The sequence below is a fragment of the Nyctereutes procyonoides genome, unplaced genomic scaffold (assembly GCF_905146905.1).
Source record: "Nyctereutes procyonoides isolate TBG_1078 unplaced genomic scaffold, NYPRO_anot_genome, whole genome shotgun sequence".
NCBI classification, from domain to species: domain Eukaryota; kingdom Metazoa; phylum Chordata; class Mammalia; order Carnivora; family Canidae; genus Nyctereutes; species Nyctereutes procyonoides.
In genome coordinates, this window is record NW_026575131.1 from 19324993 (window position 1) to 19613350 (window position 288358).

The following is a 288358-nucleotide window of genomic DNA, read 5'->3' on the forward strand; positions in this document are numbered from 1 at the left end:
AGAACTTTAAAAAGTTACATAAAAGCTTGTCATCTATTTTTGGTAGATATTGTAGATACTTTTCTCTAGTAGTTCTGCCGAAGTGTAAAGAACATGAAGGAAGGAGTTTCTCAAGATGAACGTGGGTCAGGTGCCCTAGATTTATTTCCCTGAAGTAGAGCCTGAGACAAGAATTTGGATGCATGTGATTTATCCAGGTGGCATTTATAGGAGAAACCTGTAAGGAAGGACATGAAGAAGGACAGGGAAAAGGAAAGAACTGAACAAGGATATGGACTTGGGGAAAACTACTCTTGGCCTGATCCCAAAAGGAACTCCGGAGCATAAGCCATATTTGAGTCATCAAATATGTCATTTAAGGCAGTATCTGTACCCCAGATCAGTCTTCATTTTTGTGGGCCTGGATGGCAGAGTGGTGGTGGTGGTGGTGATGGTGAGAATTACTTCCTGGATCCTCCAATCAATCTAGGTCATTTTCAACCATGGGCAAATTTGTCCCCTGAGAGATATTTGGCCAAGTCTGGGGAGATATTTGTGGTTATCACAATAGCAGGGATGGTACTGGCATTGGGAAGTTAAGAGGCCAGGATGCTGCTATACATCTTACAATGCACAGGACAGCTGCCCACAACAAAGCATTACCTCCTGAAATACTTGGGGTGGACAAACACTGGATTAGGGCAGTTTTTTGGAGAAGGGGTCAAGGGCAAGCCATTAACCACATTTGCTGCTAGTGACAGATGGATTCCCTATTTCCATTAAGGTCATCTGGGCAGGGCATCAAAACATCTCCTGTAGATATCCTTTAGATATATGATGTTTAACAATGAAGGAAGCTTGGAATGCTGTTTGGTTAGCCTTTCTAAGTGGTCTGCATTTCATCTAATGGGATGGGACTTGCATCTTGAAATATATGTTGCTAAGCCCTTAGCTACACACTACACAAACATGTTGCAAAAAGCTTAATGGTGTCAGTGGCAGCCACTTTGGATTTTCTTCAGAGCTTTAGGGAGCTTGTAGAAAATCGGAATTGGACTAACTCCTACCTGAAATACTCATCACTGCACTAGGTTATTGTCAGTGCTGGGCTCTTTTAACTACATAACTTGAATAGGTTGAAGGATTTATGTGATGATCAAAAAAAGTTGTGCTTAACTATAAAAGGGTTTAAAAAATACTGGAGACTCATGGTCTGCTCTGTCTATATCCTGTTGGGACCATCCGTTAAGCCTCTTTTACAATCCAGTATTCATCTGTACGTTATCCAAGAATTCATCCAAGCCCTCTTGGAAGCAGTTTACAACTGGGAATGGCAAAACTTAGTATGTCTAGTTTTATAGTATATACTATTGTTCTGTAAAAGGATAACTTTTTTCAAACTTCAAAATGTTTTATCTAGTTTGTTTTCTAACTTTTGTATTTTTATTCTTGGGTCATGATCTATGTTTATGATTCTACTATTGGTTTCATTTTTTTCTTCTCTCAAAACCAATCATGTTTGTTCATCTTTTAAGTGTTATGATACTAACACAGATAAATAAGAAGGGTAAAATTATGGTACAATATTATTGACCAAAAAAGTAGTCAAACGGAAATATTGTAATGCTACATTAGGTGAAAAAGTAAAAATATAGAGATGATACCATTTTTGCTCAAAAATCTTTCTATACTTTTATGAATAGGAATCTGAAAGGAGGTACACCAAAATAATAACAGTGGTTAAGGTGTAGTTTGCAAGTTCTGTGTAAGATCCCACCACTTCCCAAAAATTGCTCAGAGAATGAACTAGAGCTATAAATAGCTTTTTAAGGAAGCTATTTCCAATGTAAGTTAAAACTCTGTTCTTTGTGATAACACTGTCTTAATCGTCTATATGAATGCCACCTTCTGGAAACAAGGAGCATTTCACCACTAAAAGACTGCTGTAACAATAGAATTTTGTCATATGGCTGAAATTGGAACTGTTTATAGAAAGTGTATTTTTAAATTTAACACTTAATTTTGAACCTTGCAGATTACAATCAAGTTTGTTAGAAGATAGGCTAATTTAATATAACCAGAGCTGGTAAATTATATACACATCCTCAATAAGGTGACCAATGAAAAAACTATTTTTAAAACACTGAAAGGGCATCCAAAAGTAAGTGTGAAGAAAAAAAAAAGAAAACAAATACTGTACACTTTGAATGACTCAAAAAATGATGAAAAAATTCATTCCTGTTTGATTTTCCTTTACACCAGAGTTAACATGAAATGTTGAAATAATGTCTTGATTTTCAAGCAATTTCTATATCTAGACATGAAACTCAACTGACTCAACATGATCCATGAGTCTAAAATACATAGGTCTAAAAAATGATCAAAGTAAAAAAAATAAAATGTTGTACACTTACAACATTTTACAAGCGATTACATCTATCGTTACAACATGTACGATAGATTTACATCTATTGTGTGATAACGTGCCCATGCATATGCAAACATAAAGTAACAGGTGCCTAGAAATGCATATAGAAATATAAAAAGTTTACAAGTTTATCTAGAGGAATTAACTTTGGGGAAGTGGAAAAGGGGACCAAAGTTAGATGGCAGTAGAGGGAAATTTATCTAAAACATTCTATTTTTTAAAAAATGTATTTAACTTGTGTAATTTACCACTAATTAGAAATTAGTTGCAACTGTCAGTATTTTGTGATTATAGGAGATGCAATATGTTTCTTACAAATAACAGCAGCAGTGAATCATATAGTCTCTTTATCTGTATTGCAGTCCTCTGTGTGTGTGTATGTGTGTGCGTGTACAAGTGTATGGCCAAACACAGAATAAAATATCTAGGAAGTGTACAGGTCTACTTTGTAAAGTGCTTTCACTTACAGTGTCCCCATGGAGAGAATAGCTTAAGCCTCAGATATTTCTTTGGCATTAATAATTGAAAAATATTAATGCTTGTGACCTACAGGAATGAGGTCCCCTGGTAGAAGTAAAGATTCTTTCTAGATAAGCTAATTTGAAATTATCTAGCCAAAGGCGTATCTGAAGGGACCTTTTGAGAGCTTTGCTAATTCCAAGTTTGCCCCAATTCATTTCCAATATTGGGCACCTATTATTTGTAAAGCTCATTATGGTCTACAGCAGGAAGGCTTAGACTCAGAATGTGGAACAGTTGGGTAGGTGGTAATATTGGAAGGAGGAAACTATAGTATTTTAGAGTCAGGGGCCCAGTTGGGTTTCAATTCCCATGGCACCACTTACAGCAGTGTGTTCCTGTGTGAGCACTGGGGATATAGAGTGCCTGCGTCAAAGAGCAGTCAGAATGGAAGAAGGGGATCATTATAAAGGATTTGACACAGTGCTGGCACATGGTAAGTATCCAACTAATTCAATTGATCCTCCTGCTACCCAGGAAATAATATATATGTTTAAAGATTTTATTTATTAACGAGAGACACAGAGAGAGAGGCAGAGGTTGAGAAGCATGCAGGGAGCCCAACGTGGGCCTCGATCCCGGGTCTCCAAGACCACACCCTGGGCTGAAGGCGGCGCTAAACCGCTGAGCCACCCGGGCTGCCCCGCTACCCAGGAAATAGATGAATATTTAAAGAGTATTCTTTCCATTGTTTCACACAGAGCCTCTTATTTTGCGTTTATCAAGACTCCCAGAGTTAAGCAGAGTCGTTTTATTTTGAAATTTTTGTTCTACTTGCTCCTGCTGATGTTTTTCGGAGTCCTAATTAATTTTCAAGATTCGTAAAAATTGGAGGTCGAAAAGGCTTTTGGATTTATCTGGTCCACTCACTACCACAGAGATGACTCTCATCCCTTTTCCATTGACATTGAAAGCCGGGAGGTAAATACTGTTTCCCGATTACTCTAAGTTTCTGGTGGAATAACAGGAAACATAATGAGAGGAAGGCAGGCCAAGGGAATAGGAAGGGGAAAAAGGGAGATCAGTGGGACTAGCATTGGGAGAGTATGAGGAGCATGGACTAAAGTGTATGGAGAAAAGTGAGGAAAAGCAAGAAGGGGTACAGAGGAACGGCAGCTTGTCAATGCAGGCACTAACAGGGTTGAAGAATCAGATGTTCAGGTAATTTTAAGATGCATGATTATAAGATATGGTGCTTAACCTCTCTGAGTCGTGTTCTTTGGCGTTCACAGTACAGAGTCAGGGAGGTTAGTGGGGTGGACACTCTGTAAACAAAAATAAACTTGGAATTCAGAAGGGGAGAGAAGTAGCAGAAAAAGAGAGGGAGAGGAAAAGGGAGGGAGAGAGAAACCGACAAAGACGGAAGGGGGAGGGAGAAAAGGGAATTGGTGACAAGGCAGGTGAGAGCTAAGGAAAACCACAGTAACGACAGGGCTGTGGCTCCTGCGGTGCTGCTTGCACACAGGGAGCGTTGACAGCTCGCCAGGTACGTCGTTAGGGCTTTAACTTGCATAACTTCATGTTATTCTGACCTCTTCACCGGGCCAGTATTATCATCATTTAATACAAGAGTCATCTGAAGCATAGAGAGGTCTTGCAACTTTCCCAAGACCTCGCAGCCGAGAGACGGCCGAGAGGGGATTCAAACGCAGGTCTGCCTACCTGCAAAGCCAATAATGCCTGCCACAGCTATCTCTTAGGATCTCGAAACAGGCTTGGTGACTCGCAGGAGGACGCTTGTCCCCGCTTTTCCAAAGTCACGCCCCTTGGTTGCATTCCTGCGGTCGCAGCCTCAAGCTCCACGCCCCCTCGCCACTAGCAGCGTCCGGTCTCCATGGAGACCGGCGTGGGGCGGGACTTCCTGCCTCACGCAGGAGCACTTCCTTCTGGTGCCGGAAGCGCGCTGGCTGGCGGGCCGGCTGGGTGCCGGCGGCGTGGGGACTTGGCTGGAGCGCGTCGGGCCCCTGAGTCGGCATGCTGACCCCTGCGTTCGACCTCAGCCAGGACCCGGCCTTCCTGACGGTCGCCATCCGCGTGCCCTACGCCCGGGTCTCGGAGTTGGACGTGTACTTCGAGGGGGTGGACTTCAGGTTCTACGCCAAGCCGTACTTTCTCAGGCGAGTTCCCGCTGTCCGGCCCTGGAAAAGCGCACGCGTAGGGGCTTGAGGAGTTGACGGATTCACTCCTTTTCTTCGCCTTCTCGTCCGGTGCCTGCTTACCGGGCGAGGAGGAGGACAGGGCGGGATAGCGTCCCTTGCCGTTTCCCGAGGTTTCCGCAGCATCTGGGACGCGCGCCCGCAGCGGCTCGTTCCCTCCTCAGACTTTGTTAAAAATCCCCAGCGGGGGATCCCTGGGTGGCGCAGCGGTTGAGCATCTGCCTTTGGCCCAGGGCGCGATCCTGGGGACCCGGGGTCGAGTCCCACGTCGGGCTCCCGGTGCGTGGAGCCTGCTTCTCCCTCTGCCTGTGTCTCTGCCTCTCTCTCTCTCTCTCTCTCTCTCTCTCTCTTTCTGTGACTATCATAAAATAAAAAATAAAAATAAAAATAAAAATAAATCCCCAGCGGGGACTGTAAGGCGCGGCGTTGGGAACCTTGGAGCCCTTGCGGTTTCGGTCGGGCCAGCCTGGTTCTCGCACCTCCCCCAGGAAGGTCGTACCGTCAGCCCTCGCCTGCTTTTTTTTTTTTTTTTTTTTTTTGCATTTTTCTCCTTTGCAGAACCATAGCAACGGTGGTAACAGCTAACTGCTCCCTCAAACGCCTGAAGCCACGCGGGCTAAGTGTATTGATGGGTATTCATCATCTCCTCCAATCTTGAGCGCACTCCTTGGAAGTAGGCGTTCCTGTCAGCCTCTTTTTTACAGAGGACACCCTGGAGTATTTTCTTCTAAAAAATGGCCCATCCCTTATCCTTCCCTTTTCCTGCTTGGTAAAAATCCATTCTCTTAGTTTCTCCCTGCGACCTCTCCTTCCTGCCCATGTGCTTTCCTAATCAAAACTTCCTCTTGAGTCAAGAGGATCCAGTTTTGCTCAAATTTCCCTTAGGCCCCGACTTAGTCCACCTACTTGCATATATTGCACTTTTCTTGTTATTATTTATTTATTTTTTTATTTTTTATTTTTTATTTATAAATGGGTTTCCAGTTTTGGGGATGTGGTGGTGTCTCATGTAGTTTACATTCTAGTAGGGAGAGAACAACAAACGGACAAGTAAACATATAACTACAAAGTGTGTCAAGTGCTCCAAAGGGGGGGTGGAGAGCACTGAGCATTTTAATTTTTATTTTGTTTAATTTTTTTTTTTTTTAGCATTTTATTTTAGAAAATAAAAAGTGGGGGACACTTGGGTGGCTCATCGGTTTAGTGTCTGCCTTCGGCCCAGGGGGTGATCCTGGGGTGCCCCGATGGAGTCCCGGGTCGGGCTCCCTGCATGGAGCCTGCTTCTCCCTCTGCCTTTGTCTCTGCCCCTCTCTCTCTCTCTGTTTCTCATGAATAAATAAATAAAATCTTTAAAAAGAAAAGAAAAGAAAAGGGAGTCTGTTTAAATACAAAGTGGCCAAAGAAAGACTTTCTGAAGAGGTGGTATTTAAGGTAAGACATGAAGAATGGGAAGAAGATGGTGTTGGTGGTAGCAAACATTTACTGAATGTTTTACTTCAGGTTAATACTTAAGGTGGGAGATCTCATTTGATCTTAGGACAGACAGTCCTACAAGGTAGCTACAAGGTAGCTTCTGTTACTTACATATGTTGTAGATGAGGGATCAGAGGCCCTGAGAAAAGATCTTAAATGAGATTAGGAATGTAAAATAAAAAACACATTCACAGAAATTTCAAAGTAAAAACCACTTTGCTTATGTTTGGGAGTTTTGATGAAGACCAAATAAGAGGTTATGTGTGAAACAGTTTAAAGAGTATTCTTCACATGGAACTCATACGCTTGGGTAGCAGCAGGAGCTTGGGAATTAGGCACACCTGGGTCCTACCACCGAAACAGTTCTGGGACTTAGGGCAAGTTATTCAGTCTGAGTTTCCTAATCTGTAAAATGGGACTAATACTAGGGATCCTAAAGAGTGGATTTGAAGATTGAGATAATGCATGCATAGTTTTTATTACCAGGCAATCAGTTGTTCAGTAGACAGTAGATATTTATTATGAGGGCCTACTGTTCCGGTCTTCTCTTGCCGCATAACCAATCAAACTTAATGTTGCAAAACAATTATTTAACTCGCTTGTTCTGGTTGTGTGTCAGGAACAGGTAAGGGCTTGGCTGGGCTGTTTTGACTTGAGATCTTTAATTCACTTGTAGTCATATTGTGGCTGGACCTGGAACCACAAGGGCCAGAGCTGATGGCTGGGGGAGGGCATCTCCTTTTGTGTAGTCTCAGGACCTTACTGTGTGAGGTCTTTGCATGGTCTAGTTTGTGCCTCCTTTGGGGAGGTGGAAGCTGAAGGTTTCATAGCCAAGTATGGGGGGGGCAAGGCAGGTTCATGTCGCCATTTGTGACCTAATCTCAGAAATCGCATTGTCAATTCTGCTGTATTATATTGGTTAAAACAGTTCCAAAATTAAAAAAAAAAAACAACTAATTTTTATTTTAATTCTAGTATATTTAATATACTGTGTTATATTAGTTTTAGGTTTACAATATAGTAATTCAACAATTCTATACATTACTCAGTGCTCATTACCTATTTCATCCATCCCTCCCACTCACCTCCCCTCTAGTAACCATCAGTTTGTTCTCTACAGTTAAGAGTTTGTTCTTTAGGGGCCCCGAGTGGCTCAGACAGTTGGTTGGGCATCTCTTGATTTGGGCTTATGTCTTGATCCTGGGGTCCTGGGATGGAGCCCTAAGTTGGGCTCCCTGCTCTGTGGGGATTCAGCTTGTCTCCCTCTCCCTCTCCCCCACCTTGTGCTTGCTCTCTTACTTGTCCTTTCTCTCTCTCAAATAAATAAATCTTAAAAAAAAAAATAAAATCTTAAAAAAAAGTCTTTTCTTTGGTTTGTCTCTTTTCCGTCTGTTTTGTTTCTTAAATTTCACATGTGAGTGAAATGCGGTATTTTGTCTTTATCTGACTTATTTCGCTTAGCATTATACTCTGGATCTGTTCATGTTGTTTCATGTGGTAAGATTTTATTCTTTTCTATGGCTGAGTAATATTCCTCTGTGTGTGTGTGTGTGTGTGTATAACATCTTCTTAATCCATTCGTTTATCAATGGACACTTGCAAGCTCACTCAGTTTTAAGGGGGAGAGGACATATATGCCACAGTTGGGAGGAGTGATATGAGACAGGCCATCTTTGAAAATACAGTTCATTGCAGTATACCAGAGGTGAATAAAACCTCGCTTCTCTCCCTGAGGAATTGAGAGTCTAGTAGGGGTGGTAGGTCTGTGAACAAATATAGTTTCGCTATTATGCAGTAAGAATTTATACTTACAAAGAGTTTAGGAAAAGGAAGTTGGTAATAATAGCTTACATTTTTTTTAATGCTTACCTGTTTCACTAGCCACTAAGCCCCTTGCATTTTCCTTTCCTTCTCACAGTGACCCTGGGGTACATTCTGTTGGTTTTCCTTTTAACAGATGAGGAATATGAGCTTTGAAGCTAATTAACTTGTACAAAGAAAGAGAGGTGGTAAATGGCAGAGCTGAGATTCAACTCAAATTCTGATAGTAAATTTAGTGTTTGTTACCATTATAACAAGCACAGACTGATTCCTTATGTTGGGCTTAGAAGGTATTTTGATTTGGAAGATGCATTATAGCTCCAGAAACTATTACGATCAAAGGCAACTAGGTTGTGAAGCCCTGGACCTTTGGGACCTGCCAAGTTTTGATGAGGAGGAGGAGGAGGAGGAGGAAGAAGGAGGAGGAGGAGGATGAGAGAATAGGAAGCAAAAGGAAAAGGGGGATATAGGAGGAAAGGAGCCTAATATTTTACTTTGGAATAGAATGGGAGCTGGTCTGATACATGGTACCAATGAGTTTGAGTTATTTAGTTGGTGTTAGGGAGCTGTAGAAATTTTTTCAATAGGAAAGTGATGGTCTGGTTTCTGTTTTAGAAAAGTTCTTTTGGAGCCTTAGTGGAAGGCTGACTGAATCAGAGTAAAACTGGGCACAGGGAAATCAGTTCATTTCCTTTAATATGAAAGAGGGAGAAAATCTCTGTATAGTAATAATGAGACTTGAGAAAAACTTTTGCTTTTTTTTTCTTAAGTAGTAATTTGCCCAAAATAAATAATTGATTTGTTGTTTCTTAATTGTTTTCCATTTTAAAAATTCTTTTTAGTGGGGTAGGAGTCAATGAATACACCTTGTTTGAGCCCCTGCTGTGTCAGGCACCAGGTATATTAATAAGTCTCTTATTCATTAGGAAGACAAAAGTGTTGTAACAATAGTGGTAACCAATATTTATTGTGGCTTTTCTTTTTTAAGTATCACTTTTTTTTTTCAGTATTGCTTTATTGGTGACTATGAAGTATTCAAACAAAGATGAGTCACCTGTGATTTCTCATTTCTCAGCTAGGAAAAAAATGTAAGTTATTTAGTTTGTAAAATGTTAAAGAAATGCTGGGGAATTGCCTTTTAAAATGGTTGATAGAGGGGATCTTGTGGTGGTTCAGTGGTTTAGCACCTGCCTTTGGCCCAGGGCGTGATCCTGGAGTCCTGGGATTGAGTCCTGCATCAGGCTTCTGTATGGAGCCTACTTCTCCCTCTGCCTGTCTCTGCCTTTCTGTCTCTTTCTGTGTCTCTCATGAATAAATTAATAAAATATTTAAAAATAAATAAAATGGTTGATAGATTTCAGTGGTAAATGTATATTATCATTGATGGTCATTTATTATACTTTGTGCTTTTAGTACTTTATGAAACCTTATATTAAATTTGCAGATTGACCCTTCCTGGAAGAGTTGTGGAAAATGGAAGTGAACAAGGATCCTATGATGCAGATAAAGGTATTGCTTTTTGAATTTTGTTTATTCTTTAGATTCTTCATGTTAGCATAACTACGTCGTAATCCTTCAAGATTCGATGGGGACCTTTAGATGTTTTGCAAGTGCAGTCTGTCCTGGTCACATGTTATTGTTTCTTAACCAGCCCAGTGCCTATTATTCATGGATTTCTTAATAGGTATAATTTTCTCAGTCCTTTCAAGTGCTTTACAGTAGTTTTTAAAGTTGTTTACTGTTTCTTTTTTCTAGAAGTTTATTTTCTACTTCCCCTACTTTTAGTAAGCATTTAAAAGTCAGATTATGTGAAGTGATTACAAAAGATGTGGGTGATTTTTATAAGCCCTGAATGGAATTTTTCTTATGTGCTTTCAAACTTAAAACCTAATAATGCGTAGGTGGGAGAGAAACTGTCCAGAAGTGGCATTAAAGGCTGACTGAATTTTCTTTTCATGATTGATAAGCCCTTCATTTTTTTTTTTTTTTTTTAAATTTTTATTTATTTATGATAGTCACATAGAATGAGAGAGAGAGAGGCAGAGACACAGGCAGAGGGAGAAGCAGGCTCCATGCACCGGGAGCCCGACGTGGGACTCGATCCCGGGTCTCCAGGATCGCGCCCTGGGCCAAAGGCAGGCGCCAAACCGCTGCGCCACCCAGGGATCCCAAGCCCTTCATTTTATCTAGCCTTGAAACCATTTATTTTCCTTTTGTAGAAGCCACTGGATTTTCCTTTATCTGTGGATATGGAAAAAGAACACCTTTATATACTCGTGTAATTTATTAAGTGAATGTTTATTGACCTTAGTAAACTAGGGTAAGGGAGGAAGGATGGCATGAAGTAGTTAAGTGACAAAGTTATAACCTATAACACAATGTAATTACTATGATAATGAAATATAATGAAACTGCCTTTCTAGGTAGTAAATCTGGTTTTAATTGCAGATAAGTTATATATTGAAACAAATTTATTAAAATTCAAAAGTACCAGGAGCTTAGGAAGTTTGTATATGTGGAAGTATTTGGGTTAACTGATATACACTTGACCCTTAAATAACATGGGTTTGAACTGTGCAGGTCCACTTATATGCAGATTTTTTCAATAAATACCATACCATACCGAAAATGTATTTTCACTTCCCTATGATTTTCTTAATAGCATTTTCTTTCTTTCTCTTTTATTATTTTATTTAAATTCAATTAATCAACATATAGTATATCATTAGTTTCATATGTAGAGTTCAGTGATTCATCAGTTGCATATAATACCCAGTGCTCATTACATCACATGCCCTCCTTAATGTCCATCACCCAGTTATCCCCATTCTACCCCCCAACTCCCCTCCAGCGACCCCCCAGTTTGTTTCCTATGATTAAGAGTCTCTTATGGTTTATCTCCCTCTCTGTTTTCATCTTATTTTATTATTTCCTCTCTTCCCCTATGCTCCTCTGTTTTGTTTCTTAAATTCCACAAATGAGTGAGGCCATGTGATAATTGTATTTCTCTGATTGACGTATTTTGCTTAGCAAAAAACCCTCTACTTCCATCCAGTTCATTGCAAATGGTAAGGTTTCAATTTTTTGATGGGTGAGTAATACTCCATTGTATATATACCACATCTTTATCCATTCATCTGTTGATAGACATGTGGGCTCTTTCCATAGTTAGGCTGTTGTGGGGATTGCTGCTGTAAACACAGGGGTGCAGGTGCCCTTTTGGATCACTATTTTTGTATCCTTTAGATAAATACCTAGTAGTGCAGTTCCTGGGTCATAGGGTAGTTCTATTTTTAACTTCTTGAGGAACCTCCATACTGTTTTCCAGAGTGGCTGCACCAGCTTGCATTCCCAACAGTGTAAGAGGGTTCCTCTTTTTCCATATCCTTGTCTACATCTGTTGTTTCCGGAGTTGTTAATTTTGCCATTCTGATTGGTGTGAGGTAATATCTCACCTTTTCTCTTTATTGTAATAAGAATGCAGTATGTAATACATATAACATACCAAGTATGCGTTAATTGTGTTATTGATAAGGCTTCCAGTCAACAGTAGACTATCAGATGTTAACTTTTTGGGGAGTCAAAGTTATACACAAATTTCTGACTGTACAGGGAGTCAGGCCTTAAGCCCCATGTTGTTCAAGGGTCAACTGTATTGGAGTATGGTTAAGTACAATGAAAAGAGTTAAATATTTTAAAATTCAGAGTAGCAGATAATGTAAGTTCATGAGGGGAGCCTAGATGAAGTTGATAAGCCCAATCAGGGAAAGAAAAGAAGTACATACAATTTGAGTATTTCTTAGACTTTGGAGTTATGTCTCTTGAGATAGCAGAGAACTTTATTAAGCTATAATTGCTTTAAGATTTTGTGTGTTTTTGAAACTACTGCTATTCATTGGATTAGATATCCTGATTTTTTTTCTCTTCTAGTCCAGAAATAAATCTTTTAAGTAGCTACGGGCTAATTCTAAGCTGCTACCTTCTCAGGCCATTGAGTTTTAGAGATTTTTGACTTGGACTTTTAATATTATCAATAGGTTAAGAGGATACTGTATAAGACTAAAGCATTCTGCAGCTTTAGCAGATTAATTTCTTATAGAGATGATAGCTGAATCAGTGATTCTGAAAAACCTTGAGCCTTTTTCTGTCCTGGTTTTTGTTCACTAAGTATATAATGGCATAATTTTGGAGCCTCATGAAATAGAATTATAATTTGCTAAGATACATATTTCTTAGATGTATTTGTGAAGTCTTTGAATTTTTTAATAGAGCTAAGCTTAAAATGAATTTATCTTTAAGGAATTTTTACCATTCGATTGCCCAAAGAAACTCCTGGCCAGCATTTTGAGGGGCTGAACATGTTAACTGCTCTTCTGGCACCAAGAAAGTCCAGGACTGCAAAACCACTTGTGGAAGAAATAGGTATGTTTGTTGTAGTTAAGAAGAAATACAGGTTTAAAAAAAAAGAAAAAGAAATACAGGTTAATACAATATTTGGAATGCTGTATGTTTCTAGGGGAAGAGGGATAAAGCAAATAGGAAATCAGAGAAAAATCCTTAAGGTGACAAGGTAAGGATCACATGAAAATACAAAAAATAGTTCATTTGGTAACATATAATTTAAAGACAAAAAGAAGTTTATCAAACACACATGTCAGTTATGTTTTTGGACCATTCAAAACAGCATCTCTGTCTTTTGCAAAATCATGGCCTCATGAGCTTAGATCAAAAGTTTATAATCCAATGAATTAAAAGAAACACCACCTAGTCAGGAAATGAAACATTTCCAATACCCTGGAATCTTACCCTGAGCCACCTCCTGGTCACTTCTCCCTCCCTTCTCTCCATGTTACCATTAACCTCTATTTTGCCTGTTTGAATTGTGTATATAATTCAGACGGTATGTATGCTTTTTTGTCTGGGTTCTTTCACTTAATATTTTTGTGGGATTTATCCATCTATAGCTCAGGTTTGTTTGCTTTCATTGCATTTATCATTTATACATCCTACTACTGATGGGCCTTTGGGTCGTACTTTTTTTTATTTTTAACTTTTTGACTATTAAAAATAGTGGGGCTACACATATTCTTCTACGTCCCTTTTGGTGCACATGGAAAGACATTTTTTTTCCCCTATACTTTTTCTTCCCCAAGTTGTACCCGGGAAATCTAATACTTAAACAATTAATATTTAACACATTCAGGTGCATCTGAGGTTTCTGAGGGAGGAGTAGAAGAGGAGGATGAAGAGTTTGACTGGGAAATTGAACAGTCCCCCTACGAAGAGGCATCAGAAAGTGCTCTGAATCCGCAGTACCACTATGGCTTTGGAAACTTAAGATCTGGAGTGTTTCAGCGGTTGCAGGTGTGATCTTTATAAAACACCTTGGTTTTACCTTCTGGATATTTTAAGTTCATTTCTGCTCCTACTGGGAGGTTTTTATGAAGATTGTAGGAGATGACGTATTTAAAGCACAAATCCCAGCTTCTTGTATGTAGCGATGACCCAGATGTTTGTTCCTTTCCATTGCTTTGGCTGTTCTGCCCAGTTATACTGTGCTTACAGATGTCAGATGTCCTGTTACTTTCTTTTTTCTCCACTTCATTCAGTATTCTAGACATGAAGTTTCCAAAATACAAAACGGAACTCCTCTCTCCTCATACTTCTTGGCAATCTTTGTTTTATACTTCTGAAAAATGAAAATTATTACATGATGTCTCTTCTGTTTTATAAATATAAATGAGACCAAATGTTCCCTGTGGGAGTGAGTTTGTGTCTTTTGATCAAATTGTTTAGTTCTTGGTGTATAGTAGGCACTTTTGTCTATTTACTCTTGGTAGTGGGGATTGAATGTAATCTCTTGTTAAAACCCGATCATTTGTCAGACTAAAAAGGAATGACATCACCCTCTTCCGCAAAACACATAGGAAATGCTACTTTATTTTAGGCTATGTGGGGAGAATGAAATGGAAAGGAGAGATTTTGAACTATTTTGTCACTATGTTGTTTTACAGAAAATGCATCCTAGAACGTTATATAATGAAAGTGTTTGTGAGCCATTAACTTGGGTTTTTCATTTCTTTTTTTAAGTGAAAGAAACCACAACAACAGCCTCTTTTTTTTTTTTTTAAATTTCCTTGCCTGGGGAGAGGATGTTGAATCTGTTCAGAGTGTGGTTTATTGTAGTAAGACATATTTGAATCTACTCAGGAGTGGTTTACCTATGTTTTAATCCCACTTCTACGTTGTTTAAATTTAGGATGATAGGCCACTTATTTGACTACAAACAAGTTTTGTCTCCTCTTTGTCAAATAGAGATAAATTTGCTCACCGACTTTGAAAGGCCATTTAGAAAACTTAAGGAGACGGTACACTGTGAAAACTCTTTGAGAAAAAAAAAAATAGGATGCTAGAAAGACTTCTGCCCTTGAAAAATATTAAACGCTCTTGAGACTCCTTAAAGGGAGAAAAATTGGAATTTACTTGAGCAAATAATGCTGATTAATTACCTTCAAAATGCTTTTTTGCTGAATTACAGTCTCTCTGGGTTCTCTCTCCCTAATCGTGTTGGTTGGTCATATCTGAGGTAGTAAGAATAGAGTCAGTTTTGTCTACAGCAGAAACTACAGCGAGTGGACCTTAAAGTTGTTTAGCCAAGAGCGACTCTGTGGTCAGTCAGTTCTGGGCTTACCTGTTTGGAGCTCTAAATGAATGCTAATTCAAGTCACACAGGCTAAGTACAGATTGTACATTCAAATGGAATATAATTTCTGAGGCCAGGGAACTTGATTTCTTGCCACTGCTGTTGAGGAAAGGTCCTTTCAAGGGATTTCTGCCAATTTGATGTGAAACTGCCAGACACTGTAATGTGATCCTAGACCAAGTCCTTTAAGTCACAACTTCTTGCATCTGTTGAAATGTTCAATTAGTAACTTAGGTTTATTTAAAAAAAATTATTGTGGGATATTCTTTATGTTTTTCTGAATATCTTAACTAAGGCCCCAAATCCCTAGATACCTATCACCCAACTTAAAAAATAAAACATAGCATAATTGGAGCCCCTGATTACATCATTCTGTTCCCCCCACTGAATTTTTTATTTTTTAAAGATTTTATTTATTTATTTGAGAGAGAGACAGAGATAGCAAAAGAGAGCACAAGTGAGAAGGAGAGGGAGAAGCAGGCTCCCTACTGAGCAGGGAGCCTGATGCAGGGCTCGATCCCAGCCCTGAAATCCTGACCTGAACCAAAGGCAGACCTTAACCAGCTGAGCCACCCAGGTGCCCCTAGTTTAATTATCTAAAATCATTAAACTGTTCAGTTTTTTAAAAAAGATTTTATTTATTAATGAGAGACACACAGAGAGAGAGGGGCAGAGACAGAGGCAGAAGGAGAAGCAGGCTCCATGCAGGGAGCCCGATGTGGGACTTGATCCCAGGACCGTGGGATCATGCCCTGGACTGAAGGCAGGTGTTCAGCTGCTGAGCCACCCAGGCATCCCTAAACTGTTCACATTTTAATTGAACATTGCTATTCTAAATACTTGGAATGCATATTTTTCTCAGCATAGGAAAAAAAAAAGATATACACATGCACGAACACTCTGAGGGATGATGTAAGTAGTAATACTACTAGTAGTATAGGTTCATAACCCATGTCTGAGTATTGAGATCAGAGAAAGTTCTTTAAGCTTTTTTTTTTTTTTTTGTATTTAGTCTGGTGGCAAAACCTGATCTGAGCCGATGTCTTTTACTAGTTTTTAAATCCCAGTTAGTGTGCATATTCACAAATTTTGCCATAGAAAATGTTATGTATTTGAATATGAGGTGATGCCCCAGATAAAGAGGAGGTTAAATAAAATACGGGATATATGTATACCATGTTACTTTTTGAAACTCTTTGAAGAGTTTGAATCCTGAAGTTCACCCCTCTCCAGAGGATCTGAGTAAGAGATGTGAACCTCTAGTGTCTGTGCATTGACAGCTAACAGCTGCTGTGTTCCTGTGCTAAGCACTGTACCAGGCTCCACGTTACTATTCCATCCTTGTATTATTGCTGTAATGTGTGTACCTTTTACCAGTGGACAAACCAGCAGACATATGTAGGCTTTAAAGAATAGTATATTTTCTTACATGAATGAAATTAGAAGACTGTGATGTCCTTCATGGTTTTAGGAACGATTTATTTTTATTTTAGAGAGAAATGGAGAAAGAGCACGCATGTGTGGCAGGGGGTGGAGGTTGGGTAGAGGCAGAGGGAGAGAGAGAATCTCAAGCAGACTTCCTGTTGAGCACAGAGTCCTAGTCGGGGCTGGATCCTGTGACCCTGAGACCACCAGCTGAAATCAAGAGTTGGCTGCTTAACAGACTGAGCCACCCACGTTCTCCCCCCTCCCCCATGACATTAGGAAATATGAGAACTTTCAAAAATCATATGTGAACCAGAGGCCACCCTCTCTGGGGTATTAAGGTAGATGTATTTTATGAGATAGTGGCAAAAAACTTACATACTTGGTATTCCTCACAGAGTTTTGCATTTATGATTGCTCGATTTGTGACAGTCATACCATGTGGTTATAAACAGTGATCATGTAAGGTTAGTGGTGTGACTTTTTGCTCGTGAAGCAGCTAGAAGAAACTGAAAGGATTGCTGCATTAAGAAATTTGAGAACATCTCTTCTGTTTTCAAATGATGTATTTAAGGAACGTCACCATTTTCTCAAATACTGTTTTCTCACAAGTTTAGAGTTTCTCTCGTTCTGCCTTTGGTGAGAAAATATCCATGAAGTTTTGTTGATGGCTCATATTTTACTCATTTTTTTTGTACTCTTTTTCCCCCCTTAAGTGAAAAATAGCTTTATTTTCTCTAATGATAAAAGCAATATAAATTTGTTACGAAAATACAACAAAGAGAAGCATCCATAATTCCAAGACCCAGGTATCTTCTTAATTGAATAACTTAACCCTTTATGAGAAGGCATATTCTTTCATTATTTTTTTCCCTCCAACCATTTACATTTGCTTGGAAACTTCTGTGTTTCATACTAATAATGAGAAGAAAATAAAGGCATTTTTTTTTTTTGCTGAAACAAATTCTTTTTAACATATCTCCCCCCCTCCCTTTCCCCTTTTTCCTTTCCCTTCTGAAATTGCTGCCAGCCACCAGGGCGCCTTTGGAAAACTGCCCTGGCTGCTCAAAGTCAGGCCTTCACAACAAGGTTTAGGCGGTGGTGGCTGCCAGGAGCAACAATCCTGGAGTCTCTGGGCGCCAACCCAGCCAGCTCCTAGGATCACTGCTGCCAGCAGCCACAGGACGCTGGCTTGCTGGCCCTTTCCTTCCCTCAGCTGCACTAAGGACCCGAGGCTGTCGTTTCCAGGAGACCTACTGGCCAGATGTGCACACAGTTCTTCATTTTCTCTCTGGAGAGTCTGCCAGAGCTGTGCCAAAACCTCACATAAGCCGGATCTAAATCCTACACGACCTTTTCTTGGCAATGCCCCTCTTTAAATGGCTCTACTCACAGTGGCCATAGCAGTGTTCTAAAAAAGAGAATCCCTTCCCCTGTGCTGTAGCTGAACCTTTCCCATCCTCTTATCTTTCTGCCTTTGGTTGATGCTGTAGACCAGTTTCTCTACCCCGAGCTAACTTCACTTTGTAGTTTGTTCTGGTTCCTCTTGGGGGTCCAGTTGGAACAGGGCCACTGTGTATGACTATGCAGAGGACAAGCCTGGTGGGGCATGTAGTACTGTGGATATTAATGTTCTTGGGGGGTATAGGCTGCATAGCTACATGTAGAGGCCCTGAGTCTGGAAGCAAGGGGGAAGAAGAGGGAAAGAGGAAGGATAGCTGCATCCCTCCTGTCTAATTCCTGTTTCCTGAGAGCTGGGATCTTGTCTTTGTGTCTATTTGTGGATCTCTAGCACCTCAGCCAGGCCCTCACACAGTATTTACTGAATGAATAATTTAGTACTGAAGGCCAGAAACATTGCTGGGGATACAGTGAGGAAGGAGATTGACCAGACTCTTTTCCTCACGGAGTATTCTGGTGGGGAGATAGACAGTAACCATGTAAACAACAAACATGAGAATTTCAGATAGCGACAAGTGAAGGAAAGGATGGGGTGATGCAAGAGCTGGGGGTGGGGTCAGGGAGTACTCCTTTGGTGAGGATGCTTGGAGAAGGCCCCTTGTAGGAGGTGACATTTGCACAGAGAATGCTGAGAAGTATACTGGAAGTGCAAAGACTCAGAGTTCTAGAAATGGAAGGCAGGATGGTGTGTGGCTTGGGGGATTCGAGCGAGAAGGGGAAGGTAGGAGGTGAGGGTGAAGTGAGGGTTAGGGGCTGCATGGTACAGAGCTGTGAGTGGGGAAAGTTGGGGTTTATTCTCAGTGCAATTAGTATGTTGAAATGCCTGCAGGTCCCTTCGTCTATTTATCCTTAAATGTAGAATTACCTACTGAAACTCCCAGATTATATCCCACTTGTGACCTTATCTCTGGTCCCGGTGAAATAATGAAGTGGCACATTTTAATCCCCCCCCCCTTTTTTTTATCGCTGTGGGCAAGTAAGGAAATGGCAGGAGAGGGAGGATAGGTAATCTCAGTAGGGTGGTGGCCAGTGAGTAACAGGGAAGAGCAATAGAACAAGGAGATGCACAGAAAGGAAGCTAATTTTATTGAATATGTCAAGCCCTGTACTTGATGCCTGACTCATATTATTTCATTTAATCCTCATAACAGCCTGTGGTAGGCAGAATGATATTCCTTTCCACCCCATTCTCTGACATGACTGTGTGCCAGTCCCTGGAGCATGGGAACACATTACATTACGTGGCAGAAGGGACTTTGCATGCATGGTTAACTTAAGGATCTTGCGATGGGGAGATTAGCCAGCATAACGGGTCCTGTCTAATAACAGGGTCCTTGTAAGAAGGAGATAAGAGAGTCAGAGTGAAAAAAGTGAAGGCCATGTGATGCTGGAAGCTGAGCGAGGAAGAGTATTGTCATGGGGGACCACAAGCCAACAAATGAGGAAGCCACTCCTCCAAGATGGAAGAGGGAAAGCAGCTGATTCTTCCCCTTGACCTTGAGAAAGAACCAGCTCTCCCTTCCCTTCGTTTTAGCTCAGTGACACTGATTCTGGACCTTGGAGCTCCAGAACTGGAAGAGGATATGTTTGTGTTGTTTTAAGCCACCGCGTTTGTAGTTGTTTATTAGAGCAGCAAGAGAAGAGTAATACTCACCTGGATGACGGAAGTGTGACTACGCTCTCGTTCACAGAAAGGAAGCTGAAGCTCAGGGAGGCCACAGAGTTCAGCTGGAGCTGGGTTTTCTTTCTTTTTTTTTTTTTTGTCTGACGATAAGGTCACAGTTTTTCTGTTGCATCAGGCTGCTTTCAGAAGTGTGTGTGTATGCATGTGTACACGTATGTATGTATGTGCAAAGAACTCCTTGGAGCAAGGGGGAGAGGAAGTGGGTGACTCAGGTATTGGGGAGAAGGACTTAGGGTCTGTGGGCAGGAAAGGACTTTCCTAGGAGTCATCTAGCTGAGATGAGTCCTGTGTGCACAGTACAACTCGACTTCTCCACCTCCCCCACCCCCCAAGGCCTACTTCAGCACCTTTGCCAACTCTATGCCTGGGGGAGCAGATTTCACGCAGCCAAGCAAGTAGGGAAGAGAGGAAGAATCCAGGTTGTCCAACTTGGAGAAGAGATGTTTCTGGTGGATTAAAATGGAACTCTGAAAGCATTTTCCCATGGAAACATTGCCATAGGATTGTTAAACTCTTTGTGTCAGGAGTACCTTGTTTAAAGTTTATTGTGAATTGAATAAACTTGTGAGTTACCATGAGCCTGTAACTACTATTTATAATAGTATTTCAATAGGAAAATACATTCTTAATTTCCCAAAAGTGAATTGTAAAGGAACTTTTGAAATGCAAAATTTTGTTTGGGGACCACCAGTGATCTGGTTTTTGCCTAGAATATTTGTAGTTAGAAATTTAACATGTTCTGGATGTGACTTCTACAAAGTTCTGTGGACCTTTTTGTAGTATCAGGATGTGCTTAGATTAAATGTTGATACTATTTGAGCTAAGTGGATTGCGGTAGGGATGAAAGAGGTTTTTTGTTTTTGTTTTTTTTTTTACATGTACAAGTTTTGATTGTGTGGGAGTGTGTATCCTAGTGGGTCTCCTTGGCTTCTCCAGCTTAGGTCATTTCTTTGTACTGAGTTTATCTTATAGTTCTCTACTCTAAGCCCGATTATTAGGTGCTAACCTATCTGTTGTTCCATTTACAAATCTTGTTTTCAGTTTGCCTCCACTCTGTCAAGTTATTTCCCTTGATTTCTTTTCAGCTAATACTGAAGGTTCTTCCAAATCCCATTTTTCTCGCTTGCAGTCAGCAATTGGAGTGGGGAGGTTAAAGAAAGAAGAAAAAGGTGTAGCTTTAGGAATATTTTTGCATCATGTGAAGTTTCTTGGCTTTATAATTCCAATTAAAAGAGAAAATACTCTGTGGTATCCCAGACAGTTTTCCTACTCTACCTGTTTCCTATAGGATTTGGCCTAGGAAACATGCTGCATATCAGTGTGTATACATCCAGGTGAAGATTTTTACAGTAAAGTTGAACATTACTTAGGATTAGATTTTTAAATTTCCAGATGGAAAGTCATATATATTAAAATTGCCCTTAAAAATTCTTAAATTCTGCTTACACAGTAGAATGTATACAGTTTTGTATATATATACATTGTATAAGTTTTAGTTGGTAATCCTTATTGAGACCAGACCAGCTGACAGACAGAAACAAAAGGAAAGTGTATGTGTAGATGTTCAAACCATTGACATTCAAACCATTTTGCTTGTTAAAAAATGATTAAAGAAGACAAATTCTCAGCGTGCGTGGGTGGCTCAGATGGTTAAACATCTGCCTTCAGCTCAGGTCATGATCTCTAGGTTCTGGGGTCGAGCCCTGCTCCCAGCTCAGTGGGGAGTCTGCTCCCTCCACCTCTCCCTGCCTGCTGGTTCTCTCTCTCTCTCTCTGTCTAAAGAATAAATAAAATCTTAAAAAAAAAAAAAGACAATTTTCAGTAATACAAACAGACTTTTATTTAATACTTCAGGAAGCAAACAGTCTCCGCTGGAGGTTTGCAAAATGGGGCCAAAAGCAGAAAGCTTTTATAGGATAAAGAATAAAGAACAAGGAGGAGAAAGATAGGAAATATCTGATTGGCTATGCAGTCCACCCTGTTTTGGGTGAGAGGAAACAAGGAAAGACTTAGGGGGCCCATGGTTGGCTTGGCCTCTGGAGATTGGCTGACTGGATGTAGTGCATTTCTGGTCAAGCAGAAATATATAGGGATACAAAAGTTATCTAAGTTTCTGTTTGCTAACATGGCAGGAGTACTTCCATCTTACAGTCTAGAAATTTATTTAAACATGCTCATGCTGTTAATAACTTAAAAATTTCTATGAGTAAATGGGGAAGAGATAAATATCCCCACTTGCTTGCACGAGTTTATTCTGTTGGTTTTTCCTTTTTTTATGATGAACTTTTATAGCTCTAATATATATTGATCACTTTGCTGTAAGGAATTAAATGAGATAATTTATGCGAAAGCTTCCAACAGGGCCTGGCAAGCAATAGGTGTTTAACAAACATTTGCTGGATTTGAATTGAAATGTCACAGGTAATATTATGGCCCACTGGTCATATGGTTCCTTTGTTTTGGGCTTTTGTGGGAAGTTAGATTTTTCAATGATGAAATGGGAAGTAGCAATTATTCTTTCTTTTCTGGGTGTTCTTAGGATGAATTGAGTGATGTTATTGATATTAAGGACCCAGATTTCACTCCTGCAGCTGAACGAAGGCAGAAGCGCTTGGCTGCTGAGCTGGCCAAATTTGATCCTGATCATTATCTGTGAGTATTGAGTTTTTTAAGGATTAAATAATTGACGTGACATTGATTTGACAAGTTTTTTGAGTGTCTTTTTAACCATGCTAAGCATGTGGTTTGGGATTCTAGAAATTAGTGATGGTTCAGAACCTTAAATGACATTTGAATTAACCTATAAACTTAGGCCTCTTTGATTTTTGTAAGATGTTTCTCAATAGGTCACTCCAACAGAGGAGAACTCTTAATGTACTTCTTTAAATTTTGTCTCGCCAGGCTTAAAAGTAGAACACCACATTCATGAGAATAATTTTAGTTATTTTCAGTAGACTTTTTGTTGTAATTAACAGTATATGTAAATGAAAAGATGTTTCAGTTTCTTTAAGAGTTTGAATCTACATGTACTGCACTTCTTGGCTGATGCAGAGTTTTCCCAACACTTGATCTGCGAGCACTTGTACTTGAGGATCTGAGTCTAATTACAAATACTTATTCGTTGTGGTAGGGTATAAATAAAATCTAATTTTGAGTTTTGCTGTATTTCCCGTCTGCTTTAATTGTGTCTTTCACCATAATGTGTCTCTATCAGGCTTGTATTTGCCTAAAAACTTATCTAGTTAATGAATAGGTAAATAATCACTCGAGACATTGTGATGTCTCTCATTGGCCACGATAGTAGCATTTTTTCCAAGTAAGGGATTGTCACCTGGCCTCTGTGGATGCTAGCTCATATCTCTTAGGATGTGAGTCATATGTTGATGTCACCTCAATTATTCTTCTTCCCAAGCTCTGGGCCAGCAATTTCTAAACTTGTTATATGTGCTGCTATAATCATCATTTCCCCTTATATTTGTATGGTGCTTTTAGCTTATCAAGCACTCTCAAGTGATTATTTAAATCACTTTTCACAACAGTTAGGGAAAGAAGGTTAAAGGACTTGCCCAAGGTCATACCACTACTAAGTGGCTCTGTCAGAACTTGAAAAACGTCTTTCCGTTTGTCATTTTGTATTTCCTTTTTATGTACATTATTTCAGTTTAACTGCTGTTGCACTTGTGATTAACATTCTATCTCCTATGACACAGTGGGAGACTAATTGGAATGGCAGAAATATATCTTGTGATGTGCAAATGCACTGAGTGATGTGTAGTGATAAATGGTCAAACTATTCAATGTCGGGGGGGGGGAGCTGGGTAAGAGCAGGGTATATTATATTTTGGAGGACATCTGAGATATTCAGCTCCATTTGCATTGCCATTTCTAATTACCTTTATCTCTCCAATTGTAGTTTTAAAGGTCCACTGAAGAGTAATTTGAAGAAACCTATTTAAAATCATGCTGAATATTTAAAGTGGGAAATTTCATTGTCAGCAAATTTCTCCGGCCGGCATGAAAACAAAATGAGCTTCACAAGACTAAAATTTCAAGTGGGAGGGAGCTTAATTAGAAGAACTGCCTATCTCTTCTCTTCTAAAACTGGAAGAATAACTGTATGGCCTGAGAGAATTAGGAAATTGGAATTTATACTTAACAGTGTGATATTATATGCAGTCCTTATTTTTCTCCACTTCTGTGTCTCTTTATCCAGAAAGCTCATTTTCTTTCACAGTATGCATGAACTGTTCTTTCCATTTCTCAAGGAACAGTTCTTACACGAGTGGTTTAAATTTAGTCATGGGCAGGTCGGAGAGTGGGAGCCATGAGGTAAAGGTTCTTTGTGACTTTTCTGGTAGGGTAGGACTTTGGCTAATTGTAATTTTTGTGTTACTTCTTACTCATTATTTATATTAGCTGAGTGCCTCACCCAAATATGTTAATAATAAATGAAGTGCAAGTAAAATTCCTTTAAATTTTCAATTAATTTTTTTTTTTGGCTCAGTGCTTTTTATTTTATTTTTATTTTTTTTTATTTTTATTTTTTTTTGGCTCAGTGCTTTTTAAATTGTTCTCATTGGTTAATACAGTGGAAGAAAAGGTTTACTTCAGTTTTTACCTACCTTCTAGGCAATACGTTGAATATTTTATATTACGCGTTTATGTATGTAAATGCAATGTACATGTGTAATGCATAACATATGTTAGTGTGTAATATACTTTTCAAGTTGTTTCACTTGTCTTTACTGGGTCATGGTGTCTCCTCATGGTATCATGTTTTTTGGAAGCTTAGGGAAAACCAATTTTAAATCCATCCCAAGGCAGAACACAGTAAGGTAAATTCATCATATAGAAAAATTCATACATTTCAAAGGCACATATAAATGATTTAGGATGATCATTATTTTAAAAATCTTTGGTTGTAAATTCTGGGTGCCATCATGTGATGTTTTACCCCCTGCTGTGTGTTTTGCAGCCCAGCATAATACTGGACATAAAATAGATGATCCATAAACACATATTGTTTTTGATATCTATTTTTCGCCATTCGTAACTCCTTTTGGATATTATTTTTACACTACAGTTTGTTGAAGGCATCTTGAAACATTCTTTAATAGACATTCCTGTTCTGTCTATTATAGCCAAGTTTTCATATTTCTTTTGCTAGAATGTTTTTTTTTCCTTCCCCAGACATATTGTATTTTAATTGTTGGCATATCTTTCGCCTTAACCAGTTCATAAAATTTGCCTATTTCCTTCTTTTGGAGAGAATAGAATTTAGTCAGCATTCTAAGTATCGGTGAGATAAGAAAAGGTACAAAAATGATCAGTACATTTGGGGTGCCATTTTAACTTGTAACTTTTCAGTACTATAGATTCACTGAAGAGCTTGGTATACTGATTAGGCTTTTGAATTGATTGAGGAATCTCAAGACTGTAAGTAGTAATGATGAGGCTAGGAAGAGGGTCACCTGCTTCTGACATGTCTCTTTATTCAAAATGGCAAGCTTAGGAAAAAGCATTAGAGTAAAATTTCATCTGTTCATTTTTTCATGAGTGCACTTACTTATTCAACAGATACTTGTTTGGATGAGCTGCATGCCAGGTAGTGTCGCATACACTGAGGATTAGCATGACTACAACAAGGTCACTGCCCTCATGGGGACAATACTTTGATGGTGACAAGTGCTCTGAAGAAAAGCCACATTGTTAAGAGTTTGGAGAGCTGTTAAGGGTTTGGAGAGCGACTGTTTGCTGATTCTGCTATTGTAACATGTCCAAAATTGAATTCATCGTTTCTACCTGGAGAGTCTTCCTGAATTTTCTCTTTGAGAAGTGTACCATTTTTCATGCCAGTCACCCATGGTAGAAGCCTAGGATTTATCTTTGACTGCTTTCTTACCCCACACTTCTAATCTATCCTAAAGTGGTACCATTTATCTCTTTCCTGTTTCCTTCACTCAGTCTCTTTCTGGTCCTTGTATGTGTCTGCCTTAGTGCAGCAGTCTATTGACTTTGTATTTGGTATCTTTTTCTCCAGCCTGGACCTCTGCAACTCTGTCAGCCATTTAAAACCACCAGTATAATGTCTTAAGTACTGAAAATGAACATCTGCTTAAAACCTTACTTCGTCTCCATTGTTTGAGGCATAAGCTTCTACCTCCTTGGAATGGCATAGAAAGTACTCTGCGATCTGGATTGTACCTGCCTCTGGAGCTTCTCTTTTGCCTCTCTGCCCACATTTTACACTGCAGCAGTAAAGAATTTTAGTATTTCTCCACCTGTATGTACTATACTGCTTCTTGCACACTTTTTATTCGTGATACTCCCTTGATAGCTGTTTTCTCCCTTGCCCTACGTTGCTTGAATAACTTTGACTTCTCTTTTAAGATTGAGCTCCTGTTGTCATCTCCTGGCACCCTCTTTCCCAGACAGGCAGAGGAAGCCCTCCTCGGTGCTCCCAAGTTACAGCTCATCTTGATTGTATAGTGTTCTGTGTTTGTATCCATTCCCATTAAGTTGTGGGCCAGGAGTGCCTTACTTCTCTTCATCTCCCTGATGCTGCTTGTGTACAGGGCACTCAGTAAATGCTCGTTGAACGAATGACACTTAAAAAACTTGAAAATAAATTTATTTTGTAAAGTGGAACGTTCGATCAACCTCAGATCTTGTTCGCGAAACTCTTAAACCAGGAACAGTATAAAGAATAAACCATCACATTTTAAACTATTGGGACTATATTGTGAGATTTCACTCAAAGGAGTCATTTACACATTTTGAATTTTTTGGAAGGAGGGCATGGAGACAGTAGAGATATTTTACAAAGTCGTGTTTGTTGTTTTCTTCCCCATCACTGTTCTCTAAGGGAAATCTAGCCTCTTTTCAGATGGGCTCTTCCACTCTTGCCTTAAATGTTGTCAGTGCTCCAGTGTCTGGAGTCCTTTTTTACTCACTCTGCAAGTTCTTGCTGGGCAATTCTGTGTTCTATCTTGGCCTCTGTCACTGTCCAAATGTTCATGATTCGCATGTGTGTCTCTTGGGCATCAGATTTGTATGGCTAACTGCCTGTTGCTCTAGTCTCTGTATGTCCTACAAGGACCTCTCAAACTCAGCCTGTTCCAAGTGAAAGTCATTATATCTCCAGTCATCTCTATGTTCCTGTCTCATCAGAGGGCCCTGTTGTTTACTGAATTGTCCAGGCCAGAATGCTGGGCATAAACCCTGATTTCTGTTTCCCTTTACTCCTGCATCCTAAGGATTCTAACTTCTGGCTGTAGGTTGGCTCCATCCACTTAGCTCCTTGTCCATTGCTGCTACCCTCTTCTAGGCCTGCATGATTTCTGTGCCTTGGGGTTTGTTCCTTTAGACCTTTTTCCAGACTGCAGTGAGAGTGATACTCCAAGACATAGCAATGTCAGACGATGCAAAACATTTTTCCAGACTGCAGTGAGAGCGATACTCCAAGACATAGCAATGTCAGACGATACAAAAGCTTTTAAGTGTTCAGTTATTTGGGGGGATAAAAGTCCTCTAGGATTTTTTGATGTGGTTGTTAACAATGTTGTTGTTAACTGTAGCATAATATTTTCAGCTGTTCTCAAAATTTTCCCCCTTAAATATGCTTTCTTGTTTCCCAGCCTTTGCTAACTATTCCTTCAGGTCAGAGTATTTTCTCCCACCCTTCTTAGTCTAGTTAACTGTTAATTATCATTCAGCTATTGGCTTAGATAGTTTTTTCTCCAGAGACAACCTTCCTGTTGTTCCAGTTTCACTTTGCTGTAGTTGCTTGTACTATTAAATCATAGCAATTACCTAGCACTTGTGATTTTTGGACTCTCCCATGATGCTGTAAGTTTCGTAAGGATGATGACTGCCTATGTCTTGTCAGTGGCATAATCCCACTGCCCAAAATGAAGTTGGAACAGGGCAGAGAGTCAGTACTTTTTGTTGACTTATTTAGCATTTTAGCCATTTTTTGGTATTATATTCTTGAAATCTCTCTCGTGCATATGACAAAATTGATATTGAGAATTACCATTTCAAGATCATTGCTATTCAGTTTTGTCCATTATGTACTTTTACTTCCTTAAGCATAAAAATGAAATGTTTATACTGGTTAATAGCTTGGATTCTGGAATAAGACTTAATTGGGTCCAGATCCTGGCCATACTTCTTACTGGTTCTTTGACTTTGGCCATGATACACATTTTCTGACGCTGAGTTTCCACTCACATAAAATGGGAGTGTTAATAGTTCTTGTGCCCCTGGGGGTGGTGTAAGGATTCAAGGAAATAATGGGTGAAAACCATTCAGTGCAGTGCTTGGCACATATGAAGAATTCTGTGGGTTACCTGTGATACTTCTTTTTAGAAAGATTTCACTATCTCAGTTGAAAGAAAAAATATTTCAGTTGATAAAACTTTCAGCCAGAAGATCAGTTTATGAAATCATCCAATTTCTTGAGTTTCTAATTAACTGAACTATAAATAATTTTTTCACCAAGAGTTAATACTTTTTGTCACTCTCTTCCATTGAATACCAGTTTTCAACTTTGAATGCAGGGTTGTATAATTGTGAATGAATGACCTCCAGGAATATATTTTGAATATAACAGTTATTTTTCAAGATAAAATTGAGAAAGTAGAGGCCCCTGGGTGGCTCAGTTGGTTATGTGTCTGCCTTCGGCTTCAGTTGCCCTCCCAGCGTCTTGGGATCGAGTCCTGCATTAGGCTCCCCGCTCAAGCTGGGAGTCTGTTTCTCCCTCTGCCCCTCCCCTCTACTCGTGCTTTCTCTCTTGTTCTCTCTCTCTCTCAATTAAATAATTTTTTTTTAAAATGAGAAAGGAAAATTTTCTGTTCTTTTTCTTGCTTTTTTCTTTTTCAATAATTTTAAGCAGGGCAGTCCCAGTGGCTCAGCGGTTTAGTGCCACCTTCAGCCCAGGGCGTGATCCTGGAGATCCCACATCAGGCTCCCTGGATGGAGCCTGCTTCTCCCTCTGCCTGTGTCTCTGCCTCTCTCTCTCTGTGTGTGTTTCTCATGAATAAATAAATAAAACCTTAAAAAAAATAATTTTAAGCAAAGACTAAAATTACTAAGATTAGCAGAGCTGTGTCAGAGAAATTGTATCTTGGTGAAAAATATGAAAGCACGTGCTAAAAAATGTGTATGTGTGTTTATGTGTAGCCTTTTTGTGGGTAGCAGTATCCTGTATTTCCTATTGATATGTTTATTTTTCTTTGCTTGGTAGAGTTAAAATTTTTTGTTTTCTTCGTTGTAACTTTACCTAAATAAGTGGTACTTACAAATCTAGCATAGGTTCTCCAGTCCATTGTATGTTCAGATTTGCTTCATCCCATGCCACTGCAGTACAGAGGATGGGCTTTCAGGGGAGGACTGGCACCTTGCTTCAGAACAGAGCAGAAGTATCAGATATCCCTTTAGTCAGATGCATGGTTTTCATTTTATGATGACTAGTGACCACAGAGAAAGTAAATATGGTGCTTGTTTCATTGATCTGTACTTTGAATTAATAACCTATATTTCTAGTACAAATGTGATGAGTTAAGATAAAATTTAAAAAGGTGAAAACCAGCTCGGTTCTATGTAACAAGTTTATTCACTGTTTTCTTTCTAGAGCTGACTTTTTTGAAGATGAGGCTGTTGAACAGGTTTTGAAGTATAATCCTTGGTGGACTGATACATATACAGAAATGATGGCCTCTTTGGGAAAGAGTCAGGAGCAAGAAAATCATGCTGCATTAGGTAAGAAACTCAAAATTAGGCTCATTTGTTTACCGTCTTCCTTGTTCTTAAGTACACAATTCTAATTGCCTCAGAGGGAAGATACTATTTTGGTTTGCTAATTTTGGAAATGGAGTCTTTACCCCGGACTGGAAAATGCTACTCAGTGATTAGAATTGTCTTGGAACAGTCTTTTGAAGTATGTTTTAGTTTTGAATCATTGAGGTCCTTTTTAAAATTTTTATTTTTTAAGTAAATTTAGGGACATGAGCACACAGGACATTTGTAGCAGTTGAGTAATCTGCTTGAAAGATCCGAACATTTAGGGGTACCTGTGTGGCTCAGTCAGTTGAGCATATGACTTGGTTTAGGCCCAGGTCATGATCCCATGGGTTGTGGGATGGAGCCCCCATGGCTGGCTCTGTGCTCAGCAGGGAGTCTGCTTGGGGATTCTCTTCCTCTGCCCCTTCCCCAACTTGCATGTGTGTGTGTGCGCACGCGTGTACATGCATACTCTCTCACTCTCAAATAAAGAAACCTTAAAAAGATTTGAACATTCCTCTCTGGTAAGGGCATTTGAGTATTACTAATGGTGGAAAAGATCTAGTTTTCTTTCCCTTTAGGCTGTTGAATGAATTTGATATGTCCTCCCCAGTTTTTTCAGAATGTTAATTCTGTACATTAGAATTTTAACAGTTTTGGATAGATCAAAAATAGAAGGCTCGTGCTCAGTCATACTGATTTGGCTTTTATTTCTGTGTTAAAAATGGAATTTCAGGAGCGCCTGGGTGACTCAGTGGTTGAGCATCTGCCTTTGGCTCAGGTCCTGGGATTGAGTCTCGCATCAGGCTTCCCTCAGGGAGCCTGCCTCTCCCTCTGCCTATGTCTCTGCTTCTCATGAATAAATAAAATCTTTAAATAAAAAAAATGAAATTTCAGTGTTTAAATGAAAGGAATACACAAACATATACATGAATTGGAATATAGGATCTCCTCACTCCAAACTCCCCTTTCTGAAAGTACTCACTGTTAACAATGTTAGGGTGTTTTTACTGCATATACCCACATCTCGATATTTGCTGTGAGAAGTTTATACAGTCTCCTGTGCAGTCTGTTCTTCCCTTGCTTTCTCCAGTTTGTATTCTTTGTTGTTCATCTTCCATATCCGCACTTAGGGTTTTTACCTGAGGTTTAGTGTCTACCTCGTGTACTGTTGTATATACAAATGAACATTTGGGCTCATGACTACTGGTGGACATTTAGGTCATTTACAGTTTTCTGTAGTGGTGTTCTTTGGCCACTCAGCCTGAAGTAGCTATAGGTCTGTTGCAGAACGGTTTTTGATTCTCTATGTAGTAATGCAGTAGCCTAGCCTGTCGCTTGCCCTGTTTTTGTTGTCTGATGTAGTGCCTGCTATATACTAAGTATGCAGTGAATATTTAGAGAATAAATAAATATTGCTGTCGATATTTTCGTAGTTAAGTTTTATTAAGAGCTTATATGATTTCTTCCAGATTGCAAAATTGCTACTTTAATCTTTGATAATTGACTCTACTGCAGAAGAGAAAGTCATTTATAAATAATGACTCACTACATTGTTTTCAACAAATCCTTGGTTTTATGTTTGATTTCAGTTTAAGAATCTTTCAGAGACTTCCCACATTATATTGACAAATTTTCGGGTGTAAGATTGCTAAAACAATATAGTTAATTATCTATGTCATGTAGATCTGTTTGGAAAGCTTGCTCACTCTGGAGTCATTGAGGTTATCTAATGGTCTGAATAAGTTTCCCCAATTTTAGCGCAGTATTTTGATGAGGTGGTGTGCAGTTAAGTTTTCTGTCCACAAGGGTGAGCTAGTTGCCCTAAAAATCAAGAAAAGGCATTCCAGTTGGTTCAAATTTTAACTTGCTCTACTTTGCTCAGTTGTGGCTTGTTCTAGGTCCTATTTTCTATGAGAGTGAGCCTTTGTGTTAGGTTGGATTTCTGTGTGTAATGGTAAAAGAAGAGTAAGCCAATTCATCTGCCCTCCCGTCCCTTCATCTTCATCCAACCCAGGGCATGTATCTATCCACTAACCTAGTGTGGAGATTCATTTTAAATATCACCTTTAAAAATACCAAGAACATGTGATTAAAGGTAGAAGAAGTTGAGCGCTGTGTTGTACAGAAAGTACATTTTCCATGTGTGCCAAGTATAGGGTTAAGGATGGGATAGAACTAAAGCTGGGGCTCAGGCATCAATGCCTTGCTGCACCACAGGCTAGTGGTGTGATCTGGCATCTTTGCTGGGTGGCTGCCAAAATTCTATACCTGCCTACCTCCTAGAATTGTCTTGATGATTGAATGAAATGACATACTTAAAATCCCTAGCATGTCATAAATGTTAGAGATCATTATTGTAGAGTAAAATCAATGACAGGAGAGCCAGGAATTGAATGGCTTCTCTGTGAAATTAAAATTTTTGTACATTTATAAAGCTTTTGTTAATGAGATTTTTCTTCCTTCCTGCCTGCCTCTTTTCTTTTCTTTTCTTTTCTTTTCTTTTCTTTTCTTTTCTTTTCTTTTCTTTTCTTTTCTTTTCTTTTCCCTTGTTCAAGTATTTGAGACACCTGGAATTGGGAAAATAAGTTGAAGTGTGTTGAAACCAGATTACAATATGGGAGAAAGGAATCAGCCAAGAAATAAACCTTGAAGTCCTGAGCCTACTCAGGGAGTGTGCTACTGCTGTATTTTCCCTTTCATTTCCTCTTTGTTCTTTGCCTCCTGAGTCTCCTTCCTTTTTTTTGGCATTGCAGTGGGGTGTTTTCTGTTTTATGCTCCCTCATCAGCCGTTGCCAGGCAGATACAACAGCGGAGGTGAGGGCTTACCTTTGATTCCTCTTGGTCATAAAATAGTAAGCTAGATTGTTTTGAATTCCAGATAAGGCTTGGATAGTGAACTTTGTTCCCTGCCTTTGCCTGGATGGTGATTCCTGTCACTTTCGTTGTAGCCCTGAGTTACAACATGGAGACTTTTATTAACATCTTCAGCAATGATCCCAGTCTTCCTCCCTAAAGGCTTTTAAATGGAAGTGTTAAAATGCTGTGCTCCCCCTGAGCTCTGGTTTCATGAGGATGGACTCACCACATTTCCCATGTTGTCTTTCAGTGGTTAATCTCAGCCCGAGAGTCTTGGCACGTGGTTTCTTGGTGTGACACCACATAACATTTTTAGTCAATGAACTTCCTAGCAGGGACATCCTGTTTGGCACCAGTGAGTTCTTCAGTGTTTGTAGAGCTAACTGTCAGTGTCAGCTTTGAAAGTTGTAGCACTGCAGGGCTACCCATTTAGGCTAGAGGTTTGAATGCAGCACATTTTCTTTGGGTTCCCTTGATCTGTTTCCAGAAAGTATACAATACAATCAACAGATTAGCATTCCTCTGAGAGGAGCCGTTCGGGGATTATTTCACTGTTGACCCATGGAAGACAGATATTTGGGAGGGGGATTAAGAGAGAAGGGATGATATAAAAGTAACAGAACTAGAAAATATTATAAGTGAAGTAAGAAGGTCACTTTCCCTTTTGAAGGAAGCCCCTTTACAGTCAGTCATCAGACATATTGATTGGGGTCTTTTTTTTTTTTTTTTTTTTTTTTTTGATTGGGGTCTTTAATGTTGGGAGGTAGCCCTGGGCCTTTTGCATCCTGATAGGGCACCAGTTTCTTCCCCAAATGATTTGAGCTTTCAGCTGCCTTTGTTTGACTGTAGATTATTTATAGAAGTATAATTAACTGAAATGTTGTGAACTATATAGCAGAGCTGCTTTGTAGTGTAGCTAAGTCATACAAATGCTTGACAAATGTTACTCATGGTGGCAATCATCCAAGTATTGTTGGCACTGCCTCTGTAGTTCTTCCCATTGCTGCTGCTGGTTAGACCTGATTGTGTGCAAACCTTCCCAAGTTCCTCTTTGGCTGATAGGATTTACAACTCCAATAAAAAAAAGGCCTTGGGGAGCCTAGACTTTTGGTTTCTCTAGTGATTTCCTATTTTGTTGATATTATTATTTATTATCTCTGGTTTCTGTGCTCGAATTTCAGAATTTAGATATATCTGTATATTATTAATGAACTATTTAGGGCAAAATGGGACTGGAAACACTCGGAAAAAGGTGGTTTGTTGTAAGCAAAGGCTAGGGGATCCTAGCCTGGCATCCAAGAATTCAGAAGAGCACATTCAAGTAGGCTTTTCTTATATTTACAGTCAGGACAATGACCTGTATTATGCCAAAGCCCTTACTTGTGGGTAATGGAGCATCAGAACCTATAGTTCCCAGGTCAGCCTTTACAAATTATGAAGCATATATGCAGGGATGACTATTTAAGAATGAAGGAGTAAACATTTATATGAGTTAATGTGTTACTAAATGGTTCTGGGCATGCTTACCTTATGATTTAGAATTATCTGGAAGCAGAAGTCCTTATTAGTCAACTAGGTTAAAAGCTTTTCTCAAGTGAGAATATCATCATGAACACCTGGCATTTTCTTATTAGCTAAAGTAATGAACGTCTCAAAAACTATGCCTAGGTAAATACTGCCTTAAACCTTATGAAATACTAAGGGACTAAAATACTTTGTTAGGTATACTTTCTTCATGGAGTGAGTATGTTCCTTCTTACATTTTTCTTAGATTGCTTTAATTGAACTGAGAGCTTTTGTTTAAATTAAGGGATCTTCATATGAGCCCTTTAATTTTGTCTTATTAATTTTGTTTCCAAATGTTAGTCTTTAAAAAATGCTTTACCTGAACCTACCTGCATTAAGTTTAAAAGTATACACATTTCTGGGGCACCTGGGTGGCTCAGTTGGTTAAGTGTCCAGTTCTTTATTTCAGCTCAGGTCATGAGATTGAGCCCGGCATCTGACTCCACACTAGGTGAGCCTGCTTGAGATTCTCCCTCTCCCTCCACCCGGCCCCTCTCTCTCCCTCTTTAAAAAAAAAAAAAAAAAAAAAAAAAAAATATATATATATATATATATATATATATATATATATACATACATATGCACATTTTTTATGGCCAGCAAATGAAGTAAATGCATTTTCATAGTTATTTGTCATTTATGTAAGCAATGCTTGTGCAAATATATTTCTTTGTTCTTCTCGTACTTTTTAATCATAAAATTTCTAACATCATTGAAAAAATTATTAAATGAATATATTTCAAGACCTGTTTTTTTGCACTAAGTAAATTTTAATGAGTAAAGGAATATTGCTTCTAGTAATTTCCAATGACTGTATTTAAGATTCTTTTCCCCAGAGGATAGATGGTAAAAACTGCTGGAAGGAAGCCTTTAAACAAAAAGAAGCTGTGGTAAAGTGAAGTCTCCTAAGAGAAGACTGAAGTGGGTTAGGGGAACTCTGTGAGAAGGGGCCAGCATGTGTCAGTAATCATAGTCTCTCTTGACTTTTACTCAGTTGTGAGGAGCAGAAGGGCAGTTTTTGTTGAGCAGAGATAGAAAGGGATGGTAGCTAGGTATCAAGAGGGTGATCTGGGAATACTGAAAAGGCAATGTAGGGGTGCCTAGCTGGCTCTGTTGGTAGAGTGTGTGATTGTTGATCCCAGGATGATGAGTTCAAGCCCTATGTTGGGCATGAAGCCTACTTAAAATAAAAAAAAAAAAAAAAAGAAAAGGTGATTTAATAATTTTTTATCTAAATGTTAGCTTCACAGACAGCCAGGTGTCTTTTATTAGTCCTCCTCCCCTAAGAGGGTTCCTGAATTGGAGCTGGGTATAGGAGTGATTGCCCTGGGTGACTACCTTTTCTCTCCTCCTTTGCCACTGGGTGTAGTTACGTGACTGAACCCTGGATGATGGGAAATGAGTGGCAGTGCTATGTGCACTGGACCATTTAGAAAACAGATGCTTGCCATCCCATTCTGCTTTCCCATTGGTTAGAAAATGGTAAAAACCTGCAGCAGCTTTCTTCAATGCATAGATGGTAGTCATGTAATGGAGATGCTAATGCTTCACCAGTCCTGGATCATTCACTCAGAATAGTAGCGTGGGAGAAAAACTTCTTATATAAGCCACTGTATTTTGGGATCTTTTGGTTAGCAGTTTAGCCTGTCCTTACCTAAATATTATGGGCAATTCTAAACCCTGGAGAAAGAACCTTTTAAAGTTATTTTGAAAGGAGGTTGATAGGAAGCACTGGAACTGAAATCCAGATGCTCCTCTTTATTGGGCTTAAAAACTTTCTTAAGTGAATTTGAAGGTGATTGATACGGCATGGAAGGAAAATTAAGGATTACTTTGCAAAGTAAGAGAGAGATAACACTTTATTTAGAGGTAACTTAAAATACCTAGATGGTTGAGTTTCTTTGGAAATCGCTCTAAGACAAATAGTAGGCCATGTTTTACTCACACTGACCAGGAACTGAGTACTTGTGTGTGGTTAGCTGTTACTCTTTCCATAAATCTTGCTTTAAGACCAGATGTATTTTACTTTGCAGGTACGGTAATAACTGATAATGCTTATATTTTAATGTGAAAAAATAGATAACTTGATAGCTTACCTGTATTATAGACATCAAAGGAAACTTAGAAGGAACTTTAGTCTCACACTTGCTTACCTTACTAATGTTGACCTAAAGTTCTTTTTTTCTTATTAGCATTTATTAAGGACTTTAGTTTTTTTGGTCCGGGTAGCCAAACATTGGTTAAGAGGGTATGTGAAAAGAAATACTTTCTCTCTCCTCTCAATAGCTTACTGGAAATGGGGGAAAATGTTGTATTCACAATCACAAAAGTTGAAAATGCTTGGAAGTAATTTTTAGCAAGAAAAGCAACATACCTGTTTTACAAAGTTGGTGGTTCAGTACAGTGGGAAAAGATGGATTACTGACCAGACTGTGTTGGCACAATTAACTATTCATCTGGAATTAACCGAAATCTTAAAATATGAAAAAAGTAACTTCCAGATGGATTAAAGACTTATATTTTTAAAAGGAAATCATAAATTTTAAGAAAAGCTGAGAGGCTTTCATGTACAATTCAGGGGTTGGGGAAGCCTTATTGAAGGCTGTAAATCCAGAATCTGTTTTTTTTTTTTTTTTTTTTTTAAGATGCACATATTTAGCTACACAAAAAATAAATAATTCATTGGCAAAAGATCTCACAAAGTCATTGGGAGAATGCAATAGATTTGGAGGTGTGATGAGGGTCATATCTATGATTATGAGTTCTTAAAAATTTGACAAGCCATCCAATAGAAAAAATGGGCAAAACACATTTAAATGGTTAATTTAAACCATTCACAGGTTGCCAACACATCTATAAAGTAATGCTCAAAGTTCAGCAGTTAGAAAAATACTAACTGCAGTAACAGTGATAAATCACTGTATGAGGTTTTTCTTGCTGTGTAACAAATTACCACAAATTAGAAACTCTTCTAATTTTACTCAGTTTCCATGGCTTAGGACTTGGGCTTGCTTACTTAGCTCAGTCTTTGCTCAGGATCTTATAAGGCTATAGATAAATTTGGGTATCTTTTCTCTCTCTCTCTCTTTTTTTTTTAAATATGTTTTGGTAGCTATGTTCTTTTCTGGAGTAAGGGTCCTTTTCCAGGCTCACATAATAGTTGGCAGACTTCAATTCCTGGGCTGTAGAACTGAGATCCCCATGTCCTTGCTGACTGTCAGCTGGGTGCCACTCTTCGATCTCAGAGCACCACCCCTCCGTCCAGTTTCCTGCCACACAGCCCTCTTACATCATGGCATCGTATTTCTTCAAAACCATCAGCAAGCCTCTGGCTCCAGTCTGCTCTTAATGAGACATAATCATGACAGTGACTATCCCATCACCATTGCCATATTCTTTTTGATAGAAGCAAGTCACAGGTTCTGCCCACATTCAAGCGATGGGACTCAGTGGGTCTCATCTTAGAATTTTTCCTACCATGGATACTTCCTATCTGTTAAACTGGAAATGAGTAGGAGAAGCTCTTACATTTATTGCTGAGTGTGAGGGATGTGTGTAGGAAAGAGAACTTGTATCCATGACCATTGAAAAGAAGGAGAGTTGTAGTCTTTAAATGAAGTATTTTTAAAAAACAGATGCACTTTTTAGCTCAGTGAATCTACTCTTGGGAATTTACTATCAGAAATAAAGCTTCCAGTATCCAGGGACATGTGCTACGGACATTTATGCAGTGTCATTAACAGGGGCAGAGAACTGGAAGCATAGTGGATGCCCATCAGTAGGGGGAGTGGTTGGATAGAGCATACTACACCGTGGAATATTCTACTCCTTTACAAAAATTAGCTAAGTGCCAATTGACTTGGAGAGATTTGCCAGAAATACTGAGTGAGGTAGGCTAGATGGAGAAAAATAATCGAATTCTTTGGCGGGGTGCATGGGGGGGGGGAGATATAAATTCCCTTGATATGTTTTTGTGTCTGTATAGCATTATATAATAGAGAAAATATGAAATGATATATACTAGGTTATTAGTGTGGGCAAGGCTGACAGTGAAGATGGAAACAGGGTGACAAGCCAAAGAAGAAAAGACACTGTCGAAAAGAACCATCTTCCCTCTTCAAATATGTGTGATGTAACACTTTGTTCCTGTGTATGAAGAATATCAATAAGTACTTTGCCCTTAACGTTGACTATAATGTGGGAATATTCCTATTTCTTTGTTTAGAACTTTCAAAATGGATAATGGGTATTTATGGAGTGCTTTATTTGGCTATTATTTTTTCTGTTCTTATACTGTCTTTTTATTTTAAAGTAAGTAGCTCCAGGATTTAGATGACTTGAATACAGGAGAGTATAGCCAAAAGCGGGATCCTGGAAATAAGGAATAGATATTTAGACATTTCTCCTTTACTTAGCTCTACTTAGGGTTTGAGCAGATACACAGCCCTTAATAAAACTGTGAAGTCTAATTTAAAAGTTCTCTCTATATTCAGAGTTAAACAACTCTTCAGTTTCTATAATCGAAGTTCTAATTTTGACAAATCCTTCACACTGGGGGTTTTACAAAACTGAATGGAACATTTAATTTTGAAATGCATTTTTCCCCCTAGTATCTTTTTCTGAAGAAGAGAAATACCAGCTGCGAAAATTTGTCAATAAATCTTACCTACTGGACAAGAGAGCTCATCGCCAAGTATACTACGGTTTGATTGATATCTTGCTGGCATATTGCTATGAAACTTGTGTCACTGAAGGAGAGAGGAATGTAAGTGCACGTATGTCTATGCATGTTGGCTTAAGTGACCAGACTAAATAAACTGTGAGGCATCACTCCTCCTGTCGAGAGTAGGAGCCATTGTGATTAGTAATTCAGGGGATGCTCCTGGCAGAGCTGCATGTGTGTGTCAGTGGTGAGTACCAATGTGAACGCATAATGCTTGCTTGATCTTTTTTCTTCTCTCTGGGTATCAGTGTCTACCAAGTAGAGCAAGGCAAGAAAGCTGAGGGTAGAGAAAGATTATCTCTTGGGAGATGGCTTGTCCAAAGAAAAGAGCTGTTTCCACATGACACTTGACATTGACAAGAGGTAAACTTTACCATATCTGTTTATAGCCTCTGTCCAAGCTGTCCCATTAGCAGACACAAGGTATAGCATTTTACAAAAAAAGGGAATCTGAGCATTTTTCCACAGATGTCCTTTAATTTATATGGTAGATTTGCTTCTGAGAAAATTCTATGTAAATCACATTTTTAAAAACTTGAATCACGTCTTTTTTGCTATCAAAAGAAATCTTGTAAAAAGTAAAACCTTTTATGAAGTACATTATTTCTTAAATGATCTTTTTAAAAATAATATAAAATTTGTTCTCTCTCTTCTTAATCCACATTTGATTTGTAAATGAAGAGCTAAACTTCCCCCTTACCTGTATCAGTGATTGTATGATTAAAAAAGGTTGGAAAGCCAAAAAAAGTCTTTCCAGTTAATGTGCCCCTGCAGCTGTTTATAATTGTACTTGCTCAAGGGTTATTTTCCAGCTGAGCATATGCTTTCCTTTTTTACAAATTACACAGATAATTCATATCAGCATAAAAGGAAAAATATACATATGAAGAAAATAATTAAAATTTCCTGTAATCTCAGCCAATCAGAAATAACTAGTGTTACAAGGAGATACCTCCCTTCCAGTTTTTTATTGTGTACTTGTGTGTATGTGTATTTAAATTGGGTCATGATGTATATTACTTAATCTGCTTTTCTCAACATCATAGCATTAGTGTATAGGATTAGAATTTGATATGTCCAAATTTTCTGTTGTTATTATTCTGAAAACTTCAAAGGTGACTCTTGAGATTTGCATTTGACTCCAAAATGAATATTAATGAATGTATTAAGGGCATAATATAGCTGGAAATGTTTTTTGTTTCCACTCATCTTTTAAGGATACTATAATTGAAAAAAAAATGTTCTTTGACAAAGAAAGTACTTCACATTATTGCTTAAGGAGATGAGTGAGAGTGTTTAGTTATGCTCGATAAAATTTGCCATTTTTGATTCTTTTAGTCTCATATTTGACATCATGAAGTCTTGCAACTTCAAGACCTTCTCTAGAATGTACTTACTCTCTCATAAGCATTTTCTGAAAGGCCACATTCTTGAGCAGCTTTTTAAGTGCCTCAGTCAGCACTTGAGCATTATCTCTGAGTCCTTTGGCAGATTATTTATAGAATGTTTGGGAGGCAAGTAACTTAGTTGAGAAGGACAGAAATTGAGCAAGACTTGCTTTGCTTTAATTTTTAGTTTCAAAGCCCCTGCTTATTTGCTCTTATGTTCTGGTACTCTTATCATTGGAAAAGCTTTACTTTGTGAAATCCCAAGGAAAGTAGGCAGAAACGTGCCTTTGATAGCTACTGCAAAGCAATTATTTGTTTCCAGTCATGGACACTTCTCAGTTCTTACGTATGTGAATGCTCCTGAGAAACTAGTTGAATAAATGGGTATATTTGCTTTATTTTAGAATGACTTTACCTTTAAAATGACAGTACTCTTTTCTCCAAAACAAATAAAGGTTGAATCTGCATGGAATATTAGAAAACTGAGTTCCACACTCTGCTGGTTTGAGGTATGATTTTCAGTTGTAATTTTTTAGATTTTATTTAAAAAGTTATTTTTCTTTTGCCAATAGTTCATTTTGGGTGTAATTCAAGCAATTCCTTAACTTCTAAAAGTGGAAACTTTATTTTACAAAATTTCCCCCATCTTTAATAAAATTCTGATTGCATTTGTAACTCTTCCACTAATCATAGTATACAAAGGAAGCTAGGGAAGGTGTTGTGGAATTTGGGAGGAGGAGAATACCCTTTGGAGGAAGAATCACATGTAGTCTGTTGGGGGAACAAGTATGGTGGAGTTAGAGCATGTTTGTAAGTTGGCATATATTTTGGCTCAGAGCTCAAAGTTGGGTATCAAACCTAGGTGATAGTTCTACTAGCTGCCATTTCCTGACCATCAGGACTGTGCTAAGCATTTTATATATATTATGTCTCCTTTTCCTTCTAATAAGTCTGTAAGATAAGTATTACTTCTATTTTACAGATGAGGAAACTTAGATCATATAGTTTAAATATCTTATCTTAGGTCCTACAATTAGTATGGTCAGAGCTGATAACTCTCCTAGTAATCATTGTTTTTATATCTCTTTCCTAGAAAATAGTTGTGTAAGTCTTATCAAAAGATGAGATTTTAAAATGTACTAGCTCTGAACAAATTGTTGAACACCAAAACAGTAATTTAAATAGGAACTTTACGGCAGCCTGGGTGGCTCAGTGGTTTAGCACTGCCTTCAGCCCAGGATATGATCCTGGAGACCCGGAATCAAGTCCCATATCAGGTTTCCTGCATGGAGCCTACTTCTCCCTCTGCCTGTGTCTCTGCCTCTCTCTCTGTGTCTCTCATGAATAAATAAATACAATCTTAAAAAAGAAATAAAATTGAATAATAAATAGGAACTTTGAGAAAGTGTCATTTTAGGGAAGTACCAGGCTGGCTTATTTGGTGGAGCATATGACCATGATCTTGGGATCGTCAGTTCCAGCCCCATGTTGGGTGTAGAGATTATGTAAAAAAAGAAAGGAAGGAAGAAAAGCTAGCATTTAAAAGAAGTGTCAATTTAAATAACTGATAATTGCTTCATCAATTAAGTACTATTTTTTTTTCCACTTTAAATCCTAGGTACAGAGATGGTTAAATTGTAAAATCCAGGGCTGTTTCATGGCATCACTTTATTCAAATAATAGATAAGACTTGAACAGGAATTGAGACATTCAGCTCTGTCAGAAAATTTTGCTACTCCAAAGAATGTTCCATGAACCAGTGGATCAACCAGCATCCTTGGCTGGGAGCTCGTTAGAAAGACAGAATCTCAGTCCAGACCCACTGAAGCAGAAACTGTAGCAAGGTCTCCAGGGATTCATATGCATATTACAGATGGAGGAGCATTGCTCTCTAGATTTCACTTGGGTTCCTCTTATTTCTGTGATCAGCATATAATGGAAAAACTGGTTTTTTAATGATTGCTTTGGTTACTTAGGTTGAAAATAAAGTAGTTGGTGACTAAATAATTTCATAGCTCGGTTATTAAAATCTCTTGAATAAATTCACTTATTCATGATTTTACTTTGAAATTTTTATTGTTTTTGAGATAACTTAGAATTGCCAGAGATATAAAAAGCTATGTGAAACTTATTAAAGTATTTAGTTTTTGGTAGAATTTTAAAAATGTTTATAATTCTTTTTAGCTATAAACTGTTCTTTGTCAGGTACTCTATATTCTCAACCAGATCTCTCATTTGTTAAGGATTAACATACATGGAAATTATTCTCTCTTAGTTTTACTTTTTATATTTTAAGTTTTATATACCGGTTACAGTTTTACTCAAAATCCAATAAACAATTTTGTACAAAGTGATATCAGTAAGTTTTGAATTGCTGATGGTTTCAGTTTGGTACTATTCAATATAAAATACTTTTTTTCAAGAAGTCACTTTTCACTTTGATAAGTGAAAGCAAATTACTCAAGTAAATACCATGTATTTACCAAGTATTACTTATGCCCGAAGCACTAAAAAAAAGAGTAGAAGAGGGAGAGGAAGGAGACTGCGAATGCACTTCACTGGAGTTCCACATCTTTCATCTACACTATCTTGAATAGTCGTAAAGGACAAAAATATGAAACGTATATTATTTAACAGTGTCTTTTATGTGCATCTGCATTTTGTTAGTGCCATGTGTTTTAGATTCATATTTGTAATTCTTAAAAGACTTTCTAAAACTTTCCTGCTGCATATGTGATTTTTGGGGAGCATTTGTGATATCTTGATAAAGTATGAGAAATTACAAAGACTGCAATTAAGTGTTTTAATGTAAGGTATACAAAAAGAATCTCATTTCATGGTTTTGTATTTCTCTCTTGCGTGGCTTCATGGTGATCCAAACTTAGAGTTTTTAATTGAGAGTAGTTTCATATTACTTGGTGTCCTTTTGTTTATATAATATGGAAATGATTACTTATTTAAACTCTGCTTCACAGACTTGGACCAATGTTCATGAAATCCTTGTGTCTTTTGGAAGAAGAGTTTTGTGCTACCCACTTTATCGCCACTTCAAGCTGGTGATGAAAGCCTACAGAGACACTATAAAGATATTGCAACTGGGTAAGATAAAGATATTCTTGTGCTTGCAAATTTGAGAGTGGAAAAGTTATGTTTTTAGCCAGTGAGGATGTTGTGAGTTTTGCTTTTCTCTGCATAAATGAGTAATGAAAATCATCAAATTCAATCACTTCTCCCCCCTCAGGTATATAAAGTAATAATTCCTCTCTGTAAATATATAATCACGCAGTGAGGTGTGGTACTCTTTCCTGAGAGATGCTGGAAGGGTTGGTGGAGAAGGTTCACATAGTATTCCAAACCAGTTTGTAGTATAGTGGATTGCATCATTCTTTATTTCTTGGATGTCTGCAGTTTTCTAGGCATTACACTAGGATTGTGGGTATAATAGTAATAATAAGATATATTCCCTGTTTTTATGCAGTTTACAGTTTTCCCAGGGGGTCAGATGACAAATAAGTAAGCAATTCCATTATAGAGTGAAAAGCACTCTGTCCAGGGACATAGTGATCACTGGGAGGAGACACAGAACCCGGACTTGGGATGTCAGGAAAGGCTTTCCAAAGAAAACACATTTACTCTGAGGACTTTTGACTATTGCCATATCTAACCTGGAAAAGACAAATATTTGCTAGTTTTAAGGATGTGGAAAATGTTGAGCTCTGAAACAAATTCCAAAGTGACTAACAGCATCATTGGATGAAGTATATAATTTCCAAGGTAATGACTTTGAAGGTGTGGCATCCATTTGTATGGATTAGTTCTGGCACATTTATTTAAAAGTCACTTTCCATCCTTTATGGTCATTTCTTATATTCTTCCCTGGGGAGTCTGTTGCTCCTTTGTCCTTAGATTAAGATACTTCTGGGGCTTAGTTTTCAGACTTCAGGATAAGAAGGGAAAGTAAGGAAGCCCTTCCCTTTATCACCCAGGTAACATCATTGGCTTAAGAGGAAGAATCCCATCTCTAATGTTTTGTCCCCTTCTAGAAGTATACCTATGTTTTTCTTTGACTTTTGTGTAACCTATCACCTTCTTGTCCTGGGGGGAAAAATCATATTTGAAGTAGATTCTTTTAAGGCAGATAATAATTCTAAAAATGAATTATAGTTAAATGAAAGATACCTTTTTTAGTAATCCACTTGGATTAGGGTGGCTGTATTTTGTTTTGAAGAATTGTTCATAAGATTGCAGAGCTACTACCTTTGAAAAATCGATCTTATTGGTGGGAAAGAAACTGCTTTGGTTTTTCTCCTGTTATTTCTTCTTGTCTTCTAAGATATTTCTTGAGTTGCAAAACATTGCCCTGGAAAATCAACCTATTATAAATGACTGTGGAACTTGAGTTACATGTCATCATAATTAATTTTTTGTTTAAGTCGTGTTAGATGATCTGCTCATTATTCACAGATTTATATAGTGAGAATGAGTTTGCGATTATCCTGTTACATCATGGTTTCCAGATGGAAAACTGGCAAAACCCAGTTTTGTGTGTGTGTGTGTGTGTGTGTACGTGCGTGTGCAAGTGTGCACACACTCATGCACATGGTTGCTGCTTTTTATTCTGGGAACTAATCTAGTTCTCTGGATTTTCATTTGAAAAGTAATCAGTTCTGTGATTGCATAACCAGAAATAAATTTGATTGCATTGACTTATTACGTGGTAATCAATTACTCAAACAGTTTAGTAGGTGAGAATTGAAATTGAGACTTGACTTTTCATCATTATCACTTTTGACTTTTTATCAGCTGTGTCTTGGTAGCAACGTCAAACCTTAGGTAACACACCAGAGGTCTGTCTGTTGCAAAAGAATCTGAAGTCTCTGTAAACTGTACAAAGCATGTTCTGAGGCTAATTTGGGTCATGGTTAGTTAGTGCTGAAACAGAGAGTTGGGTTGTCTAGAATTCATACCATAAGCTATGGGGAGGACAAGCTCTGGATGTGGGTCGTAAGCTGTGTTGGTATAGGTGGATGGCACAGGGATGCCATTTTTGCTTTTGAAGAATCTCGTTTTGTTTAGATACCCTGTAATTGAAGCAGGGGTAGTTCTGTAGAATTCAGTATTTTCCAAGAATGTATTTGTGCCTACTTTTAATTCAAAGTGTAATCATGTGATCACACTTTTTGTGAGAAAGGTCAGTTCAGTGCTTCCATAGTTTGAAAGTAACAAGTAACTCTCCCCCTTAAGAAATATTGATCATAATTGGAAGGAGCTTTCAAAACCAATGTATCAAGACTTCAGAATCTATAGAATATTTCATTATAATAGATTGACTAAGATCTGAGTTTTCATTTTATTTTAAGATCTGAGTTTTTAAAAGAACCATGAATTTGCTTTGCCTTGACTTCACAGGAGCCTTCACAAGAATTCTTTCCCGGGCTTTGAGTTAGTGTTACTTCTCCCACCACTTGTGTTACTTCTCCCACCACTTCTCTACCTCTGTGGGGACAGTGTACATTGATCTCTCACTGTCGCTATATGTCTATTCCAAATTCCTTTAAGGGCAGAAAACCTGCTTTGCCCCTTTAAGGACTATTTTAGTGCTTAACACAGTACTTGTGCATGGAGTTTCTGTCCCTGATCAGTAACCTTAGGCCACATGATCATCCCTGTTTTTTGTTTCTGTCCTGTGTCTTGAGCAACTTTCACTTCCTCCCCCTGTTCCATTCTTTTGGGAAGACGTGGGTAGAATCCTTGATGAGAGCATCACTTAGCTGTGGTTACTCACTGAAAATAAGTGAAAAAAGAGATGAAAAGAGAACAGCTTTTCTAATATGCCTTGAAATTTTATTCTGTTTAGAAGTGGCATAGTTTAATATTTGATTATACACTCATACAGTTTATTATTCGTACTAATATCTGCATTTCATTAATCTTTATGATGACATTCCTCACTCTGCTCTTGCTCAGCTTTTGAACATATAATGTAACTATTATATTGAAGGTGCTGAACATCATGGGAAACAACTTAATTTTTTTCTCTCAGTTCTCCCTTTGAACTCATTCTTTCTGTTCTTTTATTGTTTCTGGATGGAATATATATCCTATAAATATCATATCACATACATACCTATCTTATATAATAGATATTCTGTAAATTTTTATATCACTTTAAATTATGGGGGTCTCTTTTAAGTACTTAAAATGTCCTCTTTGAACTTGATTAAAAAAGTAAATCTTCCCTTTCCCATCTCGGGGCTGCCTCAGGTTGGGAAGCCAGCACCGGGGAGAGGAGGCTCCTCTTTGCTATTGCAGGAAGTACCATTTGCTTCCAGAGCAGGCTTCTTTCTACATAGCCACCACAGGCTACCTATTCCTGCTTCTCGATAGGGGGCTTTTATCAGGTGTGGGGCAGATACCAATCTTTGTACCCTACAATTGCCAGAGGTGGTAGGTTACACTGTCTAAGGCCCCTCTTAAAACTCCCTTTCTCAGGCTCAGTGGTTTGGTGCCTGCCTTTGGCCCAGGGCGCGATCCTGGAGTCCCGGGATCGGGTCCTACGTCGGGCTCCCAGCATGGAGCCTGCTTCTCCCTCCTGTGTGTCTGCGCCTCTCTCTCTCTCTCTCTCTCTCTCTCTCTCTCTCTCTCTCTCTCTCTCTCTCTGTCTATGATAAATAAATAAATAAATAAATAAATAAATAAATAAATCTTTAAAAAAAAAAAACTCCCTTTCTCTTGGTTTAGGTTGACAGGAAAGTAATTCTTCCCCTCTCCCATGGAGGATGGTTGAAATCCATAGTACTACAGTCTTAGCCAGAGAGATTATTCTCGACCTCTTTGCCTTAAACTCCTGGGGATCAGTGTTGGGCCAGGGGGTCGTAAATCATCAGTGTTTTGTTAGTCTAAATTTAGCATAGAGAGGTTAGCGTCTTTTTTTAATATATACATATACTTGCTATTTGCTTTGTCCTTTGTGGGGCTATTGGAAATGAGTCAGAAAGAATCTTGGTTTACTCTGCTAGTACAGTAATAATAACCACAGTTGCCACAGTAACTCTTTCCTGTGGGCCAGTGCTAGGTTCCATACTTTAGATGCCTTATCTCATTTCGTCTGTAATCCTGGAAAGGCAGGATTACTTTTCCCATTTGGCAGGTAGAAGACAGGCTCAGAGAAGTTCAGTCACTTGTCCAGGGTCACAAAGCTATTTGTTGGTAGAGCCTGGATTTGACACCAGGTCTGTTGGACTCAAAAGTTTGTGCCTTTTGAAGTGTGGAAATAGTTGTAAATGAAATTATAGGAAGCCTGGGGTTTATTTTAGAATATCCCAGAGGTCTTGGGGGGAAGTGGGCCAGGTGTGGCCAGGTTGGCCACAAGTTGGTACCTGTGTGAAGCTGGTGATGCATATGTGGCAGCTCACCATCCTGTGGTCTCCTTTTGCACATGATTTGCCTTCATAAAAAGCTTTTTGGTTTTTTTAAGTGTGGGCTCTTAACCACTATAATTCAATGCTTTAAATTTAAGTATATTCACCATTTTGTGGAAACCTTGTAATTCTTGTTCAGACAGTTATATAGATTTTTTGGCTGATGAAAACATATGTTTGAAATCAGGGTTTTTTTTGTCCTTTTTTTTTTTTAACGATTTCTAAATTTATTTATTCATGAGAGACAGAGAGAGAGGCAGAGACACAGCAGAGGGAGAAGCGGAGAGCGGGACGTAGGTGGGCCTCAATCCCAGGTCTCCAGAATCACACCCTGGCCTGAAGGCGGTGCTAAACCACTGAGCCACCCAGGCTGCCCATTGTTTTGTTTTTTTAAAGATTTTATTTTTAAGTAATCTCTCCCCAGCATGGGGTTTGGACTCAAACCCCTGAGATTAAGAGTCCCATCCTATACCAACCGAGCCAGCCAGGCCTTCCAGTTCTGTTTTGTTTTGAAGGCTAACAGAAACTTACCTTTCTATAAAAGTTTGAGGTCTGATGCCTAGTTAGCTCCATGGTGGGCTATAACTCTAGGAACAGCCTTCATGAGATTAGTTCTTGTTATCAACTAAAAAGTGTTTTTTCCTATAATTAATAGCCCTTACATATTAGTGTTTATTGGGCTTAACAATCAGTTTTTCAGAAATGACTGCCTTATTTGATCCTTCTGTAGATAGCTATAATCTCAGTCCATGTGAAAGACAAGAGTCGTAGGACAGGGCTTGGGGCTGCTCTTTTTCTTTAACAAAAATGATTGTCCAAGAAATTGGGGTATGGCAAGTGTATTGTGTGAACTCTGAGTTCTGATGCGCCCTTAGAGATGAATTGGTTTTTACCACTTAAATTCTATTTAGCCCAAAGTCAGTTTAGCAAGTGCTTCATTGAGTTATAGAAATTACTCCCAATTTGAAAACTAAAAGATGAAATCACTAGGATTTTCCAATGTTGATATTTATCTGACAGTATTTAATATTTATTTATTTATTCATTCATTCATTCATTCATTCATTCATTCATTCATTTATTGATTGATTGATTGAGACTGTAAGCTCCTGCATCAGCAAGGTTTGGGGAGGAGTTGGTGAGAGGCAGAGGGAGAAGGGGAGAGAGAATCTCAAGCAGGCTCCATGCTCAGTACAGAGCTCAGTACCAGGCTCAATCTTATGATCCTGAGATGCTGGCCTGAGCTGAAATCAAGAGTTGAATGGTCAATCAACTGAGCCACCCAGGTACCCCATTTTGTATTTAATTTTTATGAGTTTCCTATTATGGACATTTTAAAGAACTGTTAGACTTTCTAATTTTTACTCCTCAAATACATTATGTAAAATTATTTTGCAAGCTACTTGCCAATGTTGAGCACTTACTATGTCAAGGTGCTGAGCTAGGTCTGGAGGTATACTCGTGAATAGGGGAACTGTGGCTCATGCACTCAGGGAGCTTAAGATTCTCGTAGGGGTGGTATGGAATTATACAAATATTAGGATTTTTTTTAATTTTTATTTATTTATGACAGTCACACAGAGAGAGAGAGGCAGAGACACAGGCAGAGGGAGAAGCAGGCTCCATGCACTGGGAGCCTGACGTGGGATTCGATCCCGGGTCTCCAGGATCGCGCCCTGGGCCAAAGGCAGGCGCTAAACCGCTGCGCCACCCAGGGATCCCTAGGATTTTTTTTTAATTGCTATTGTGATTAGTAGTTCACAGAAGAAATACATTGAATGAAAGTGTAAAGTCAGGGTAATGGGCTTGCCTTCATGTTGTCATTTAAAACATGTAACCTCCTACGGAATGGAGCCTCTACCTTATTTGACTTTTGATTCTCAGTTCCTACTCCTGTTTCCTGTTATTCTAAAGTAATTATTAATTGGTTGATGAGTTCATGTATTTATCCATTCAACAGGTATTTTGTCAGTACCCACAAAAATGTGATTTATTATGTGTGGAGTACCTTGTAAATACAGAGAGCTGCAGAAAGATGAATTAGATTTGTGTACTGTATTTGGGGAGTATACGTGCTCATAGAGGAGCTAAGATATCCATCAAAAACAAAATACATGGTAGATGGTGGTTAAGTATGGTACATGAAATGTGGATGAAATAGTTTAAAAAAGAAGGGCTGTTTCAATAGGAATCAGAGAAAGCTTCATTTAAGGCATGAGATTTGAATTGGGACTTGAAGAATGAGTGGTATTTAGATACAGTAGAATGGAGGGAAGTATTCTAAATATTATGAGTGAACAGTGTGAAGAAGTTCATAGAATAGTGTGGTTTCATCAGCGATTATTTCAAGTTGATAGACTCTCTGATCCTGAGACTTGCCTTACAGCCTCTAAATCTAGTTCCCTTTCCTATCTGAGTTAACTGGTTCACCAGAATTGGTTTCTCTACTTCTTCATGATTATCACTTTATTCCCTTCCCCTATCCAGGAGGAAATTCTTACTTTATGTTCTCTTCCTCTCCTGAATTGTTCTTGAGCTTTTTATTTCCTAGTCAATTCCCCATTCCAATTAAAATGTTTCTAAGAATGGAGCAGTCCTAGTGCTTTCAGGAAATTTAAATAGCATGGAATTCAAATAAAATATTGAAGTGCCATTTGTGCCTGTTTCTGCTAACCACTTGAGTACCAGCTGATCCAGAAACCAAGGGCTTCAGAGCTCCAGAGCATGTGTGCTGCAGCTGAGATGGGTAAGAGGAGGATAGGGCTCTGCTGTGTGGTCACGACGGAACTGATCCTTGTTCTTTCTCTCTCCCTGGATTGTCCTGCCATGTGGCGAAGCAAATTTCTGATTAGTGTCTTCCTCGGAGCCGAAATTTGTGTTTTCCAGTCTCTTAAATTGGCACATTCTTTCTATTTATCAATATTGTTTGTCCTTGGAGCCTTTGTGGGTTTATACATACACTCTTATGTATAGAAGGATATTGTATATGAGCATAAACACAAAGGTGAGGGTAAATAAAATTCCAGTCATCTTTATAGAATTCCTTTTTCCTCCAATAATCCTGTTAACCACTAAGTACTGTTAATCACTAGAATTTTTAAAAAGTTGCTCTCATGGTAAGTCTGGGTTGCATTTATGTAAAACCATCGTTGTTGTTTTAAAATACTCTGTAGGGGGCAGCATTTCCTGTATGGTTTACAGATAATAAATTGCCTTTTAATTGTCACAGATGATTAAGAGCCTATGGTTATTCTGCTACCAAAAAAAAATCACTTGAAATATTTATGTTAGTGTTCTTTGCAAATTTGAGTTATATAGTAATGTTTACTGGTGGGTATAGCTCAAAAAAATCAACTGATCTCATAAATATTTACTCAGATATAGTCAATTGAAATCTGTATTATATTTCTAATACTATTTAAGATAAATTTTGTAATTTCTGCAGTTTTGGAGCTGAGCAGTGTGGAAAACCAGGTTAGTTACATGGTTATCAAACTATGGCTTAAAATTATTTTCTATAGTTAGTGCCTTGTTTAATAAATTTAAAGTCAGTTTTGAGATAGTTTTTATTCATTTGAATTTTCAAGGAAGTAACTTTAAGTTTGCTTCTTTTAAGGAGGATAAAGGCAGAAAATTGTATATATTTAAGACAAATCTGGGAGAACAAAGAGGAACCATTTTATTTGACCCTAATCATAGTAATAGAGTCAGGCCTAGATGAAATTCATTGAATAGTACTTCATATGTTATCTAGAAAACATGGAAGAATTATATTCTTGCATTTTAGAGTTCCTTTAAATAGGAATTAATACTGAAAAATAACAAGCTGGAGACACTTATGCAACATACATAAATCAAATCCCTTCTCTCTCTAAGGCATCATAACAGTATCAGCAAAGAGTTACAGGAATATATATGACTTGGCCTTAGCATTTAAGGAGTTTATTATGTAGCAGTAATGGTAAACGAAGGAAAGATACAAAATATAAGTATTTATAAGATACAAAGAGGAAAGTCCCTTAGGAAGTTAACTGGACTCACAGGCCAAATCCAAAGGCATCTTGTATGACCTATGAGCCAAAAATGTTTTTTATGTCTTTAAATGTTGAACGAAAAATCAAAATATGTTTGATGACACATGTAATTTATATGAAATTCAAATTTTAGTGTCCAAGTAAAGCTTTATTGGAATACATCTATGCTAGTTCACTTATGGCTGTTTTTAGGAGACTTTGATGAGTGAGCAGAGGTCTTTGGCTGCCTTGTGTCCCAAATACTGGCCAGTATTGAAGGGGATCATTTCAGCTTTTTCCTCTACTCCTTGTAGGTAAGATGTAGCTGATCTAGCTGGTTCCCATAAGGGTAGGTTCCTCAACATTAGGAGAAGTGAATTGAGATGCCTTCTTGTCCAAATAGGTGAGTGAGTTACAATGGCAGGGATTAAGACAGTCAGGAGTAATGAGGCCTGTGTGAACTGGATACACATATGCCCCATTCCGTAGCCTGTTGTTGCTATGTGGTTCTGTAGCATTGCACATTTGGGGAACTTAAAAAGAATTAGAAAGCAGTGATCTTTAAGATAAGATTTTTCAAAAGTGAAAGTATTAACAATGAAGTAGAGGTGGTAAATAATACCCTAAGAGCCATGGCACGTTAGAGTCCACCTGTGTGGGTCCTAAGTTTTTCATTTAGACTCTTAAGCATTCCAAGTGCCAGCCTGTTTTTCTCACACCCTCTTACACCTGCCAGTTTCCAGCTGCGTTGAGGGCTTGCACCAGATCTCTGCTCTTTCAGTCCCAGCTTGAGACTGACCCTCAACCTTATGGGTTCCAGGAGTAGATGGCAGAAGGAGGTGGGACATATCTTATATCTTGCATCACTTGAGTAGCTATGCCTAGAAACCTTAAAAACAAACTGGAGGGTATTATGCTGAGTGAAATAAGTCAATCAGAGGAGGACAAACATTATATGGCCTCATTCATTTGGGGAATATAAAAAATAGTGAAAGGGAATAAAGGGGAAAGGAGAAAAAATAAGTGGGAAATATCAGAAAGGGAGACAGAACATGGAAGACTCCGAACCCTGGGAAACGAACTAGGGGTGGTGGAAGGGGAGGAAGGCAGGGGGTGGGGGTGACTGGGTGGTGGGCACTGAGGTGGGCATTTCACTGGATGACCACTGGGTGTTATTCTGTACGTTGGCCAATTGAACACCAATAAAAAAATAAATCTTTAAACCCACAAAAACACAAAAACAAGGCAGATCCCTTACCTTTTTTCCCCACTTACTTTGTGCTACTATCTTCAGCCAGAACCTAGTCAGAATGTAGGGGATGGGTCATAGGATTCCAGTATCATACCTCTCTGTGAACCCAATAGGGTGCTTTTGAGTAGAGATGAGGGCTTGATAAGGAAGAAGCACACAGCATGGGCCTAGTGAGGGAGGCTTAGTGGTAGTTACTACTTAAAGAATGTGTAGGATGTAGAAAAGAAGTGAAGGAAGGTATTCCCTGAGAAAGCTACAAGATAAGGAAAAGGGGCTAGAGGAAGCAGCTAGAGTTAGGTCCACAAAATAGCCAGTATTCTAGTTTGTCTGAAAGTGTGGGATGCAGAGGGGAATTGTGGGGAAAAAGGTACGAATAGTGTGTTGGGCCAGGATTGTGGAGAGTCTCCAGGGCCTTGCTGAAGAAACTGGGCCTTACTTACGAAGGTACTGCTGCAATGTGTGGTATTGATCTGTGATGGGCTCACAAAGTCACATTCATGCAGCAGTAACACAGGACAGTCATTGAGGAGTGAGATGAGTGGCACAGACAAGAGAGGAAACTGCTATTCTTACCTGGAGACAGGTAGTTTAGGTGCAGGTAATATGGTCTGAACTGGAGTGCCCGCGGTGGGTGGGTGTGGAGTGGGAAGGAATATGGGGGCAGATGCTTCACCAGTAGCAAGGAAGCAAGTGGGATCCCGTCTGACCTGCTATCCTCCTTCCCTTGTCATCTGTAAAGTGTTTACCTGGTCATTGTCTCATTACCTTCCATAGGAGTTCTAAAGATCTACTCTCTCTGTTGACACATGGAAACAGATTTGGATTAAATATCAAACACCAGGAGCAAGCTGACCCATGTCCCCCATGACTGACCACAGGCTGCATAACTGTTTCACACAGAACAGTTATAATTGTTACCATTTTTACATTGTAGTGAAATCAGCTAGAACTGCACCAAGATTATGTAAATATGACTTTTTAATGATCTTTCTTTAGCCTTCTAGAATTTGGGACCAGAACTCCAAGAACTTAATTTCATAATCAAAATTCTCATGTAACCTTTTAGCGCGCATTGAACTTCCATGTAGATGTGGATACTTAATCATTTTTACTAAATTTTATTTAATTTTTATTTCATGATTAAAATGTAAAGAAGCATAACTCCATTTTATCAGTGTGCCCATCATTTAGCAGTGACGACACACTCACTGTAATACAGGGAGGATTTTAGAAAGGTTGGTTCTTTTTCCCTTGACATACTCATCAGTGTATCAAAGCGTCAGAAGGGACTCATAAGGCTGGTTGGACTGGGTTGGTTTTTTCCTTTTATGAGCCATTTGAGGAATCCAGTTGTCTTTCTTCCTATATTTTTCTTTCTGACTTCATGCACAATTTTAGTTTTCCCAGTTCGAAATCCAAAGAATGAGTCAGAACTGTGAATATTAAGTAATACCTATTGGAAAAACAATCTCATAGTCTTAATTAAAACAACATTAAAATGAATTACTTGAAGTTGAGCTACCAGGCATTGAGATACATCCTGTCTTCATAAGGTAGAATAGTTGAGGTAAAATTGTACCTGTAGAATTAATCTTAAACACTGTTTTAAAATATTTATTCATTCATTCATTTACTCATTCATTCATTCATTTATTTAATTATTTATAAGTAGGCTCCACACCCAGCATAAAGCCCAATGGGAGGTTTGAATTTACAATCCTGAAATCAAGACCTGACTGAGATCAAGAATTGGATGCACCACCCAGGTGCCCCTATTTTTTGTTTTTTTAAAATCCAGGTTTAGATTGCAACTGTTTCCAGAGATTTTTTCCATAAATCTTCAGCTTCTAAAGCTTTCTACGTTTGTACTTAATATATAAATGGGTTTTTTGTTTTTAAATGTTCTGTCTTAAATTTGGATGCCCAGCTCTTCAAAAGAAATTGAAATTAGTTATACTACCATTATGCAGTTTTGTTGACATCCTGCTACATATTTCTAGACTGAAGCAATCACTACTTTGACTTTAAGGCAAATGGAGTTAATGTCAAGGCTGTCCTTCTAAACCAGCAAACCTTGCAGGTACTGTTAGAGCACAAAAGGCAAATAGCAACCTTGGGTTAAATCCATTATTTGAACTTTTGATGGTGTAATAATATAAAAAGGTTGGCATACTACATTCTTTCAGGGAATAGATATGATAAAGGAAGGTATAAACACATTGGATATTCTACATTTGTCATGACACAATAATGTAAATTCATAGATCACACAGGTGTTATAACTAGATACTAACTGAGCAGTTTGACCAAGTGTTTCTGAACTTAGTCTTTATACTCCAGACTTTATTAGCAGCCAGCCTTACCGAACAGGATCCTACAATTTGCTAGACATTGTTCTAGATGAGGGAAAAAAGGTGAAGAGCCACTATGTTCTTTCCTTTCCAGGAGTTTGCCACACCAGATGATCGATACTGACACAGTATTTATTGCACAGTGGCTGGGAGGCAGGCAGATGGACTTATTTTCGGATCCTGACTGTTGCTTCATAGCTGTAATCTTGGCCAGTTCCATATCCTTGAGCCTCCCTTTTCTCATCTATGAAGTGAGGAAGGCAGTAACTAATTGGTGGACTTAAGTGATGTAATGTGTGGAAAGTACTTGGTGCAGAGCAAGTGGGTAGCTACAAACTCCCATATTAGATGGGTGTGCCAGGCATTTTGAAAGAGCCCTTATCAGCTGGAGGGAGAATCAGTACTAGAAGCAGTACTGCCTAATTTGAGACTTGATAGTGACTTAGGATTGGACTTGCATTCCAGGCAAAGGGAACATCTACAAAGTATATGTTTGCTTTGTGTTAATTTTGTTTGTGGCTATAATAATAATATACATAATTCTAATAACTAAGAATATTTAAAAATCGATATAGGATCATAAATTTGTGTTCAAAATAGTAACTCTTAATTACTTCATATGTGATTCTTATTACAGCTCTGAAATGTAGGAGCCTAAAGAGCCCTATGAGGAATTTTTTTTTTTATAATTTTATTTATTTATTCATAGAGACACACACGGAGAGAGAGAGAGAGGCAGAGGCACAGGCAGAGGGAGAAGCAGGCTCCATGCAGGGAGCCTGATGTGGGACTCGATCCAGGGTCCCCAGGATCAAACCCCAGGCTGCAGGTGGCGCTAAACCGCTGCACCACCGGGCTACCCCCCTATGAGGAATTTGAGGATAAAACAGTGAGATGGTTTGAAAAACTTTCATAAAACTGAATTTAATGTATGTTTGTGTTCATTGTTAAGGACATGACTTTAAGCTACTTCCTGACAGAGCCTGGTATTGAAGCAAATTACCACACTTTGATTCTCTTAATTTTGATTAATTTGACACAATTACCCTATCATCTCTTTCTATGGTTTAATCTATGAAAATTAATGTTAGAAGTAATTAGTAAGTTATCCTTTCTGATCATGTGGTCTCCTCAAAATCCCAGAAATCTGATATCTCATCTTAAAATGATAGCATTGTTGGCTTTTATGTTGTTGATTTTCAAAAAAATATTTATTTATTTATTTATTTGAGACATAGAGAGAGGCAGAGACACAGGAGGAGGGAGAAGTAGGCTTCCTGCTGGGAGCCCAACATGGGACTGGATCCTGGGACTCAGTCCCGAGACTCCAGGATTGCGCCGTGGGCCAAAGGCAGGCGCTAAACCGCTGAGCCACTCAAGGATCCCGAGTTGATTTTATAAATAAAGACCAAACAGTGCTTTCCTTCAGGTATTCTGAATAACTATGTCTTTTTCCTTTACTCTTTTTGGCTCCTTGTCTTACATAGCTCAAAACTTTAAAGGATAGAACTAGATACCCAGAAAACCACAGCCATATAGCAGCTATAATGTATCAGTAGTTGAATAGAAACTTAGCTCTTAAAAAAAAAAAAAAAAGAAAGAAAGAAAGAAAGAAACTTAGCTCTTATTATATGGACTTAGCAGTTTATATTATTGTTGTTGTTATTTTTGCTGGCTAAAGGCCAGCTAAATAAATAAATAAACAAGTAAATAAATAAATACAATTTAAAAAGCCATTATTCTGATCATCTCTTAGTGATAGGAGTCATTTCTTAAGTGCTTCCAAGTATGAGCTGGTCTGTCAGTAAGACATTGCCAAACCTGATATGCTAATAGGAAAAATTCAAATAGCCAGTGGATTCTGATTTAAAATAGCTCAGTCTTAGAGCACCTGGGTAGCTCAGTGATTGAGCATTTTCTTCAGCTCAGATTGTGATCCCAGGGTCCTGTGATTGAGTCCTGCATGGGGCTCCCTGCAGGGAGCCTATGCCTATGTCTCTGCCTCTCTCTCTCTCTCTCTCTCTCTCTCTCTCTCTGTATCTCTCATGGATAAATAAATAAAATCTTTAAAAATAAAATAAAATAGCTCAATCTTGTCTCTGTTTTGAGCTCTAGTAGCCTGAAATGACACATCTGTCCAGAATAGGAAAACACTGCTACTAGTTTACCATCTCTACCTCTCTCTTTTTTTTTTAACTAGCATGGCATCCAACATGGGGCTTGAACTCACAACCTGACATCAGGACCTGAGCTGAGATCAAAAGTCAGACACTTACCAACTGAACCATCTAGGCATCCCAGTTTGCCTTCTCTTTAAAGGAAAGCTGGAGGAGTAGCCAGAGAAAGTGTTAAATAGTGTTTATTGCCCACCTGCTTGTTACTGGCATCTATATTTTTCTTTATATTGTCATTATGTTTCTCTTTGTTGTTATTGTACAGTCATTTTCCCTGAGGTAAAACATTCATGGTACTTGTCATTTATAATACAGGATACTAATTTTAAATTGCCTTCATGAGTGAACAAGAGATCTTGGTCCCAGAAGCCTTTCTTCCATGCATGGTTATGGTTGGCTTAAGGAAAGACCATGTCAATCTGGAGAATCCCTAACTCTTGGAGAGGCCTGTTAGTACATTGTAATAGTGTAAACAGTTACCGTGGTTACTGTGCAAGGCACCTTCTTTTTTCCTGCTTTTGGACCGGGCAGCAAACTGGTTGAAAATGGTCACTTTCCTCCAGTGCCTTTGAGCAGAAAAAATTTTCTCACATGTGGCTTGAGCAGCTTTTTATACCTCTATGCTATGTGACAGCCCACGACTGGATAAAGCCCTCACAGGAGCCAGGTACTTTGAGTCCCTGAAGGCTTCTGGCCACTGGCCATGTGACAGCTTGGAGAAAGGCCAGTTTTTTTCTCTGCTGATAGCTGTTAGATAAGTGGTTAACAACCTGGGAGAAAGAGCAGTCTGTACAAAAGAGACTAAAAAAACTTGCTGCGCCTCACAAGTCTCCTGGCTGTGTAGCTATTGTAATTGTCTATGGTAATTTAGTGGAAACAAAAGAGACCCAAGTATGACCTTGGGGTAACAATACATATTGTTGGGGAAAGGATGATTTAGATGTACTTACTGTTCTAGATTGTCAGCTGCCAGTAGCCAAGTTATCTTGTACCTTTTTTGTCACATAGCATACTGTGAAAATGGTTTGAATGAGACATAAAGTGAAAACACAGCTTTCCAAGAGCGCACAACTTTCCCTTTCAAAATTGCCTTGCATGTGCTTTTCTAAAATTACCTGATCTAAATACTGCCTCTTGGTTGTTCAGAACTACAATTTAAAGAAAATTTAAATATGAATTAAAATTTTTTAGCATTCTTTGCCAATATTGGAGGGTTGGCTGTGTAGCTGAGTGTGTCTAACTTTGTGTTAAACAAATAAATATTTACTGTGGGGATATCTTGAAAAGAGGAAAGTTCAAAGGGCAAGTAACTGTAATCCCACATGTAAAACAGTGCTGGGCACACATCAGGTGCTCATATACTTTCTCAGTGAATGTAGACACACACGTTAATACCATTTGGGTGTAAATATATTTAAGGGTTTTTTTCCTTTGTGTATTTGTCTTTTTTTTTTTTTAAGGAAGTAGGGGTCAAAAGGTACAAATACAATGTAACCTCTTTATATTTAAAAAACTGATTATTTTTGACATTTCTAATATTATTTTCTTTTATGATAGTGAAGATGTGGATTTGCTTGCGGTGCTTAGCAAAGGGGCAAGCTTACTTGAGGCATGTCTGCTAAAGGAATCTATATAATTTCATTAGGGTAATGGTTGCCTTGGATTTTCATTACGCATACGACCTTATTTCCAAACCCTCCTATTTAGAAAACTGCATTTAGGCCTTCATACCTCATCCTTCTTAACACCTGTCTCCCTAACCCTTGTCACTCTCTGATTCCTCCTGACTTATCTGTTCCTCCCTCCACTTCCCTGCTTGAGCCATCTGCTCCAACCTAATGATCTTTTCCTATGGTTCCCCAACCCACCCCATTTTAAGTCTCCTTTGTGGTCCTTTTCGCACCATCCTTCAAGCCAGCATATCTCCGCTTTCTCTTCACTCAGTTATTTGCTATGAGGTCTTGCTCCAGATCCTGCATTTTCCATTAACTGGCTTACATTAGTAAGGTGTGTGATCTTGAGGGGCAGTATTCTGGGGTGTCACACTATAGAGAGGCTTATGAAAGTTTCAAGTCCACAGTTTTCTTTTTTGTTTGTGGGGGTTATTTTTTGGTGGTTGGGTTTTTTTTTCTTTCTTTCTTTTTTTTAATAAAGATCTATGGTTAACTTTTAAAAGTTGAAATTGGTAGTTATAAAAGTAAACTCCTTCTCCCTGGACGCTGCCCTGAAAAGAGAAAAAGAGAGAGAAACAGAGAGAGAGAGAGATTGACATATGCTTGCCCTGACATTTTCTTCTCTATGCCAATTAAAACTGTTCAAGAAATTCTTACACTTAGTTCTCCCTTGATTTTTTTCACTTGGGATAACGTGGCTAACTTGGTTTTATCATATCACTTCAGTGAGTTTTGATTATTTTTTTGCCTCCTATCATCAAACTCTGCCTTCAACATTGCATACTTTGCAATGAAAATAGGCTTGCTGCGGGGGGTCCACACTAGTCATTTGATCTTGTTAACCTGGGCCACTCTAATATCCACAGTTCTGGCCTTGACTTAACAACGAAATGTAGTTTTAGGCCTTCTAAGTATTGGTTTCCCTTAACCAGTTGAGCAGTGGGGGTTTTTACTGGCATTTTCCCCATCTGCACGTGAAGAAGCTATATAGTTAAATTTTTAAAAAAATGCATGGCCCCTGCTTTGAACTTAATCTTTAACTCCTAAATAATAAAAATGTGCTATAGACAGAATGCACCGAGAACACGTGGGTAGTGTAGTACTGTGGCTAGCTACAAGCCAGTAGGTTTAGAATTGGGATCCTATGAGTATTTTACAACCTTGAACTCCAGGTTCTGCTTCTGTGAAATGAGCAGGGGAGCTCTAGGGAGGATCAGCTGTTTTCTGTCCTCTTCCCTTGGCAGGGTTCAGTAAAGAGCTCTGAAGACTAGGAGGTGAACCCAGGCTTCCTGAAGGGTGAAGTCTTAGGCTAGGCCCTGAAGGCAGGCTAAGATGCATTAGGTGGAGTGGAGAAGAACAGGCACTCTGGGTGTGGGAGCCAGTTACAGAAGACCTTGAAAGCATGTGCTGGGAGGGGACTTGAGGAAAGTAGTGCATAGAGAAGTGTGTCAGAGGGCTAGAAGGAGAGAGTCTGGAATGTGAGGAAGGAGGAAGATCTTATCCATGCATGAGATAATCAGAGTACAGGTGAGGATAGCTGCACCGGGAGTAGGGGAAAAGGACAGCTGTGAGGGGTGTTTCCAGGAAGAATCATCAGGCCTGGTGTATGAGGCCATGGGATGAGAGGAATTAAGAGGGTGTAAGGCAGGTGGTCACTGTGTGATTCATTCATTCATTCAAATAAGTTCTTGTGGGTTTTTTTTTTTTTTTTTGTCCTTGCTCTTTTGAAATGTATTTTTCAGTGTTAATTGTGTTAAAATTTTAGTGGCAGCAATTTTGGCACCTTGAGATGTCGTTATGTAGCTCATGATTCTTTTATCTTGTCTAAAAGTCAAATGGGAAATGTCGACGAAAGCACATCCAATATCTTTAGGAAATCAATATACAGTATTTTATGTTTTGGGACTATGAAGATAAGAATGAAACTGTTAAACTGAAAATGCTGTGTTTTACTGATCAAAGGAAGTGGTTCTACTATAGATTTGGTAATTTGCCTTATAGTCAGTACATTTAAGGGAATGTCATGAAGTTCAGGACACCTAGGGAATTGTTGTTGAGCTGTCAAAGGTTCTTTTTGTAGGCTTTCGTTGGGATTAAAATTAGGTTCATTTAATAATCAGGGGGAAGTAGTTAGATTGAACAAGACTTTAGTACTTGATGGCTTTTTTCCAAGTGATTTTGTCAGCTTATTTTTGAATGAGTGCTATGATATTTTAGTTTTCAGCCTGTGTTTTCTCCAGTCCTTTAAGGTGCAAAAATTTAAGTTAGTACCAGATAATTCCTTAACGAAAAATGTTGACATAAAAAATAAAGAAGTTTAAAAACCAGAATATAATTTTTTGTGGTGTTTTGAAAGCTTGAATTAGAAGAATATTTTATAATTAAAACTGCAATGCATTCAAATATTAGTGAAGAGAACATTCCTCTTTTTTGCTTAATGTACTTAGTTGTGTTTCATAGTGTTTTTTATAGTAACCATAATTAATCAGCTATGGAAATAGAGCATAATGATTACTCATAATTCTTAATGAAAGAAATAAAGAACTTTGGGCTTCATACTACTGATAAAGGAATGTTAAATATTCTAAAGACATGGTTAAGATTCTGAACTATTGTACATTTATTACTTCTCAGTATCTGAATTTCTCAGTTTAAGATAATCAGATATGTTTTTCTTAAGAATGACTTGATTATTAAAAAATTTCCTTTAGGTAAAAGTGCAGTCTTAAAGTGTCTACTGGATGTTCACAAAATTTTTCAGGAAAACGACCCTGCTTATATTCTGAACGATCTCTACATCTCAGACTACTGTGTGTGGATTCAAAAAGCCAAGTAAGTTTCAAGTTACTTATGAATTTTTTTACATGCTTCCATTTCTGAAAGGCCTCCTGATCTGGGAGGAAGCAAGTGAAAAAGCCTGAGAGGTAAGTTGTTATGATAAAGAAACCCCATCTAGCTACTAAACACATTAAAGAACATCAACATGAGGAGCTTGGTGAATTTGCTTTGGAAGGAGGTTATAGATGGTGAAAAGTTAATTTTATTGGGAAGCATGGTTCTAGCCTAGAAAATAGGCATGCACACAGACAGTTGTGAATATTCATTACTGTGCTATTGACTGTCCAATATTAAATGTCAAGTTTCATACTTGGGTACCCCAACTTGTGTCTGCAGATTATTTAGAGGGTGGTGTGTATATGTGTGTGTGCGCGCGTGCGCACGTGCCCATGTGCATGTGGGCACCTGTGCAAACATCATACGACACAGACCTTATGAGCTGTCCCCCCACTGGCTAATCTCTGGCTACAGAATCCATTATTCAAAGTATAAGAAAGACAACCTTCAAAACTTAATAACATGATTCTTGGTAACACATGCATCTGAGGGACCAAACACTCACAAATGGGCTCCTTGCACGTGGTACGGGAGATTATACCGAGAGTGTTTACCATTGCCTCCCCCAGGGAACCATTTGAAGTATAAAAAGGCAGAGAACTTTTATTTTGTGAAGAGAGTCAACAGCTATACCCAAATTATCCATTTCAATAGCAGAAGACGATTAATTAAGAGTACACAAATAGAGTCTTGTGGGAGTGCTTCGTAGGTACTCCAGAAAATGATGGCACAGTATCATTCTTGACTTAGAAGAAAAACAATCATGATGGTTGTCCTGTCGTTGTGATTAGTAAAGGAGTGCTTTATTATACCTTTAGTGCCTGTTTTAAGTGAGCTACTATATAGAATTTATATTTGGCCTTTGTTCTTGGGGAAGCAGTTATATTGCAGAGTGAAATAAGACAAAAAGTTGAGGCTGTACGTGCTGTAAGAAGCTGAGGGTCTGCTCAGCTTAACGCCTACTACCATACAGCAGGTGGCGATGATGTTTGTGGTGGAAATCTCAGTTTCGCCAGATGGAAAATTGCATCTTTAACCCCTGAGGTCATCATGGCACATCATCACTTCATCTCATCCTCCTGCTAATTGAGCTTATCAAGTACCCTGCTGCCATTTCCTGTTGTTTTCATAATAAAATTAAATTGAAATACTCTATTTGTGTGGGCTTAGGTTTTTCTTGTTCCCTTCAGGGTGAGGATTTTATAAACACATAATGAGCATTGAGGTTTGTGTGAGGATCCCATTTCTATGAGCGCCTCTTTTCTCTGTGGCATTCCTTATTAACTGGAGAGAAGATCAGGTTTCATTAAAGTAGAAGGGTGTGTGCCCTCATGTCCATGTGGGGATTAGCACACCTCCTTGTGCTTAAAAAAAATCCTTTTTCGCTTGGTTTTAAGTTGCAGGAAATGAAATTCTTAGGTCCCTAATAATTGTTATAGTAATTTTTTCAAGGAGATATGATGTATTGGGAAGTGAGACAGAAGAGGAAAACCAGCAGGAACTCTTCAGATTACTTTGGAAAAATTTTTTCTACTTTACCAATTTGACCATAACTTTTTTTTCCCTAAATAGGCTGTATTGTTTTTCACTTCGCGTGTTATATTTTAACTCTGGTTGAACCTGGCTATTTTTTCTCTCCCTTGAAATAATACATTTGTTCATTTCCTTGATTTTTATTAAATTTTCTAATTTGATCCTTTATTTTTAAAATACAACAAAATTGAGCCTTCCAATATCATCTTTACTGTGAACTGTCTTGGCTTTAAATTAGTTATACTGTAGTTAATGTTCATGATTTTCATCTTTTACCTTCTGATTTCTTTCTTTTCCATTATAGTGTATCAGTGAAATCTGGCTCTTTATTTTTATGTTTTAAAATAGTTCTGTATTTTCCTTAATCTCTACTTGATGTTTTTGGTGATAATACTAAAGACTATAATCTAAAATATCAGACAAGTGCTAAATTATAATGAGCACAAAAAACAGCATTTCATTTTTATAGACACTCACTTTGGCAAAAAGTTGTTGGAATGTGGGTGGCAAAGTCATTCTTACATTGAATTAATGAAGTTAGGGCAACAGTTAAAACCTAAGTTTTGCTCTATACTGTGTAGTTATTTTTCCTTGTGATATCTGTGTCTTGTAGTACATATTCACAGATTTTCAAAATGGAAGGTTCTGTATGCTTATTCTAAGTTACAGATGACAAATTATTTTTCTGAAAAGGAAAACTCTGCCATCCTTCATCATAAGCTTCATTGGAAATTGCGAGTGTAGTGGTCACTGCAGCACAAGTTCCTTGGGTGGCAGCATGAGGAAGTGATTTGCTTGAGGTCATGTAACCAATAAGAGACAACTGTGTGATAGTCTCAGAGTTTCTGGGTCTCAATTTTATGTTTTCCCAGTTAGGCCACCTAAACAACCAGTTTTCTTTACCCATGGCATGTGGGGGGCGGGGGGGGGGACCAGAAAACAAAAAACAAAAACACCCAAAAGAAAAAAACCCCTCCCTTTAGAGGGTTTTTTCATTAGGAAGAGGAATTAATGACTCACTTGTCTTCCTCCTGGATAATCTAAGAGCACTTGATTTAAGAATTTATGGGCACACCTTATGCCTACCTCATTTTGTAGTAATTTAAGTTTATTTCTTTCCCCCTCTGAAGTTTTAAAATCCCTGTGAACGGGCAGCCCGGGTGGCTCAAGAGGTTTAGCGCCGCTTTCAGCCCAGGGCTGGATCCCAGAGACATGGGATCAAGTCCCACGTCAGGCTCCCTGCATTGAGCCTGCTTCTCCCTCTGCCTGTGTCTCTGCCTCTCTCTCTGTGTGTGTCTCTCATGAATGAATAAATAAATAAAATCTTAAAAAAAAAAAAATCCCTGTGAACAAGCACTTCTCTCGGCCCATCATAATGCCTTAGGAGCACAGTAAGTTTTTGTTAAATTGAATGGTACCTAGTAGAGCCAATTAAAAGAGCACTTTTCATTATTTAAAACAAAACAAAACATAGCACTTTAAAAACTACACATTGTATCTTTTTTCCCCACTCTTACTTATTTTGACATTTTCAGCTACATTTGGTGGATTTTGCCCTTCCCTGATTTTTTTCCTTGTGGGCTGCACTTATCAGTAGCAGGGATAGTTCTGAGCCTCTGAAAGTCTACACCTTTTTGTATAAGTCAGGATAGAAAAGCATGAGCTGTAAAATATATTCGAGTTCTTCCTCTCATTGGCTGTAAGACTTTATTTAGCAAGTCACTTTATCACTTTTATTTAATGCAGCCAGTATTTAATTTAATAATTAAAATTTGTATTTTAATATTTCCTCTAGTTATTTTCCAGAGCATTTTTTTAAACCAGTGAAAGTAATCCTGCACGTATCATTTTGTAACTGTCTTATCCTTATAGTATAGTACCCCATAAATCATTTTCCTTTATAATATAATATCCATAGCATACTCTTTTTAAAAAATAACTAATTTGTTTCTCATTATAAAAGAAGTATATGCCTACTGAAGAAAATTCAATACTTTATGGTTTTAATGCATGGTGTATCTTGAAACATGAGGGATTAAATAGGATATATTTTATTTTTGCTACATAGAAAAAAATTATTTTTTTAAAGATTTTATTTATTTATTCATGAGAGACACAGAGAGAGGCAGAGACACAGGCAGAGGGAGAAGCAGGCTCCTCACAGGGAGCCCAATGGCAGGACTCGTTCCCAGACCTGGGATTATGCCCTGAGCCTAAGGCAGTTGCTCAACCTCAGAGCCACAGGCGTCCCTGGTTCTTTAAAAAAAAATTTTCTTAAATGAAATTAAAATCTAAAATCTTGGCGGTCTTTACTCTGAATTTGAGCTAGTCATGAAAGTGTTAAATCGCACCCTTTCTCTCTAGTATAGTTTTTTTAGGGTAGTTGGTTATGGGGAAAAGAACCAAAATATCTTTGATGTGCTGAGTCATTTAATATTGAACTGATAGTTTACTTTGATTAATACATTTGGTGCATTTATTATTTTCACTGCTTTTTAGCATACTTTGCTCCACCAAATCTTATTTTGTGGCCCTTTGAACACTAATGTGAAAAGTCTGAAGGGAAACCATTCTATCACTGAATAATTCTATCTCATTTGATAAATCCTGCACCTCAGTTATGAGTGAACATAGCCATTTTAGCACTGAAATCTTAAAATTCTAGGAAACTTAGGACCTCATCATTGCTTTATACTGTTCCTGTTGCTTCCTCTGTGTATGTGCTTTGGTGGGGGATAGAGTTATGCATCTGGGAGCAGCATAGATCTCTTCTTTGGGCTCTCTCCTTCTAGGGTTATCTGCCAAAAGACATGAGTTTGGGGGTAACTCAAATGCCAAGATAGAGGATCAGCATTGAGTGTAAAAGGAGAATTATTTATTTCTCCAACCACTAGTTATTGAGTCTCACTATATGCTAGGTATTGAGATTTGCAATGGGGCTACTCAGGTGGACGAGAGACACACCATCTTAAAGCTGATCTTGTAATGAGGAGTACAGATGTGAGGGGGACACAGTGCTGTAGCCTGATGGTGGCTATAGTTGGGAAGCGTGGATGCTGTGGAAGCACTCAGAAAGCCACATGTCTAGCCTTGGGGTAGAGGAAACAACTTCTGGAAGAAACAGTTGAAGCTGAGAGTTGAAAGGTGAGTAAGAGTTGGTGAGTTGCAGATGGGAAAGCAGGGGTAAAGAGTATTTCAGGCAGTAGGGACAGAAGAATATGATTCTTACAAAGAGCTCAGAAGTTCAGAATAGATGGGTCATAGTATAGGGATGGAAGAAAGAAATGAGGCCAAGGAGTTCATGTGGAGCATTGGCCACTTAAAGATGCTTGGACTTTATCCTGGGAAAGTATGGAGCAACTGAAGAGGTTAAGCCATGCAGTACTTGGGTGAACGATGTGATGAGATTCAGATTTGGCGAAGAGCCATCAGGTCCTGTTGTACGCAGTGAATTGAGTGGGGCAGAGCTCAGACTCAACACTGAAAGCCTCGCCAAATTGTGGGTGATGTGGGCAGAAGGCATAGACTGAGCCAGAGGAATGAGCAGGGGAGGAGAGTGAGAAGAGGAAGCATCAAAGATCCAGATTTTGACTTGGCCAATTAACGGGGCCATTGGAGGTGCACTTGCTGAAGTTAAACAAGAGTGGAGAGAAGGTGTAGGTGGAAGAGAAGACAGAAAGGAGGGAAGATGAGTTTTAGAAATGTTGATTTGAGGTCTCTAAGGAATATCCATAAAGAAGTAGTCAGGAACATTTGGTTCACAGCTGGAAAAAATGTGTGGAAGAGAATTTGGACAAAGAAGGGATATAAATTAATAGCAAAACATAAACAGTGGTATCTGGTTGCATAGTTCTGTTCCACATATGAGTATAATAATAATCAGGAATGGATACATTCCAGGCTGCAAAATAGCATCATGCAGAGGAGCAGACGAATAAAACATGTAAGCAACATGATGAACAGATTTCCTGGTTGTAGCTATGATGTGTTGGAAGGGCGAGAACGGATGTGAGGCTTTTTTGCATTTAGATCAGTTTTATCTATCCTTGTAATATCCCTTTATTATTGAATAAGAGAGTTCACAGTTAGTTTGAGGTCATGATGTTTTGCTAAGAGGACCACCTTTGAAATCCCTATTTCTCTATTTGATTATACAGGAGGAACACACTCAGACCTTTATAGTAAGAAATGGGAGCTTTATTAGGAGGCTATAGGTTATCTTCTGGAACCCAGATGCGGGGAGTTTTGCTGGGCCTCATGAGCTCTAGTCCTGGTGCATCAGGCAACTTCCTCTCCAGTGACATATGGTCTCTGATGTTGCTTCTTCCCACAAGGCCCTGCCACTCTTCTCTTTTGATGCACATGGAGAATGGCTAGTCCACAGCTGAATTCACCTATACCTGGTTTCAGGAGAGGGAAACTACGAGTCCCTTGCTTATAATTCCCAGAAGGAAGAATGTGATTGGCCCAACCGTGGGTCAGTGTCTTTTCCTGGTCCAGTTGCTTTGGTCACAGTGGGAATAGGGTGGGGATGCTCTCTAAGGTAGTACACACATGGTGCTGGGGCCCACTCTGTCACCAGTGAGTGGCATTCTCAGAGAAGGGGGCTTGCAGGCGCCTTACGGGAGGACACTGCTGTAATTCCGTGATGCTATTGTGAGCCACAGCTGAGGAAGAACCCTGACACTTTACCATCACCTATGTCACCGATATTCATAATAAAGATATAGCATTGAAGTTGGATTTCAGGACTGTGCTAAATTCAGGCACACCAGATAATAATCAGACACTCTAGGTGGTTTTACATTTGTATTGGAAGTTACTTCTGTGATAAATGATAAAATGTTAAGCGTTACATTAGCTGCTAATGATTAGCATATAGAAATTTCAAGAAACAATTGTGCATAATTTCAAGCAAGTTAAAGCTCTCTTGAATTGAAATCATTCTTGGGTAAGGTGCTTATTCTGGCATGTCAAGTTGTTCTTTGGTTTTACTGTTTATTTTTAATTAAATCCACAAATTCATCCTGGACGGGAGTGGGTTTTATCTCCATAAGAAAAGATTAGTACATGCCAATATTCATTCACTTGTATCCCTTCCGTGGGGTTTCATATAGAAAGGATTTACTTAATGGTTCTTTACCTTATCACCAGTCGTTCAGCAGTGCCCACTGGGGACTGTTGCTCTTCATTAGACTTCTCTTACAAGAAATGTGCCAATAAATCTTAGGATTATGAATGTTCCTACAGATTTCAGACTAAAATGACTCTTTGTAAAGATATGAATGCTCCCTGTAACTATATGTATTGAGAAAACTGGCTAAAGAATTCTTTATCTGAATGTTAAAGTTGTGGGGTGGGGGGAAGTTATTGTTTTTTTGTTTTGTTTTGTTTTTTTGTGGGGTTTTTTGCTTATTATATTTTCTTTATTTGTAATTTTTCTCCTACTGTTTTTTTAAAGGTAAACTTTTTAGAATAGTTTTATATTTCTAAAAAATATTTGAACATGATATAGAGTTCCCAAATAACCCACATGCAGTTCTTCTATGATTAACATCTTACCTTGGTAGCTGTATTTGTCACCATTGATGAACCATTATTGACATATTATTATAAACTAAAGTCCTTAGTTTATTTAGGTTTTCCTAGTTTTTACCTAATGGCTTTTCCTATTCTGGGATACCACATTTTGTTTACAAAGAATTGGAATTCAAAGCAGTAGTGATTATTGCACATTTTGATTATCCAAGAGCTTCAGTGCTTTTGAAAGGTAATGAAATATTGCAGAGATGCTAAGATACCTCAGGAGCTTAATACAAATAAATATTTGAACCTCAAGGACCCAAACTTTGAAAATGATAGGTTTGGCATATTTGAGAATTTTTAGAAATTTGGAAAAAAGTTTAATTCATATCTTATTTGTACTTCTACATGTACTGTAGGCATCGTAATTATGCTATTGTAATGAAAAAATAGAAGTTTGTAAATATTAAATATAGAGTGGGCAAGGCTTTTATATTTTTATATATTTTATATATTTTCTCAAGGTAGAGATTAGAGGAGGAAGTATGCCTGTGAGTTCTTATAAAAAACATGAGAAGTTTCAGAGGTGAAATAGGCAGGCTCTGAACTGGAAAACACACAGCATTTTTTGGTACAAGGAGGCTTGCATGCATCAAGCACATTTTGGAGCCTTGACTGAGTGGCTGTGTTAGGTTTGTCTCTGTCCTTACTCATTTTTGGTCCCAGGTACTTGGCGCCACACTTCTCAAATCCTTGGTTTTGGCTTGCTGGAGCCAGGACTTTTTACAGTGTATAATTAGCTACTGTGTGAGCAAATTGGTATTTTCCTTCACCTCCTTGTTCTGAGGCATACTCACCCATCAGACGTCTTGGGAGGATGCTCGCAGGATCAGGTGAGTTCGGGTAGGCTTGATTTAGTCTGGTCTTGTAAACTAGTATTCTCAGCTTCACGTAGAATTGTCAAAGTGCTTGGATTGTCTTCATGTCTCATTCAGAGAAGAGGCTTACATTGATTAATGTGGCATATGTGTGGTTATCGCACTTGGAAAGTGCTCTGTTTAAGGAGAGCTTTGTCAAGAGCGTCCTTTGAATGGAGTCACAAGAAAGCTTTTTAAAAAAACTGTCAACTTCAAGTACAATTTCCTTTTTCTTCTGCCTATTATGATTGAAACCCAATCCTTGTTATAACATAATTATCTCCACCGAAGCCAGCAGGGAATCGCTGCCTTAATGTAAGGGGTGTGAAGTCCCCTAAATAAATAGAGGATTAATTACACTCACAGCATGTTGTGAAGGTGATGAGATTGATTGTGATCATTTCACTTGTCCCATTTCCTGCTCTGACTACTTTTCTGAATAAATAGAAGCTGGGAAAATAATAAATAGAGCTACCAAGTGTATTGTCAGGACTGGAGTGGGGAGCAGACCTGCTTAAGGTATGGTTCCAGATTTTAAGTGATATATGATATTTATTTTAGATCATTTTATCAGTGATTGTTCACTTACCATTCTCAATTTAAGCAGCTTTCCAGGAAATAATTTTTAACCAAAAAAAAAAAAATTTTAACAGAGTGTTGAAAGAATTTGACAGACTATTTTAAATGACTGGGTATCAACAAATTTCTGATTCATTTTTAAATGTTTTCACTTAGTGTGGCCTTTTGAAAGGTTTAAACTGAAGAAAATGTTAGCTGTTAAATGTTTGTATTGTCTTATAGAAGCCCTGTGCTTTTCTTAAACTTAATGATTAATTGGTACTTTTCATAAAGCACATCGTGTTTTCTGTTTTTATTTTATGTTTGTCTTACCTCTTTCTGGAGAAGTAAGTTTTTGTTTTTTGTTTTTTTTTAAGATTTATTTATTTATTTATTTATTCATGATAGAGAGAGAGAGAGAGAGAGAGGCAGAGGCACAGGCAGAGGTAGAAGCAGACTCTATGCTGGGAGCCCAATGCATGACTCAATCCCGGGACTCCAGGATCACGCCCTGGGCCAAAGGCAGGCGCCAAACCGCTGAGCCACCCAGGGATCCCCTGAAGTAAGGTTTTAGAATGTTGTAAGATTGTGATTTTGATTAATACATTCATTCTCCAAAATTTTTATAGCAATGACCTCCAGAGTGAGGTGCACTTACCCCCTGGAGCACAGAGGACTGTCTTTTTGTCATGGAAGAAGACTATAATAGGCATATCTGTTTATCTTAAAGAAATTAAGTTCATTAATATTTAACCTACAGATTGGTGGCAAAAATCATGTTTTGTGGGTCCCAGACATTTTTTTTTTTTTTTAGTGATGGGATGCTTGATCAGAAGTTGGGAGGAACAACCTTCCTTATTTCCAAAGAGAAACATCTATGTTTCTTCTGAATGATGACTAGGGAGGGTTTTCTTGTTTAATCCATTGGAAGTTAGGGCTTAGGGACTCTAGTTGGTCTCCACCAGTTGCTTCAACTAAGTTGAAGACAGAAACTCACGTGCTGGAGCTTGAGATGCTTATACCGGATGTGAAGTGCTCATTCCCTGCTTTAGTTGTCTGTTGTGTTTGCCTGAGGGAGAAAAGGAAGCCTAACTTCTGAATGCAGAGCCTTTGTCAGGATGGCAGCACATATTTCCTCCAAGCACAAACAACTGAGCCTTATGTAGTCTTTGCTTTTGGGACTCTTGTGTTAATTTAAAACACTGAAGAACAAAAACCCACCTATCATTTTAAAAAGAAAAAAATGAAATTTGAAACAGATGATCATCTGTCTAGGAGTGGGATGTGATAGGGGTTTATTCTCAAGATATATGATTCCATGAAGAATGATTTTGTGCTTTCGTTGTTAATTACTGACTCAAGGACAAAAGGCCCAGAGAAACCTGGGCTGTAAGTGTTCTAAAGGGCAAAGGTCACGTTCAACTTGGTACCCCAGCACCTTAGCCAAAGGCATGCCACTTAGTAATAACACTCTGTAAATGCTTATTGAACTGAAAATTTCCTTCCTAATTTAGCTAAAAGCTTCAATGACAAGAAGCAGCGTTACCTTCTTTTTACACAGTACTCAGCCTGTCTCTTGTAGGACCTGTAGTGTGTGTCCTATTCTTCATATCCTAGCATAAAACAAGGATATATGCTCTGACTTACAGAGATGTTATGTATTAGGATAAATGATGAAGTTAACATGCTTGTTTACTTAGGTGAATTGGAGGTGTGTAAGGGCCAGAGAATAGTGTATGGGTGTTTGAACGTGCAGGTGGATGAATGTTGAGCTCTCCTGCATGCCACCTATTTGTTGGTGTGCAACATGGGCCCAGAGTGTCGTACTGGGAATGCCAAGCACCTTCCCCAAGGAGTCAGGCTTTAGAATCGACCATCCCAGGATCTGTATGCATCTGCTGTCCCCAAGTCTGGAAACATAGAGTGTGTAAGCCGATTGAGAAGGAAGAAGGTATTTCAGGCATCAGTTCCAAGATGTTGCCCAGACTCTCATCCTCAAATTACTCACATGATCAGGAGACATATTGAGTGATCTGTGATGTGACTGAAGGAAACAGGTATAGCTATTTGATTTCTTTTTTCTCATGGGGAGATACACTTGTGAAAATAGTTTTGTAGATCAATCCACTTCTATCTGAAATATTTATGTCTTTATTATCAATACTTTATAATTATCAATTATTTATTAAAATATTGATTTATAATTATACATATTTCTGCTTTCTGTGACTCATTTGTTTTAAATGAATTTAGAGTCTGATTAAACCCAAAATTTATTGAGCACCTGGTATGGCCAGCATTGTACTCTGTGCTGGAGATAAGCAAGGTCAAGATTTCTGCATCAAGGAGCCCACTGTCTAGGAGGGTTAATGATGCTCTCCTTTCATGAAAAGTCATAACTAGAAAGCTAAATGGAAAAAAGCAGCATATACAAAGCTGTATATGCTGAAGTGGGGAAATAATTAATTAATTAATTAATTTTTTTAAAAAAATTTTTTGGGGGGGAATCATATTAAAACATGGTCACAGAGCAAAAATCCTAGAAGGAAGCTCATTCATGTTAGTAAAAAATTATCTCTTTTTGATGGATTCATGGGCGTCTTTTCTATTTTATACTTATTAGTTAGCATGTATTTTATTTTTCTCCCAGATACACATTTTAAGAAATTATGGGACTGTTACAAATGCTTGTTATTTTTTTCTTCCATCAAGTATAACAGTATATTATAGATCTAAATTAAGTAGAGGCACCTAGGTGGCTCAGTGAGTTGAGCATCCAACTCATGGTTTCAGCTCAGGTTATGATCTCACAGGTTGGGGACCCAAGCCCTGTGTCCAGCTCCCTGCTCAGCAGGGAGTCTGCTTAAGGCTGTCTCTCTCTCCCTCTCTCTATCCCTCCTGCCGCTTGCATGCATGTGCACTCTCTCTCTCGAATAAATAAATCTGAAAAAAAAAAAAACCAACTAAATGAGTGCAGTGGCCTCACAAGGCTCAACTAAATAAAATAAATAAATGAAAAAGAAAACCTTCATGCCATGAGTGAAATGAAATAAACAGAATAATTAGATAATCCATCAGTGCTGGTTTGAGATCTCTCAGAGATGAACTACTTTTAAGTCAAGTGTTAATTTGACATTATTTTCAAATCAAGAGTTTCTCTCAATGTTTCCATGTGCCATTGTATTTATGAAATTACACAACAGGAAAAAGACCACCATTAGAAGTCTACTGTGCATGTGTCCTTAGTCTTATAAGAATATATCAAGCAATAGAATATACTTCTGTTATAGCATATTTGCCCTTTGTTTAAACTTTTGTTAGTCTTGCAGCAGATATGTAGCACAGATTTGTAGTTCTGTGGTGTGCTTTATTCATGAGAGAGTAGAGGGCAGAGGGAGAGGGAGAAGCAGGCTCCCAGGAGAACAGGGAGCCCAATGTGGGACTCAGTCCCGGGACCCTGGAACCACAGCCTGAGCTGAAGGCAGATGCTTAACCAACTGAGCAACCCAGGTGCCCCTGTGATGTGCTCTAAATGACAGGAATGCAGTATGAAAGTGATGTTTGTTTTGAACATCTTGTTTTCTTCAGACTCGTTCTTGCCTATAACCCAGACCACATACATACCTAGAGTTGTTTTTTGTGGATGTCATTTTTTGCTACCCTCCTGGAACCCAGAGATATTCTTTGGAGCAAAGAAGAAAACACCTTTACACGTGTAGTATTAAGTACCCTTGTGCCATTCCAAGTAAGCCTCAAGTAAGCTTACCAGCCAATTTAGATTTTATTTCTATCCTTAGAGTATCCTAATGCTTCAGGAAAACAAGAGTTTTATTTTTAGTTCTTATTGGGAGAAATTGCCTTCATTTTCAACTTGATGTTTAAAATTATAGTTGTCAGCATATGTCCTATATTCTTGTTTTAATGGACACAGCAGTTAAAAGGATTTCACTTATGAGCTGTGTAAGCTAAAGCTGTCTGAATAGAACTATTGGCAAAGGCTCTCCACTCTATTAAATGCTGGATTAATTATAAAAACCAAGCTTTAAAAACTGAAGAAGTTGCAAAGCTTGTATTCGGAACACAGCAGCACTACACATACTTATGTTTCAGAAGCTTTACTATAATCCATGATTTCAGGTGAAATTCCAAATCTAAAATGTTCAGAAGATAAATACTGGATTTATATTAACCTTTTTATCAGAAAGATCCAGTCATGCTCCCAGTTTGTAAAAGAACATTTTGTTTTTGTTTTTAAACAAAAGCTACACAGATCTTATCATCATCTGTGTAGGGCAGTATAACATTTTTCCACGGATCATATTTTTTCAAGGTTCCCCTACCAGTCTAAGATGTGCTCTCCCCTTGAGGCTTGGGAGTGAGAAGTGATGCCACTTACTTACTTTGTTTCATATCTGTTGGGATCTTGTTATCCTACAGTGGTATCTAGAGGAGTTGTGTTGTGACTGCTTTAGGCTTGAGTATCTGTTCTTCCATCCATCCATTTGTGCAACACATAGTTATGATGTCCTACTATGTGCAGCATCCCATGAAGATTCTGAGCCTAGGAAAAACTAGACATGGCCCCCACCCTCAAGGAGCTTACAGTCTAAGGGATGAGAATTTTCATCCAATAATCACCTGTGCAGAAAGTGAAATCAAAACCTTGGACAGTGTTGGAAAAGAAAAGATGGTGGCTGAAATAAAGAAGGAGTCCATGTGTGGGACTTGGGGTAGGAGAGATAATGGCAATAGATAACACTCCTAGGTAGTGTTTGGAAGTTTAATTTTTATCCTTGGAGCAGTGGGAAGCCAGTGAAGGATATGGGCCATATGGTAGGGGAGGAAGATCCCTGGGGAAGTAATGTGAACTGCTTGGGGCTGGAGTGTACCCTGACCAGGGAAGTAGCCTGAGGAACTAGAATGGGTTGGGGAGAGAAGGAGGGGACACAAGGGAGCGTGATGTCTGGGTTTATGGCCTGCACAGCTGCACAGATGAAGAGCCCTAATTAGCGTAAAGTCATTCTGAGGCTGTTGGCTTTTCTTAGAGATTCTTCTGTGTACAGAACTTAGCCTCTTTGTGGGTGATTCATACTTCAGTTCATAATTCAGGGTAAGGGTTTTTTTTTTCTTTATCTCTGTTATTGTTTCCTTTATTATTTAAAGGAACTCTTGGACTCACGTATCTGTGGAAGGTTACCTTTTGTGTACCTTTTTGTTTATAGAGTTATTTTCTTAAAATATTTTCATATGAAATATAAGCTAATACAAGAATGCATAGAATATATATGTACATTTTATAAAGAAAATTAACTGAACATGCATGTACCCACCATCAACCTTAAGAAATAGATTATCAGGGGTGTGCCTGGCTGCCTCAGTCAGAGAAGCATGTGACTCTTGATCTCAATGCCAGGAGTTCAAGTCCCATGTTGGATGTAGAGATTACAAAAAAAAGAAAAAAGAAAGAAAGAAAAAAATTTAAAAAGAAAAGAAAAGAGATGGATGACCTGACCAGTTTCCCAGAGGCTTCCTGAGGAATTGATCCCAATCATGTTCCCCCTCCTTGTGGTAACCACACCCTGAATTTTGTGTTAATCATGACCTTGCTTTCTTTTACGGTTTTACCATCTATGATTACCCCAGTATGAGTTTTGCTGTTTCTCAACTATGTAAATGGAATCCTACTGCGTGTGTGTTTTTCTCTTACTTGCCTCTTTGACATAACATTTTTTTCTTTTTCTTAGGTTTGTTCATGAGGATATGTAGTGGTATAGTTTATTATTTTTTTCCTACTGTGTACTTTCTCATTGTCTGGTTATATTGCAGTGAGTTTATCTACTGTTCTCTAGATAGTTTGTTGGTAAATGGCTTCTTTCCAGTGTGGGTTCTTAGGAAAATATTGCTCTGAACATCTTAGTGTATGCTTCATGGTACACTTGTGTATACTTTTTAAATAAGCTCTATACCTGGGAATGGATTTGCTAGGATTTAGGGGATGGATGTAGGTGAGACTGTACTAGGTGATATCCAACAATTTTCCAAGATGGTGGTATCAGTTTATTTTACACACACACACACACACACACACACGGTGGTATCAGTTTATTTCACACACACACACACACACACACACACATACACATACACACACACACACACCAGTGAATGAGAGCAGAGTATGAGAACTTCCCTAGTTCAACCTCAATGTCAGCACTTGTTCAGATTTTAATGTTTGACAATCTGCAAGGGTATTGAAAGAGTTCCTTTTGTCATTTCCATTTTCAATTTTTTTGAGAACTAATGAAGCTGAGCATCTCTTCATGTGTTTATGAGCTATGCGTGTTCCCTCTTCTGTGAGATGTCTGTCTGTGGTATTGCCTATCGCTCATTAGTGCTCTCTTTTTCTTTTTGATTTTCAGGATTCTTCTGGTATTCTGGATACTAGTCCTTTATTGGTTAAATATGTTGCAAATATTTTCTCCCAGTTTGTAGTTTATCTTTTAGGTTCCTTGTAGTGTCTTCATAAACAGAAGTTTTTAATTTTAATGTTGTAGAATTTATCAGTATGTTCTTCAGAGACATGCTTTTTGTTTCTCATTTAAGAAACTTTTTATGATGTGGATGTCATAAAGATATTCTTATAGAGTGTCTTCTAAAATTTTTATTCTTTTGCATTTAGCATCTAAGTCTTTGGTCCACCTGGAACTGATTTGGTGTATTTTATGAGACAGGGGATCCAGTTTCATTTTTTCTCATATGGATCACCTTACCCCAGCTTCATTTATTAAAAAGTCCATCCTTGCCTCATGCATCCTGCAGCGCTCATTCTGCCATACATCAAGTTTACATATATACTCGGATCTGTTTCTGGGTTGTCCGTTCAGTTCCACTGCTTTAGTTGTCTGTCATGAACGGATACCATACATTCTTAATTACTGTGGCTTTCTATCTTAGAATCAGCTTGTCAAGTTCCATGAAAAACATTTTGATTGGAATTACTTTGAATCTATTAATCTGTTTGGGGAGACCGAAACATTTAGTCTTCTTCCATAACCGGGTATAACTCTGTATTTAAGTTGTCTTTGGTAGCTTTCAATAAAATTTTATCATATTTTCTTTAAAACCTTTGTGCATCTTTTGTTGGAATTATTGCTTTATATTTTGTGTCACTGGTTAAATGATAATTTTTTAAGTGACTTGCAAACTAAGGCATATAGAAATGTTAATTTCACATTTTTATATCGATTTCTGTATCCAGATATCTTACTAAACTCTATTAACTATTATGCATAGGTTCTCTCCTGTTTTCTGTACAGGCAGTAGCAACACAAATTTTGGTTTCTTCTTTTTCAGTCTTTATGTTCTTTCTTTTTCTTCATTCTTCATTTTACGTGTTCTGGCCACACCCTCCAGCACAGTGCTGAATAGGTGATAGTGGTAATATACTTCCTGTTTTGTTCTTTATCTTAAAGAAAATACTTGTGATGTTGTTTGCAGGCTTTAGTAGATAGCCTTTATCAAGTTAAGGAAAGTTCCCATTCTTAGTTTGCAAAGAGTTTTTGATCCTAAATGGTTATGAATTTTGTTGCATGTTTTCCCTCCTCTTTTGAAATGCCTCTTAAGGTTTTTCCTCTTTAATGTATTAGTGTAATGAATGGCATTTATGAAATTTCTAACAAGTTAGGCCTTGCATTCCTGGGACAAACCCATCTTGATTGTGATGTATTATTTAAATATGATCCTGGATTTGATTTGCTAATGTTTGTGTATTGTGCACACCAAGAAAGAGAGATGGAGAGAGAAGGAGGGATGGAGGAGGAAGGAAGAGTGGAAGGAGGAGAAAGGGATTTGGCTCATAATTTTCCATTCTTATGATCTCCTTTCCTTCTTTGTTCTCTGAGATAATTTCTGTAACTTGTAATGATCTTTCTTGATTCTTCAGTAAAATTTACCAAAAAAGCCATCTTGACTATATTCTTTTTGAGATTTCTAACTATTCAATCACATTTTCCAATTTTAGAACTTTTCTGGTTCTGTTTCTCTTTAGTTGGTTTTGATAGGTTGTATTTTCTAGAAATTTGTCCACTTCATCTAAATTTTGAAAACTATCTAACATAGTTATTCGTATTTTCTCTCCCGTTTTCTCTATAGCATCTGTACATTGTCTTATTGTAATAGTATATTGTATCTTATTATAATATTTGTGTTTTCACTCTTTTTTATTAATCTTGCATGGGAGTTTATTTGTTTAGTTTATCAAAGAACCAATATTTGCTCTTTTGGTCTTCTAGTTTTGTTTGTCTTCTTTTGCACTACTTTTTGCTTTTTATCTGTATCATTTTGTTCCTTCCATTTTGGGGTGTTTGTTAGGCTTCCCCCCCACCCCCCGACTTCCTATCTGGATGCTTACAAATTCATTAACTTTGAGCATTCATTTAAGCCTATTTGTTTTCCTGCAGGTGTCTGCTTTGTGTGCGTCTCACAAGTTTTGAAATAAACTGAATTTTCATTATTACTCCATTCCAGATATTTTCTGATTTTACTCATGAAATGTGGATAAGCGTGTTTCTCCTTTCCACATGTATGTTTTTTTTCCACATCTATGGGTTTTTAATAATGATACCTTTGTTACCAATTTCTAACGTCCTTGTATTTCTGTCAGAGAATTTTACCATTCTTTTGAAATTTGTTGAGATTAATTTTATGTCTTGTATGTAGTCATTTTCATTAATTTTAAAGTTTGAAAATAATGTGTATCTTCTAATTGTTAGCTTCTGAGTTCTCTAATTGTTAGCTTCTGTGTTCTGTGTACATTGGATGGAACTTGTCATTTGAGCAACTTAAACTTTTTATATCCTTGTTGATTTGTCTGTTTCATGTGTCAGTTTTTTCACTGAAAGAGTTCTGTCAGAATCTCCTACTATGTTACTGAGCATGTCGTTTTCTTCCTATAGACTGATAGTCAATTTTTACTTTATATTTTGAGGCATACTATTCATTGTTACTAGTTTATAATTGTTACGTCTCCCTGGTGAATTGAAATCTTTGTTACATAGTGGCCTTCTTTATCAATAATATTTTTTTTGCCTTCGTTTATTTTGTCTGATATTAATATGGAGATCCCAGCTTTCTTTTGGTTAGTATTTGCCTGGCCTATCTTCTTTCTGTCCTTAGAGGAATTAATTTTTCTAGACATACTTCGATAAACTTTTGGTGACTAGTTTCAGATTCAGAGATAATTACAAAATCTTGTCTTTTATTATTATTATTATTATTTTTTAATCTTGTCTTTTATATGGGAAAAATGTACTCTAAACATATGATGTAAAGCTGTGATGGATCAGTAATTTGAGAACCAGTCGTGACTTTAGATGTTTTGGGGTTTCTTGGTCTTATTGTTAGGCACATTGACATGTCTGGGTTCCCTGATGCACAAGTGTCTGTCTTTGACTCCCCAGGCCACACTGAATCAGTCTTGAAGTCCTTTTAATGCTTCCTATACAATGTCTTTCATTTAAATTCCTCTTTTTGGTCTTACTCTTTTCCTTTAATTCAGGCCTATAGTTTCTCATTGTTGCCAGAGTGTTCCGTCTGTTCTCTTTGCCACCAGAATCAATTCCCCTTCTGGTTTTCTCCTGTAGTAATGCCGATCTAATCATTGTGAAATGCAGTTTTGATCAGGGCTGTCCTCAGAAGTTCTCGGTGATTTCCCCTTGCCAACAGGATAAAAGCCTGAGTGCCTGAGCTGGATTCAGAACCCAAGCTCTAGATCTTCTTCCTAATCTTTTATACTTCATCCCTCACTCCTGCTGACTGGGCTCCCTGGCTCTCTCCTGCCAAACAAATACACTAACCATTTCCCAAGTTTGCCGTAAACTTCTTTTCCTTGCCTTTATTTATCCCATTTTCTCTGTCATCAGAAATATTGCATTTTGCCTGAACCTTTTTCTCCTGACCCCCACAAAGTCATCTATCCATTGAAAGGCTTTTCATGGTGATGATCACATTTCATTCCATCTCTTAAAGAATTGAAATGCCTGGCAGAGTCTTCCTTATTTGCAAGGCCTTATTTGGCGAATCAGTTCTCCCTGTGTGTGATTCCTAAGCCTTGTTACAAAGAGTTCCAGTGCCTCGGAATTCTCTAGGGAGTGAGGGAGCCCCTTCTACTCTGAAGCACTGTAGATTGGTTAAAAGTCCTTGAAGATACCTGCTTCCTTCACGTTAGTTTTAGTTTCAAACCCATATAGAATAAGTCCATTCTCTCTCCACATGTGTCTTCAGCTATTTAGAGCATCACTAGTCTTTCCCTTTTAAGGCTTTCCAGATGCACCTTTTTCATCTTGAAGTTATTCTTAGAGGTCCAAACTCTTCAAATCTTTGGCCTTCCTGGTCTGTCTTGAGGCAAACTCTACTTTGTTGGTATTGCCCTCAATCCCACTCTTTGGCCAGTGTCCTTTTTTAAGTATCCTTCAGGCTGAACACAATACTGCAGGTTTGGCCAGAAAGTAGAGAGGAACTTTTGAGCTGTTGTTTTCGGGGTTTCTCGTGAACATTCCTTTGTTCATGTAGTCTGGGAGCTCATCTACTTATTGATGGAAATCTCAGCACACTATTCTTAGTTTGCCAGTAGCCTAAACCCCTTAACATTTTAGCCTTAAACATTGTTTAATGCTGCTTCTGTGTTAGTGGTTGAAGAACTTTCCATTTGTCCTTTTTCATGTGCACCTTTTTGGATTTGGTTGATTCCATCTACCTGTTTCGGTCTTTTTTGGAACCAGAATCTGCCATCTGTTTTAACACTGTAAACTTGACTCTTGAGATCCCTTCAGCAATCCTTTTCGGGGCATTTACTGTGTGCCGGGCACAAGGCAAAGCCCTGGGGAATTGAAGAGGCATTAGATAGGGCTTCTCCCCTTAAGGAATCAGGACAAAGATTTTCTGCTTTCACCTAAGACAGTGAAGGAGACACTCAACTAGGAAGTCTGTGGTCACAACTTGGTGCTCTAACACCACGTATTTTCTTTCAGCTTAAAATTGGTCTCCCCTGTAAGATCAAATGTGAATCCAGTCAGCTTTATAATCATCCGTCCTGTGTTCTGTGTTCTGCCCATAAAGAAGCCAGAGGAGATTGTGATATGTCGTCCTGAAACCCAGGCGCCTTCTCTGCACAGGGCTCTCAGCCTCAGGCCCGTTGGGGGGATGGCATCCGTTCTCATGCACCCATGCCCACGCCTCAGCCTAGCTTTTTACCTCTTAACTGCCTGCTGTTCATAGATTTTAGGTTCACTATCTTTGGTTTCATCACTTTCCTTTTTTACCTTTTGGAAGTTAAACAGGATATAGTTGCCTCTTTTCTGTCTTCTCTGTGGATTTTGAAGGCTAGAAACAGCGTTCTGATTCCATCACTAATTATTTTTTCTGTGATTAGTAAACTGTCTTTTCTTAAAAAAAAAAAAAGATTTTATTTATGAGAGAGACAGAGAAATAGCGTGTGAGGAAGGGGGAAGAGGGAGAGGAAGAAGCAGACTCCCCACTGAGTGCGGAGCCCAACACAGGACTTGATTCCAGGACCTGGGATCATGATCTGAGCCGAAGGCAGACACTTAACCAGCTGAGCCATCCAGGCACCCCAGCAAACTATCTTTTCTTTCTTTTTTTTTTTTTTTTTTAATATTTTATTTATCCATTCATGATAGACATAGAGAGAGAGGCAGAGACACAGGCAGAGGGAGAAGCAGGCTCCACGCAATGAGCCCGACGTGGGACTCAATCCCAGGACTCCGGGATCACGCCCGGGCCAAAGGCAGGCGCTAAACCACTGAGCCACCCAGGGATCCCCCAAACTATCTTTTCAATTCTTGTAATCAATGTCCCAGGTTTTGCCTTCCATAATAACGGTTGTCATTTTATAGTTCTTCCTGGGCATTTTTCTCTTCTCTTCATTCTCAGTTTATCAAACAGACCGACAGCCCTTGGTCAAACGGACAGAGAAGCAAATTCCTTAGAACTTCTGAGATACAGTCTGACTCAAGCCAGGCCCTGATCATCTTAAGCCACGGTCCACAAAGCCAAATCCTGCTTTTAATTGGAGAAGGCTGATGTTAGAAAGTTGCCCCTGGCCATGAGGAATGTAGAGAGACTATAGAGTATCATGGTTAAGAGTATGGGAGCCAGCTGGCCGACTTCACCTCTCTGCTGTGCCTGTATGGCCTTGGACAACTCATTTTAAATTCTCTCTTCTTCAGCTATTCATAGAATACAGCGAGTTAGTTGAGGAGACACATGCAGTGTGATTAGAGCATGTTAACACAGAGTAAGTAGTCAATGAATGGTTTGTAAACAACAAAATACCAGTGATGCAATGCTTGCTTAACAATAACATGGGCTGAATTAGGCAACCACTCTGTAATAATAGTAGCTGACTGCATGTCAGGCATTGTGCTGAGTGCTTTACAGTCATCATCTCTCTTCATTGTACGGGTGCTATGTAAATTTGGGTTATGTTCCCATTTTACGATAGCCCCAGGTTACATATATGGAAACTGAGGCTCAGACAGATGAGATAACCCAGGCCTGTTTGTCTTCAGAACCTGAGCTCTTAGCCACCTTGCTGTAGTCAATCGGTTCCTGTCATCTTCCAGAGTGTGTGACACCACACTACCTCCTTGAACACTGTACATTCTGTTGACAAAGTACAACAGCCAGTGGTATGCTCCTAAGAAAGAATCAGGATCTGGGGATGGGGGACTTGGTGTAGTCTATGAGGCTTGGGAAGTAGGGTATCGCGCTGGGAATTAATGGCAGGTGGAGTCTGGCTGGGCACAGAGAAGGGAGGGGGATATGCTAGGCGGGGACACAACTGGACACAGATCTCCAAAGTTACAGTAGTGTGCTGGGTGTGGAAGCAGAGATGAACTGGTCACACTGGTGCGGCAGGTATGGGTAGGGTGTCCAGAATATGGTAGAGAATAGGGAGGGGGATCCCTGGGTGGTGCAGCGGTTTGGCGCCTGCCTTTGGCCCAGGGCGCTTTCCCGGAGACCCGGGATCGAGTCCCACGTCGGGCTCCCGGTGCATGGAGCCTGCTTCTCCCTCTACCTGTGTCTCTGCGCCTCTCTCTCTCTCTCTCTCTCTCTCTCTCTCTCTCTATCATAAATAAATAAAAAAAAAATTAAAAAAAAAGAATAGAGGAGGTGCAGCTAAGTCTGAGTTAGCTAAGAGTTCACTCCACTGGCCCTTGGGTCACATGTGGTTCTCAGTGAGTTTTTAAAAACTTTGAATTGGTTGTCAGCACTTAAAAATTGGAAGATTTTATGTAAAAGTCTGGATTTACAGCTGCTCTGGAAATACCGGAAGTTCTGGCAGTTGCTGGGCCCCCATCCCCACATGGTAACAGTTGGCTAGAGCTGAGGCCAGCTGTCTGCATTATGTGAGACAAGTGCTCTCTGCTGTGGCACAGACCCCCACTCCCTTCCTCCCCACTAGACTCCCGTCTGCATGGCTTGGGAGGGCAGCAAAATTGGTGACCTCAGCTAAACGGACAAGGGGTCTGATTCTGGACCAGGAGTTTCTTGTACTTGCCTCCTGCCAAACTGCAAGCTCCATGCAAGCAGGAGCTATGCTTACATGGCTGGTGCCCCTGCTTTACTGCTAGGGCTAGCAAAATGCCCAGCCAACAGCAGGCACTCGATAACCATGGCACCTGGATGGCAGCAGTGACCACGTTATAGTGGGATCAATTTTGGAAGCTGTTGCTGGCCTCTAGAATGCTGAGGAGAAAACAGACTGTATGGTTCATTTTGAGCACTCTTTTTTTTTTTTTTAAAGATTTTATTTATTTGAGAGAGAGGGAGAGGATGAGCAAGAGAGAGAGCAAAAGCCAGGGGGAGAGGCAGAGGGAGAGAGAGAGAGAAAGAAGCAGACTCCCTCGCTGAGCAGGGAGCCCGACGTGGGGCACGATCCCAGGACCTTAAGATCACAATGTGAGCAGAAGGCAGATGCTTATCATACTGAGCCACCCAGCCCTGTTTTTAAGGCAAACTGTATGACCAGTAAGTAGCAAATAGGCTGCTTATAAAAGAACAATCTGTAGGTGTGTCAGGGAAAACTGCTGGTGATGAACTGCTCTGTTTCCAGCCCCTCTCCTGCATGGGGATGGCTAGCTACCCTGTTGTTTTCTTCCGTGGACACCCACAAAACAATAGGAATGCATAAGTAAGGCTCATGGCACATACTTAGTCGCCTCACTCAGCAGGATCATGGCATGACGGAGATCACAGCCAGAGCTCCAGGGTCTGTGTGGTTTCACAAAAACCTGTAAAACCGAATTGCTTTTAACCAGGGATGTGATCTTTCTTCCTGGCCGCTGATGGTACCTTTTGCCGTGGTTTTAGCCTGTGTTCTTATTTTGTTTATTTATTTACTTGCCTTTCTTCTGCACTTGGTATTCCTCGGGGCTCTGCGTGAAAGCACCTTGCTGTCGGGAGCACTAGGAAAGAAGAAAGTCAAACTGTCTCTCCCCTCGGGCTCCAGCTCTGGCAAATCAAAGCCAAGCAGAGGCAGCTCTTCGCTGCCTGCAGCAGGGTCAGTGATTTGTGTAATGTTTTCCCTGTCAGCTTATCTCTGCTGAATTCTGGTGTTTTTGAGGAAGGGAATGAAGAGAGCTGCCTTTTTCGGCAGGTGGGACCTGCAGCTGGGATCAAAGCCCAGAGTCGGGGCTCCTGCCGACAGCAGACCCTGTTTTTTTGTAAACTGCATGTGGTAGGGCTGGATTTGTCTCTGTGGAGTGAGGTGGCTCCAAGAAAAACCAGCACAGATGCCCTGAGAATGAATGAAAGGAGAGAAGCATTTCTATCTCGCCCCATGCGGGGAGCGTTTGATAACATCATTGGAATCAAACTGTAATTAGGCTTTTGCAACCAGTTCGTGTAGGAACATGAAATGCTGTTCAGCCAACAGGTTTGGTTCTAACAACCATCTGACTGGCGGTTTAAGTTGTACTGTGTATCCCTATATTTAGTCAAATACTATCTTTGAGCCACTTTTTCATTCTTATTTTTAGTAATCAGTAATTTTGCTAGGTAGTAATTTGGGTCTGATTGGGACACTTTGGCAACTCTTCAGTTCTAATTCTAGAAGACTTTTTGCTTATATGTCTTGATGATAAAGTGAATAGGATTTTAAAGAGCTGGCCAACCAACTAGTAGTTGAGTCCTAATTTTTGAGAATCATGGTTACCACCTTAAAATGTGGAACAAATTCTAGTTCCCGTCCTGATAAAACTACTCTAAGGGACTTAATTTGCCTGACTGTTTTGACAAGCATTGGATCCCACGCCATAGGAAAGATTCTTTAGTGGTTCTACTGGCAGGTGTCCCCTTCTGGCCTCTTGTGTCATGTCATAAATAAGCTCTGATTACCCAGATGGTATCACTACTTCAGTGTGAGCCAGGACATAGTGGGTCCGCACATCAGAAACTCTGGCCTTCCCTGGGGTTAACTCTCTGTCATTAGACACATGTTTGCTCCTGAGCACCAGTGAAAATAACAGACAGTTGCACAGAGTTGTTTAGTTCATGTGACTGGGGAGAGGATCAGATGGGTTCATGCATATGGAAGCCATTGGAAAACCCTCCAATCTAGCGCCAGTGTGGAATATCAGTCAGTACTCAAGGTTGCCATTAGCTCTGTGGCCCTAGCTATGTCCGGCCTCATCTTTGTCAGAGAAAATTAGGGCTTTAGATTAGATCTGTGTGGTCCAGTTTTGTGTTCATAGCTGCATGAGGCTATTTTAATTTAATTACTTAAAATTAAATAAAATATAAGATTCAGTTCCTCAGTCACATTGGCAACATTTCAAGTGCTCAGTAGCCATGGTGACTGGGGGCTACTGTATTGGACAGCACATATATAGAACTTTCCCATCATTATGTAAGGCTACACTGGACAACCTTGGACTCTCTTTTCTCTAAGGTATCTTCTGATCTGAGATTGTGGAGATTTCAACAAAGTGGCTTGCCTATTCCTTTAAAAGAATTAATTTCTGTCTCTAACGCCATCTCTGCCTACCCATAGTGGGAGCTGAAATCTGTACTCCTTGTTGCCCTGGTGGCTGAGGATGAGACCTTCCTATGTCATCTTATTGAGATAAGTTAGTTGTAGAACAATAGATTTTTGAGCTGTCAAATAGTTACATCTAGTTTAAATTTGTAAAATGAAGTATTACAAATTCTGGCCAAGCCAGAATTTTTCTCCTTTTTTGCTAAATCTCTGGATCTTTTTTTTAGAAACAAGGTGACCTATTAATTCTCCTGAACATGGGACAGTTAGATTGGGTCTCAGGCTCAGGTGGATAAAAGGTACAAGAAGGAGTAGTGAAGGCATGCATACATGGTGTGAAGATTAGAATAACTGTGTGGAAATTGGTATCCAGGTGGTCTTCAGCTAGGAGCAGAGGGTAGATGTGATTGTTGTAGTGAGCTTAATAGACTAGAGATTCAAGCCCAGAAGAAATGAAATAGGTGAAAAGCAAGAATAAAACTAAGTCCCACAGTTTATGCTATTCAAATATATTGAACCCTTTTGTCACCTTTCAGTGAGGCCTTCCTGAAGAGCTCGTAAAAATTGAACATCCCCTGCCCCTAGTGCTCCTGGGCCACCTTTTTAGCTGGTCTTTCCCATAGTACTTATACCATCTGGCACATTCTGTATTTTACTTAGTGTTTATTGTCTGTCTTTTCCTATGAAAAATATAAGTTCCACGAGCATGAGGATTCTTGTCTGTTTTGTTCAGTGCTTGGGCACATTAGTACTTTCAAGGAATACTGAACGAATGAATGAAAAAAATAGATTGAGAAAGAAAATGTTTCTGAGAATGAGCCTCAGGATCAAGAGAGGCCAAGGTGATGACTTCTGAGCCAAAAAGGCCATTAGAGTAGGGCTGCTTGCACCATTTTACCTGGAGTCAACGTTGGTGAATGAATGCGGTTTGAAGGTTATGTTTGTGCTTTGGGTGATGGAGGGCTGGCTCATAGTGAGGCTCCCCTTTACAGAATGTGTGAAGTGATAGCAAATGCGTAGCCCTCCAGAATTGACCCAGAAATAAAAGAATCTCACACTACTCCCATCCCTTTTAGATGTTTGATTAGATTGAGTCAGCAACATTAGGAGCCATAGAAGCGTAAGGCGGTGCTAATAATCATTTGGACATAGTCACAACTCTCTGGAGTAGTGCTCATCAAACTTCATCCAGATCCCCTGTGGAGCTTGTTAAAATACAGATATCTGATACAGAATCAGAATCTGTGGTGGGGCCTCAGATCCTGCAGTTCTAACAAGTGCTGAATGCTGCTGCTCTGCTGGTCCAGGCATTACTTTTGAAGTACCAAGGCTTTATTAAGGAGAGAAATTAATATTAGTCATTGTTATCAGTTGCCTTTATTAAAAATACTTTAAAATGCCCCTTGAATAGGCTAGAGACCATCATTTCAGGATGTTCTAATAGAGGCTTTTTACTTTAGTTGAAGTAGTCTTTGAGATAGCATAAGCAAACCTCAAGAAAACCAGCCTTTCCCAATTTTGATTTTCTGTAGTTGAACACTTGTCAGCACTTTTGTTAGGAATGGCTTTCAATCCCAAGGTTTCTTAAGGCAGTTGTTGAAAACCCCAAGTCTTAGCAGACTTTTGCATTGATTCCTTACATGTGAGAGGTGGTTGCACCCAGTATGGGTGTGTATATGTGCTAAGCTACGGATCAAGTTGGTCTCATAGGGGTCTGGATTCTAATTAGAAGTCTGTTTGTATAGTCCAAAGAAGCTGGCAGCACTTGATTCTCTCTGAAGGTTCACTATACCTTTATTTTTTAAAATATTTTATTTATTTATGTGACACAGAGAGAGAGAATACAAGCCAGGAGAATGGCAGGCAGAGGGAGAAACAGGCTTCCTGAGGAGCCAGGAGCCTGATGCAGGGCTCAATCCCAGGACCCTGGGATCATGACCTGAGCCGAAGGTAGATGCTTAATCAACTGAACCACCCAGGCTGCCCTTCACTATGCCTTTAAAAGAATTACTGTCCGGGAAGATTTTTATTTTAAGATTTATTTATTTATTTTAGAGAGAGAGGTCGGGGAGGGGCAGAGGAGGAGGGAGAAAAATCCTCAAGCAGACTCCCTGCTGAGCCTAGAGCCCCATGTGGGGCTCAATCTCAGGACCCTGAGTATATAACCTGAGCTGAAATCAAGAGTTGGATGCTTAACCAGCCACCCAGGTGCTCCCATCCTAGAAGAGTTAATGAAGGGAAAAAAGGACCATGCAAAACTACAGACATTTCAGAATTTGAGTTTGAGAGTCAAGGTCCCATATAAATAAGTGATCTTATGTGCCTTTCTCTTTCCTGTCACATTTTAAGATAGAGTACAATTGAACAGCATGGAGGGTAGAGCTGCTAAGTCTCCCCCCCCCACCCCCGCCTCACTCCTTGCCTCTATCTCCATGTAGTCAAAAATCTACATATAACTTTTGACTCTACCAAAACTTAATTACTAATAGCCTACTATTGACCAGAAGCCTTACTAATAACTTAAGCAATCAATTAAACATATTTTGTATGATATATATATATATATATATTATACACTGTATTCTTACAAACAAGTAAACTAGAGGGAAATAAAATGTTACTAAGAAAATGATAAGGAAGAGAAAATACCCTTACAGCATTATATTGTATTTATTGAGAAAAATCTGCATGTTGGTGAGTCTGAGGAGTTCAAAACTGTGTTGTTCAAGGGTCATTTGTATTTAGTCCTTGTGGAATTTTGTCCATCTGTCTTGCAGTCCAAGGATATAGCATGGACTTAACGACACTGTTGGTCTTGTACTATGATCCTTTGGTTCCTGTGTCACCAAAACCTTCCCACTTCTCTCACTTGGACTGCTCTCATGGGCCTTAAGAATGTTTGAGTGTAGGTTATTACCCTTTTTGTAGGAAATGTTCTCTGCTCTTGCCCCTTCTCTTTACTGTGCTACCCTGAAATGGCTGTCCTTGGCTAGTACTGAATTACAGTTGATTCTCATTATTCACAGTAGTTATGTTCTGTAAAGTTGCTGCAAACACTGACTTGGCAAACTGAACCATTGCTCCTAGGGGAAATACAAGGTTAGATTCCTTTGGGCCTCTGGTCACAACATCTTCATCAAACAGTATCCACCTTTATTCTGTGTTTCTGTTTAAAGGCACCTTATTTATTAAATATATTATTAATAAGTATTGTTGATTGATTCACAGTGACCCTCATGGCCAACAGCATTGTAACTCAAGCGTAAACAAAGCTTATCTAACACAAATACTTTCTTTTATAAGACACACTATAGCCTTCGAGCATTTAAGAATACTAAAGGGGTGCTTGGATGGAGCAGTCGGTTGAGCATGCAACCCTTAGTTTTGGCTCAGGTCCTGATCTCGGGGTCGTGAAATCGAGCCCTGCATCATACTCCACACTCAGCGTGGAGTCTGCTTAGGACTCTCCCTCTCTTCCTGCTTGTCCCTATCTACCATGCTTCCTTATGTGTGTGTGCTCTTTCTCTCTCTCTCTCTCTCTCAAATAAATAAATCTTTAAAAAATTCCAGTAAGTAATTTGATGGTAAGTTCAGGACCATTTTAAACAGTGAAATTATAACAGAAAGCCCCAAAATGCAAACAATATGGCATTAACTGGATGGACCATGAAAAGGATACCTTTTTCACTGTCTGAGAACTTAAACAGGTAGTCTGGGAATGTATTCATTGGCAACTGAAAATTTCATCTCTCTGCATGTCTGAATAAAAGTGCTGAAGAGTATTGATTTTGAGGGTTGCAAATAAATTTTAGCGAGTAGACCAATTCACAAATAGGGTATCAGCGAATAATGACTGATAGATAGACTAAGCATTGGTATAGGGAACAGCACAGTAGGGACAGAAAAGAAATAAGTGTCTTTCTTTCCTCAGAGAATTTAATATTTGAAATTTCAAGAAAAACATTGATGTAGTCAATCTGGGCAGAATTAGGACTTCAGTGGACTTCTCACCCTCATTTTAAAATACAGAATGGTTTTTGCATAGAATTCTCTGTGGGAAGAGACTGTCTCTTCAGGCCCAGGACTCTCAAAGCCCCTGAGCTGGACATTCCCAGAGTACCCTGTGCTAATCATTCTCATAAACTTACTTTACCAAGGTGTCATGGCTTGTTTCTTTGCCTTCCACAGATTAAGATGATCTCATCTTCCAATCAGAGACTGCATTTTGTATTCACCATTATTATTATAATGATGATTAGGAAACTAACAGGGACAAATTTTTGTGGCTGACCTCAGTTGCTTGCGGGTCTTCTGTCTTGATGCTGACATTTACTGTTCTTGCCAGGAGAGTATGTTTACTGACACATTACTCTGTGGAATAACAGTAGAACTGGACATCATAGTCAGATTTTTCAAATCAATTCTCAAAGTCAAGGGATTTCTTTTTCTAGTAAACTCCACCCACGTGTAGATTACATGCATGTGCAGATTAACATTCAAAGTAAATATTTCTTGTACTGATAATAAAGTCTTAAGAGAAATCAACTCCTCTGCTTTTGCTTTCATTATGTAAGCTTCCTCTTCACAAAAAGAACTACTAAGCACTCTTCACACTAACCCTGGGGCTTTACTTTATATTACACACTGTCCCCTCAGGACTTTCGCCATCAGATTATGGCATTTTATCACCAAATGTGGCAGATAGCAGGTGCTCAATAAATATTTGTCAAAAGACTGGCCTTAGACCTGGACGCTTGAGCTGAAAAAGTTCAGCTTAGTTTACTTGCTTCTGGTTCTGGTCTTCAACCCCCTGTACACAATTCTGAAACCCAGAAAGTTTTGAAAGTACAAGTATTTTCAGGCAATTGGGAGCAAAACCTGACTAAGCTGAACTCACCTGACATGAGGCTATTTGTAGTCTTTAGTTAGTCCACTTGGAAAGACTAACCATACATTTCACTGCAGAAAAATATTAGAGTATTTGATTACAGGTTGTTGCTGGGGGTTTAGGTCATATATAGTGTAGTAGTATATCCAGGATTACTTTTCTGAAATGCAGAACAAGCAAACAAATGGAAATATTTATCTCTCTGCATGTCTGTGAATAAAAGTGCTGAAGAGTATTGACTTTGAGGTTACAAATAAATTGTAGCGAGTAGACAAATTCATAAATAGGGAATCAGCGAATAATGAGGATCTACTATACTATATAAACTCTTAATGGGTCCAAGCATTTCAGATAAGGCATTGTTGACTCGTGGTAAAATTTAGGAATTTACTGTAGAAGTTTTGAGGAAATTGATAATTTATTGAGAAGCAATTAGCGAGAGGTATAAATGGTTAGTCTCTGGCTGATGAGAGGAGAATTAAGTGCCATAATCTGATGGCGTAAGTCCTGAGGGGACAGTGTGTAATATAAAGTAAAGCCCCAGGGTTAGTGTGAAGAGTGCTTAGTAGTTCTTTTTGTGAAGAGGAAGCTTACATAATGAAAGCAAAAGCAGAGGAGTTGATTTCTCTTAAGACTTTATTATCAGTACAAGAAATATTTACTTTGAATGTTAATCTGCACATGCATGTAATCTACACGTGGGTGGAGTTTACTAGAAAAAGAAATCCCTTGACTTTGAGAATTGATTTGAAAAATCTGACTATGATGTCCAGTTCTACTGTTATTCCACAGAGTAATGTGTCAGTAAACATACTCTCCTGGCAAGAACAGTAAATGTCAGCATCAAGACAGAAGGCCCGCAAGCAACTAAGGTCAGCCACAAAAATTTGTCCCTGTTAGTTTCCTAATCATCATAATAATAAATGAAGGATCTGAGAACTTGTTCTCGTCTTTTACCTCCCACTCTAGGTGGAAAGTTTTCTCTTGTTGCTGTATAAATTTTAATTGGGATTGCAGATACAGAATGGAGTCTTCTAAATGTTTTATAAGCTCGTTAAAAAAAAAACTTTTAAGAAAGTAAGCTTTGTTCCTTACTACATAAATTAGATAAAATTGTTCACTTTGAGTAAAATACTCATACAACTGGTGTAAATGCTTTTGGTGGTTCATCTGCTTTTTGATAGATGTGAAGCAGTTTTAGGGGCTTGGAGGTAGTACTGAGAGGAAAATTAGTAGAAATTATTATTTTAACAAAACATGAGAGACACCTAACTCTGGGAAATGAACAAGGGGTAGTGGAAGGGGAAGTGAGCAGGGGGTTGGGGTGACTGGGTGATGGGCACTGAGGGGGGCACTTGGCAGGATGAGCACTAGCGTTATGCTATATGTTGGCAAATTGAACTCCAATCAAAAAAATTAAAAAGAAATTATTATTTTATATTTCAGAGAGTACTAGGATTGGTCTATAGATAAACATCCGGGGAGGTGAAGTGGGGGGAAATGCCTTTAGAAATGTTATTTGAAACGCCCCACAAACAGGCTTTCTCCTGTACGGGCAGTATAACCTCCATAGCCGTGAGCTATGTGCTTCTGCAAGGAACAACTCTCCGTGTGTAGTTCACACATTAAAAGAGAGGACTAATGGATCTTTCTCTAGGCATACTTTGAGATTCCCTTTGTATTTGGCAGAACGTGCCATGCCTTTTAAAAAGACATTTGCAATGAGAAGTGTTGTACGAGAGGTCCTGCCGGTTTGCCCAGAGGTAATGAGGGCTGGCTCCATAATCCTGTCCCCCACTTAGGACACACTTCTTGCAGAGGCTCTGTCTGCTTTTCCAGAACAAATGTCAGAAGCCTGTGACTTCTTTTCCAGGATTCATGTTTCTTGTTGTTTTAAGCTAATTTTTGTCGAAGTACACACAGATTATAAGTAGACAAAGAATGAACTCTGATGTGGCAAAACACTTGTGTAACTAGCCACCCAAATCAGGAATCGTGTTTGAGAGGCCCCCAGATGCCCCTTAGTGTACTGTCATTCTCTAACCCCTGCCCTGTAACCACTGTCCTGACTTACGCCAGCATCTGTTGGTTTTGCCTGTTTGGGAACTTTGTAGAAGTGAAATAATACAGTGTTATACTCTTCTGTGTGTGGCTTCATTCCTTCATGAAGCACTGGTTTTTGTTTTTGTATTTTTTTAAAGATTTATCCATTTTGGGGTTGGGACAGGGAGAGAGAATGGTGGGGAGGGTTAGAAGGACAGGGAGAAAGTCTTAAGCAGATTCCGCACCAAGCCTGCAGCCCACCATGAGACTTGATCTCAGGAGTCTGAGATCAGGACGTGAGCCGAAACCAAGAGATGTTTAACCAACTGTGCCACTTGGGTGCCTCTCTTTTAGCATTATTTTTATGAGCATTCTAACTGAGCATTAATCTTAAAGATCTCATTCGAGCAGCTTGAAAAAAATCTAGCAGATTCATCTGTCTGAGGACATGAAATCCCAAAAAGGTGCACAGCTAGTCATGTAGAACTGTAGTTGTATAAGGAGTGGGAAGTAGGGAAATTGGGGAGGGTTGGGTGTTGAGTAGGTTGTAGGTGGCATATTTCTGAGCACTTTCCTCTTTGCCTTTGCTGACCAGTTCTCAGCAGGACCCCTTCCCTGCCAGAGCACAGCTTTCCAGGTCCAACAAGGAACAGACCCAGTGGGTCTGCATTTAGGAAGGAGGTGTACGCAGCTCTAGGTCTGACTTCTCTACGCAGGGGAGACGAGTTAAATTGCTGCCTTTACTGTATCAGTGAGCTGTACTGATGGGCACAGCGTGCAGTGGTTTTGTGTGAGAGCAGAGGGAGGTACAAGCAGGCCTGCCCCAGAGGTGGCCACTTAGTGCTGTTACCAGCCCTTGTGAGAAGCTGTCTGTCCCAGAGCTGTGTCCTATCAACTCATTTCTGTCCTCTCCCCAGGAAAGCAAAAGGTTCCAAACTTCCTTCAGAGAGCATATTAACTATGCTTCACAGTGAGTGGGGATAGGCAGCGCTTATGTGATATGTGAGACAATTAATAATTCCAGAAAAGCCAAACCAGGCAGCAGGCAGTGTACCACTGTCAATCAATTTTAGAACAAGGTTGTCATTAAGAAACCGTAGATGGGATGCTTGAGTGGCTCAGCGGTTGAGCTCCTGCCTTTGGCTCAGGGCGGGATCCTGGGTCCGGGGATCAAGTCCCACATCAGGCTCCCCTGCAGGGAGCCTGCTTCTCCCTCTGCTTGTGTCTCTGCCTCTCAATCTCTCTCTCTCTCTCTCTCTCTCTCTCTCTCTCTCTCTCATAAATAAATAAATAAAATCCTAAAAAAAAAAAAGAAAGAAAGGAAACATACAATGGTTCAGGATTAACTGCTTCATGGCATTGTGATGTGTGCTTAAGAAGACTTTCCACTGTGTATCATCTCAGTGAGTAGATAAATATTTTGAATTTTCAGAGTTTTTGACTCCTGTCATAATTTGGAGAGCTGCATGCTTCAGCTTGTGCATGTGGTAAACATACCAGCACTTAAGTATTTTCCTGTCTCAGTGTTGTGAAAGCAACAGAGCACACTAACTTTATATTTTGTAACCAAGGAGAAGTTTTCAGCATTTAGAACAAGCACACAGAAATAAACACATTAAATCATTTAACCCGGTCTTTCCCTCTCAGAGCATGCCAAGAAATTTGGAAGCAGTCATTTTCATTTTGCTTTCAAGATGGGAAAGTGGAGACAAAAAGGACATTTTTGAAAAATTCAGCCAGAACCTCCACTCCTGTAGACCTCAAAACTGCCCTGTTTCACCAATTCCTAGTAGTAGGTCTGGGTATAAGAAGTTGGAGGGCAAAGGGCAGAGTGGGCAAAGCTGCTGGTCCATGGCATCACGAATGGGTGTCAGGGGAATGAAGATACTGGCCCCTCTGCGTTCAGGATGGCAGGTAAGATACAGACCCTATGCCATGCCAGGCAAATAGCATTTTCTCTGTGTTCCATGACATGAAATAGCTTTGGAAGCACTGTGTTAACATAGACTGCTTTTATAAGACTGAGGTGGGATTTTAGCTGAGTATTCAGTAAGTAAAAGCCCACATGGGAAGGCTTAGGGAAGGAGTGTTCCAGAAGAAGGGTACAACAAGTGCAAGGGTCTTGAGGCACGAATGCATTAGTGTGTCCTCTGGATAGAGAGAGGACGGTGAGTGGAACACAGTGCCCTAGACATGAATGGTGGGTGACCTCACTGAGAGGCAAGCAGAACCCAAGGGCCAGATCTCTGGGGCTTTGTCCTCACTGGGGAGTTCAGTTTTTATTCTGTTTTGGGAAGCCATTGCAGGTTTTTACACAGGGAAACAGAAATGTAGAACCACCGTGTTTAGATTCAGAGGGGAATTAGAAACAGACTGACCCATTCTCTGCATTTTATTAGTGAAGGAAACTTTTCTGTGCTTTGCTGCTGTTGATATTTTTGGTGGGGTCCTTTTTTCATCTGTAAAACCAGGAGCTTGTATGCAATGCTTTCTGATTTCTGTTCAGCTCTAAAGACCTTGATCCCTATATACCCCTCTGTATTATTGTTCCAGAACCACTGTAACAAATGACCACAAACTAGATGGCTTAAAACACAGAAAGCTATTCTCTTAAAGTTCTGGAGGCCTGAAGTCCAAAATCAAGATGTCCTCCACAGGGTTGGTTCCTTCTGGAGGCCTAAGAAGGATATCTGTTCCATGCCTCTTTCCTGATAGCAATCCTTGACATGCCCTGGCTTGTAGATACATTACTCTAGTCTCTGCCACCATTATCACACAGCCTTCTCTGTCTCTATATCTTGACATGGTACTATTGTAAAGACACCAGTCCCCCTGGAGTCATTGGATTAAAGGGCCTGCCCGAACCCAGTGTGACATCATCTTGATTTGATTATATCTGCAAAGATCCTATTTCCAATTAAGGCCCTATTGACAGGTTCTGGTGTTAGGATTTGAACATATCTTTGTGGGGAGACACACTTCCACCACTTTCATAGTAATGCCTTCTCCATCTTGTTTGACCTCCGCTTAGTTTAATGGAATCCAAACAGCCATTTCATCTAAACAGCTACAAGGTCAAAATACTGCACCTCTTTTACTAAACAACATTGTCTGCCCTTTTCACATAGATGAAATGTAGAAATATTGCCAGAACTGTTCAAGTCTGACATACCCAAAATGTCGTGCTTCATGGAATCATTTTAGAGAAGAATCTATCTCTCACCCTTGGACCTATCAGCTTTACTTCTCCAGATCCTTTTATCTTCAACAGAAGTGGGGTTTTTTTTGTTGTTGTTGTTTGCTTTGTTTCTGTTTTTATGTATTTTTTACTTAACCAGCTGTTTGGTTTCATTCAAATTACTTGCTCTTTGCCTTGTACTAGAAATTATTTAAAGCATTTGTGTGTGTGTGTGTGTGTGTGTGTGTGTGTGTAAAACAATGTGACATTAATTAAAGGTGAGGTCGAAGAAGGAAAAAAGCAACAAAATTAAAAGGGAGGCAAAACAAAGCTTCAGGTACATTCCATCATGCCAGGTGGGCCATGGATTTTACTTTCCTAACAGCCAGTGTGGAAAGGGGGGCCTCCAAGTTTCACTGTGCCGAGAGTTTTATGTGGCTGATTTTGAAATCGACTCTGAACCCCAGTGTGGAGGATTATCGTGAAGCACATTTCAGCAAAAGCAGTTCTTCTGGGGTGCAGGGGGAGTAGAGGGAAAGGTGGCAAGTTGATGTGTTCACATTTCCATCTCTGCTAATCTGATTCAGTCTGGCATAAATGCAAAACCATTTCAGGGAGGGATTGAGTCTGTTTCTGTCAAACAGTTCTTTATGAACATTGTACCTTTCTTAATCTGTTTATCACCTTAACCCTTCCATTTCTTATATGGGTATCAGTGGTGAAATAAATAGTAGCCTCTCTGGATTTGGGTAAACCTCCACTCACCTACCTGAGGCATGCTCTTCCATATGTGGGATTATCATAGCAATTTTTTAAAATAAAAAGTCATTTACTTTGCTCTAGAAATGCGCATGTGTGTGTGCGCACATGTGTGCAGGTGTAGCTAGTGCAGCTACATATGTATGTCATGCTGAGGGGGGGGTCCTTATTTCTGAATATTCATTATTCGAATTTCTGTGCTTACAGTTACAAAGGGAAGTGATGGTAGAACACAGAAATATTCACTAATGATCAGACCACCTAATAAATTTAGTCCCCATTCTAGCATATCATTTCCTTCCTAGCATCCTACCTACCTATTCAGCCAGTGTTTTTGTTGTTTGACTTCTTACTGATCTTAGATACTATACAGTGCAGATAAATTGCAGAGTCAGCAAAAGATCAAGGACTTCAGAAGGGTGGGTGGTGAAAGTGATACAGGAACTGTGCTTGAGCCACACACACACACCCACTGATATTGAGGTTTAGAAGTGTGGGATTAGTTAATAGTTGAAGAAGGAAACTCTACAATAATAGTGACATTAGTGGGAAGTCTTTAAATGCCAAAGGAATCATTTGAGTGTCATGTGACTGGAAGACCCTTGAGAAAACTGATGATGTCATGGTGATTATTTGTTCTCTGATTTGCTTTAAAAGACTGACCTAAAGTGATGAATGTCATATAGCACTATACTGTAATTTCGTTAGAACAGTTACAAACATAATATTTGGTTCATTCTTTGTTCAAGAGAAATGGTACATAGTTACAGTTATAACCTACATATTAAGTCATTAGATATTTTATGAACTTTTTTGTGTAGTTGGTAATTAGTTGAGATCTTAACCTTTTTTTGTTACTATTTATTATTAAAATTTGGCCTTTTAGTTTGATTTACTTTAAGTGACCTTTTTTGGTCTTAATTTATCTTCCATTAATGAGCATCTCCACTGTCTATTTGCTTTAGCTGTGAGAGGTGTAGTATGTTGGAGAGTATCACCTCAGAATTCCCAGAACCTGAAACTATGACCTTATTTGGAAATAGGGTTACTGCAGATGGAATTGATTGGAGAAGGTCATGCTGGAGTAAGGTGGGCCCTTAGTCCATTATGACTGAGATCCTTGTAAGGAGAGGCAAAGAGACAGAGACACTCCAGAGGGAAGACAAAATGTGAAGAAGCAGACCCACAGGAAGAGTGCTGTGTGATGACAGGGGCAGAATTTGGAGTGATAGGTCTACAAGCCAAGGAATGCCCAGGGTCGCCAGCAACACAAGAGGGAAGAGAGAGGCATGGGGGACAGGTTCTCCCTCAGAGCCTCAGAAGGGACATCTATCCTCTAGAACTGTCAGGAAAGAAATTTCCATTGTTTTAAGCAATCAGTTTGGGGTAGTTTATTATGCCCTAGGAAACTAGTATAGGGAGTTGTCAGAAAATTATTCTTCTACTCTGTAGACGACATGCTAATTTGCAGGCCCACAGAGGTATTACATCAAGTTAGAAATAGGGTGAAAAGTGATTTCACTGGCCCAAACTCAATATGGCTTGAATAACTTGCAGTATTTTCTATATTAAAGAAGTAGTTTCTTGTTTAAAGAAATAGATTGTTTCTGTGAATGAGCTGGAGGCAGTTTTCACTAGTACACTATAACAGCACACAATTCTCCTCATCTGTGCATCAATCAGCCCTTGTGTTTCATGGCACCTTTCAAGAAGAGACTGTGACCAGCAACTTCTACTTAAAGCTAACACATTATCTTTATTTATTTATTTTTTATTTTTATTTTTTTACTTATTTATGAGAGAGAGAGAGAGACAGGCAGAGGGAGAAACAGGCTCCATGCCAGGAGCCCGACGTGGGACTCGAACCCGGGACTCCAGGATCGCACCCTGGACCAAAGGCAGGCGCCAAACCGCTGAGCCACCCAGGAGTCCCCACGCATTATCTTTTAAATCAGGCTACGTGAATGTGTTTTGGGCAGGGGATTTTGAAGTTTGGAACTGGTTCTTCTCAAGAGGCAGGAATTATGATCATGTGCCATTATCATCAATACCCTTTATAAAAGTTGATGTACTTGTCTGTCCCAGACAGAACTTGGTGTGTGTGTGTGTGTGTCCTTTGAAATTAAAAGGCCAAGTCAGTGTGTGTGTGTGTGTGTGTGTGTGTGTCCTTTGAAATTAAAAGGCCAAGTCAGTGTATTCCATCATCCAATATGAAATGTTTGTTGAATTGCCTCGCTGGCGCCCTGTCTTATATTATCAGTTGCTGACTCTAGTGTCAGTATGTCATGCCTGGCAGGTTAGTGGGTTTTGGCAGAGGAAATGAAACCTAGTCAGTTACTACGAGATTTATAGTAGATCTGCTATTGCAGGAAGTGGTGAAAAGCTGATTGATAGTTGGAGACAAAACTCTACAACAAGAAACAGGATGTATGCTTTCTGTTTATACACACATATTCCTACATTTTAGGGCTCCTTTTGCACTTTGTTTTGACTGTTTCATAAGGCCATGCAATCCCCCTCCCTACCGCCCCACTGTAACTCATTCACCAAAATATAAAGTAATTGAGGAAATTTTATATTAGCTTAGCCATGGTAAAGACATGCATGTCCAGCTGTTACTCTTTCATGGTAGTTGTATTTACTGTAACTTATCAAAGAACTGTTTTTAACTTAAAAAAAATCCTCCAAATAGGATATTATTTCACATATACAAACAGAATGAAGACTTTTTAAAAAGTTACATGGTAAGATTACGTTTCCGAAAACTTTCTAAGGTAAACCTGTTTTCAGTATTTTATTAAAATTTGGCATTACTGTGATCCAGTTGTCATGTCTCCTTAAAGGATGAATCTCTTCACTCTTGATTGAATACATTCTTAACAAGTAGGTGCTCTTCACTTAGACATAAAATATATATTTTAAGTACAACTCGTAACTCAGTGTACTCATTGCTTTGTATCTAAATGTACCTGGTTTTTGTAAGCATTCTGGGTAACTAATGTCACTGGACAAAGCTTTTTGACATGAACTAGCTGGTCTGTTTTGAGTGTGACAGTGAAAAACCACTAACTACATTAAATGAGGTGCTTTCTGAAACGGAAAGGGCCATTGCAGAGTTAGGTTCTACAATTTATAAGGAGTGGCAGACTTAGAACCAACTCTAATTGTAACAGTGGTTGAAAGAACAAAAAGGCTCCTTTTCATGGCTTAATGAATAGGTTTCTTTTATTGCAAGCAATGATCGCTAAGTTATCTCCATAAAATAATTGAATAGAAACAAACCCAACTTTCATTCCTTGGATTATTAGGTCACATTCTACATCAATTATGTTTTGAAAATTTTAATTTCTTTTTATCCTAGCATTCTTTAGGGGAGAATTCAGAATGCCTCTTCCATAAACTTAAGGTTTCTATCACAACTTAATTTTTTAAAGAGATTTTATTTATTTGAGAGAGACAGAGATAGCAACAGAGAGTTAGTGAGGAGGAGAAGGAGAAGCAGACATTCTGCTGACTAGGGAGCTTGATGTGGGGCTTGATCCCGAGACTGTGCATAACTTGAGCCGAAAGCAGATGCTTAACCAAGTGAGCCACCCAGGTACCCCTCTATCACAACTTTAATATTAATTTAGGAAACTAGCCAGCTTGACATAGGAAAAGTGAGACTGCTAAGAAAAAGAGATGAATCAGCATGTTAAAGAATCAAAAATGAACATCAAATTCATTTTTTACATATTTTTTTAAAAAAAGATTTATTTCAGAGAGCAAGAGAAAGAGAGCACAAGTGGGAGGGGCAGAGGGAGAGAGAGTACCTCAAGCAGACTGTGCTGAGCTTGGAGCCTAACTTGAGGCTCAGTCTCACAACCCTGAGATCATGACCTGAGCTGAAACTAAGAGTTGAATGCTTAACTGACTGTACCACCCAGGCACCCCCATTTTTTACATATTTTATATAAACAGGTCGTTTAAACATAATATAGTACTTAAAGTAAGAAACAACCTGAAGGATAAAAATTCACAGTACCTAGTAATAGGCACAAATCCTGTTAGGATCACATGGCTTATCTGAGCCACTATTTTGCCTGTCAAAGTAGATCCTATTTAGTCTCACGTGTGTGGGCTCTGCTGTGTCTGAAAAGAGATAGGATTATAGGTGAGAGGCTTTGAAATTCCAAATTTGTTCTGTTATGCATGACAGATACAGTGTAGTAGACAATAATAACAAGGATCCAGATAGTTCAACCAGAGAGTTGACATACCGACTCCCTTCACTGTATCCATAAAAATGAGTCAGATGTATTCTTCCCATTCCAAAACTGTGATTAAGGCTCAGATGTACACTTCACTGAAGTTTGCTAAGCGAAAGCCAACAGTGTTTGCAGACTTCTGTGCCCGTGTCGGTCAGAACTTGCTCATTGGGAAGATGTTGAATGGAGCTCCAACTGCGGAGAAGTGAAGAATGTGGTCTCAGGATGGGAAACTTTTCAGAGCCTGGATATTTGTGGGTATGGTGGAGGAGGGAGTACACTAGAGCCCCAAGGCATGGGAGTCTGGTTTCGACTGCCCCTGGTTAGCTGTGTAAACTTCAGCAGGAAGTCTCTTACCCCTCCAGGCCTGTTTTGTTATCTGCAATGTGGACAAAAATGAAACTGACCTGTGAGGAGGTTGTCATTTGGAGCAAGTGTTTGTGGAACGTCATCTTTCATAGATTGTCGAAGGAATGTGTCATGGCTAGTAAGAATGTGAGGTGTATGGTCACTGACGTAAGAGCTTGTATTTTAAAGATTTATTTAAATAGATAGGTTCCGTGCTCTTTACCTGTTAAAGCTGTGGTTTATTACCCAGAGAAGACCTGCTTCAGTGGAAAAGATGGCAGTGACCTAGGTCCTAGGCTGACCGGGCCTTAGGGCAGAGATGTTTCAAACTGGTCCACTAACTCAGACCAAATTCTTTACCAGGGGTCATCAGAATTTCAAAATACATGTTGTTTGGACATTGTCTACAACTGCCTTAGACATGGACGTAAATTACGTGGCAACCCTCTCATTCTGTGCTCCTAGAGAGTTCTCAAACTGGCAAGAGCATCTCCAGAGTTTATCACTTGTTGGTGAATCATAAGCTGACTTCAGCAGATCTTATCCTAGTTTTTCTCTCCACCCTAGCCACCTTCCTTTTTCTAATCTCTGGGAATTCCAGCACACACTCAGGGGTTTCCTTGCATATGAGAAAGTTGCTCTCCGTGATGGCCATTGCCTGTGGCCATTCACCCAGCTTCCTGTACCTTGCACCCGCCCTTGGACACTGACTGCAGTAGAGATTCTGGGCCCTGACTGCACTTTTGGAGAGGCAGCAGCGGGGACAGATCATCCCTGCACAAAGTCATTACACCACATATTCTGTGACCAAAGGGTCTCAGACACATCTAGGCGCATTTATGTGAAAAATAACCATCTTTGTTCACTAGTTCCCATTGCCCCACCAGTCACTTCAGGCTCAGTGAAATTAAGCCTTATTTTCTCAATATTCTGGGATGGACTGCTCTTTTACAAGTGAATTTATCTTATGAACTCACCCTCATCAGGTTTGTGTCAAAGCCTCTAAATGTTTAGTACACTCATTTCACCTTTGGACTTAGAGAAACATAGAAGCCATATCAGCATGCTGACCATTTTCACACACTGCCACCTTTTTCAGTTGTCACTTTAGATTTTCTTCTATGGGAGAGGAAAGACAGTTTTTGGACACCTGCAGTAAGTATACTTTTCATTGCTTCTTTCATAACAAAAGGAAAACAACTAATGTATCCAAGTTAATTAAAAAGATTATTTATTATAATGTAATGTTACAAATGTAGAATATCTTCTGATATAACATGAAATGGTTTTCTAATAAAAATAAAAAGTGCTTCATGCTGCTCTCTATGGTATTGCATTTTAGTTTTTGTATATTTAAAATTTTTAAATAGGTATTACATTCACAGAGTTTAAAAAATAATACGCAGTGAAAAGCCTCCCTCTTACCATCACCTCCCACCTTTCCAGTCCTCACTATCCCCCCATATAAGTTACTGTTTTCTATAGCTTTCTAGAGTTTATTGATAAGTATACAAGCAAATAGATGTGTTTATATTTCTTTCTCATTTTTTAACCTAAAAGGTAGCACACACATATGGCATGCCTTTTGTTGTTGCTATTAGACAGTATATCTGGGTTAGCGCATGAAGAGCTTTGTTCCTTAAGCAGCCGTAGACTCTCTCCCTTTGCATGAAGAGGCCATAACTTATTTAACCAGTCCCATAATGGTGGGCATTTGTTTGTTTCCCATTTTGGGGTATTAAAAACAATGCCAGAGTAAATAACCTTGGGCCTCTGTCCTATAGCATATGTCTTTAATTTTCAGATGTGGTATTGCTGGGTCAAGAGTATGTACATTTTCAGTTTTGTAAGTTCTTGCCAACGTCTCCTTCACAGGGGTCGGACCTGTTTAATTTCTCAGCAGCAGTGTAGGGAGTTGCCTTTTCCCCCACAGCCTTGCTAGCCGTGCTATCGAATGTTTGGATTTTTGCCACTATGATAAATGAAAAATGTATCTTACTGTGACTTTAGTTTGTATTTCTCGTATTTGACTGGAGTTGAATATATTTTCTTCTGTTTAAGAGGCATTTATATTTCCTTTTGTGAGAATTGTCTGCTTATGTCTTTTCTGATGAATTGTTATATCCATTTTTAAGAACTCTGGGGGGATTAGGCCTTGCTCTATGACATGAGTTGCCAGTATTTTTCTCAATTTTGCATTAGCCTTTTGACTTTATGATGATTTTTTTGGTTTCTTGTCTTACAGAAGTTTTGTTTTATTTTGTTTTGTTTTTTAATTTGTCAATCTTTCCCTTTTTTGTGTAGCTTCTGGATTTTGAGTCCTAGTTAGAAAGGGCTTCCTCATTCTAGGGTCATAAAGGGATTCTCCTGCATTTCCTTGTAATACTTGATTTGCTTCATGTTCGGGGTTTGTTTTGTTTTTTTTTTTTTTTGTTTTTTTGTTTTTTACATTTATATCTTTTATATGTTTCAGGATTTATCTTGGTATGTCACGTGAAGTATGGATCTGACTTTATTTTGTTAATTTAAGTTCTGTGCCCTGTTGTGTTCTTGGGCCAGGTAATGAACGGTCCTAATATTTCTTCTTAAAATGGCTTTCGAGGTCCAGCAAGTTGGCAGCTCTTGCAGAAGCCTTAAATGAAGCATCCCTGACAAAGGCCCAGCTGGGACTAGAGCTGGAAGAACTGGAAGCTGCAGCTTTTCTTGTGCAGGAGGAAGAAACAGCATTAAAAGCAGCCCGCTCCATTTCCAGGCAGCAGACACCTTCCTCCAGTCCCGAGGCAAGTGATTCAGAGGAATCAGACAGCACCAGCGAATCTGAAACCGAAGGCTTGGACTCTGAGCAAGGGGAGCTCACAGGTAGTAAATCTGAGACCGTAGATCCCTCACGAGGTCCCTCTTTTGAGGCAGGCAGTGCCCTGCTTATTGATGACAGTGGGCTGTGCAGAAACTCAGCCATCGGGACATCTGGTGGTAGTCCGGGCAAGCCACCTGCCTCCTCCTGTGCTCTTGGAGGGTCCCGGCCGCTGATAGAGGAGCTCGGAGAGCAACTGAACTCAACAGTTCAAGTTTCTGAACCCGAGGACTCTGCTGCTGGAAGCCACAGCAGCGTGCAGGGCAGAGTCAATGGGCAGACACCAAGTGACAGACTCTGAGTGGTTTTCTCCACCATTGAGAATTATGTCAGATTTGGTTTTCTTCACTGAATGATAATTCTTCATTTTCACTTTGTCGTCCTTCTTAGTGTATACAACAGTTTTTCAGCGAGCTGATGTTGATACCTATTGGTTTCTTAGTACAACTTTCAAAAATAAAGTTTTAAAGTATTTTTACCAAAATGTCATTAATATTGAAGATGAAATAACAGTTCAGCTGGAATCCCTAGAATGTAGAGCTCATCAATATGTTTTTTTCTTCAAGATTTTATTTTTAAGTAACCTCTATACCCAAAGTGGGGCTTGAACTCACAACCTTGAGTCACATGTTTTACCAGCCAGCCAGGCATCCCTAGCCACCTCTCCTTCCCCCCATTAATATTTTAGGAGCCTCACCCAGGTATACTTGACATACAGTAAACTGCATGTATTTAAAGTGTACAGTGTGGTAAGTGTTGACATCTGTATGCACGAAAATGAAATCATCACTGCCGCCAAGATTCTGTACTTACCCATCATTTCCAAGTGTCCTCATCCCCCTTTGTTACCCTGCTCCCCTACCCCAACATACCACCCACTCCTCCATTCCCCAGCAAGCACTGATTTGCTCTGACACTGTACATTAGTTTGCATCTCCTAGGATTTAATATAATTGAATTGTGTAATATGTACCCTCTTAAAAATTAGGCTTATTTCACTCACTATAATTATTTTCAGATTTGTCGATGCAGTATGTGTTCAAGAGGGCTTTTTTAAAAAGCTTTTTGTTTTTTCCCATATCTGATTAGTATCTGATTGGATAGATTTTTCCATCCACCTACTGATGGACATTTGGGTTGTTTCCAGCTTTTGGCTGTCACAAATAAAGCTGTTATGAACATTTGTGTGCAAGTCTTTGTGTGGACATATGCTTGCATTTCTCTTAGGTAAATATCCAGTAGTGGAATGGCTGAGCCGTATGGTAGGTGTGTTTAACAATTTAAGAAACTGCCAAACTGTGTCCCAACATGGCTATACCAGTTCACATTTCCACTGGTAGTGAATGAGTGCTCCAGGTCTTGCACATTCTTATCATCACTGTGATCCGTTTTTACCATTTTAATAGGAGTGAGGTGGTATCTCACTGTGGTTTTAATTTGCATGTTTTAAGACTTCTGTTGGTGAGCATCTTTTCATACGCTTGTTTGTCCTCCACAAATCTTTGGTGAAGTGTCTTTTCGAATCTCTTGCCATTTTATATTTTAAGCTGGGTTGCTTGTTTTCTTATTTTTGAGTTTGAGAGTTCTTTATAAATTCTGGATACAAATCCTCATTATGAGTCATCTTTTCATGCCATGTAATCTTTGATTGGGTGCCATGCATTGTAAATTTCACTTTGTTGAATATGTGTTCTTAAATTCTTCAGCTTTGTTTGGGGATGCAGTTAAGTTTCTGGGAAATAGTTTGATCCTTGTACGTCTTGCATGTGTAATTTGTTAGGCAGGTCTAGAACAGTGTTCAGTCTAGGATGAACTATTTCCTGATATTAAGGAAAGATTTTCCCATGCCCATCAGTAAGTACTCTCATGAGTAGTAGAGGGGCCCTCTCCAGATAATCTGGCCTTCTGTCCTGCAAATGCTGGCTGCTTGGTTCTCCCCTTGTCCTCAGCTCTGTCTCTTGAACTCTGGAGTCCACTGGAGTCCCTCCTCGTGCAGCTTGGACAGTGGGTCAGAGCAGTAGGTCAGGTGATGATGCAGCTCACTATGTTTGTCTCTCACCCCTCAGGATCACTGTCTTACATTGCCTGACATCCAGTGTCTTGAAAACCATTGTTATGTGTACTATTCCTGTTTTTCTTTTTTGGTTATGTTGGGTGGGAGAGTAAATCTGGTCTTTATTATGCCATCTTGATTGGAAGCGTAAGTCTCCATTAATATTTTAAATGTGAATTTTCCCACTTGAGTGTAAGCTCCCAGGGAGCGGGTTCTGTGTCGTATCTGGTTACCACTGAATCATCAGTGCCGTATTCTCAGCGCTACATAAATATTTGCTGAATGAATGAACAAATGAAATAAACCAATTTGCTCTAGGGAGGAAATGAAATGAAATCTGATATGTATTAATCTCAGTAGCATTTTTATTTCAAGGGTATGCTCCCTTTTACTCTAGGTTTATATAGGTTACCAGTATTTGTATTTCCAATATAAATTTCAGTTTGTATTAACGGGATAGTTGGGGTGGACTGTGCCATTTGACACGCATGTTAACTCCTGAACACTGTAACTGCTTTGTCGGAATGTGTTCAGGACTTTTCTCAGACTCCCTGGAGAGCTTCAAAATCCCTATGACCATTGAAAATGCATTTCTTCTCAGTGGCACATTACCTGAAGCCAGTTTGAAAATGCATTATCTGTTACTCCCCTCATCCACTTCTAACGTCCAGTTCAGCAGATACACTCTTGTCTAATAAAGCCATGGAAACTCTTCCTTTTACCAACTCTGTCTTTACTTAGGAATCTACACAGGATCTACCTCTGTGAAGCTTGCCATGGGTGGAAAAACCTGTTACTCCCTTCCTAAAAGAATAAGCAAACATGATCCTTCCTGGACATCTCAAAGCAAAGGAACTCATGAAACAACTCTCAGGGGTATCAAAGACAATATGAGGGTGCCTTAATTTTGGCTCTATGTCTGCTGTGGGTTTTTTTTTTTTTTTTAACCTTTTCTTTATTCACAGAGGGTTAAAGCTTTTTGATATCACATTACCCTGTCTTTGTTTAAGATTGCACCACGTCTGTAACCCAAAACAAGTCCAAAGGTGCTGCCTTTTATTTGATTTTTTTTTTCCTAATTCAACAACCTGCCAAGCAACTCTAGGGATCTCCAGTAATCATGTGAGTTTCCCAAGAGCCCCAGGTGAGATGGGAGAAAAAAATATGTTGGCAAAAGAGCAGGAGGGGACCTCAGCGACTGGTCGCAGCTCAGTGGGAAGAAGTTAGACTTTGGGGTTGATGAGGTGAGGAGGTGAGTTCCAGAGCTGGAGCTCAGGTGTGAGCAGCCCCACAAGCAAGGCATACCAACCTCCAAACCTACGCCTTCCTTTTGAAAATGGGAATATAACTATTTTCTTGCTTATTTTAAAGGGTGATGAGACTGTATGTTCAAAATACTTTATGAACTGGAAAGTATTAAACCAACACAAGGGTTTATTACTCTTCCCTGACTTCCCCAGAGCTGAACCAGGGTTCTGTTCAGCTACCTGACAACAGGTCACTGGGGGAGCCGGCACTGTGAAAATGAGTCAGCCGTGTTAATCGCTTCAGAGGCATGCCAGTGGTAAAAGTCTACACAGTTCAGCAGATTAGACAGAAATATTAATTATGTCAATGAATCGCAGCACTGCCTCATCTTCTGGGTTCGCATTATCATTGACCTATTTTTCTGTGTTCTGTCTCTCCTCTGCCATTACCCTGGAAGAATAATCCAGAGCTTTGCCATGGGCATGATGGGTTTCAGGTGCCAGTAACTATGCTGATATCATCTTTCACTGGCACAAGATTAATTTACAAATGAGCCAGGGCTGCTCCCTACCACTTTCTTAGTTGAACAGCTGGGGGGTGGTTTTCACACCTGCTAGTGGAAAATCCACTTTGGTTGTGTGGATCAAATTCTATTACAAAGAACGGGGGATGGGGGGAGGAGAGAGGGAGAGCCAAGTTTTCTCCGTTGTAAGACTTCATTTAAAAAGTGTGGTTTTTTTAATCAGAGGGGCTCCTCTATTTTGTTACAAAGAAATTGACCCATGTAGTCAGCGGTGACAAACACCACTAAAAGAAAACAGAAGTGCGTTAAAGACGATAAAGGAATAAAACCTTACTCAATCAGATACTGAATCTGCATAATGTATTGTAAAATATTTGAAGATGCCAGAGCCCCCTTGTATCAGCTGATCTGTCATGTAACAACATTGCATGTCAGGTGGATTGAAGTGAAACTTCATAAACAAATCTAACTGTTTGGTCAGGCATCTCTATTAAAGCGAATCAAAAACTGCAAATGTTTCCTTAACATCGTTCCATCTAAATCCCCGATGGAATTCTTGTTTGTGATCTGCTCCCTGTGCCGGCCGTTCTCCAAGCGCCTTATATATAGTTTCAATCCATACCAAATGAAGGAAGCATTGATTAGACTTGATTTAAGGCAGCAAGTGATAAATGCAGCTGGAAATTGATTCATACCTCTCAAGTGACTGGGGCACAGCCGTCCACAGTTGACACAACTCTTGTCTCAAGGCTGGAGAAAACAAACAGGGAAACACATGTCAGACAGATAAATGACTTGGCTGTTTTGAGCTCTCTGTGGAGGCCATTTGTTTCCTAGATAAGGAAGACTGCTCTCCAAAGTCATGAAAAGATAAGCGAGAGGAAAAGGATGAATGTGGAATTGCATGCCTGAGCACTTGAAAAAAAAAGAAAAAAGAAACCCGACCAGAAAGGATTTTACCTCCAAGAAGAATCCTGCTAGGAGTCTCTACTCTTTGCTCTGCTTTCATCTCAGGGGCGCTGCAGGCAGGGAGTTTGCCAAGCAAACTTCAGTCCAGCTAGGCTCTGTCTCCGGGATTTTAAGTGATGGCGGTGGTATGCTGTCGTCTTTCAAGTTCTTTCCGGGGAGACATTTCCCAACTGCTCTCCTTGGAGTGAGCATTCAGGGGAAGAAGCAGCCGGCTTCCGGCCTGAAGTGCCAGCAGTTCGACCAGCAGCCCAGAACCACCCCCCGAATGCAGTAGCTCTCTGGCAATCCAGTGCCTCTCAGACAGCCTCTCCCACAGTATGTAGTTAAATATTTACTGTGTTTATGCTCTATGTTTTCCCACGTTGACATAAATGCTCATGCATTGCTTTCTCTTCTCCCTGTTACTTTGCATAGGTGGACATACATTTCACCCATTCTTCAAGGCCTCATTGAGCCTTCATTCTTCCCTGCTGGAAGTTATTTTCGTCCTCTGAACTCCCACTGGATCGGCGCCAGGTCCTGCTGGAAGAGCCTTGAATTAAGGGACAGCTAAGGGATCAGAGTGGGGATGTGTGATTTCCAGAGTTCCTATGTTGAGACTTCTGCAAAATTAAAATTAGTGGAAAACAAACCACTGTGGAATGCAGAGGGCTCCTGACATAAAGCTACCAACATTTAATTTTGCATATACAGTTGACCCTTGAACAAGACAGAGGTTAGGGGTTAAAAATGCACATACAACTTTTGACTTCCCAAAACTTAACTATTAGCCTGCTGTTGACCAGAAGCTTTACAAAACATAGTTAAAAACATATTTTGTATGTTACATGTAATATAGACTGTGTTCTTATGATAAAGTAAGAGAAAATGTTATTAAAATCATAAGGAAGTGAGGGGCACGTGGGTGGCTCAGTTAAGCATCCAACTCTTGATTTCAGCCCAGGTCACAATCTCAGGATAATGAGATCGAGCCCTGCATTGGGCTGCGCTTCATCAAAGCGTCTGCTTGAGATCTCTCTCTCCTCTGCCCCTGCCCCTGCTCCCACACTCTTTCTCTAAATAAATAATAGATAGAATCTCTTTTAAAATCGTAAGGAAAATATATTTATGGTACTGTATTAATTGAAAAAAAAATCTGTGTATTTGTTGAAATGTGTACTTCAAACCCATGTTGTTCAAGGGTCCCCTGTATAGGTATCCTCACCCACCTAGTATTCCACTGAAATTCCACTTTCTTTCATAAAAGCATGTTAACATCAAAAAAGTAAAAAGACATGTCAGAATAAAAGTCTGTCTTCTAAACTGGACATTTATTAGCTTTATGAAAAACTCTTTTCCTTGAGAATCAGAGTTGGATTCATCAGAATTTTCCTGTCCTGCAGTGTATTTGCCAAGCATGGATGTCCATCTTGTCTAGGTGTCTTCTCAGCAGCTCTTCCTCAGCTGAGGTACAGCAGCTGCCTAGTATATTTTAGAAACAGTACACCTTTGAATTAGAGATGAGACTAGACTTTACTAACAGCCATCACATGTTGAGCCACTGCCTTGTGCCAAAGTCTTTGTGAGGCCTCTCTTGTTTTAAGCATGTCAAGCAAGGCCTGTCTCCACTTTAGTTCTTCTCTAGGCTCAGACCTGCCACTGGAGCTCTGTTCTTAGCTGACTGCATCGGGGTTGAACTTGACCCAAGGGCAGGCTGGGGCTTCTGACCTGGAAAGCTTTACTAAACCATGGGTTCTATAATTCTGGCAGCATACTTGGACCATCTGAGAAATCCTAAAGAAAGAGATACCCAGCCTCCTCTGCAGACAGTGTCTAAATAGGCAAGAGCTGGAATAATCAGATTTGTGTCCTCAGAAATTTGCATGGTGAATTACAGAGCACAATAGGCCCTTGGCAGTGGTTACAGAGGGTGAGAAATACATTAAGTCACAACTAGGCCTGGAGTCAGTCCTACAAACTCAGGAAGGAGAAGAAATATGAATTAGAAGAATCAACATAGTGGAGAAAATAACAAGAACGGGGTGAAGACACCAGCTGGTCAAGGAAAAGAGTGGCGGGGCACCCAAGGATGTACACATGTCGAGTTAAACCACATTCCTCTCTGAAATGAAGATTCAAACATATCTGCTCTGAATCCCAGAGCAGCCTGGGATCCCCGTATCACTATTTAATGAATCTCAATTCCATTAGACTTGACACTATGATTGTTCTTACTTGTGGAGTTCAGAGGGCATCTGTTTCCCATATCCCTGATCAAACTGGAGGCCTTTCTTATAAATAACAGGAAAATTGACCAAACTGTTTCAAACAGTAATGAGGGTTTACTAGTTCATGAACTGAGAAGTCTGGCCACAGAATGGATTTCAGGAGAGGCTTACCCCAGCTGCCCAGTGATGTGACCAAAGCCCTGTTTCTTGTGGTTTCTCTGTTCTACTATCCCCAAGTGTTGATTTCGTCCCAATTTTGCCACCTCGCATGTCCTGAGGTGGCTTCCAGCAGCCCCCAGCAGCTATCTCCTTTCTTGTTAACATCCATCAGAAAAGAGATTATCTTTGGTCCAGCATCTCCAGCAAATGTCCTCAGATTGTCTGACTGGATCCATTTAGGTAAATTTAGAATCATTCCCAGTTGGCCAATAAAATGGAATGTTCTGGTTGGTTTTGTCTCAGTCGTGTGGCCACCCATGGAGCTGGAGGTAGCCATGGCAGTGCACTACTCAGCTCTCTCCAAGATGAGCTGACAGCTGCATGAAGGAGATACAGTGTTCACTTGGAGGCCACACTCTCTCCAGGCCACTCCTAGCCACTGACAGCCACAGCCAGGTGCTAAAACGGGGCCATTCCTGCCCAGTGTTGGATCCTTCCCACAGGCTCTTTGCTCCAGGCTCCCTCTTGTCCTTCCAGACTTTCTGAGCTTGCAGAGTTAGCTGTGTGGGGTCTCCCTGCCCAGTCTTCCCCCCTCCCTCCAAGTGCTGATCCTCCTCCCTGCCCTGGGCTCTCCTCTCCTGCTCCTTTCTTATGCACTTGAAGCAAAAGAGGTTGCACTTGTAATCCTTTCTTGGGGCTTTTGCTTCCCAGAGGACCCACTGAAGACACTCCGGTTAACCCAACTACTCTGGAATGAGCCTCTGATTTTTACAAAGGAGCTCAGCTCAGACACACTTTGCCCCACAAAGTGCCTGTGTGTGTGTTGGGGCGGGGGGTGGGGATCTTTCCCATGAAACCAAAGAGGAGACCAGGATTCCAGGCCGAGTAACTTGCCAGTCACCCGCGCAGCAAGGGGCAGCCCTGCGTGCAAACCCCATCTCACCCTCGGCAGCCCCAGCTCTTTGCCAACACGAGGGGTGTTCTCCTTGTAGAGAGCCCTGGAGAGGTGGCCTGCGTTGCTCGAGTTCGCTTAGCTCCCCAGGGGGTGAAGGAGGGTGAATTCCAGCGTGTGTCCCCTCTGCTGGGCTTTCCTTGAAGCAGTCACCTGGGGTGGGGTGTGGGGGAGGGGGCAGGGACGGGATCTGTGGGTGGATGAGCTGAGATGGTCACCGCCTGTCCTGCCCGCCGCGCAGGCTGCGGGATCCACTGCCGCCTTATCGTGCTTGGACACCTGACAGGTGACACGTCCGCAGGAGTGGCATCCCCTGCACGTAAATCCCCAAGGAAGAGCAAAGGCGCCCGGCGCCCGAGCTCCCCCTCCCCCCCCCCCGAGGCGATCGCGGCGGGGAGCCCGGGCGTTCCGGCGCGCCGCAGATCAGTGAGGATGCCTGTTCTCCGTTATGCCAGCCCACCCCCTCTAATCCGCCGCATTGTCCACTGACGTGTCTAATTATGTGTCTTACAACCACAGAACTCCCCCCAGAGCAGCGGGGCCCTTCTGGCGGAATGAGGAGCATGATTGCTCCATCTGTTCCTCGGGCGCCGCGGGAGGCTGCGGGCGGGCGGGGGGCGGGCGGGGGGCGGGCGGGCGGACTGCGCGTGCGCGAGCGGGCGGGGCCGGGGCGGGGCCGGGGGCGGGGCCAGGGCGGGGGCGGGGCCGGACGGCCGCCGAGCGCAGGTGCCTGGGGGAAGGGGGTCCCCGCGGCAGGTGCGGATGCCAAGCTCGCCGCGGCGCAGTCTCTGGTTAATTACTGTCGACGGAGGGGGCTGTTTCATTTAAGAATTATAGGAGACAGGTTCAGATGGAGTTCTGAGCCGAGCTCGGGAAGGTAGCTGGCTGGAAGCTGCTGGGGAGGGGAGGGGAGACACCTGCGTCTTTAACTGAGACTGGCTCGCTCAGGATTTCCCCGATATGTAAAAACAATCACCTGGAGCGTGAGGAGGCTTTAAGAGAGAAGTCAGCCCGCCCTCGTCCTCCCCGCGGCTCCTCCCAAGCTGACTAAATTGTCATTTGGCGAAGCCGGTCCCCAAGTCACAGGCGTGCTATTCCTCTCCCAGTCACACTGTGTGTGCGGAGATCTGGCTCGAAGGGTCCATGGAAGTGTCACCTGCGGAGGATGGCACAGAGGAGATGACCAAAATTAGGCTCCCCTTGGAACCGGATGCCGATACCAGCTCCCATGTGCCACGCCCTCTACAGTTTGCAAAGTGATTCCTTCTGCCTCGCCTCTTTTCCAACAGGGACAGCCAGGGGAGGTCTCATTTTAAAACGAGGAACCCGAGAGGCACTCAGGCTTTTGCAGGGTGAGCACACCGGGCAGTGGTCGCCCCAGGACTCGTGAAAGATCTCTGTAGAAAGGATGAACAAGAGTTGGTCAAGTGGAGGGAGGTTGGGGTGGGGAAAGTGTATCTCAGGTGGAAGGATGTGATGGGTGAGAGAACCAGATTGTTTGGGATGATTGAGACAGAGGGGGAGGCTTAGGCCAGCTCCGGGATTGGGCAGTAGCTTACAGAACACCACGTAAAGTTGTGGACCCAAACGCAAATGCAGATCATGTAGAGAGAAGGGGGAAGAAAACCCAGGACCACAATAACTGAAAAAGCGATTGAATATTTACTGCAGTCCTTTGTGAATTTCATCATAAAGCAAATGTTGTAAAGCCTTCTCCCGTTCTCTCTTGCATAACCCCACTCTCTCGCCCTCTGTCCCTCTTTTATCATAGTCACTGCCCAGAGTCACCTTTCTCTCAGGAAGTCTGGAGACTCCCTCAGCCTCTCTTTCAGACTCTACTCTCACAGCTTTCCTCCCTCCCCCTCTTCCCCTCTTCTCCATTTCAGTGTCTATGATTTGGATCCTATAGTACCGTCTTCCCTTCCAGTATGAATTCCACTTGCCTCGTGGCTCCTTCCACTTAGAGCAGTTAGGGCAGGAGTCGACAGACTAGCAGTCGAGGGCTACATGCATCCTACCACCTGTTCTTGTGCAGTCCACAAATGGACTATGTTTTTTTAAATGTATATTTTAAGTGATTGAAAAGAACTTGTAGAAATTTATTCTCTCACTTGTTACAGAAATACCTACATGATAGCTGTGAGTTGGCCTCTTGGCCTACAAAGCCTACCATACTTTACAATTTGCCATTTAAGAGAACAAGTTTGCTAACCTCCTCGGTTAGGAGAAGTGGGATATGGATGCTTCCTCAGTAGTGTCTTGGATGCCAGGCCTATAGCTTCTGGGCTTTTCCAAGCCCTGTGGGGGAGATTTTTGCAGGAAGGTGGGGTGAGGCCCCTGCATGGCAATCTGGAGGGAGGGAGAATTTATGGGAAGGGGACATAGCCTGCTTTTGAAAGAAACCCATTGACAGCTGTCACAGGGGCCAGCCAAGGACACACTTGTTTTTTCAGCTTGAGAGGTACCTTACATTTACCTGATCATTCCTAGGACTAGGAATGGTAGAGTTCAGCCAACCGAACTCTAAAAGCTGTGATCTCTAAAAGCTGTGATCCTTTGGTGATCCCGCAGTAAAGATGGAGACCAGCCCAGCATACAATAACCTGAGAGGTTTCATATTCCAGAGACAGATAACCTGGCAGGTCAAGCCTGTCCCAGTGTGTTGTTTTTGATCAAGAGGTAAATAGCCTATCAGCGATGCCTTACCAGAAAGTGTAACATATACTGCAGTCTTCTCTGACTTTTGGGTCTCTTCCATATACCATGAATACACCCTTATTGTCTTTTATCCTGGGTGACCATCTACTGTTTTCTTTTTTGAGCATTTTAGAAAGCTTGTCATCCTAAGCATCTTCCCATAATTACCTGGGCTACCTTTTGTCTTTCTGGCATCCTGTTAGGGAAACCATTCCTGACCCCTGTAATAATGCTGCTTCTTCCCTGCCTATCTGAAGGGCTTGATATTACCCTGTAATCCCACCAGAGAGTTGGACCCTTGGCCCAGGTCTGGCTAATCAGAATATCTTGTTCCTCTGGCCATAGTGATTGGTTTAGGGATGGACTGATGTCACGAGGCCAGCCAATGAAATTCCTCTTCAGAACTTTGGCCAGAGCTATTAGAATGATACTTTTTCTTCTCAGTTGGTAAACTGGAAGAAAGCTATTTTTGAGTTGTTGATAATTATCTTTGTAAACATATGGGTAAAGCCTTCCTGGAAAACGAATATCATATATAAGAAAGCAGAGATGGAGAGAAAGAAGGAGATGGGGGAGAGAGAGAGAGAGAGAGAGATCTGACATCATTTCAAACTCAGCATTCAACCATTCCTGAAGCTAGTTCAACCCTGGATCAATTACCCAAGCTGGTAAATTGCCTTAAAAAAAAAAAAAAAAAAAAAGGCGTGGGCAGCCCGGGTGGCTCAGCGGTTTAGCGCTGCCTTCAGTCCAGGGCCTGATCCTGGAGACGGGGGATCGAGTCCTGCGTCAGGCTCCCTGCATGGAGCCTGCTTCTCCCTCTGCTTGTGTCTCTGCCTCTCTCTGTGTTGTCTGTCATGAATAAATAAGTAAGACCTTTTAAAAAAAAAAAATTTAGCTGACTGGGGTAGTGTTCTTTTACTTGTATCCAGTTACTTCCTGAGCAATGTAGGGGTTTCACCAGGTACCTTGGAGTGTTGGATGCCGCCCCTTGGCACTCACAGCCCTTTATCATGTAATTTTCAGGGCCCTTATGTTCTGACTCTGGACTTACAGCAAGCTGCTTTGGCCACTGGGATGTTTGCACATGTGATGCAGGTACAGTGGGGCTTGTCCTCTCTTTGGCAACTCTTGAGCCCTTCTGCCATCATCTGAACAAGCCCAGTCTAGCCTTTGGGATGATATGTAGAGCCCAGATGAGCTGTCCCAGCTGAGGCCCCATAGACTAGCCAGCCCGAGCCACACTGGAAGCTGATGGTAGCCAATAGAATGAGGCTGGCCAGAGAACCACCCACCTGAGCCCAGCCCAGCCTTCCAGCCTGAGGAATTGCAAGCTAAATAAACGATAGAGGTTTTAAAGCACTTCAGTTTTAAAGTGGGTGGTTAAGCAACAAAAGCTGATACACAACAAACAGTGGAAAAGGTATTTGAAAGGCGCTAAAGGAGTGCATCTTATCTATCACCCCATGGCATTTTTCATGGCTAGGGAAAACACCAAGCTGTGGTAATGAGCTTAAACCAGCCCTGGCTCTAGACCACCAGTACCTCAGCAAGGAGCCCATGGCACTTACAGAATCCGGGCTGAGCCATCCCTGTAGGCTGGGAAAGCCATGCCGGGTACTGTCCCCCAAAGCCCTTCTGGGCAGTACTCACTGCCGTCATCATGGCCAGCACAGGACGAGGGATCAGATGCACACCTTACAATTTAGAATTCCTCCTGGTCATGTTCTATGTTAGGGAGAGTTCAAAGGTAGTATCTGTGATGCTGTCAGATATGACCACCAGTGACTTCCTACGGGCTGGTTGGGACCAGGAGGAGGAGAGAATCCAAGAGCAAAGCTTTGCAAAGAGATGGGGAAAGATGCAATCTTGTCTCATTCAACAGTCCTCTAGGAGTCTGGCCGAGTGGCTTACAAAGTTACTAAGGACTCCTGCCACCCAGCCTGGGAAAGCAGCTGGTTTGTTGCTGGAGATGCTGCAAGAGAGTCCTAAGAGCAATCAGTGAATGCAATTTCCCTCCCCTCCCCGCAAAAACCCCTCACAAGCCTGTCCTGTCCTCTGCCCGGGAGCCCCCACCCATCTGCATCGTGGCCAGGCTTGGAGAGAATCCTTCTTTGATGCCAAGTATCAGCAGGGCTCTCAGAGGGTGTGAATTATTCACTGACAAACCCAACACCCATCTGTCTCCAGTCGAGCTGCTGGCATCTCCCTGGGCCCAGAAGCTACCCAGGGCACCTCCAACCCAGGCCTGCCCGTGGGTTCCTCATAATGAAGATTCAGCTGCCCTGAGGCTTTTGCCTTAATTGGAGAGATGATGGGGTGAGCAAGAGGCTCTAAAGTGTGCATTTGAAATCAATTTGCTCCTTGAAGTGGCATGAAAACCAAAATCTAAGAGATGCCCGCTGTGAGGGGATTTCCCTGGTGCCACTCGGCTCAGTCTCTGTTAATGGCCTGTGTTTAATGGCCCCTGGCATCTTTTGCTCTAAAGAGGTTGGCAGAAGCCGTGATGGGGTGGAAGTGGCTTTGTGGGGAATACAGGCCTCGCAGTGGTGGTTTCACCCACAGGGTACGGACTCTGGGAAGCAAGGTTGGAGGATGGGGTAGCCACGACAGCTTGCACATGCATGCTGGCTGCTCAGGGGAGATTTCAGGGGCTCCCCAGGGAGAAGGCAGCAAGTTCTCAGAGATTTTCAAAAAGAGGTCAAGTTGCCTACGAACCCAGCCAGCTTCCTGAAATTTCTGGAGGAAATAGGTGACAGCATATCTGTAGGATAAGAGGCTGCAGGAAAACATATGGGTTGGTGGTCACAAAGTCCCTTAATTCTAAGGTGCAAAATGGCTTTTTCCTACATTAAAATAATAAGCCAGGAATTATTTGTATGCATCTTTAGTGACCAGTGACTGACTTTCAAATCTGCATATCCAGGGTTAAAAAATAAACGAGGGGTCCTCGTTGGTGACTGTCTACTAGAGTAACAGTTGTGACTATTGCCCTGTAGCAAACCATTGTAAGATGTTCACTGGCCCTAGTTACTCTTAGTTTTAGAACCTGACCTTACAGTATATATCCTATCAAACATTATAATGTGCCATTATTATATGTGTATATATATTTATATATAAATATAATATGCATATATAGGTTGTATTCTATGTTTATTATATATCATAATGCCCCATATCACATATAGGGAGATATATATATATATACGTATTTATATTATATATTTTTAAAAAACAATTTTTAAGATTTGCTTTTGAACTTACTTGGCTATGAATAGTAACTCATTTAATTTACTATTGGTTCTATTTTGTAAGCAGTCATTTCGCATATGTAGAAGTTCGCACAAAACAGAGTAACCAAATCATGAATTGTTATCAGAAGTAATAAAGCCTTTATGAAAACTAAACTCGACAGTGAACAAAGTGGACCTAATGTTTATAGACATTTAGTTAAACATTTATTCATTTTGATTTTGCATATTTAAAAAAAATATTTCAAGGGCAGCCCGAGTGGCTCAGCGGTTTAGCGCCACCTTCAGTCCAGGGCGGGATCCTGGAGACCCGGGATCGAGTCCCATGTCAGGCTCCCTGCACGGAGCCTGCTTCTCCCTCTGCCTGTGTCTCTGCCTCTCTCTGTGTCTCTCATGAATAAATAAATAAAATCTTTAAAAAAAAATTTCAAGCTGATATCTCTTATTCTTTCCTGGACTCTAATATGTTTATGAGACCTGGAAGGTGTGGCTGTGTGGAGTGGGGTGTATGTGTGTGTATGTGGGTGGGTGTGCACGCACGCACACACACGTGTGTGTCTTAGTGGATAAAACATCCTTGCCTGGGTGGGGGTGAGTGGATGGGGAGCCTGAAGGAGATTCTGTCAAGGTCTCCAGGCTTCCAGAGTCTTATTTCTCACAGGTCTTATTGGCTGTTTCTCTTGATTGCAGAAATAACTTGGTAGGGTCTGTGCTTAGGTAAGGAGGTATGCCGGCATGTGCAAATCAGCACCTTTAGGTGAGGAGGACCTAGGGTGGTGCCAAACCCACTAGGCCCTGCTAAGAAGTTAAGTGACAACTGTGGATGTTACCCTCGGGACACAAGAATCACAAAATAGAAAGGGAAGGCTTGGTTCTCTCACTTGGTGTGGGGTCTCTCAGGGGGCCTTGGTTCATGCATCACTTTACTCAGCAAAGGAATAGGAAGGCCTGTTTTCAGGCCCAACCTGAAGTAGGGGGAGGTCAACGACCAGTGGAGTGACGAGTGGGGTGTGAGGTTTATCATCATTGCCTTGTTGGTGGCCTCCTCTCCATTAACATATTTCCCTCTTGGCCCTCAACAGCGGCCAGCATTCAACACTAATGCAGGGTTGACCCAGTTGTGAATGTCAGGGGACCCAGAGACTTGTGCCCATGGGTCTCCACCAGGCCCTGACCACTTCAGGAGTCCAGTAGGCTACTGGGGGCTCAGGAGGGATGAGAAGGACTAAGTCTGGCGGGACGTCTTCTGGCTGCCAGACATTACACCTTTGTTTGGTATTGGCTTCCTAACCTTATGCCTCAAGCCAGCATGTGCTCTCTTCCAGCTGCAGAAATGGGAATTCTAGACAGTTGAACTGATTTACCCAAAGGGGCAGAGGGAGGATTGGAGCTCAGAGCACTCACACTCAAGGCCTGTTCTGCTTCTCCCACACCCTGCTTGCTCCCTGAATTCCTAGGAATGTTCAGACTCTCAAGAGTATGTTGGTGAAATTTCTGATATGCCTCAAAAATAGATGAGTTGTCTGTTCCAGGTAAATTGTTACTTCCTGAACCCAAGAAGAGAGAAGTGTTGGATATGTCAATGGCTGCCAAGGGACTTCTTTGTCGGGCACAGCACAGGAGATGCACGGCAGGGGAGTAGTCAGGTGGGGGCTGAAATCCAGCCCACGTGTCACCTGCCTGTCAGTGCCCTGGTGCTGGACTTCATCAGATCAGAGATGGGTTGCTTGCCAAGCCCTGCATCCCTGAGACCACATCCACCAGAGGGGTGCCCCTTAATAAGTTTCACAGAGGCACTGCTTTGGTTTGGGTTTTCCTGGAGACAGACGTGAAGGGAGATGTGGAATGCAAGTGCGTCTTCTGGGAGGTGATGCCAGGAGGCACTGGTAGGGAGTGAGGAAGACAGGCAAGGGGTGTAAACCATTCAGGTGTGCATCGTGATGCCATTGGGGAACCGTCGAGAACATTGCCTGAGTCACTCTAGTGCCCCATTAGTTATCAAAGGGGCTGCTTCCCAGGGCTCCCCCACTGGCCCTGCAGGCAAGCTGTGTGTCCCGGGTGGCAGAAGGCACTCCTTTATGGTCACAGTTGTTTCTGATGAGCTGCTGTGGTGGCAGGTGCGTGCAGAGGGCACCGGGGCAGGGTGGGGCTCACGTTGTCCCTAGGCATCCTGTGGGTGAGCCTGACTTCTGTCCTGCTGGATCTAATCTGCTGAGCTATTGTCTGCCACCTCGTCCCCATCCATCAACTGAGACATCCACCTGTGATGTTGTCCTCCCACTGTCTAAACCGGGATTGCTTCCGGAAGAAACCCGAAACGCCCACCACTGCTAAAACATCATCATGACACAAAGCCTCCCGACCTTATAATCAGGTCTGGGATCCGTTCCTGGCTGCGATGTGTGTGCCTCTTCCAGCGTCCTGGCTTCGCTTTCTGCCCCTTTCTCTGCCTCCGCTCCGCCTCTGGAAGCCCAGAAGGAAATCCAGGTTTCCTGGCCTCCCGCCTTCCTGTTTTTATCCCAGGGCTCCGGAGGGCTGGCAGGAGCGGGGGGTAGCAGCCCGGACGCCCAGCTCTGGAGGGAGGCTCCCGGGCCCGGGGCTCGGCTGGGGGCCTGGGGGCGCCTCTGAAAGCTGTGCCTGTCGCAGCTGAGGTTTATTTCCTGAGGGTGGCCAATGGAAGTGACGGGAGGTTCAGGCCACGCTTGGCACGGCCCCCTCAAAGCCCGTTCCTGCCTCTGCTGACCCCTGGCCGGCCTCGGAGTCCGGCCCTTGTCAGCACCGCCCCCAGGCCACCTGGTTCTGCGGTTCTGCTGTCCTGGGGCCGGGGACCTTAGGAAGACTTAGGGGGCCTGGCAGACGGTAAAGAGTTGATTCAAATGAGAAACCGCCCCCCACGCAGACCTGGGACTTGCTGTGCTCTGAGGCGCCCGCTGCCCGCTGGGGGGTCTGGATGTCACTCTCCAGCTCCCAGTGACCTTGGCCGCCCCAACAGGACCGGCTCCCAGGGAGGGGAGCGCTCACCCCGTGGCTTCCTTTGGCACCGGCGGCCTAATGAGGTGTAAATCCCACAGATGCCGCTCCAGGCGGCCGCCGTAGTAATTTATATCAATTGGTGTGATTAGAGGAAGCCCTCAATCATCCTGTGGTGTCTCATCGCAATCTGTCATAGTCCTAATCACATGAGCTTCACCCAGCGTTTGTCCTGGGGAGAATACACTGCTTTCCCGGATTCTGCTCGAGAGCCCAAATATGAGATGGAGAGATGGGCCCCAGGGAAGGCAAGTCACATTCCTCCCGTTGGCCCAGGAGGTGGCCCGTCTGAGAGGTCCCACGTGTCCCTGTGACCTGTTAGCCTGCCCTCACGTGAACTTGCCGAAGCACCAGTGGCTCAGCCAGGCTTTGGGCCAGACCTGGGCACAGCAAGACCCTCAGGGACAGGTCCTCTGGGCCCTCAGTGGAGCCATAGGCCCAGGAGCCAGGGGCGCTGTTGTCCCCCTCATCTTCTGCTTTAGTCTGTCCGGGTCAGGCTCTGCCCCAGGTGTCTGGTGATGAGTAAAGCAGACCCACCCTTACCCTCAGGGGATTCCTATTCCAGTCAAGGAGCCAGACGTTCGACCACTAGCTAACGATGAAGTAGTTAACCAAAGCTGTGAGAGTGCCAGGAGGGAGGCCCATGGAAGGCTGCCTTCCAGTGTTTACAGGGGATCCGACCTAGTCCACGGGGGTTAGGAAGATTCCCTTGAGGAAATGACTTAACTGACGCCTTAAGTAGAGTGGAAGTGGGGGAAGAGAGAGTTTGTGATTCCATCAAAGGAAGCAGCTGTGTGGTCTAGACAGGGGAAGGAGCTGATCTCAGGAGGCTAGCATTGCCAGACGGGGCTGGGGGCACAGGAAGCAGCTCATTTCATGTGCCATGTTGAAGACTTAGAACTGTTAAAAAAAAAAAAATTGTCCCAAACTTAGAAATCTGGCAGAAAGGAAGACTGTAGATTCTTTCAGGTTCAGACTACAGCATTATCTACTGGGCCCACCCAAGGATGACTTAATTCTCTATGGGACTGGGCCTTTGTTTGATTTTGCTACATACCGATTTGGGCTGATCTCTGGGAGGTTACCGGTACGTTTGTAGGTGGCCGTTCGCCTGGGGAGAAGCCAGTGGTTTCTGTCAGGTGGAGAAAGTAAGCCGAGCGGTTATCACTTCATCATCCTGAAGGACTCCAGTCAGTGTTATTTCTAACTTGGAAGATGAGCAAGGAAATTAAAACTTATTTCTGTACACTTTTTCTGAGGGCCTGGGTTAAATCCCTGTCATCAAATGCTACCTGAACCAGCCCTTCCATATTCCTTGTTCTCTCATTAATGAGTTAAAGAAGTGTTTGACACATATTTATTCTTTATCAGTGTAAGAGTTGGGTTTTCAGGAATCACTCTCTTGAAGGCACCTCCATGTTCATTGCAGCATTATTTACAGTAGCCAGGATGTGAAACCTAAGTGTCCATTGACCAATGAACAGATAAAGAGAATATGGTGTGTCTACATACATTGTGTGTAATACACACGTACAGTGGAATACTGTGCAGCCATATAAAAGAAGAAAATGTTCCCAACTATGACAACACGGATGGACCTTGAGGGCATTATGCTAAGGGAAATAATCCAGAGAGAGAAGGACAAGTACTGTACGTCCTCAATTATGTGTGGAATCTGAAAGAACCAGACTTACAGAAGCAGTGACCAGATTGATGGTTGCCAGGGTGGGAAGTGGCAAAATGTGTGAAGGTGGTTGAGAAGGTGCAAACTCTCAGTTTTAAGATGCATGAGCTCTGGCTGATGTTAAGTAAAATTACCGTGGTGACAATTTTGTAGTATACACAAATATCCAATCATTATGTTGTACATCTTAAACTAATACTACTACTTCTCAGTAAAACTGGAAGAAAAAGAGTTGGGTTTTTCTCATTGGAACATTATTCTTTGACAGAACTTTCTCCTAAGAGTGATGAGAAACTGGAGGATTTTAAGTAGGCAACTGCCATGATCACATTTGCCTGTGGACATGGTGCTAATGTTCATCTGAGAAAATTCAGAGACTTGACTCCTATTTTTTTTGTCAAATGGGGGGCTTTCCCTTTTGGGACAAATAACTGGTTTGGTTGAGGACCAATCTGCTGTTGTTATCATCAAGTGTAGGTTTATTATAGGGTCCTTCTACAAACAGAGGAGACTCTAATCATTGCAGTGTCCATTTTGTGAAGATTTAAAGCCGTAGATAATAATTTATTGTAATGGGATCTAAACTAATGAACTCCACTTACAATTGAAATGTTTTAGAAAGCTTTCTTTTCTCCTGGGTCTCCCCAGGAGGCCAAGCTCCAGCAAAAGTGGAACCACTCTGCCACTGGGCAGATTGCTCATCAACTGTGTCAAGTGTCAGAAGATTGGGCCATCTCTTTAAAGTGCTTTAAAAAAAAAAAAGAAAGAAAGAAAAGGAGGGGAAAATATCAGCATTCATTTCCATAAATTATTGAATATGGAATTTAAAATCATCTAGTTGGAGAAGTGTGGAAATTACACATGCTAATTGGCAAGTCGGAGAAGCAGTGTTGGCACTGCGGAGAGCAGAGCAGTAATTGTTTCTAGAGCTTTGGTGGTCAGATGAGGGGGCCGTGCAAGGTGGGGCAACCACACAGATCCAGATGGGCTCTCAGTAAGAAAGGCACCAGGTATTAGGGTAGGACCTTACCTATGTTACCTCCATTAATCCTTATTCCACTCTTTGTGGACCATTATTTCTCTGAGAGGTTGAATGACCTGCCAGAGGTCATATAGGTAGTAGGCTGCTGAGGTGACTTTTGAATCTAGGTATTTTGGATTCAACATGCCTGCCTGTGATTTGCAAACATTCTTCAGTTGTCACTTTCTCAGTATAATCAAACCAGTAAGAGTAGAAAGAGCATGACCACCCCCTTCTCCAACCCTACCCTGTAGGATTAACGCTTATCAGTTATAGGCAGTTGACAAATAATTAATTTGGGAAATTATGATTCCTCCTTCCCTCCCTCTCCACTTGTAGTTTTTCCTTTGTCTTATAAGTATGTATCTTTCAAGTTTTTGCTCAAACATCATCTACTCCCTAAAACCTCCTATGGCTATACTACTTAAAATTGCAACCTGCGAGGTGCCTGGGTGGTGCCATTGGTTCAGCGTCCAACTCTTGATTTTGGCTCAGGTTGAGATCTCAGGGTCCTGAGATGGAGCCCCATGTCTGGCTCTGCACTCAGCATGGAGTCTGCTGGATATTCTCTCTTCCTCCCTCTCTACCCCTCCGGCTCCTGCTCTATCTTTCCTTATCTCTCTCTCTCTCTCTCTCTCTCAAATAAATAAATAAATCTTTTAAAAATGTGCAACGTGTGTGAGCCCTTAGTTTTGTCTGTCACCCTGTTTTCTCTTTTTCCTTTTTCCCCATAGCATAACTCTAACTTAATATATAACTTATTTGTTATCTTTATTATTTGCTATTTGTCTTCCCTTAATAGAATTTAAATATCAAGAAGGCAAGAATCTTTGTTTACTGGCTGGCATATTTCAAGTGCTTAGAACAAGACTGAGAATGTAGTAGGTACTTATTAAATGTTTATTGAATGGATGAATGAATAGATACCTATTATTTGGCCATTTATAGTTTTCTTTAATCCTTACAACAGCTGTCATTATCACCATTTTACAGATGAGGAAACTGAGGCCCAGAAAAGTAGAATCACTTGCCCAAGATCAGTACTTTTATTTTTATTTATTTATTTATTTTTAAAGATTTTATTTATTTACTCGTGAGAGGTACAGAGAGAGAGAAAGAGAGAGAAGCAGAGACACAGGCAGAGGGAGAAGCTGGCTCCACGCAGGAAGCCCAACGTGGGACTCGATCCCAGGTCTCCAGGACCAAGCCCTGGGTTGAAGGCGGTGCTAAACCTCTGAGCCACCCAGGGATCCCCAGATTAGTACTTTTAAAAACCATTTTGTTGAGGGATAGATTTCATATAATAAAATACACCTGTGTTCAACATAGAGTTGACAAGTGGATAGATACACCATGTATCCATCACCCATGCAAGATGTGGAACTTTTTCGTTCCCCAATACAGCTATCTTGTGCTCCTCTGTAATCAGTGTCCTCCAGCCCCTGGGAGCCCGTCTTCTCTCCTTATTCTTTTGCTTTTTCTAGAATGTGGTATAAAATGGGATCATACAGCAGGTACCCATTTATGCTTAGCTCTTTTGCTCAGCATAATGATTGTTAGAGATACATCCGTGTTGTTGTATGTATCAACAGTGTATTCCTTTTTTTTAGTTCTGAGTAGTATTCAATTAAATGATTGTACCATAATGTCTTATCCACTTGCTTGTTGATGCACATGTGAGATGTTTTGGCTCTTAGAAATAAAGCTTCTGTGAACATTCAGGTATAAGTTTCATTTGGACATATGTCTTCATTGCTCTTAGGTAAACACCTAGAAGTGAAATTGCTGCATCATCTGCTCACTCTGTTTAACATGATGAGAAACGGCCACATGGTTTCCCAAAGTGTTTGCACCACTTTGCATTCCCACCAGCGGTACATGAGATTTTTGTTCCTTACCCTCACCAACATTTAGTATGGCCAGTCTTTTTCCTTCGAAATTAAACTCTTTAAGTTCAAACATTGAAGTGAATATCCAGAATTGTCTCACCATAGCTTAATTTTTCATCTTCCAAATGACTAATGATACTGAATATTTTTCATGTGCCTCTTGGCCAGCAGTACATCTTCTTTGGTGAAGGTTTTGTTCAGATCTTTTGCCCATTTTTAATTGAATTGTCTGTCTTATTATTGAGATTAAAGAATTCTTTACAGGGGATCCCTGGGTGGCTCAGCAGTTTAGCGCCTACCTTTGGCCCAGGGCGCGATCCTGGAGTCCTGGGATCGAGTCCTACATCAGGCCCCCGGCATGGAACCTGCTTCTCCCTCCTGTGTCTCTGCCTCTCTCTCTCTCTCTCTCTCTGTCTATCATAAATAAATGAATACATCTTAAAAAAAAGAATTCTTTACATATGCCAATTTTTGTTGGACATATGTAATGTGAATGATTGTTTTGTTTTTTCCCAATGTGTGGCTGGCCTCTTCATTTCCTAAATGGTGTCAGAACTGCTTTTGAACCAAAGTCTATCTGCCCTTCCGTCCTTTCCATTTTCTCGAGTAAAATTCATCTCGAGGAATTGCATGGACAAGTTTGACAAATAAGTTTGCCTTGAGGGGTTAAGAAAAAAGAAAAGGAAAAACAAGAAATCATAAAGAATAATGAAAGTAGCGAAAAACAAAATCTTGGCCTATGTTTGTTCAAAGGTTTCAGAAACAAATTACCCTAATGGGAAGCTGAGGGAGGTAGAGGGAAAGTTAATCACTAACCCAGGCTCAGCGTTTTTTTTTTTTTTTTAATTAAGCATAATAAGAATAATGAAATTATGCACCTCTTAGGATTTATAGCTTAGCTATTTGTATGGCACCAAGAGGATTTCAGTAACAAATAGAAATGATGGAATCCCAGGGACTATTCCTGTCTCGCCAGATTGCCTTTTCATAACCACACAGGGTGCTGTCATGAAGCGGGTGCAGCAGCACAGGGTAGGGGCTCGGGAGCCCTGTGTGTAGGACTTGGGGCAGACGCTCTGCGGCCTGGGCCTCAGTCTCCTCAAATAGGAGGGATCTGATACAGCAATGTGCTACCAAATGTTTAACACCTAATAAATAAATGCCTCTCCTCTGCCCCCAAAGGTACGTATCTACATATATATGTGCTCGCACATATTACATATTTGTCACACATTTTATTAATATTAGTGGTGTATACTAAGCAATTTAGTACAAATAAATATAATATTCTATGCAAGTATCGGGTATAAGTATACTGTCCAATTTAACATAAATTAAAGAGACATTATTATACATTCCACATGTCAGATGATTTTCACAAAATGCTTTGATTTTTCACCCAACGCCCACATCAGTATCCAACCGTAGTTGCAACTGACAAACGAGTGCAGCTCCAGCATGAATATGGGTTGATAGTTTTGCTTATGTTAAAGACTAAGATGGAAGTGAAACAGTGAAGACATTTGTTTTCATCAGGGGCATGAGTGACTGCTGAATAGGAGAGCAGTGTTTGAATAACTGCAAGCACACGTCCTTGATTTCTATGCCATTCACCATGTAATATCTATATGTAGGAAGCACTCAATTATTGACATTTTCCCAATCACTTTCCTAAGTCTAGGCTTTGAATTAAAGTGTTTGCCAATGTCTCTGATCTAAATACACCCACCCTGACCTATTTTATGCTACCGAGGTGATGTCCCTGAATGGGGATTTGGGAAGTGATGTACAGTTGCACACCATCTTATGGTTTGTCTAGATATGTGATAGTAAAATGTGGTTTTGAGTATTTATTGCCTTTATGTTTAATATGATATGATAGTAAAATGTAGTGAAATACATATGAAGATACGTGATATGTGATAGAATGTAGTAAATACATAATACGTGATAGTAAAATGTAGTAAAATACATATGAAGGTGTGGTTTTGAGTATTTATTGCCTTTATGTTTAATATGATGTATTTGATAAAAGTTTATGTAATTCACTTTTTAATAATGACTGTGCTTGTTGAACATCTTATAGTCAGCTCTCAGGTATGTATGAGTCAGTGACAGCACAGCCCTCGTTTGAGGGGATCGTATCCAGTCCCTCTGTCAGGTGAGATTTCCAAGACGGGCCCATGTTTCAGACCTTTCCTCTCCAGGGTCACTGTCTCTCCCAACCAGGGCCAGCCCTTCTTCCATTCTGAGAGGAGCAGGTATGTAGCGAGGTATTAGTCTACTTGGGCTTCCATAACAAAATACCACAGACTGGGTTATTTGAACAACCGAAATTTATTTTTCAATTCTGGGGTCTGAAGGTCCAAAATCAAGGTCCCTGCAACATTGTTTTGTGGTGAGGCTCTCCTCCTGGCTTGTGGATGGCTGCCTTCTCACTGTGTTCTCACGTGACCTTTTTCCTGTGCCTCTTGTGGCCCTTGCCACTGGAGCACCATCACCCTGAATGGCAGTGGAGCACAGCGGTAAAGGCCGTGGACACTGAGCCAGGCTTCCTGGGCTTCAAGTCCCAGCTGCACCATTTTCTAGTGGGGTAGCCTTGGGCAAGTTCCTGTCCCTCTCTGTATCAGTGTTCACATCTAAAGAGTACAAATAATGCTAGTAGTACCTTCCTGCAGGGTGGCTATGAAGAGTAACTGAAAATATATATTTATTTATAATTAGAATATAGAATATAGCTACAAGTGAACATAGCACTGTGACTGATATGTCAGGGTTAGCAATCACAGCTGCAGTTATATTCTGTTTCCCTCTCTCAAGTGTGTGTCTTTGAGAGGATGGATCCCTTGTATCATCTGTCTTTGAACCTTCTGCCCCTACCACCATATCTGGCACTTACTAGATATCCAGTACATGTATTGAATTACAAATAAATACCAAAGGGTATTGGAGTGATTAAACAGTCAGGAAACAAGAATATTCATTCATACATGGAATCACCCAATGATTTAATCATTCATTCATTTAACCAATAATTTTTAACAGCTTTATTGAAATAGAACTCACATAGCATACAATTCACCCATTAAAGTGTACAATTCAGTAGGTTTTGACATATTCAGAGTTGGGCATCCATCACCACCCTCAATTTTAGACCATTTCAACACTGAAAAGAAACCCAACACCTATGAGCAGACATTCATTTTCCCCCAGGGTCCCAGCCCCAGGCAGTCACCCATTGACTTCCTATCTCTATATAATTTGCCAATTCTCAACATTCTGTATAAATAGGATGGTGTAGTGTGTGGTTTTTATGTTTTAGCAGGTATTGGTATAAATAATTTTTAAACATCTTCAGAACACTGTGAGATAAACCAAAGAACCTCCCATAAAAATCTTACAGTCAGGGATCCCTGGGTGGCGCAGCGGTTTGGCGCCTGCCTTTGGCCCGCGGCGCGATCCTGGAGACCCGGGATCGAATCCCACGTCGGGCTGCCGGTGCATGGAGCCTGCTTCTCCCTCTGCCTGTGTCTCTGCCTCTCTCTCTCTCTCTGTGACTATCATAAATAATTAAAAAAAAAATCTTACAGTCAGAAGACACATGTTCAGGGAGCCTGGTGGCTCAGTTGGTTGAGTGTCTGACTCTTGATTTTGGCTCAGGTCATGATCTCAAGGTTTTGAGATCAAGTCCCATGTTGGGCTCTGTACTCAGCACAGAGCTGCTTGAGATTCTCTCTCCTTCTGCCCCTCCCTTTGCTCATGCACACGCACTTTCTCTCTCTCTTTCTAAAATAGGTAAATAAATAAAATCTTCTAAATTTTTTTTAAAAATATTTTTTAAATTTATTTATTCGAGAGAGAGAGAGAGAAAGAGAGAGAGAGGTAGAGACACAGGAGGAGGGAGAAGCAGGCTCCATGCAGGGAGCCCGATGTGGGACTCGATCCTAGGTCTCCAGGATTACGCCCTGGCCTGAAGGTGGCGCTAAACCGCTGAGCCACCCAGGGATCCCCAAAATCTTCTAAAATTTTTTTAAAAAATAAGACGTATGCTCACATACAGAACTGCACTTGATCACTCTTAGCAGCTGATTTATAATAACCAAGAGCTAGAAACAGTCCCATTAATTACAAACGGTTAAACAAACTGTGGTCTATCCATGCAATAGAATACTACACAGCAATATAAAGGAACAAAAGATTAATACATGATAACAACATGAATGGATTTCAGAATCACTATGCCAAGTGCAAGAAGTCAAACACAAAAGACAGGAAGTACTGTGTGATTCCATTTATATGAAATTCTAAAAAAGGCAAAACTACTGTGACCCAAAGCAAATGAGTGGTTTGTCTGGGGCTGAGGGTCATGGGAGAAGCCCAACTACAAAGGACCTTGAAAGAGCTCTGTGTTGAAGGCACTCTCTATATCCTGATTGTGGTGGTGATTACACTGATGCATAGAATTACCGAAATTAATCAAGCACTGTACTTAAAATAGGTGAATGTCATTGTACTTAAACAAAAAAAGTGTATAATCTATAAGCTGTTTATTTATTTTTATCTTTTAAAAGATTTATTTATTTATTTATTTATTATATCTTATTTATAAGAGACACAGAGAGGGGCAGAGACATAGGCAGAGGGAGAAGCAGGCTCCCTGTGGGGAATCCAAGGTGGGACTTGATCCCAGGACCCCAGGATCACACCTTGAGCCAACAGTAGACGCTCAACCACTGAGCCACTCAGATGTCCCTCTAAGCTACTGTTTGTTAACTGATACTTAATAAGGACCAAATACTATAAAGAGTTCACAGAATTATCTTTTAATTCTCACATTAACTAAATAGGATAGGTGCTAGCAGCTTGGACTAAATTGTGTCCCCCCACCCACCCAAATTCATATGTTGATGTAACCTCCAATGGAATTCAGAGATGGGGCCTATGGGAGGTAATTAGGGTTTTATTAGGTCATGAGAGTGAGGTGCCCATGATGAGATTAGTACTCATCCAAGAAGAGGAAGAAACATGAGATCTTTCTCTCCACTTGTGTGCACATAAGAGAGACCAGGTGAGGACACAGTGAGAAGGTAGCCATCTTCAAGCCAGGAAGGGAGCTTTCATCAGAACCCAAGCAGGCTGACAGACACCCTGACCTTAGACTTCCAGTCTCTAGAACTGTGAGAAAATACATTTCTGTTGTTTAAGCTACCCAGTCTGTGGTATTCTGTTATGACATCCTGAGCTAAGACACTACAATAATTCCCATTTTACACAAGGGACGATTGAGACATGGAGCAGTTGGTCTCTCTCTCATCAAGCATATCTGGAATTTATTCAGACTTGTGCTAACTATTCCCTAATTTCCTTGAATCACTCCACTGTCAGCAAGTGTACTTAGGAGGCGATTCTATCCCCAACTCAGACTTAAAGGCCATGAGTTGGCTCAACTCAGTCAGCATATCAAGTTTCTCTGACCCCAAGGATTGGCTCAGGGTTCACCAGAGACCCCAGTAGAGCCACTGAAACATAACAACTTCTACTGGGCCTGCTAGGGCTGAGACACTTTCCTAACCCCTAGGAACCTGGGAGGATGTAGGGCATCCTGTGGCAGGCATGTGGCCTCCATGAAGGGATATCCCATCTAGAATTGACCCAACAGTCTGGAAGCAGAGCCTAAGAGATGGAGAAAACAGATCTGAGCCACCGGATCAGACCAGATCGAAAGTTGCTATATCCCTGGATTCTTCAGTTAATACCACCAGAAAATTCCCTTTTGTGCTTAATTCAAGGGTGTATATTCAAGGTCACACAGCTAATATGTGCTCAAGGAGTGTGGGTTCAAGCCTAGGTCATATTCCACTGTGCCCACTCCTTTGGCCATTGAGCTCTAGAGGAGGAGGAGAGAAGAAAGAGGGGTGTGGTACAGGAGGATGTCAACTTTGGAAGATTCTGCAGGTTGGAAACCTAGAGCAGGGACTTGATGTCAGCTCCACCTGAAGCCTGGCTCTGCCATTGCGAACTGTGTCTGTGACAAGGTACCCCATCTCTTGGAGCTTCAAGTTTCTCCCTCTGTAACATGGGGATAACAAAGCATCCACCCTTGAGAATGATCATGAGATTTATGCAAGATAATGAGGAAAAAATATTCAGCACTGCATTTAGGAACCCACCGCCCTCAACCCAGTAATTACTGTTATTGACTGTGAACCCTTGGACCACCCATTAGTGTCTGATTACAATGTGAATGTTTCGTCTTGCATTGTTTTTACTGAAAGAGATGGAGATTGTTGAATTATTGTAATGATTTTAGCAAGACCAGCCTCCTCTCTGGAAGCTTCGATCTGCAAGGATCAGACGGTGGTATTGTCCATACCCCTGTCCTCTTCCCAGATTTTTGTTACTCCTATAACACTCTTCATGGAGCTGTTCTGCTCTGGAAATTCTGAGCTGTTTGGCTTCACAAGCGAGAAAGAGACAGAATAAACAATCCCAGGGTCAGAGCATCCTGCTTCCAAACAGCATTCCCCAGGGGAGAGCCCTGGGAAGGAGCAGCTTGGGCAAGCAGGAAAGGCAGCCTGGACAGAGCTGGTTCTCTTCAGCTCCGCCCACCTGCTCTGCCTCTCTTGGGTGGGGGGGTGTTGGGAAGTCGGCCTGAGGCTGTTTGTGCTGGGGAGTGCCAGGGGTGCTGAGCAGCGTGCCACAGTCCTCCTTCACTGTGCCTGGCTCTATGTCTGTCCTGGACCTGGCTCTGCATCCTGCCTCCCCCACTGTGAAGTTTTGTGACAAGTGAATTCATTGCTCTAAACCTCGATTTTCTCACTTGCCAGATGGGGGCGAACACTATGAGGCATTGGGGTCATTTAGGAGGTGAGACCTCTGGCCTTGCAGTCTCCTCTCCCTGAGCCATTTCTGCCTTCCTCTCCTTCTTTGCTTCCTAAGCTCTAAGCTCTAAGTGTGCTCCCCAGACCAGCTTGTTGGGGGCAGAGGGAGGGATGCAAATGCACAGACGGACTACACCCCAGCTCTACTGAGTTGCACACTATGGGACCCTCTGCGGGGGCGGGGGTGGGGGACCGGACAGGGAGGACTCTGATACATCAATGTGGAAGCATCATGCTAGCTAAAACTCTGTATTCTCATCTCGGCTTAGCCAGTTCTGTGACCAAAAAGGTGTTTCCTAGCTCCTCAGGCCCATAGTCAGATCTCTTTGTTCTGCCTACAGCACATCTAGGACTTAAATGTTTAAAAAAAATTATATATTCAGTACACTTTCAATTATTTCTTATTTTACTATTTGCTGAACAAATAAATAAATCGATGATAATTTATGAAAATAATACCTTCCCGTTATGGTTAAGAGTATACACGCTGAGACCAGACGGTGGGGTGCAAATCCTGGCTCTCCCATCTACTTGCTGTGTGACTTGCATCACCTCTCTGTGCTTTCATTCTGTCAGTGGCAAAATGAGGCCAATGAGAGCACATACCCATAGCGTGTTGGGAGTATGAAATTATTTAATCCATGTAAAGTGCTTAGATTGTGGCAGGGTGCATTTTAGCAATAAAGTGCAGCCCTGCACTAAGGATTCACCTTCTGTTGTTTATTCCTCTTACCTTATCAAGGAGACAGGCATTACTGTGTGCCCATTTCACAGATCAGAAAAACAAGGTTGAGAGAGTTAATTAAATAGCTTGCTGAAAGTCCTCACAGCTAGGAAATAATCACGCTTGGATTGCCACTGAGTTCCAAAGCCTGGCTATGCCATCTCCCTCCTAGCAGGCAAAATGCTCAACAAGAATATCCCCCGATTCATGTAAAAACGTGCTCGTCGAAGCTGTGCTGTTGCCCGTGTTCTCAGATTGACCCCTGGGCCAGGTATCAGGTTTACTTTATGAAAAATACAACAAAAGGAAGATGTAGGCTCTGTCAGCTGTTCTAGCCCACCTGCCAGAATGGGGCCCAGGGAGGACAGATTAGCTTCTTTTGTGTCTCATTTCCCAAGATCCATATTCCTGTCTTTTCATACCTGGCTGGGAATTAAAAATGAATGTGTGTGATGCAGTGAGTCTAGCAGCAGACTCCAGGATGCCTTCTGGAGCCCCTTGACGTCGTGATCTGATGCCTAGGAAGTGAGCTTCAGGGTGTATGTTTTTAAAGAATGGTAGTTTTATTAGGGACAACGTGCCTGCCTGTAGCCCTCAGCATTATGGATCCTTTAAGAGCAAACCACAGCAGTGATTTTATGTTGGCATGCAGGCACTGGAAAGGACAGTGTCTCAAGGTCAGGTCATCCCCAGGAGAGGACAGCACGCAGCCTGACAAGGTCATGATCAGGAGATGCTGACCTTGCAGTTTAGTTATCACAGGCCCTGTGGGCTCAGAAACTCAGTCCTGCGTGTTGCAGTGTTCCCGGGAGGTGGACAACAGCTAAGGAAGCGAACTGATGAGGGTAGCCTGAAGAGCTTTTACTTCCTGGACACCTGCTGCACACCCAGCCATTTGCAGATCATGCCTCTGACTCTCCGTGCTCATCTAACTTGGTGACAGGCACTCTCCATATGAGAAACCAAGGCATGAGAGGTGACGTGACCTGCTCAAGCTCCTGCAGCTAGTCAGTGGCAGGATTGAGGTTTTTAACCCAGTTGGTCTGGCTTCCAGGTCAATGCCAGGTAATTCAGTGACAATTCAGAAATAGAAGTGCCCAGTAGATGGGAACTTTGTAGCTCCCCGAAGGGAAGAAATACACCCTGGGGGCACGAACTGTGGATGTGAGTCTCATCTGTTTGCAGAGTTGTTTTGTTTGGCCCAAAGAATGTTTTCTAAAAAAATGTTTGAATTCATTACCAACTTTTAGAAATAGGGAGTTTTCTTACAGAAGGCAGATTTCTGGCTTCCCTTGGTAAAGCAGGTGTGGTTATAGTCAGCTGGAGCTGAGGACGGCTGCCCTCTTTAGAAGGAACAGGAGCCTTCCAGAGTGCTGGAGCCTTCACCCGCCTGGGGCTGCCCTGTGGGAAATCTGAATAGCCCCACAGCCACCCGGAAGGCTGGATCCAGTAAAGGAAGGTTCTTGGACACCAGTTTGCTCGGTTACCAGCTATCACATCTTAATGAGTATATGAGTTTGCTCAGGCTGCCGGAACAATGTACCACAGCCTGGGTGACTTAAACGGTAGAAAGGTATTTCTATTACAGTCTAGGGAGCTAGAAGTCCAAGGTCAGGGTGTTGGCAGGGCTGGTTTCTTCTGAGGTCTCTGCTTGGCTTACAGATGGCCACTTTTTCCCCGTGTCTTCACACGGCCTCTCCTCTGTGTGTGTGTCTGGCTCTTCTTAGAAAATACCAGTCATATTGGATTAAGACCCACCTAATGACCTCATTTTGATGTGATCACCTCCTTAGAGACCCTTCCTCCAAACACAGTCACATTCTGAGATGCTGCAGGTTAGGTCTTCAAAATTCAAATTCGCGTGGGGACCCAATCCAGCCCATGACAATCAGGTATTGATTGATTGTCTCCCACAGGGACAGATCCACTTTTGTAGAGTTCAAAGCTTACACCATGTTGGAGACCTTCTGGATAAAGAATAATATCCAGTTATAGATGTAAAATTAGGTGCAGGGAACAGAGCTGCTGGTGTCCTGCCCATGTCCCACGGGTCCTAGTACTTCAGTATGTTCCTGCCCTTTCAGCTGCCAGGACCTCCTTCTTTCTCCAAAGCCTCTTGCCTACCAGGAGTGCTGGGGAGATAACCCCACCACCACCACCCCCAGAAGCCCTCAGCCAGTGGCTCCCTGCCCCAGAGGTGGGACGGCTCTGCGGTCCGGTTTCTGTTTAGTGTGTTGCCACTGTTTTGCCATCTGGGAGCTTGCTGACCCTGGTGGGTTTGGCCCTCCCAAGGTTAGCCAAATGATAGAAATACTCACCCTGGCGTATATCTTTCAAATGCAGACCAACCAGTCCAGAGCCCATACCACCAACCACCTCCTTAACTGAGTTCTGACGCTCCAGGCCACTATCCACGTGCCCTAACCTCCTGAGGGCCAGGTACCGGACAACCAGGGACAGTGCTATGTCCCAAAGCCTGCTGGGGATTATTCCAACCAGCCCGTCCTAAGCCTGCTTATCCTGCCTCACCCTTTCTTTCCTGCAGAAACCACAATAAAGACTCTCCCCCTGAGGTACCTCCTCGTGTGGCCCATCATGGAGTGGTGTGCCCTGTCCTTTTGGGAACTGTGAGTAACAAGCTGTCTCATCAGTGGCAGTTGTCTGCTGATCTGTTGTCCTTTCCATAGCTGAACAATAAGAAAGCCTATATTTTAAGGCAGCCTGTCCCTCAAAGGCCTGCATGGGATTAAGTCCCAGGGGTTCACACAGGGAACTGGCGCTTGTTGGCCGACTGCCCTCACTGGTTGCCTTTCCCACTAGAGTGCCAGGGTCTCCCGCGCCTCTCAAGTAACCCAAGTGTATACTCTTGTCCTTGTCCCGGGGGGTTACTTCCTCAGGGGTCCAAATTAAGTCAGCACAAAAGGGAATATTTATTTTCAATACAGAGAAGAAATAGAAGTGGAGATGGTGGCCTTAGCTACTGCTGCTCAAGTGTCTTACGCTGGCAAAATTCACAAAATCATGGGGCCACGCGGACACACTTTATTAAGGGCTCTTAGGAAGGGCACAGGTGGGCGAGGGCCCGCTGCTCGGACTTCATTAGTTTACAATGAATCTGCATCCTGATGAGGACATCAACTCCGCCAGGGCCAGGACAGGGCTCAGCACAGTGCAGGTGCTCCAGAAATAAAAGGTTAGTGAATGAGTAGCCTAACAGCGAATGCCACTGGGCAGTAGACCTGGTGTACCCACCTCTCTCCTGGGTGGTGCGTGGATGGGCAGCCTTTAAATCTTCTTTTTTTTTAATCCTTTTTTTGAGAGCTTCCACTACTTGTAGCTAAGCTTCCTTCAAAGGGACACAGTTTTTTTTTCTTTAAATATGCAAATACTTTCATTCCTGCAGACCTAGATGCCACAGTATCCTTTAGAACCGCCTTGCAGTTTGCTGATTTGATCCTGTATGGGCTGACTCTAAGGTTTAACTCCCAGATGGTGATTCTGTCTTCCTTATTTCCAAGTTCTCTGGTGCACTGGGATGGATGGGTGGGACATCTTGCCCTCCCTTCATCTCCTCCATCCCCACCCAGGGAGTGGTGTATATTATATTGACTAATATATGTTGTGGAGTTGCACAGAGCCAGTTGGAGGTCCCTCCGCTCCCTGGTGGAGAGATCTAGGGCAAGCTACTTAGACTCCTGGGCCTCAGTTTTCTCATCTGTAAAATGGGAATAATGCTGGTAACCACCTTCCAGAAAGATAACACGTGCAGACATTTCAGCACAATGTTTGATCTGTTGTTAGGGCTGAGTAAGGGGATACCATTTATGGGAAATGTAATACTATGCCCAGAGACTTAATCCTGTGAAGAGTGGGTTTCAGTGCTATCCACAGGGCTGGGGCAGCACAGACTTGATTCTACAAGTGACATTTTACCAATGTCTGGGAACTTGTGAGGCAGTCAGGCAGTGCTTTACCATGAACAAAGGGAAATATCAGAAAGGGAGACAGAACATGAAGACTCCTAACTCTGGGAAACGAACTAGGGGTGGTGGAAGGGGAGGAGGGTGGGGGGTGGGGGTGAATGGGTGACGGGCACTGAGGGGGGCACTTGACGGGATGAGCACTGGGTGTTATTCTGTATGTTGGTAAATTGAACACCAACAAAAAATTAATTTATTAAAAAAAAAACAACAACAAAGCACCATAACCGATGTGCTTTGCTTCCTGTGGGGTGGCTTCCTGGTGCCTCTCACAGGGCACCAGACCCCTCCTTCCTACACTGTTGGCTTCCTGAAGGAAACAGCCCCTCCTGTGGTCAGCCCATCAAATACGTATTGTCCACCCAGGAGTACTATTTACCGCCAACAGCTTCTGGCAACACAGGTAAACTTGGTGGATGATCTATAGGAACAGAGAGGCAGAGCAAGAAAGAGAGATCAAGGGAGTGAGAGAGAGAGCAATGGAGAGCTCTCTTGGCAGGCTAAGTACAACGAGGATGTAGTCTGTAGGAAACAATTTACAGAGATGAGAAAGGTCTGTGAAGTGTGGAAACAAAGAAAGAGAAAGTGAACCAGGGAGAGCATGAAGAAGAAAGGAGCAAAAGAAAGCAAAAGGACAGGGAAAAGGCACATGAATCCAGCAGGATCTGACTGAGGGACAGACAAAGCCTGGAAATGGAGTAGGTAACCGAATTGATAGGCATACGTACCGTTTTCCTCTGTTTCTGGGTCTGTGGCAGCGTTGTTTCAGGTGATCTCAGACCTAGCCTCAGTCCTCAGTCAGAAAGCCAGGTCATCACTACTAATCCATGAGGGTTGGTGTTTACATTGAACCTCTCTTCCTGTCTGGGTTGTAAACCCTTGCCACAGGTTTAGGGAGCAGGCCTAGATTAGAAGACAGACCAAGACACAGGGGACACAAGAGCAGTAGGGAAGGGGCATTAGAACTGGCACATTCCTGGCCGAAGGGCAGAAGAACAGATTCTTCATAGTCCCAGAGACTAAAGCTGTCTCCAACCCTATTCCACTGGCCAGACAGTCCCACTTCTCTGACAGTCAAGTAGAGAGGGAAAGGGGCCGCACTGAAACCAGAGCCTCAGAGCTGGGCATATGAAACCTGTGAAGATGAGGCATAGGGAGAAAAGGACTCGTTCTAGCCATCTTCAGCAGTGCTTGGGAGACAGCAGGTGCTCAACAAAAAAATGGTTGAAAGGACTGAACAAGGACTGCTCAGGGGTGGTAAATATAGGGGAAAGAACTATCCACTCACCACCGGGGGGAGTGATGAGCCCTTTCTGGAGGGTGCACCGGAAAACGTTAAAAATGTGCAGAACTTTTGAACTAGATATTCTATTTCTAGGAGTTTCTCCAAAGGAAATAGACCATGGAAGTGTACGGTATCTTATTTCCAAGAATGTTCATTTCACTGTTGTCTTTAATTTTGCAAAAATAATGAAAGCAACCCACATATCCAACAGCAGGGGATAAGTTCAGTAAATAGCAACATATTCAGGAGATGGAAGATTACACAGATGTTTCATGGGATGCTGTCTAGGAAGGACATGTGACTACATTTATGATATATCACCAGTGAGTAGCGTGACTTATAAGAAGGCAAGTACCTTATGAAAAAAGAATTAAATATGTTTGTGCACACAAAATAGCACTCGAAGTATATTGACCAAAATGTTGAAAAATGTTTTTCTGTAGGACCTTGGACAAAAAAAAAAAAAAAAAAGACCTTGGACTAATAGGTGGCAGTTATTTTTTCTTTCTACCTTCCTATATGAAAAACCTTCTACAATAAACAAATTGCCTTTGTAATTATTCAGATGTTTAAGGGTGCTTGGCAGGGGCATATACACCTGGTCATTTTACACTGAGAGATGCACACATCTACATCGTGTATGCGATTCTTTAGATGTGTGAACTCTTTGGGCTACTTAATAATAACAAAACGGAAATATATAATATTTAATAAACACGAACACTAAGTATGTAAGTCCCAGGTACTAGAGTAAGGTGTTTTCATATCTGCCTCTTGTAACTTCATAGCAGCCCTGGGAGGGAGGTTCTATTTCTCTCTCCATATCAGACCTGAGGAAACTGAGCCCAAGCATGAGGTACCTGGGGCCTCGCAGCCACTGCTGGGTCAGGGCAGGACTCAAAGCAGGCAGGATGTCTCTAGAACTCCCACCTTCAACCTCCTTGCTACTTTGCTGCCAGCCAAACAAAATCTCAACCAGAAATTTTTGGAATTCTAAGACTGAACCAAGGGCATTAGGAAAATCACATTAACCATAATTCTGAGTACCCCCCAATGAAACTAGATTCACATCGTGTGTGTGTGTGTGAGTGTTATTGTCAAGACCAAAAAAAAAAAAAAAAAAAAGGAGTAGTGAAAATGTCTTGAAAAGATTCCTTTTTCTAACGAAGCCTTCCGTGGCTGCGTTATGTTGCCCACGCTGGCACATGACTGCAGTGAACTGGGTCGTGTCGGGGTGAGGGATGGGCTACCCCCCCAGGCAGCTGGCCGGGTCTCCCAGGTGGTCCGGGTCCCCCATGCACATCCTTCCCGCTGCCCACTGCGCGGAGGTCCCCGTGGGGGCCTACATTGTGGTCTCCCCCGTGGCATCTGTGGTGCTGGGGTCTCCCTGAAGCAATTTGGAGGAAATTGGGCCCAGGGGTGAGCCGCTGCTGCCAGGACTCCGCTCCCTGCGGAGGGGAGGCCGCTCTGGTGGTGCCTCAGCACCTGCTTCAGCAGGGCCTCTTCTGGGAACCAGAGGTTCTTTGCACCAAAAGGGAAGGGTCAAGGGAAGGTAGGGCTGCAGACCTGCCAGGGGGGAGCATTCGTGGGCCCAGAAGGGAGAAGGGGTGAAGGAAGGAAGAAGGGGGGGCTGCGCATCCTGACTTTCACCCTCAGGAGCCATGGCACCTCGGGCCAGGACTCACTTCTCTGACCTTGGGTTTCTTCATCTAAGAATGGGAGAAATGCTTGTCTCCTAGCTTCCCTTCCCTTCTTCTGGACTCACCTCTCCCCTCCCTTCTTTCTTCTCTCCTTTCCCTCCTCCCCCTCCTTTTCTCCTCCTCCTCTTCTCCTTCACCTTTTCTCTTCTCCTCTCCTCTGCTCCTCCTCCTCTTCTCCTCCTTTTTCTCCTCTTCTCCCTTTCTTCTTCTCCTCCTCCTCTGCTCCTCCTCTCCTACTCAAATCCTCCTCTTCTCCTGTTCCTCTTCCTCCTCTTCTCCTCCTCCTCATCCTCCTCTTCTCTTTCTCCTCTGCTCCTCCTCCTTCTCCTCTTCCTCCTCCTCTTTTCCTCTTCCTCCTCCTCTACTTCTCCTCCCCTTTTCTCTTTCTCCTCCTCCTCTCCTCCTCCTCCTCCTCTCCTGCTCCTCCTCCTCTTCTTTTCCCTCTCCTCTTCTTCCTCTTGTCCTCCTCCCCTTCTTCTTTCTCTTTCTCTCTTACTTTTTCTTTTAGGAGGTGAGTAAAATGCCATGCACAAAGGAGACACCCAACAATAACCAGAGAAGGAGTATACATTCATGGTTATGGCCCAGGGCTCTGGAATCAACAAAGACAAAAAATATGATAGATTGAAGAAAGTCTGTGATACCCCTCGCACCAAGAGGTCACATCTGTGTCATTGCCCTGGACCTGGCTGGGCTCTCTGACATGCTTGAAGCCATGCTGTACTGGCTGTGGGCCCAGGCCTCAGGCAGCTTCCACTTGCTCCCCTGGCTCCCTCTGTGAGCCCTGAGCTGCTGTGTAAGAGCCCCATTACCCTGAGATGGCTTCGTTGGAGAGATCACACCTCTTCTTCTGGTGATGGTCCCTGCCTAGCCACCCAGCCTCCCTCCCTACCAAGGCAGCAGGCATGCGAGAGAAGCTGTCTCCAACCCTCCAGATGAACCCCTCCACCAGCTAAATACTCACAGTGACCCCAGTCAACACTGAATGAAGCCTACCCCTGCCCAGATGGTGGTTGTTTTAAGCTGTTACGTTCTGGGGGTAATTTGTTACATAGCCGTGGCTAGCTGGGGCACTAGGGTTCAAGTCCCTTCTCTATCACTTGCTAACCAGCAGTCTAATCTTCGGCTATTACCCCTCCAGGCTTTAGTCCCTTGGACTTTAAATGGGGACAGGGACAGTCCCTGCCTTGTGGGCTTTGTGAACATTCAATGAGGCAACTCCAGCAGAGGTGCTTGGGGCAGGGTCTCGTATCTAGTAAGCACTCAGAAGTGCTAAGTATCGCTGTTACAGTTCCCTTCCCATACTTTGCCAGTGGGATCACAAAGAAGCGGCAGAGGAAAGCTCTCAGCCCATGTGCACTTGAGGGCAGTGGGCCCTGGGCAACATCTTTTGTTCCCAATAAATAGAATTGTCTTAATCATACTTAATCCTGTTCTCAGGAGGGTATTTAAAATTGGAACAGTTATTTATTTGGTTTCCTCTGAGTTGCCCTAACGAACCTACATGGTTTGGGAGGGAATTAAGAGACTCCTCTCTGTCCTTAGCTCATAGAATGCCCCACCTCCTCTCTCCTATATGCTGTGTTAGTGCACACGTGTGGGGTTGTTGGCACAGCTCCCTTCTTGTTTTTCTTCCTCCTTTTACTCCAGGGACCGTTCTTTGAGGGGAACAGTTGCTGCTGACTTCTGGCTGTAGGTGGGCACCTGAGATGTTTTGTCTTGCTCTACCACCTGAGACCCCACCACCCTGTGGCTGTGCCTGTGTCCTCCTGAGTCAACTCACAACCTGCCTTGGCTTCCTTTCACTACTGACTATAAGTTTCTAAGAAGGTATTATGTCAGGCTGTTTTTCTGGGTAGTTTCAGAGAAAGTGGAGCCTGTGATATGCAGGAGTCTGGGACTGAGGGAGAGGCTACAGCAGAACCCTGTTGAGAAAACACCACAAGCATTTTGGGGTTATTTATTAATTCAACAGATATCCCTCAAGTACCCTCCCAGTGTGCAGCACCAGGCGAGGCATGGCTCTAGAAATGTTTGGGTCTGATGCTCAGCCCCTGTACCTAAAAGTTATCTGACATCCACCCAGCAGAATGTCTAGTACAAAACCAAGAGCCTATCCCAAGTCTCACTGAGGCAGTAAAGCAACTGGAACTCTTCTACACTGTGGTGGGAGTGTAAATGGGCTTAGCCACTTTGAACAGCAGAAATGTATATGTAGACACGTACAGGTACCAGCAGACATGTTCAGGAATGTTCATAGCTGCCCCATTTGTAAGAGCCACCAACTGGCAACAACCCAGATATTCAGCTACAGAACAGATATCCATACCAGTGAGTATTATGCTGCAGCTAGCATGAACAAACTAGGACCACATACAGCAACGTGGATGAATCCAACAGACACGGCGCCACAGAAAGCAAATTATGGACAGAGGAGTAAATATGTCATGATTCCATTTATGCACATTTGAGAATGGGCAAAATGACTTTATGGTGTAATTGAGGGCAATGGTTGTCCTTCGGGGTTAGTGAGTGGCAGGAACAGGAGAGGAGCTCCTGGCGGGCTGGTAAGGATGTTCTGTTTCTTGAGATCTGCAGTTGAGCTACTGGTTACATGGATGTGTTCATCTGGTGAAATCTATCCAGCTGGCAATGTGTACCCTTATCATGTATACTTCTTCAATTTATTTTTTATTTTTTTAATTTGTATTTATTTATATAAGACAGAGAGAGAGAGAGAGCACAGGGAAGGGGCATGGGAAGAGGGAGAAGCGGACTCCCTGCTGAGCAGAAAGCCTGATGCAGGACTCGATACAAGGATCCTGAGATCATGACCTGAGCTGAAGGCAGACGCTTAACCGACTGAGCCACCCAGGTGACCCTAACTGTATACTTTTTAAAAATGCATAGTTTAATAAAAGGTTAGAAACACATTAGCCAACTTTGATCCAATTATTTTGCCTCTTTAGGCTTGGTTTCCTTATCTATAAAATAAGGATAATGCAACCTTTGTTACATTGCTATTGCTCTAAAGAGATTTAATAAAGGTTAATGCGGTAGTGAACTGCCCAAAAATGTTAGGTGCTTCATGAATTATGGCTGTCATTACTGTTACTATTTTTTGTTACTAATAATCTCTTTTTCTTAGATCTTTCTGAATGCCTGTGTTTTGTTTTGTTTTTTTAAGAATCTGGGGGAAATGTCATTATTCTTCAGCTGAGGAAGAAATTTTAAAAACATGCTTAAACAGGTCTTTCTGTGGGTTGAAGTTGTTTTGTGATAGGTGTCAAGTCCCCGCAGAAAATGAAAAATAGCTCCCTCTTTTGAAAATGCTCATTTTCTTTCTATGTTCTTCAAATCCCCTTTTCTAAGTCTACTCTGAGGGTAAAAACTTTGGGGTGAGAATGTCATACCACCTGGAAGAAATTTCCCCCCTGTCCTTTCTCCACACATTTAGAGAACGTGACCAAGAGCAGATTCTTCAATTCCTCAGGAACCAAGAACATGTTGTAATAAAGTTCATACCTCTTGGACAGAATTTTCCCTCCCTTTCACAGGGCCGTGTGTCCTGAAAGGGTTTAGCCATGCAGACCATGCTCTACCATGGTCTAAAAGCGATCTTCGGCCCCTGGAGAACTGCCCCATGCTTCACTGCTGGGAGCAAGTCGAAAGCTTTTACACTGTGGATATTACATTTCATCAACTTAGAAAGTGTAATCCTGGAATTAGCCATTGGCGGCTGAAAAACAGACCAGCTGGTCACAGCTGAGGGTGATGGAAGGCTGTGGAAGGAGGCCTGGGCTGCATCTCTGGGAGACCCAAGGAAGCATCCCTGCCAGACCAGCCCTTGCTCGGGAGGGATGCCACTGGTCGCGGATGCGCTGAGAGACAGAGCCAGGCTGGAGGCAGGGGCGGCCTCTGCAGGCCCCGGGATAGAGATGCCTGAATATTCTGCTGATACGCTTTGGCAGACGTGACTCCAGCGCTCAAGCAAGGTTAATGTGGTTTAGTCACAGAGTGAGAGAGGGTGGATGCTTCCCTGCCCCTCCGGGACACCAGCCGTCTTGCTCTTTCCTACAGAGATGTGACTCCAGAGGCCTCACCTTTGTGGCCTCAAGGAATTGCTCTGACAGTTCCAGGCTTTCCCCACCAAGAGTGGGACAGGTTAGCTCAGGAAGCACCTGTTTTTGAGGGCCAAGACAAACCAGAATTTTTTTTTTAAAGATTTATTTATTTATTTATTTATTTATTTATTTATTTATTTATTTATGATAGAGAGAGAGAGAGAAAGAGAGAGACAGAGAGGCAGAGACACGGGCAGAGGGAGAAGCAGGCTCCATGCCGAGAGCCCGACATGGGACTTGATCCCGGGACTCCAGGATTGCGCCCTGTGCCAAAGGCAGGCGCTAAACAGCTGAGCCACCCAGGGATCCCCAGAAACCAGAATTCTTATATCTTGTGGGTGGTAACAGCATTTCTGGAGGCTAACTGGATAGCATGAATGAAGTCCTTAAGAGTGTGGCCCTTCTGACCTTAGGAACTTAGGGGGAGTCTTGGCTAATGTGCAACGACATTTAGTGACATTTCAGTTCACTAAAGATTTGATAAGTGCCTGGTAAGTGACCGAGCCCCAACAGGTGCCAGGCCCCCCGCTGAGACGTCATGCATTCTCTTACACACAACTCAGGGGTCCCCATTGTACAGACAGGAACCCGCGGCCTTTGGCAGTTCATTAGCTGCCCCAAGTCACAGAGCTAATGAGTGGAGCTGGAGGGGAAGCCAGCGGATCTGACCTGAGAGTGTAAACCCGTGACCATTCAGTCTCTGAGACTCAGCACTGCAGGTGAGGCTGACCCAGCAAAGCCTATCTGTGCCCACTGTCACTGTCACTGTCACTGCGGGAAAAGCACCCCAGGAACTCAGATATTCCCGCGAGTGTCGTCATCAGCCGGCCAGAAAGGAAATAGCCTGAATGTCTGACGATTAGGGTTTGGCTGATAGCATTATGTCCATACTTTGGAATACTGAGTAGCATGAAAATGAATGTTACAGGGCTGTGTTTATTGACACAGCAAGATGTTCCTGTCACATTATTAAAGGGAAAATGGTGATTACGGTAGAAGAAAAAAAATAAAATGTGTGTGTGTGTGTGTGTGTGTGTGTGTGTGTGTAGGCATAGAAACTATACATTACTAGTTATTTTCTCTGGGTTGGGGGATTATTTATAGTTTTTTTTTTTCTTTCCATCTCTGACCTTTCTGATTTGGGGGATGGTAATTAGCATGTTTTACACATCTAATTGGAATAACAAGCTATTTCCATTTGAGGGAAAAATAGCTGCTGCCTCTTCAGACACACAGATGGCTTGGTGGCACACAAGTGTCTTACTTCTTGTTTCTCACCAAAGGGAAAGGAGTCGCCTGCAGGTAAGGAAGGCTGGTCCGAATATTTGTAGATCTGTGGTTCTCCAAGTGTGGCCTGTGGATCTTCTGCTTCCGAATCACCCAGGGCTGCTTGTCAGTCACCCCGGGCTTCCCGGATTCCACTGTGATATTAAGTAACATTTATTGAACATATATCATGTGCTGGCCACTGTTCTAAGTGCTTTATACTTAATAGCTCATTTTCTCCTCACAAATGCTAGGGTATGTACATGATTGTACCCACTGCCCTGATGATAAGGCTGAGGCACAGAGGATTAACTGGCGTGGTCTCAGTTACAGAGCTACAAGTGGCAGAGGGGACACCAGACTCTGTCCTTGGCCCCAGACCCCAACTCAAAGTCACTACCCTCAGAGTATAGGATCTCAGGAATCTGGATTTTTAATAAGCTGCTGAGGGATCTGTGTGCACAGTAAAGTGAAGTACTGCTGCTCTGAAGAATCTTTTTTTGTTAAAGATTTATTTATTTATTTTAGAGAGAGAAAGAGCAAGGAAGGGGCAGAGGGAGAGTCTCAAGCAGACTCCCTGCTGAGCACAGAGCCCAGTGCAGGGCTAGATCCCATGATCCTGAGATCATGACCCGAGGTGAAACCAAGAGTTCAACACTTAACCCACTGTACCACCCAGGCACCCTGCTCTGAGGAGCCTTTTACCTCAGAACCACCTGCATTGTTTTGGATTAAGAAACAGCTGATCTGGGACACCTGGGTGGCTTAGCAGTCAACCTTCGGCTCAGGTTGTGATCCTGGAGTCCTGGGATCGAGTCCCATATCTGATTCCTTGAAGGAAGCCTGCTTCTCCCTCTCTCTCTCTCTCTCTCTCTCTCTCTCTCTGTCTCTCATGAATAAATAAATAAATCTTGAGAGAGAGAGAGAGAGAGAGAGAGAGAGAGAGAAACAGCTGATCCATTTACCCTACATCAGCCGTGAAAGGACTTTCTCTCCTCGAAGTCATTAGAACAAAAGTGTCAGTCGGAGGTTCTTGGCTAAGGGCAAGTCATCAAACATAAAAAGGAGATGAGCTTTAACAACCCACTAGCCTAATCATCTGCCCTGCTTCCTCTCCTCTTTCCTTTCTTTGAAACACATCCTTATTTAGAATCCCACTTCTAAAATGTTGAGGAGTTGGAGGGTTCTCCCTGAAGTTAGGATGTGGAGGGGGCTGTGTAGGCAGGGCCCACCCAGACATCCTGCCTCTCTCTGGGACTCTGACACAACCTTGGAAACACCATTTGGAAAGCCAGCGATGGCTGAAGAGCAGAGGCCAAGATGGCCCATGGGCCCTTAGCCTTGGCTTCCCAACTCCTACTTTTAAAGACCAACCTAGTGTTGCTTCTCGGGGTTGCCCTGATGTGTTAAAAGGCCCACTGGCTCAAATGGTGGTGGCAGAGCTCTGCAGAGTAGCTGTGTTCACGTATCAGGCCTCAGCTGAATGGCACAATTCCAGGGAAGCCTTTCACATCATGTCAACAGACTCGGCCTGCAGAAGCGGTTCGCATGTATTACAAAGTGGATAATGAAGCACCAAGGACCCGCTCCAGCTCCTCCATTTTGGAATCAAGGTGTTGGTGCTGGTGGCTGAGTTTCTCCCAGAGGAGCAATTCAGCATCAAGCAGTGGAAACTATGGCCTGAAATGCAAATCTTCCCAACCTGAGGTGGTGAACCACAGCAATGACCCTTCCACTTAGCTATGTTGGCCTAGAGTGTGCTATGGAAGCTTCCATGCTGGACACAAGATCAGGGCACAGTAAAGAGGGGATGAGGAGATTCAGACCCTTTGCTTGGGGCTGGAGAAAGGGGCCTGAGGACCACTATTGAGCAAAGGTGTGTCATCACGAGTCCTGACTCGATAGAACCTGCCTGTCAGCACATTCACTGACCGTAAAGCCTCTGGTGCTCCCCTGGGCCCGCTGAGGTAGTTCACTTAGTCAGATTTTATTATTCTCATTTCACAGATTAGGAAGCTGAGGCTCAGAGCCTTGTTTGAGACCACATAGCTAGGAAGAGACAATGGCACGGGAGCATTTGAACCTGGAGGTTTTCTCCCTTCTGAGTCAGCAAATGATGCCAGAGAACAAACATCCCTGGGCCAGATTAGGAGAGAGCAGAGAGGTGCTTTTCTCTGAGGAGGTGTAGGTTCCACATTTCCTGGAGGGTTTGCCCCATGTACAGCATCTCTTGTCTGCACTGATGACCTGCACTGGGCCAAGAGTTCGTTATATCCCTCCCCTCCTCGCGACCTGACTCAACTACTCCAATTAACACTGAGAATGAAGGAATGAAAAAGAAAACACTCCTGAACATGAAAGAAATCACAGTCTTTCTCCAGAAATAAAGGCTTTTACAGGAGCAGGAAAAAAAAACAAAAACAAATAACAAAAAACCCTGATCGTTCTTGGCAGCTTTTGAACAAATTAGTGTACTGGAAGAATAGATTAAAGAGTGAGGGGTGTGTCAGAGAGAAAGGAAATCGGCAAGCTCCCCAAGCGAGCCCTGCTTCCTGTGCTGTCTGGGAAGCCAAAGGGTAGTGGAGGCGTCCACTTGGGAAACATAGCCATTTCCTTTCTCATCCCAGCTGGAACCACACCACCCCAGGGGGACCTTTCCGAGTCTAGATCAGATTGGCCCTTCCGTCTTATGTGGTGTGCCAGGCCTCTGCACTTGACCTTTGTCACCCAGATTATACATGCAATTTCTTGCTCAGAACCTGCCTCCCTGGTCTGACTTTGAACTCCATCAGGGCAGGGACTGGGTCTGCCTTGTTCACCACTTGTATCTCCTGGGAAACTTTTGGTTGCAAAGAACAGAAGACCCGACCCAACCCAATCTCTATTAAGCAAAAAGGGACTTTTTTGTTTCTTGCCCAAATTTAGAGTTGGCTTTGGGAAAGCCTGGATTCAGGGGTTCTGAGTTCAGATTTGATCTCTCAACCACTCTTTATTCCACTTCATTTGCCCCCTTGTGATAATTTTACTTTCATGCTCCTTATGATGCTAGGATGGCTGTCACAACTCTGGCCTAAGATGTTTTCAGGGAGTAAGCCCCCACTTCCAGGTGACTAAAGTGGTATTCTCAGGATTAACTCTGATTGGCTTGGCTTGAGTAATATGCCCATCTGTGAATCAATCACTGTAGTCCAGAGAGCTTGGTGCTTTCTGATTGGTTAATACCACATGCATAGCTCATTGCCCACCCCAAAGCTGTTCCCTCTTCTTCCTTGCTAACAAAAACCCATCAGATTCCAAGCAGGTGGGCAAGATGCTCAGGAAAAGCGACCCCTCCTCCATCCAGATAACCATTTACAGTAATTCCGTCCTCTTGGCAGTGATTGGTTTAAAAGTGAGCACTGGCCTAATTCTAGCAAATAGGACATGATGCCAAGTTGGAGGCTTCCAGGAGAAATCTTCCTTCCTCTGACAAGTCACATTTGTAGGGGGATAGCTTCTTTCCTGCCTTTGGATATTGTCGTGATCAGGTGGGAAGTTTGGAGCTGCTACAGCCATCTTGCAACCATGAGGTGAGATATTGCTGATGTACTGCGAATGGCAGGATGGAACACATCTGCTCTTGGCTTCTGTGGTGTTTCACTTCTGCTGCTGCACCGGTGACTTTTTGAAGGACTGTCCACAGGCTATTGGAGCTACTTTGCCTGCATGCACAGAGTACCAGATTGCCTGGGACTTCTGTTCCTGCGGGGAGGCGGGGGCAGCCCATACCAATTACAGATGCAGAGGTGTGAAAGCCCAGCTCCTTGGCTTTGAATTGGGACAAATCCTGAGGCATACTTTTTACTTCAGAGCTCCCTGCAGGACCAGGCTGAGGTTTGGACTTGCTTGAAATCAACCTTCATTTGGCATCTTTCTCCCTGTCCTGCCCTCCCTCCATCTCCCCACCAGATGCCCGTGGGAGCACTTCCGTAATCAATCGCTTGCACACAAATCGTTAGCTCCTTCTGGGGGACCTGTCGTATCACCAGGGCTTGCACATCACAGCTGCTCTGTAAATATTTGTTGCCTGAGTGAATGAATACATGAATGGATGAACAAGCTGGGGAAATCACAGGCAGGTGGAATCCGAACAGGTTATTATACTAATTACAGGCTGTCTACTTTTTTCCCTTTGCTCTGTGAAACAGGTTGGCCCCTTGGGGAATTTCCCCAAAGCTTTTGAAGCGGACAGGGTGTCTTCTTAACAGTCTCATGTGCTTCCTAATTGGGCAGTCCATTAGAAGGTGAGGTCATCTCCCTGGGGAAGAAGGAAAGGCCTTATCACTGAGGACGAGGGGCCCCGGGGGTGGGGACAAACCCTACCTCAACATCTGCAGCGTCTGTCTGTTACTGGAGCGGCTGGAGGGAATGACCATTCTGGAATGAATCAACTAAACCTTTGACCTGAACTCCAGTTTAATTCACTCTTTCCCCTCCATTAGCTAGTATAAGGGATGAGGGAGGCAGAAGGGGAGGGATAACATATTTTATTTTTATGGCATTTTTATTCCAAATGACCTGCTGGGTCAAACCCACTTTTCTTTCATGAATTATACATTAGAGGAATCTTTTTGTTTTTCTAATGGCTTGAGTTGAGTTCACCCTCTAGAAAGATTTTTAGACAAAATCAGGAATTTCAATTAAAGAGTTCACCTCTTGCCATATCAACTGACATGGTTTTGATTGGGTCATCCCATAAATGAATCTCCGTTAGAGTTTTCAAGCTTCCTAGGGTCTTCAAAATCATCTAGCCCCATCCCCTTAGTTTATACATGGGAAGGCTAAGAACCCAGAGATGGGAAATGACATGCCCAAGTTCACACAACCAATGCATAGCAATAGCTATTAAAAGACAGAAATGGCGATGTATTTTGCTCTCTCTTTATTTCTAGCCTAGTATTCTTTTCTGCAAGTAAGCCTAGAGAAATAATATAGTTGCCATGGCTGCAGAACAAATTGCTCTGAAACCTGGTGGCATAAAGCAATCACTTGTTATGCTCATGGATTCTGTGGATTGGGAATTTGACAGAGCACAATGGGGATGGCTTCTTTCTGCTCCGTGGTGTCAGCTGGAAGAGCCAAAGGCTTATGGGTGGGTTCATCTAAAGTCTCACTCATTCAAACGAGTAGAGGGTAATGCTGTCTGTGGTCTGAGACCTGTTGTTGGCCAGAACATCCATACATGGCCTCTCCATGTGTTGTGGGCCTTCTTGCAAACATAGTGGGCTGGGTTCCAAAGGAAGAGTTGAGAGAGGGTGATGAGGACAGCGGGGAGAGATACATGGATTGAGGAATTGGTGGAAATTGTGTCGCTTTTTATAGACCTGAAAGTCACTCTGTATTGCTTCTACAACATTCTATTGGTCAAAGCTTTACAAAGTCCACCTGGTTTTAAGAGGAGAGAGGATAGAACCCACATGTCAATGGAGGAGCGTCAGTTACATTGTGAGGTTGAAGGGAATATGTACTGGTACAGCCATCTCTGGAAAATTCACTCTGTTACAAGAGGGTTAAGGCTAGTACACATTAAGTTTTGCCGAATTGTTTACTTAGGATCTATCTTTTCTGCTCAATTTCCTAAAGGGCAAGATATGTGTCTGTCCCATTTGCTAATATATCTCAGTGTCCAGCACAGCTGCAACTGACTCAGGGTATGAACTTAGTCCATTTTTGTTTGGAAAATAAGTGTCAAAGAGAAAGTATTTATTGGCTAAAAATAGACTCGTAGATTTCCTTTCTCCTCTTGTGACCTTTCCTTTTCATCAAGAACTTGAATACCAACACCATCTTCTCTAGAGAGTTGATTGATTGACTAATTAATTCGTTCATTCATTTATTCATTCATGTTTGGGACCCATGGAAGAGGTGCTTACCTAAGTCTTGAAGTGGTCAGAGAAGTTGTGCTGGAGGGAGTGATGGATGTGAGAGGAGACCTAGAGGATGAGCAAGAGGAAGCTCAGTGAAGAGGCAGGAGGAAGGGCACTCCAGACAGAGGGAACAGGCTATGCAAATTGGAGGCAAGTCATTTGGTGTGGCAGATAGGTAGAGTTTGAGAGAAGAATGGCAAAAGGTAAGTGAGGCTAAAGGGGCAAGCAGGACCTGAGTTTTGACCAGGACTTCAGTGCTACCCCAAGGAGTCTGACTTACCCCTTAAGAACAGTAGGAAGCCACTAAGGAAGCAACCCAGTCAAATTTGTGTTTAGAAGGGCATATCTGCAGGGCGGGTCATGGATTGGAGTGGGACAACGTGGTAGGCTAGCTGGAGCATGGTTGGCAAAATCCTGATAGGAAAATGATGGAGACCACAGCCTCAGTGTGGATGGCGAGAAGTGGATGGATATTTCCAAGGAACCCTGATTGATGAAATGGATGTGGGACTGGGAGGGGGACTGGGCCAGTTCTTGGTCTCTGGGTTAGGCAAGTGGGTGGGTGGCGGTACCTGGCCCCAAGCCATGAAACCCTAGGAAAGGAGTAGCCTTGAGGTGGGGCTTCGAGGAATTCAGTATTTGGGGGATGATGAGTCCTAGATGCCAGGGGGATCGCCTGAGTGAAAGTTCCAGGAGGCACTTGAATCACAAAACCAAAACTCAGCAGAGTGGGCTGAGCCGTGAATCTGGACTGGGGACCGATGGAGAGATGGAAACAGAAGCCACAGGAGTACACGTGCTCGCGGCGGAAGAATGAGCGCAACAGAGGGGCAGAGAGCCATGGAGAAGGCAGCTTTTGAGAGGGAGGCAGTCAGGGGTACCCAGTCATCTGAGAAATCACGGAAGGAAAGGAACAACAGTGTCCACAGGATTGAACAAAAAAGTCATTGGCAACTTTCACAAGGACAGTTCCCCTGAAAAAGACAGGAAGAAGCCAGATGACAGAGCCGTGGGATAAAGAGGTGAGGGTAATGAATTGAAAGCATGAATGAATAGCGTTCTGGTGAACTCCTGACTTGCCTCCTTCCAGGTCTGGTAATTCTGGAAACACTGGGATGGATTTGTAAAATCACCTCCCAGAGAAGAGCAGCCAGGAAGGATCTTTTCCACTCAACTCTCACTGTCCCAGAAAATAACCTATGTGTGGGCTGTCCTCCGCATCCCTCCCTAGCAACCAGCATTTGTATTTAAATTCTTGGGGGAGGGGTGCTCTCATTTTTCAGCCATCAACGCAGTTCTGTGGTCACATCTGTTGTTTTTGTCTGCACAATAGCCATTTATCAGCATTTGGCTAATAGCATCCCAATCTGGGGAAGGCTGACCCCTTCTTGCTTCCACGGGTGGCACATGTCCCAAGCCCAATCAATAAGACTCAGGCCTGAGATTTTTTGGGAACTACTGGGAAAGAAAAGCACTCTTTAGGCAGGAGGGGCTTTTACTTGGAGACAGCCTGCCAGCACAGAGGAAAGCAAATAAATCAGAGACACAGAGAGAAACACAATCCCAGTGACAATTCTTGAACTCCTGGATCCAGCCTCGCCTGAAGACATTTAATCCCTGGACTTTTCAGTTACCTGCGCTAGTAAATTCTCCCCCTCTTTTTTTTTTCCTTTTTCTTTTTTTTTTTTTTTTTTATTTTGTTAGAAAGGGCTATAAGAGTTCTAGTGCTAGATGAGTGGTCCCAACAGGAGCAAACTGCCAAGAAATGGGGGCTGCGGGATGGGGTTGGTGGAAGAGGTTTACTTGATTTTCTCTCAGGCATTTCACTGGACATTTCACTCACCACGTTGCTCCTGCTTTAGGAATCTCCCCCTCCTTTTTGCAGTCAGCCGCTTCATTGTTTGGACTTGTATTCCTACCTTTTTGTAAACCCATGGCTTCTCAGAAACATTACTGAAGTGCACGGATGCTGCGCTGGAGGCCCTCTCTCATCCCCAGAGGCAATACACATGCTTATTATTTTCCACAGGAGATGCTCCCAGAGAGCACGTTGGGGGATGGGGCATTTGCAGGGACTGCCTCGGTGTGCAGTGTCTGTGCCTCCAGTGACGTGCTGACAGCCCGTGCCCATTCCAGATCCCCCGCCCTCTGGCCCCACCACCCCCAGTGTACAACGGCCACTCCAACAGTGCAAACTCGTGTTCATTTGTTCAGAACACAAATTAATCATGCCAGGGAGATTCCCAGCTGCTGGACCACGTTTTGCTGTGTTAGCAATAAACATCCCTTCATCCTGTCAACACGACCCGAAGGAAAAACAGAGGTCCAGGAGTCTTGAAGGCCATGAGGGGACTCCATGGGTCACCCATGGCAGAGGGAGGAAATGACACATTCCAATTTCTTCCTCCTCCCTCCCCTATCAGCTGTGATCTTGGTTTCCTTTCTTTCTTTTTTTTTTTCTTTTGAGTCTACTTCCTACCTAAAGGCTTCATTCAGTTCCATGGATCACATTTTCTGTCCAGCCTCCAGTTTGAAGACTTGCGGTTGGCAGGGACCCACAGCGTGACGTCTCCCGGAGGGTGGGGCTTGCACGCTGCAGTGCCAGGCTTGCCACACCCCACATGATTTCCTATCCCTGCTCATTCAAAACCCTCAGGCTTAGGTGGGTTCCTCCCTCCTCCCTCCTTTCTTTCCTTCCTCCCTCTGACTTACTCTACTTACCTCCTCTGGCCCCCTCTTTCCTCTCCCTGTCTCCATCTCCCTCCCGCCTCCTCTTCCTTGCTCATTTCTTCCTCCCCCTCATCCTCCTTCCCTCTTTCCCTCCCCCTTTTTATTTTTCCTCCCTGTCCTCTTCTGTCTTTCCTTCTTTTCCTCCTTCTTCCTCCGTTTGCCTCCTCTCCCTACAACTTTCACCCTGTGGTTCTAATGAAACAAGAAGGAAGGAAATCATACTGAAAAGCAGCCAGGCTCAGCCAATAAATCCTCTAATGCTTGTAATAGTTTCATGTTCTTCACGTTCATCCTAGTTTAAGAGTTTAATCAACATCTTCGAAATACTTGTGATTTACTCTGTGAGCTTTAATTTGAGGCTTGGCAAGTCCCTCCCTTCCTCCTCCCTCCCTCCTCCCTCTCTCCCTCCTCTTCCCTCTCTCCCTTCCTTCCTTCCCTCTCTTATCTCATTTATTCAATAATTTTTTTTGAGGGTCTTTTCACATCAAGCCCTGGGCTAAGTATTAGACATAGTAAATAGAAAAAAGGACATCATCTGTGCTCTGATGAGTTGACAGTCTAGTGTGAGAGACAGATTTTCACCACAGATCAGAAATGAATGTATTCTCATGACTTCAGTGAGAGCTCTGAATTTCCATGGGGATTTGGGCAGACTCTGACTATGGAGATGTGGAGGCTTCCTTGAGGAGCTGATTTGAAGGATGGCTTCTCTAGGCAGAAGAGGAATGACAATGCCAAGTAGAGGGAACAATATGCAAAGGCCCTGGGGTGAGAGGAAGCAAGGCACTTTCACAGAATTTGACAAGAATAGTGTGGCTGGGACAGAGAGTGGAAAAAAATGAGCCAGAGGTTGGCAGTTGGCAGATGTCTGTAGCTCTTACCTGGGGTGAGAGTTGGGGTCTTAACTTCAAAAGCAAGGGGATGTTATTGAAGAATTTCACCTGGAGATGGAGATGTCATAATCGGTTTGGCTGCTGGTGCAGTCAAGGTCGGGACAGAAGATTCTTTGGATGAGCCTTCTGCAGCCTCAGGGGATCTAGGTGGGCTGGGAAGAAGGAGATTGGGTCAGATGCAGCATTAGTCTCAGGGCCTGGATTGGGGTCAGGTAACAGCTCTGGCTTCCCCAAAGGGAGATTATCCTGCCTGCAGACCTCCTGTGTGGGTCAGAGGACACTATGATGAGGAAGGTGGAGGAGCATAGCTAAGAACTGTGGACCTGGAGTCAGCCAGATCTGGCTTTGCTGTTTACCAGCTACAAGACCCTGCAGGTTTGTATCTTTGTGGAGACTGTTTCCTTCTCTGTAAAATGAGGATAATAATAATAATAAATGTGGGAGGGTTTTTTGTCTATCATCCCTTCCTCATGGTAATTAGGCAATTACCATTGCATGTGGTTCTGGTGGGACTGGCAATCGCTGTGTCCCATCTACCCATTGGACACATGATCCAGGCCCAACCAATCATTGAGCCCCATCTCCTTGTCCCCAGGGATTGGTCTAAGGGAGTGGCCCAAGTAGGGCCAATTGGAGACGTTCCATGGGATCTGATATGGGCTGTTGGAGGAGAAGAGTGTCTTGGTTTTAGAGTATGAGCTATAAGATGGGGCGCCTGAGTGACTCAATCCGACTCTTGATTTTGGCTCAGGTTATGATCTCAGCATCATGAGGTCACACCCTGTGTTGGGCTCTGCACTGGGTGTGAAGCCTGCTTAAGATTCTCTCTCTCCCTCTCTCTCTGGCCTTCTCTCTCTCTCTCCACCCTTCTCTCTCTAAAAAAAATTATATATATATATAATATATATAATATATATATAATATATATATAATATATATAATATATATATAATAGTTCATATATATATATGAACTATAAGAGCATAGACTTGAACTACTGGAGTTTAACTTTCCTGGGAAAAAAATCAGGGGAATGAGTAGGGGAGGGATAGAGGAGAATGAGAATAAGGGAGGGGAGAGGAGAATAAGAGAGAGAAAGAACTTTCACACCCTGGAGGCAACAGTTCCTGAAGCCTAAAACACCCTTTGCACTACTCAGTTAATGAACTCATCATAGCCCATTCTGGTTTAAGTCAATTTGAGTTGGGTTTTGTCACTCACAATGGGTGTGTTGTAACCAATGCACCATGTCACTGCAGCAAAAGCAAACGTAAAGTGCCTACTATGTAGAGTACTCAGTAATTACTAGCTAGGGTTTTTGTTTTGATAGCAGTTCATAGCTCTAAGATACATAACTAGAGTGTGTACTGCTTCCCCCTCTGGTGTGTGGTCTCATATTGTCTCATTTCATGTAAAGATCCTGTAGAAAAGCCTCAGTAGTGACCTGAGTTCCCCTTCTCCCTCTGAAATTTGTGACTCCTGTGTCCTTTGGGGCTTTCTTAGAGTGACAGTGATAGCGACAAGAGAATACAATGTCCTAAAGGATATGACTATGTTTACACCATTCACCTTCTACTTCATAGCAGCTTGTTTCCCATGATTTTTTTTTTACAAAATATATTATCTGTTGCTGTGTAATAAACTCCAAACTTTGTGGCTTAAAGCAAACAGATTTGTTATCTCTTGGCTTCTGGGGGTAAAGAATGCAATGGAACAGCTTTGCTGGGTGATTCTTCTCATGAAGCAGAAGTGAAAACATTGGCCAAGGCTGCTGTCATCTGAAGGCTTGAGTGGGGCTGGAGGATCCACTTAGAAGATGGCCTAGTCACATGGCTATTGGAAGAAGACTTTAGGTCCTGGCCACATGAACCTATCCACAGAGTTGCTTGAGTGTCCTTACGATATGGCCACTGGCTTCCCCCAGAGTGAGTGATCTAAGAGAGAGGAAGATGGAAGTAATATTTTTATGACCCCATCTTTGAAATCATGAACATCATTTCTGCAATATTCTGCTGATTATACAGGACAGTTCTATTCATTGTGGGAGAGAGTACATAAAGATGTGAATACTGGGAGGTAGGGGTCATTGGTGAAGGCTGTGGTAGTATTTTTTTATAAGATTTTATTTAAAAAAAAAGATTTTATTTATTTATTCATGAGAGACACACAGAGAGAGGCAGAGACATAGGTAGAGGGAGAAGCAGGTGCCCTTTTGGGAACATGATGTGGGACTTGATCCTAGGATCCCTGGATCACCACCTGAGCTGAAGGCAGGTGCTCAACCACTGAGCCATACAGGTGCCCCTGTGATGGTATTTTTAAGTGTCACTAAAGTTTCTTCTTAGTCTCATGGGAATTCTCTTCCTCAAGGAGGCCTTTGGATGCTCAAGATAACGTGGCATCTTCAAGGCACCAAAAATACCCCCTCCAACTTGTGCTTGAAAGGCCTTTTCTTCAGAGCTTGCAAAGAGTTCCTTAAACTAGTGAAATGACTAAACTAATTTGCTGGTCTGTAATTTCCTGGCACGTCTGGAGATTTCCTAATAAATACTAGCTTCAGGTTGGCAACCTGCCAGTGTTACAGCCTTCTCCTGAGTGACAAACAAGGGATGTGCAAAGCATCTTAGAGGGTTGGGAAGGTTGGTGCATTGCAGGGGTAGAGCACAGGACCTGGAGGCTGAATGTTTGGGTCTGAGAGCTGGCCCTGCCTCTTACCTACCATAATTCCCACTGTCCCTACCAATACCTATCATATTTCACACTTGCTTCTCTATGCCTCAGTTTCTCCTTCTGGGAAAGGTGGCAACAACCCTGGTTTTCCATGAATCACATGGCTATGACTAGGTTCGAATGAGCTGCCGTAGCATTTCTAAGAGGGAGGTCCATGGGACACTGGCACCATGGGCTGTTAGCCCCCAAAGGGGTTCTATGCTGAAGTGAGTATGGAGAACTGCACTGAGTAAAGTCCAGCTGTTTTCCATTTTCCATGACTACAGGTAGGACCAGCTCCATGGCTGTGCGGCCAGAGCAGCCACACAGGACCCCTTGCTAAGAAGGACTCTGCACTTGGGGTTTCATGCCCTGCAGCTGCTGTCTTGAAACTCTTAATAATTTTATCTTTGAAGATGTGGGGTTTTTAAAAATATTATTTATTCATTTATTTGAGAGAGAGAGAGCAGAGCAAGCAGGAGAGAACATGAATCAGAGTGGAGGAGCAGCAGAGGGAAAGGCAGGCTCCACACTGAGCAGGGAGCCCAATGCAGGATTCGATCCCAGGATCCTAGGATCATGACCTGAGCTGAAGGCAGATGCGTAACCAACAGAACCACCCAGGTGCCCCTGAAGAGATGTTTTGTAAGTGAAACTTGATGGGACAATAGAGCCTGTGCCAGGGGCTTGGCATCTCAGCTCACAAGTGTGCACCTCTCCTGCCTCCTTAGGGTGAGCTCTCACCTGCCAGCTTCCCTCCCCTGGCTCCCCTCTGCCCTGCCCAGAGACTATGTCACCAGGATACTCAGATCCCAGAGCTCAGAACAGCGACTGGTTTGCATTGGTGAGGGCATAGGAGGGAGGCCCCATTCTTTTTTTTTTTTACTTATTTATTCATGAGAGACACACAGAGAGAAGCAGAGACGTAGGCAAAGGGAGAAGCAGGCTCCATGCAGGGAGCCCAACCTGGGACTCGATCCTGGGTCTCCAGGATCACGCCCTGGGCTGAAGGCTAAACCGCTGAACCACCCGGGCTGCCCGGGAGTCCCCACTGTGTTGCCATTCTCTGCCCCCCTCCTCCCCCACAGGGGCCAGGGGCTAGAGTCAGTGCCTGTCCCATGGTGTCACAGGGCAGGGCAAGGCGGCAGCTATCCCAGTGCTGGGCTGGCAGCACCATGGCACGTTTAGCAGGCAGCTTGGTGGTGGCCTGTCACCTACTTCTGACCCAGGTACCAAGAAGGTTGGAATTCCTTGGGGTCATTCATCTGCTGTGGGTTGGAGCGCCATGGGAAGGGGAGATCCACTTCCCCACCACCAGCCAGTCCTTGCATTGGGTCCCGCACGTTATGTAGCTGGTCCTGCCTGAGGAATTAGTCAGATCCTTTAATATAAGTGAGACAAAACTGTAGTGGGACAGGGTGCAGACCTGAGAGCTAGACTCTCTGGGTCTGGATTCTGGCTCCACTCCTTACCGGCATTGTCACCTCAGCCCATTTGCGTCTCTGTTTCCTCATCTCTGAAATAATGATCATGTAATTCCTACCTCAGAGGTTGCTGTAAAGATTAAATGAGGATCCAAAGCATCTAGACTAGCCCCCCACATCAGCGTCACGGATGTTAGCTGATATATTTAATGCTCCCTCCTCACAAAGGACTGCAGTGCTGTTGGGGCAGGAGCATCATCCGTAGCCTGCTGTGGTCCTGTGTACAGCACCGAGCGCACAGCACACTCCACCAACACTTGTTGAATGACTGAGTCCCCAAGATGGGCTTCCCCCAGAGCACCTGCCCTGTCCCCTTTTATTCCAGAGAATCAGAAGCAATCAGTGGTCCAGCCTCAAAGGCCATAGAGACACAGCATCTTGTCCCCACTCATGCACAGTCTCCTGACAATGGGGGCAGAGCAGACACCCCAGAGACTCTCTCCGGGCCCCCTCTCTGGGCCCATCTATCCTGCTAGGAATAGCTTTCCTCGACCCCCCACAGGCCACACCATAACTCACTCCACCTCCCTAGCTTCTCCGTCCTTAATTGGGCCAATCTGTCTGCCTGACACCCCGCTCTGGTTCGCTTTCTTCCCAAAGCTCTCTCTTGTCAGTTGACAGATTCTCAACTGTCTTGAGCTCATTTTTCAATTTGTGCTCTTCCAGTGATTTCCCAACCAGGTTTCTGCTCTTTTTAAAGCTACTTAATTTTATAATTTCTAAATGATTTTCCTCACTTGCCATGATTCTTCTCCACCCCCACTCCTTGGCTTTCTTCCCATGACTTTCATTTTCTTAGCCCCGAAGCCATGCAGGTGTGTGGGGCACCCTTGAAGGGAGTCTGATTTTTTTTCAGCTAGAGGAAGGATTACCGTCTTAATTGGGGGGTCCCACCAAAAGCTGGCCCTGAGATGGGTGCACTAGTTTATTTGGGAAGTGATCCAGGAAGCAGGAAGGAGGGGGAGTGAGAGGGAAGGGAGAGGACCTGAGAATATGCCTTATTTTTTGGTGACCCACTGGGTAATGTGCAGGGAACCATAGACACGGAATGTCCCCCTGCATTGTCCCACGGGAGGGAGGGGACACTGACTGCCACTCCTGCCCCCCCATTGGAAAATTTGAGCTTCTGTCTATGCCTGTGCAACTAAGTAGGCTCTCCTGGCTTTGGAGAAAAGCGTGGTTATAGTGCTAGAGCTTCAGTAATAGCTGTGGAACGTTCCATCAGAGCCACAGAAGTTTGCTACAGCCAGTGACATGTTGCAGACTCCCTGGAGTGGAGATTGTCACTTGGGGTGTGGACTTCTTCATATCTTTATCTTCTTTTGAAGTCTCTGATAACTAAGGTGTTTTGCTGCCCTCAGGACAGGCTCCAGCCAGCGGGTGTCCCTCCCAGAGGGACGGCTGGGTCCCCTGTAAGAAAGGGACATTCAGCCAGGGAGTTCTATGGTGTGTTTCTGTCTCTGGAGATCCGTTTATCAAGAGGCGGATGTTGATGTTTTCAAGTGAGACGAAGGAATCTGTCTCCCCGTGACTTCCAGGGCCTCTGACTGCCTTTGGGTGGTGTCTGAACTGCAAAATTAATGAAAGGCACGGGACTCCGTGTACTGACAAGTCCGAAGATGATGAAGTGCAAACATGAATTTGATCATCTTGCTCCAACCCATCTGACTCCTTCCATGTCCCTTAATGACACCCTGGATGGATCCCAAATGTCTCTGCTCAATTTGGATACAGAAAGGTCCAGTTTAAATTTCTAGTCTCATCTCTGCCCCCCTGCCCTGCACAGGTGGGACTCAGCCTGAGGGGTTTGAAGAGAGAGCCTGGTCTGTCCCAAGGATCCCTCCTCCTCCTCCCCCTTCTCCTCCCCTCCTCTCTGGTCAGGAAACTCCCGAGAGAGAGCATCCCTGACCCTGTGGCTCAGCCCGGGGACAGCCTTCGCACAGAAGACACAGTGAAGGCTATTCCCTGGAGTTTGTGGCAGCCCTGTGTCCTGGGACAGGGGAAAGTGCTGGAGGAAAGAAACAGGTTTGTTTTCACTCAAGCAAAACTGCAGGAGTCCTCTCTCAGGAAACACTGGTTCTTCTGCAGGCCCGGTGAACTCCACATGACTCCATTTGTGACTTTTTTGAAGTGTGTCTGGGTGTATGTGGGCAGAGTGGGATATGGGGGGCTTCTCCTCGATGCACAGTTTTCCAACATTGGAGAACCACCCTTGCTTGACATCCTCCTACTTCCCCTTCAGCCTCTGCCCCCAGAGGACCCTTCTGGGGTCCTGCCTGGGGGCCGCCTTACTGGTTAAGATTCAAGCCTGTGGGGTCCTCTTCGCCAAAGGAGATTCCCCCTTCGTCCCCCTTGGTGGTGGGAGGGTTTACCCTTTCTCCACCTCCCTGTCTCCAGTTCTTTCCCTACCCTTCTTGAATAGATCTGAAATTCCTTTTGTTCATGGCAGTCCAACCAGGAAATGAGGCCCCCAGCTCCCCTTGCAAGCACACTCTGTCTCTATAAGCTACTCTCCTGGAGCATTGCTCCCTTGACTTCATGAAGGAGACACACTCCCCCTTCCAGAAATCACAGTCCTGCTTAGATTCCCTATGTCCGTTTGTACAAAGTAGAGAGAAGGAAGGAAGGGAGGAATGATGGCCAAGTTGGGCATCTTTTAATATGCCCAGATGCCCTCCTGGGCTCTTTCTGGCTCTCCCTAGGAAAGAGGTTCTTACCTTGGGCAGGGAAAAAGCCTTATTATTTATTTTTAATGTTTGCTAATCTAGAAATGAAAGTTGGCATTTCTTTCTGTTCAAGATTATATTAGCTGTGCCTATGACTTTGCCATACATTGAAGTCAGAGATATTTTCATATCACATTATAGGTGTCACAAATATTAGAAAATGACATTTGATGCTCATCTCTATTTAAAAATGACAGTAGTACTTAGACCTGCTACTGGATCTTGGTTTTTTTAAATGTGTGAATAAAGGAGTACCAGTATTATATCGCACATTTGTTTAATATTTTGATAGCCATATAACTGTTTTTGTCTGTAATCTGATGTATTTTATTTTGAACATTTAACTATTCTGAAAGGGACCATCACTTTAATGGATGCCACAGGAAAGCTCAGAAGCTCTGGTCTGGAAATATTCTTTGTGCCTAATGTCTAGCTTTGAGGCTTTGAGTGCCAGAACTAACATATCCTTCTAGATAATATTCTACTCTGGCTTTCTTTTTAACCAGGATCCTGTTGTCCCCAATCAGAGCCAATAATAGCTAACATATTTTTAAGTCTTCTCTGTGCAGGCACAGTGCAAAGCACTCTGCATGCATTAGCTCATTTAATTCTCATCTATTAAGGAGGCACAGAGAGGTTCAGGGACTTGCCCAAAGTAACACAGCTAATAAGTGGGGGAACTGGGATTTGAACCTGGATAGTCTGACCCCAGAGCCCACATTCTTAAACCTGTAGAGTGTAAATGAGGTAAGAGATAGCTAGTTTCCCCAAACGCCCATGTTCTTGGCTTTAGTGTGGGGCCAGCTAGTTCACTATCACTGCAGTGCAGCCAAAAAAACCTTTTCAGCTCCCCAACTAAGAAATGAACATTGAATCACAGCGCCCCCTGGCTTACATAGCAATTCTGATTGCTCACTCGAGGGTCAAGCTGGTGCACAGAAATTTAAGACAAACCTTTATTAGGTACCCACAGTATGGCAAGCCCTCTGTCGGGCACTGGGGATAAAGAGCAGAATGGTTTCCACCTTCCAGGAATTCCTTCCAAGTCAGGAGAGCCAGAGCCAGAAGTTGTATTGGAATAAGGAGAGCTAAGATCTGGTGGAGGATGTGGATGCAGAGCCCCTGGGACCCTGTGGGGGAAGGGATTTTCACAGGATCAGGAAAATGCTTCAGCTCTCCTCAGGCCCCCTACCCTGATGTCATGGTGAGCCCTCCTGCCTGGTCCCAGTGCTTTTGGTCCTTCCTCCAAACTTTGGTGCTTGCAACTTATGTGTCTCCCTGCCTCTTCCCTCAGTATGCTCCCCTGTGGCTGCTTAGCTAATCTCAGAGCCTCATTCAAAGCCGGGGGCTAATAACTCCTGAATTTTTAACAAGAGTTCTCATGCTGTAAACCAGGGATCACAAACATGAACGGCTGAGGGTCAGGGAGATAATGTCAGTGTGCTAAGCAGGCCAATATTTGCATGTTAAACATGCAGGAATATCCTTTACTCCCACAAAGACAGACTCTCCCTTATTTTTTTTCTGAAACACATTGTCTTCCAGAATGATTTTTCTCTTTTCTTTTCACTTTTAATAAAAATCAAATACAGAAAAATATTTCTTCAGCAGAAGAAAAATGACAGTACATGGTGATAAAGGCTTACTTTCACATGGAAGACTAAAGGGGCTGGTGACTTAGGCTGCCCCAGAAGCAGGTTCTGAGAGTAGGATTTGAGAGCAGGTAGTTTATTTGGAAGATGATTCTGGGACATGTTGGGAGGGAACTGGGAACCAGGACAGAAGGGAAGGCAGCCAGTCAAGGCAGAGGTGCATTATGGAGTGAGTTCCCACTCTGGACAGCTGGGACGCAAACTTTGGGAAAGGTGCCCTCCAGGTATCCCATCTGAGGAATGGGAAACTGGGATATTTATACATCAACTCCTATCAGTTGTTGTTTGGGGTCTTTGGAGGTGGTAGTGCTTTCACTCTCTAGCGCTTCTGGCTAGGCAGTTTTCAGAGGACCAGAGAAAGCCCTCAGGCAACGAGACATAAGTTCTGGGACTTAGAAGTCAGGTCATTGGGCCCCAAATCAGCGAGACCCAAGGGTACAACAATGTGTGTGACAGGCATGGACCATGATGAACTGAAGCAGGCTAGCAGCTGAATGTTTCCAAGCAAGAATGTGGCCCAAGGTTGCCAGACCTTCTGATTTCTCAAGAAAAGCTGAACATTTCAATTTTTAGGTGAAACTTCTCAATTCTCAAAATGTTGACAACAAATCTAAAATTTTAAAAATCCACTGTAGGAATAAATCAAAGCATGCCTGTGGGCTGGATCTGGTTTACAAGTGGCCAGATTATGAAATCTGATCTATCTATCCTAAAGGTAGATCAGATCTTGGCTCCAGATGGTTTTTGCTCAAGGCAAGTTGTAAAGATGAATTCTGAGAAGGTAAAGTGGTTGTATTAGTTAGGGAGTAGAGCGAATTGATGTAGTAAGAGACTCCTCCAGTAGAGAATTTATAGCCAGACAGAAGTGTGTTTCTTTCTCATGCAACATGAGAAGTAGGTGGATGGTCCAGGACAGCTGGGTTGCATGAAGTTGTCCAGAGACCCAGGTTCCTTCTATCTTGTTGCTCAGTTCATTGTCTTCATCTATGTGGTCAGGGCTAGCTAACCAGCACCTTATTCACATTCTAGCTAGTAGGGAAGAGAAAAAAGAAGCCCAGTCAGTCTCAGTAAGTGCACAGTTCACTTCTTCTCACATCCCATTGGTGAGAACTTTGCCACATGGTCATCTTTAAGGGATGCTCAGAAATGTAGTCTCTCTCATTGGCCATCTGTTCAGTGTACAGTTGGTGTGTTTGTGAGGATTGTATAATTATAGAATTAGAGGAGGGCTGATATTAGGGAACAGTGAGAGGCCTCTGCCACATTGAGGGGAGGATCTGGAAAAGAGATTGAACTTCAAGCCACATTGAGGCAGGATCTAACCGGGGGAGATTTTTTTCCCCACAAGAATGAGGAAAGTCTGGCTTTCCTCATTAGCTCTCTTTGTTTTGCATTGGTCAGTCATGAAACCTTAGAAGAAACCCTCTGAAACCTTAAGGGAAGATTAGCCCAACCTGGGAAAAGTCCGTTATAATGTGAAAGAAGCAAACATAATAAGCACCTACCAGATACAAGGGGCTTTCACATATGGGATCTCAGGTAATCTTCACAATTATCCTATGAAAACAGTATTATTATTTCCTCACTTTGCAGAAGAAAAACTGAGGACCAAAAAAGCAGGTTGACATTCAGGCTCTCTCACTAGGGTTAGAGCATGGGAACTGACCAATCAGAGCTGCCGTACAGGTTTGTCCCATCTAAGAAGTAAAGGGCCTTGGCCAGGTTTTGAAATAAGGCCCATATGACTGCAAAGCTCACATTCTTTTCACTGCAATCTGATTTCCTTACACCAGCTGCTTCCCCAGAGACAGCAACAGCAAATCTACTGGGTTGTTGAGAGGGTAAACAAACCGTGATGAATGAATCTCCTCTCCTAATATGAATGCCTTATTGTTGTTATTCCTCATGCCCTGACAGAGTATTTACAGCCTCTGCTGTTGCTCTGCTCCTATCTGGTGGATTAAGGAAACTCAGAACGCCAGGCCCCAGCAGAAAGTTACAACTGGGATTTGAGTTAATGAAGAGTTGAAGGCTCAGCAAGTGGCACTTGGCTTCACTATTAACCTGGACAAGGCCATTAACTCTCCTGTAATTAATTGGCTTCTTCCCTGACACCCTATTGCCAGAGAAATAGTCGTATGGGTGTACCCCACAGTAAGCAAGGCTACCTATGAAAACAGACTTGGTGAAAAGAAAAGTAGAAGATAATCACTTAATTAACTACAAAAGATTTTGTTTTGCAGAATGGGATTTCTGTATATCTAGTTTCCAAATAATATTGAAAGTCTGATTCTGGAAGAAAGGGAGGATACAAAGATGCATTCGTTCCCTCCAGGTCCATCTGAGAATGTTCTGGAATAGATTAGATTTCTAAGAACTCTGCAATGATGTATAAGAGGGGACTTGTGAAATCTGAATTAGGTTGGGGGTGGTTTGTGGTGGATACATTCAGGGTAGCTGCCATGCCCTGCCCCTCCTCTGAGTATCTAGTCACTCACAACCCCACTGGAAGAAAGAGGTGAGTCTAAGCAGCCATGCCTATACATGTGACTCCCACACTCCACCCCTCACCACTAACTGGATCCCAGGTAAACTGGACTGGTATCAATCCATAGGCTCCAACCAACTTCTGCCTTTTAAAAATGTGAACTGAGAGACATACCCCTCCAGTTAGATAATGGTCAGTATTTGGACTAAGAACACAGAGAGGCTGGGCAGCCTGGGTGGCTCAGTGGTTTAGCGCCTGCCTTCGGCCCAGGGCGTGATCCTGGAGACCCGCGATCAAGTCCCACGTCAGGCTCTCTGAATGGAGCCTGCTTCTCCTTCTGCCTGTGTCTCTGCCTTTCTCTCTCTCTCTCTCTCTCTCTCTCTCTCTGTGTGTGTGTGTGTCTCTCGTGAATAAATAAATAAAATCTTTAAAATAAAAAAAAAGAACACGGAGGAGGTTGAGGGACTCTTCATGCCATGTTCACTTTCTTAAGAAAGAGGAACGAGAGTATGCAAGGCTGTAAAGGGAAAGGGGAAATGAGCTGACACCCAAGCAGTGGCAGGGCCTGGCTTCCTTAATTTCCTGTTGTTGGGTGTCTGTCCATGGGATGTCCATGGGATTACCTGTTGCAGCCTTACAATGAGCATGTTCCAAGTCCCCACTCAGGGGATTCCAAACTGGTCCTAGCTTATCCACCTTGGTCAGAGGTGGAAACCTGTTTTTTTTTTTTAATTTTTTTTTTTTTTATTTATGATAGAGAGAGAGAGAGAGAGGCAGAGACATAGGCAGAGGGAGAAGCTGGCTCCATGCACCGGGAGCCCGACATGGGATTCGATCCTGGGTCTCCAGGATCATGCCCTGTGCCAAAGGCAGGTGCTAAACCGCTGCGCCACCCAGGGATCCCTGGAGACCTGTTTTTATGCCACTGCCTGCTTTCAGTAGATCTAAAGGTCCCCGTGGCCCCTCTGTCCTGGGAAGCTTTTGTCCTGGCCATTGGTTGGAGAAAGGGTGTTGTCCCTGGGACACATCCTTGCAAAGTGGATGATCAATAGGGTTTGGTGGTCTTTGTCAGATAAGGGAAATGCCTCGATGTCGACTCAAGGAACTCTCAGGTCTTTGGAGCAATGCTGGTAGAGGCTGTGATCTTCATTTCCCCACTGTGCTGCCCTGAGTATAAGAGGCCTTTGCTGTGTTTCCTGATGGAATAAGCAGCTCAAGTGTGGCTGAGTTGGATTGGGAAGTGGAGGTGGGGAATGCAGTCCTCGGGATGCAGCATGGATAAATCTGTTGTATACAGAAGGGCTGAGTGAACTACAGTTAATGACTCAAATGTTAACCCACCTCACTAAGCTTGGGTGGATTTCTGTTACTTGCAACCAAATGTGGTGTGCAACATACAACATGGTAGGCTGCCCATTGCTTGTCCCTCTTTTCCTTCCTGAATTTCTACAGGAAAAAGAAGCCCTATCTGCTATCCAGGAGCCTTGGAAACACCATATCCAGATTTACTGCATGGCTCAATCAAAATCCATCATGCCTTGGGATTTAGCACTTGTCCTTGGTAAATTCATAGGTCTTTATAGACATAACTAACTTGCATTTCAATATTAAGTTTCTTATCAAGGGGGTTAGCTGTCCCCTTGACCTCTTTATCTGATCCCTTCCTCCTTTTATCTCTTCTGGTTGAGCAGCCTCTCTTGCCAGTCCTTTACCCTTGCGTTAACAGCATTCATTGTGTAGGCTTTGGTCGGTACTTGCTATATGCCAGCCACTGCAGTAAATGATTTACAGAAAACATGCTGTTTAATTGTCACAAACCCCTAGGTGGTAGCTACTAATGATTATCCCCATTTTACAGATGGTGAAATTGAGAGGCTAGGTCACTCATCTGATTCCACTGCCTGAGAGTTTTACCACCTTGCTTTGTTGTCACTCTGGCTTCCCTGGAGTGATAGTGAAATTTCTTCCCTTTATTCTCAGTGGCTGAGGGGGAGAAGGCCCAGGTGTCCTGCCTGGCAGCAGGGCCCCCAGAACTTGGCTTTTCTCTTTCCTCCTTCCCAGCCAGCACAGCTGCCAACCTGGAACGTAGCCCTTTCCAAGAAAGCCCAGGAGAGAAGCCAAATGTTGACTCACCTGCCAGACACAGGGATACCGCAGCCAAGATGCCCCGGGGCCCAGGCAGGAGGATTGGCAGGGCAGGCCCATGGTGGGGCTCAGAGACGCAGCTTTATGGGGCCCTTCAAAGGGCCAGGCCCTCTTTCCTGACTGCTTTAAGTTCCAGCGGCTAAAGAGATCCAGATGGGCTCGTCCCCCTATCCCCCTGCTCCATCCTGCAGCCTTGGAAGTTTCTGAAAGAGACTGTCTCCTCCTCATTTCCATTTGGGTAGCAGGCAGGATTCCAGGAAAGCCCCCATGATTTTCTGCCCACGCCTCCCACCCTGGTGTGCACTCCCCACAGGATCCCTAGGACTGAGAATGTAATGGATGACACCACCACAATTAGACAGAGTTACACGATACAGTTAAAAAGGAGATAATCCTGGTGGTCCCATTCAATCACAAGGGCCCTTTAAAGGCAAAGTTTTCTCTGGCTGGTGGCAGGAGAGCACGTGAGAGGTTCAAAGCTGGAAGGTTTGACCCACCCTTTCTGGCTTGGAGATGGAGGGAGCCCAGTAGCAAGGGATGCAGGCAGCTTCAAGAAGCTAAGAGCAGCCATCGGCTCACAGCCAGCAGAGAACCAGGGACTTCAGGCCTACAACAGGAAGGAGTTGAATTCTTCCAATGACGAACATGAACTTGCAGGTGGATTCTTCCTTGGAGCCTCCGACAAGAACATGGTCCAATGGGCACTTCGACTTCAACGTTTTAGCCTGAGCAGCAAACCCAGCTGAGGTGCTCCTGGACCGAGACCTACAGAACTGTCTGGTGATGGTGTTGCTTCAAGCTAGTCAATTTGTGCTAATTTGTTACAAAACAATAGGAAACCAATACACGGGGGATACTTAATAGGCTTCTCAAACTTCACAAGGCTGGCTGTTCCCCCTCAGACCTGCTCTTCATAGTCCTCCCCATCTGGTTGAGGACAACTGGCTTCTTCTTGGCTCAGGCCCCAAATCTTAAGGTCTGCCTTGACTTCTCTCTTCTTGGAGACCCTATGTTGATCCATCAGCAAATTCTTTTGACTCTCTTTTCGTAAAGTATCCAGCCGTTGATGGTGCTTCACCACCCCCCCAGTGTGTTGTCTTTCCTCTCTGCCCTGGCAACTCCCAGGTTTATTGTAGCCATTGGGAGGGAGGGTGTTCCTGGGCTGTGGCTGACTCCCCTCCTCCTCAGCTTCAGTGCCTCACCCCTTGGGGCACTTGATGTGTTCAAATTCAGACACCAAGCCGAGGGTGGCAGAAGGGGAGACTTCTATGCTGAGGCCTAACAGGTAAAGGAGAGCAGGACTCAAACTCTGGCCACCCTGGCCTGACAGCTGGCTCTGACAGCTCCCCTATACGTTTCTGGGTAGAACACAGTTATCACCCTGGAGGAGTTCCCAAGCCTGCTTCAAAACCAATTATGCTCAGAAGTCATGCTGTGCACTATTTCCCAGGGATTGGGATTTTATTTATTGTTCAAAGTTTTGAGCCAAGAATGAAAAAATATTGTTGATGATGACTGAGGAATTCCCAGGAGGCCTAGAGGAACTTAGAGGCAGCCAGTCTCCTGGAGGGGTTAAGATTCATAGCTGTCAAGTCAGCCAGAGTATGAGTCCAGCTCATCCTTTCTAGTTGGGTTTCTTGGGGCCTCAGTTTCAGTGACAATTAAACGAGATCAGTTTTCTTTCTGTTCAAACCTTTAGCACAGTACCTGGAATACAGTTAGTGCTTATTCAGTGGTGGCTATTATGCTGATATGTTGTCTAGAATTTATTTCTAAAGCTAAAGCATAGATAAGATGTTGCGTGTGCTTGCATGCACGTGCAAGAATGCGTGTGTGCATGTGTGTGTTAGCTTTCATTGACATTGTAGGGGCAGTTAGCTAACATTTGAAAGATCACAGTCCCACAGTCCAGAGGAAGTTACCATAAGTGCTCCAATTATCTGTCTTAGCCTAGCACCCATGGGTGTGTTAATTAGCATAATGGATTTCTAACATGGTTTTTCATTGATGAAAATAATGACATTCAGGAAAAGTAGATGGCTAGAAAGGTTTATGGTGTATCTGCTTTGCCTGAACTTTGCAAATGAATCTAGCAAGACCAGTTGCTTGCTCTCTTGGAAAGGCACTGTGCTCGCATGTCCAACCAGTCCAGTGTCTGGTTGTTAAAAGGTTGATTTTATCACCTGCCTGAGTAGGTTAGCTAAATACTGCACTGACAGTACTGTCACATCTGCCTCAAATGAACTTTTCATGTGAGAGGCTGTTGAAGTGTCTAAAAGGACAGCTCCCTGAGATGTCCCCAGGCTCACAGAACGGGTCGAAGGGCTGTGTATGTGTCTGCTTGCTAATCACTGTTTACTTTTTGGTGGAATTCAGGCTGAGATGGGCTCTGTTTGTATCACACCATCTGGTGAGGAGGTCAGAGGAGCAAACCTGTAGCCTCCGTGGACTTCTGACTAGTGGAGCATGTGGACACCACCATCAAATAACTTGTAACTCGAATAGCCAAATTGCTTAGGATGGTTTGCAGTGATTGCTTTCAAATAAGTAAGAGAATTACAATGGAATCAAGGAATAACTGGTTTCCTGTAGCTTAGGAAAGACGTGTTATAACAAGAAGTCAGAAAATTGTGAGAATAAACCTCTGTATAGAATGTCCTGGGGGTAGAATTCTGGTACTGTTTTAGATGCAGGTAAAACTTAAAAGAGGGTATGTGCATGTGTGTGTGCACAGGTGGGCACACACACACATATACACACACAAGCACGTGTAGAATGGAGGAGCAGTTAGATGATAGGAGGTGAAGAAGGTGAGTGGAGAATTCTGGTACCATTTTTCTCCCAGGAAAAGGAAGGAAAAAAGCCATGGAACTTTCTAGAAGTGGTTTAGCTAATTGAGATGAGCTAGCGTTTGAGCCTTAGACCAGGATTCCAATGCTGCTTCTCTTTCTTTCTAAGTGATTTTAGACAAGTTTCTTAACCTCGCTGAATCTGTTTCATTATTGACGAAATGAATAGAAACATACTTTGAGTAGTAATTAAGGTGAATGGACTTGAAACCACTTAGCAAAATGAGGCACAGAGTGAGCTTCCAATAGTTTCCTCCCTGGATAGTTAGAGCACCGGGGGTTGTGCACACAGTGTTTAGGTTACAGCAGCCAACAGGCATATACATTTCCTACCTAGAACTTAAAACCTAGCTGTGATGATGAACTTCATGGAGGTGTCGCATGAGAATCCTCTGGAGTGTCTGTTAAAAATGCAGGTCCTAAGTGCCATTCAGGAGGTGTCAGGGAATCAGTGGGTAGGGCCAGGAACCCGATTTTCTTGAGGAGGAGGAGGGACAAAGGGAGAGGAAGACAGAGAATCCCCAACAGGCTCCACACCTAGTAGCGGAGCCCACTGCGAGGCTCAGTCTCACAACCCTGAGATCATGACCTGAGTGGAAATCAGGAGTCGAATGCTTAACCCACTGAACCACCCAGGCATGCAGGGGACCCAATTTTTTTTAAAAAAAATTTATTTATTTATTTGAGAGAGAGAAAGTGCAGGGAGGAGGGGCAGAGAGAGAAGAGACTTCCCAGGGAAGTCTCCCCAGGAGGGAACTGGACATAGGGCTCCATCCTAGGACCCCACAATCATGACCTGAGCCAAGGGCAGACGCTTAGCCGACTGAGTCACCCAGGTGCCCCCGCAGAAACTCGACCTTGTGAAGCTCCCCAGGTGACCCTGATGGGCAGCCAAGTGGGGGAAAGACACACTTAACCACAAATTCTCTACTATAGCCTCGGGTTTGAAAAAGGCTCCTTGGTCATGTGTCTGACTTGACTGCACCCACATTTGTGGGAGGCACTGCCTACTTCATAGCCTGAGCCACTCCATTGCAATGGGGGCAGGAGAGTTACCCCTTGTTTTGCTTATTTTATAGGCAGTGCTCATCTATCATTACCAGAAACTTCAAAGACCTTGCTGAGCTTGAAATTGACAGGCTGTAACTTGCATTACAGCAGTCTTCAGTGCTAAACCCTCTAAACCTGAATAATGCCCTTCTCTTCAGAGCAGGGACTAAGAATGATGAAAATCTAGTCCGGTGCTGCTATTGTTTGCATGAGATTTTAGACTAATATTTCCTGCTCTCCTCCCCTCCTTAAAATCATGTGTTGTGTCTTCATTTGCCTAAAAAATAATTCCTACTCATTGTAGGAAATGGAGGTAATACAGCTTTGGCACAGAATAGAGTGTGAAAAGATCCTGGGGATAACCATCATGAATGTCTTTGGTGTATTTCCTTCTAGCCTTTTCTCAAGGTATATGAATACAGGTGTTATTTTCTCCCCCAACAAACTTGAGATAGCATTTGTGTGCTGATTTTTGACCTGCCTTTCTCATGTTTTGTTTTTCTTTAAAGATTGATTTATTTATTTCAGAAGAAGAGAGAAAGAGAGCAACTGAGGGGAGGGGAAGAGGGAGAGAGTCTTCAAGCAGGTTCTTCTGCTGAGTGTGGAACCTGAAAGGGACTTGATCTCACAACCCTTGAGATCACTACCTGAGTGGTGACCAAGAGTCTGGTGCTTAACCAACTGAGCCACCCAGGTGCCCCTCATGTTATAACAGGTTTTAAAGTAAAAAAGTTAGTGATATTTTTTCATGCCAGTAAATAATCCCCTACCACAGTGGTTTTCACAAAGGGGTCCCGCAAAAGCCTCAGGGTTCTTAGGAAGTGCTTAGTGGTCACCTGAGGTGGGGAGGAGGTTGGGGTGCTGGAGGGAACAGCTAAATAGATGGGGCTCCAGCCCCAGAACCCAGTTTTAGTTAAGGCAGCTCCCTGGTTTCTGTCTATCACTGGAGGAGCCATGTAGTTTTGCATCACAAAAAGATTTGGAGGCTTAAAAAATGTGAAAAGCACTGCCCTAAAATCATCACAAAACACTTTAAAAAATCTGGCTTCTTTCCTTCCTTTTAAAAAATTTAAATGAAAATGATTCCTTAAAAATTAGAAAACAAATATTTGCTAATTGTTCTTAAAACCCCAAGTTTTTATTATGTGCTTTTTAAAAAGTAAACAAACGATGTACCCAGTACAAGTTTGGTGAAAAACCCATTCTCATATATTCCTACCCCCAAATATCTAAGGAACTCAGTACTGCCCAACTCCAGGGGGCTCTATTCACAAAGAATACCCAGATAAGAGGCACATCTCATTCCAGACTCTTCTGTCAGTATGGATTGCCTTGAGTTGAGGTACTATGGAAACCAACCCTGGGACTAGGATTTGAGTACAAATGGGTTTTTTTGGGTTTTTTTTTTTTTGTTTGTTTGTTTGTTTGTTTTTTGGGAAGGTAATGTATCCTACTGTCCTGGTTTATCTGGGACTTGGGGGGTTCCCAGGATGAATGAACTGGTCACTGTAGGGTGGGAGGTAATGCCAGGGATCGCTGATGGAGCATGGAAGAAATGAGATGAGCCAGGAAGGGCAGCTGATAAATAGGTTAGCTCTGTGGACAGCTAGGACTCAGGCCTTTTTGGGACCTGTAGGGAGCACTGTCAAACACCCATGAGAGGTATCTCACTTAGGGGGCTTTTCTCCACCAACATGAGTCCCTCACTGGCTGATACTGGGAGTGCTAATTCTGACCTTGGCCTGCCCACCTCCCGAAGCCTTGGAAAGACCTGGGCAGGAAGGCACAGATGCATGAATGCCAAGGAACAGGGGCAGAGCAGCAGAGCATCTGTTATGAGACTATTTCTGTGCATATATTTTTTTAAAAGCAATAATAAGATCACTTCATTGTTGATTTACTGGCACCTTGATTTATGTAAGGTGTCTAAAGGAAAACCATTATACGCCACAAATCTAATAATGCAGTCACTTCAAGGGACCAGGCTTGGAGCTGCCCTTAGGTTGGTATCCCAAGGCTCAACATGTAAATAACCAGCCTTGGAACCGGATGAAATATAATAATAGTAGTAGTAGTAATAATAATAATAACAATAATAATAATACCTCAGATGAGTTCTCTCCTGGATTCATATCAAAACTGCTGCTGAACCATTAGAAGAAACTACTAACAAGGCAAGTCTGGAGACTAATTGGTCCAGCGCTGCGGTCAGCCCAACTCCCCCAGGAGCGGGCTAATCCCTGGGACTGCCAGCGGCTGGACCAGCTCTGGCCGCGGCCCTGACCACCCTGGAGCCGCCCAGCAGCAGGTGCGTGCAGCCGCAGGCAGCGCTGCCTCCTCCCTCCGCGCTCAGCAGCTTCTAGATTGCTCTGTCTAAACAAGGGAGCAAGGAATAAGTGTTCCTTTTGTAACCGCGTCTCCATGGTTATTTGACACGTGATCGTCTTTTTGGAATTCTTGGCAAAACCGGCTGTGGGTTTGGCTATGACGTTCCTATCTGTGAAAAGGGAGGGATGGAATTATTCAACCGGACAGGCTCAGGCTGTTCCCTAAAACAATTTGCAAAGTGCAAATATCATCCTTGATGTATCAAGACTGGATGCTGCTAAAAAAAAAAAAAAAAAAGAAAAGAAAAAGAAAAAAGAAAAGAAAAGAGAAAAGAAAGAAAAGTGGAACACTGATTGGCTTTTTTGATGATATTAAGGAATCATCATTACTTTTTCCTCTGTAAGTTGTGGTAATGGTACTACGTTGTAAAAGAGCGTTCCCTTATCTTTAGAAACACAGTGGTACTTGCAGATGAAATGATATGATCTCTGAGGTTTGCTTCAAAATACACGAGTAGGAAAAAAAAAATACACGAGTAGGGATGGATGAAGTGGGATTGGCCATGAGTTGAAAATACTGAGTGCCTGTACATTTGTAGTCTTGGTGGGTCTGCTTTCATATATATTTGAAGTTTTCTGTAATGCAAAAAAGATTTTTTTAGCAGATTTGATTACAGGGGCAATATGTTTACACGTTGGACATATGGCCAAGAGATACACATGGCCGAACTCCATTCTAATCTGTATACGTGCCTCCGTAGAATGGAAAACTCAAATGTCACAATTACGAACAAATTTGTGAGTACGCGCAATCTTGCTAAAAGAAAAAGGATGGTAGCTGAGAGGCAATTCAGATTTTTTTTTCCTTCTTTTTTCCAGAGATCCATGACAAAGATCCAATGAATGGGTGTGACTGCAAGATAAACTGTGTCAGTTGTTGGAGGGGAGTTATAGGCCATAGACTTCTACCCTGTAGACAGAGCTGGTGGTGGTAGTGACGGATGTGGAGGGGTTGGAAGGCGGTGGGAATTGCGGGGTTACTGCGGGACAACTCAGAGGGTCTTGAACAGAACTGTCCACCTGTGACTAGGCAGGGTGGGTTTTTGAGACGTTAAACCCCACCCTACCCCCAAGCTCCCCAATTTTGTGAAACCAGACAATTTGCCTTTATTGTCTAAGGAAAGAAGGGGCGCTACAGAATCCAGGGAATTAAAGAGGTAAAGTTTCAGCATTTTGAATTTTAAAGCTACTGTCCAAGCGTAAGACAAAGACTAGCTCACTGAGAGTCAGTGTTTTCTTCCTTCCCACCCCCAAAGACAGTTAACTTTAGTCAAGCATTTGTGATGGGACAGCCACTATTCTGAGCATTCTACAAATATTTTATTTTTCTAGTCCTCTAACATCCCTATTAGACCATTGATTTTACAGATAGGGAAACTGAGGCACAAAGCAGCATCACATAACTAATATGATTCCAGAGGCTGAGTCCCTAGCCATTCCCTGGATAGATGAGGGAAGACCCCAAGGTTCCCATGCCCAGCTTAGTGTAGTATCAGTTAGGTAGAGTTGGTGCATCGGGCAGTTTAGGCAGAAAGAACCCAAGAAAGACTCAGGGTGCCCGGGAGAGCACGGAATGGAGCATGGAAGCCTTGGGGAGGCTGTAACCACACCTGACTCTTGCACCTTGGCATTCTTGAGGGCTCTCCAGAGCTGGCAGTCAGCCTGGGGGCGAGTTAAGAAATTCGTAAAAGAGAGCCATCTTGTTTCTGCCACCTCCAGGATTGGAGGCCTGACAAAGAAATTAATTTGGGTTGTCAAAAAACCTGGAGAAATAGTCTTTCAGTTGCAGCCTGCAATTTTACATGCTTAATACTGTGCTCTGGTTTCTGCTGTTGTGATTAAATAAGGCATTCTGAAGGAAGCAGGGTTAAAAGATTAGATTTTCAAGTCACACTACCCTGGGCTTGAACCTTAAGTCTGTCATTTAGTTGCTATGTGGCCTTGGCGTGAGCCTCCATTTCTCATCAACAGAACAGAGATGACAGTAGAAATGGCTCTGACTGTGCGGACCAGACAGGGGGATGTGAGGATGAGGCCCTCTCAGGCCCTGACACGGGGCCGCCCCTCACTACCGTGTAACTTGTGTTTTTGAAGTCCCCGTTCAATGGCAGGATGAGTAAAAAATGACTTTATTGTTTCTAATCATTGCCCCTACCCCAGCTACCTGACATTTTCCATGGGGAAACATGTCTTTAGAAGTTCAGCTGATTTCTGTAATTTACCACTTCCTTTACTAAAACCATCACTTTAGTTTTTTTAAGGCTCTGTCCTGTACATTTCAAAATGTCAGTCGCATTTTGGATTGAAAGCCCTTTTCCTGTTCTTGTCCTGGATCAGAACTATGATGTTAAGGGCCTAGAGGGAAAGGGAGGGTGTTCTCTCGTAACCTTTGCCCTCACCACTCCCTCCCTGCATTGGCTTGTGTAGGGGGAGGGGCAGAAGGAAGGAGAGGAAGCATGGCCCTTGCCTCTTCCCTGCACCTGGTGAACCTGCAGACTTCTCCCTGGTTGCTCAGTGCTGCCATCACCCCAGAGTTCAATGTGGCCTTTGTCCAGTTAGCCTGGCAAGGAGCCTATTTCTCAGCACCCCCCTGCATGCTGTTGGTCTCTTCCTGGATCTGGCCACAACTTTTAGTTGACTCCATCATAGTACACTGTATGGGGACCTTTTGGTCCCTATGGTAAAGAATCCTTGCTTCTCTACCTCCCTTGGCAAACTTCGGGGCCTCTGGGCATGTATGACATCCAACTGCTGTACTTCTCAAGAACTAGGGACCTAGAGCAATGTGTTCCTGGCCCCATCTTTCCTGGTAGACTCTACTATGCCATCCTACTCCAACTCTATCATCCTCTTTCTGTACACAAAGGAATGCCAGCAGATCCTCCAATTAGCAAATGGAATACTAATCTCTTTTACCTACAGAGACTTGCAGTCACCAGGAGGCCTTCTGTCTAGGGCTTCCTTTCCTGGTTCTGGAGGTGGGAACAAAACTCCTCATTGAGAGGAAGAAAAGGAAAGGGCCTCTCTTCAAAAATCCTGCACTGCCCCACAAAATTATTTCCTCTCTCTCTCTGCAGCAGTGGTAGTGGTAACGGTGGTGGCATTGAGGGAGATGAAGGTGATGGAAGTGATGAAGGTGGTGATAGAGGTTATGAAGGTGGTGATGGGGGTATTGGAGGTGATGGTGGAGGTGATGGTGGAGATGGTGAAGGTGATGGTGATGGAAGTGATGAACTTGGTGATGGAGGTTATGAAGGTGGCGATGGAGGAACTGGAGGTGATGAAAGTGATGAGGCAGGTGATGGTGGGGGAGATGAAGGTTATGGAGTTGGAGGTGGTGAAAGGTGATGGTGATGGAAGTGATGAAGGTGATGGTGGAGCTGACAATGGTGGAGGTGATGGTGGTGTTGTGGAGATGGTAATTTTCCTGAGAATTGCCCCAAAGGCAGCCCTGAGGTGGCTGTTCCTTTTGACTCTCAAAGATCAAAGAGTTATCCTCGGTCAGCCAGTCCCAACACCTCCATCTGGCAACATGTACTTTTGACTCTCTCTCTCCAAAACATGACGTGAATCAGTTCACTGACATTCCACTGCCACCATCTTGGTTCAGTTTGCCTGTTTTCTCACAGTGGCTGCTTGTCTGATGTCTCCTTGCTTCTCTTATTCTCCCCACTCCACTAGTCATTCACCACACAACAGCCAGAATAAGCTTTAAAAATATATACACCATCAGATGTCATGCCCCTTAAGCCTTTCAGTGGCACCCGATCACATGGGTGACCTCCCCACTGCTTACCCTGACTCATGGGTCCCATCAGATCTAGCTCTTGGTGGAGAATGACGTCCAGCTTCATCTCTCTCACCCCCCTTTGTTCCACTTAAGCCCAGTCACACTGGCTGCTTTAATGATGTGGTGCTGCACAGGAAACCATCCTGAAGTGTGCTGACCGGCAACAGCCACCATGGTTCTTTCCCACAGTTCTGTGGGTTAGCGGGGTTCATCTGGGAGGCTCCTGTCTGCCCCACTGAGGTGTAAGTTGGGGTTGCGCAGGTAGCTGCATTTGGCTGGGAGCTCTGCTGGGGCTGAAGACCTTCTCCCACATGCCTGACTCCTCAGCTGGGGGCCAGCCTCGTGGGTTTTTCTCTCTGGAAGGTCTCACCCTCAATGTAGCTGGATCTCTTTACATGTTGGGTCAGAGGCTCCGGGAGGTTGAAAGAGGAAATTGCCAGAACCCTAGGCTCGGAACCAAAATGCTGTCACTGCACCACATTCTAAGGTCAAAGTGAGTCACGAGGTGCACACAGATTCAAGGGAAGGAAAATAGATGAAGAGGAGAGGCAGGTGCAGAGTTTCTGTTTATTCCTCGGGGCTTCTGCACCTGTCTTCCCCTTGGCGCTGAGTGTCCCTCTCCTTAAACTCAGCATAACTGGCACCTTCTTCCCGTTCAAATCTCAGCTCATATGCCCTCTCTTAAGAGTTGACCACTCAAAAAAAAAAAAAAAAAAAAAGAGTTGACCACTCAATGAATGAAAGATGCCACCAGTCACTCTCACAGTACTCTTTGGTTTTTTGTTTGTTTGTTTTGTTTTGTTTTGTTTTGTTTTTCACAGTACTCTTTGAACACTCTCTGCAGAGCAGTATCCCTCTGACTTTATCAAGTTAGTTACTTCTCACTAAAGCCCTGCTCTGGAGTGATAGTCCCATGAGGGTAAGAACTTGGCTGTTTGGTTTGCCCTGGATCTTTAGCCCTGGAACACCTAGTACAGAGGAGGCAAAGGCCCCCAGTTGATATATATTGAATAAGTGAATGCAAGAGGCCTCTCCATCCTGCAGAGGTGAAGAACTCATCTTTCTGAATGACACAGACTTGGGTTTTGCCCCTCCCTTGCTGTGTGACTCTGGGAGAAATTACCTAACTTCTCTGTGCTTTGGTGTCTCAAACCGGGTGAGAATTAAGGGAACCCACCTCCTTCTCATGGGAATTGTAAGGATAAATGAGAATGATCAAACTTATCAAGGGACCTAGAAGTCCCCATTATTTTAATGGAAAATCTAATTGAGTCCCTCCTATTTCCTTCCTTTCCCTGAGCTCCAGAACAGGAGAGAAAAATTTCAAGTAACTCTAGAAGGTAGGAATCACATTACATTGAGATCCTTAAAATACTTTCACGTGGCTGCCTGCTGGCTCCAGGCAAGAGCAGATCCTTATCTTGCGGGTGGTGGTGCGGGCTGCCTGGCCGAGGTCAGGGAAGAACCAGAAGGTGTTAAGCCCACTCTCTGCTTTTCAAAGGAGCTCTGTGCTGCTCCTGCGGCAAGGGCCACCAGACCACTGAGCAGTTCTTCTCAGATCCGCATCCTGCCACAGGCTGCACTTGACCCTGGCTTCCTCACTTTTATGAAACTGTTGGGCCCATCCCAATTAGAGCCCTTGGAAACCACTGTACTCAATTTACCACCTAATTACTCTTACCTTGTTTGTTTAATGAAGCTTACCTAATGATTCTGGTGATTTTTATGAAATGTAAGGTGGAGATTTTACTTTTCACTTTATAATTTGTGATTTTTATATTAATGTTTTATAACCTTGGGCTCTTAATCATAAAGTCATAAGGAGCTTAATTGATTTGAAACTAACCATGCCCTGAAGTGTGTACATGTCAAATTGATTCAGATTGATCCAGTGAGTTTAAATAAAGCTTAGGCCAGAGAACATGATGGCACCTGATGGAAATTTTCCTAAAGTGCTTAACTTGGGTGACTCAATTACGCTGCCATCTCAACACAGTAAATTATTGGAGAGATACTTATTTTTTTTTATTTCTTTGCATTTATCACAGGCTGAGAAGATAGGACAGTTAAAAAAAAAGCCTAGGAAAAGTTAGACAAGTGTAAAATGTTCTATTCATAGTTCTTCCTTCTGGAAAGCTGAGGGGAGCTCACATTTTGAGGGCATGATGATATATATATCTATTTCAAATAGATATATATATTTACTTGTTTTGTTTCAAAGCCTGACAGTCAATATCACCGTCTTAAGTTGAAAATGGCTGGAAATTAAGGGCTGATACTAGAAACACTGGAAAAACACAAAAGTCATTTGGGTTGAGTTTGCTTTTTAAAAAAATTTCCCTAAGGGATGATGGATAGCAGCACTTTTCTGTAGAAAATGTGAGGGAATGAACTCACGGGAGAAATCCTCAGTTATCCAGAACAGGGTGCGTTCTATTTTGCATGGCTGCCAAATGACCAGTCAGTTTAGTCCTAAGTGGCCCTAATAGGCACCCTTTCCCTCCAGAGGCGGCATTCTTTTGCCTGCCTCCCAGCAGCCCTCACAAAGGTGTGAAACCCTTTATGGGCTTTGGAAAATATCAGACATAATTTCCCAGGGGATCCCTTGAAAGCAAATGACACTGATTACTGGGTACAGAGAGAAGAGCATGACTGCAGGGAAGGTGCAGTTCCCAGGGCTTGGGGCTCCCGAAGGTCCCAGCAGTCACGCTGAATTTTTCCCTGTCCGATCTCTCCAAAACCGTTTTTCTTTTGCAAGCAGTTCCAATGGTTCCTGACTTGCTTTTATAGCTATCGTTCCAGTTCTTGCGAAGTCTGTCATTTTGCTTTACTCTCTCTTTTTAAGAGTCTTTGATGAAGTGCTTCTTGGACTTGACCGTCTGTAGACATCGTTGTATGCCCCAGGCTCACTGCCACTCCTCGCCTCAGCGGGGACACTGTGGGTTGTGTTCCAGACCGTGCTTCCCGCTGCCCTTGGGGACAGCATCCCTGTCTGCTCTAGTTGCCCCTGCCTGCCCACGGCTGAGCACATGTGCATTTGATAGCGCTTGCTCAGTACGAACTTATTTTTTTCTACAAAGTGCACAGCCTTAGGTGGTACCCTGAAAGGTATTTTTTTTAAGATTTTATTTTTTTATTCATGAGAGACACACACACACAGAGAGAGAGAGGCAGAGGGAGAAGCAGGCTCCATGCAGGGAGCCCAACCTGGGACTCGATCCCGAGTCTACAGGATCAGGCCCTGGGCTGAAGGCGGCGCTAAACCGCTGAACCACCAGGGCTGCCTGAAAGGTATTTACTCCACAATCGCCATCCCCCATCAAGACAGTGAAGGCTTCCAGCCAGCCCACAAGGCCTCCTCGTGCTCTCTCCCTCATAGCCCTGACCATACTCATTCTGGAAGTAACCACCGTTCTTTTATCACTGAGCATTGATTTTCCTTGTTCTGCCATCAAAATGCATCTCTCAGATCTTTGACTGTAGAGATTGACCTACAGCCGATTCTGTTGGGCTTTGAAATATATCACCTCCTGTCTGGGAGAACACACTTCCCGCGGGCTGCTCCTTCCTTTGACTGGGTGTGGCGGGAACCTCATGCAGGGTGGTTCCTGGGAGATCGGGATTTCCCCTGACCGCAGTTTTGGCTCAAGGACTCCCAACCAGCCTTGCCCAGCTTCCTTAGACCTACACGGTCCCAGCCTTCCCTCCATCTCCTTGGAGGCCAACACTAACACAACTGTTTACTCATCTCTGTAGGCTTCTTTTGCTCATCATTAGGGCTCTGATTTATCATGCCGGTGCGTGTGGTAACAATTAACTCTTCTTCTTTATCGCTATGTAGTATTCCATTGCATGAAGATGCCAGCAAGTCAGTTGGCTCTTCTCGCCTTTTTTTAAAAAAAAGATTTTATTTATTTTATTAATGAGACACAGATTGAGAGAGAGAGAAAGAGAGAGAGAGAGGCAGAGGGAGAAGCAGGCTCCATGCAGGGAGCCCGATGTGGGACTCGATCCCAAGTCTCCAGGATCAGGCCCTAGGCTGCAGGCGGCGCTAAACCGCTGAGCCACCGGGGCTGCCTTGATGGGCATTTGGGTTACTTCTTGGCTCTGGCTATTATGGGTAAAGCTGTTATGGACATACTTGGAGTTCTACTCTTACGGCCATGTGACTTCATTTCTCTTGGATATGTACTTAGCTGTGGGATTGCTGGGGTGTAGAGGAGTGGATGTTTAGGGTTTTTTTTTTTAAGATTTTTAAAAAAATTATTCATTAATGAGAGAGAGAGAGACGCAGAGACAGAGGCAGAGAGAGAAGCAGGCTGCCCACAGGGAGCCCGATGTGGGACTTGATCCCTCACCACAGGATCACACCCTGAGGCAAAGGCAGATGCTCAACTGCTGAGCCTCCCAGGGGTCCCGTGGATGTTTAGTGTTAATAGATTCTTCAATACAATTTTCCAAAGGGGTCTTACCGATTTCCTTTTCCATGCTCATAAAGTACTTACTGAATGAATGAACTCATTCCAGAAGGGTCTTTTTATTTATTTTTTTTCAGAAGGGTCTTTTTATTTTTTATTTTAAAATATTTTATTTATTCATGAAAGACACAGAGAGAGAAAGGCAGAGACACAGGCAGAGGGAGAAGCAGGCTCCATGCAGGAACCTGAAGTGGGACTCAATCCTGGGTCTCCAGGATCACACCCTGGGCTGAAGGTGGCACTAAACTGCTGAGCCATCCAGGCAGGCCAGAAAGGGCTTTTTAGAACATAACTTTATTTCAATTGTTCACACACACAAGACTCCATGTGCCCCGTTGTTATGGATAATGTCCATATTCTAAACTAACAAGCTGTAAAAGGCTCTGCATGTATAGCCATGTATGATTCTCCAGTGTCATTCTCACTACAACTAGCAATCAGCACCCAGCACCCAGCACAGGTACTCAGCACCAGCACCAACAACATATACATCATTCACATTGAACCTCTCATCTTCAAATATACTGTCATCATTCTTTCCTCCAAGTTTTGCATACTGGACCCTCTGTCTTGAATACCTCATCCTTTTTTGTAATTATTTTCCTACTTTGTCTAGTAGATGAGTTAGAAATCCTTTTGATTGCAAGTCATGAAAAAAAATTGGACTTAGAAGTTCAAATAGTGGCTCATTTTTGGTTGCATAACAAGAGGTAGGCAGCCCCTAGCATGCTTCAGCAGCATGACGATGACAGGGCTGGTTCTGTGCCATTTTCTTTCCTTTTGTCTCCACCTTGTTGCCTCATGTTCATAAAGTGGCTACTGCAGCTCCAGGCATTACACCCACATTCAAGGCAGGAAGAATGGGAAAGGACTAAACCAGCCCTTTCTGTCTCTTTCATGAGAGAAAAGGAAACCTTTTTTCCAGAAAAACCTCCAACAGACTTCTGTTGGAGTTGCATTGGCTGAAATTGGTCATGTCGACCCCTCTGGCTTCAGCGGAGGCTGGAAAGCTATTAGCTCTTGTGGAAGACAAGAGGAGAAAGGGTTTGGAAATGGCTATGGAATGAACCTACCCATGGTGTGTTCCTCATTAAGCCAAATCCGACTCACCCTTCTGGTCTCAGTATGGCTGTCCCTTCCTCTTAGAAGACTTCCTTGATCTCTCACCTTTTGAGGACTGATTTAAATGGTTCACCATTATTTTGATATCTTGAGATTTCTCCAGTCTTTATTTGCTAAACCTCACCTTGAGGTATGTGTCAAATCAAGTCCTCCAAAAGAAACCATGAAATGACTAAAGCATGATAAAATATATACATGGATCCCAGCTGAATCCTCACCTCTGCCAAAGCTTTATCTGTTTTATTGTCGACTCTTTATGCAACCACAAAGCCCACATGGCTCTTGCGGGAGTCCTCAATGCCTTTCTCCCCCTGGATGAACTCCCAGTAAAGTGTTGGTAAACTGGTACCCAACATTTGTACCTGTTAAATACCCACCAACCCACACTAGATGATTCCAGACTTTCTGTCTAATTGCTATTTGAATGCTTTAAAATCCTTTTTTAGGGACTGTCTAGTTTAGCAGGTAAGTCCTTGGATTCTGGACTCAGAATGTTGGGCTTCATATCCTGACTCTGCATTACCATGGCTATGGGCAAGTCACTGAACCCCTCTGGGTCTCAGTTGCTTCATCTGTAAAATGAGGATAATAATAGCACTTACCTCCCAGGGTTGTGGGGAGGAGTAAATGAGTTAGTCCTGGAATCTCTGGCACAGGACAAGCGCTCAGTCTGCATTGGCTCCCTTATTCCCTCTGAGCCATCTTTCCATCTGCTGCCCCTACACTCCCGTCTCTCCTCTCTTCTTCTTTAAACTCAGTTAGTGAAATGCCTAATGCAATCACTGCCTAAATCAGTGACTATTACATTTCCTTGGAGAAATTTGCAGTCAGGTGGGAGAGCTCAAACAGGCAGCCAAGGAACTAGAACACAGTAGCCGACATGAATTGCGTGCTTGCTCTGTGCCCTGCATATATTAGCTCTTGGCTTGCTCACATCAGGTCATTTCATTTTTCCTCAGATGAAGAATCTGAATCTTGGAATGGTTTGTCAATTAAGGTGTCCCAGCAGGGGAATAAGTACAGGTGTGTCTCATCATTTAAAACCAAGATGCCTAACCATCATGCTTGGCTGAATTTATGACACAGAATGGGCTGGGCAACCCCAGAAGGCACCAGGGTTCCTGGAGTTCAGAGGTGGCACCAATCAATCGGGGGGTTCCCAAAGGGCTCCACGGACACATAAGACATGGGGAGGTGGGGCAGATTTTTGTCAGGTTCCTGGGAGGAAAGGTAGGAATAGCAAGAAAGGCTTTATAGACGGACGGAACAACAAAAGCAAAGACACAAATTCCAAAAGTGCATGCAGGGTATTTGGAGGGAAATAATGGTTAGGAAGGAGTACAGGCTCTGGCATTGGCAGAACTTTGGTTCAAATCCCAGCTCTGCCCAGTTACTAGCTATGTGACCCTGGCTCAGTCACTTCACTTCTTTGCCTTGTCTCCTCATTTGTGAAATGACAACAGTTAAGAGCACGTCCCTTGAAGCGGTTGGGGAAGATGACGTAAGATGAGGACCGTGTAAATGCTCAACCAGGGCTTCACCCAGGCTGGCGGTCCGCAGTGTCACCTGCTTTCAAGAGATTAGCTTAAGAACGGAGGAAACTGCTTTTGAGGTTTCTCTGTGATGTAAGTAAAAATGTTGGAAGCACTTGTGCCTCTTGATTTCCTCTCCCAGCAAATGACAGTGTGAATCATGCTGCGTGCAGTCTCTTAGTCTGTCTGCTACAACTTGCCCAGATCAGCAAAATGCAGATAGAAATACAACCATTAAAAAAAAAAAGGAGGACTGACACTCATCTAAGTACCTGATTACAAATATTTGGCTTCAGCAGATATTTCAGACTCTTTCCTCAGGGAAAGACTTGAGAGGTTGCTTTCTGGGAGAAATTACATAAACTTCGTGTCCAGCCACGACTCTTTCTCAGTCCCTGACAAGACCCCAACATCAGCCCCTTAGGGGAGGGAATACCAGAAGAAAAGAAACAGGAGTGTTGAAAAAAAAAAAAAAACCTTTCATATTTCCTTCTCTTTTGAGTCAGCTGGCATGTGGTCAACAAACTGCTTTGAAGGACCTGCTACATCCCAGACCATCCTTCATGAACTAGCTCTGTGTTCATAAAAATCGATGCTGAATTTTCCAGCCATCCCTACCCTTACCCTGCTCCCACCCCCTTTCTCCCCTAGGAGATCTAAGGAGAATTTAATCCATATGGTTTTGATTCCCTCACTCATCAAAATGCAGTTTTCCAAGAGCCATTTGATCTCCAAGATGTTATGTGAGTGTCTTTTTGTATTTTATTTTTTCCCTTAGAAAAGAAAAGGCGACAGTTTGCCAAAAGAAAATGAACTCCAAACCCCCAGGGTCTGAACTAGGTTCAAGCATTAGTTCCAGGGGAGCTAAGGGGGATGTTGCTTAGTCAGAGGGCTCAAATATTCTCTTCAGAAGTCAGGTGAATCCAGGCAAAAGGAGGAGACTTCTTTTGCTGTCTTTTTTCGTGTGTGTGTGCACGTGTGTGCTCGCACACACTACCCACTCTTCTATCCTAATAACTGAATAATTAATACCATGTATTAAGTATTTCCTGAGTGCCAGGCATTGTGCTAAGTGGTTTATGAGAATTTCCTAATTGGATCTTTATAATCACCCTTTGAAGGATGTGCTCTCTGTCTCCCACCTCCCTCCTCCCTCCTTTCCTTCCTTCTTTTATTTATCAAATATTTATTGAGCACTTATCATGTGTCAGGCTCTATTCTAGGGTCCGGAGACACATTAGTGAATAAGACAAATTACATCCCTGAGTCTGTAGAGCATACATTCTAGTTTACGTGCAATTAGGCAAACAAATAGTTTCAAGTAGTCTCAAGTTGTCTTATTGTGAAGACAATAAAACAGGCAGAGGTGGCAGATTGACTCCAGTCCTGTTTTATTTGCATGGTGGTCAGGGAAGGCCTCACCGAGCTGAGGGGCACCAAGGATCAAGCTGCAAAGATACAGGGGGAAGGATGAGGGCTAAGTCCCAAAGGGGGAACACATATGGCACTTGTAGGGCGCAGACTAAGGGCCAGCACGCTGGGGCCATGGTATGCATGGGCAGAGAAGGGAGGTGAAAGGAGCTGGGCCAGGCACCCAAGGCTTTGTGGGCCACAGTGGAAGCCTCTGGAGCTTAGGCAGCAGGGGCCAGGCCCAGATTCTGTGTTACCCTATCGGTCTAGGGTCTGGGTGCAGAAGAGGTTGGAAGGATAAGATAGGAAGCAAGGAGTCGATGGCAGACCCCAGGGTGTGCATCTCCTTCCCCTTCCAAATGCGGGAACCAACAGACAACTGTTTGCAGTGGGACTCCACCACTCACCAATGGCACCTCAGGAAATGGATGCCAAGGGTACTGCTCAGAGTAAACGGTGGCTCAGACCCATCTGTCAGCAGGGAAGTAGGAGAGATGTGCTTGGATTCTGGAAATCTTTTGCTGGTGGGCTTGCACATGAAGGAGGAGAGGGAGGAATCAGGGACAGCAGGGAGATTAGGGCTTGAGCCCCCTGGGCAGCTCAGGGGTAATCATTCCCATTTTGCAGGTAAGGACATGGAGGCCCAGAGTAGCTGAATCACCTGACAGATCCTGTTGTATGGGGCAGAGTTAAGACTCAAACCCAGGACTTTCTGTCTCTTTGAGTAGATCTCTTAGTTGTCCTTTCACACTCATGGGTATGCCCTCGGACCATGCTGGGCATTTGTGTTCAAGGGAATGAACTTAGCAAATATTTTTCCAGATATCTCTGTGTCTTCTTAGCCCTTTTGGGCGTGCTTTTCCCTTGCTGCTGGTTTTACTTCCTCATGAGAATCTATAAACAATGCCTATTGTCTTTATTTCAAGGTTTTTCTATTTTTTTAATTTTTAAAATATTTTTTTGGTTTTTCTATTTTATTTTTTTATTTTTTTTAATTTAATTTTATTTATTTATTCATAGAGACAGAGAGAGAGAAGCAGAGACACAGGCAGAGGGAGAAGCAGGCTCCATTCAGGGAGCCCGATGTGGGACTCGATCCAGGGACCCCAGGATCACGCCCTAGGCTGCAGGTGGTGCCAAACCGCTGTGCCACCAGGGCTGCCCTGGTTTTTCTATTTTAAAACAAGCAGAATATGCATATGATTGCGCCTCCCTAACTGACTTAATTTTATTTTCAATAATTTGCTTGTACCTGTTGTATACACAATAGGAGTTTGCTAAATAATATTGATGGTCTAAATGCCCACCTGAATGCTGCTACTTGTATTTGATGGTCAAGAGCTGTAGAAACCATTCATTCACCCATCAGTCCATCCATTCATCCATCCATCCATCCATCCATCCATCCATCCATCCATCATTTCTGAATAGCATTCCAGATGCTAAACAACATGCTAGGGACTCAGAATGAACCAAACAAGTTTCTGCTCTCAAACAGCTTCTAATTGATTAGGTGTGAGTGTGAATGTAAATTATGAGATGTAAATAAAGAATCTTGATACATGAAAAAACACTTTAATGGAGATAATGTATGTACAAAGTACTGTGAGTCCAGAGAAGAGAATTTTTGTTTTTGGTGCAGCTGTGGGGGAGTGTGGATTTCTTTAGAAATGGCTGGCTTCGGGACACCTGGGTGGCTCAGCGATTGAGCATCTGCTTTCAACTCAGGGCGTGATCCTAGGATCTGGGATCAAGTCTGACATCGGGCCCCCTGCGAGGAGCCTGCTTCTCCCTCTGCCTATGTCTCTGCCTCTCTCTCTGTGCCTGTCTCTCATGAATAAATAAATAAATCTTAAAAAAAAAAAAAAAGAAATGGCTAGCTTCCTGGAGAAGGTGACATCCCAACTCAGTCTGAGGACGAGGAAAGTTCTCTGGGAATCGAATGGAAACTTGCGGGTGATTGTGTTGAGGGGCATGTATTCCACCTTTGCACACCTTCCCCAATGCCTCTCTCTCTGTGCCTGTCTCTCATGAATAAATAAATAAATCTTAAAAAAAAAAAAAAAAAAGAAATGGCTAGCTTCCTGGAGAAGGTGACATCCCAACTCAGTCTGAGGACGAGGAAAGTTCTCTGGGAATCGAATGGAAACTTGCAGGTGATTGTGTTGAGGGGCATGTATTCCACCTTTGCACACCTTCCCCAAGTTAGAAGGAAGGCACTGGCAGGAGGGGACAGCTGGGGGAGTGGAGAGAGCAGGTATCATACATGTCCCCAAATCCTGTGTTCATCTTTCTGACAATGGTATTGATGACTATGGTGGACAGGGGCTGTCCTTCCTGTTGTTCTTCCCCCTTCTTTGAGCAGCAGTCCAGATACTTCTGTGGGATCTTCCTTTACCCAGCCTTGGCCCGCATGTAGGAGGAGCCAACCCCACCTGACTGATTGGAAGACTACATTCCCTTGGCCATAGAGACCATATGATCCTTTCCATGCCAGTCAAAGCCTGAGAGACTTAATTCTAGGATTTTCATTAGAATTACTGAGGAAGTGGAATTCTGCTTTTCTGGCGATTTGCTGTTGCAAGTGACTGCTGATGTCACTTTGCAATCACATGGAGTTTAGAATGGGGCTCACAGCAGGGAGCAGAGCCAACACTGAAAGGGAAGCTGCTTCCTTGTCGCATCCTCTGGGCCCCAAATCAATCTATACCTGATGACGTCAGCCTTAGCACAGGTCGTGAGCCAATAGATTTCCTTTTTTGCTTTAGCCGCTTTGAGTTGGATTTCTACTAGTTGTACCAACAGAATTCCAACTAATGCGATGGCCAATAATACTTGAAGTGTCATGGCTCTAGGGAAAGTTTTTGCTTTTCATACCAAAAAAGTTTTGGATGTAAAGCAGGATGAAAAGCAGAATTTAGGACATGATGGCTGGGAGTGCACTTGGAAGGGCCGAATATGGTGGTGCCTGATTTTAGATTACCTGCTCTTCTTACTAATGTCAACAACTTCAGTGTCCCTGAATAGAAGAACTAACTGCAGTGGTACATTTTGCTGGAAAGAGTCTTATAATTTCAGCACAGATTCCTGTTGATGGTGGAGACTTTTTTTTTTATGACTATAGTATGATATCAATGCCAATAAATTGACATTGGTACAAGCTATGTTCAGTTCTAAGCCATTTTATCCTGTGCAGAGTCCTGTAAGTACCACTGCAATCAACATATAAGACTGAATGGTCACTCATTCATCAGAACAATCTCTCTTATGCTACCTTTTTAGTCACATTTCCCCACCTTCCTGCCATCCCTAGACTCTGGCAACCATTAATCTATCCTCATCTCTATAATTTCATCACTTCAAGAATGTTATGTACATGGAAGTATATTGTATATAACCTTTTGAAGTTGTCTCTTCTCACTTAGCACAGTGCCCTTGAGATCCATCTAAATTGTTTGATGTGTCAATTAAGTAGTGTTCCAGGGTATGGCTATAACACAGTTTGTTTTACTGCTCACCTATTAGGGGAGATTTTAGTTGTTTCCAGTTTTTGACTATTAGGAATAAAGCTGCTGTCATTATGAATGGAGCTGCTACAGGCTTTTCTGTGGACATAAATTTGTATTTCTCTGAGATCAGTCAGAAAGAGTATAATTGTTGGGTTGTGTGGTAGTTGAACGTTTAATTTTAGAAGAAACCGCCAAACTTTTCCAGAGTGTCTCTGCCTATTTTATATTCCCAACAGCACTGAATACATGTTCTAGTTTCTCTGCATTCTTGCCAACAACTGGTATTGTCACTATTTTTTATTTTAGCCACTCTGGTAGGTGTGTAGTTATGTCTTATTGTGGTCTTAATTTCATTTCCCTAATGGCTAGTTATATTGAACATCCTTTCATGTGTTTATTTGACACCCATATATCATCTTCAGTGAAATTTCTCTTCATGTCTTTGGCCCATTTTTTAATTGGCTTATTTATTCTTTTACTGTTGACTTTTGAAAATTCTTTAATATATTCCAGATAGAAGTTTTTGTCTGAAATGTGGCTTGTATTTCCCTCTAGCCTGTGGTTTGTCTTTTTCATCCTCTTCACAAGGTCTTTCCCAGACCAAACGTTTTAAATTTTATGAAGCCCAGTGTATTGATTTTTTTTTCTTTTATGAATTGTGCTTTTCATCTCAAGTTTAAGAACTCTTCTCCAAGCTTATGTCCTGAAGATTTTCTCCTAATAGTTTTAGAGTTTTATGAGATACATTTGAGTTCATTTTTATATAAGGTATGAGATACAGGTCAAGGTCTTTTTTTTTCTTTCTTTTTCTTTTTTTTGCCTATTGGTATGCAATTACCCCGGCACTATCTGTAAAGAATTCTCTCTCCAATGAATTGCTTCTGTACCTATGTAAAAAATCAGTTGGCCATACCTGTGTTGGTCTATTTCTGGATTTCCTATTTTGTTCCATTGATCTATGGATCAATAAAGCACATGGTGTTGATATAGATATATATCTTCAAATGTTGATATAGATATAGCAACACCATAGGTGCTATATATAGATATATAATGAGTCATATTGTCAGAGTGATTCCTCTGTATCTTTTTCCAAATTGATTTATCTTTCTAGTTTCTTTGCCTTTCCATATCAATTTTAAAATAAGCTTGCCTTTATCTATAAAAAGTCTTCCTGGGATTTTGATAGAGGTTGCATTATCCCTGTGTATCCTTTTGGAGAGAATTGATATTTTTACTACATTGAGTCTCCCAATCCATGAACATGGTATGTCCCCCATTTATGTAGATGTTCTTTGATTTCTTTCCTCAGTGTTTCATAGTTTCACATAAAAGCTCTGTACATGTTTAGTTGTATTTATACTAAGTATTTCTTTTTTTAGTGATTTACATTTATATTTTAAATTTTGATTTACATGTCTTTGTTGCTAGTATAAAGAAATACAATTGATTTTGTATGTTTATCTTTTATCCTGTGAAGTTGCTGAACTCATTTACTAATTGTAGGAGGTTTTTCTAGATTCCTTAGGATTTTCTACATAGCCCATCATGTCTTCTAAAAATAGTGACAGTTTTATTTCTTCCATTTTGATCTGTGAGTGGGGCTTTTTGTAATTTTCTTTTATAAAGCCAAAGTAATGGTTTAAGTAATGACTGAATTAAAGACTCTTTTGATTCCAGAGGATCCTAGAAGTCACCTGATTTACCTAACCTCATTAAGCCTCTGCTTCTTCAAAGTTAAATAGAGATAATCAGGGTTTGCATCTTATAAGGGTAAGGTTGTTAAACTCTGATGTAGACCTGTGTATGTTTCCATATAAATACCTTATTTTGAGTAGCTTAAGTAATAGGAGTTTACTGTCTCGTTCTGGGGAATTCAAGTTGTATATCTTTACAAAATTGTATGTTTAAAGTATATAAATGGTTCTCTCCCTTTCTCTCTCTTTCAATTTCCTCTTCTGTAAAATGGAGGTAATAATGAAAGATGAAAAGAATAAGGCCATGGCCCCTCCAAATTCACTCTCCACCCTTTTACATCCTGCTGTGTCTGGAAGATTGACCTGAATGGTCATGGGTGACACTGCTTTTAGGTTTCTGAAAGGTTTCAGCCCATGAGAAACATGAGGTTGGAACAGAAGAGGAGTGAGGTCAGGTTCATTTCTGCAGGGTCAGTGTGAGCTGGTTGTGTCCTGCTATTAAAGAACCTGGCTTTTGCCTGGTGGCCTTCTTTACAGGATCTGGTAACTGCTTTGTGTCCTTATAGCTTTAGGCTAGGGGAAGGGGGTGACAGTCCCGTTGTTATTGACTCCTAGGGGCTGCACTCTCTCTGTGGTTTCTCTATATCTTGCCCACACCTTTGCAAATGGTCTTTCTATTGAATTCTCAAAATTCCTATGTTGAATGTGCACTCTGCTTTTGATGGCCTGAATGACTCACTCCAAGGCAAGACCTAGAACAGAGCCCAGCATACAGCAAGTACTCCATACAGTCTCCTGCTGTTGTTTTGGTCATCTATAAAGCAAAAAAGGAAACACAAGATGGATGTGTGTGGTTTGACCATTGATTTCATTATTTGAGTTCTTCTTTCTTTAATCAGATGATGTGGTTTTACTCTCATGAATTAGTAGTGGCCTTGATGAATGGTGAGCCCTCCCATCTAAGTGCCGGTAGGAAGAATGGCTTATGGACACAATCTCCAATCCCCAGTCATTACATTGAACTTTCACTTATCCAGGATCCTGACTTCCCTTTATCATAACCTCATGACTCTTAACTATAATCTAGGAGGTTTCCTATTCATGTTAATCTAATTTAAGCAAACCAGCTGTAATTAAAGCTCCTGGTAGGACCCATGTGTGTTATGAACTGATGTCCAAGAAATTCATAACCCCCAATGTCGTGATATTAGACATGCGGGCTTTGGAAGATCATTAGTTTTAGATGAAGTCTTGAGAGTGTGGCCCTCATGAGAGGATTGGTGTCCTTATAAGAAGAGGAAGAGAGACCAGAACTCTCTCCTTCTCTCTACCATGTGAGGCTACAGTAAGAAATCTGCAAGCCATCTGCAAGCCATCTGCAAGCCATCTGCAAGCCAGGAAGAGGACTTTCACCAGAAATCAAATTGGCCAGCACATTGACCTTGGAATTCCCAGGTGCCAGCACTGTAAGAAATTAATGCCTGTTGTATAAACCACTCAGTCTAGTATTTTGTTATAGCACCCTGAGCTGGCCAAGACAAGGTAAATATTTCATATGTGTGTAACAACAGTGTGAACTCTCCTGCTCTGAGAGCTCACTGTGGGTGAGGCACTGAGCTCACTGCTCTACATGAAAGGCTTCCTTCAATTCCCATAGTAATACTTATAGCTACTTGTATTAGGAATTGCCTTCAGTTTCTTAGTAAGAGACCAGAAACAATAGTTATTTTAAAACATACAGATTTTTGTCACACACACTTGGTAGCCATGAGCTTAATAGTATTTCCATGATCACCAGTCTCAGGCTTTCTGTTTTTCTTCATTGGTTTCAACTTCAAGGTTACTACTTGGTCCAGGATGGTTGCTATAGCACCTACCATTATGTCTATATTCCTAACAATGAGAAAAAGGAGGAAATCCAACAGGTTTTTTTAAAGTGCCAGCTTGCTATATGAACATGCTTTTCAGCCAGCACTTTCCCAGAAATTCTCAACAACTTTCATTTATATCTCATGGGCCAGAGATTGCTCCCATGGCCACACCTAGCTACAAGGGAAGCTAGTCAAGGTAGTCTTTTAGCTGGGCTCACTGTGCCCTTAGTAATGCCAAGACTCTGTTACTAAAAAAAAAGGGAAGAATAATATGAGGTAGGCAATCTCTGCTATGCTACTGCCTTTGTCCTCATTTTACCAATGAGGAAACAGGTCTGCAAGTCAGGCATCTTGCCCAAGATCATACCGATGGTCAGACAGAGCCAATACTCAGGCAGAGGTCTGCCTAACTCCATTGCCCACGTTCTTCACCTCTACATGCTAATCCTAAAGTTGGCCTAAGAAGAAAGGCGGGAGCCTAACTAGGCAGCCCTGTATGTGCTCAGACAGCTCCACTGCCGCTCTATGGACACCTGCTGAATGGGTCCAGAGTTATAAATGATTCTGGCTTATGTCCAAAACTGACTCACAGAAGATTTTCCAGAGGGAGTCCTTATGTAAATGGAAAACTGTCTTAACTTGTTTGCCTGTCTCTCCTTCCTGGTAGACTGTAGGCTTTGAGGGGGGCTATCCTATTCACCGTTGTATGTCTAGCAGCCAAAACCGTGCCTTGCATGCCTCCAGGGATCTCATAAACATTTGCTGAATAAACGAAGGGAGCAAATGAGTGAACTAATGAACTTGTATACAGCTAACAATCTTGAAAGCAAGTCAACTTGTTTTTCCTGTATGGTATTTACTACCAGCTGACCAATTGTGTCAAAACCACCCTGTAAGAGGTAAAATCTCCTGGAGAAAACCACCCATTGTCATCTGTGAGTCCCAAGAGTGTTGATCTGTGAGAATTAGCATGTGTGGCCCCCGTGAGACCTTTTTATTTCTGACAGATTTCTGAATATCCTTTTTTTCTGATTGGCCTATAAAGTACACTAAGGAATTATGTTAATGCTGGTATCTCTCCAACCACATCCTACTGAGGATTGAATCTATTTTTCAAAGACAAAACTGAGTTTTAATTTAGTGTCCCCATGACATTTTCCTTTTTAAGCACATGAAGGATGCTCTGCAAAGGGAGAGGTCTTGGGAAATCTTTCACGGATGGCTACACTTCACGCCTGGGTGGAGTAACCCTCAGCACGCCAGCTTTCAATTAGAAGTAAATAAATGGAGACAGCTTTGCAGTGTGCCCGACAGTCTGAAAGATCAACTTGGGGCCTTGGGCCTGGATTTCTCCCACTGTGGCTGAAAATTTTCATTTACATTTTTTTGGCATTTTCTGAGGAACTTCAATGTGCTGGATTTAACCTTTAAGACTTTCTATCCTTCTCTCTGCCACTTATTCCCCCACCCGAGGCTTTGAGAATGCCATGAGCCTGGAAACACCTTTGGAAAACAGGGACATTCTCTTTTTCCACATAGGTGGATTCTGAACAGAATTCACTAGATGGAAGTTTAGCCCTGTTGGGGCCAAGTAATGGAGTTTGTTAGGGTTTTTTCTCTCTATGATTGTAATTCTGTTTGAAGTTAGAGCAGATGGGGACACGTGTCTCTACCTATTACATCCTAGGGCCTAGGTGAATTGGTAATGCTAGGGCATTGCTCTGGGGAGGACTCCTTGCTGTACCATTTCCCCACATTTTGAGACTGGAGAGGAAGGTCATGGCATCATTTTGAGATTTTTCCATAGGGAACTATATCAGTTAGTTGTTGCTACATAACAAACCACTCCAAAACTTATTAGTAGCTTAAAATAAGACTATTTTCATAGCTCACAATTTGGTACATCAGCATTTTGGGCATCCATTGCCTGATTGTCCCCTGGTCTGGGCTGGGCTGGGCTTGGCTAATCTCAGGTGGGCATGGTCAGCTGGTGAGTTGGCTTGTGATGACCTTGGTTGGGATGACTGAAGCCACATGGACTCTGTCATCCAGTTGCCAGCATGAACTTGCTCTTGTGGTGGAAGGATTGCAAGAGCAAACACAGGAGAATGTAGTCTCTTAAGGCCTAGACTCAGAACTAGCATGACATTACTTCCGCAGAATTCTGTTGCTGAAAGCAAGTCTAGCTCCAATTCTAAGAGCAGAGAAATAGACTGCACCTCTTGATGGAAAGAGCATCAATCCTGAACTCTCTGTGGTTTTTAATCGCTGCTCTTCTTGTATTAATTAATGTATTTGTAGGATCATTATTAAGTTTTGCTTTTGGAGATCATCTGAGTCTGCATTTTTTGCATTTTAATTGTTGTTTTATTTCTCTTAAGTTCTGTTTGTTGTCACTGAGTTCTTCCTTCCCCAGAAAGTGAGAATGGTAGATCTAAGAGCCATGGAATCTTTTGCACAGTCTAAGTGGTCTGTGGCAAGATTTCAGAACCCCATGCCTACTAGTTCATGCTGGGGGCTCTGGAAACAGACAGCTCTGGTTTGAATTCTCACTTTGTTACATCTTTGCAGTTGCACCCTGGGCAAATTACTCCACTCCTCTGGGCTATAGTCTAATCTATAACAGGGAGTCATTTTCAAAATGTGCTTCTCAAGTTGTAGGGGTTCCGTAGAAGAGTCTCAGGAGCCAAAGTAAGATCAAGATTTAAGTTTGGGCTGCCTTTCCCACCTTCAACCAGAGTAACTCACTTCTTTTTCTTTTTTTCAGAGTAACTCACTTCTATCTGCAGATTATATTGGATGTCCAAGTAACATTTCACTTGAACAAAAGTTGTCATGGTAAAAAGACATTTAAATACTGATTACATAGAAGTAACTGTCAGGATCTCTACTTCCCTGTGCCCTCTGTGACTCATAGAACTGCACTTTCTGCTTTCTGGTGAAAGAGAAATCATGCCGAGAAGGAAGAAGAGTCTGGACTTGGCCATTCACTCATTGTTCTTCCCACCTCCAATCCCATGCAATCTCAGTTTAAAGAGTAGGTGGAAGACAATAACGCATAATAGAAGAGTCTAGAGCCTGAAGTCACACTTTCAGGGTTCAAACCTTAGCTTCCTTAGTGGCACCATAGCCTTAGGAAAATTACTTAACCTCTCCAAGCACCTCTCCAATTTTTTCATCTATCAAAAGGAAATGAGAATCACGGCATCTAACTTCCTAACATTGTTGTATGGATTGAATCAAATAAATTGGCATAGCATAAAAATTATTCAATATATGTTTACTATTGTTGTTGTTGTTATTAGTATGTAGTCTCTAAATTCCCTTAAAGTTCCAATGGCTATGTGTCTGTGAGATTCTAGTTGGCAGTATTTGTTTTTACTCTAATTGAGGACCCAGTTGTCTGTTGCTAGGTGATCTGGTTTGGGATTTTTTTTTTCTACGAAGGCATTAAACAAAACAGAGCAAACCTCTGCCTACTGACCTGCCACCAAATGGTAAAATTTAGCTGTTGGAGATTCACTCCTTTGGCTTAATAAATTAGATGTTCTTATTCATTAATACTTAGTATGAACTGGTTGGTTAGATCTTTTTCTTCTGTGAATATCAGACTCAACCTAGGCACTGAGAAAATGTGCAATTTGATTGAAAATTTTGAAGAGGGAGATACAATGTATATGTGTAAGAATGGGATAGGTTAGACTGGACACTTGGGGAATGGAGGGGGATCAAGGAGCAAGGAGGTTGGTGCCTGGATGAAGGAACAGACCCATTAGTTTGGTGCGAGGAGAGCCAAGAGGCACTTGGGCCTGCTTTCCTACTGTGTCTGGAGCTGAGGGTCGTTGTGTCTGGTGCACAATAATGCATCCTCCAAACTCACCCCACTCGTCGTGATCCTCAGATGATTCAAGCCCCCCTAGACTGTGCAGGAATATTCAAAAACCACCATGGTCACCATCCAACAGGAAGGAACTCTGTGGCCCTGGATGATGGAGGAGCTGGGATTTTCCCATACTCCCATGGGGCACATAGCTTTGGTTTCTCAGGGGGAAGAATCTACCCCGTAGTGACACTAAGCACGTTGACTATCAGGTTGGCCCTGCCCAACAGGATCTGTCACAATTACTCAGCCATCAAGGCTTCCACTCAGTGAGGCTTTGGTGAACAGGCTCCAGCTTGCCACACTGGGCCCCAGATTGCAGGTCTGATGGGAAAGGTAGGGCAAGATGGGCCTCAGACTGATTCTTTGGATGTTACATCTAGACTGGGGGCACACAGAGTGGTGGTGCCTTATCTTGAGATGACAAGGGGTAACCAGGAGAACAGCTTAGACTAGGGGGTTGTATGTCTGCCGAACCCAGCAATTATTTGGCTTTCTCAGGTAACAGGTAGAGGTGCACCTGGCTGTAAGCCAACTCTCAGAATGGAAATATCTCACCCCTCTTTAAAACTCTATTTTTTTTACCAAACATAAACTGGGGAGCCATGCTGACCTAATTGGAGGGGCTTCTGTTTTTCAGAATGATTTGCCTTAGAATTCCTTTATCTGGCAAATTCTCCTATAATTTTTAAGAACTGTACTTTTTCCTTTTTTGAGAATGCCCATCATTTTTGTCAAGCAAGTAATCTGTGTGCATTATGGGAAAATCTGAAAAAAAAGAGCCGATAGGTAAAAGTTTTGTCTGGTGTGAAAAATTACTTGTAAATAATTACTATTAAATTCTTTCTTTCTCTGTGGCTTTCTGTTGAGAGCATAGCCTGTCATTTGTTTATATAATCCCCTATTGTTGGGCATTTAGGAGTGTGGTTTTTGTAGGCTTTCAGCACCTGCAGAAATCCCTGTGGGATCAAGCTTCAGTTGCCTACCATGGTTGCTGACGGGTAACTCACCCTTTATTAACTGCCTGCCCTGCCTGTCTCATTTCTCCACTTCCCTGCTCATTTCCCCTTCACCTCCCAACCAACCACTTGCACTTAAGTCCTTGTCTCGGGGGTTGCTTCTCAGAGAACCCACACCAGTGCAGTGATCCACTCACTTCGGGTTTATAATATGCCTCCTTTTTTCTAGTTTGACTTGCATTCCACTTTTCAGGAACAAGTCTCTTGTTTGACGTGGGGTAACCAGAGGTCAGGCTCTGCGAATTCTCTGAGGCCAGTTTGGCTGTGCCTCCTGGGTTTGGCAACTCAACCTTTGGCCTCCAAGTTTCTCATTCTTTTGCTGCCCAATTTATGTGAGACTTCCGCCAAGGCCAACTTGTCACTGATGGCTAATCCTTGTTTTTCCTCTTGTCACTCTGTCCCTGAGTTAATCCTCTCTTCAATCCTGTCATCTCCTCTCTAGGCTACTCTTACCAATAAATCTTTAGCAGCGTCTGCTCCTCAGCCTTAGCCTGGAAGCTATGATGTAGCTGGAGTTTGTTTGGGGATTCTCTTTACACTTCTCCAAGAGTCCTGCTTTTTCTTGTAATCCTCCTAGGAAGGAATGTTTTGTAACTGGGCTGTCCCATTAGGTGTTGTCTCATCTACGCAGAGTTTTGGGCTTCCTTTTTAAATCTTTTTCATTTTTTACAGAGCATTGCTCATATTCTTTAACTTTGGTCCAAGGATAGATGCTTTCCCTTCCAAGTCCCCATACTTGCCACTTCGACGGTCCAAAGTCTCGGAACCCTGCCAGAGTGTGCAAAGTAGAATGTACTAACATATGTGAGAGCTTGCCATGGTCTTGAAGCTCTCCTTGTTAAAGGACATTTATAATCTGGGGACCTTGATCCAAAGACATGAATGCAAAGGTGGGAACTTCAGACACTACGGTAGGAAAAGTTTTTAGTGACCCTCCAAATAACAACATTCACATTTCAGCAGGGGAGTGCCTTGGCATGGGATAAAAATTATAATGCATTCCCTTTCTTCCCTTCCTCCTCCTTCCCTTTTGTCAAGAAAGAGAGTGTGGTGGACTCTACCAGTTACTCGCTCTGTGATTTTGGATAAATCATTCTTTATGTCTCTTTTCCCACCTGTAAAATGGAGATTATTTTTATCCTGCTTTGTGGGGTTTCTGTGAGGATTAAATGAGCCAATACTTGTAAAGCTTTTAGGACAGTACCTGGCACAGAGCAGTCCTTCAAAACCAATTTGCTCTTATTATCAATTCACTGGTAAAATAAATAAGGCACCCACATCATGGCAGGTCCTGAGGCAACAGGGTGAGTAAGTAAAACCCATAGAATCTAGTGAGGAAAAAAATTTAGAACACATTTATTCAACTTGCCCTCAGGAAACCACAACTTGATGCTTTTCTTCTTCTTTACTACATTAGAAGAATTTGGCCTGTTTTAGGAAGGAAGGCAAGCCCTTCTCCAGGAAGCCACTCATTACTGAGTGCAGGCAAGTATGTCATCTCAGTGCAAGAGTTGTGGGAGGAAGCCATATGATAATTGTCTTTCTCTGATGGACTTATTTGGCTCAGCATAATACCCTCCAGTTCCATCCGGGGCGATATAAATGGTAGGTATTCATCCTTTCTGATGGCTGAGTTATATTCCACGCAACTGATAAATTATTGAGCACTACATCTGAAACGAATGACTTACTATGGGTTGGCTAATTGAATTTGAATAAAAAAAATTTTTTTAAAAGAGTGGTAGAAGAAGGGAAAGCAGGGATAGCTTTCCGATAACTAATGATTTTGATTCTGGTTTCAATAGTTCCCAAGGTCTATTGGGGAAAAGAAACAACAATAAACAAACAGGATTAGGATGTGGTTAAAAGAGAGATGCTAGGACAGATTGGAGTGAGCTTGGGGCCCTGGGATGGATGTTCAGGAGAGGAGTTCGGGTGGTGTTGGGTAGACAAGAGATGGAGCCCTGCAAGGGGCACTGGTCCTATAGTCAGTGCTCCTTGAGCTCTGTTAGCCCGCAGTTCTCTCCAGCCAACTGCTCTCCTTCTCTGGAGCAAGTGCAACTGATTGGTTAAGAGCATCAACTCCAGAGCCTGATTATTAGGTCACATCTCTGCTTTATCCCTTACGGTGTTGGATTATATCTTCCCCAAATGACTGCAACCCCGCTCCTACTCCTCAGGCTCTTTTCACAATGTAACTGGCACTTCTACCAAGAAGGATGACTCTCTTCCCTCTCCTTGGACGCAGAGACTTGTGACTGCCCTGGCCAAGGGAGTAGGCAGATGGGATGCTGTGTGATTTCTAAGGGTAAGTCATAAGAAGGATCTAGATTCCACCTGGTAATTTCTCTCTCTAGGGACACTTGCTCTTGGAACCCAGCCACCATGTTGTAAGGAAGCTGAGGCCACATGCAGAGGCTGTATCCGGGCATTCCAGCTGACAGTCCTCACTAGGCCCCAGGCAGCAGCCGGCATTAATTGCCAGGCATGTGAGTGAACAAGCCTTCAAATCATTCCAGGCCACAGCTTTCTGGGCTTCTATCTGAGGCCCCAGTCAGCATGGGGCAGAGATAGGCCACCCTTACTAGGCCCTGTCTGAACTCCTGACCCACAGAAACTCTAAGAAATAATAATTATTTTTGTGTGAAGTCATGAGATTTGGGGACAATTTGTCATGCAGCACTGGATAACTGACATACTGGCTATGTGACCTCCAGCAAGGTAGATAATTTTCCTATGTCCTAGTTTCCTCATTTATAAAATGGGGTTAATAACAATATCCAGCATGCTGGTAAATCAGTTCTCCTCCCCATTCCCCCTCCCCCAAAGCCATAATTTTTAGCATTTGCTGATTTCTGTGGTATAAATACTCCCACAGTGGTCAATTGCAAGCAATCAATGGTTTAAACACCAGATGGTGAAATTCATAAATATTTAACAATTGGCTCTCATGAACCAGTACAAGTCACCTCCAACACATTACCAAAATATCTACCTCATAGCAGTAAATGATTTATTATTGGTAAATAATTTAGACATAGCACAAAGTGCTACATGCCTGCTATTAAAACTCCTGCTCTTGTTTTTGTCATCATCACACATACTTCAGTTGATCTACGGTTATCTGCAGCATTGTTCCATCTACAGAAGGCTTCCCTGGTATTGGCTAGCCATGCCCCCTCTGACAGAACCCAGAGAGCTCTGTCCTATAATGCCCCAGGTTAGCCCTAAGTCAAAGAGGGGCCCTTGGCATGTAGTGGTTGATGTTGTAGTAGAGGGCTAGTGTGCAAACCTTCGTGTCCATACTTGTTAGTGGATGCCTGACCTGTGCAGATGTGAGAGTCCTGAGTAGGGTAATTCAGCAATTTCTCGTCACACAGACAGCCCAGTACAGTTTGGTAGATGTTCAGATAGGCTACATTTGGGGAGCTATGGGAGACCACTGAGGGAGCTTCTGTCTAAGCCTTAGGGGGCCATAGGAGACATCTCAGAGAAGGTTGAATGGGGATTTCCCACTGAAAGAGAAAAGAAAGGGCATTCCAGTGGAAGGGTTAGCTCAAACAAAAGCCTAGTGGAAAGAAAGCATAATTTATGGGGATTTGTGCAAATCTGAGTGTGGCAAGAGTGTAGAGTGACAACTCCAAGGGCATTCTCTGGATGTGTAAATTTGAGCGTGGTAAGAGTATAGAATGGCAAGTCCAAGGGCATTCTGGGGAACTACTGGTCTGCCCTCTTCAAAAATGTCACTATTATTAAAGAGAAAGAAAGGCCCAAATGCTGTTTCTGATGAAAAGAGACTATGCAAAAATGACAAGTAAAAGCAATGCATGCCTCCGAACCAGTCCTGGGTGGGGAGAAGCAGGAGAACTATAACAGATTATTCAGACAATCAGTGAAATTTGAATGTAGGCTGTATATTAAATAATTGTGTTGCATTGTTATTAGATAAAATCCCATTTTCTCTTAATTGATGTGAAGTGTTAGGAGTAATGGGGCATGGTGTCTACAATGAACTCTCAAATGTTTCTGGGAAAAATTCTGGTTAGACAGAAAGGGTAATAAAACAAAAATGGCAAAATGTTAACCATGGAACCTAGGAACACAGGATAAGGGAGTTTCTTCTATTTTTGCAATTCTTCCGTAAGATTAAAATGATTTCAAAATAAGAAGATTCTTTAAATGAGTGGAGAAAAAGAAACTATAGGCTAAGGGTTAGGGAGGGGAAACAAGAAGTCTGAAGGTTGGGCTGCTCATTTTATTAGAAAGGGCACTGAGGCATGAACAGGCTAAATGGCTGATCGAGGGTCAGTGAGCAAGTAGCATGGACATTGTGCCCCATCCCATATTTCTGAGATCCAAGTCTTGGCTCTTTTCAGTAAACCTGAGGGTCCCAGAGGGGAAATGCGTGTGTTGATATATGGCCTCTGAAGTAGAGAAGACCTCAGGGGTACAATTTCTGCTTCCCATGCAGAAGTTATCCACATAGCTCCTATTATTTTAGGTTATCATTAATGTGAGTTGTGACCTGAATTCCCTGTACACTGCCCTGAAATTTGCCCCATATGTTTGTAAAGGTTGATTATATCTTTGGGACCTTTTTCTAACGTGAGCAGAAGCTATAAAGTTTCAATTGTCGCAGCTTGTTGGGATCAAGTGTCTTTTCTTGTGTGCCATAAAAAGGCTCTGCATCTGATATCTGATGTCAAACAAACATGCACGGGCAATCTATTGATTTCAGATGATGTGTAGTGTCATCATCTCTTAGATAGGAAGTTAGTAACAAATCTTTCCTTCCCATTTTTAAAAGAGAACAACTCAGTACAGAATAATGGAAGCCTGGCTAGCTATATGACTGGAATAAAAAGGAGTCCTCACTCTTGAGGTGTGTGGGTGGCTCAGTTGGTTAAACATCTGCCTTCTGCTCAAGTCATGATCTCAGGGTCCTGGGATCCAGCCCCTCACTGGGCTCCCTGCTCAGCAGGGAGTCTGCTTCTCCCTCTCCCTCTGCCCCTCCTCCCTGCTTGTGCTCTCTCTCTCAAATAAATAAATAAATAAATAAATAAATAAATAAATAAATAACATCTTTAAAAAAAAAAAGGAGTCACCACTCTCACTTGCTTTTGGTGTAAGTATAAATTGACAAAGCCACTCTGGGCAACTATTTGACAGTACACTGTCACACTACTGTATGCTGAATAAAGCAATTTGATACTTGTGCACTTACCTAAGAGAACATGAGTATGCTTGTCCACTTGAACACATGTACAAAAATGGCCATAGCATCTTTAAAAATAATAGCAAAAAAACAAAAACAACCAAACATCTATCAACACTAGAATAGACAAGTAAACTGGTATATACTACTAAGCAATGGCAAGGAATGAAATGCCGAGATAACAATCTCATGGCTACATGGACACAGGAGAAAACATCCTGCATCATTCTGTTTATTTGAAGGTCAAAGACAGGTGAAGTGGACTTAGGATGATAGTGGTCAGAAGAATGAATATTAAGGAAGGTGTTGATTGGGCGAGGGAGCTGTCTAGGGTGCTGGAAGTGTTTGCTGTCTTCATCTGGGTGGTAGTTACAAAACTAAAATGTGAGCGCTTTGCTACAAGTAAATTATACATTATTAGAAAAATAATTAAAAAAGAAAAAAGGGAGTTTCTTTCCACTGGTAGGGTTATCTTGAGGGGCTGCTGAAAAAGCCATCCCAATAACAATGCCTGATAGTTGCAACCCAGGGACTGTTGTATTTTTAGGCCCCAATCACATGTGCTTTTGCTAACGTGCTGAGTAAAAGTCACCAGTCAGCTGCTGGTCAGTTGATTCAATACATCATCAAGTGATGCTGGTATGCCAAGCCAATGGTCTCAGGACTGCATCCTTCTACAGATCAGAAGTTCAATATGCAGATCAAATTCCAATATTAAAGAATCACCTGGTCATGTTGAAAGGCAGATTCTGATCCATGTCTTATGTGGGGCCTGAGAATTGGCATTTACGGTAAGTTCCCAGGTGATGCTGATGCTGTAAGACCAGGCTCTAGAGGCAGACAGGCCAGGATAAGAACTTGGTTCTGCTATCTATAAGCTCTTCGATCTCTGCCAAATTTCTCCATTTCTCCAAAGATCTCTTAATTTCTTCTGTAAAATGGAAGAGCAGGGATAGGTGAGACAATTTCCCTGAATGGTGTGGGTTCAAAGGGGTAAGATGCAAAAAGTGCTTAGCACAGTGCCTGGCCTATAGTAAATACTCACTGATTGGCAGCTCTTGTTATATTTATTATTGCTAGTAAAGAAGAAGATTGGGACCATGATTTGGAGAAAGGTGAGTGAGTGTGGCTTCTAAGGGCAGGACCTCACCAGCATTTTCCTAATAGCCTATTGAAGGAGGACATTTTTTTTTTTCTCATGTTCTTTCCCAATTCATCCCATAATCCTTCCTTTGGTCTCTATTATCAAGATAGATTTTTTTTCATCACTCTTCTTCCCACTCCAATCCACTTTAGATATAGTAAAGATGGGAAAGCTTAAGCAGAACTTAAGCCTGAAATCAGCAGGTTGTCAAATTGTCAGATTGTGCCTGGAGGTGATTTTGTTAAAGAAATATCCTCCCCACTTGGCTCTTTCTAGAGGAGTGGGATTGGTCCCTGGGAGTTGAGGTCCACAGCTGGGTCTCCACACATGCCCATGCTTCTCAGTGTACAGGGGCCCCTCTAGAGGAAGACATATGTTCCTCAATCTGTGGGGCTGTCAGTTGGTGTCTTTTTCAAGAACCGAATTAACTTGTAAAAAAAGAAAAATGGAAATGCTTGGTTCTATGTTGTCTGGACAATAACAAGCCTGGACTGAGTCTGGATTTCAGGGAAGCGCTCTTCAGTTGGGAGGTGAGAGCACCATTTGTTTGGGGCCTTGAGTAGACTGGAGGTGGGTTGAGCTCTAGATCACAGCCTATAGTTCAAGTCCATAAAGCAAAGCTGTGATCCTTGAGGTCCAGTCACTAAACCAGACGCCAAAGGTTCAAAACTAACCAACCAACCAAAGGTACTCAGAGTAGAGCAGGGAGACAAAAAAGAAGGCATGCATAGTGCCACGAGAGAGATGCTGAGTGAGGGATATACATGGACCCCATGGGAACACAGAGAAGGGGAGAGACAGGAGAGGTGTGGTAGTCAGTTTTCAAGATAGCCTCTCAATGACCTTCACTCATTGGCATTCACACCCTTGTGTAGGCCCTCCGTGTATTGAATCTGGGCTGGCCAGTGTAAGCAATAGAAGTCAGGGGAAGTGGACCTGTGTGACTTCTGAGGCTGGGACGAAAAAAAAAACTAGCTTCTGCAATGGTCTTGTGGAACACATGCTTTGGGAGAGACCAGCTGTCATGTAAAAAGTCTGAGTATGCTGAGACCACCATGCTGCAAGGGAGCCCGGCTAGCGCTGTGAAGGCCCCACAGGAAGATTGAGATACCCACCAAACAGCCATCTCAGCAAGCAATGGACAGGTGCATGAAGGAGCCATCTTGGGTGCTCAGGCCAGCTGAGCCTTCAGACAGAGCGAACCTGAGTCATCTGGCTGCCACTGTGTAAAAGACCCCAAGAGAGACCACTTGGCTGAGCTCAGACAATCCACTGCCCATGAACAATAGTAATAAATTATTGCTTTGAACTGCTAACTTTGGGAGTAGTTTGTTATGCAACAGTAGATTTCTGGAAGAGAGGGGTATCTGGTAGCAAGGGCACCTGAGAGCAGGAAGTTGAAAAGCAGATGGCTAGCTGAGGAGGAGGAGCATCCCACAGAGAGGTATGTCTTGAAAAGCCACATAGAAAGGAAAAACAGAATGGTCTACTGAGGAATTAGGAGCAGTTCAATATCGATAGAAAGCAAAAGGCCAGCAGAGAGAAACTGGGGCTGAGCTGTGAGAGGTGGGTGGAGGCCGGACTCAGATCCAGTGCAAAGGCTTCTGAATGATATGCCACGTGCTTTGCAGGAGCTTGGTATTTACCATTTTGAGAGGTGGAGATGCGAACATCCTCTAGAAATCTCTTCGTGGCTGCTGCTATTGTCCTCGTAGCTGTGACAAAAACCACTCCAAAAGCTGGGTGAAAGCAAGCACTCACTGGCTTCAATGGCTCAAAGAAAGAGGGGAAAGGGTTAAGCTCTATTCACAGCTCTTCAACTGCTCTTGCCAAGTCTGAGAAATGTGATGTACCCAGGAAGTCCTAGATTCTATTTTAGCAGCAGCCAGAAACCACTTTCCTTGGATTGGTGATGTATCCACAAAGTACCTACCCACAGAATTGGGAAATGTGTGAATTAATTTGTACTAACACCAAGCTGGGTTTTCCCTGAAGTCCGGGGTGTCTCTCACTTATGTCCACTTCCACCTCCACCTCCAGCTAAAATGGGAAGAGCCAAAGGGAGGACAATCCTTCCCCTCTACCATTACATCGGCTCGGAAATGGGAATAATAATGCTTATCTTGCCACTGACTTGAGAAAATTAAACAAAATAGTGAGTCAGGTAAGCAGCCCGGAACCCCTCCACACGGTATACTCAGCAAAGGCAGGCTATTGTTAATGTCATCCTCCTCTCGGGTGTGCTGGTCTTACCCTGAGCCTCTTCTTGGGGTAGCAGATATAGAATTAATGAGCTGTCATTGGCCAACATTGCTAATGGACCAGGTCACTCTTTGCCCTCGTGTGCAGACAGCCTCTCAGTCTCTGGCAGCCACTAATATTAATTAATAGCTAATATTTCTTGAGATCTCACTGTGCTACAAATGAGTTTTCCCCTTTAATCCTCATAAAGATCCTGCACTCTGGGAACATTTTACATTTATAGAAGTTGAGGTGGAGTGAGGGTAGCTTGCCTAAAGTGTCACAGCCTGGAAGACCCAGGCTGGAATCTGAACACTCTGGAGTCTGCTGCCTAACTACTGCCCTGGACTGCTTCCCGAAGGAGCCCATCCGAGAAGGGAGCCCCAGAGGATGGAAATGTGTGCTGCCTCTCATTGTTCTCAGAAACTGAAATGAACTGTGCTTCGTCTTTGCTTGGGCACAGCCCTTTCAACAAGCATGTCCAGTGACTCTGTCTTTTCCTCCAAAGTCCAAGTATAAAAGGAACAAAGAAAGAATCCTTATAATCCTGGTTCCCTGTAATTACTAGAGGGAAAAAAAATCCTCAGAAAACTCCATTCCTTCTTTGGAAGTTTTGAGGAATGATCGGAGCTTATGCTAGAAAATTAGCCCAGTGACGGGACTCTGTTTTCTCACCATTGTATAATCAGTACTTAGAGAAGGGTTTGGCTCATTGTAGATGCTCAATAAATATTTATGTAATGGGTGCAGGGCTGACCTCTCCATTAGACCCAGTAGATGTAGTAGCTAGGGCCCAGAAACTGTTAGGGGCCCATGATAATGCTGCAACTTGAATAAAAACAGAAGAGAGGAATAAATAATATTAAATATATAATGATGAATCCAGCCCAAATTATATTCATCTTGATAATAATGCAGTTATAAAGTACAACTCATAGCATTTTTTAAAATGGAGGAATGGCCAACAAGAGTTCTAATGCAGGCCCAAATGGGTGAAGATTATGTGTGAATGCCCAGGGTCTGGTATAGGGTAGAACCCAGACAAGGTTCATTTTCTTCCATCTGTGCTTTAGGAAGTAGAAGTGAAGAACAGGCATCTGTGATACTGCACATACATAAGGGCTCAATTCATGCCCACAGGCTCCTTCTCCCTTATCTCCACCCCACTAAGGGGCATGGCAATGGTTGTACCACAGGTGCCCTGTCCTGTGTGCCATGGCTGATTGGACCAAAGTGCACTCTTGACAAGGGACAGCCAATAGGAGCTGCTCAGGTGAAGGAAATGCTGTCTAAGAGATGCTGCCATGAGCCGTGGCCAATCCAAAGGACTTGAAGGAGAAATATAAGGAAAGATTCAGTGGGTAGTGAGAGGAGAACCTAGAGAAGACACAGAGAAATGGAGATAGAGTAAATGAGTAGTGGAAATGGTGGTAATGAATGAGGATCCATCAACTCACACTGTGGTTAGGGCTAGATGATCTGGTTCCTGGATGAACTTCAAGCACAAAACCTACTTGCATTTACTGAGCACCTTCCATTTTCCAGGTACCAGGCTAAGTGGCTTACATATATCATTGCATTTAGCCTCCTAACAACCCTATAGTCTGTTTTATCTTTATCCTCTATGGATACGTAGAGGATGTGGAAAGGAAACGTAATTCATTTGCCCAAGCTCAGACAACCAGTAAGTGGAAGAACTAGATATCAAACCCTGCCCATTGGACTTCAAAGCCCACAGTTTAACCAATAAATCATCTTGTTTTGCCAAATGTCAAAGTCCATTCCAATCTCCATGAGGTTCAACAGTTCACCTTTCCTGGGCTCTCTTAAGATCCCTGGCTCCCACTGTGCCGTATGTGTCTTTGCAAGGCACTCCCCACCTACCATGGCTTGGCATTGTCAAGTTCTTTGTCTTCAAAAGACAGCAGTCCAGGGGAATGTCAAGAAGGAGAGAGTACATGGGATAAACAAGAGAGAATAGACATGAAAAGAGAAGCCGATGAGAAAAAGTGTGTTAGTGAAGAGAAATAGCCTCAGTTTGCCAGGTTGTGGTGAGAATGAGCTTCAATGGTTTAGAAAATGCCAGATCACAGAAAGCCTGCAGGGCAAGCAAGACAAAAGTTTCCCTGCCCCCCGCCCGCCCATAGACAAGTGGCTTAAATGGGAAGAAAAGTGTACAAAGTGGTGTTTAAGAAGTTTCAACTAGTGGTTTAATGAGGATGAATTTGCCACAGAAGGGATGAGGCAAGAGGTAATTTTTACAACAGGAGAAAAAGAATGAACTTGGGCAGTAGTATGGAATGGGGACATAGTAGTGGGGAATAAGGGACATGGAAGAGAAAGACTGCCCAGGAGTAATTAGATGTCACCAGAGTGGGAAGCAGAGGGAGGAGTCTTCTGTGAATATATCCAGAAGAGTGCTCTAAAAGTTGGGAAGAACCAGATAACAATGACCGAGATTCCTGGCTGTCCACGGTATCCTTTTGCCTCTTCTTTAGTATAAAAGCTCAACATTTCAAGCCAGGCCCATGGTTGCCCAGGAGACACACCATATTCTTCAGCCTCCCTTGCAGGGTGATGTGGCAATGGGCCCCTATTCCACAAAAATGGGCCCATACTAGTGTCCCAGCCATGCCAGCCATGGGCTTGGAGCAGCCATGTGAAGGGAGGTCTTGGCACAAGGTGGTGGTTGATTCAGAGAGCAATAGCTGGCCCATCAGTCCATGGCCCTCCTCACAGGAGGGGATCTGAGTGGAGCACTTTCATAGCCACTACATGCTTTCCCTTTTTTCTGTTTTGCTGTTCCTAAGCTGGTTCCGTACTCAGGCAGCTTGCGCCCCACACGATGAGAAGAGGGCTGCTGCAGTTCCAGCATCACACCTCACCACATATACCAATGGGAAAGAGCATTTGCCATCTTTCCAGCAGGCCTGGAGAAAGCTCTATTGTGTATCATTAGTTCTGTGTCACGTGCCCACCAATCATTATTACTAGGGAAATACGCCTTGCTGATTGGCTGAGGCCCAGACCACAAGCTCCATTCAGGAAGGAGGAATGACACCACACTCAGGTTCCTTAGTAGGTCCCAAATCAACAATTGAAGAGGGACGCCTGGGTGGCTCAGTGGTTGAGTATTGCCTTTGGTTCAGGTCGTAATTCAGGGGTCCTGGGATCAAGTCCCGCATCCGTGGGAGCCTGCTTTTCCCTCTGCCTATGTCTCTGCCTCTGTGTGTGTCTCATGAATAAATAAACAAAAACTTAAAAAAAAAATAGAAGAGTGGAGAATAGATGCTGGAGAGACCACCACAAAATGTTCTCAGTAATAGCATTCAATGTCCTAACACTTGTTTCATCCTAGAACCCTGTTTTCAGAAAGCATTTTGCAGAGTTATGTCTGCAGAGCAGAAAGTGAGAAATGCTGCATCTTAGAAATATAAGAAGTGTATTATATCTGCATAATTACACCTTCTGGTTATTCTTTGGAAATGGGTCATTTGAGTTAGGGATGTTAGCAAAGAGAAAAAAAGAATATCCAAATTAAATGAGGTCACATGGTAAGTTGAAATGTTCAGTTGTCTTTTCTTGATATATTCTATTCTCTTGGAGATTGCATTACAAAACAGATGCAAAATTTGCCAGATTTTATGTATTTTTAGGAGAAAGGATACTTTGACCCCATACCTTTCCTCCACGGTGTCCTTAATCACTTTTCCATTGCATCCTGAAGTCTCCAAAGTAGGAATCAATTAGGGGCCTTCATTCTCCTCTTATCACAGATGACACCAATGGGAAAAAGGGTCATGCCCTTCCCCTCCCTCCTTCCCCTAGGGATTAATGCCCAGATGAGTACCTAACAGAAAGAAGCAATTTTGATCCAGCAGATATAAGCCAGTATTTCAAGATACTATGTCCTAGGCATGTGTGAAATTTTATTTTCATTAACTGAAAAGTTACATGAGCATAAACATGTATTCAAAAATATTCATCCCAAAGAACGGTACTCAGCAGACTCTGAGTCTGAGACAAAAGACAATAATATTCTTTATTTTCTATAGTTTCTCTTTAAAAGAAATGGTAAGAGGGATCCTTGGGTGGCTCAGTGGTTTAGTGCCTGCCTTTGGCCCAGGGTGTGATCCTGGAGACCTGGGATCGAGTCCCACATCGGGCTCCCTGTATGGAGCCTGCTTCTCCCTCTGCCTGTGTCTCTGCCTCTCTCTCTCTCTCTCTCTCTCTGTGCCTATCATGAATAAATAAATAAAATAAAAAATAATAAATGGTAAGATTATCAATAATAAGAAAAAGGATACAAGCAATAGCTATCATTTATGGAGTCTTTTTCTATGTATCAGGAACACCTCTAAGTATTTTATATGTATTATCTTATTTAATATTCACAGCCATCTAATGGAGTAAGTAATGTTATTGTTGTTGTTTTAAAGATGAGGAAATTGAGACCTAACAAAATTAAGGGGCAAGTTCAAGACCACATAACTAATAAGCAATAGAGTCAAATTTGAACTCAGGTCTGTATAATTTCAACATATGTATTCTTTAACAGGCTGCCCTGCCACTTAATGATGGGCTCTTGTTTCCACCTTGCATAGCTTCTCATGGAGTTGCTGGGAGGATCAAATGCATTAATATGCATGGAGACATTAGATACTTAATTACCTGCAGGGATTGACCCATTGGAAGCTGTGGTTTTACTGGAACTAACCACGTTTTCTTTATTATCATCATCTTTAACTTATGTGGAATGGCATTGCCAAAGATCGCTGATGCTCATGTCTGCCTTCAGCTGCCAGGCCAGCAGCAGCGAAAGGTACCAGGGTTTTATCAGCTCTGGCCCCTGTTTATAAGTCAGGACCCTACTTCTTACAGAATCTTCTCCTAAGAAGCATTCACAGAAATCACCATATACATGTGCTCATGAATATGAGCAGTCAGTACTTCATAGCATAAGCCATTTTATGTCCCTTCTGCTCTGGGCCCCTTTTCCTGGGCACCATTGGAGTACGAGGTACCATTATTGCTTCCTCCTGGTGAGTGGAGGGTGCTCTTACCCCTATGTCTGGTTTGCTGGTGTTCTCCAAGGAACCAAAGCTGCTGCGTTTTCCACAGTCCTCAAAGGGCCAAATGGAAGTGGAGAGTGTGAAGATAACATCTTTGGGGTAATCTTTACTGAAGTGTAGCATGCATATGGGGAAGTACACAAACTAAATGTTCAGCTCCAGAATTTTTTATAAAATGAACCCACCATATAACCAGCATTGAGATCCAGAACCAGAACCTTTCTGGAGCCACAGACCCTTCTTTAGGCCGCCTTCCAGTTAGTGAGGTTATCCTCTGCCCAGCTGTAACCACTATTATGACATCTAACACTAGACATTCATGTTGTCTCTTGATGAACTTGATCTAAAGAGGAATCATAGAGCATAGACTTTTAAAAGTTGAATTTCTTTTTTTTTTAAGATTTTATTTATTTATTCATGAGAGACACACAGAGAATGGCAGAGACACAGGCAGAGAGAGAAGCAGGCTCCATGCAGGGAGCCCAATGTGGGACTCGATTCCGGGACTCCGGGATCATGCCCTGAGCCAAAGGCAGACGCTCAACTGCTGAGCCACCCAGGCGTCCCAAAAGTCGAATTTCTTTTGTTCACAAACAGTGTTTGTGAAATGTATCTATATCAGTGAGTATAGCTGTAGTTTATCCTTCTCATTTCTGTATAGTATACTATTGTATGAATAACAGAATTTAGTTATCCATTCTGCTGTAGATGGATATTTGGATAGATTCCACTTTTGGACTCTATTATGAATGGTGCTGCTATGATAATCATATCTTTAGCTGGATATTGCATATATATATGCAAATGTATGCATTTTGTGTGTGCAGAGGGGTGGAATTTCTGGGTCATGGGCTATGCATATATTCAGCTTTAGTGGACACTGCCAAACTTAGTATCCACTAAGTTTGAGTGCTTGTATCCACTAAGTTTGGCAAGGCTTTCAAAGTGATTGTACCAATTTACATTCTCAGTGGTATAGGGATTTGGGGAAAAAATTGTATAATATTAGGATCTGTTTTTATTTTTGTTCAGGGGTCCCTCAAATACTTACATCTGTTCCAGACCAAACTGGCCCTCTCCCTCAGCCTCTTGAGTTTATCAGTTACAGTTTGTGATTGCAAGCAACAGGAATCAATTCTATCTAACATATAGGAGAATGATGGAAGGTAAATCTCCAAAGGCAAATCTGGATGTTGTTAAAATGGAAAATGGATTCTGAGCCGAAGGATAAGATGTGGATATGGACACAGAGTGGGGCCTGGTAGCATGAATTACAAGAGCAATCTCCAAGCAGGGGCTGTGTTAACATGCCACTCTGCATCAGATGGTCTCCCTCTTAATCCTTCATATGCAGTAGCTCAAGAAAGAAAATCCAATGGACTGAGCTTACACAGTGGGCCTGTGCTCTGGCCACATTAGGATAGCAAGAGGGAAGCCTATCCCTTTGACTTTTGTAGTGGGTATTGGTTACCAGGAATTTCCCTGCATCAAGGAGAAGATGAAATCTTGGTGTGCCTAGAATGAAAAATGTATACTGGGCAGCCAGAAATTGATGTCTATTCATGAATCTAAGAGAGATATATGCATGAAGAATAATGGCCAATAGGAAGCAAAGTCGTACTTTTTGGTACCTGGGACTTATGTCCCAAACTATAACACAGACCACTCTAGCAGCTCAGCTGGACCATATGGAACACCTTCTTTTTTTTCTAAACTGGTGGATTAGTTTCTCAGGGCTGCTTAAAAAAAAAACACACACACATACACACAAACTAAGAGGCTTAAAGCAACAGAAATTTGTTCTATCAGAGCTCTGGAGACTTCACAGGAATATGAAATCAAAGTGTCAGCAGACCATACCTCCTCTGAAGGCTTTAGGAGAAGATCCTTCTTTGCCTCCATGTCTCTCCTTCTAGCTTCTGGAGTTTCCAGTAGTGCTTGGCATTCTTTGGCTTACGACGACATCTCTCCCATCCCTGCGTCTGTCTTCACTTGGTCTTCTGGCCTGTGTGTATCTTGGACCATCCTCTCCTGTTCTACAAGGACAACCAGTTATTGTATGTCGGGCCCAACCCAATCCAGTATGACCTCACGTTAACTAATTACACCTGCAAAGACCCTAGTTCCAAATAACTTTGTAGTCTGAGGCTTTGGTAGATATGAATGTGGGGGAAAACACTATTTAAGTTTCAAACTCCTTAGGTTTCAAACCAGAACAACTGGTGGGTTCTCCCCCTTTTAATTCTCCTCACTACTTACTGGTACACACGTCTGATATATTTTTTCAAAAGATTTCTTTATTTGGGGGAAAGGGCAGGTAGAGGTTAGAGGGAGAGAGAGAATCCTCAAGCACCTCCCCACTGAGCACCGAGCCTGACATGGGGCTTGATCCCAGGACCCTGAAAAATCAAGAGCTGACCGCTTCACTGACTGAGCCACGTGGGCGCCCCCCAAATCTGATATTTTTTTGCATCCTTGCTACATGAAAGGAAAGAAAGATAGGAATTACAATCGTGTCCTGATCTTTTAATGATCTTTTGTAAACCCACCGGACTGTAAATCAGACCTGGGTAGATCCTAGAGCTGACCAATCAGATCTGTATGGCTCAGTGGCTGTAGCCAGACTACCCAGGTTCAAACCCTGGTCTGACCTTCCTACTATTTGGGTGACACTCTCTGTGCCTTGGTTTCCTCCTCCTCCATACTTAATGAAAAAAGTACCATTTCATAAGGTTGTAGGAGTAAAAGTTAAATGAGGAAATGGGACTGCATTCTTAGCTGAGTGCCGGACACAGTGTCAGCATTAACTAAATGTTCTTCATTTGTGTCTTCTGAGGGAGGTAGGTATGAGAAAGGAGGCTTAAAAAGAATTTCCCCACAGAAAGGCCTTACCCCGACAGCCGTTACCCCCTCCCCCCCCCCCATCCCAGGACTGACACAAACCCATGGGATGCCCGGCTGGAACATGAAACCTACAAGACCTCCTGGTCTCCGTGCCCTTCTGAACAATCAAAGCTTTGTTCTGGGGCCAGACTTAAGGCTCCCAGCTCTGTTGTCCCTTTGGGTGGGTCATCTCCCAGAGGCTCTCAGAGCTCAGGACCAAATAGACTTCCAGAGGCCCATCCCATCAATTTACCAAGCACACTCAGACAGGGCTGGGGCTCAAGCCTGGGCCATGGCTACACCCACCAACAGCTAAACACATATCCCTCCATTCCCCCTAGGACAGGAGACACAGCCCAGCAAGGGCACCTGAGGCCAGAACAGCTCCCAGAGTTGTAAATCAGGCCATGCTGGGATCACCCAGGAAGAGAATTTGGGGCTGCCTCCTGTCTGAAGGCTCCCACCCTCCGCCTTCATTTGGTGGATGGCAAAGCAGACTGGCTTCTCCAGAGTAATGGGAGGCTGGCCAGGGGCCAAATTGCTATTGATTTTTCTTGCTAGGGTCTAGGCTGAGACAAGAGACTGCTTTTTGCATCAGCTGCGTGGGCCGGCTCGGGAAGATTGGGGGCGGGGATCGTGTGGGGGAACTCCTTTGCAAGAGCCTGGGCCCTGGGCTGATGTCAGTGGAGGAGAGGGCACAGGGCACGTGTCAGAAGCAAGAAAATGATTCTGCAGCCATCCTGAGTCTTGTGCAGTGGGGAATGGCTGTGAAGAAGCTGCCCTGCTGCTCTCCGACCAAGGGGCCAGTGGGTTTTTTTGTTTTTTATAGCTCACAAAATACCCTTCAGTGTCTAGCCCCACAGTGGGAAAAGGATTGACACTTCCACTGCCCTTCCTTCTCCTGCCAGGATGATGGCAGCTGAGCAGAGCAGAGCAGAACCACAAGCTCTGTCTCCAGGCTGGGCCCCTGATAGTGTGGATCCTGGAGCAAGACTACAAATGACGGCCCGCATACAGTATGTCTGAGCATTCTAAAAATGTAAATCTCACTAGCAAAATGTTATGTAAAATACATGCTACCCTCCGACCTTGACAGATAATGCCTTCCTGAAGCCCTGCAGCACTGAATTTAGATTTCTCAGGATCCTTGGCTAGTTCCATGCCAGAATATGGAACTAGGGAAGAACCAATCCCTAGCGCCCTGCCCACTCATCTTGTTTCACCCCTGACCCCATCCCACATGGTGAGGAGAGCCTCGCTCATGCGCTTGCTTGCTTGCTTGCTTGTGGACACTCCCAGCGGCTCTGTAACCAACCCAGGCTTGGAGGGTCCTTGTTGGTTGGCAGGTTGGTCTCCCAAAAAAGAAAGAAGGGAAGGGTGCACTCATGTCCCATAAATAGGATGAGGGCCCCTGGGTGGGAAATCCTAGAATCCCAGATACCCAGAGTGGGGAGCGGAAGGAGCAGGACACATATGGGCACATCCACTTGTTCCCATGGATTCTGCGGGGGGGGGGGGGGGGGGAGGCAGGAGGCCAGAGGGGCCCTTTAGCCTAGAGCTGGGGCAGGACCCTCCTGCCTGATTTAAAAGACTGTTCTGTCCATGCTGACATCACTGCGAAATTCCAACTGCATGCCAGTGTGGAGACAAGGCTCATATGGCAGGGCGCGGGATTTCTGCAGTTTGGGGAACACGACTCTTTGACTTCCCTTCCTCTCAAGGGAAAAGTTCACCAGGACAGTGGGGACCACCTCAGAATCAGGGAAGCCAGAGGCCAATACAGCAGCTGCAGGGCAGAAAGCACCCCGAGAATGGCCCGTGCCTTCATTTTGGTCTGCTCTGGTTGAAAGATCCAAGACAGTGCTTCCTTCCACCATCCATGTGTTTTCTGTTGTTTCCTAATCCTCAGCTTGGCAGGCCCCGAGCGCTGCATCCATAGTTTTGTCTGCTCTTTTGTCTGATGAGTTTCTTCCTACATGCCTCAGCTGGCAGCAGTGAGCCTGCGAAATGAAGCCCCTGCTCCTTCACAAAAAGATTCATCATGTTCTTCTCTGAAAAGGCCTTTCCAGCCTTCATTTTTCTCCCTCTTGCCTGCCATTTCCCTTTTCTCTGGGTCCTATTATATATTTTTTAGCAGCCCTGGTGTTCCTGCATTTTTTACCACGAAGTTGACTGTTACATAACAGTCTCATGGACCTGCCTCCCAGAAGCTGAAGTGTCTGTTGCTATAACTACAATGCTCATAAATTCAGCCTCACTTAAAATTATGCATTTTCCAAACTCCCCAAGTAAAGACTCAGAAGGGTTGGGCTAGTTGGATTTTTAACCGTAAAGTTCACGTCCAGACCCCCAGATCTGGACTGTTTAAAGGGATGTGGGTTTCTTTTCATTCCTGCAGATGCCTTAAAGGCGAAGTTTCATTTCCGCCTCTGGAATCCCAGACGTTCCACACTGTCCAGGAAATAGATGTCACTTCTCCACCGGATCCTACAAGAAATGAGATCAATAGGGTGGAAAAAGAGGAAAGGCGTGATTTTGAACTAGCCACGGCTTTGTGTCCACAGTCTGTTTTCCTGCTACACCTGTGTTTCTTCTTTGAGCTCCTGTTCAGGAACTCTGTGCGGGAACCAGGTCATGTAGGGGAGGGACTGAGGGGACCTTGCAGACTGGTAATAAGCAGTTGTTATTGAGCTAAAGGAATCCAGTTCTAAAAGTAGTAAGGGGTCAGGAATCCATTTGCTACCTGTCATTCCCGCTGCCACAGTCCCAATCCACGATGTCAGCTCCTCCTCTCAGGAATATTTCCATGGCTTCTAGGAGACAACTGCTACTTGACCAAAAATATGCTTTCTCCTCTTCGTTTATTGATAACCGAAAGCCAGTTGGTACTGGCAACATGCCAAACTAAAAACTGCTTTCCCAGCCTCCCTTGGAGATTGGGGAATGCATTAGCTATCTGTTGCTGTGTAACAAATCCCCACAAGATTGGCCTAAAACAACACACAGTTGTTATCACAGAGTTCCAATGGGTCCCTGACCCTGAGCATATTTTCCTGGGTCCTTTCCCTCATGCTCTTTCACCAGGCTGCGGTCAAGGTGTCAGCCAAAGCTGGGGTCAATGAAAGGTTCCATTGAGGCAGACCGTGCTTCCAGACTCACGTGGTTGTTGGCAGAACTCAGTTCCCTTGGGGGCCATTTCATTGAGGGACTCAGTTCCTTGCTGACTGTTGGCCAGAGGGTGCCACACAAAGAAGGAAATATTCTCTCCAGTAGGGCTGCTTACATCATCCAAGTGTGCAAGGGGAAAAGGCAGTAGAGTCTGTTAGCAAGGCAGAGGGTACAATCTCTTGTAACGTAATCGTGGAAGTGACTCAACCTTTGCTGTGTTCCGTTGTTTAGAAACACGTCGTGTCTAGCCACATGGCAGAGGGTGCTATTGTCTGAGCTTCTGGGCTCAGCTTTGCTTATGGTACAATCCTTGGACTTTCCAGCTACAGGAGATAATAATCTTCTTCCCTTTTTGGCTTAAGCCCACCTGAGCTGAATTTTCCATCACTTGCAACCAAAAGAGAGTATCCTCATACTGTAGGCTTTAATAAATATTTGATGAGTGAATTTAAAGGAAGTGCTGAAGAATTGATAAGCAATTTTAGAACTCTGAAGGCTGGAGATCCTAGAAATAACACCCAGGGGTTGGCAAACTTTTTCTGTAAACAGCCAGCTAGTAAATATTTTAGGCTTTGCGGACCACACAGTCTCTGTCACGTCTAATCAACTCTGCCACTGCAGCACGAAAGCTGCTATTGATGATATGCAGATGAGCATGGCTCTGTTCCAATAAAACTTTATGTACAAGATTAGGCAGCAGGTGAGATTCATCCCACAGGCTGGAGGTTACTAACCCCTGGCTTAGGGCACTGGCGCATGTGGCCAGGAGTGTTCATTGTATCACATTAAAAAAAAAAAAAATCAGGGGCACTTGTGTTGTTCAGTGGTTGAGCGTCTGCCTTTGGCTCAGGTCGTGATCCTGGGATCCTGGGATCGAGTCGCGCATCAGGCTCCCTGCAGGGAGCCTGCTTCTCCTCTGCCTGTGTCTCTGCCTCTCTGTGTGTGTCTCTCATGAATGAATAAGTTTTTAAAATCCTAAAAAAAAATCTGAGTGGACTAGTGACCTTGGGGAATGTAGCTGCAAGGTTAGGTTATGCTTCTTCTCAGTCTCCTCCTGTCCAGCACCCTCTCTTCCATTCTTAATGCGCTCGGTACCTGGAGTGGTTTGTCAGAAGGGAGAGGGCAGCCAGTCCTTTTCAGCCTCACGTTCAGCTTCCATCAGCAAGTTGGCCCCAAGAGCCAGCATCCTGAGCCTTTCTCTGTTTCCTGTCCTTTCTCTCACACTCCACTGTTTTCCTTTCTTCCCTCTCTCTGCGTGCACAGTGTTCTCCTTCCCCTCCTCTCCCCCTCTTCTTCCATCCAGATAGGAAGAGGGAGGCCCTCCCCAGGGCCTGACCAAACCTGTGTGCTTCCCCAAAGAGCTGGGGGAGTGAAGAGGCATCTGAGCTGTTCTCCAGGGGAGAGCAGGACAGAAGACCGACACCCCAGGGGGAAGCATATGGCAAAGTTGGGATTCCTGACAGAGTGGGCACTTTCCCCTAGAGCATAGGTTCCAGGAGGACAGGGGCCATGCCCCTAGTCTATCCCCAGGGCCCGGTGCAGTGCCCACACTGGGTAGATGTGTGGCAAGTAGTTAGCGAGTGAATCAATGAACTGAGCCCTTGCAGCTGGTATTCTGAGTGATTTCTCAAATGAAGGCTCACTTTATTTTCAGGCTGCTAAAGACTCTGCTTCCTTAGCTTAGCTCCAGGCCAGCTGCAAAGTCTCCCTAAGCTGGAGGCGGGAGGGGCAATCCTGTCCTCTGTAATCTTTTTAAGTGACTTCTTTGGAAAAGGCTTTGCATGCATTAAACACTGGGTTGGCAGAGTCTTAAGCATCTTTCAGAGACAGTGTCAGGCAGCTGCTGCCAATAGGGACCACAGGAGGCTGGGTAAAGATGGATGAGGGATTATCTCCTCTCCGTGGAGCCAAGGAGGGGCAGAGCCAAAGGCTGCTCAGAGCGCTGTCCAGAGTGATCAGGCCCCTTACGGTTTCCGGAAAGTACCCAATGCCCCTCTTTCTTCTGCATCAAGCACAGTGTGGCCCTGCGACCAGGAACACAGTGCTGGTACCTACTTGGCCACAGTTTACAATTCTGTTGTCTCCCTGATGAGCTGTGTGACCCTGACCAGGTTACATCCCCTCTCTGTGCCTGTGTTCTCTTATCTTTGTGCTGAAATACTGACTGTGCCACAGACTTACTTTTTAACACAGGGTTGGATTCTAAAGTCAGCTGGAAATCATGTATAGTCCAAAATACCCTTGAAAAATGACTTAAATCGCCATAAAATTTAGTCTATGTATTTTGTGTATCTACAAGGCTGCACAGAATTTTCCAAGCCCGTTAAAGGACCAATGGAAAATCTGAGTGCAAGTTTTTGGGAAGTCAAATCATTCTGCCTTCCAGATAATTATCAAAACCCTGGCAATGAGTGGAGGTCTGTAGGTTGGGTGGGGTGAAGATTTCTCAAGTGCTCTGGCTTGCCTGAAGACTTTTCTCCATTCTGGTTTCATAGTAAGCTTCTACAGTCGTCATACATGTTAATTGTTTTGTTTACAATTGGCAAGATCAAAGAAATAGTGGCCTTGTGTGGGCTGGGGGTGGGATGGGAGTTAGGAAAGTTGAAAAGCCCTCAGAGATTAAATGAGGAACTGTGTAGTTACTATGTAGGGCAGTGCTTGGCACAAAGCAAGTGCTCAATAAAGGAGAAGTTTCAGTTTAATGTTATTATAGTTATTATGCCCTAAGAACCTCGGTTGAGCCTGGCCTGTAATTACTTAGAGAGCAGAGTGGTGGTAGTCATGCGATCTCCAGACACCCGGTTTCTTTGCAGTTCTCCTGAACACCAGTGAGGTCTCTGGTCTCACTGCCCCCAACCTGCCCCAGAGCCCTCACAGGGCTCCTGGGCTGTCCTCAGGCTGCTGGAGTCAGCTTTGTCTGGGCCATCAGAGAGCTGGAAGTGCTTGGGAACCTCTGGCGAACCTCTGGCCCACCTTGCTCCCTCACCTGGCAGTCCCAATAAGGACAGCCCTGAGAGGCTCCTTGCAAGACAGAGTTGCTTTGTTTCCGGTCCCATTTCCCACCGCCTCCACTTCCTCATAAGTCACTTTCACATGAATCTTCATTTCGTGGTCTGCTTCTGGGAACCCAGTCTAAGACAGAGAAGGATGGGGATTTTCCCTGCTGTAGGGAAGAAAACTGGAGCGAAAAGTAGTGGGGGAGGAGTGGAGAGGGAAGACAGAAATGCTGGGAAAGAAAGAAAGTGGGGAACAGAAATGTTTGCGGTGGAGGCGACTTTGAGTAATAAGGCACAATGGTCTGGATTTGACAATTGAAGACCAAGAGAGAAGGTGACGTGCCTGAGGGCTCACACCATCACTAGGGCAGAACTTGCATGGCATCTGGCCCATAAAAATGCCTCCCAAAAGTTTGTGGAGTAAAAGAGTAAGCAGGTGAATGGCCAAGACTGCATCCCAGTCCCCTAAGCCAGTAGGCTCAAATGCAGCATTAGAGAACATTCTGTCCCGAAATAGCTGCCCTCCAGTGCCTCTGGGGCTCTACGCCCCACACGCCTGGTTCTGGGAGCACACCCCAGCCAAAGACCTGCCGTGTTGCCTTCGCCGTTAGCCCAAACATGCAGGGAGATCATCCCTCCTTCCTTCCTTTTTTTCGCCAAAAGGGCATTTCACAGAGATGAGAGATCACCAGGCTTGAGCTCCTCAAACCCATCTGCACCTGCACCTCCTTGTTGTTCAAATGCAGATTCTGATCCAGTGGTTCTAGGTGGCCCTGAGAATCTGCATTTCAAACAAGCTCCCAGGGGCTGCTTGTCCAGGAAGCCTACTTTGCCAAGCAACAGTTCTAAGAATATGGCTTTATTTGCACCATCCCCTCCTCCCTAAAAAGACCCTTTCTCCTTACGCATCCTTTGAGGTTCAGCTCAAATGTCACTCCCAATCCCCTTGTCTTACTTCTTCTTTCAGTGGGAAGAAATCTCTTGCCATGCCGGTTCTCCTGTGCCTCTCATAACATTAATATCCTCCTTTACGGCATAGTTATTTGTGTCCTAAACCATGAGCCTCCTCAAAGAGCTCTGTGATTTTTTTTTTTTTTTGAGCTCTGTGATTTTGATTTGAAATTCCTGTAGCACTTATTTTACTTCCTGACACACTGCTGCAATTGCTCACTTGTGTATGCCAGGCACCAAGCTCAGTCCCTAGGGGGCATTATCTCAACAGTCCTAATACCCAGAGGCTCCCAGAGGTTGGGTGAATTGCCTGAGGTCATAGCTGGGAAGTGACCAAACCCAGGGAAGGCATCTGTCAACTCCCAAAGCCCAAGCTTTCACACATTTTGTGCATGTTGAATGAGTGAATAAGTGGGTGGGTGGGTGGGCGGATGGATGGATGGATGGATGGGCCGTTCAGATGCAAGAACTGATCCTGAGTAAAATGTTCCACGTGAAGTTAGGAAATTCACATGCTTTGGCTTGGGGCAGGGCTGGGTCTCCCCAGTCCCTCCTTCTTCCTTCCAGTGGCAAGATTCTCAGGACATTCTAATTCACAATCGAGGCCCCGCCTAGGAGGAAGAAAAGGAAGCCCACATGCCCAGCCCCTGTTGCACTTTCCGACCCCCTCAGGTTTAGTCCTCAGTATCTCGTGTGTCACCAGATCGGGCCTCCCTCCCCCCCAAGGGTGCCAAGCGCTCCCTGCCTCCTGGGGGTGGGGCAGGTGGGGGCGGCCCCAAGCACAGAGCAGCCTTTGAGAAGAGCGCAGCGGCTGACGTGGAGGCAGGCAGCTGTCGGCCTTTATTTCACTGGAGCAGCTTATCTCAGATCATCTCCTCAATCACAAGCCCTTAAACAGCTTCTGACAATCAATTCATATCCCTGCTGCTGGGACTGGGGAGGTGGACAGGAAAGAATTACCGTATTTACCTGTGTATAAGCTGCAGGCTCCGTGTGGCCAGGGGCTCCCTGAGGGGACCCACCTGCTGCCCCGCAGGTTGGTAGGGGAGCCAGGGCATTCCTCTTCCTCTTCGCCCGTCCTCTTAGATCCTGCCCATTTCCTCATGAGGGGCATAGAACTCTTAGCAGACGAAGGTGGAGGTGAGGACTGAGATCAGGCGGGGAAGGGGTCTGTGCTTCCCAGGCCAGATGTGGAAGGTACTCGGTAAAGGGAAGGCTGCTTGAGACTGATTTCCCTGACATCACAGTGCATCAGGGTAGCTTCCTTGCATTCATCCCTGTGCTTTCTGCTCATACTCCAGGAGTCTTCCTCCAGGGGGTTCCTCGAGTTGGGGGTCAAGTGGCTCCTACGGCGGAGTTTCTGTCTGCATTTCAGAGCATTTCAGAGTGGCTCTCTTGGTCTCTCTTGCTTCTCTCTGCTTCCCACTGCGGTCTGCTCCTTCAAGCCCATGTGGGATGCATTGTGGTGTCACCATAGATAGTTGTGTAAAGCCTATCGGGTAGAGGATAGAGGGCAGAGGCACAGGGAGAAGCACACACCCAGGGAAGGCACTTTGGGTGCCAGCAGGTGGAGGATGAGGCTGGAAAGGCCTTTGCCACCAGATCACGAGGGCCAGGCAGACACCTGTACAGAGGTAGGACTTGGCGCCTGGGAGGATGAAAGGAGGCCAGTGAGAAGCTCAGCTCAGGGTTTTGGGAGCTCTTGGCAGCTGTGTGAACGACAGACTACAGGGCATGAAGGACAGAGTGGAAAGAGGGAGAACAGATAGGAAACTATTGCTAGAACCAGGATGAAGTCTGAAAAATTGAACTGTTGGCCACAGAGCGAGGAGACGGTAGATTATGAGATCAGCCAATCAGAAGGGGCTAGAATGAGGTCTTGGTGGCCCTGCTGTGTTCAGCATGAACTCCTGATTGGCTAGACGACTGCAGTCTGGGGATTCCAGGAGAGGGGCCTGGGGTGGCCTGGGTCGGAGGACTCGGGCCTGTGGCTACTTACCCCAGATAGAGCAATAGTGCAATAATGTAATGATGACAATGGCCATATCGGTGCATATGTGGTGGTGGGCAGCACTCGCTGGTGCCCGGGACCTGGAGAGGCAGAGGCAGATTTCAGAGAAGTTGCTCAGATAACACTGACAGGAAGGTTCAGTGACTGCTTTGGTTCCCACTTCATCATAAGGAAACTGCCTTATTCAGAGCTCTCAGGTAGGCTGAAGGCATGGCGTCACCCCCGTGGCCATGTTGGCTGTTTACTTTGGCTTTTTCATATCCATGCTTCTTTCTTCTGATACCAGCCCCTCATTTACCTTTGGGGGAACATGCTTCTCCCACTCTCAATCCACTTGGTTTCAGAGTTCACCTGGTACTAGGTCTGGCCAACCATCCCCTGGACAGAATGACTGGTTTTAGCAATGAGGTTGTGATCCTGGCCCACTCAACGAGAGTCAGTCCAAGGAATTTGATTGGACCTTCTGGCAGAAAGAAGTCCTCTTTCTCCTGAGACTGCCACACTGGAGGATCCAAACTTAGAGGGAGCTTGCCTGAGAATGGAACCCACACAAAGCAAAATAGGGCTAAGAGTCAAGAGTTGCCAGTGGAAGAGTTTGAGCCCTTGGATCGTGAGGCCTACATCTACTGCTAAATTACTTGAGCCAATTAATTTGCTTTTGTCCTAAAGCCAGTTTGAGTTGGTTCTTCTATTATTTACCAATCAGATTACTCTCTTCTGAGAATTAGGAATTGAGGCAAAGACTAATGTCCATTTATATTGGCTTAAACTAAAGCCAGTGATGCGAGGTCAGAGTGGCCATGTGCTCACCTCCACAGACATCCCAGAGAGAGAGAAGAAAGGAATAAGAGCAAGAAAGAGATGGAACAAATGGACAGGGAGAAGGGTAAGACGAGAGTCCAGGGGGCATCAGAGAAAAATGAAAAAGGTCTGCTTTCTCCTCTTAGGGGTCTTCGTGGTTCCTGCTTCTGAACCTTCCGGCAGCTAGACTGCATTTCCTGCCCTCAGTTTCTTCCCCAGCCCTTGTTCCTGCCAATAAGTTGGCCTCCTGGACTTGAGTTAGTTTGAGTAGATATCTTTCCCTTGCCCTGAATTAATCCATAAGCAACAGAGCAGCCGATTTGATGAGGCTTGAGAAATTGGACAGGCAAGAGAAATGGACCAAGGATGATGTCAGGGATGATATCATGGGGAGAGGAGAGAGGAGGCATGAGGTTGGGGCTGGGGGAGTGACCCAGAATTAAAGCTGGTTCAGGGATCCCTGGGTGGCGCAGCGGTTTGGCGCCTGCCTTTGGCCCAGGGCGCGATCCTGGAGACCCGGGATCGAATCCCACGTCGGGCTCCCGGTGCATGGAGCCTGCTTCTCCCTCTGCCTGTGTCTCTGCCACTCTGTCTCTCTCTGTGTGAGTATCATGAATAAATAAATAAAATCTTTAAAAAAAAAAAAAAAGCTGGTTCAGAATAGCCCGTTAAACTTCTTCATGAACCTGCTGCAAATAATGCAAAATCCTCCCTCCTGGAAACCCAAGAGTCCAGGAAGCTCAAACAGCCAGAATTCCACAATCCTGCCCTGCATCGACACCCAGAGGGGTGTTGCTGGGCCCCTGCACCCCTCTGTGTTACTCTGAGCCTGTGCTTTCAGCTTCCCCCCTAGTTGCTCATGCTCTCCTCCAGCACATGTGAGGTTGCCCTCCTCCCCTTGGTGGTTCCCCTTGCCTCCTCATTGCCATCCCACCCATCATCCCACACTCACCAGCCTCTCCCAGGAGTAATCGGCCTCAATCTTTCATTCCCTAACTCCTCGGATAAAGACCTAGTCACAGCACTGTGGCAGCTCTGCACGTATCCCCTTGGCACTCCCTGTTCTCACATACACGGATGGCTTCCTATAGCTCGTGCTTGGGACTCTCTGCCAGGGGCTTTCTTTGGCCAGAGTGTTCTCGAAAACAGGGGCAGGGCAAGCCAGAATGCTGGGGAGTTAACCCCACAAGGAGCAGCCTTGGACTAATGTCAGACAGGAGTCCGTGGGTAAATACCCCAGCTTCTTTGTTCCTTAGGTGGGACAACTCTGACACCTCCCTACACTGTCTTTCATGATCTGCTCCTGGGACTGCCCTACCCAAGTCAGACCAATACACCGCTCGTTCCAGCCACGGTCATTTCTCACCTGGATTCCAGTCTGGCTGCCCTCCAACCCACTCTGTAGCTGTGGGGCTTTCTAAAATGCAAAGCTGGTAATTTCCCTTCTTTGCTCCCCCTTGACCTGGGGCAAGTTCAAAGCCCTTATGTGGATGACAGACCCTACCAGTCCCTGTGCAGTTACCCTTCCAGTTCAGTCCCCCTCGTCCCCTCCGGCTTCTCTCCCTCTAAACTCCAGCTACACGCAATTCCTGGAAAGTCTACTTGCGATGCTCACCTTCAGCACTGTTCGCATCTCCTAGAATCTTCTTCCCCTTTCTCTTTTCCCAATACCTTGGTCTGGCCCATATGGACTTTGTCTTTTCAGGTCTTGGTTCCTCCAGAGAGCTTTCCTCACTCCAGTCGTAGTTAGACCCCACTACTCCTTAGATGTACAATCCCTTGCTCCTGCCCTCTTCACCCTGGGGCGTAGCTGTTTGCTGTCTACCCTTCCCTGGAGAGCGGTGCTTCTTAGGCCCGATCAAGCATCGGAAAGAATGCAGACCAATTAAATTGGAATCACTGGGGATAGGGCCCAGCATCAACTTTTCTTAAAAGCTCTCTTGGTGATTCCAATGTGTTGGCTGGGTAGAAAACCACATTCTGGTAGCACGATCTCCATGAAGATAGGGGCCAGGTCTCATTTATTTGGCACCCGGTAGGAGGTCCCTGGTACATGCTGGCTGTGAATGACACCTACAGATGCGCTGTCCTTGAGTGCCAGGCACCCGTCTAAGACGAGTGAATGCACAAAAGGCCTACCGCATGCATCTGGGAACTGGAGGCTCCAAAGAAATGGCTGTCACTAAGATGTCTCATTGTCTAGCAGGCAGCAAATAGCCGCTTGCCAAAGCAGAGGTTCAGTAGTCATCTAGCAACTCACCTCCGGTAGCAACTGCATAGAGATGGAGGGGCTGGCAGGTAGGGGCTGGGAGTGGGGGAAGGGAACCAAAGGGAACCATTTTGAAGTGAGTTTTTGGGGAAGAGGTCTTTCCAATGCATTGTTTCTTGGGTTGCAACACAGTTGGCTCCAGCCCCGGCTCCATGGGATTGGAGCTGGCTAACTGGGGGGACAGGGCTGGTTCAGCAGGCCCCCGCCAGCGCAGACACACTGGGAAAGTACACCAGAGAGGCTCGAAAGTCCTCTCCCGGCTTTGCTGGCAAGAATGAAAATATATGGTTTAATAAAAACGGCTGATTCAATTTCAAACAAGTGGCTCGTACCCACCTCTAAGTAGCTGCTGTTAAAAATCCAGGCTCTGGCCTTGTTTTAAATGAAGCCTGAGAAAGGAAAAAAAAAGACCAAGGAAGGGAGGTCATGGATCTTTGGTGAAGCCTGTTTTAGCTTGGGTTTTTAAAATGGAGTCAAAGCCAGGGCTTCGTGTTGTTTATTATTTTTCCTCCTGCACAAAGCAGGCTCTAAATGGCATTAGCTGTAATGAGGTGGCCCCCTGTGCTGCCAGGTGGGGGGCCTGGTGGGGAAGTGGTTATGGGCTGGGGTCCCTATGGGCTGGTTGCAGTCCTGGGAGCCAGGGCTCTAAAGTGCTGGGGGGGGTGGGGTGGGGGGACAGGAGGTGGGGGCGCTGCCTCCCTTTGTTCTGGCTCCCAGGCCAGACGGCCCTGGCGGAGCAGGGTGGCATTCCGAGCGCCTCTAGCCCCAGCTGCCAGTTCCCTGGTTATCTGAATTGAAGAGGTCAGAGGTTAAGTGAGAGATCAGAGTCCTCGGGTCAGGGGAAGAAAAACAAATCCCCAGAGCCTTCGGCTGTGCTCTTGAAGCGTGTAAGCCGTGCCCTCCCGTACAGATGGGGGAATATTTTATACATGACCCTGTCCTTTTCTGTTACCATGTAAATTGATTGATTTTTTTTTCTCCTTTAATCGAGTTAGGGGAATTTCATGGAGGAAAAACAAGGATTGGCCGGGCACTTCGATCTTCCTGGAGGCCAGGAGTAGGAACTCCAGTTCTGGCTCCCACTGCGTGAGGGGGAGCCATCCACAGTTGCGTGCCTCAGTTTCCCTGTTTGCAAACAAAGTCTCAGAGGTGATAGGATAAGAAAGGATCTGAGAAGCACGGGAGCTGGTTCAGAAAGCGGGAGATAAAACAGGCCATTATGAAGGAAGGAGGCACATTTAAGAGCTTGTTATTCTGTGGGTCTAATAAGCTCCTCGCCGCCGCTAAGGCTCATCAGTCAGGAAGCAGTTGGGGAATCTCCACTGGGTTCTTAGCCTCGTGCAAAGATCTGGAAGGGGTCCTGAAGGATAAGACAGGATAACGCCTCTCGAGGGGCATGTTACGTTGCTTTAGAGCCAGAAAGACTCCAGCAAGTGTCAGCGCTGACACTTCCTAGCCATGTGCCTTTGGGCCAGCTACCCCAAGCCTCAGTTTCCTTATCTGTAATATGGGAGCAAAAAGCCCACCTTGGTGCACCCGGTGCTTGTGTTTCTTTGTCTGAGGGCTTTCTCTGACTGCCCACCCTCACTTCACCTGCCCTGCAGGGGCTGGAAGTGCCCAGGAATTAAGGCCCACCCTGCCTCCACTCACAGCTCTCCACCAGCCAACGTCTGATGGGAACTGGTGAGTAGGTACCCCTACTCCCTGCTCCCTTGCGTATGATGACCCTGAGGTGTGTGCATTCCACACCATTTCCCAGGATTTCCCAGGGGGATTAAGCTCCAGCTTCCCAGGAGGTTAACTTGCTTGACAACCACACCTTTTACTCACTGTCTTCTCCACTGCTCTGCCCCTGTTTCTTCCAACTGCTGAATAAACTACTTGTACCCAAGTCCCTGCTCAGGATAGGATGAGGCAGTGAGGGGGGCAATGATGAGGGGAAGCAGGGTTACTGTGAGGGTTGTTGTAATCAGTGAGCAATGCTGATGCATATAGAGAACCTGACACAGAATGAGCCCTCAGATTAATAACTATTATTAACAAGACTCTTAAAATTGATCTGCGAAAGATGGTGCTTTACAGTAAGAAAGCAAGGCTGCAGATGATTTGAGTGGTTTAGATGCTTGGAGAAGGACATGGAGGACCCAAAAGGCAGGAATGTGTAGAGCCCGTGAAGAAAGTGGGGTATGAAGACAGGGGGCAGTTGAAATAAGCAGCCATATCCATGGCCTTCCAAGAGTGCCCAGCTCCTGGAGGTGCTTGTTACTGCTCCATTGGGTGTTTTTAAAGCTCTCAACACACCTTGAGGCTCCCTGGTCAAAGTTTTGGCAAACATTTGAATAATGTCTGTGTTTCTTATTAGACTTTAAGACTCCAAAGGGGCAGACAGGCCAGGTCTGGTCAGCACTGTGTCCCCAGCACCTAGCACACAGCCTCATGTATGGTAGGTCTGTAGTAAATGAGCAGATGAGTAAGGGAAAGAAGGAAGAATGAATGGATAGGCATGGTCAAGCAGCTAAGCCGAGCTAGTCTAGAAGCAAGTTGGAACAGCCCAGATAAGCTGGGACTAGCAAAAGGAGCAGTTCGGCAGGAGTGAAGAAGGAAGCATTGTGAAAAAAGGAGACTCAGGGCAAATAGTACACGGCTACATGCTGACTTAGGATGCCGGGCTTTTATTCTGACCATAGGTGGGAACCATCAGGGGTGTGTGAGGTAGGAGGCAACATGGGTCTAACAATTTTTGTAGGAAGACTTCCAGCATTTTCTTTGACTATAAAATGAAGTTTATTATTTTTTAAAAGATTTTATTTATTTACTTATTCATGAGAGACGCAGAGAGAGGCAGAGACACAGGCAGAGGGAGAAGCAGGATCCATGCAGGGAGCCTGACATGGGCTCATTCCCAGGACCCCAGGATCACGACCTGAACCAAAGGCAGATAGATGCTCAACCACTGAGCCATTCACGTGCCCCTAAAATGAAGTTTAAATGCCACTGAAACCCTTGGGTTTCTGAGAACCTAAATGAAATGATATATGGGTAGTGATGAGTGCAGTGCCTGCCATCTATCATAACAGGCACCCAATACATGTTAGCTAGTGTTCCTGGTTGGTTCTCCTTGGTAGTGATTTACAGAAAGGAGATTGGGAACAGAGAAGAGCAGAAGACCATAGGTGGCCAGGGTTAAGGGATCAACCATGACCAGGAAGCAGCAGTTGGAGAGAAGATAGGTACAGCGGAAGCTGTCCTGTACCACCCACATCCCCCCCATTAGGGAAGACTTGCTTCTCCTCGCTGCTGGGATTGCTGCCAGAATGGCCTGTAGCTAAAACACACTGCTCATTCAAGCCCCTGCTTGCTTTCAGAGGCCGCCCCCAGCCAGCGGTTGATCTATAGGAACTTGGCTCTTCTGCTTCACCTTGAGGCCCTGAATGTCTGCACCAGCTCCCTAGTGCCCTATGGGGCTGGCTGAGGACTTTGCTGAGCCTAATTACAGATCCACTTCTCTCCCGGGCTAATCCTTCTCCCCATCCCCTCCCTTCCAGGAGGGCTGGTGTTGAGAGCACTCCCTCATCCTCTTCACCTCAGAGTCTGGCTTCCCAGGGCCATCGGCTTGAGGGCGTAGAACTAGGTAGGAGGACAGTGGCTGCAGGCCTTGGGAAGAGAGGAGGGGTTAGGTGACAGGACCAAATGATGCCATGAGACCAGAAGAACCAGCTCTGAGAAAGTTGATTGGACTGAGCCACCAGAGCAAGTGATTCCAACTAATAGGAGAGGTAGGGAAAAGTGACTGCAGGGTGCAGAGGGTCTGGAAGGTGGACCAGGGAGGAGGGTGGGCTGTGCATGAGAAGAGAGCCTGGCAAGTCGCCTCTTTATTTGGCTTATTTTGTGTTACATCTGATTGTGGATTCTCATCAGAAAACCCACTGACCACATGCTCAAGAGACATCAAATACCTCTTTAACCGTGAGATTTAAAAACAGCAATTTGTTTGGCAGGACTGAGAACACAAGCCTTCGGGATGTCACTTCCCCAGCATTGCAAAGGCACTGCAATCCTGATGCAAGGCACTTTGTCAAATGACAGTTGGTGTCAGCCCTGCCAATGAGTTTCCACTCCTCTCTCTCACGGGCTCTTTTCCTCTGTCTTCAGAACCCGAGCCCTCTACCTCTTCCTGTTCAGCCTCCCCTAATGCTCAGTTATTAGTTCCACAAATATTTATTGACACCAGCAACACTGCATTGTTGGAATTCTCATGCCTGTCCACTTCCACATGTGCATGCAGGCTGGGCTCACAGGAGCATGGTCTGGATGCAGGGCCCACCACCCCACTGGTTCCCTCCTAACCATTTTAGCCCCTTTCTACCCAGCTCTACTCTTCAAGATGCTTAGGCACAGGGCAGCCCTCCTAGGGACTTCTACCTGGATTTAAAATAAAGTCAAGGGCAGCCTGGGTGGCTCAGTGGTTTAGCACCACCTTCAGCCCAGGGCGTGATCCTGGAGTCCTAGATGGAGTTCCACATCAGCCTCCCTGCATGGAGCCTGCTTCTCCCTCTGCCTGTGTCTCTGCCTCTCTCTGTGTGTGTCTCTCATGGATAAATAAATAAAATCTTTTTAAAAAATAAATTTAAAAAAATAAATAAAATAAAGTCAAGGGCACCTGGGTGGCTAGGTCAGTTAAGCATCTGTTTTTGGCTCAGCTCATGATCCCCAGGGTCCTGGGATCGAGTCTTGCATTGAGCCTGCTTCTCCTTCCTCTGCTTGCTGCTCTCCCTGACTGTGCTCGCTCTGTTAAATAAATAAAATCTTTACCAAAGATTTTACAAAGTCAAGACATTCACACCCTGCAGTTTGGCAGTTTCTTAAGAAGTTAAACACACTTACCATATGATCTGGCCATTCTACTCCTAGGTGTTCACCTATGAGAAAGGAGAGTATATGTTCACACAAAGACCTGTGTATGAATGTTATAGCAGCTTTGCTTCTTCTTCTTCTTCTTCTTTTTTTTTTTTTTTTGGTAAGATTTTTATATTTATTTGAGAGAGAGAAAGAGAGAGAGAGAGCAGGGGGAGGGGCAGAGGAAGGAAGAGGGAAAGAGAATTTCAAGCAGGCTCCTGGCTGAGCACAGAGCCCAATACAGGACTCCATTCCGGGACCCTGAGATCATGACCTGAACCAAAAATTAAGAGTCAGATGCTCAATAGACTGAGCCACCCAGGTGCCCCTAGCAGCTTTGCTTCTAATAGTCCCTAACTAGAAATAATCCAATTGTCCATCAACCAGTGCATACATAAATAAAAGGTGGTGCATCCCTATGAGGTACCAGTATGCTGCAATCAAAAGCAATGAATTGCTGACACTGGCGACAATATAAAATTCCAGAGGAAACACACTAATCTATAGTGACAGAAAGCAGATCAGTGGTTGCCTGAAGGAGTGGAGAGGAGAGAATAGACGGTCATGAGGAAACTCTTGGAGGGAATGGATATGTTCCTTATCTTGACAGTAATTACAGTTACACAGTATACCAAGAGATCAAAACTCATCAGATGCGTGGTTTATTGTAGGTCAGCTATACCTCAATAAAGCTGTTCAAAAAAATCTTTTGAACCGAAGTCCAGGAGGAGGGGGGCATTATGGCTTATTTAAAGAGTGAAATCTCTCTCAGGGAGAAAGCACTTCATTCCTGGGTTGACACAAGTGGACTCTTCGGCCTCTTCTTCCTGGAGACTTGACTGGGTGGTATATCCTTGGAATCACCCTTATCCTTTCAGCACTAAGTGGATTTGCTTTCCACTTGACACTTACGTTCTGAAACAGCCAGCCTGATGGGGAATAATTAGGCTTGATGAACTGAATAAACAGTAGAAACGTGAGTGATTTTTAAGAGAAGACAGTGTCTGTCACTTTTGGCCAAAGTCCTAGAGTTGGCCTCATGGTCAACTGTTTTGGGCTTATTTATACCTGTAACTGCTTCTTCAGTGTTTACAAGGATTCACTTCCTCCTCTCAAAATCAATGTGTATTTACACTGCTTTAAACGCACACATGGCACGCGTACTGACGAGCCATGATTTATGTCGCTTTCTTTACTAACCTTGCTGGATGTTTTAGGTTATCTCAGATTATTTTACTATTATACATCAGAGCAGACAATTCGGTCAGAAGCAATTTGGCAAAAAGTAAATTCATTAAGCTGCCAGCATGGTTAGGATGTTGAATTCTCTGATAATGAAAAGTTTTAGTCATTATGTTTATGCAAAGATTTTTGTGTGCCACGGGGAAATTTTGCCTGGCATGATTTTGCAGCTTTTTATGCATCTCTCAGCAATTCTTCTCTGTACTTTTTTTTTTTTATGTGAAGTTTTTTGTTTGTTTCATACTTTTCTACTTTTAAATGTCTCCATATTTCCAATCAAGGATGCTCTGTTTGGGATTGGATTAAGAAGGAAACAACATAAACTACCATCACCTGCATGCTGGAAACAATTTAAGTGTTCATCATTGCATGCCTTGTGTAGAGCCCTCAAAGTTTATGATGTGTGCACCAGTGATCAAAAAATTAGCCATGGTGTTCAGTTTGCTAAATAAAAACTTTCAGGAAAACATGGCTAAACAAGCAGAGAAAGAATCAGTGGCTAAAAATAAACCTGATCTTTTTTTAAAAGTGCAAATAAAGCTCCTACTCTCTTCCCTATCTGGGTTGAAAAAAGGAAAAGAAAGCAACTCTGACATCCGGGAACTGGTCTGACATTTACAGCTAGGCTATATTGTTCTCCTGTTGGACAGACACAATCTCACAGAACACAGTATCAGATGAGGTCACCCTGTGACCATAATAAAGTCGGTCAAAACACATGGTCACTGTGCAACCCACAAAATGCCGAACATGTCCCTCTCTCAGCTTAACAGGAGTGACTGCTGCTGCTTTATCCATTATAGCTTTTGTCCACCTTCCATAGAGATAGGATTTATTGTCATGCCCAATGGTAGAGTTGCCTCTGCTCTCTGAGTGAGCCGGCTTCCTTCACCTTCCCCCAAATCACCCATCTGAAGCCCAGATCCTACACTAGGTTCTTTCTTTTTTTTCTTATTAAAGATTTTATTTATTCATTCATGAGAGACACAGAGAAAGAGGCAGAGGAAGAAGCAGACTCCATGCAGGGAGCCCGACGTGGGACTCCATCCCTGAACTCCGGGATCATGCCCTGAGCCAAAGGCAGACGCTCAATTGCTAAGCCACCCAGGCATCCCCACTAGGTTCTTTCTAACACCCACAGTCTGCGTTTCTCCTCATTGCAATGGTAGATGCACCTTATGTTTTTTTTTTTTTTTAAGGATTTTATGTATTTATTCACAAGAGACACAGAGGGAGACAGAGACATAAGCAGAGGGAGAAGCAGGCTCCCTGCAAGAGGCCTGATGTGGGGCTTGATCCCTGGACCCCAGGATCACACCCTGAGCCAAGAGGCAGACGCTCAACCACTGAGCCATCCAAGGGTAGATGCACCATCTTCAGTGACAGGTATGTTCCTGGTGGGCTATGGATAAACGACATTGGCAAGATTCTTTAATTCAGAGTTTCTTTTATGCATTTGTTGTCCTTCAGTAGCAAAGCCTTCTCTTTACTGGCAAGACAAAACAAAAAACTAACAACAACAACAACAAAACCAGACCAGGAAAAAAGAGAGACCAACAGTTCTATCCAACCCTCCCTGAGACAACAATTGTTGACATATTTGTGTTCACCTTTCCTGGTTTCTTTTCTGTATGTATATGTTATTATTTTAAGCTTTAAAAATAGGTCTGACTTATTCTATTTGGTAACTTGATTTTTTTTTTCAACTTACATCATGACAGTGATGATTGCATTTGATATGTTAACTTAGTTAGCCTGTGGAGCCCAGGTGTTTGGTCAAATACTAGTCTAGATGCTGCTCTGAAGGGATTTAGTAGTTGTGATTCATATCTGCAAGGATTTGACTTTAAGGAGATTTCCCCTAATAATTTGGGTGGGCCTTATCCAATCAGTTGAAAGGTTTCAGAGCAAAAACTTGAGATTTCCTGAAGAAGAAGGAACTCTGTCTTGAGGCTCTAACGTAGAAATCTTGCCTTGGTTCTCAGCCTGCCAGCCTGGCCTACAAATTTCAGACTTGGCAACCTCCCACAGATCACGTGAAACAACTCCTTAAAAACCTCTCACTCTCCAATCCCTTCTTTCCTCTCTTCTGTTTCTCTGGCAACTTTGATTATCTTTTGATGTAAACAGAGGCACGTTTACCCACCACAGCTCTACCATGGTACATATAATGATACACATTCATTTTATGACTGTGTGGCCTTTTAAATCCTAACTGAGGGCAATCCCGGGTGGTAGGTGGCTCAGCGGTTTAGCGCTGCCTTCGGCCCAGGGTGTGACCCTGGAGACCCGGAATCGAGTCCCACGTCAGGCTCCCTGCATGGAGCCTGTTTCTCCCTCGGTCTGTGTCTCTGCCTCCTCTCTCTCTCTCTGCCTCTCATGAATAAATGAATAAAATCTTAAAAAAAATAAAATAAATTAAATCCTAACTGGTAGACACAGAATGTGCGTTTCTGCTTCATCTTATTAGCAGACCAGGAAGCATGATTAATTGGCTGAAAAAGAATTAGAAATTTTAAAAGTAGAAAAAAAATAAGACCCTAATATTTCTGAAAAAATATTTACATATTTTGTGTCTACAGATACACAAAAGTCATAAAGCTACCTTATTGTGAATCAAAGTTATCCTTACCCATGATTGGTGATATTCTTTTCAACCAAATTGTCAGAGATGAAACCACAATTGGAACCAATATGTTTTCAACCAAATCAAATGAAGCTACTGTAAACAAGGCTATGATAGGACATTTTTGTAATTAAATTTTTGCACACATCAGAAAATATTCCCTTAAATTCTCACAAGTGGAACTGCTGAGTCAAGCAATATGTGCTTTTAAAGTTTGGGATCTATAATTCTCCCCCTGGGATTTATTCCAAGTCGTGTATTTATAAGACAAAGTTTTTGTACATTAGGCCCAAGATACAGATACAAATAAGCTACATCCTTGGTTTCAAAAGGTTCATGGCTGAAGCTCACTTGCCTCTGTGCTTAGCACAGTAATCCCACAGGAAACACTCAACAAATATTTGTCAACTAAATAAATGGACAAATGAATGAATGAATGATTGTGTATCAGTTGGCTTTTGCTAGGTAACAAAGGACCTGACTGGCTTAAAACAACAAACGGTTGTTATTTTGTATGATTCTGTGAGTCGGTTGGGTGGTTCATCTTGTCTGGGCTGGCCTGACTACTCTCCCAAGGCTCTTCTGGGGTTAGCATGGCCTCACACATATCTAGCAGAGCTCAGGCTAGTTGATCTTGAAGGGCTTTGCCTGGGATGGTTCATCTCTGCTCCACATGGCCTCATAGCCTCCCGTGGGCTAGCCTGGGCTTGTTTACGTGGGACTAGCCTATGTGTTCTAAAGAGTAGCAGAAGAAAGCAAGTGTCAAGACACAGGCATTTTTAAGATCTTTAGTTGGGTCACACTTGTTCCTGTCCTGTTGGTCAAATCAAGTGTCAGTACCACACCCAGATTAGGACAGACCAATGTGGATATAGGACTGGGGGAAAGGCAGCCTATTGGGAATAGCATTGCATCGGATTCCAAGCTCATGCTCCGTGTCCATTTACCTAAATGCCTGAGTTGGAAACTTGGTTCAGAGTTTCCAAAATTACACGTTGGGCCTTGAACTTTTCCACTAACATGTGTTTAACCCAATGTGTCTGATTCTGGAGGCCACAGCTAAGAAAAGCGTTTCTGAGGAGACTGAACGTGAGCCTCGAATGCATGATCACTACCTTGTGTTCTGACCTTTTTCTTAACAAGTGTGAAGAATGATAACTCAGTGTTTCTGGGGCCACCAGTGACTCATTCCATCTCTCCTCACGAACACAGATAAAGTTCATCCGTTACCTGGGTCCCCAACCACATAGCCTCTCAGCTCCATGGACATCATTTTTCTACTTGCTCAGCACTTGGAAGGTGATTTAATGTGAAATGCCTTAGCATCAATTAAATGCTGGCCTCGGGATGGAACCATGAGGGACCACCTGGGGAGCAAAGAGGTGCCTCTCATTACAAAAATTTTGTGTGGATTTTCAAAGAAGCGATGCCTTCACTACCACTTCTGTCCTGGAAATCTCTGCCTCCTTTTAAATGCACATGGCATGTTCAAAACAGGAGAAAATAGTTGGTGGAAATCTCCTGCATTCTTTACTTGCAAGGGCACAGAGGTTAATTTGGGAAATAGTTCTCTAATGGAAGCCAGATTTGGGGAAAGTGAGGAAACAAATTTAAAAATCATGTCTCCGGTGTGGTTGAGAGGGACCCATTTTGATGGTGTGGGTCCCCTGACACGGGGCAGTCTGGGTCAGTTAGTGGAATACGATGATCTTAATAGCCACAATTTATTCTTCCTTTTGGGGCTCAGGGTTCAGCAGACTGTTCTATGAGCTGTTTGTTGTCTGAACTGTTGGAGTCTGAGAAACTTTCTTTGATGGCATCATATGGGAAAAGCATTCCCTGCAAACTCATATTCAGTCAGGTTGATTCTTCCCTTTCGTATTGTTTCCCCACCCCACAAGCACCCCCACACACAGACACACACCACATTATCTGCCCCTTTCCCGCTTCCATGTCATCATCCCCAGAAGGATGTAGAACAGTGCCCCTCAAAATATCTGCATAAAAAAATTTTTTTTAGATTCTATCCATTGCAGACCAATTCATCCATAAAATAGAAAAAAAATTATATATGAATATACATAACAAAGGCATGCAAAATACAAGCTGGACGTTTTTGCTGTTAGATTGAACAGGCACGACAGTGCTCAGTTAAATTGTTGTAAAGGTTTCTGAACACTTATTCTCAGTTTCTATACTTAATTTGTTTTTTTTTAATTTTTAAAGATTTTATTTATTTATTCATGAGGACGCAGAGAGAGAGGCAGAGACACAGGCAGAGGGAGAAGCAGGCTCCATGAGGGGAACCTGATGTGGGACTCTATCCTGGATCCCAGGATCACACCCTGGGCCGAAGGCAGGCACTCAACTGCTGAGCCACCCAGGTGTCCCTTTATACTTAATTTGTTGCAAACTGGTAACCAGTGGGCAGAGCACAGTCCTCTCAGCACTGACGTAGAACCCTCATTTCAGCGGTGGACTGAATGCCTACCCTTCATTCATTTATGCACCCATTAATCCCGCACATGTTTATGGAGCCTGTGTTCCATACCAGGAGCTCTTTGAAACAGTGCCAGTTAAAAATAAGACAAAGAGCCCATCAAGTGGAGGGTGGACACGGGAACAAGCATGCTCTACTCATGCGGCAAGGCCACTGTGACCAGATAGTGAGCGTTGGTGAGAGGAGCATCTCACCCAAGTGTAAGGGCTCAGGAAAGGCTAGCTGGAGGAGGTGGCATCTAAGCCGAGTCTCAAAAGAAGAGGAAAAATTGGTTCAATGGAAAGAGTGGTCTAGGGTGGAAAGAGGGACTGGAAGGGAGGAGTCCTTTCCTGGTAGAGGGAAGGGCATTTGCAGATGTCTTGGTGTGCTTGGGGCAGAGCAGGGAGTTGGGTTTGCCTGAGTGCAGAGGTGGAGAAAAGGAGCTAGAGCACGGGCATGGGTGGGGGGCACTTCGATGCTGTGCCAAGGAGTAAGTCTTCATCCCAAGGAGCTGGAGGAAACGCTGGAGGTGTTCTGCAGGGAAGCCCCCAGAAGCAGCTGTGCATTTCAAGAGGCTCCCCAGACTGCTGTGTGCAGAGGTTAGAGGGAGGTGAGGCCCAGCTGGGGGCTGCTGCTGACACTCAGCTCCAGGTGACGGGTCCTGTCTCAGCTTCGTCGGGGTGGCCCTGGACAGGTAGATGCAGGCCCACAGGACTCAAGGCAAATTGTTTGCCAAAGGAAGGGGAAACAATTTTGAGGGGACCACTGAGCCCAAAACAATGTTGGGTGTGGGCTGCGCAGAGCTGGCCCTACGAAGGGTAGGGCTGCTGCTCGTCCCGCCACCAGCTCAGCACGGGCGGAGACCACTGCCTGACCCAGACGGATGGCTCTCCCCAAGATTCTTTTTTTTTTTTTAATTTATTTATGATAGTCACACACACAGAGAGAGAGAGGCAGAGACACAGGCAGAGGGAGAAGCAGGCTCCATGCACCGGGAGCCCGATGTGGGTTTCGATCCCAGGTCTCGAGGATCGCGCCCTGGGCCAAAGGCAGGCACCAAACCGCTGCGCCACCCAGGGATCCCCCCAAGATTCTTTTTCAAAACTGCTAGATCCTTCCCACCTCCACTCCAAATGATGGCAAAGCATGGAAGACGTGACCAAAAGAAAGCAAAGGATTCGCTCCACACCACGTGGGGAAAAAAACCAACTCAAATAGGTCTGCAATCCTCGAAGCTTGTACCTTCTGCCTCTCTTTTGTTGTTGTTGTTGTTGAATAACAACCTAAAGCCCAGGGTTTGATGTCTGTAATGTGTGCCCCAGGGGTAACTGTCTTTGTTTCCTGAAGGACAGATGCTATGACCGAAGACTAGCAGTGGATGCTACAATCACATCACATTCTGCCAACATCCGTTAAATGACAAATCTCATACAAATAATTTATTTGGTGTTGAGGAGGGCATTGAGCCAGATTGTGTGGATGTCTCCATTTCTTTAAAAAACACACTAAGGGGGCAACATTCAGGGCTGCCAGAGGTAGCTGGGCAGAAATGGAAGGGGGTGTGATTCCTGCAGGTGGACCCAGGCACCCTCTTCCCTCTGGGGGCGTCAGGGCTCTGCAGGTGCCACACCACCCAGAAAAGCCAAGGTCTCAGAATTGGAGCCACAGTGCATCCTTCTGCTGCATTTCTTTCTGGGGCATGCAGTTTATTGAAGGACATTCCTCAGGGTCAGTTCACAGGCTGAGTTAACATCCTGGGTACAGTGAGGGTAAGGGGAGAGGGAAGAGAGGGGCTTCTCGAACCATATGTAAATGATGGGCTCGTTTGTTAGTTTCCCTACAGCTGGATTTCAAAGCCTCATCACCCATCTGGAGCAGTAAGGACTTCTTTTCCTTAATTAAAAAAAAAAATCCTATAAACTGAAAAAACCAACAGTTGCTTGAAGACTCATAATTTTTGCTTCATCCCCATGTTTAAGAATTGTGACCACCACATGGTAGGTGCTTAGTAAAAGTTTGAGGACCAGATGAATGGATGGATTGTAATTTCCCCACTGTTGTAAATCTCTGTATGCTTAGTTTTTGTCTCCCCACACCTTCATATTCCCCTGGGGGAGTGGGGATTATACCTGCCTTAATGAATATTATTTCCCCAGCACCTAGCACAGGGGCCTGAACCCGAGGTTGAGTGACCGGGTGGTTGGATGGCCGAGGAGGAGAAGCCAGGCCTCACGGTGAGTGGCCGTGCCCAACCCGCATGCTGACTCCTGCGGAGCCTCTCTTGGGCTGCTGTGGCCTCCCCTGCCCACACCCTTGGGGCAGCCCACAACCTGTGACTGCCCTAGCGTAGATACACCCCGGCTCTCTTCTGGGATGTTCTACTTGGCTCCAGTGTCCCCCAGTAATGTTTGGCTTGGTAACATTCTTTTTAATGGCCTCCTCCTGTCGTCTTGCTTCCCTTCCCCCACGATCACCCCCCAATGAATGACTTGCACTTGAAGCTTTATCTCAGGATCTACTTCTGGGGAGACCCAAAGGAAGACAGATGGACGCCGTCCTGCCTCCCTGTGATGATAACCTCACCGGGATAGTAGGGCACTTTCCCTCCCAACATTTCATCTAGAAAAATAGCAAACCAAAGGAAAATTGAACATTTTCAACCGGTTTCACCAATCAATAACATTTTCCCACAATTGTTTTATCTCTTCTTTGCTCTCTCCCTCTATCTTAATCTTTCTCAATATATAGGTTTGTATTTTTATAAATACTATAATTATATAACATATAACTATATTTATATAAATATATAACATAATATAAATATATAACATATAACTTTTATTTTGTTCACTGTAACTATATTATACTTTTCTTATGTCGTATAATATATTCAGGTATTTAGACTCCGGGAAACGTTAGTATGATAAACATGCCTTTTTATTACAAAACACTGATACCTTTTATGTCTCTATGTACATATATGTATATATTTTTTTCCTTTGGAATCATCTGAAAATCAGATGCAGATTTCATGAAACTTCACCTGTAAATTCTTTAGCACGTGTCTACCAGGAAGAGGGGCACTCTCCTTCGTAACCAGACATTCCATGATCACACCCTAGAAACTTAACACTGGTATAATAATACTATCTCACAAACAGTTTATGCTCAAATTCCACCACTTGTTCCAATAACATCCTTTGTAGCCGTGGGACTGTGTATATCCCATACCACTGGTCCCTCCCCTCCTGGCCCTAACACAGTATCCTGTGGACACAGTGAATAGCCATTAAATTCAGGCCAAATGGACAGAATGGAATAGATACCCAAACATTAGGAGGTGGAGAAGTTTCAGTCAGTCATGTACTTCTGGTGGAGGGACAAATGTTGCCACCGGAGTATGGGGCCTTGGAGGGCTCCCTGAATCCTACAAAGATACCTGAGCGTGCACAGCTGGGTCCCATCATAGCCCCCAACCTTGGTTCCTTGGACTCCTTTCCCAGAGAGCCCTGGAGGCAGGCCAGGGGACGATTCTTCTCTCTGGGCCCACCACGCTTGGACCTGTGGGTCCAGTTACTAATTTTTGCTGGTCCTGCCACTTCCAGAATTTTGTTTTAATTGGAAGGAAACAAAGACATCATCAGAAAGCGAGGTCAGGGAAGTCCAATGGCTATCCATGGTTTTCAAGATTGGCTACATCACTTGCAGGGCCCGATATAAACTGAAAATATAAGCCGTTTGTTCAAAACTTATTAGGAATTTCAAACAGCAACAGTAGAGCATTTCACCAAGCTGCAGGGCCTTTCAAACAGTGGGGCCCTGCACAGAACACCTGCATGTGGACGCGACCTGTTGGCACTCGGGCTGGATTTACTGAAGGCCCTTCTGAGCTTGAAGGTGGACACCAAAAGCAAAGAGTATTGACCAAAGGCTTAAAAGTCTTGCAGAATTAAAACTCAATGATTCAACCCAAAGCCCAACTGGTCAGCAGCAGTTGTACCCCAGAACCACTATGGTTCTTATAAAGGCCTCTGCGGTTGTCACATACTCTGTCACCTTGGAGCCCGGGGCAGATCTGAGGCTGTTTCCTGCTGTTAACTTGCTCCTCTGTATCCTCATTGGACAAACGTTCTCCTGCATACCATTACGGCCCCTTCCAGCAGGGCTGGTTTGACACAAGGCCCTTCCTCCCTGCTACTCCTCAGCAAGCTGCATCCTGTTCCCTTCCCTCTACATTGCTTTGAATGTAGCAGAAGCAGGGCAGCAGCAGTGTCAGGGGAAGATGAGGTGTTCCATCTCCCCAGTTCCCTTCTGCACGGATACGGTTCCCAGAAAGGGAGACTGCAGAGTCTGTGTCTGCACAGTAACACGCCCCGCAGTTTGGTAAAAGAAAGGCACGTCTCTCCTTGGAGCTGTTTTCCCTCCAAGGACTCTAAAGGACAGAACTGCTGCCACTACTTCAGTGTGAAGCCAGGACGCAGGGAGGGGGGAGACAGAACAAGGGGGGGGGTAACTGGGGGGCCTGGCAGGGCTGGGAGCGGAAGCAAGAGGGGGTGGGGTGGGAGGGGATCCAGGGAGACCAGAGTGATAAGGGGTTCCAAATGTCCCTTTTTATGCACCAGAGGATGATGTGCTGGGGAAAAGAATGTTTTGCTCTTCCTCTGGACACTGCACGTGATCGTAAGACTGCCTTTCTGGTAACAGCCTTCATGCAAAATCACTCCCCCCACCCCCAGACTTGCTGCTTATAACCAAGAAGCAGAGACCCGCGGTAGTAGCCAAAATAAATGTTACCCGCACCCCTGCCCTGATCAGACTCTGAGGAGGGCTGGAGGCCAGCACCCTCATGCAGGTGTGTGGTCCAAAAGCAACTGTGAGTTCCTGTCACAAGTCCCTGTCCTCAACACGGAGCCATACGAATCAGAGATTTCAACAAAAGTCTGGAAAAAGTACACATTGCCAGCAGGAGAAACTCAAAACGTCTTCTCGTCCACAGGAAACGTTTCCTTTTTGGTCGGTCAGAAGCAGTCAGGAGCAGTGTGCAGAGCCCTCATTTTTCTTGCCTTGGGATGTCATAAAAATAGCCATTCTTTGGGTGTAAAGAAATGACTCTTCCTCCCCACGTCATCACCACTATTTAGAGAAATAATCAACCGAAGGCTGCTCTGAGCTGGAATTTTGCAAAGTCGCGTTACTGTTTTCTCCAACACGTTATCCTTCTCCCCGGGACGGGAAGGAATTGGTGTCTGGAACAGAGAAGGGGAGGCCTCCAGGAATTCAGAGTGAAGAGAGACTTGGGGACAAACATATGTGATCACTGGATCCACAGCAAGACCTTCCCAGGCCTCTAGACTCTTCCTTTGGAGCCTCTACCCACAGGGTTACTTTCTGGCCCCTGGCCGACCTCCACAATACCTGAGAGTCCTTTGCCTCTGCAAGCCAGCTGACTTCAGGAAAGGTGGGCAGTTAAGCCCCGGAGAGCGAGAGCAGACAAGTTCATAGCTGATGTGTGAGTGAGAGCCAGGGTTGTGCTAGGAGAGACCATACAGTGGAAAGATAAGTCCATCCTATGAAAGGAGAGGCATGCTCCCCATCTGAACTCCAGCACTGAGAAACCCAACAGCCCTCAGAAGACCCAGAGGCTGCAGAGGACAAAGGTGTAAGCAGAGAGGAAGTGGGGTGGGGAGGAGGAGGCAGGGATGCCACAAAAAGATGGCACGCACAGTCATTAGCTCCAGATTCCCACATATGTAATGGCCATGTTAACCAGAGTCCTGTGTTTCTTGGGCACCTAGCAGGGCCACGCTGGTGCTCTAAGGTAAACTTCAAAAAGCAAGGCAGACTCCTTGCCCTTAAGGTTCTTATACTCTGGGAGAGGGAGGGTAGGGAAGCCAACGTCAAATGAAAGCTGAACCCCAACACTCAATCTGCTGGTTATCCCAAACTTACTGACACCTCCTATGTGCTGTCCTGGGGAGAGAATGGATGCAGGGTACGGTGTGGAAATGGTTAATAAATATTTTACAGATTTTTAAATAATAAATATTTTAAATAGTAAATGTTTAAAACAATAAGTATTTAAAATTTCAAAAGATTATTGTATCCCTGTCTCACCTGGATAGAAAGATGGTGTCCAGTTAACATGCTGAGGCAGGTGGGCCCCAGACCAGTCTGGAAACAGAAGCAGAGCTCATTTTGAGTGCACTTGTACATAGCCTGTGTCCTGGGAATTTGCTTCTGTTCCCAGGCCTGCCCTGAGGATGTGCTCCGTGCCTGGATGCTGGTGATAGGTGGGTGCCAGGGCAGGAGAGATTGAGGGCAAAGCCCTGCACTTCAGTTAATCATGGTTTTGCTCTGCTTTTACTTTTGTACAATCCATGTGTGTATCACCAAAGTCTCTTCCATTCTTCACCTGGTCTTTGCGAGTAACCAAATAGATGCAGATTCCAGAAGTTGAAGTTTATGCTCATTGAAACCAAGAAGTCTTGGGGGGCAGTGGGTAGCTCAGTCAGTTAAGCATCCAACTCTTGGTTTCTGCTCAGGTCATGATCTCAGGGTCATGAGATGGAGTCCCGCATCGGCTCCATGCTCAGCCGGGACTGTGCTTTAAGAGTCTCTCTCCCTCTCTCTCTCTCTACGCCTCACCCTCATCACATTCTCTCTCTCTTTCCTCTCTCTCTCTCTCACTCACAAATTAATAAATAAAATATTTAAAGTTAACCAGAAACAAACAAACAAACAAACAACAACAACAACAAAAAACAAGGAATCTGAAGGACCTGGGCCCCTTCTCAGCCTGGCTCCAAGGGTGGGGGGTGGCATGGAGGTTTTAGCCTCTTAATCAAAAGATGGTGAGAAGAAAAACAGCGTGAGCACTGCTGGGAAAGTGTTAGACACGCAGCGTGCTGAGCCCCACCCCAGACTTGCAGAATCACAATCTGCCTCGTAACAAGATCCCTCTGTGATTTAGGTACACATTAAAATGAGACACGCAAGATCCCCGGGTGCCTTAACAGTTTAGCACTTGCCTTTGGTCCAGGGCTTGATCCTGGAGACCCAGGATCAGGTCCCACGTCGGGCTCCCTGCAGGGAGCCTGCTTCTCCCTCTGCCTGTGTCTCTGCCTCTCTGTCTCTCATGAATAAATAAATAAAATCTTAAAAAAAAATCTTAATAATTTAAAAAATAAAATAAAATGAGACATGCTGGTTAGACACATTGGTTGCCAGTGGAAAAGCCATGGACTGTGGACAATCTAAGCTTTCTGAGCTTCAGTTTCCACTTCTGTAAAATGGACATACAAGAACAGGATCTATCTGATCCTGCTGTCCTCAGAGTGAAATAAATGACCCACGTGCAGCTTTCACCACAGGGTCCCCAGAATAAGTGCTTAAAATATTGTCATTATTAACCAGATTATTACCCTCTGGGCATGGACTGACCTTGGGCCACTGAGTCCTTGTATTGCCTTCTTGCTTCCTCACAGCCCATTCTCCTTAGCTTAATGATTCGTAGAATTACAAAGGGCTATAGCTGGAAAGAAAGGAAGTTTGCCTTTCTAGGGAGTCTACCCTATTTCCTTCCCCCTCGAGGAAGCTGGGGCCCAAGACTTGTCCTGCCTTGAATACAGGTCTGATTAGCAGAGCCCCAGGACCACGTTTCTGAATTCCCTGTTCAAAAGCTCTCACCATAATAAAAACAACAGCTTCTTGCTTTGGCACCTACTTGGTACCAGACACCAGACTCTGGACTTTATCAAAAGAAGCATCTCATTTAATCTACATAACAATCTTCCACTTCAAAGACAAGAAACCGAAAGGCTCTCCAAGCGAAGCTCTCACAGTTTAGTAATGTGCCCAAGGCCTCAGAACCTCAAAGGGCAAGCAGGGGCAGAATGGAATTCAGGGTGGGATCTGGATTGCTGACTCCACTTTGCCCAGTGGACCCGCCCCTCTGCTCCATACTCCTTGGAGAAAGCTCCCCCGCAGGAAAGACAAGCTTGACGGGATGAGCACTGGGTGTTATACTATATGTTGGCAAATCGAACACCAATAAAATATATATATATATATATATATATATATATATTCAATTATATTAAATATATAATATATATTTATCTATACTAAATATATGTACATATATTATACTGAATACATATATTTAGTATATATATAAATATATGTATACACTTAAAAACATAATAATCTTTGGCAATTTCATAGACCAAAAAAAAAAAAAAAAGAAAGAAAGACAAACATGTGCCTTGGTGCTTCTGGGTATCGAATGTACTATTTCTTGGCCTGGGTGATAGATACAGGAATATTCATTTTACTGTTCCTCAGTAGACTGGGAAAATATGAGGGATCCCTGGGTGGCTCAGCGGCTCGGTGCCTACCTTTGGCCCAGGGCATGATCCTGGAGTCCCGGGATGGAGTCCCGCGTCGGGCTCCCGGCATGGAGCCTGCTTCTCCCTCTGCCTGTGTCTCTGCCTCTCTCTCTCTCTTTCTCTCTAGTCTATCATGAATGAATGAATAAAATCTTAAAAAAAAAAAGACTGGGCAAATATGTTTTCACATACACACGTGCACATACATTGTATACATCAAAATAGTTCACATCCATAACTTAAAAACAGAAAAGAATAGTGGTGCTTGGGTGGCTTAGTCTGTTGAGCGTCTGACTCTTGATTTTGGCTCAGGTCATGATCTCAGGTTTGTGGGATCAAGCCCCACGTCAGGCTCTGAGCTCCATGCAGTGTCTGCTTGGGTTTGTCTCCTTTCCCCTCTGCCCCTCCGCCTGCTATGTGCTCTCTTTCTCTCAACTAAATAGTTAAAATCTTAAAAAAAAAAAAAAAAAAAGAAGAGGAATCTCACAGGTGTTTGCATACAACCCCTGGGGTATCTCAAGGCAGGAAAAAAGGGGACTTAGGCTTGATATAAAGCAGGAAAAAAAATCCTGGGTTTAGCCTAAGAGCCTGGAGTTAGCACTTTGACTAGGGACCAGATCGGCTAATAATGCCTGGCTGGGCCTCAAGGTCACGGTGGGTGGGGCTTAATGTTTAGAAATGTTTCTAAAACCAGGCCATGAAAACAATGATTTGTCTTTTGTTTTGTAGGTTCCTGGTTAGGACAGGTGGCTCAGCTTATTCTCTTTCATTGCTTCCCCAAGATGTCAAGGAAAACTATGACTATAATAATGGCAAGGTCACTTATGATCCTGGAAATTAGGAAACCACCTAAAAGTCCATCAATAGGGACAAATCTGATAACATATGGTGGCTCTATGTGAAGGATGGGCACTAAAAGTCATTTAAAAACCAGGACATAGGGATCCCTGGGTGGCTCAGTGGTTTAGCACCGCCTTCAGCCTGGGGCATGATCCTGGAGACCCGGGATCCAGTCCCATATCAGGCTCCCTGCGTGGAACCTGCTTCTCCCTCTGCCTGTGTCTCTGCCTCTCTCTCTCTCTCTCTCTCTCACATTCTCTCTCTGTGTCTCTCATGAATAAATAAATAAAATCTTTAAAAAAAAAACAAAAACAAGACATAGTAAACATAACAAGGATTTTACCTACAGCTGTAGCCCTGGGTTGAGGGCCTTCTGCATGTGGGGCACAGGTACCCATTCTGATAACTCATTTTCACAGCGCATCCCCATTCTACAGATGAAGAGATGGAGTTTCAGAGAGGTGGAATAATTTGGCCAACAGCTGTGATGTGCAAAGACGTTTGTGACATCTTAAATTTAGAAAACAACTTAGAACTCAGGACGTGTGGGATCATTTAAGTTTTAAACACAAGGTCCCGTAATGGGGGATTGGTAATATAGATTGTGTCACATAAGAGCCAGCTCATGAACAGCCCTGCCACCATTACAAGTGCTGCTGTGGATTTCTAACAGTTGATATGGAAGGAGTTTATGGCATAGTTAATTTAAAAAGGAAGAAGAAGAAAAAAAGGCACAATTTGCAATATGATTGCATTCTGTGTGTTTGTGTGTATGTGTGTGCATGTAATCAGTGATTTTAAACTGAGGGTGATATGCCCCTCGGGGGGACATTTGGCAATGTCTAGAGATATATTTGGTTATCACAAATGTGGAGGTCAGGGATGCTGCTAAATATCCTCTAATGCACAGCATAAGTCCCACAACAATGAATCATCCCATGCAAAATGTCAATAGTATTACACACTCATACATACACAAACATGTATACACATGCAGAGAGAAAAAAAGTCTACAAGGAATATTTCAGAATAACGATTGTTATCTTTAGGTACAAAGTGAATTTTTTTCTCATCTATTTTCTAACTTATTTGGTAAACAAGGAACGTGATTAAGTGTGTGTGCGTGCATGGGGTGGAGGGTGTCATCTAGTGACAATTGCCTGAGAAACAGTTCAGTTGAAGATGCGCTGCAGAGGGAGGAAGGTTTGGGGGAAGTTTTCCTGGGGGGTGCATGGGTGCATGGGTGCATGGGGTGGAGGGTGTCATCTAGTGACAATTGCCTGAGAAACAGTTCAGTTGAAGATGCGCTGCAGAGGGAGGAAGGTTTGGGGGAAGTTTTCCTGGGGGGTTCAAGCCGATGCCCTGTGCCACCGCTGACAAGCCTCGCCTCTAAGGGTTCCTCTGATCCGAAGCCTGGGAGAAAACCCAGCCTGGGGCCACCTGCGGGGAGATGAGTCTTTGGGCTGGAGTCCCCGCAGGGGCGGCCCGCCCAGCCTGGGGAGGTCAGGGCGCAGCGGTGGAGGTGAACTTGCAGAGGCGCTTCCCCAGCACAGGGCTCGAGGCCAGGGTTTTGTTGCCTCGCTAATGACGGCGGCAGTCCCCTCACCTGCTCCTCACGCTGCGTGATGGCTCTGTTTGCTCTTTGCCCCATTCCGCACTGAGCGGCAGTTCTGTAGCCACCTGGGTCACGGCTCCTTATGGGAAATAAAGAGAGACACAATAGTGTCCCAGCTTAAAACAGAAAGGCCCCGACAGCTGCTGAGCAGCTCTTGTGTAGGCTCCCTCCCAGGGCTGAGGAGCAGACATAAACCATCCCATATAAAGAGGGCAAGAGGGGCCCCAGACAATGGCTGGAAACTCAGAGGGGCTCCTGGCAAGTTTCCTGAAAGCCCGGGTGAAGAACCAGACAGCACTAAACAAAGGGCCACCCCCAGGGCCACCTCATAAACCCTGCTCCTCATCAAGAGGGAAGCATGTGCCTCTGTGCCGAGCCCCTTTCTGGAGTGTTCCAACCTTTGAATCAGACCACAGGTTCCCAGGGCTAAGTGCTGGTCAGCTGCCCCTCCCCGTTCCCATCCCACCATCCCCATTCAATTACGGAATAGATAATAGCTATGCTCAGCGCTTTCCCCGTGCATGCTGGAGAAATCTCTTGCTTGCCAAGATTTTCCAAATCAGTGTTCTGCGTCTGAACTAAGCAGATTCCCGGACCTGTGGCTGTAGATCAAGTAAAGCACATGGGCTTCTCGTCTCTGAGTGACGGGAGGTGGCTGTCTGCTGTCCTGGGTCAGGAAGCGCCCTGGGACTCTGTCCAAGAGAGTGAGGAATGAGCTGTGATTGCTGAGCTCTGCCTGTCACCGGGGTACATCTGGGGAACTGTGCCCCAGTGTACCCCCCTGCCTGCTTTAGCCCTTGACCAGACTATCCACGTGGTTATTCCCGATTGCATTGGAATTTCTGATGCTGTCATTCCACTGGGCAGTTATTACCAATTCCAGGGGCAGGAATATGACAGCTCACCAGCATCAGAATAACTCTAGGGACTTGTCAAATGCAGATTCCCGGACCTCAGTAACCTGTGTTAGAGGATCCTGGGGGGACTTACCCAGAAATGCCAGTTTCTGGGCCTCACTCCAGAGCTCCTAATATGGAATTTCTTGGAGGTGGATGCAGAAATCTTGACTCTTCACAGGCATACTCTCAATGACCTGTATGTACACCAGAATCTGAGGACCATTTATCTAGAGATATTGTTTCTACCTGGAACAACTAGGAACATTCTCAAAATCCCTATTGGGTTATGGTGGTTTTAAAATATGTACAGTATTCTTTTTTAAAAAAAGATTTACTTATTTGAGGGAGACAGAGAGAGAGAGAGAGAATGAGCAAGAGTTGGGGGTTGGGCAGAGGGAAAGGGAGAGAGAGAATCTCCAGCAGATTCCCCACTGAGCATGGAGCCCAACACAGGGCTTGACCCCATGACCTTGAGATCATGACTTGAGCTGAAGTCAAGAGTTGGATGCTTGACCAACTGAGCCACCCAGGTGTCCCTAAAATATGTTCAATATTCTTTAATATTCCTCCCTTGAAAAGGTGAAGCTTAATTCCCACCCCTAAGTGTGGGCCAGACTCCGAGACTGACCTAAAATGAATAGAATGTGGAGGATGTAATAAGATGAGTGCATAGTGGCACATGGCCTCTTCCTTGTTCTCTTGGCTCACATCTTTGAAGGAAGCCAGCTGTCAGGTCATAAGAACAGCCCTACAGAGAGGCCCCTGTGAGGAGAAACTGAGGCCTGCCACCCAGAGCCATGTGAGCGAGCCATCAGGAGGCCCCGGTCAAGCCTTCAGATGATAGCAGCCCCAGGAGAGGTCTTGAGTGCGACTCATGAGACTCTGAGCCAGAAGCACTTAGCTGAGCAGCTCTCAAGCTCCTGACCCACAGAGTCTGCGAGATAGTAAACATGTCTTGTTTGAATTCTCCAAGGCTGAGGGCTTTTTGTGATGCAACAATAGAAAACAATCATGTGAGTAAACAGTCTCCACACTGATCTTTCACAGGGCTACAGTGTTCACTTAGTGACCAAGCCCTGGACAAGCGAGCTTGACTTCTTCCAGAAGAAGATGTTGTTTTCTTGCAGCCAGTCCTCTGGTCAGAGCCAGCCAGACTCTGCGGGCAGCTGTCCCCAGGCCATCTGAGATTCCACAAGGCTGAGGCCCTTGCTGGAGGCCCTGAACTATGTTTGCGCAGAGGAGTTCTGTTTGACGTTCCACCTGTGCATAGGTACCCTTTGCCCTGCCTCCCCATGGGGGTTCTAAGCCCTTAACAAAGCTCACAAAACCTGAAATGTTTAGCCTCACCCCTCCCCCTGCTCCCATCTTCCAGCATTTTGCTTCTTTACACACAGAATGTTTCCCTTTCCTCCCCAGCACCCAAAAATCCATACCTGCATGCCTCTGCCTAGGATGGCCTTCCACACCCTTGTATCACCTGCTCTAGAGCTTTTCTCAGCTTCCCCATGTCCCTTCCACGAGTGTTGGGGCTTGTCCTCTACTGAGCGGAGCACTGAATATGGAATCCAGGTGGGAAGCCCCTCTATACAAATGAAGATGAGATGACCTCAAACCACCCCCTTCCTGTTCTGATTTTCTGTGATTCTAAAACATTGAGTTGGCATATTTCAGTGTCAGATTCACAACTCAAAAGAGGACCAGGCAGGACTCACAGGGGCTCAGTCATGCCTGGAGAAGGAGTTGGAAGAAAATTCTGGAAATACAGCATGGCCCATATCAAACTAGGACTTCTGAGAAATACAAGATTGTTTCAATGCTGGTAGATCGCGCCACAGCCTCTGAAATCCACCGAATGAGCACTGTGGCTGCCTCCCCACCACCTGTCCACTCAGCTCTGCTGTGTGGCAGCTCGGGCTTGCATGGGATGGAGACAGCCCCAGCCCCTTGGTGTAATGTCATCTCCCCTGCCACAGGGATTCATTCAAGTACTGATTAGAGTGATAACCCGGACTTTTGCTCAGTGATTAGAGAAAGAAAGGCTACCTGTTTTGCATTTGTTCTTCAGAACATGGTATAGAATAGAGGTTGCAAAGCCTCTCAAGTCCTGGACTCAGATCTGACCCACTGTCACATCAGTCCCTTCCATTGATCCAAGCAGATCCCAAGCCCTGATTCAGGGGTGAGGAAATAGACTTTGGTTCTTGATGGGAGCAGCAACAAACCATTGTGGCCCTTTTGCCATCTCCCATAATGACACTGCAGGGAAAAGAAAGGGAGAAGGGAGGTTGTGTCCCTGCAGAACTGTTACCAGAGGAGAATGTTCCCTGGGAAAGGAGGCAGCAAGGCCGCAACCTGTTCAGGAATGGCCTTGGGGTGGCTAATTATTCTTGTACTCTCCGTGAAGCACAACGCATTAGCATATTTCTTTCTCTCTGTGCTAAAATGCCAGGCCCCAAGATCTCTATTATAAATGACACAATTAAGTCCTTGGCAAGAAAAAGTCAAGTTCACCAACCTCTCTTCTCTTTTTCTGGAAGCTTGTGAGGACAAGCAGAGCAAGTACATGGAAGTCTGCACAAGTGACAAAAGAATATACATTTTGAGACATTAAGAGAGGTCATTGGAACACTAGGTTTCCTTAAAACAAAGGCTTCTGTTTCTCACGGGCAAACATGAGTGGAAAAAAAAAGCAGGATATGAAGCAGTTGATCCAGCCTTACCTTATCCCAACTTTTTAAAGGGAAAAATACTTCATTATACAGAAACCTAGAAAAACAGCTGAGAAAGACAGGTACACCACAATATTAACAGCGGTTGGTCATCTTTGCTGGGATTAGAGGTGATTTTAATTTTTTTTCTTCTACGTCTCTGAACTTGCCAATTTTCTCTAGTAAACCTGAGTTACTTTAGAATGGGGGGGGGGGCGGGAATGTAATTTTAAAAATCCACAAAGGTTGGTTCTAATTGTTTCAACATTTAAAAACAAAGCTCTAAGTTATTTGATTGTGTTGTTAATGGCATTTGCTGGAATTGGGGCTTCCATCTTGTTTCCTTTAAAGTGATCCTGGGTCATTAATTTATATGCTAAGGTCATAGACTCTTAATTTCAAGCTTATAAAATAAAATGTATTCGTAAGTTCCTTCCATTTGTGTCCAGTCTCTCACTCCTCAAATGGAAGGAGCTCAAAGACCTTGAGCAAGTGAAATACCCAGAGGCCATTACACGGTCTTCGCACAGGTGACTCTATACAGCTGTGAGTTAATATCTGATATCTGACCCTTGGGGGCACCTGGGTGGTTCAGTCAGTTTAGCATCTGACTCTTGATTTCAGCTCAGGTCATGATCTCAGGGTTGTGAGATCGAGCCCCACATTGGGCCCCGTGATGGGCTAGGAGCCCACTTAAGGTTTTCTCTTTCTCGCTGACCCTCCACTTCCCTCCACAAAATAATAATAATAATAATAATAATAATAATAATAATAATATCTGACTCTCAGCTCTTATTGGGGTCGATATGCATACAGAACAGGCCTGCAAAGAATGTTTCCGCATCTTTTATACAGATCTTGTCTTTTTTTGGCCCATGGTACTTTCCATGGAGATCTCTTTGGTAGATCCCCCTTGTACACCTTATGAGGAGGTTTGGTTTCCATGATGCATGGCTGTACTTCCTGTTAGGAAACAGTGAAATGAGGCTATTTATCTTGGATGCTCTTTGCCTTTGCTGCTGGGAAGCTTAGAATCAAATTTTGTGCTCAATTAAGGGGACCTCCTTCAGCCAAGTTTTTCTATCTCGTTAAATAGTACCACCATCCATTTATCTGGCTGTAGCCAGAAATCCCAGACAACATTCTAGAATTTTCTGCCTCACTGTGGCAGTTACCTATCAGGGAGCTTTCTGCCTTTGAAATTCTCTCTGATCTGTCCACCTACCATTTTGTGCCTGTATTGCTCAAGTAGCCTAACTGGACTTCCTGAATCATTCCTTACCCTGCTCCTCCACGCACCAACCGCAAGGCCCCCTCCACTGCCCGGAGCCAAAACAAATTGCCCAACTCCTGCACTGATGGGTAAGTGGTCTTTCTAACGCACCATCCTGCTCTTGTCATCCCCTAGTTAAAAAAAATCTTTCCGTGGGGGGGGCACCTGGGTGGCTCAGTGGTTGAGCACCTGCCTTCGGCTCAGGGCATGATCCTGGGGTCCTGGGATCGAGTCCTGCATCAGGCTCCCTGCATGGAGACCGCTTCTCCCTCTGCCTGTGTCTCTCTCATGAATAAATAAAATCTTTAAAATAAATAAATTAAATAAAGGGTGGATTTCTTTAAAAAAAAAAAAAAAAACAACCAAACCTTTCCTTGTGAAGTCTCGACTCCTTGGCCTCTCTTGCACACGTCTCCATCCGTCTCTCTCAGCTGCCATCTTCCTTCACTCCAGCCACACTGGTCAGCGAGGCCAGATGTGCAGATGCAGATGTCCCTGTCTGGCATCTGGATTCTGCACATCCTGCTCCTCCGCCTCGGGCGCCCCTGCTCCCCCACCTCTCTTTGGCTCGGTCAGGGCCCAGAGGCTTGCCTCGGAGCTCGCCTCCCTCAGGCCATCCCTGGATCCTTCCCCCACCCCGACTGGTCAGGTGTCCCCACCGTGAGGGGTGTCTGACGGTCCTCGTCGGTCTCTGGCCCTCACATGTCACCCCGAGAGGGGCCCGACCCCGGGTCTGTCTCTCGCTGTGCGGTGCCCGGCCTGACCCGCCGCAGATGCTCTCTGACCACTCGTTCGAGGGATGAATCAGCTTGTTTTCTGGCCCAGGAGGTCTTCTGCCCCCTCTCGCTCACCCCCATTATTCACCTGTTCCTTGGCCCTAGTGCTTTACATAGGGCGCCTCAGGCACCCAAGGCCAACCTGTAGTAGGTGGTTTTCCAAAAATGGACACCATGTCCCCTGCTTTGCGGCACATCCGATGGAGGTGGCATTCCCCACCCCCGGAGCCCAGAGCCCGGGCGGCCACCTGATCAATAGCATGCAGCCGAGGGGCCGGGGCTGCCTTTGCTCTGGTTCAGCCAGCCCCAGGGCTTCCGTTCCCCTCTTGGAACATGGACCCCCAGCCCCAGGGCCCATCCCCTGCGCCCCGGCCTCCAGACACACAGGCCGCCACAGGCTCAGCCTCAGGCGGCCCCACACAGACGGCCTGAGCGGGCCCAGGGAGATCGGCTGGCCTGGGCCCAGATCGCCGGGCACGCCTCGTTTGGACAAGCAGGCTGAGTGGCCAGTGACAAAGGCTTGTTGTCATAAAGCCTCACGTGTGAAGGTGCTTTGTTACAGTACGTCTTGGCGCTGTACCCGGTTGCTGACCTCAACTGCCACACTCTCCCTCCAGCCACAGGTGACTACTTCGAAGTCTCCAGAGGGTCAGGGTCAGTCTTGTCTTCTTTTTGTCGAGCACCTTAGGCTGCATGATCCAAATCCGTTTTTAAGGGCAGAATGATAAAGCGTACCCCAACTTATAGGTCACCAGAACCCTCATACATCCTTCTTTCACTAATCTTCTTCCAGCATCTCCCACCTCCACCCTTAGAAACAAAGCACATTTTAATTAAATTCCTCTTCCCTGGACTCTACCTAAAGTATCCACATGTTGCTTTTGCAGTGCCATCCTTTGAACTAGCCCAGTGACTGGCTCTGAAGTCTGGGTGACCTGGTGCTCGTAACTGGGTCCTCCATGACCTCCAAGGAGTCACTTAACTTCTCTGAGTTTCAATTTTCCCATCTGTAAAATGGGTGCTATAATTCTGCCTGTATCCAGAGGCCTTGAAAATTTGTCCATTCCATGAATATTTACTGTGTGTCAGGCGTTGTTCTAGGCACTGGGGACATGTCAGCAAGCAAACACAGGGGAAAAGTCTTTGTCCTATGAAGCTTACATTCTTCCAGAGGGATACAGACAATGAAGAATGAATAGAAGAAAATTATGTAGGGTGATTGAAAATAAGTGCAATCACAAAATATATCTGGATAAGGAGGATCGGGAGGGTAGAGGGGGGCTGGCAGTGTGGGTCCTGGTTGCAGTTTTACATGTAATCTTGTTGGGGTAAGTCTTAATGAAATGATATTTGAAGCAAGACTTTAAAGAGGTGGCATGTAGCATTGCGGGTGTCTGAGGGAAGAGAATGCAGGTAGGGGACAGCCAGGACAAAGGCCCTGAGATGGGAATGTGCCTGGTGTGTTTGAGAAGATGAGAAGCCCCAGTGTCAGGAGGAGAGAATGAGGCAAGAGCTGCAGGAGAAGCAGACAGAGAGAAATGGAGGGAGATTGCTTGGGGACACCAGTCTCGGGTTTTACTTGGAGTAGAATGGGTGGCCATTGGAGGGCTTCAGTCAGAGAGATAAAGCTTGTAGTTGGATCAGCAACGTGCCTGGCCTGGAATAAGGCCTCCAGAGTTTTATAGCAGGCAGCACCATGTCTGGAAGGAGACAGGAGGGTCCCTCTGAAGAATGTAAAGCATGGACCGCATGCCCCTGCCAGGGCTGAGCCAGAGCCTTTGTGTGACAGGTAACGTGTGCCCCCCTCTGCACTTCCCAGCACACTCAGCTCCACATTTGCATGAGGGCCTATGGAGCCTCTTGGGAGAATGAGAGACTTAGCAGTGGTAAACATTATGTTCATGGCAGCGGTACCACCTGAGGTCAGTTCCCGGGAAAGATGCCAAGGGCCCCCCAAAAGGAAATCCTCTTGGGGCAAGAGGGGTTTTCAGCCACTTTATGAGTTTAAGTTTCGGTTCTATAAGCATGGAATCCCGACTTGGGGTTCTCTGCCCAGGAGTGACTGCATGGACACTGCGATATTACCTCTCACCAATCGGGGAGGCTGGTGTGGGCGCCTGGACCACCAAGGCCTCGTTCTGGCAGCAGCCAAAGACACAGCCCATTGGGCAGGACTGTCTTTCTACATCAACCCCCCAAGAGAAAACTGTGCCACCTGGACTCGCAGAGACGGGTCAGTTTCTGTATCTTCCCCGCCCGGGGGCTTAGGCACAGGTTTGATCCCTCTGGAGTGGTTAAGGGCCTGGGGTTCTTAGCGGGGCAGGGGGTTCAGAGAGGGCAACAGAGAGGGTGAGGTAATGGGCATGCTGCTAATCAGACAGGAGGAAGCTTGGAATCAAAATGTGAGTATTAAGAAATGATGTGTCAGGCTGCCTGGGTGGCTCAAATGGGTAAGCCTCCACCTCGGGCTCAGGTCATGATCTCAGGGTCCTGGGATAGAGTCCCACATCAGGTTCCCTGCTCCGTGGGGAGTCTGCTTCTCCCTCTCCCTCTGCCTGTCCCCCTGCTTGTGCTTTATCTCTCTCTCAAGTGAATAAATAAAAAATCTTTATTAAAAAAATAAAGAACCAATGTGTCTTTATCCATGTCTTAAGCTGCTAGAGATGGTCAGGTCAGCTGATCATTGACGTTCTTGCTCTTGCAAGCATTCTGGAGAATGAGTGAGTCGCGCTATGCCTACATTACCCCGAGGCCCCCCTTCCAGCCTACATCGCAGTTTATCCAGACTTCACCCCTCACTGTGAACCAGGCCGTGAACCATGGGGAACTGCTGAGGTAACAGGGAACTGGCAGCTGTTGCCCTGGTGAGGCTCCAGTAGCCAAGCGCTACTGGCCAAGTCATTTAGATGCAGTCAGCTCCAAGCACTCCTTGGCGGTGCTGCTCAAACAGTGTGCGTGGGAATGCCCGAGGCATGCTGTGTAAAGGCAGGCTCTGGTTCGGGCAGTGGGTCTGAGGGTGGGACCTGAGCTTCCATGTGGGGACTCTCAGGTGCTGCTGTTGCAGAGTAAGAGCATCAGTTGGGGTTGCAACTCCAGCTGCATGTTAGAATCCCCTGGGGGAGCTGGAACTGCATCCAATTCCAGCCCCACCCCAACAAATATTCCGACTTAATTGGTTCAGGGTGAGGTCTGAGCATTGCAACTTTAATCTCTTCCAGTGATTCTGTTAAGCAACCAGGATTGAAAATCACTGGTTTAGTCCATGCTCCTCACCTTCCACGGCTGAAGATTGAGATCTATGTATTTTATCTTCCAAGCTGGAACACATTTTTAAAAAATATTTGTTTATTTATTTGAAAGAGACAGAGACAGAGAGAGGAGAGTGTGAGTGGGGGGAGGGCCAGAGGGAGAAAGAGTCCAGCAGATTCCCTGCTGAGTGCGGAGCCTGATGTGGGGCTCTGTCCTGCAACCCTGAGATCACGACCTGAGCTGAAATCAAGAGTTGGACACTTAACCCTCTGAGTCACCCAGGCACCCCTGGAACACCTTTTAGAGTGCAAGGTGTCACAGGTGATAATCACACAGGCTCAGCAGGTATAAACCAGGGTTAGCCTGAGCAAATCCCCTTGTGTGGTCAATTGCACTGTGGCCCGATGGGGCATCAAGCCCTGCCCAAGGTCACAAAGGTGATTAATGATAGAAACCCCACTTGGAACCCAAGCTCCTGACTCTTGAGTTGCTATTTCACTTTTTCAGAACCTTAATTACTCAGTTTGTGAAGTGGGAATAAGAATGCCTATCCTGTCAACTCTAGAGTGAGTATAAAAGGAGCCCATAATCCATGAAAATGTCCTTTAAAAGGTTGAGTCACTCTACGGAATGGGAAGGCATTTTTATTATTGTGAGCCTGTGGCCACCAGAACCAGGCTGGGATCTACCCATCCTCAGTTAGAGCAACCACGGCTATTTGAATAATAAATAATAAATGGGGCATATTAGCTAAAATAACCTTGACAAAGTGGAAAAGTGGGGAGGTGGGAATCAGAGAGGCATTTAATAGAGAGGAGTGTCATTCCCTGGATCCAGGTTGAGCAGAGGTAGGCTCTTAGGGTGAGGGAAGATAAGAATCTCAGAGTGGCCCACAAGCTCAATGGGAATCAATAATGTTGTCTCTAAAAATAATTAAGTTATAATGACACATAAATAGAAGCATGGTTTCTGTAAATCATGAGATCATCCTAGCAGACCTCTCAGACCTGAGGATGGTGTCGCATGAAGAGGGTGGAGATGACACTGGAACTGAAATCGTCGAGGCTTGGGTGGTAGAAGGTGGGGGCTGCAGATGAAAACCCTGAGGCCCGACAACCAGCAATGTACTGGCGAAGCTCAGACTGGGCTCAAGTTCTGGAAAGTCACTCCAAAGTCTTTCCTCGTGTGTTTATGTAAAAAGAAATGCCAGTTGGGACTTAATCAATAATGCTGACCGCATGCCATTATAATATCCCCCCAAACTAATGGCAGTCCTCTATTATCAGCTAATACCCAGTCCCTCTTCAAATATGCCCGGTCTTCTCAAAAACAGCTTTATGACTGGCTTGTCCAAATCAAGAACTAAATTCCTGTCTCCATCCCCACACTGCATTTGCTCCAGTCTGCTTTAATCATTATCAGTTTCCTCTTTTTTAATGCTATTCATTAGTTGAAAAAAGAAACCCTGGGGGCAGAGAGGCGCCTGGCTGGCTCAGTCAATGAAGCATGCGACTCTTGATCTAGGGGTTGTGAGTTCAAGCCCCATGTTGGGTGTAGAGAAAGAGAGCTAGGGGGAGGGGTACTCTGCGCTGAGCACCAAGCCCGACCCTGAGATCGTGACCTGAGCTGAAATCAAGAGTGGGACGTAAAGCCCACATTCTCAGCCACGCCATGCCCCACTTTGAGGTCTGGCATGGCACGTTGCTACCACATTTTCTCCCCAGGTTGGGTGAACTTCACAGGAATGTGTAACTGGGAGACAGGTTTGCTGGGAACAGTGAGACAGACTATTAGACGTTGGAAAGATGTTGGAAAGCTTGTGGTTCTATCTTCCACGATTTTTTGTCTGAGAATCTCCTTGAGTGTTAAGACGCAGAGACCAGAGAAGGGGCCTGGGAATCTACGTTTTTAACAGAACACCTCACAATTCAGCAAGTTTGAATAACTGTGCCTCCCGGCATTGAATGCAGGCCCAGATGGAGCGGATTTTTAAAAATCTAAGCAGGGAAAGGAATCTTAAAGCTTTGTTGATGCCCCATGACCCGCAGCCGCTGGGCGAGGAGTCCTGATTACAGTGCACAGGGCACCCATTGACAGGCGGGTCCTCCCGGCGGGCCTGCCGTCCTGCCTGCACCTGGTCACTAACCATCCGGTGACTAACACCTGGTAACTAACCTGGCCCCTCGGCCCACAGGTGATTGGACACCTGATCAGGCTGACCCAGCCAAAACTTTCCTCCCAAGAGCTTTAAATTAAAAATTCTAGCCTGGCTGTTGCTGGGCACCCCATCTCTCAGTTCATGTGAAGTTATGGTCAGCACAGCTAAGTGGTGGGGAAGCGCTGAAGGGAAGTCTTATTTTAAAAAGGCAGTGGAGGGCAGCCCTGGTGGCTCAGCGGTTTAGCGCCGCCTTCCGCCCAGGGTGTGATCCTGGAGACCCAGGATCGAGTCCCACATCAGGCTCCCTGCATGGAGCCTGCTTCTCCCTCTGCCTGTGTCTCTGCCTCTCTCTCTCCTCTCTGTGTATTCTCATGAATAAATAAATAAAATCTTAAAAAAAATAAAAAATAAAAAAATAAAAAGGCAGTGGAGGGGCACCCGGGTGGCTCAGTGGTTGAGCGTCTGCCTTTGGCTCAGGGTGTGATCCCCGGGTCCTGGGATCGAGTCCCGCATCAGGATCCCCATGTGGAAACTGCTTCTCCTCTGCCAGTGTCTCTGCCTCTCTGTGTGTGTGTCTCTCATAAGCAAATAAGTAAAATCTTTAAAAAGTAAATAAAAAGGCAATGGAGAGTGGTGCCTGGATGGCCTAGTATGTTAGGAGACTGACACTTGGTTTCGGTTTAGGTCAGGATCTCAGGGTCGTGAGATCCAGCCCCACACTCAACGAAGAGTCCTCTTAAGACTCTCTCTCCATGTCTCCCCCACTTCTCTCTGCCTTGCCCTCTCTTTCTTTCTGAAATAAATAAGTCTTTTTTTAAAAAGTTAGAAAAAAATAAAAAGGCAGTGGAGAGAGAGAGAAGAGCAGGGGGGAGGGGAGGGCAAAGGAAGGAGCAGAGGGCAAAGGAGTGGGGAGATATAAGGTGTGGTGGATATACAAAGTGGGGGGTGGAGAGGAGACAGAGAAAGGGTTTAGTGGCTTAAATAGTAGCCCCAAAAATATACAGTTACCCAGGACCTCAGAATAGGACTTCATTTGGAAAAAGGATATAATTAAGTAAAATATCCAGAGACAAGGTGACCATGGGTTTAGGGGCACTGCTATCCTCCATTGGTTTCCTCCAGGGACTGTGACACTGAGACAGGGGAGGGCGTGCATGTGAAGACAGAGGCAGACTATGAGGGACATGTCCCCCCACCTCTCCCCTGCCAAGGCATAGGGAATGCCAAGGACTGCTGATGGCCTCTAGAAGCTGGGAGAAAGACAAGGCACCCATTCTCCTTCAGAACCCCCAAAATGAACCAACTCTGCAGACACCTTGATTTCAGACTTCTAGCTCCAGAACTGTGAGAGAATAAATTTCTGTTGTTTTAAGCCACAATGTTCATGGTGAGTTATGACGGCAGCCCTGGGAAATCTAACTCATCCTAGGAGATGTAAACTCTTAAGCTGGAGAGGGAGAAAGGACCAGTAAGGAGAGGAAGGAAGGGAAAGGAGAGGGGAGCAGAGTCAAAGGAAGGAGAGAGCCAGGGCAGTGGTATCAGAGGAGCAGGAGCCAGGGAGAGAATGTGCCTGCCCCCTCCCGCCCCTCCCCTTGTATCCATGCTCCTTGACCCTGATTCGTCTGAGGACTCTGCCTTAAGTTCCCGAGGAGCCTGCTGCCTCCTGACATAGTATCACGGGCATGAGAATACTTTCCACGCCTGCTGGAATACACCAGAACAACAGCAGTGGGGCACACACTTGAGGGTTTTACAAAAGCCAAGTTCCCCTCTTGTTTTCTATCTCATGGGATATATAATTTTTTCTTTTTAATTTTAGAGAGAAAGAGAGAGAGAGAGAGAGAGAGAGCTCATGCATGTGCAAGCAGGAGCCGGGGAGGGGATGAACACTGGGAGAGGGAGAGAAAGGGAATCTTAAGCAGGCTTCATGCCCAGTGCAGAACCCCATGTGGGGGTTCCATCTCCCAACCCTGAGATTATGACCTGCGCCAAAATCAAGAATCAGACACAACCAACTGGGCTATGTAGGTGCCCCTGGAGTGTTATTTTTTTATTAGCGATGGGCCAGACACGAGCCAAATGCCCTACAGGCATCATCTCAGTGGTTTTTCTCAACCACTCCATGAGTAGGTAGTGCTATGATCCCACATTAGAGGGAGAAACTGAGCCAGATCAGGGAAGTAATGACTCTGCACGAGGTCATCACAGGAGAGGGACATTCTTGGGATTCGAACTCACAGGCTGATGGTGAACCACTGGACTCCACTGCTTCTCTCTGTGAGCATATTTTGAATGAGGACAATCAGGAATTCCCAACAGGTTTTCACACTCCTCTGTTAGTGAAACCATAATAGGTTTTGATTGGTATTTCGGTTGGGAGAATAAGGATCTGAGTGTTTCTTACCTGGGCTTCTAGCCCTGGGTGCCTCCCATCATGTCTACACTCCACTACCTGCACAGGGAGGGCTGGAAGGGCCAAGGAAAATGAGTTGGAAGAAGGAGGCTGAAATTTCCCTTGACTCTGATGTGAAAATCATAATCATGCCCAAACATAAACTCATTTTTTTCATTTGCCGTCTGCTCTTGCCCCAGACTTCAGAACCCATACTGCAGCTCCCCCCAGGCCCCCTGAGTCTTCCTGCCAGCCTGGAGCTCTCCCATCCCAGCCTCCCCAGGGCCATTAGGGTATCACCTATGGTTTCCCATGTGGGAGTTGGAGTGGGGGTTGGAGCCAGGGAGCAGGGACTAGGCTGGAGCTCTGGAGGCAAATCTGCCTTCAGGGGTATGGGACCCTGGAAGAGCCAACCTCCCCTCTCTAGGGCCTCAATGTCCTCATCTGACAAATGAAGACAACAATGAAATCCACCTCAAATCTGTGCCATTTGTTGTATGTCAGTTCTCTTGTAACAAAGAGACTTTCAAAAGCACAATCGTCTATTGTTTAGGGATGCATACTTCGGTGGACAGGACATGTTAGGAAAAGGAACAGACCTTGGTCTGGGCTAGTTTCTCAGTGTGGAAAACAGGGCAAGTTTCCTGCCTCCCGACACCTAAATCTGCACTTTCGCCTTTTACTGTCTCCCCTTCCAGCCTCCAAGGATCTGAGTGCTCCACACTTGAGCCATTAGGTCTTAGATCTCTCTTCCACCTTCCAGCTTTGTTTTTCTACTAAATAACACAAATAAGCCTGGTTTCAAAAAATAATGCATGTAAATGTGAGTATATGTGTTTCCCCTGCCTGAGTTGGTATTTGCATCTGAACCAGGCCGTTTGCATGATACCCAATCCATTGAATGATGAGAATTTCAGGCATTTTAGCCAGTTATAAGGGATGGTAATACCCGGATGCCTATTTTCCTGTCAGCTTCCCAGGTAGATAGTCCCCCTCTTTACTTCCTCCAGCACGGCCACCTGATGTTAGAATGGTCAGTTCAGGTCTCTCTCCCTTGCTAGATTATGAGGTCCTTGAGGGCAGAAGCTTTGAGTTCTTCTTTCTGTCTCCCACATGCAAACATGTTTGATGAATGAAGGCATGTTTGTTGCTTATCATAGCAACCCCCTTTGGAAGCGTTTGAAAAATCTGCATTTTTTTTCTTTCTCATATCTTGGCAACTCTTCTTGATTCCTTAGAACTCCACCAGCCACCAATATGATAGTTACCAGGCACATATGCTACTGAGCCACATATGCTACCGGCTAGTCTGAATTGACATATAAAACACTAGACATAAAGCACTGGATCTCCTTGACTTAGTATGAAAAAAAAAAGTAAAATATCTCATTGTATTTAAAATTTATATTCATGCATACTTTTATACTGATTCAGGTTCAGATGATATTTTGGCTATATTTAATTAAAATATTATTAAGATTATATTATTATTTAATATTGAATCATTAAGATGATTAAAGCTTATTTCCTCTTACAGTATTTAATGCAGCTACCAGAAATTTTTTTAAAACTTTTTTAAAAAGTTTTTATTTATTTATTTGAGAGAGAGAGAGAGAAAGAGAGCACAAGGAGAGGCTGGGCAGTGATGAGGGGTGGTAGGCAGGGGAAAGGGAAGAGGGAGAGGGAGAAGCAGAAGTCCCAGCTGAGCAGGGAGCCCAACGTGGGGCTCAATCCCAGGACCCCAAGATCATATCCTGAGCCAAAGGTAGATGCTTAATTGACTGAGCCACGTAGGTGCCCCAGAAAATTTAAAATTGCATAATGTGGCTTGCATTATATTTCTACTGGACAGCGCTGCCTTAGTTTCCCCATCACATGTACAAGTTTTCCTCACTTCTTGGGGAGTAATTCATGTGAGTCTGGAAGCAGAGACTTATTTCCAGGAGCAAAGGAGCCCCCAACAGTAGCTTGTCCTCTCTTAGTCTTTGATTCCTTCCAACACAGTTTTTTTCCTTCCAATTTCTCCTGTGGGGAGGATGCCATCAGCCTGTAAATGCCAGTGGCTCAATCCTGCTTGAGCCAAAGCATCATTTCTATCAGCACTGGGTCTGCAGCAGAGGTTCTTTTTGGTCCTGGTTGGCTGAGCAGGTCTTGTTCCTAAGCCTAAAAATCCCTATTCTGGGACAACTTAATAAGTGGGGTCGACAGGCATGAAAAAGCAGAAGAGGAGAAGGTAGCCTGCCAGGAGACGGGGCACCCCTGGGGGTGGGGCTCACAGTGACTGCCAGGAAGCAAGAGAGGGCTTCCAGTCAGGAATGTGCTGATTCTTGATCCATGTGCTGGTTATGTGGGTGCTGTCACTTTATGAAAAGTCTTTTTAAAAAAATATATATATATTTTTCTGTTTAAGTAATCTCTATACCTAATGTGGGGCTAGAACCCCCAACTCTGAGATCAAGGGTCACATGCTCCACTGGCTAAGCCAGCCAGGTGCCCCTATGAAAAGTCTTCAAACTATATACACCTATGATTTGTTCTCTTTTCTGTAGATATGTTTATATTTCATTAAAAATTTTATGTAATAATATAAATAGAAAATAACTGAGAATCTCAAAATATGAAATATCAAAATATGATATAGAATTAAAGCCCTGTGAAAATAATTGTCTAAGACAGAATATGAAAGATCTCCCATTATTTCATTCTTTCAAATACATCAAATATGATAAGATTAAAGATAGCATTTGTGACAGATGCTTAAGAAGGCCCCATGATCCACCTGTGGTTGTGCCTTGTGGATCCCCTCCCCCCTGAGGCAGAGCAGAACTTGTGACTCGCTTCTAAACAACAGAACATATGATTACATGTACATGACTACCATCCATAAGATGCTGCTACAGTCTCTGCATCTCTTGCTGGCTTGCATTGCAGGAAGCATGCATCCATGCTGGAGGACTTCTTGTGGCAAGGACACACCATGTGGTGTGGTGTTTTCTAGCAGCTGAGGGTGGCCTCTGACCAACAGTCAGTGAGAATCTGAAATCTTAATTCTAAACCACAAGAGACTTCTTTCTGCCGACAACCTGAAGGTAGGTGAAAACAGATTTTCTCCAGCTGAGCTTCTAATGAAATCCAAGATCAGGGTGGTTGGGTTCTGGTGAGAGCTCCCTTCCTGCCTTGTAGTTGGCCACCTCTTGCTGTGTCCTCATGTGGCAGAGAGAGAGAGCGAGCATGAGTTTTCTGGCTCTTTTCTTCTTCTTCTTCTTCTTCTTCTTCTTCTTCTTCTTCTTCTTCTTCTTCTTCTTCTTTCTTCTTCTTATACTTATTCTTCATTTTTTTAGAGAGGAAGAGGCAAGGGCAGAGGGAGAGAGACATAGAGAATCCCAAGCAGGCTCCAGGTCCAGTGTGGAGTTCAGTCTCATGACCTTGAGATCATGACCTAAATCAAAATCAAGAGCTGGATGCCTAACCCACTGAGCCAAGCACCCCAGGTGTTTTTTTCTTATAAGCAACTAATCCTATTGTATTAGGATACCTCTCTTATGACCCTACTAGTCCTTAATTACCTCCTGGTAGGTTCCATCTCCAAATAGTCACATTGGGGTTGGGGCTTCAATTTATGGTTTTGGGGGGAAACACAATTCAGTCTATAGCAGTGTTTTTTTTTGGGCTCCCTGCATGGAGCCTGCTTCTCCCTCTGCCTATGTCTCTGCCTCTCTCTCTCTCTCTCTGTCTGTCTCTCATGAATAAATAAAATATTTTTAAAAAATTTAATTTTTAAAAAAAGTTTTTAAAAATTAAAAGTAGGACTTTATTTTGTTTTCATTTAGCATCATATCCTATTTTCTCACATCATTTGATGGACTTCTACAATATTTTTATTGGTTGCATAGTATTCCTTATGTGATAGCTGCATAATGGCAGTTTGAGTGCGCCATTAGTTGTTTAATGACTCCTGTATGGTTGGATATTTAAATGTATCCAACTCTGTTCTATTATAAATGATAGAGGAATTAATATACTTATAATTCAATATGCTTTGTGTATATGCATGATTAATTCCTTCAGGATAGATAGAAGGCATTATCTTGAAGAATTTATCAAAAAGGAATCCTCATATCTTTGCCTTTGTTCTCAGCTATGTTACAGTAGAAAAGAGAAAGGCAAACAGTATTTGGAATTTAGATCTTGGATTTCCCCTGTAGTTTTACAAACTTTGGGGTGCGGCTCAAGGAAAAAATGTTATCAGGAAGCCAAGGAATTACCCAGGAGACAATGGGAAAGGAGGAGCTTCCAGGGGCCCTTGGCAAGCATATGCTTTGTGCCCTGACATCATGTGTTGGGGGGCAGTCTTCAGCCCCTTTGGATAGATGTCAGGGAGTTGGAGTGTCATCCTATAAATTAGAGATGGAACTGGCAAGGGTATGTTTGAATCTTATACTTGTGTTCTAGATTATAGAAAGAAGCAAGGATAGAAGAGAATCCATGCCATCAAGCACATGGCCAGGCTCATAGGAACTGGTGATGTTGGGTGGTGTTAAGGAGATGGTTTTTCTGACCAAGACATCAACCTATCCAAGTCCTGCTTTGGAACACCTTTTCCCAGAAAAGGTAAAGGTGGAGAGAACAAAACTAAGGAATATACTGTAGAAGACATTTGTTGGTTTTGCCTTTCCAGCATTCATTCTCCATTCTTCTGATAAAAGGACCCAAAGACTCCTTTGGGGACCAGCCCTTGCCTACTCTCTGTTCAGAGGTGGGAACAAAAGCCAGGCCTGACCAGTACATCAGCGGATGCAGTCATAGACTTGTGACCAGGCCTAGCCAATCCTGCCTGATGTAAGAGAAAAGAGGGGGGTCCATTTATTTCTACTGGTAGAAAGACTTGTCTTCATGTTCTCAGCCTTCCCCCTGTTTTTGTCTCACCTCCTAACAACTGCTACTTCCTTACCCTCACTTGGTGTGTCCTCCAGAGAGTAGGTTCCAACTCAGACAGTTAGCCACTGTCTTCCCTATTGGTCAGAGTTCTTACACCAGGACTCCTCATCAACTGCTGGGCAACCTTAGGTCTATGGATGGCCTTTGGGGCTAGTAGGTCCTAACAGACCTACATGGTCAGGGTAGAGATGGTGGGAAGTTGCAGGTAATGCAACTAATGGCTTCAAATGGGACAGTGCCTGTTTTTTTCCCTCAGAACAGAAAATCCCAACGAGGATTTAGAATATTCCCCTTCGCTCATCTCTTCTAACCCAGGTGGAAAGAATATATAGTATATTGTTATGTCTATCTGTGTCTGTGAGAGTTTATACAAGCATTCAAATGTTCAGAATATTTGACACCAGAGCTTTTCTTTTACACCCTCACTCCTCTCTTTTTCAAGTCATCTCTAATCATGTGAGCCAGACTGCATTGCTTAGGCTAGAGGGGTTTTCTTTCAGGCTTAGCCTCCCTTCAGCCATCAAATGTAGGGCCCTGTCCTGGAAGGTGAGCCACTAGTGAGCCATTTCTAGTCACACCTCCTAGATGATGTACCTGGTGAAAGATAACCTGGACACCAGACCCTTCCACCTGTCATGGTAGGCCACTGGAAGAGCCCCAGCCTGGCCATTTCAACCAGAAAGATGGAAAAGAACTCTCCTTTTTGAGTCACTTTCCCTTACTCTGTTTGCAGAGCCAGTTCTCAAAGGATGACCCCCAGACCAGCAGCATCAGGAAAAGCAATTTGTCTGAAGGGCACATTCTCAGTTCCCAGGCCAGATCTACTAGGTCAGAAGCTGTGGGGTGTAAGGCCCAGGGATCTGTTTTCACAAGCCTTCCAGGTGAATCTAATGATCTGTAGAGTCTGAGAACCCATGGTTGACAGCATGGTGTCACAGGGTTGGAGTCTGTATGGTGTCTGTATGGTGAAAGTGTTCACAGCAGCCGACATTAGCTGTGGTTCTGTGTGCCTGGCTCTGAGCTGAGCACTGTATCATCTAGTGTAGGGCTCTCACCCTGACTGAACGCTAGAATCAATGAGAATCTTTTGAAAAATATGGTGGTTCCCCCTTATCCGTGGTTTGCTTTCTGTGGCTTCAGTTACCCCAGGGTCAACTGTGTTCTGCAACCAGATGATCCTCCTTCTGACCAATCATCAGGTCAGTTAGTAGCCTGACGCTAGGTCACAATGCCTCCCTTCACTTCACTGCATCTCCTTGCTCAGGCATCTCATCGTCTCTCGTCATCACAATATGAAGGGTGGCTACTGTACAATAAGGTATTTTGAGAGAGAGAGAGACCACAGGCACATTACTTTTATTAAAGTATATTGTTATAATTGTTCTATTTTATTAATAGTTATTGTTGTTAATTTACAAATTAGGCACAGTGAGAGATTAAACTCTGTCATAGGTATGTATGTACAGGGAAAAACATAGTAGATACAGGGCTCAGTACTGTCTGTGGTTATGGGCATCCCCTGGGGTGTTGGAACACAACCCCCATAGATAAGGAGGGCTGCTGTCCTAATGCTGGGGTCGACTCCCGATGAACAGAATCAGGTTGCTGGTGCAAATTCAGCCAATGGGGCCTCTTTATTATTATTTTTTTCTTTATTATTTTTTTTAAAGATTTTTATTTATTTATTCATGATAGAGAGCGAGAGAGAGAGGCAGAGACACAGGCAGAGGGAGAAACAGGCTCCCCGGTAGGGAGCCTAATGTGGGACTGGATCCTGGGGCTCCAGGATCCTACCCTGGGCCAAAGGCAGGAGCTGAACCACTGAGTCACCCAGGGATCAATGGGGCCTCTTTAAACACTCCCAAGTGATTCTGATTCACAGAGAGGGTTGAGAAGCACACCTTAGGCCCCTCTCTGACACCTTGCAGCTGTGTGACTTTGGGAACATTCCCATGGCTACCACCCCCACCTTGATTTCTGAGTCTTTAAAAAAGGAGTGATGATATCTAGCCTCTTGGCCCCCAAGACTGTTATGTGTAATAAATGAAGTAACAGATGTGAAGTCTTATAACTGCCTTTAAAATTATAAACAAAATGAGCCGGAATGCCCAGTTCAAGAACAGTGAGAGACCCAGAATTTCTTTCAGGAGACCAGGGCAGTGCAGTGTCAGAGGGGAACTCCCCTCCCCTAAGCATCTCTGGCTCTGACTTTCCATTTAGATCTACTTCTCCGTCAGCCTACCACACATGCTCTATCGTACCCCAATTCTCCTCTGGCCTAACCCGCAGCGGTTCAAGCTCAAGGCTATGTGGATGACAGACTGCTGTAGGTCAGAGCGACATCACAGGCCTGGAGCAAAACACAGCAAACACCTCTAAACTGCCGGTAAGTGTGTATATCCTTCTCACTTCTAGGGGCTGCTTGCCGGTCCTCTTTTCCATTTGTACACCACCTTCTTGCTACCCTTCCCCTCTCCTCCCTAGCCCCTGGCCTCCCCAGATTCACTTGTTCAGTCCGCCCACCACCCCACCACCCCAGGGTTCTTTAGCTCTTTGTCTCCTCTCTAGCCCATCCTTGCCTAGCATGCAGGAGAGCTTTTTACAACCTAAATGTCTCATCAAGGAGTTTTGCTAAGTGGAAACACTTGTCTCCTTGAAAAGGCATTCTGGCCCAGTTTTCCTCCTCCCCACCCCGCTTTCTCACTTTTCTCCTCTCCCTCTGCTCCCCATCCCTCTCCTCTCTTTCCTCGTCTTGCTTCCTCCTCCCCTTCCTCCTCTCCTTCTCCTCCTCCTCCTCCCAACTACATAAGTGGAACTCTTAAGAGCACCAGCTATGGAGGCAGCTGTTCAGGGCTCATAGCTAAAATTTGACCTTACAAAGCATATATCATCCCTCGCCACTCCAAGTATGGTCCACCACCAGCAGCAGCAATTGGGAGCTTATTACAAGATGCAGACCCTCAGGCCAGCCCCAGACTTACTAAAATAAGGATCTGCATGTTAACGAGACCCCCAGGTGAATCATTTGCACGTGAAAATTTTGGAAGCCCCATTCTAATTTCTCTGAGCCTCAGTTTCCTCATTTGTAAAATGAAAATAATGCAGATGTGGGGGACTGTGGAAATTCCATGAGATGATGCATGCAAACAGAAAGCATGGTGTCATAGCCTTCAAGAAATGGCAGCAAACTCTAGCTCTGAAGCTGGACTAGCACTGTGCCTGCATTAGGGATTGTTATTGTAGCGCAGTATACAATCTCTCAAGGTGCCGGGACCCTCCGTGTACAGTGATTGCTATGTGCTGGGGCCAGGCGATGGGAGCTGAGGGCAAGGCAATCTCTGAGGTTTCAGGACTTTGGAGTGAGGGAGAGATCAGCCTGGACACTAAGCAAAAGACAGGTGGAGGAGTTCAGTCTCTGCCAATGTGGTCTGCACATTCAGGTGCCCTGAGGGAGATGTGTAGCCCTGGGTTCATGCAAGGCATCTTCTGGGCATGGTGTGTTTACTCATGGTATGTAATCGAAAACACCATTTACATATTAAAAATGGGTGGAGAGTACACAGCATGGTTCCACTTCTAGCAGGTTCTAGAACAAACTAAACTAGGGCGATGGAAATAAAAATATTGGCTGTTTGTTGAAGAGTAGGGAAAGAGTTTGAGGGAACTTTCTAGAGGGATAGAACTTTCAAGGGGGATAGATCTTGACTGGGATAGCGGTGCCCTTTCTCACAGTGCATTGAAGTGTGCACTGCAGCAAATCAGCCAAACTTTACTTCCTTTTCATTCCTTTAAAACAAAAGTTGGGAACGGAAGGGAGAGACTACAGACACCCCCTGGGACTTCTATTTGTTCCCAAATTATTCTTTTGTCCATTTTTTAAAAATTTATTTATTTATGATAATCACAGAGAGAGAGAGAGAGAGAGAGAGGCAGAGACACAGGCAGAGGGAGAAGCAGGCTCCATGCACCAGGAACCCGATATGGGATTCGATCCCGGGTCTCCAGGATCGTGCCCTGAGCCAAAGGCAGGCGCCAAACCACTGCGCCACCCAGGGATCCCTCTTTTGTCCATTTCTTTAAGTCAACTCTACACTCAGACTCATGACCCCAAGATCAAGAGCCACATGCTCTACCGACTGAGCCAGCCAGGCAGTCCTGTTTGTCCCTAAACTAACACAGCCCACACAAGGTTCATGCTGGGAAAAATTGCTCTTCTCAGTGTCCCTGTGGATCGGGGAACATTTGCCAAGGTACTACTTTGCACCTCTGAGAACAGTCCTTCACATTTTCATCTCTGGCCTGCTGGCCTTGCCCTATTACTCCATAAACGTGGCCTCAAGTGATCACTGCCAGGCTGGGCTGTGTTCCAATCAACACCTTCCTCAGTAGCCACGCATTGGCCTGGAAAGAGGCACTGAATTCCCTGCCATCCCTCACCTCCCCATGTCCTGGGCCAGCTCCTATCTTCCCGGAACACCCTGGGGACCACACTTTGACCTAACATAGGCCTTTTTTCACCTTGGAGTCTTGCCCAATAAAGAGAAAATTTTCTCCTCTAAATCTTCATTTCCTGTCTTGGGATAACTTCTTCCTAGGAGAATCAGCAGTGGGATGTCCCTTCCTTTGAAACTCTACTTGCATCTTCAGTGGTGAAAAACTCAGTGGGTGGGTGGATTATTTAGACTACACACACACACACACACACACACACACACACACACACACTTGAGCATAGAAAGAGGAAATTGACTTAATGGTCGATGACTGAGTCACAGGAACACGGGAACACAGGTGTCCCGACTTCTAGGACAATTCTAGTTCCTTTGATTGGGGCTGAAATTCAGCCTCCACCGGGGAACTCATTCTGCTTGTGACTCCACTGCACGATTCTGGCAAGCCACTTAATGTCTCTGCAGCTCTGCTTCTTGACAGTAATTGGGGATGATAATAGTTACCTACTTCACAGGGATATTCAGCAGCTCAATTAGTAAAAGCTTCTAAAGTGCTTGAGTCCCATTATTACTTGTAATAGAGTATGTCTGCCAGGGTTGGCCGAGCTGTTGGCTCTTGGTGGGAAATGCTCTTTCCAAGGAAGAGCCATAAAGACACGAGCTCTAGGGAACCTGGGAAAATAGGAGTAGAGCCTGATGCTTCTTGATGTTTCCAAACCCTCCTTGTCATTTGACTATTAAGAGAAGTTGTTAGTGTGAAGTACTCAGTGGAGGAATTTCTGCCTCCCAAAGTGATCCTTGAGTTTATAGCCATGGACAGACCCATCATCAAATCGATTGCATCGCACTGCATGGATCCACAGGCATCAAACTGGGACAAGAAGGTGGTGGGGAAGGAGCTGCTTCAGGTTCTTGGAAATAAAGTTGTGTTTAGAGTTGTCCAAGTAAAATTTGTTCCCAGTGGTTGTTAACAGCCATCTGTGTTCGTGAAGACACAGGGTAAGCTGCCAAACAAAGAGTTCCCAAGACTTATACAAGATCTAAGTAATCTCTCTTCTCATGTCACAGTGCAGAGGTGGCAATTCAGGGTGGGTGGGATCCCTCCATTCTCAACACATGGCTTTTGCTTATGAGTCCATTTCTCACCTCCCAACCAGTAGGAAGGGGGAAGGGAGCAAGAGCACTCATCCACTTTTTTCTAAAGATAAGATTCTGAATTGATACCAGCGTTGCACTTTCTAGCTCACTGGCAAGAACTTAGTCTAATGGACACGCCAAGTTGTGAGGGAGGCTGGGAAATGTAGTCCTTACCTAGGCAGTCTTTATACTGAAAGGACAGGATGAATGGGTGGTGGGGGGTTCTGGACAATGAGTAGTCTGCTGTGCCATCCTTGAGAGAGACCATGAGACTGCAAATGTGTAACTGAAGAATTCCAGAACATCCAAAACCCCAATGGCCTCATTGGGAATAATCACAGTAGTAGGTCTGGAATTCGATTATAATTTACTGAATAAGTATCAAGAAGAAAGGCCAGGGTTCCTGAAAGAAAATGTGAAGATAGATACAAAGGGCACCTGGGTGGCATCTGACTCTTGATCTCAGCTCAGGTCTTGATCTCAGAGTCGTGAGTTCAAGCCCTGTGTTGGGCTCCACACTGGGCATAGAACCTACTTTTAAAAAATTTTTAAAAGAAACTAGTCCTTTGCCACTGAGGTCTTTTAACCTCTCTGAAAGACTCCTAGAAAACAGTGCTCACCTGTGCCCAGGAGTCTGACTTGAGCAAGAAGCCTCCTTCCAGCTAGGGGTTTGTACTTCTAGCTCTTGATCCTGAATTATTGCTGAAGGGGAAAGAGGAAGGGTGCAAGGAGCTTTCCCAGATGGTAGCATCAGTTATACATAGAAAAAAGAGTTTCTCTACATTTTATTAAAGGAGGAGGAAGAGAAGAGGGGAGGAGGGGGAGGGAGGGGAGAGGAGAGGAAGTGTGGAAGGGTGGGCAGGGAGATGAAGAAGGTAGAGGCACCTCCCCTTGCACTTCAAAACCCATCCAGGTTGCCTTGCAAATTTCTGGAATAATGTAATTTGCATGTGACTTGAATGACATCCTGGTTGGTGAATTAGAATACCTGGAGAGAGAGAGCACCCCAGCAGTTAGTGAGACTTTGTAACATGGTGGTGGTTGCCATTGGGGGGGAACTTGCTGCTAAGGCTTCTAATGTAACAGCCCTCTGATGTGTTCAGAGACTGCTTTTCCCTCAGAACATTTATGCCTAAACCCCGCCACTTGTCAAAATTAGAACAGAAAAATCCCCTCCTGGAGAATTTATTTTAAAAGATTATAGGATGGAGCCGGGGAAAACAGAGACTGAATCAAAGAGATGAAATTTTTATTAGGAAAAAGTTAACACATATACAATAAATCCAGCTACAGCAATCACCAACTCTTGGCCAATCACATTTGTCCCCTGCCCCCACTTCCTGTCTTCCCCCTGGATTATTTTGAGTATATCCCAGCATTGTGCATTTTTAATCTGTGTATTTCAGTGTGTGCCTCTAAAAGATAAGAATTCTTTTACAAAAGACAAAACCATAATACATAATCATACTTTAAAAATCAATAGTGATTCCTCAATATAACCAAATATCTCATTATTGAACTCTCCACTTCTTCCCACCCCACCTCCAGGTGTGAGAACCCCTCACACCCCATGCACTCCCTCCCTCTGTCTCTCTCTCTCTTTCCTTCACAATTGATTTGTTTACATCAGGATCCAAACACAGTCTACTTATTGCATTTGGTTCCTATGTCAGATGTCTCTTAAATTTTATTTTCACTGACAGATTTCTGCCTCTATTTTTCCCCCTTTACACTGTAAAGTTTCCCAAGGTCTGGATTTGCTGGGGCCACTGAGCACATTCCTCATCCTCTGCATTTCCTGATGATTGGCTGCTAAATCCTGAGGCTTGGTCTTGGGGTCTCCTGTAGCTTAGTTTTGACTTAGTCAGGGTGTATGTTCCTTCAGCAGGAGGACTAACGTGCTTGGTTGTCTCTCTGCGCTCTTAACAGACAGTGATGATGTTTTGCCCCATCTGTTATTCCAGTAGGGGTTTGCAAAAACGGAACATTTTATTTTATTTTATATTTTTTTCTTTAAAAAAAAAAAACGGAACATTTAAATTCTTTCATTTGTTCTTTATTTACTGGCTGAAATTGGTTCTATAAGACAGCTATTTGTGGTTACCCTGAGGGACAATTCATACGGGAAAGACAGGATAAAGATTTGACTCTTCCTCTTACTTACCAGTTTTCAAAATAATAAATTATTTCCCTGTCATCTTCCAAAAGGACAGAAGGGGTTTTTTTGTTTGTTTTTGTTTTAGTCTTTGTGAGCTCATGAATTTTTACATATGCAGTGTGATTCAGTCCTTTGTGGCTAATTCTTGTTAATCCTCGAATGGTCCCATTGTTGGCCATTGGGATCTTCTCTAAATTGATTTCTGAATCCTTTTGACTTGACTCCATTAGCCTCTGATAGCTTCCTTGTTTTCTGATATGAATAGATGGCCAGGCTTATCTTAAATATTTCTTGCCCTAGCCTTGAAATCAGTCATTTCTCTAAAGAGCTTGGTTTTCTTTAGCAGTAAGTGGTATTTAGCACAGTCTGGGCAGTTCAAGGTTTTTTGTTTTTTTTTTTTAATTTATTTTTATTTTATGATAGTCACAGAGAGAGAGAGAGAGAGAGGCAGAGACATAGGCAGAGGGAGAAGCAGGCTCCATGCACCGGGAGCCCAACGTGGGATTCGATCCCGGGTCTCCAGGATCGCGCCCTGGGCCAAAGGCAGGCGCCAAACCGCTGTGCCACCCAGGGATCCCAGTTCTAGTTTTTAAGACAATGTTTTTTATTTAATTTGAAAATAAAGTATAAGTGTTAATAATAAACAATTTTAATTCAAGGACTCTATGAAAAAGCTGAACAAGGATGCTCTAGAATAGCGCTGCTTAATAGAATTTTCTACAATGATGGACATATCCTGTATCTGAGCTATCCAATATGGTGGCTACTAGGTGCATGTGACTATTGAGAGCTTGGAAGTGGCTAGTACAACTGAGAAACTGACTTTTAAGTTTAATTTTAAACTAATTTAATTTTAAATTTAAATAGTTCATATGTGTCCCTTTAATACTTTATCAGACAGTGCTAGAAATCTAGAATCCCAGTGATTAAATTCCACAACTATGTTTCATTAAGCACCATCCCTGTGCAAGATAAAGAACTAAGTAGTATGCTATCATTCCTGCAAGAATCTTTCAGTATATTATAGTAAAGGAAATAAGATAAATCCCCTAATAATTTTAGTGTAACCACAATGGTACTTGCTAGCCAGGTTGCAGTGCAGTGAGAATTCTGAAAAAGAGAAATACGTGTTATAATCTGGTTGGGATGGTCAGAAGTGGATTCATGGAGAAGATTACATTGAAAGATACTTTTTTTTTCTTTTGAACTGTAACCTTCATTATTTTATTTTTATTTTACATTTTTTAGGCTTTTTGGAGTTTTAGAAAAATAGACTTTATTTTTTGAGACAGGTAACTGAGAGGAAATATAGGATTCTCATTTACCCAGCACCCTAACACATGCACAGCCTCTCCTGTTAGCAAAATCCCTCACCAGAATGGTTCATTTGTCACAATCAGTGAAACTATATTGACGCATCATAATCACCCAAAGGCCATAATTTACATGAGGGGTCATTCTTGATGTTCATTCTGTGGCTTTAGACAAATGTATAAGGACATGTATCCATCGCTCTAGTATCATACAGGTATTTTCACTGCCCTGAAAATTCCCTGTGCTGTGCCTATCAACCTCCCCATCCCTACTGCTGGGCAACCACTGACCTTTTTACTGTCTCCATAGTTTCAGTTGTTTTTTTTTTTTTTTTTCCAGAAGCTCATATAGTTGGAATCATCTAATATGTAACCTTTTCAGATTGGCTTCTTTCATTTACTAATGTGCATTTAAGATAGTTCCATGTCCTTTCATTGCTTGCTAGCTCATTTCTTTTTAGTGCTGAATAATATTCCATTATCAGGATGTACCACAGGTTCTTTATCCATTCACCTACTCAGAGATGTCTCGTCTCATTTGGTCCCAGGTTTTGTCAATTATGAACTGCATTATGAAAGCTGCTATAAATACCCATGGGTAGGTTTGTGTATGGACATAGTTTTCATTTTATATGACCAAATAAGAAGTACAATAGTTGGATTGTATGATAAAATTATGTTTAGTTTTGAAAAAAAAATACCAAACTACCAAAGATGCTTTTAAAACTATAGTACCAGTGGTAGTAGTAATAATAATAATATCTTTCATTTGTTGAGTATATGCTCTGGACCAAGAACTTGATATATATAATAACTCATTTAACTCAACCCTAATAACCTTATAATGTGGGCTTTTTTTTTTACGACTTTATTTATTTATTTTTAAGATTTTATTTATTCATTCATGGGAGACACACACACACATACGCAGAGAGAGAGAGAGAGAGAGAGAGAGAGGCAGAGACATAGCCAGAGGGAGAAGCAGGCTCCATGCAGGGAACTGGATGTGGGATTCGATCCCGGGACTCCAGGATCACGCCCTGGGCCAAAGGCAGGTGCTAGACCGCTGAGCCACCCAGAGATCTTCTCTTTATTTATTTCAGAGAGAGAGTGTGTGGGTGCGCGTGAGCAGGGGGATGGGAAGAGGGAGAGGGAAGGAACCAGAGTTTCCGCTGAAGGTGAAGCCAGAAGCGGGCTCAATCTCCCTACTGGGAGATCATGACCAGAGCCAAAACCAACATTCAGACACTCAACTAACTGAGCCACACAGGCGCCCCTAATGTAGATGTTTTTTGTTGGTTTGTTTTTTAAAGATTTTATTTATTTATTCATGAGAGACACAGGGAGAGAGGCAGAGACATAGGCAGAGGGAGAAGCAGGCTCCCTACTGGGAGCCCAATACAGGACTCAATCCCAGGACCTTGGGATCACACCCTAAACCAAAGGCAGACACTCAACCATTGAGCCACCCAGGCACCCCTAATGTACATGTTTTTAATCTCCACTCTACAGAGGAGCAAATGCAAGCTTTAAGGGAATAATGACTTGCTCACAATACTCCCAACTCCCAAGTAAAACTGGAATTCAAACCCAGGTCTGTCTCACTCCAAAGCCTCTGTCCTTCCCTGCTGTGTCCAACTCTCAGACCCCAAAGGTTTCACAAAAACTTCAAAAATGTGCCGAATTGTCTTTTACTCTTGGAGCCCTCCTGAATAAAGATAACTTTCCTTCTGTACCTCTGAAAGCCCACTTGCAAAGCAGGAGGATCTGCTTCCAAGAGTAGAGGGGAAAAGCCAAGGTGAATATGGAGGGAAAGTCCACTGTAAGTAGCAGAACGGATGGCTCTCAGGGTCCCAGGTGAGGCTGTGTACCCTCTGAACACCTCTGTCCAGCCCCTCAGCACTTCTCTCCCAGCCTCCCTGTTTTTTTCTCCCCACAGTTGCTTGAGCTTGGGGTCTCTGATTCTTTCTAAAGCTTGTACCCAGTTTCTGCTTCCCTGCCCAATCCTGTGAGTTGGCCTTTGTAATGCTGTCTGTACGTCTTCCAGTGTTTCGTCTGAACACTGTCTTTCCCACCTCCCTTACTGCCAACTTTGTCCCAACCCTGGGCCTTGAAAGGCTTCCTGGAGCCTGGTTTTAGTGGAAAGCCCCAGGCTCATCTCCTCATCTGTAAAACGAGGATATTAACAGTACTTGCTCATAGATTTCTTTTTCAATGGCTTTTTAAAATTTTTCCTTTAAAAAAAACAACAACAATATCTTTGCCCAACCCTGGGCTTGAACTCACAAGCCCAAGATCAAGAGTTGCATGCTCTGGGGATCCCTGGGTGGCGCAGTGGTTTAGCGCCTGCCTTTGGCCCAGGGCGTGATCCTGGAGACCCGGGATCGAATCCCACATCCGGCTCCCGGTGCATGGAGCCTGCTTCTCCCTCTGCCTGTGTCTCTGCCTCTCTCTCTCTCTCTCTCTCACTGTGTGCCTATCATAAATAAATAAAAATTAAAAAAAAAAAAGAGTTGCATGCTCTGCCAACTGAGTCAGTCAGGTGCCTGTTTCATGGATTTCTTAGTAGACTAACATGAGATAAAACTTGTATAACTCTTAGGATAGCACCTGGTATTAGTAAGCATTCAACTGTGCTCGCTTCGGCAGCATATATAGTAAGCATTCAATACATATTTGCCATTAATAATAATGAGTACTCAAGCAATGATAGATGGCCCTTGGTTTGGAAGAAACCTGGAACAAGTAACTTTGTAATTGGGGTACTGTAATTTGGTTGAGTGCTAAGAGTTCTAAGATAACTGGGTTCAAGATCATGGTCTTCTTTTTATCTGTCAGGTGGCCTTGGGCAGTTACTTAATTTTCTGGAGCCTCAGTGTCCTTGTGTGTAGAGTGAGAATCATAACCTGCTGCTGCCTCCTGGCCTTTGCACTGCCATTCCCTCTGCCTGGATGTTCCTACCAGAGCTCTGCATGGCTCACTCCCTCACTTCATTCAGGTCCCTGCTCAAATGCCATCTCCTCAGAGAGCCTCCCCTGACACTGTCACTAACCCCTGCTCTAACTCTTCTATAGAGCTTATTATGACCTCATATTATCATACATGTACCATGGGCTGTTTCCCTCGCCTCCTCACAGAAGTTCAAGCCCAAAGAGGAAGGGGTACATCTAGCTTGCTCACTCCTGGGATTCTAGCTCCAAAGATGGCACCTAGATGTAGTTCAGTCTCAATGAACATTGCTGAAAGAGAAAATCAAATCATATAAGAAGGTCTTTTCAAAGTGTACAGAGATCTAGAGGCATAAATGTATGCACATAGTTTCTGGGCCATCTGGAGAACAATGTGAAAGGTCTATAGATTGAATTCAGCAAGTTGAAACACCTAAAATGTTCAGCATTGCTGAGAGAGGCATCTTTTTAGAACCATACCTTATTCTATTGGTTTGTGATGGGCTTTAAGGAACCCTGCCAGCACCAAAGGGAGACAAGGCCAACCATGATGGAAGTGCTCTAGTCATTTCCTTGGGGTGCTAGCCAATTCAGTGATGTACTTCTCTCTATCTCAGGCCCTTCCTGCACCTGAGGGCTTGGAGAGGTCTCTCTACTCCTCGCCTCCTTGTAAAGGACTTAGAGAAATTTCCCAGGGCCCACCTGGACTTACACCATCCCCTGACTATAAAACTCACCACCTCTCCCAGGGAGTTTGCTTTTATTTTATTTCATTTTTAAGATTTTTAGAGAGAGAGAATGCATGAGAAGGGGTAGTGGCAAAGGGAGATAGAATCTTGAGCAGACTCTGCAGCTGAGTGCAGAGCCCCTTGTGGGGTTTAATCTCATGACCCTGAGATCATGACCTGAGCCAAAACCAAGAGTCAGATGCTCAACCGATTGAACCACCCAGGTGCCCCAGGGAATTTGCTTTTAAAGCTAATCCTTGGGAAGCCTGGGTGGCTCAGCATTTGAGCATCTGCCTTTGGCTCAGGGGGTGATCCTGGAGTCATGGGATCAAGTCCCACGTTGGGCTCCCGGCATGGAGCCTGCTTCTCCCTCTGCCGGTGTCTCTGCCTCTCTCTCTCTGTGTCTCAAGTGAATAAATAAATAAAATCTCTAAGAAAAAAAAAAAAGCTAATGCTTGGCATATAATCTCAGGGCCTATGGTCTTACTGTTGTTAACTATCATTTATGCATGACTATTTTATACTTTATTTTTTTTTTTTTAAGATTTTATTTATTTATTCATGATAGTCACATAGAGAGAGACAGAGAGGCAGAGACACAGGCAGAGGGAGAAGCAGGCTCCATGCACCGGGAGCCCGACATGGGATTCGATCCCAGGTCTCCAGGATCGCGCCCCGGGCCAAAGGCAGGCGCCAAACCGCTGCGCCACCCAGGGATCCCTGCATGACTATTTTAATCATTAGTCAATTATCCCAATAACTCTCCAAAGTTAAATATATGCCCCCAAGTTCACCAGTGGAGAAACTGAGGCTTTCCAGGCTTTGTAGCTTACCAAGGATCACAAACTTGGCAATGACTTCAAAGCCCTACTCCTTCCTTCATCTGCCCTTCCTTCTGCAGGCTGGACAGTGGAAGCTAGGCCTAGAGGGGAGAGGGCTGAGAGCAAACACACAGTCCTCTTTGGCTGCTCTTGCTCACAGTAAGAGGATATGTTTCCAAAGGGCTGCTGGCAAATAATTTCGAGGGTTTGGCTAGCCTGAAATAACTGATCTATTTAGAGGTTTGAAGACCAGGCAGCAGAGGCTAAATAAGGTAAAGTGTCTGTCAAGAGTGGAGGCCCAGGGAAGAGAAGAATAGAATATTAAAAAACTCATGGTTCATGTCATGTTTTTCTTTACCCGAGGCTCTTTTAAAAAGTATGCTACAAATAGAAATCATTGCTGTCCTCACCTTAGGATACAGAAATTGTGCTACAAGGCCGGATGAAACACACACACTATAAATGTCACCATAAATATAGATTTAAATATAAATACAAATTTAAATATAAACATAAATATATAGTGTATACATATTTTTGGTTTCTGATCTACAACTAAACAGCTTCGGAAAAAGTAGGTTGATTATATGTAATTTGGGGGAAGATGGAGAATGCTTAGCCAGAGCTTCATGTTGAGATTATGGGTATAGGAATTCAGGGATTTCTCCTTATAGGAAGTTCAATTTTTAGTAATCATAGTAGCTGTCATTTACGTAGCACCTTTTATGTGTCAGGAACTGGGCTGGCCCCTTCCCATACTTTTTACACTTAATCATCACAATCCTATTTTCCATTTTATTGAAGGACAGGTAGATGTTCAGAGAGATTAAGCAACTCACCCAAGGTCACACAGCAGAGCCAGGTTTTGAACTAAGACTACAGAGTATAAGATGCACAAGGGTAGGAAAGCTGTGTTTGCCAATGTGTTACCTGATGCCCAGAATGGAGCTAGTCACTGCAAGTGCTAAATAAATGCTAAAATGAAAAATGAATGTATGAATAATCGAATGAACGGCTCCAACTCCTGTATCCTCAGCAACGCTGCTAAACTTCCTTCTCACTTTTTTTTTTAAGATTTTATTTATTTATTCATGAGAGATACAGAGAGAGAGAGAGAGGCAGAGACACAGGCAGAAGGAGAAGCAGGCTCCATGCGGGAAGCCTGACATGGGACTTGATCCCGGGTTTCCAGGATCAGGCCCTGGGCTGAAGGCAGGTGCCAAACCGCTGAGCCACCCAGGGATCCCCTTCCTTCTCACTTTACTCCGCACCTGCCAGCATCACTTGGCATCTGAGTTGAGTCCCCTCTGCATCTAAGGTAGAATAAATCTGACGGAGGTGTCCTTGCCTCCTTTTATCAATCTTTCGTGGGGCGCAGAGGGCAGTGCAGGAATAGCTCAGCTGCGTGTTTGCGTATCTCTATGAACGGATCAGGGTGGGAAGTATGGACAGAAGAGAGGTCCACTCTGCCTATGTCTGCCAGCGAGTTCTCACACTTGTTGCGGTTGCTGCCCTTGTGAAGAGAACCGAGGACTCTGGACCTTACAAAGTCTGCTAACCTCAAGGAAAGGAAAGAGGAAATGACAGGCAGCTTCCACTGCAAGAAAGAAAAGCAGAAATCCAGTAAGAAACAGAAGTTCTCTGGCAGTGCCTTGTTATAGTTCCTCAAACTGGAACTGAAAGTCAGTGGGGTGTCATAAAAATCTCACAGTACTGGAAATCAGGAGATCAGGGTCGAGTCATTGGCTGGCTTTGTCATTGACTTGGATAAGTCATTTTTCTGCTTTGGATTTTAGTTTCTTAACTATAAAATAAACAATTTGGACTAAAACCCTGCACTCAGGAGTGTAGAATGATGGGTGTGTGTGTTTGTGGAGGGGGGGTGAGGTATTTTTGGTGGACATATGATTGATGAGTAGCATTTGTGTGTGTTGTGGGGGGTGGTGCCGGGGATGCTAAATGTATTCAGTGCTTAAGACCACACAATGAGAAACTGTCCCACTTAGAATCTGGAATGATAATTAAGAACCGCTTCATTGCTAAAATACTGTGATTCTATTCTAGCTGCATGGATTTGAATCATCAGAGTCAGATGATGAAAAGAAATGAGATTCGGTGTAAAAGAAATCAGAAGTAATGTGTATTATATATTTCTAAATGCCTGCCAATGTACCTTCTCTGAATGTCAATGCAGTTTCTTTACCTGGAGCGCATCTCTCACCACTGTCCCAGGAAGCAGGAGGGAGCAGGCCCCAGACAGGAAGCGTCCTCGGCAGTCACTCTGGGACAGGAAGGCTAAGCAAAAAGCCCTTTTTGGCACTGCAGAAACGAAGGCTGTGATTGGAGTGGGTGACAGGTCAGTGGTGTAGAAAGGGCTGAGAGAGGCAGCCAGAGCAATGGGCCTGAGAGCAGGCACCCTCTCCCAGGGCCTGAGGGTTTCCCACCTGGAGGGGAGGAAGGGGCTGGAATGCTCAGGGAACAGCTCACGATGGGAGGCTAGGTAAGACACAGACTTCAGCTGTGGGCCTTCCTATGAGAAGTGGAACCAAATCCTCCTCAATGGATACTTTCTAGGGACTCACTTACATCACACTGCCACCGCCCAGAAGGCCAGTGAATTTCCACGGATGAGCACTTCCTTCCCCACCAGGCAGAGCTAGCTAAGCTTTACCCCATATCCGGATGCCATCTTTGTTGGTGCTGTTTTGTTGAGATGTCACACACACCCAGAGAATTATCCAGATCGTCAGCGTACAGCTTGATGAATGTTTACCCACAGAGACACCTATGTACCCACCATGCAAATTAGGATATAGATCATGTCAGCACCTAGAAAACTCTCTTGAGCTTCCTCCCAGGCAATGAGCCCCGCCAAAGATAGTCACTTTTTAACTTGATTTCTAAAGCATAGCTTTTGAACCTCACATGAGTAGAATCATACAGTGTGTGGTGTTCATTGTCTGGCTTTCTTCACTCAGTATTCAACCACTGGCAATTCATCCATGCTGTTGCATTAGGAGTTCAATTTTTCCTCACTGCTGGGTACTATTCCATTGTATGATTATGCCACGATTTATGTACGATTAAAGCATAATGTATTCATTCTACTGTTGGAGGACATTTGGGGTGAGTGGAGTTTCCATCTTGAGAAAGAGTAAAAAAGTATGGAAACCTCTCAAGATGAGAAAACAGTCCATTTAGGGAATTTGACCCTGAAAGAGACCATTTTAAACTAGAAGCAGCAGAATGACCTTCAGTTGTCAAGTTTACATTTTGTCTACCATCTACAGAAATGGGGACTCCAGAGTTAAATGAGGTCAGGAAATGGAAGATTTTTTAAAATGTATTTTTATTTATTTTTAAAAGATTTTATTTACTTATTCATGAGAGACCCAGAGAGAGAGGCCAAGACACAGGCAGACGGAGAAGCAGGCTCCCTGCAGGGAAGCCTGATGCGGGACTGGACCTGAGGACCCTGGGATCACGGTCTGAACCAAACGCAGCCGCTCAACCACTGAGCCACCCAGGTGCCCCTGGAAGATTTTTTTTTAAATCACATTTTGGTACATCTGAATTGAAAAGTGTAAATTCTGACCCTGCTACTATGACTTTCCGATAAGAAAAAGTGGTGCACACAACAGGCTTCAGGCTTCTTGAGGCAGTAGACCAGCTGTTGCCTTACTATTAAGCACCAACAACTTGGAAAGAGATAGATTTGAGAGGTGGTATGTTAAAAACAGGATGAGTTCAGGGGAAACTATTCAGAAGATGTGGAAAATCTGAGTGAACACCTCCACTGGGGGGGCAGAGCTGGGCTCACAGGGGACTCTGACAGAATTGAAGTCGGCAGTGCAACAGTTGTCAAAGAAAACACCAGTCTAATTCAGAAAGGTGCACAATTAGTCACCCTGCAGTGGTCAAGGGATTTTGTAGCTGTTCTGACTAATTTCAACTTGTTTCTCTTAAGAAAAATGGGAGGCATTTGGAGGGATCTCAAATCAAATAATCTCGATGATTTAGGAAAAGAAACATGAGCACAGGGTGAAAAAGTTAATGGAGTCAGGATTGTTGTTGCTATAACAAAAGACTTTGCTCTCTGTAGAATGGGTACTGCAATCCAGGAAGGAAAGTGTTGGCATCCTTTTGCGGTAAAGTTGGCATAGCTCTCCCTCAATGCCTTTTTTTTTTTTTTTTTTTTTTTTTTTTTTTTTACGATAGTCATACAGAGAGAGAGAGAGAGGGGCAGAGACACAGGCAGAGGGAGAAGCAGGCTCCATGCACCGGGAGCCTGACGTGGGATTCGATCCCGGGTCTCCAGAATCGCGCCCTGGGCCAAAGGCAGGAGCCAAACCGCTGCGCCACCCAGGGATCCCCTCCCTCAATGCCTTTATACACATGATCGGGTGGTAAGAAGAGGACACAGGCGAGTTGTGTATCTTCCCCTCTGTGGTGTACAGGACGTGTCCACAAACACTTCCACTCAGCTTTTCTCCGGCACACAATAGGACTGTTTTTGCCTGCCCACTTGAAGATAAGCACAGTCATGGAATGTCCTTTGGCTAATGACATATGAGCAGAAGTGACATGTTTAAAGCATAAGCTTTACTAGCCAGTGTGATTTTTCCCCAGAGACTTGTTCCTCTCTGTCATGGTTCCAGGGACTGGGCTCCAGAGGGAGTAAGATCCCCAGCCCATCCTTGATGGATGTTTTTGTGGACAAGAAATATGCTGCTTTTCCTTCAAGCCACAAAGATTATTTGTTTTCACAGCATAAGCTAGCCTACCTAGAACAATTAAGTTGCTTACCAGAGTCTCTAGAAATGGTCACTTGATGTGCTCCTATGATGTGGCCTCTTACACCCAACTGTAAGCCATGGGCCTCTGATCAAAGGCCAGTCCATCGATTCTTTCTCAGGAATCAGAATGCCAAGAGATAACAGGGACGATGGGCATTCCATAGTAGTAGCTACAGTTAAGAGGATATGAAGGACAGTTTGGACTGAGCCATGTTGGGCCAAGCACAAGGCCAATGCAAGACAGCTGCCCTGTAACAGGGAATGGCAAATGCAGGGACTAACGTGAGAAAAGGAAACTGAGAAAGGAGGTACAGTCCCCAAATAGTCCCAGTTGTGATTTTCCAGTTCATTCCTATAGGGTTGATTGTACTTTGTTTCCTGTTTTTAGTTTCTATGAGATCCCTATAGACTAACACTGCCTCCCGAACACACACCCCCTTCTTGCTTGAAGCAGTCCAGGGTGCATCTGTGCTTTCCAACAAGAACTCTCATGAGAACAAAGTAGAAACAGCAGCAGAGAGTTAATGGTAGCTGCTAACACTGGCTAATGCTTACTGTGCACCAGGCACTCTTGCGAGCACTTCATGAGTAGTAGCCCATCTCACTCTTACAGTGACATTATGGGGTATATGCTTTCAGCATTCTCTCTTTTACAGATAAGGAAACTGAGGCATGGAGGGGTAGAGTGCCTGTCCCCATATCACCTTGCTACTAAGTGGTGTCTGATTTTAGATTCTAGACTTTAAACCATTATGCTATAATGAACTTCTAAATGCCATTGGTGATGTTTTGTTGGCAAGACATTTTTGAGATGCTGCTTCAGCATGTTTAAAGTTAAAATGATTGTTATTTATTTTATTTTATTATTTTATTTATTTGAGAGAGAGTGCCAGGGGGAGGGACATAAAGGATAGAGAGGGAGAGAGAGAATCCCAAGCAGGCTCCCCACTTTGTGCAGAGCCTGATGTGGGGCTTGACCCCAGGACCCTGAGATCATGACCTGAGCTGAAACCAAGAGTCAGATGCTCAACTGACTGTGCCACTTGGTGCCCCTATTGTTATTTATTTTAGGTGTGACAAGTATTGTCTTTAGAAATGCATACTAAAATATTTACGGATAAAATACTGATGTCTGGAATTTGCTTCAGGTAATGG

General features: G+C 43.4%; 1 protein-coding gene across 2 annotated transcripts; it reads left to right on the plus strand.

The window, feature by feature from the left end:
* Positions 1-4837: 4837 nt before the first annotated feature.
* SHQ1 (SHQ1, H/ACA ribonucleoprotein assembly factor) lies at positions 4838-105833 on the plus strand. Of its 2 annotated transcripts, XM_055344272.1 has the most exons (12): positions 4838-5043; positions 9384-9464; positions 9821-9885; positions 12676-12798; positions 13580-13740; positions 22189-22301; positions 29284-29411; positions 38468-38622; positions 40424-40477; positions 42944-43067; positions 61564-61684; positions 104401-105833. In XM_055344272.1, the coding sequence occupies exons 1-12, from the start codon at positions 4901-4903 to the stop codon at positions 104951-104953; spliced, it is 1821 nt and encodes a 606-aa protein (XP_055200247.1). In that variant the 5' UTR covers positions 4838-4900; the 3' UTR covers positions 104954-105833. The 2 variants fall into 2 exon arrangements, with proteins under 2 accessions (XP_055200247.1, XP_055200249.1); XM_055344274.1 differs by lacking the exon at positions 9384-9464.
* The last annotated feature ends 182525 nt before the right edge of the window (positions 105834-288358 follow it).

Excerpts from the sequence above, each read along its gene's own strand:
- SHQ1 (XM_055344272.1), top strand. The coding sequence starts at position 4,901 with ATGCTGACCCCTGCGTTCGACCTCAGCCAGGACCCGGCCTTCCTGACG. Across the intron at positions 5,044-9,383 it reads GCCAAGCCGTACTTTCTCAG|TATTGCTTTATTGGTGACTA; the intron begins GCGAGTTCCCGC and ends TTTTTTTTTCAG. Across the intron at positions 22,302-29,283 it reads TTTGATCCTGATCATTATCT|AGCTGACTTTTTTGAAGATG; the intron begins GTGAGTATTGAG and ends TTTTCTTTCTAG.